A 233,572-nucleotide genomic window follows, 5' to 3' on the forward strand; every position below is an offset into this window, starting at 1 on the left:
ATACAGAAAAGTGTACACATTACAACTGTAAAACTCAATGACTTTTTTTTTCCCCCCCGAAGTTAGAAGCGGGGAGGAAGTCAGACAGACTCCCACATGCTCCCAACCACTATCCACATGGCATGCCAACCAGGGGGCGATACTCTGCCCATCTGGGACATTGCTCTGCTGCAGCCAGAGCCATTCTAGCACCTGAAGCGGAGGCCATGGAGCCATCCTCAGTGCCCGGGCCAGCTTTGCTCCAATGGAGCCTTGGCTGTGGGAGGGGAAGAAAGAGATAGAGAGGAAGTAGAGGAGAAAGGGTGGAGAAGCAGATGGGTGCCTCTCCTGTGTGCCCTGACTAGGAATCAAATCTGGGACTTCCACATGCTGGGCCGATGCTCTACCGCTGAGCCAACCAGCCAGGGCCTCAATGACTTTTTGAAAAGTAAGCACACCTATGCAACCAGCACCCAGATCAGGAAACAGAGTATTCATTATTAGCACCCCAAAGTTACCTTTGTGACCCCTCCAAATCACAGCCCCCCAAAGGTAACCATAGATTTGATTTACCTGTTTCTGGACTTCACACAAATGGAATTATACAGAATGTATGACAACTTTGGAAAACTGTTTAACATTATCTATTAAAGTTAAAATATTCCTGCCCTGAAATTCCTCCCTGGATATTTATTCAAAAAGCTTAAAGGTTTATGCCTACCATGAGATTGTACTGGAATGTTTACAGTCATGCTGCTCATAATAGCCAAACACTGGAAACAACAAGTGCAAATTGACAATAGAATGTATAAATGAATTGTGCTATGTTCTCACAGTGGGATACTACACAGCAGTGAGATGGAGCTACTACACACATTATGGGCAATGCTGCCAAACACAGTACCGAGTGAAAGGAGTCAGATGCTACACAGCGTAGGCTGACTGCCTGATTTCATTCTTGTGAAGTTCAAAGCTAATTAATGGCGATGAAAGTCAAAATAGTAGTTACTTATCAGGAAAGGTCATGATTGGGAGAGACCACAAAGGGACTTTCTGTGTGTGTGTGTGGGGGGGCAGATTGCATACTGTTTCTTGGTTTGGGTGCATGTTTTATGGGTGTGCTCACTTTGTGAAAAGCCACTGAGCTAGGCACTTAAAACACATGCTTTTCTGAAAATATACCAAAAAACACTTCAATAAGATGGTTTTTAAAAAAATCTTCCACCTTTTATGTTTGATGTCCAGGGCAGCCTACTCAAATTCCGGCTGAATACAGAAGTTTTTTTTGTGTGTGTTTTTTTTCTGAAGTTGGAAACGGGGAGGCAGTCAGACAAACTCCCGCATGCACCTGACTGGGATCCACCCGGCACGCCCACCAGGGGGCGATGCTCTGCCCATCTGGGGCGTCGCTCTGTTGCAACCAGAGCCATTCCAGCGCCTGAGGCAGAGGCCACAGAGCCATCCTCAGCGCCCAGGCCAACTTTGCTCCAATGGAGCCCTGGCTGCGGGAGGGGAAGAGAGACAGAAAGGAAGGAGAGGGGGAGGGGTGGAGAAGCAGATGGGCGCTTCTCCTGTGTGCCCTGGCTGGGAATCAAACCCAGGACTCCTGCATGCCAGGCCGATGCTCTACCACTGAGCCAACAGACCAGGGCCCTGAATACAGAATTTTTTAAAGCACCTTCTTCATTTTGCCAAAGGGCATCATGTTTTCTTTGAAATGCACCAGAGCCTTGACTGTATCTTTGGGGCCTTCCATTCAAATGTGTGACTTTTTCTGACGCACCCAAACATTGGCATGACATCATCAGTTTGAGTTGGCAGTGCCTCACTTGGACACACACTAGAATGGCTAGAATTAAAAAGATTGACAACTGGAACTCTCACACATTGCTGGTGGGAATGCAAAATGGTACAGTCACTTTGGAAAACAGTTTCTTAAAAAATTAAATGACGGCCAGGGCACACAGGAGAAGCGCCCATTTGCTTCTCCACCCCTCCGCCGCGCTTTCCTCTCTGTCTCTCTCTTCCCCTCCCGCAGCCAAGGCTCCATTGGAGCAAAGATGGCCCGGGCGCTGGGGATGGCTCTGTGGCCTCTGCCTCAGGCGCTAGAGTGGCTCTGGTCGCAACATGGCGACGCCCAGGATGGGCAGAGCATCGCCCCCTGGTGGGCAGAGCGTTGCCCCTGGTGGGCGTGCCGGGTGGATCCCGGTCGGGCGCATGCGGGAGTCTGTCTGACTGTCTCTCCCCGTTTCCAGCTTCAGAGAAATGAAAAAAAAAAAAAAAAAAAAAAAAAAAAAATTAAATGATGCCCGCCCTGGCTGGATAACGCAGTAGGTTGGAGCATCATCTGGAGGCACAGAAATTGCTGATTTGGTTCCTGGTCAGGGCGCAAACCAGAATAGATTGATGTACCTGTCTTTCTCTCTCTAAAATCAATAAAATAAACATTTAAAAAATTAAATTATATCCTTACCATATGACCCTGCAATTCTATTTCTAGGTATTTACAGATAAGAAATGAAAACATATGTTTATCAAAGACTTACACAGAAATTTTGTAACAGCTAAGTTTAAAAGAGCCCCCAAGTTGGAAGAACCCAAATGCTTAACTGAAGAATAGAGTAGAATAGAAGAATGTACTTCCCTGGACATGGAACACACTCAGGCCTACAAAGAACAAATTACTGATACATGAAACAATGTAAATGAATCTCAAAAGGCAGCCAGACACAAGCCATTCTGTGAAGTTCTAGAATATGCAAAATTTATCTATAGACAGGAAGATCAGTGGTTGCCCGGAGCTGGGAGTGGGAAAGACCGACTGGGAATGACCGGGAAAGGGCACAGTGGAACTTTCTGGGAGTGATGGAAATGTATGTAAGTTATGGTGGTAATTACATGGATATATAAATTTATCAAAACTCATCTAATTGTACACTTCATAGAGGTGCATTTTACTGTATGTAAATTATACCTTAATAATCATGAGAATACTGATAATGAGACAACTCTAACTTCATTGATATGAAGAATATCCAAGGTATATTAAGTGAAAAAAAATCAAGGTGCAGAAAAACGTAATTATTATATTGGGAATGCATAAAACAATCTAAAAGCCTATACTAATCATTAGTGGTTTCCTATGGGGGGAGTGGGCCGAGAAGACGGACACAGAAGACAGGATGTTCCTTAAACATTTTACACTTTGATGTTTGAATCAGGTGCACGTAGATTTCCCTTGCTGCTGGAACTCTTACTGAATGTATTGGCACACTTTCATTTCTCAAAAACAAATAAATTTAAAAGTTATGGCCCTGCCCAGTTGGCTCAGTGGTAGAGCATCTGCCCCGCCCTGTGTGTGAAAGTCCTGCTTGGATTCTCTGTCAGGGCACACAGGAGAAGCGGCCATCTGCTTCTCCACCTCTCCCCCTCCTCTCTTTCTTCCTCGCCCACAGTCATGGCTCCTATGGTTCAAGCAAGTTGGCCTGGGGCACTGAGGATGGCACCCTGGCCCTGGGACACTAAAATAGCTCAGTTGCTAAGTAAGGAAGCAGCAGCCCAAGTGGGCAGAGCTTAGCCTGATAGGGGGTTTGCTGGGTGGGTCCCTGTGGGGAGGAGGAGCATGAGGGAGTCTGTCTCTCTGCCTTCTCCCTCTCACTTAAAAGAAAAAAAAAAAAAATGCCTGACCAGGCGATGGCGCAGGGGATAGAACCTCCACCTGGGAAGCTGAGGACCCAGGCAGGTTGAAAACCAAGGTCGCTGGGTTGAGTGTGGACTCATCAGACTTGAGCGCGCGATCATGGACATGACCCCATGGTCGCTGGCTTGAACCAAAAGGTCGCTGAATTTCAGGTCGTTGGCTTGAGCAAGGGGTCACTGGCTGGGCTAGAGCCCCTAGATCAAGGCAGGTATGAGAAAGCAATTAATGAACAACTAATGGCGGAACTATGAGTTGATGGCTTCTCACCTCTCTTCCTTCCTGTCTGACCCTGTCTCTCTACCTAAAAAAAAAATAAATAAATAAATATATAAATAAATATATTATAAAATATTATATATTATAAATATTAATATATTAAAATATTAATATATTATAAATAAATAATTATATAAATAAATATATATATAAATGTCCATCTCTATAGTAATACTTGCTGCTATCCGAATTTACTACCGAGCACACGAACAAACCTTTAAAACAAGAAGCAGATGTTTCCGAATTCGAAAAGATCCGTAACGTCTGGGAGTCTACGGTTTTGCACAATCCCCATCCCCGGACGCAGCCAGGGACTAAGGGCCTCGCCCCCATCCGCGCGCGGCCTCTGCGCAGCACGGAGCCTGCGGGACCGCCGCCTCCACTCGCTCCCCCTCCCAATCCGCGCGCCGCGGGGCCCGGGCTGGCGGCCACAGGGACACCGGTCAGGGTCGTCCCTGCCTCCTCTCTCCTAGGCTAGGGAACTTCTGCCGGCTTCTCTCCAGGGCGCCTGTGGGCAGTGCTGGTGACGAGACAGGGACACAGGATCGCCCCAGAGATCACGGAATTGGGGACGCTCCATGGGCAGACCCCAGCAGCCACAGGTGGCCTCTATCTCTTCTGCTATGGTCCTCAGAGGCCTTTCCCAAGGGTCCACACCCCATCCCCACCCTCCACCCACACAAATAGGAGGCTCTCTGAGACCTATGGGGCAAGATGGTGCGGGCCGGTTCCCAGAAGCTGGTCGTACAGATTCCCGTCCCCGCCCAGCCCAGGCAAGCTCTATCCCAGGGGTCCCCAAACTTTTTACACAGGGGGCCAGTTCACTGTCCCTCAGACCATTGGAGGGCCGGACTATAAAAAAAACTATAAACAAATCCCTATGCACACTGCACAGATCTTATTTTAAAGATAAAAAAACAAAACGGGAACAAATACAATATTTAAAATAAAGAACAAGTAAATTTAAATCAACAAACTGACCAGTATTTCAATGGGAACTATGTTCCTCTCACTGACCACCAATGAAAGAGGTGCCCCTTCCGGAAGTGCAGCGGGGGCCGGATAAATGGCCTCAGGGGGCCGCATGTGGCCCGCGGGCCGTAGTTTGGGGACCCCTGCTCTATCCCTTAGCGGGCCGCTCCGGCCGGGAGGGTCGTCCTGGCTCCCCAAGGGCGCGCGACCTCGGGTTCTGCCTGCTAGGGTCCAGACGGGATCGGCTGCGGTCACTGCGTGGGCACCCGGGGCTGCGTGCGGGGTCGCCCGGAGAGGGACATCGGGAGCCTAGGGAGGCAGCCGGCCGGCTGCACAGGGCGTGGGTCGGCGGTGATCCAGCCGGGGCGGGGCCGGGAGTCGGGAGCCAGAGCCGCAACTTAGAAGTCGAGGCGCTCACAGCTATGGGCCGGGGGTCTCAGAGAGTTCCGGGGCCGCTAACCTCGCTGCTGCTGACGCTACTGCAACTACCGTGGCTGGTGTGGGGGGCCGAGGCATTTCGCGGTGAGTGAGAGAGCGTCCCGAGGGGCAGGCTGGGTCACTGTCAGGGGATGGAGAGTTTGAACCCCTACCCCCTCCGGGAACACGCGGCCAGGACTGGGAACAGGGAGGGTTTGGGAAGATATTCTTGCGACCTACCCAGGAATTCTCACTTGTACTTGGGCTCGGAGCCCAGACTTGCACACTGTCCAGTGCCACCGCCCAGGACAGAGCAGAATGGCAGGGAACCTTCCCCTCTGGGCAGCTGTCCGGCCCCTCAAAGCCCTCTGCTTGGATTGTCTCTGGCTGGGACCGTCCTTAGTCCCATCCTCCAGTAGGAACATTCCTGCACCTCCATCCCTTAGGGCTCAAGGGTCTTCCTCCTCTGGGAAGCCTCCAGCCCCCTGTGCCCCTGGAGTCCCTGCTGAGATCTCAGACTAGGGGACTGCCTATAACTTCCACACCGGGCATCACCCAAGCTCACCCTCCTTCCAGGGCCCTGAGACAGTGTGTATATTGTTTATGTTGTTGCCTTGTTTGGTTAGATAGAGAACGAGGGCTTCTCACAGAAGGTGCCTGTTCAGCAGGGCAAGGGGGGAGGCGTGGGGGAACTGAGCTCAGTCTCTTCCCAGTGTAACCTCTACCCTGCCCTCCGTGAGATGGGGCTGGTAACGGCACCTTCTAGAGTGGGTGGGAGGATTGGTGGAGTCCTGCACATCGAGTGCCTGTGGCGAAGGAGAAGGGGGAGGCGGCAGGGAACGCTGGCCTGGGAAGCCTGAGGTGAAGAGGGGAGGTTGTAGAGCCCTGTGGAGGGGTTCCCAACAGGGTTAGGGTCCTGATCCGTTCTGGACCCCCAGGGGGAGTGACAGCAGCCCTCATTCTCTTGGGAGATGATCCCCAGGCATTCCACTGATTCCTCCTCCTCAGCCTGGAGTCAAGGCAGATGCAACCGCTAGGAGGAGTGGAGGGGGGGTTTCCTCAGTGCCACATTGCCTCCCCCAGTTTTCGCTCCTACCCACTGATCACCGCAGCTCCCTCTGTCTCCCTGTCCCTCATCAAGGTGCCAGTGGCCAGTATGTACGTTTAAGACCATGAAGAGAACCCCCCTATCCATACCCTCTCCTCTTCACCCTGGGAGACCTGGGCCTAACAAAACCTGGTTCTCCACACCCAGTTAAATCCTCTGTGGGCTAAGAAAACCCCCTCTCCCCAGAAGTACTCAGACCCTTCCTCATGCTGGCCCCTCAGTCTGATGGCAACTGCTTGATGGCAACTCACTCATCCAGTCAAGGAGGGCTTCCTGGGGGAAGGGAACTCCTGGAGCTGCTGCTATTCCAGGTCTTTGATGATGGGATCTGGGGAGGAAGCAGAGTAGAAAGGAGTTGAGGTGGCCTGGCAGTTGCTGAGCCACTTCCACAGGCAGCTGTCAGTCTGGGCAGGGCTGGGGGTTTAGGGGTCGGGAGCTGTCAGTTCTGGGAGCTGGGCTTCCCCAGGACTGAGTGCCAGAGGGTGGGCTGGCTGGTGCAGGCTCAGGGCTGCTTGGGGCCTGGCGTCTGCACTTCTGCAGGGCGGGTGTGATGAGAGCTCCTTGGGCCTTTGGGGGGGGGGGTTGGGAGCATTCCAGGGGAGCATTCCAGCCTTCTCTGAGTAATGCTTGGCTCTGGTATTCCTCCTGGAGCCCCCTGAAGCACACCCGGCCTGGGAGTACTCAGGCTCTGTCACCCAGCCTGCCCCCTCTGAAGACATGAGGGTGGGGGGCTCTGGGCCAAGGCCCTGGGAGCCCGCCTCCAGCATGAAACCCCCGAGGGCAGCTCTGAGCAAGGTGGGCCTCCTAAGACAACATCTAGCTGTTATTTTTCTCGGAGGGTGGTGGAGACACAGCATCCTCTTCACAGATCTCTCACCCTAAAGGCATCTGCTGCCCAATCTAAAAATACCCAGTCTAAAGCCTCCCCTTTCCTTCCCCCCCTGCACTGGCTGCCTTTGGCTCTTCCTTGTGACCTCTGACCCCAAGCCCTCCCCCAGGGCCAGTGGGACTGCTGCATCCCCAGTTGAGCTACCCTCTTAGGCTCCTCTGTCTCCTGCCACCTCCCTGGATGCGCCTCCGTCCCAAGGACACGCCATGGATTGTGGAAGATGGATGTTCCTCCCTGCTGCCATCCTCCAGGCCCGCCCCTCCGCTGTCCCCATTCCCCTCTGTTCCTCAGGCTCCCCCTCACCCTGTGCTCTGTCCTCACACCAGGAGACACCCCTGGAGAGCCAGTCACCCCTCACTGGGTCCTGGATGGACGACCCTGGCGCATGGTCACCCTGGAGGAGCCGGTCAGTGCCACATCATCCCTGCCTCCGCAGGGCCCCGGGGTCTCCCAATGCCTTTGCCCCTCCCCAAATGTCAGTGTGGCAGTTTTACAGGGTTTCGACATACCCCTCCCAGTCTTTCAGGCTCCTCCCTGAAGGGTTGACAGGCAGGGGCGGGGAGACATCTAGATTGCCTGAGTCTGTACACATGGAAGTCATTTTCAGGCTCCCATCTCCCACCCCCACTGCGTCTTCTTTTCTCTCCCTTCCCAGAACTAGGCCACCCTCATCCCATCAGGCAGTCTGTGGGCGTGGAACTTCACGGACCTCTTTAAGAACACACTAAGATATCTTCCTCTGGCAAATTTTACCAGAACGTGTGACCCTGTGGACACATTACTGTTACCCTGCCATTAAGTGGCCCGAAACCTCAGACTCACGGGCTCATGCAGAATCCACTTCTGTCCACGGGCACTGGTCACTTTCTTGGTGGCCCTCAGATGCAATCCCCCACCCCATTTCCTTCTCCAGAATGCTCTGCCCCAGCCTCTTCCCAACACCCACCCATTGCACACTTCTAGAACAACACAGCCCCATCCCTGTGTGCTACACAGCTGTGCTGCAAACCAGAAGGCCAGTAGCCTTGGTATGACCATTTCATAGAAGGGCAAACTGAAACCAAGCGAGGTTGGAGAAATTGCCCAAGTTCACACAACTCTTTAGCCCCGAAGTCTGAGACCCACTAGGACAACCCACTATCCAAGCCAGCAGCGAGGAAGGCAGGAAAGCACTGCCCTGGAGGCTGGAGGGCTTCCAAAGGCCCACAGTCCCCAGCCTAGTGCCTCCACTGGGTCCCCCAGACACTCTGGGTCCCCATTCAAGTGGTCAAGCATGGCGCCGGTCCAAGCTTTGAGAGCATTTTCCTGGACATCTCCGGCAGAGGGAAAGGTTGGACACACACTGGAGTCACCTCCTGGTCTGGCCTGGGCTGTGTCCAGGAAGGGGATCCCAGAGGGGCCTTGTTTTTTCCCATTTATGGGCCCCCACACCCAGGAAGGCTGCCAAGATGCGGACAGTGTTGAGGCAGGGAGTCCTGTCCCAGAGGAAGGAAACACTCACATTTCAGATCAGGGATGAGGTGCATAGTGAGGGATAGAGTTCCTCAGAGGGCAAGAAGTGAGGACAGCAGGGGAGCAGAGGGACAGAGCGGGGATTCTGGGGTTTGGTGGTGGCAGGAGGAGGCTCTTCGTTTGGATTGCCCTTTTCCTCAGTACAGATCTTTCTCCAGTAAAGCAAGTGGCATTCTGGCCCCATGAGCTCATGCTTGGGGCCTTGCCGGGCTCTTGGCTCGGGCAGGGAGCTGTCTGCTCCCCACCTGTAAGGGAAAAGCCTCCACTCCAAGATTGTGAACCCCTTGACCTCTGGCCCAGCCCAGTGCATTGTGGGCTGAAAAGGAAGGCCCAGCGAGGGCTGGGCCAGCATTCCGAAGACACAGCAGCTCTCCAGGAGGCTGTTGGACCAGCTCCGACTCTGGGCCCCCAGCCAGGCTGAGTGGACAAGGGAGGCAGATGGGGTCGTGGAAGAGGCAAAGAGGGCAGGGAAGGAGAGGCTGGCCAGCTGGCCTGGGCCCTTCCTGACATATGGCCAAGAAAGCCAGTGTTTTCCACTTGGCCCCGGCAGAGGTCTGTGTTCACTCCGTAGGATCTGTGAAACAGGTGCGGGTGAGCCTGCTGGGGACCGAGGGGACTTTCAGGGCCTGGCAGGTTGTCAGAATGGGAGGCCGAGGAGTCAAGTCTGAGTTCTACAGGGAGTGGGGAGAAGCGGGATACAGAAACAAGAGGTTGTGAGGAGGCCCGAGCCACGGCTACCTGGTGGCCACCCACTCTCTCTCACTCTCTCAGGACTGCACGGTCCTCCCTGCCTAGAGGAAGCCCAGGCATGAAAGAGGAGGGAGGGCCAGAGGAAAGGCCCAGCAACCTTGAGCAAGGCTGGGCACCTTTCTGGGACCCCTGGTCTCCCTAGGGAGAAAGAGGTGTGAACCTAGCAGGCTGTGTCCAATGGCTGCTGTCAGAACAACAAACAGCGTGAATTTGGGAACATCTTCAACTGCATATTCTCATCCTCACATCAGCCAGGCCCACCAGGGCAAGTGGTGACCCTTCTGTCCCCTGCCCCCATGTACTTCCCGTGAGCTCCATTGCCAGCGGGCTCCACGTCCCACTGGCTTCCTGACAGGCAGGAGGCCAGGTTACCTCTCATCCCAGCCCTACACTCCTTCTTGCCCAGGTCTTGAAGCTAGACAAGGGACTGGTAGCCTTGGAGGCTGAAGGCCAGGAGCTCCTGTTGGAGCTGGAGAAGAACCAGTGAGTACTAGTCTGGGGGGGGGGGAGGGCTGGGAGTCAAGACAACCCTTCTCTCTGGGGTGGGGTGGACTGGGGAGAACCCAGGAGGGGGACTGGAAGGGTGAGGACCCTGAGGAGGTTCAGGTGACAGAGAGAGTCACGCCAACCCATGACTGGCTCCCTTGAGGCTGAAGTGGACTATTGGGCTGGGTTAGCCCTGCTGTGGGGCACATTGCTCATTCAGGCCCCAGGAGCATTTCGTTAGCTCCCTGCTGGGAAATGAGTAGGCACCACCTAATGGAAATGAGTAGGTATCCACCTCATGGGTCCTCAAAAAGAATCTTGAGTCAAAAAAAAAAAATCCAAGATAGGTTCCAAAGATGGTGGGCATGCCAGGCTAATGGAATGATGAGGACAAAGGTTACAGTGGTACAAAGATCAAGGCATATTCAGGGGCATCCATTTGTCTGACCTGCCCAGAGAGTCCCCATCTGCAGGGAAGGTAGCAACGGGAAGCGAATTTGGGGAGTCCCAGGAGGGCCAGATCACAGAAGGTCATTTTAGTGCTGAGAATCCTGGAGTGTGCAGAGCCAAAGATTTTGAGTTGGTGAATGGGCAGGCAGAGCTGGCTGGGTGGGGTGGAAGTTCAAGGTGGAGCATGAGATCTTAAAGCCATTCAGACTATATTATTAACAGCTATTTATTTATAAGTGCTTGTTTCATGGTAGGCACTAAGCACTCTACGCCTGCTTTATTCTCCCCCGTGGAATCACCATGCCTAACCACAGTATTCTGGGGTTTGAAGTCCCATGCATTGAATGATCATATCACCTACTTCCTAGTGTTGTGTGTGTGCATGGAGCAGGGAACAAAGCTTGCGAAGGTGAAGGAAAGACTGGCAGGTAGAGAAGCAGGTATCACAGGTCTTTGGGGCAGTCTTGCAGGACAGAAGTCAAGGTGAGGTCAAGGTCGAGGATTTTTAAAAAAAAAGAGAGATTGACTTATGGTTGATCCATCTTGGTGGGGAGGATCCCGGTGAGATGGGCCCCAAAGGTGGAATCACGAAGGGGATTAGCATCACTGAGGGACAGCTGGGAACATACGTGGGGGCTGGGGGTCAGAGGACTAGAGAGAAGACTGACCAGATGCCCAACAAGGGTAGGCAGCAGAAAAGGCCACCTGGGAGTTCAACCACATCCTTGGCTGCAAGTCCCATCTTCTCTGCAGTGTCTCCTGAGTCCTCCCCTCCTGCCCAGCCCCAGCCCTGGGCATTCAGCTGCCTGCCACAGGCTCCACAGGGACCACAAACCCTGCCCCCAGTGCTGCTCCTCCCTGATGCTTCCCATACTCCCACTTCCCATATCAAAGCCATCACCAAGGCCCTGGCCGGTTGGCTCAGCGGTAGAGCGTCGGCCTGGCGTGCGGGGGACCCGGGTTCGATTCCCGGCCAGGGCACATAGGAGAAGCGCCCATTTGCTTCTCCACCCCCCCCCTTCCTTCCTCTCTGTCTCTCTCTTCCCCTCCTGCAGCCAAGGCTCCACTGGAGCAAAGATGGCCCGGGCGCTGGGGATGGCTCCTCGGCCTCTGCCCCTGGCGCTAGAGTGGCTCTGGTCGCAACAGAGCGACGCCCCGGAGGGGCAGAGCATCGCCCCCTGGTGGGCAGAGCATCACCCCTGGTTGGCGTGCCGGGTGGATTCGGTCGGGCGCATGCGGGAGTCTGTCTGACTGTCTCTCCCCGTTTCCAGCTTCAGAAAATTAAAAAAAAAAAAAAAAAAAAAAAGCCATCACCAAGCTCCTTCCTGCCCTTCACTTTTCTCCCTGTAGCACAAGGGTTTTCTGAGCTAAGCAACACGCAGTTGCTCCTGTCCCTTTCCCAAGATAGACTTTGGTGCTTCTTAACTGCCAGCTCTGTGCCTCACTCATAGAGCTGCTCCATTAGCATTCAGGGAGGAAGTCTAGAGGGCATCCTGGAGGAGGCAGAGCTGAATTAGGTGATCCCTACAAACCCCCTCCCAGCAGGCTGCTGGCTGCAGGATACACAGAAACCCACTACAGCCCAGCAGGGCAACCAGTGGTGCTCGTCCCCAACAACACGGTGAGATACCTCCATGGGCACTGAGGACAGGGTGAAGGGTGCAGGGGGATGTACTTCTTGAGGGCCTCCCCACCATTCCTTCCCCAGCCTCCTCCTATTCCTAAAGAGGGGCTGGAGCCAGCTCCCCACCATGCCTGCTCTCCTGCCCCTCCCACTTCAGTCTTGGCTGAGATCTGAGACTGGGTGCCTTTGCTCTCCAGGATCACTGTCACTACCATGGGCGTGTGAGGGGCTTCCCAGACTCCTGGGTAGTCCTCAGCACCTGCTCTGGGATGAGGTGAGGAGTTCTGGGGGCGGGGGCTGGGCCTGGGACTAGGGTAAGAGTTCTCTCACAGCCCCTTCTGCACCCTTTTGCACCGTAGGGGCCTGATCGCGCTCAACAACAATGCCAGCTATTATGTACACCCCTGGCCATCTGGGGATGCCAAGGATGGCTCCACCCACAGGATCTTCTGGACCGAGCAGCTACTTAGCTGGAGAGGGGCCTGTGGCCACAGGGATCCCGGAGACAAAGGGAACATGACCAGCCTTTCTCATGCCACCCAGATCAGGGTTAGGGGAACAGACAGGGGCAGGAATGGGAAGGCAGTACCCATAGCCCTCCAAATCAGAATGACAGGGATGTGTGGCCCCAGTTCAGGGTCTCATGTCCTGATGTTTTTATTTGGAGGCCAAAGAAACAACTTCTAGCACATTTTTAAAGTTAACGTTGTGCTTTCTGGGGATTGCGGTTGGTGGTCAGGGCTCAAGCCCAGCAGCCTGCCACTCAGAGTCACGATTGCCTCTTTCCAGGACACGCGGGATGCTGGGAGAAGCCAGAGGTACCTGGAGCTGTACATAGTGGCTGACCACACCCTGGTGAGAGGAGGCTCAATGGGGTTCTGGGGCTGAATGAGGCCATCTCAGCCTGTCACACTGCCATATTGCTACCCTTTCAGTTCTTGACCCAGGGCCAGGACTTGAACCGCACGAAACAGCGCCTTCTGGAGATTGCAAACTACGTGGACCAGGTTGGGGGTAGTGGGTGGGAAGATAGGCCTAATAGGAGTGACGGCCCCAGGGGCAGGCAGGTCCTAGCTGGAACTGGCAGGCTTGGAGATGAGAGAAAATGGAAGGGGAAAGAGCAGGGCCACCAGCACGGTGGCACTGTGGTCCCCTGCTTCAGGCCCATCCGCCCTGACCACAGATTCTCAGGACTCTGGACATTCAGGTGGCGCTGACTGGCCTGGAAATATGGACTGAGCAGGACCAGAGCCGCATAATGTCAGACGCAAACGCCACACTCTGGGCTTTCCTGCAGTGGCGCCGGGGGCTGTGGGTGCGGCAGCCACACGACTCTACACAGCTGCTCACGTGGGTGCCTCCCATCCCCACGAGGGTACCCCGCTGGGCGCACCCCCTTCCCAGCATCGCCAGGTCACACCACACTCCACCTTCAGGGGCCGCACTTTTCAGGGCAACACCGTGGGCCTGGCACCCATTGAAGGCATGTGCCTTGCAGAGAGCTCTGGAGGCGTGAGCATGGTGAGCTCCGCGGGGGGCTGGGTGGAAGGAGAGGTGCAGGGGCTTGGGGTGTGGGTCTCCTCAGCACCCAGTGACAGTCCCCACGCCTTCCCAGGACCACTCCGAGCTCCCCATTGGTGCTGCAGCTACCATGGCCCATGAGATAGGCCACAGCTTTGGCCTCAGCCATGACCCCGACGGCTGCTGCGTGGAGGCAGCAGCTGAGCCAGGCGGATGCGTCATGGCAGCGGCCACTGGGTATGGGCAACCCGGTGTGGGGGAGAAGGGCTGCTGGGGAGGCTCCACAAGAGCGGGGCCCTACTTCGGCTGCATTCCTTTGGGTGAATGCTTACCTCTCAGTTTCCTATTCTGTAAAATGGGAATATGATCATAGTAATCGCCCTGATTGGATGAAGATTCTTTTCGGGAAAACCTAGCGAAGTTACTCCTCCAGGACTGGCAGCGTTGTGTTGGGATTCAACTTTCCGTCCTGGGCTGTCATTTCCTGGCGTCACACCCTCCCGTCTGGAGCTTCTGTTTGACTTTGCTCGGGTCACTTACCTACTCTGGGCTCTGCCTCACGCAGGTGGCGTCTGCGCACCCGCGGCTGTGTGGCCAAGCAGGGGTAGTCCTGGAGGGTGGGGGTCGGTGAAGAGTAGGGCGTTAAAGAGGGGGGGGTCCCCACAAGCCCCGACGTCTTTACCCGACCGTAGGCACCCGTTCCCCCGCGTGTTCAGCGCCTGCAGCCGCCGCCAGCTGCGCGCCTTCTTCCGCAAGGGGGGCGGTAAGTGCCTCTCCAACGCGCCGGAGTCTGGGCTCCTGGTACCGCGGGCGCACTGTGGGAACGGCTTCCTGGAGGAGGGCGAGGAGTGCGACTGCGGCGCCGGCCAGGTTAGGTCCACGCGTCGGGCTCCCGGAGGTCAAGGCTCCCCGCCCGCCCCCTCCCCCAAGGTCTGGAGCACTGCCCCCTCACCTGGTCCTTTTTGCCTTTTCTGCTCCAGGAGTGCCCCAACCCTTGCTGCTTCGCCCACAACTGCTCGCTGCATGAGGGGGCCCAGTGCTCCCATGGAGACTGCTGTGCCAGCTGCCTGGTGAGAGCATGGGAGGCTTGGAGGTGAGGGTGGAGGGGCGCTGGGGAGCCGGCCTGTTTGTCCTAGCTAATTGGCGTCCCCCGGTCCTATTCGGGTGTGGGCTCTGTTCTGGGCTGGAGTCCGCCTAGCTGTCCCCCGGGCTCTCCCGCCTCTGAGCCTCGCTGTTGGCGTGGATCTCTCACTGCCCAATGTCTCTGTCTCCGTTGCTCTCCCGCCACCCGGGTCGCCTGCATAGCTGAAGCCGGCGGGCGCGCCGTGCCGTCGGGCTGCGGGAGACTGTGACCTCCCGGAGTTCTGCACGGGCGCTTCTCCCTACTGTCCCCCAGACATTTTCTTACTGGACGGCTCACCTTGCGCCAGCGGCCGCGGCTACTGCTGGGACGGCGCGTGTCCCACGCTGGAGCAGCAGTGCCAGCAGCTCTGGGGGCCTGGTGAGAACACTCGCGCGCTCTTGCGCGCCGCCCTTATCCTGGGGTCTGAGGAATTTTCTCCTCTAGGGAAGATGGGCGGGGGGAGCGTGGTCCCCAGCCCCGCCTATGCTTCACAGGCTCCCGCCCAGCCCCAGAGGCCTGTTTCCTCGTGATGAACTCGGCAGGAGACGCACAGGGGAACTGCGGCCAGGACGAAGAGGGCAGCTACGTGCCTTGTACGCAGAGGTGGGAAGAGGAGCAGAGGGATCAGAAGCTGGGGAGTGGGTTGGGGGCCAGGGGACACTCCACGCTGTTTGACCGACCTCTGCTTGGTTTCAGTGATGCACAATGTGGGAAGCTGCAGTGCCAGGGCGGGGAGCAGAGCCCACGGACACCACACACGCTGCCGGTGGACTCTACCATCCACCTAGGCAGCCGCGAGGTGACCTGCAGGGGAGCCTTCCTGCTACCTGGTGCCCTCCTGGACCCGCCTCAGTTGGGCCTGGTAGAGCCTGGCACCCAGTGTGGACCGACAATGGTGAGCCCTGCCCACCCGACCCTACCTGCCACTTGAATCCCTAGGGCCGAAGCGTTGCTCCCCCACACTGCTTAGTGCATGCCACTTCCGTAGGTGTGCCGGGACAGGCGCTGCCGGAACACCACCTTTCAGGCGGTGGAGCGCTGCCTGAGGGCCTGCCACGGCCATGGGGTGAGTGGTCTGCAAGGTGTGTGTGTGGGGGGGTGACGGTGAGGTTCCTCATTCCGTGCAACTGTCCTTCTCTCTTCCTCTGCAGGTTTGCAATAGTAACCACAACTGCCACTGCGACCCTGGCTGGGCTCCGCCCTCCTGTGACAAGCCAGGGCTGGGTGGTAGTGTGGACAGTGGCCCTGCGCAGCCTGAAAGTGCGCATGCAGGGGGGCGGGTGGGGAAGGGCCACGTGGTACACCCACTTAGGACTCAGCCCACCCTGTCTTCCACAGACCACCACGCCTTCCTGCTGGCAGTGGTCTCGAGCTTCCTGCTGCCTCTGCTTCCTGGGGCCGGCCTGGCCTGGTGCTGCTACCGGCGGCAGGGGTCCCCGCTCCAGCGATGTCTCTGTGGCTCAAGGAGGGACAGCGGGTAGGCGCCGAAGGCTCCCTGCTCCCTGAGCCCGCTCCCGTGGTTCCTGCTCCTCAGAGTTCGGCTGGGCCTGGGGCAGCTGGTGTGGGGTTAGCCTTTGTCCTCAGGTGCAGAGAGGCAGCAGAGGTAGTGGGAAGAAGCCTTGAGCGGGAGGCACGAGGGGCCAGGGTGTGGGTCTCTGCGCCTCCCACCCCTCCCCATTACTGTGCTTCAGTCCCTTTTTGTCCATTCTCCTGTTTCTGCCACCAGAGGGCTGCCTCGACTTTGTCTTTGCCCTGTTTTCCACCAGCTCATAGTCAATTCCTGCTTCACTGTGCCCTTCAAGACCTCTCCGACCCCCTGTCACTTCCTCTCCCTAAACCTCTGCTGTTTCCTCCTTTGGGTTCCCAAACGCTGGGCCAGCACGTCTCTTTACTCCATAACACCGGTCGGCGGCTGTAGCACCAGCGGTCTTTGTTAGGCCTGCCCTAACCCAGTTCTCCAGGAGTCGGGAGGAGGGTCCTGTAATATCTAGGGCTGCCCCTTCACTAGGTGCTGGGCACGGCAGGCACCTTTGGCCACATCTGACACAGCCTGGCCTTGGGAGTGCGCAGGACAAGCTGAGGAAAGAGCAGGGTTTGGGGTGGAGGCAGGGACCGAGGGCATCCCTGCCAGGGGTGGGCACCAGCCAGGCCCCAAGAGCCAGGTGAGAGGGCCTTGACACAACGTGTGGTGACGGCAGGTCTGAGGGCAGAGGTGCAGGTGCTCAGAGCTTGGTGGGTCAGCATGAGGGGTCCTTTAAGGGGGCAGTGACTGCATCTCATCGCCAGCGCGGAGTCTTGAGGGCAGTGGAGACTGTTTGGAAGAGACATGGAAGGAAGTGGCAGGCTTTGGGAGATGGGACATGAGCAGCCACACATAGTTTGAAGTCATCAAGGGCAGCGGGGCCCCCCAATGGCAAGGAGTGCAGGCACAGCTGCCACTAGGGAGGCCGTCCGCTCCTCTTCGGGATCTGAGTGATGCCAGCATCTGGAGGATGCCAGGATGCTGGGTGGTGCTGGAGTGCAGGAGAAATGCCAGGGCTGGAAGGAAAGTGTCTGCAGCCCTGGGAGGGCCAGAGTCTGACTGAGAGCCTGGACCCCAAGGGCTCCTCGCAGGCGGGAACAGGAAGTGAGCTAGAGAGAGTGACCTGGAGCAGAAAGAAGGATGGAGACTCAGTCAGTACAGGAGGCAGAGCAGAAGAAAAACTTGGGCTGGGCATGTGCTGCTGGCTGCCACTATTCCAGCCTCCTTTCTCACTGCTCAGGCCCAAAGATGGCCCACGCAGGGACCACCCCCTGGGCAGTGTTCGTGGCCTGGAGTTGGGCCCCTTGACCACTGGAGAGCCTCAACCCCTTGGTGAGTGAGGCATTAGGGGAGATGGGGAGGGAAGTAAAGGGATGGACTCTTGGGCCTCCTCCTCTCCTCTTAGCATCTAACCACCTTGAGTCCCCGGCACCCTGTGCACGGCAAGAACCACTGCCGGCTGTGTTCACAGCACTCATTCTCTGCCCATTGCTCATTCTCTGCCCATTGCTCCAAGACACGGAGATCTCTGCCAGAGCCCAACAGCCACCTTGAGAAACCTGGGCGCTGTGGCCCTGCCTGCACCCCAAGGTAGGAGAGGACCTTGATGTGGGGACCTCTACTTCCCACTGCCTCTCTGTTGCCCCTCAGCTTATTGTCCCCTACTCTGGGGTTTCTGAGCTTGGGTTCTGAGATATGACCACATGGAGAGGCTGTTGACATGGAGGCCAGATGCTGGAAGACTCTGAAGTGGGGGACGGAGAAGTGGCTTTTCCTGGGTCATAGGTCCTCACTGAGAAAGAACAGGGGGTCCCTGTCACATGACTTGCAACCTGAGGTCCCAGCCCTCAGGGGATGACTCCTCCCCCCTTTATTTTCAGCAGGTCAAGTCGAGAAGCCAAGATCCTGTCTCTGGTGAGAGGGGTATCCTCAGATGAGGACATGTAAAGACAGGTGGCTTCTGACAGCCATCCCAGGCTCTTGGACCGCCAATGGCAGAACCAGCAAGTCAGCTGACCTCCTGCACCTTCAGGCAGCTTGCAAGTTTCTTCCCCGAGTTACCTCTGCCCTACCCACTCCAGGACACCAGAGCCTCATCAGAATTTGCCTAATGCTGTCCCCGTTCCTTAGGGCCACGGATCATGCCAGCCCAAGCATCCATCTGTTATGAAAACTTCCTGGGTCTGAGAGATCTAGGAGGCTGAGAACTCCATCATTACCAGCGTTTATCCAGGGAACTTATACACGAGGCACATCTTGACCAACAGCAACACGAAGTGGATATCCACCACACCATGTGTCAGGCTCTAGTCTAAAGGGTTATATATGACAGGGCAGGATAAATAGGGGTGCTGGGGTGTGACCCACCCTAGATAAGGGAAAATGTCTTGCATGCTTGCCCAGGGAAGGGCTTGTTGCAGGAACCAGCATGCTTGGGACATAGGGGAGGGGTGATCAGACAGGCTCTGAGGGGATTTACGGGAAGCGATCTCTGTTCTGACCCAGAGGATCTGGCTGCAGTCAGGCAGTGGTCATGTCACGGAACAGTCCTTCCCACCATCAATCCAAGGAGTGAAGGTCACATAGTCACTGACCTCCTGTCACCAGGAGAGGCTGGATCACACTGGGCATTGGGAGCGGCCTCTGTCCGTGGAGCCTGGGGGGGGGGGTGCTACATGAACTTCACCCAGACTCAGCTCTGCAGAGGGGAGTGACTGCTGGGCCGGAGCCTGGACCCTGGGACCCGGGGTGCTACATGAACATCACCCAGACTCAGCTCTGCAGAGGGGAGTGACTGCTGGGCCAGAGCCTGGACTCTGGGACCCGGGGTGCTACATGAACATCACCCAGACTCAGCTCTGCAGAGGGGAGTGACTGCTGGGCCAGAGCCTGGACTCTGGGACCCGGGGTGCTACATGAACATCAGCCAGACTCAGCTCTGCAGAGGGGAGTGACTGCTGGGCCGGAGCCTGGACCCTGGGACCCGGGGTGCTACATGAACATCACCCAGACTCAGCTCTGCAGAGGGGAGTGACTGCTGGGCCGGAGCCTGGACCCTGGGACCCGGGGTGCTACATGAACATCACCCAGACTCAGCTCTGCAGAGGGGAGTGACTGCTGGGCCAGAGCCTGGACCCTGGGACCCGGGGTGCTACATGAACATCACCCAGACTCAGCTCTGCAGAGGGGAGTGACTGCTGGGCCGGAGCCTGGACCCTGGGACCCGGGGTGCTACATGAACATCACCCAGACTCAGCTCTGCAGAGGGGAGTGACTTCTGGGCCAGAGCCTGGACCCTGGGACCCGGGGTGCTACATGAACTTCACCCAGACTCAGCTCTGCAGAGGGGAGTGACTGCTGGGCCGGAGCCTGGACCCTGGGACCCGGGGTGCTACATGAACTTCACCCAGACTCAGCTCTGCAGAGGGGAGTGACTGCTGGGCCAGAGCCTGGACTCTGGGACCCGGGGTGCTACATGAACATCACCCAGACTCAGCTCTGCAGAGGGGAGTGACTGCTGGGCCAGAGCCTGGACCCTGGGACCCGGGGTGCTACATGAACATCACCCAGACTCAGCTCTGCAGAGGGGAGTGACTGCTGGGCCGGAGCCTGGACCCTGGGACCCGGGGTGCTACATGAACATCACCCAGACTCAGCTCTGCAGAGGGGAGTGACTGCTGGGCCAGAGCCTGGACCCTGGGACCCTACATTTCAGACTGAGTCCACATCCCCGGAGCCTGGCCCCTGCAAAATAAACAAACACTTCAAACAAAACCCTTGGGACCTCCCTCCCTTCCTCTTCCTGTCATCTTGTCCCCCAGATGCTTCCTCAGCTCCACCCATTGCTGGTCCTGCACCCGAGGTTCTGGAGGAGTGTGGAGTATACTGCAAGCCCCCCACCCACTTTGGACATTACTGAGTCTTTCCTCCATTCCCTGCGAGGGGACAGAGAGAGCCATTTTAGAAAGGGCACCAAAAGGCCTCTGTCTTTTCTGTCTGTAAATTCAACCCCATGGGGCTCCCTGAGGGGTGATGGCTGCTTGGTGGAGCCTCAAATGGTAGTCAGGGCCCCAGATGGACCCGGGCATAGGACAGTGTTGCCTTGCTTGAATGAACCCTTTGTCCCACCTCACCTGCCCCCCTTGGGCATTCTCAGAAGCCCCTTATTCTCTCCCTTTGCTTCATGCAAGAGTTGCTGAGAGACCTTCTGTATCAGCCAGCTGCTGCTGTGTAACAACAGTCCCCCAAAACTTAGTAGCTTAGAACAATGGCCAATTCTGTGAATTGGCAAATTAGGTTGAACTCAGCTGGTGGTTCCCTTGGCCTCAGCTCAGTTATTTATGTATTTGCTGTCAAATGCTGGTCAGCTAGGTAGTTCTGTTCTGGGGTGGCTGGCTGTTGGCTGGGGTGATGGGGATGGATGGGCTGTGTGTTTCTCATTTTCCAGCAGGCTAGCCTGGGCTTGTTCACAGCTGGGGAGGATTCCAAGAGAGCAAGACCAGGATTAGGATGTGGTCAGTTACCTACACTGGGCACATGTGTGCACACACACACACACACACACATACACACACCACATCAAGACAATATTTTAATGCAATATTTTAAAAGATCAAAATGCCAAAATATCAAAATTTTAGGTAAAGACAGGATCAATAACAGTGCCACGCCAGAGGCAAAAACAAAAATCAGTCATTGCGATCCTGAGACAAGTTCCTTTCTCACGTCATCCTGCAAGAGATGAATGGGAAGCTTGCAAGGCCTCTTGAAATACCATGACTGGCACATGTTCATTACTGTAACATTCTATTAGCCCAAGCAAGTCACAGGGCCAGCCTAGTTTCCAGGGATTGGGGGAAAACGCCACTTCTAATTGGAGGAGTGCCAAAACCATCTTTCAGAGCATGTGAGGAGCTGGGGAGTTCTTCACAGAAGAGGCAGCCCCCCTCCGGAGCTTGCTCTCACTCCACCAGCCCAAGAGACGGAATGAGACTTTTCTAAAGCCCTGTGCTATGTTCTTTGTATCTGTGGGATTTTTTTAAAGACTTTATTTATTCATTTTAGATGAGAGAGAGAGAGAGAGAGAGAGAGAGAGAGAGAGAGGGAGAAGGGAGGAGCAGGAAGCATCAACTCCCATATGTGCCTTGACCAGGCAAGCCCAGGGTTTTGAACCAGCGACCTCAGCATTCCAGGTCGATGCTTTATCCACTGCGCCACCACAGATCAGGCTGTGGGATTTTGATGTATAGAGAAAACTGAGCCCTGGCCGGTTGGCTCAGCGGTAGAGCGTCGGCCTAGCGTGCGGAGGACCCGGGTTCGATTCCCGGCCAGGGCACACAGGAGAAGCGCCCATTTGCTTCTCCACCCCTCCGCCGCACTTTCCTCTCTGTCTCTCTCTTCCCCTCCCGCAGCCAAGGCTCCATTGGAGCAAAGATGGCCCGGGCGCTGGGGATGGCTCTGTGGCCTCTGCCCCAGGCGCTAGAGTGGCTCTGGTCGCAATATGGCGACGCCCAGGATGGGCAGAGCATCGCCCCCTGGTGGGCAGAGCGTCGCCCCATGGTGGGCGTGCCGGGTGGATCCCGGTCGGGCGCATGCGGGAGTCTGTCTGACTGTCTCTCCCCGTTTCCAGCTTCAGAAAAATGAAAAAAAAAAAAAAAAAAAAAGAGAAAACTGAGTAATGACATAGAGAGGTTAATGCTGTTGTAAGTTTTGGGGTTTTTTTAGAGACAGAGAGAGTCAGAGAGAGGGATAGACAGGGACAGACAGACAGGAACGGAGAGATGAGAAGCATCATAATCATTAGTTTTTCGTTGCGTGTTGCAATACCTTAGTTGTTCATTGATTGCTTTCTCATATGTGCCTTGACCACAGGCCTTCAGCAGACCAAGTAACCCCTTGCTCAAGCCAGTGGCCTTGGGCTCAAGCTGGTGAGCTTTTGCTCAAACCAGATGAGCCCGCGCTCAAGCTGGTGACCTCAGGCTCTCGAACCTGGGTCCTCCGCATCCCAGTCCGATGCTCTATCCACTGCGCTACCACCTGGTCAGGCTGTTGTAAGTTTTTTATCACATACAATTCCCCAAAAAAGGGGGCATGCAGGGCCACCTGGGGAAAGACTGGGGAACTGCCACAGATTGGAGGAAACTAAGGCAACCCGACCAGTGAGTGCCCTGTGGGATCCTGGATTGGATCTAGGGACAGGAAAAGGACCTTAGTGTAAAAACTGGGGCAATTCAAAATGGTCTGTAATTTATTGTATTGTAACAATGTTAATTTCCCAGTTTTAACAATTATACTATGATTATGTAAGTGTTAACATGAGGGGAGAAACATATAAGGGGGAGCGCTAACATTTTTACTTTTCTTCAAGTCTAAAATTAGTTAACAATAAAAAGGTAAAAACAAATTATAAAAGAAGGAAAGTAACAATGTTGCTTCATAAGTTAACAGTTTAGCATGGGAGAGACAAAGTCTCTGGGAGTTGTTGTGTAGGAGCTGCTGTGGGGAGGAGGGTGCTGTAGGCCCCTCTAGACAGATTCAGACTCCAGATTCAGTTGCTCCCAGATCTACCTGAAGGCGCAGCTTGGGGTGGGGACTCGGTGGAGGTGAGGAGTCACGCAAAGGCTCCTCCCAGCCGCAGCAGGAGAGCTCTCATCAGCAGCATCTGGGTTTCTACCCGCTCCAGCTCAGGCAGCGCTGGGTAGAAGGCACCTGTTTCCACAGGTTCTGCTTGGGGCTGTCTGTCCTCTCCTTTGTTTGCAGGCCGGCATGGCCCACTGCTTGGGGTCCGTGATGCTGCTGCTACCGCTGCTATGGCTGCTTCTGAGTGAGTGGCTGCTTTTTCCCTAGGACCCCTGAACCCCGGCCTCTCTGTCCCAGATCCTCAGGAATAGAGTAGAAGGCAAGAGGGTGATTCCAGGAAAAGCGGGAAGGTAGAAAGTGCTTGGGGTACAGGGACACCTGGCAGTCTGCTCTGCAGTGTTCTGCTCTTCCTGCCTCTTGCCTTTGGGTCGGTGGAGTCACCCCCTCGCCACTTCCCAAGTCCTACCTTGGTAGCCCTGCCTCAGGAACTTTCTTTTTCACATTGTCTCCCCCCTCCTGCTTCTCTTACCCCTCCTCCAGCCCCAGCCCTCCACCTTTAGCCTTGGAGTTTCATACTGATCCCTTGCCCTGTATCTTCAGTGTCTCTGTGCCACTCATCTGCTGCTCCACCTGCTCAGATTGTCCCTTCCCCACCTGAAGCAGCACAGAAGGAAGGGTCATTTTACTGGGTGGGATGGGGAGAATGAAATCAGGCAAAGGTTTAAGGCAGAGGAGATCCTGGAGCTGAGATGCACTGTTTGAGGGTTATCATGAGGTAAGGGTGCTCCTGGCAGAGGAAGAAAGGTAAGCAAATGAGCAAAGGTGGAACTAAGACCTTAGGGGACAGACACTAGGTGCTGTTGTGTGTGGCTGAGGCCTGGGGACATGAGGGGCTTTGCTGGGAGGGAAGGGCAAAGCTTGCCTGCTACTCTGTGTGTCTGGAGGAGGAGAAGAGGAGAGGGAGGGCTCACCCTGCTACTCCGACCCTCTCCACTCGCATATCCATTCCAAGTCCTAGTGTCTGTCAGTCCTTCCTGTAGAGAGGAGAGCACTGAAGCCACTACCATGATGCCCAAAAGAGGTGGCCAGTGCAGAGAGGGACTCTGCTGCCAGCCCTGAAGCAGGGAACATTCTCCTCCATATACACAGTGAGATGGGTGTGGGGCCAGCCTCAGAACCACCTACTAGAAAGCTTCTTGCCTAAGTGAGATGCTCCTGGGAGGTCTGGGAGCATGAGGGGCAGAGGTAGCTGGGTTTGGTGACATATGTCCTAGAAAGGGGCTGCCAAGTCTCAACCTCTGCAAACCCTGGCTTGGCTGGGTTTAGATGTAGTCCGCAGCATGTCTGCACAAAGCTTACCCTCTGTCCAATGAACAAACCCCTGGTGTCTGATTGTTGTACCAAGTGCACTCAAGTGCAGCCAGGCCCTCCAGTTCCCAGAGTTCTTTTGAGAATCCCCCTTTCGTCTAGCTGGTGAAGGGTGGAGGAACCAGGAAGAGGCCAGAGTACAGATGGGGGCAGTGTGGGTTAGACCGGCTAGAAGGGAGCATCAGAAGGGAATGGAGGGGGAAGACCCCGGTGGCAGGGGGAGGGGGAGGTGCAGGAGGTCAGGGAAGAAGGAGAACCAGAAACCTATAGTCCCATTCAAAGGGCCTTCAAGTGAGGGGGGAGAAGGGGAAAGGAAGAAAGCTCAGCGTGCCAAGGAGGATGGAGTGTCCATTGCCCTCAAAGCCATTTCTGGTTAAGTCTTCACTAATGACAGGGCCCCAGAAACCTTGTTTCCCGCGTCAGTGGGATCTCATGCGAGTGGGAGGGGTTCCGCGGAACCCTCTTTGTTTGGGTGTGGCTGTTCTGTGCGAGGCGTGGTGCCTGGGGAGGATGGGCCTCAGCCTCTGGAGCCCAGTGTCCCCATTCATCCCTCATGTGTTGCGAGAACCCCCTGAGCCTGCCGCCGCTCATCCCCGCGACTGAAGGCTGGTCAGTGCCAGTCGTTCACTCTTTCAGGTCACACTCTGCTCCCCTCGGGCTGTGATCTCGCCCCCATCTTAGCGGGGCGGCGCTGAGGGTGAAATACGCCCGTGGACCGCACGGAGAACTGCAGTCTGCCCGCCCCTCCACCAGGGTCTCCCAGCTTGGCCGCACGGAACCGATGCGTGGACGCGGCCGAGGCGTGTACCGCGGACGGGCGGTGTCAGCACCTACGCACTGAGTACGTGGCGCGGTGCCTAGGTCGGGACGCGGCCGCGGGTTGCGCCCGTGCCCGTTGCCACCGCGCCCTGCGCCGCTTCTTCGCCCGCGGACCTCCCGCGCTCACCCACGCGCTTCTCTTCTGCCCGTGTCTCGACCCCGTGTGCGCGGAGCGCCGGCGCCAGACCTTCGTGCCCGCCTGCGCCTTCGCGGGGCCCGGCCCGGCGCCGCCCTCTTGCCTGGAGCCCTTAGATGCCTGCGAGCACAGCGAGATCTGCAGGTGCGGGCGGGCCGGGGGCGGGGCAAGGGGCGGGCCGGCGGGGCTGGGGGCGGGGCAAGGGCGGGCCGGCGGGGCTGGGCGGGGCAAGGGGCGGGCCGGCAGGGCTGGACGGGGCCTCCCATTCGCCTATCGCTTTTCCGCCGCTCCGCGCAGGCCCCGCCTCCTGGCCTTCCAGGTGTCCTGCGCGCCCGCCCCCAGCGCCTCCGACGGCTGTTCCCGGGAACAGACCCTCAGCTGTCTGCGCGCCTACGCGGGCCTCGTGGGTACACACTGTCAGGGTTCGGGGGCGGGTGGGCTCTCCCAGGCTTCCTCCACCTGGGTGGACAGATTGCCCGCTCTCCGGGTCCCCGTAGGCACCGCAGTTACCCCCAACTACGTGGACAACGTTAGCGCGCGCGTGGCGCCCTGGTGCGACTGCGGAGCCAGCGGAAACCGGCGGGAGGAGTGCGAAGCTTTCCGGGAGCTCTTTACAGGAAACCGTTGCTTGGGTGAGGGCCGGCGTGGGGCGGGCCGGGGCGGGAGCGTGGTTGGCTTTTATTGCTCCCTACCAAGCCGCCTGGCGGGCGGGAGCCTGTTCTAGAGGTGAAGAAACAGGCTTTGCAGCAGCCAGGTAGGCACTTCTGCCTCTGCAGTGGTCCTGCGCCTTCGGGAATCTGTGCTCAGCTGTCTGGGGGCCACGTGACAGAACCAAGTCGACACCTAGGAGTGTGTAGGCTGGTATCAGCCGGTAGAAGACCTGGAATGGAACGAGTGGAGATTCCTGCTTCTGCCACTTCGGAGGCAGCTCTATCCCTGAGGCACTAACAGCTCCTTTCATTGATGAACTTGACTTCTGGGTTTGAATAGCTTGGTGGTTCCCTGCCCAGTCTGAGTTAGGGGGGCTGAGTTTGAAACCCTCCTCTAACCCATTTTGTGTCCATCTGTAAAATAGGGATGATAATTGTCACCCTTCTCAGTGAGGGTGGAAGACTACAAGGTTTATAAGGCACTCATAGCACAGTTGTCCTTACTTTGTTATTCCTTAACCTGCGCCTTCCATTCCGGAAGCCAGTCTTTGCAGACGCTAGCTTCCCATCCGTGTGTAGGGAGAAGCCCTGCAGGATGCCAGGGGTCTCTCAGTTAGTCTCCAAGGAGCTGGTCCTTGTGCTAGGGTTTCCCAGCCAAGCCCACCCTGGACCCCTCTCGCTACAGATGGTGCCATACAGGGCTTTGACAGAGGGCAGCCCCCAGTCTTGCAGGACCATTCTCACTCCCACCAGGACCGTGAGCACATCCTCCTGCAGGTAGGTGCAGGTTGGGGATGGTGAACTGATGTCCCCTGCACTGCTTCTTCCATCCTTCCAAGCCAGTTGGGCCTAGATGGACATGAATGACCTGGGATGGGGGTGGATGCAGAGAGCAGAGCCAGGCTTCTGGCTCAAGCCCACACTCTGCTCTCACCCCCCAAGGTGCCCTCCGCAGATGGGCCCCTGAAGGAGTGCTCCCTCTTCTCCATGCTACTTGTCCTGGCTCTCCAGGCTCTGCTCTGACTAGGACAGTGGACCTTGGACAACACAGCCAACTATCCTACCCTTCCTGGGGCACAATGGCCACCTCTGTAGTGTACTACCCCACTGAGAAGGGACTGGTTTACCTTCCAACCAGTCCCTCTGTCCCGCTGCCCTTTGTAGGTCTGGACACCCTGTGTACCTGTCCCCTGGAGGGAGGCATATAATAGGCTGTAGGCCTGAATGCAAAGCCCATGGTTTCCCTTTTAGTAGGTTTTTTGGTTGTAGGTCTTTCTCCACAGACCTTGGAACAGTTGGAGTCTCCCGCAGGGTAGAGATGGGAGGGGGTCACCTGTGTATCTGAGGCCTCACCAGGGCCCCAGATAACCTGGAGAAGGTCAGAGATCATCCAGAGTCCCAGAATTATAGGAGACTTTATCAGATCCCCTAAGGAGGTCATGCCTTGAGTGCATCTGAACAGACTTGTAGGCAAACCCCCCTCTAACACTACAGCCTTTCATGACACCCTCCCAGTTAGGCAGCACCCATGATGATAGTTACCTGTACCCAATGGCAAATGTTGGCAGAGTGCTTCCTGTCCATATTATGTTGTTTGGTGGGTACCAGGTGTTGGTGAGAATCCAGCATTGCGCTGACCATATGGCTACTTTCTCCATGGGTTAAGCCAGTAGTAGGAATGGCATCCATAGTTCAATAAATTAATGTGCACTTATACTGGCCTTGCTTTCATGTGATGTGTCATTGAACCCATAGTCAGCCACAGGGTGTGTTTCTGCTGGCCTCTGACTTCAGATGACCTCAGAACCTCTCTGGGTTCTGTCTCTTCACCTCTAGATACTGAACTGAATCAACTACCAGGTCTTAGTAACAGGGATTTTGGTTGCTTTTGTCTGTTTTTTCCTTCTTTATTAGTACTCAGATAAAGAAACTACACTTTCCATCCTCCCCTGCGGCTAGGATGGTCATGTGACACAGTTCTGGCCCATGAGTGAAATTCACAAATGAGGCTTCCAGGAGAGCTTTTTTTTAAAAAATGTTACTATTTTTTTTTTTTTTATTTGAGAGAGAGAAAAACATTGACTTTTTGTCCCACTTATTTGTGCATTAATTGGTTGATTCTTTAAAAAAAATTTTTTTTTAAATTTTATTTATTCATTTTTAGAGAGGAGAGAGAGAGAGAGGCAGATAGGGAGAGAGAGGAGAGACAGAGAGAGAGAGAGAAGGGGGGAGGAGCTGGAAGCATCAACTCCCATATGTACCTTGACCAGGCAAGCCCAGGGTTTCGAAGCAGCGACCTCAGCATTTCCAGGTCGACGCTTTATCCACTGCACCACCACAGGTCAGGCCTTAATTGGTTGATTCTTATGTGTGCCTTGACTGAGGATCAAACCTGCAACCTTGGTGTACTAGGATGACATCCCAACCAACTGATCTACCCAGGCGGGGCCAAGAGAGCTCTTTAAACTGGAGCAGACTTGCTCACTGGCCGCTTCAGCCTCTGGCCTCAACCCTCCCCACTTATTGCCGTGACCTTGGTGGCAGTGCCAGGGGACATCAGAACCATCTTGAAAACGGAACCACTGCACTAGCTCCAGTCTGTTTCCCTCTGGACTCTTTATTGCATGAGGAAAATGACACCTCTTAATTTGTTTAAGGCAATTTCTCCCTAAGCAGCTGTTATTTGCCGCCAAACATAGGCTCTGATTAATTCACTCCCAACTCTGGGGTGCCGGGGAACACTGGGATCTCCTACTGTACTCACGGGAGCCCCACCTCAGGCTAACAGAACCCAGCCCTGACAGACACCTGAAAGAAGGGGTGATAAGGTTTTATTTTCATTCCCTCATATTCCACCTGCTTCTATCCATGCAGAGTGTCTAATTCTTCCTGGAGCTGAGGGACATTTATCATAAGGGTTTTTGTGACCACTCCATGTGTGTGGCCAGTGTGGACCCCGTGAATGCCAAGGGCATTGTATTAAGTTTCAGTTCTGCAAAGCAGTTTGGGGAGGAGAGGGCAGTTTGGGGCCAGGTGCTATGCCTTCTGCCCGCTTCCTTCTTCCTCCGTTTTGGAGACTCCTGAAGAGTGAAGGGATCCCAGGTCTCCAGGCTGCCCTTCCCAAACCTGGTTGAGGTTTGTCGGGAGCCACACAACTGGTGGAAGTGGAGGCTCTGGTGGAAGTGGAGGCTCTTGGTGCCTTGCTCGGAGACTTCTATGGCCAATGCCACCCATCCCCAAGCTGCTGGGAGTGTTGACTGCAAACACAGCTCCCAGCTGCCCACTTCTCTAGAAGAAACGCTTATAAATCACTCTGCTCCCTGCCGCTGACTGCAGCCAATGACGGAGGCAGGGGTACAGAGGTCTAGCCTGCTTGCCCCTGGGGGAACAATTCTGTGTGCCAGTCTTGCTCCAGAGCTCTGCGCCCGATTCCGGCTGAGACCACATTCTAGCTTAGCTCCTCCCCCTGCCCACTCCTGCCTCCTTCACATAAGGAGGTTCCCCTGGGGGTAATCCCTCCAATGAATCAGGGCCCAAGAAGCCCTATCTGGACTCGGCCTCTGGAGAACCTGACCTAACACATTGGTTAGGTGCAGACCACACCAAAGCCCAGGCCTGCAGCTGTCCAGACCAGATAAAGAGCCACCCGATCTGAGACTTTATACTTAGCAACTCTTACCAAACCCAGAGACACCCTGTGAGGCAGCTGTCAACCAGCCTCCCGGCCTCAGCCAGTACTCTCCTGCTTGACACCAAACAAATCCAGCTAGCTCGGGCATGTGACTCAACAATCGGAGCTTCAGGCACAGCTGTCTCCAGGGGTGCAGATGATGTTGCCCCTGCTGGTCTGTGCATGGCTTCCCTCTGCAGCCAGGCAGGCTCTCACCACAGGGTAGGTAGAATGCCATCAGCAGCCCCCTGGTAGCATTCTCAGCAGAGAAAGGCACCTGTTTTCCCCTGCATTCATGGACTGTCCCAGGCAGGACCCTGGTGGGCCTAGCATGGCTTATAAGACTCTTCCAGTGGCGTGGAGAGTGACATCAGCCCATCAAGATCACATGGAATAATGGTAATCAGTTTTCTAGTGGAAAAAAGGAGAGGTATTAGGCAAAGTGAGAGTCCAGCCTGTTCTCACTTTATGAAGAAGGGATGTTCCCAACCACCTACATGGGAGTGGACACTTATAAACGGGCTTGGGAGATAAGGTATGCATGTGTATGTGGGGGGCGGGGGGCAGAAATTGGGGGCAGGATGGGGCAGTGAAAGCATCATATTGCCCTGGTGACCATGATTGCATGGTGGCTCAGTCGCAGAATTAGATAGCTGCTAAATTATTTGCCTTATGTGAGAGTATATTAAACTGCTACTCCATGTTTTTCTGAGATAATTGGAGTAAAATACAGGCATGTACCTTTCAAAAGATTGGGAAAATAAAAGTGAGCAGAACCTAGTTGAAAATTGCACAGTTATCCATGGCAGCTGGCTGTCTTAACAATGGTGGCAAACCGCAGCTCGTGAGCCACATGCGGCTCTTTGGCCCCTTGAGTGTGGCTCTTCCACAAAATACCACATGCAAGTGCTACCTCGATAAGGAATGTACCTACCTATATAGTTTTAAGTTTAAAAAAATTGGCTCTCAAAGAAAATTTCCATCGTTGTGCTGTTGATATTTGGCTCTGTTGACTGAGTTTGCCGACCACTGCAGGGAGTACTTCAGGCAAACTCAGGTTTAACCAAATGAAGCCTAACATCAGACAATGTGCAAAAGGAAAGAGGTTTCCTTATTGAGTGGGGGGTGGGGGAATGAAAGGTCCCAGGGCCCCCATTGCCTGGCGCCATGTTTTTCCCCAGACTGAACATTTTTTTTTTTTTTTTTTATGTTTTATTTATTTATTTATTACAGAGACAGAGTCAGAGAGTGGGATAGACAGGGACAGACAGACAGGAACGGAGAGAGATGAGAAGCATCAATCATTAGTTTTTCATTGCGTGTTGCAACACCTTAGTTGTTCATTGATTGCTTTCTCATATGTGCCTTGACCGGGGGCCTTCAGCAGACCGAGTAACCCCTGGTTGGACCCAGCGTCCTTGGGTTCAAGTTGGTAGGCTTTTTGCTCAAACCAGATGAGCCCCTGCTCAAGCTGGTGACCTCGGGGTCTCGAACCTGGGTCCTCTGCATCCCAGTCCGATGCTCTATCCACTGCGCCACCGCCTGGTCAGGCAAGACTGAACATTTTGGGTGGGTAGCCTGGGGCATGGACCCAGCCAGCTCTGCAGAGAAACCCGTCAGTCTGCAAAGGCCATGGTCTTGTCACTCCTGGGCCATCTACTTTCTGAGGGTTTTGTTGCTGTAGTGAGTTGAGTGGTGGCCTCAAATATATGTCCACATCCTAAGCTGTGGAACCTGTGACTGTTACCTTGTCTGTAGGCAAAAGAGTGAATGATTTCCTTATATGGCAGAAGATGTGGTTAAATTAAGGATCTTTTTTTTTTTTTTTTTTTTTTTTTTTTTTTTTTTTTCAGAGACAGAGAGAGAGAGAGAGGGATAGATAGGGACAGACAGACAGGAACAGAGAGATATGAGAAGCATCAATCATTAGTTTTTCGTTGTGACACCTTAGTTGTTCATTGATTGCTTTCTCACATGTGCCTTGACCGCGGGCCTTCAGCAGACCGAGTAACCCCTGCTGGAGCCAGCGACCTTGGGCTCAAGCTGGTGAGCTTTTTGCTCAAGCCAGATGAGCCTGCGCTCAAGCTGGTGACCTTGGAGTCTCGAACCTGGGTCTTCCGCATCCCAGTCCGACACTCTATCCACTGCGCCACCACCTGGTCAGGCTAAATTAAGGATCTTGAGAAGAGGTGCTTAACCTGGATTATCTGAGGGGTTCCTAATTGCAGTCACAGGTATCCTTATATGAGAGAGGCAGAGGGAGATGAGACACAGGCAGAGATGGGAGTGATGTGGCCACAAGCCAAAGAATGCTAGCAGCCACCAGAAGCTAGAAGAGGCCAGGACTGAATTCTTCCCCAGAGCCTCTGGAGGAAGCACAACCCGCCAACCCGATTCCAGACTTCTGGCCTCTGGAACTTTGAAAGTAAATTTATTGTTTAAAGCCAGCAAAGTTGGGTAATTTGTTATAGCAGCCCCAGGAAACTAGTGGAATTGTCTATGATTGTCATGGTTTGGTTTCTGTCACGTCTACCTAAAAAGGTCCCAGCTCATACATGGTGTTAAGTCTGGCCAAACACCTGAAGGCTGAGCCCAGCTGTGGCCCCACAAGCAGGAAGGAGTCCTGCCTTGCTCGTCCACATCTGCATGTTGGCTTCCATGTCCCATCAGGTAGCCTGCTTACTGTCACTTTCTCACATGCACTCTGGGGGACTGTGGTCCTTGTCTTGGCCTCATCCCCATGACTGGGCCTCTGTTAGGTGTTGTCACTGGGCCTCTAACTGGCAGGTGGCTGGGAGTGGGGAATAAGGCAGAAGGGCAGGTGCTAGAAGCTTCTGTTGATTTATTGGTGGAAACTTCACGGCTCATGAATACCCACTCTGGCTTGGAGCCTGCTGTTTAAGGCACTAGGTAGATGTGGAAACTGCTTACTCCCCACCGCCCTTCTCCTACCCTCCCCAATCGAGATGCAGGGCTAATCTCACAGAACCACCTAATATTTACAGGAAATAGTGAAATTTCCAGAGGGGCAGGAAGACGGGCTCTGCAGGGCTTCAGGAAACATCCCCCAGCTGGGCAGGGAGTCTGGCATGCATGTGCAAGGAGGCAGAAACATGGCCCCACCTCTCTGAGCTGGGGAAGGGCTGAGTTGAAGGATGTCTTGGGCAGCTGTTCTGCCAGGGACATGTTACCCCACCCCCAAGGGAGCCTCCAGCCCAAGACAGAAAACACAGAGAGGAAAATTAAGATGAGTACACACATAAGAGAACAAAATAAATCACCTCACAAACTGAGCACTCAAGGGATCAGGGTTGGGCAAATGAGGAGGGAAGGCCCACAGGGTATGCAGATGGGCCTGCCTGCAGGTCCCCTGCTCCCTGCGCAGCACCTTCATAGTCACTGGGGTCATCTGGGCCTGTCCTTGAGCTGGGGACACAGGATGGAAGAGAATTCTCCCCAGGCACGTTACACAGCTAGAAATGCGAGGCTGCAGGGTGTGTCTGTTCAGATACACCCCAGGCAGGTGTGTGGGCTGGGGACTGTTACCAGGAATGACATTGCTGTTGGTGACAGAATATTCCAAAATGATAACCAGATCTTGGTAAAGTTATGAAAGAAACAGAGTTTGGTTTTCCCATGTTTGCACAATAGTTGCATTTCTGGGAAACTGTGTATCAAACCAGCTCTCAAATATATACTTTGTGTTTATCATAAGGTTGGGTGCTACACTAAAATAATTAGAAAGAGCCTGACCAGGCGGTGGCACAGTGGATAGAGCGTCAGACTGGGATGCAGAGGACCCAGGTTCGAGACCCCGAGGTCACCAGCTTGAGCGCAGGCTCATCTGGCTTGAGCAAAAGCCCACCAACTTGAACCCAAGGTCGCTGGCTCCAGCAAGGGGTTACTCAGTCTACTGAAGGCCCACAGTCAAGGCACGTATGAGAAAGCAATCAATGAACAACTAAGGTGTTGCAACACGCAATGAAAAACTAATGATTGATGCTTCTCATCTCTCTCCATTCCTGTCTGTCTGTCCCTGTCTATCCCTCTCTCTGACTCACTCTCTGTCTCTGTAAAAAAAAAAAAAAAAAAAAAAAAAAAAAAAAATTAGAAAGATTTTCTCACGTACACAAACATTCAGCAAGATGTTTGAAAATCAAGTGAGGATGTGTGTGGGTTCTTTGTTGGGTGGGTGAGTCCTGTGTGTTACAGGATAACTACCTTCAGGCCCACTAAATAAATCACAAGGCCTCCCCCTTCGATGCAATTGAAATCACTTCCACTCATTTCCAAAATGTCTCCAAAAGTCCTGTGCCAGTGGTAGCCCACGTTGCTTTTGCACACCAGGTGTGCTGTTACTGCTGTGCCTCCAAACCAGCTCCCTCCTTCAGCTCTCTGCTCAGCTGTCCATCAGAATGGTCCCTCAGCACCACCACTTAAGGTAGCAATCCCTCCGGCACTTTCTACCCCCAACCCTATTTTTACCTTCACAAAACTTATCTGACCTTGTACTCATTATCTGTCTCATCCACTACATTGTAAACTATGGGGCAGGGGTTTTTGTCTGTTTTGTTTACTGTGAAATCCCTGGTGCCCGGCAGTGACCCGCCTGTACAGGGAGGATGGGCATGGTGGACTCACAGCAATCACTGGCCTATAGCAGTTTTGAAATCCTGGGGTGGGGGCAGTTCCCAACCAGGCCCAGATCTACACTCTGGGCCACAGCTGAGCTGGCCTTGGCTTGTGCTCTCCTCAGATGTCTTACACAACCGTGTCCTGGCTGCAGATGGTTCTAATTAAGCTTCCTCATTAGTCACAGGGTTGTTTTAATTTTTATTTAATTTTCTTTGAGAGGGGGAGAAAGAAACATCAATTTGTTGTTCCACTTATTTATGTGTTCATTGGTTGATTCTTGTTTGTGCCCTGACTGGGGATTGAAAACCTTGGTGTCTCAGGATGATGCTCTAACCAACTGACCTACTCAGCCAGGGCCTGTTTGTTTTCATTTTTAGAAGTCAAGCTAATGGTTTCTCTGGCAACATAATTCCCTCAAAAACTTACACTTTTTATTTTCGAGTGCAAGTCCCGTGTCAGTGACGACATTCCTGGTTCTTCTCCTGGATGCAGTTCTAAAGTTGGCTTTATTTCTTTTCTTCCTTATCTATATGCCTTTCCCTCAAGACAGCGGCTTAAAGTTTTGAGGCCTAGAGGGAAGACCACATTCTGTACTTGATTCTGACCTGGAACCAGAGTCACCAAATGTCACCGGGTCTTTGTTGTTCACAGGTACCTCTTACTGTTTGGAGACAAGAAGAAGATGTGTTGGCTTTTCCAGTACTCCAAGACTCTGGGTTTCAGGGTTCTCCACCCCCTTCCCTTGTGCTTCATGAATTAATTCTGGAACTCAGCTTTCTTGTGATGCCTTGTCAAAAGCATCCAATAACCAGCACATATCACATTCTGCTTTTTCCCCAACTTGTTTCCCTTGAGCTAAAAACTGAAAGGATGTGTAGTTTGCTTTCCAAGTTATCAAACGGAACAGCTTCCAGACGGTTGGCCCCAGCCTGGGAGGGATCCCCAGCTGTTCCACCTGTGGCCTCTGTGTGCCTGCTACCTGGTCTCTCAGGAGCCAATGCCACAGTTTTTCAGTTTTGGTTACATTGTCTTCCACTTCAAGGTACCAATTTGTGTATTAGAGTAAGAAAAGCTACCTGTTGCAGTAAAGCCTCAGATCTCAGTGGGTTAGTAGTGAAAGTTTGCTTTTCAGTGATGCAAAGACCAGAACTTTTTTTTTAAATTTATTTATTAAATTTAATGCAGTGACACTGATAAATCAGGGTATGTATGTTGAGAGAAAACATCTCCAGATTATTTTGACATTTGATTGTGCTATATACCCCTCCCCCAAAGTCAAATTGTCTTCTGTCACCTTCTATCTGGTTTTTCTTTGTGCCCCTCCCCTCCCCCAACCCCTTTCCTTCCTCGCCCCATCCCCCCTCCCCCCACCCTCCCACCCCCGTTGCCATCACATTCTTTTTTTTTTTTTTTTTTTTTTTTTTTACACCATCGGCACATTTTATTCCTCGGGACATTACAGGTAAGTCTCCCGGTGGAGCGGGTCGGGTCTGTTTTCTGTGGAAAATGTGCACCTTCGAAATCGTGGGACCGTGTCTCCCTTGGACGTGTTCACCGCGGGACCTCCACGACACAGGCACAGGAAGCAAAGTCCTCCAGCATGAAGCCGTCGTGCGGGCAGAGGCGAGGCTGTTCAGCCCCAGCCGCGGTCTCGGTGGCAGGTCCCTCCCTGGCATGCATGCGCTGTGATGAAGGCGAGTGGGGGTCATTCAGACGTGTCCACGGTACGGGATGCCTCACACGGACTCCTCGGTGGAGAGCAGTAGTGGGTTGATGTACTCGAACCCTTTGAACTCGGACTGGTCAATCCTCTTTATCACGTCCTCATCGTCAGGGGTCAGCTGCACGGGCTCACTGGTGAACTGCGTGTCGAAGTTGTCCAGACCGTAGTCGTCAGTGATCTGCGGCTGGAAGGGTGGCAGCGCCTGCTTCTTCTCCAGCAGGTCCCAGTCTATGCTGCGGAAGAATGCGTGAGACTTGATGTCGGAAAATCCAGTCTGTGGCCGGCAGCCGAGCCTCTCTTTGGGGTCCTTGTTCAAGAATCCTTTCAGGACGTGGGAGGCCTTGACTGAGAGGAACCGGGGGATACGGATGGGCTTCTCCAGGATCACTTGGAACAGATAGTCTTCGGTGTTCATGTCGGGGTTGTCGGTGATGATGTCGAAGGGGGAGCGCCCGGCCATCATCTCAAACATCAGGACCCCCAGCGCCCACCAGTCCACGCTGAACCCGTACTCCTCTCCGCGCAGGATTTCTGGGGCAGTGTAGTTCGGGGTTCCGCAGAAAGTGCTCGTGGTGTCACCGGGGCCCAGGCCTTCCTTGCACATGCCGTAGTCCGTTAACTTGATGTGGCCGTCAGCATCGAGGAGGACGTTGTCCAGCTTCAGGTCCCGGTAGATGATCCCTCTCTCGTGTAAGAAGTTGAGAGCAATGCAGATCTCAGCAGCGTAGAACCTGGCGTGCTCTTCCGGAAGCTTCCGCTGTCTCTGCATGTGGAACATGAGGTCCCCGCCGTTGACGTACTCTATGACCAGGAACAACCAGTCGTCTGGAAGCAGGAGTGTAAGCCGACCAGGAAGGGGTTGCTGGAGGCCTGCTCAAACACATGCTTCTCTGTCTGTACCCAGTCGATGTCCTCATCGTCGTGCACCAGCTCCTTCTTCACCACCTTCATGGCATAGATCTGGTCGTTCTTCTTGAGCCGCACCAGGAGGACCTTGGCGTAGCTCCCACGCCCAATGACCCTGATGAGGTCAAAGTCCTGCAGCCCCAGCCCCTGAGAAATTTTGATTCCGTCCATCCCGTCGATAACTGGCTTGAGGTCCTCAGAATCATCTTTAATGCTGTCGTCTCGTTTCCGGGTTGAAGAAATATAAGGAATGCCATCGGTCTCCTCAGAGGGAAGGTCCACATCGCCGTCCTTGTCATCTGCTGCAGGTTCTTGGGAAGGCATGACAGAATCCATATGCCTCCTGCAGGTCAGCGGGACGAGGACGTGGCAGCGTTTATGGACCAGCAGCTTGCAGTTGATGCACCTGTAGCCTTGCCTCGCGAGACCCCATATCCTTTCACTGCACTGACCGCAGTACGCTCTCCTGTTAAAGCGCTTGGCTTGGAAGAGATGGCCGTTGGCGCGGTACAGCTTCCTCCATCTTCTGGCTCCGCGGCGGTAGATGGATTTGTCTTCTCCTGGGCAGGGCATGCCGGGCTGCTCGGGGGTGCTCGGGAAAACATGAATGATGAGCCCATCATCCCTGCGCTGACAGGACAGGCGGAATGCCTCCTCCAGTTCCATCTGGGAGGACACGGAGCAGGGGTCACCTTCACTGTCCACCCACTTGAGGGTGAGCGGCTGCCCCTGGTGGAGGCTGCACATCTCCCTCACTTCTGCACAGAGCTCCTCAAAGGTGGTCGCCGCATCCAGGCTGGTGATCAGGATGTCCCCGCTGTAGTGCGCCTTGAGGCGGCCGCGGCCGCCGCTCCCGTCCATCTTGGGGCCCGTCCTGCTGGGCATGGCGCGCTCCGGCCAACGTCAGCGCCGCGCCCGGGGCGCTCGAGCCATGGCACTGGGCGCCCAGCAGCCAGACGCCAGGTGGAGCCAGCAGCGGAACGCGGAAAGGAGCGCGCGGGCGCGGGTCCGAGAGGCGCCGGCCCGGCCAACTCCGCAGAACTTGGGTGGCGCGGGACCTGGCGGGGGCACGGCGGGCGCGTCGCCATCACATTCTTGTTCATGTCTCTGAGTCTCATTTTTATGTCCCATCTATGTATGGATTCATATAGTTCTTAGTTTTTTTCTGATTTACTTATTTCACTCCGCATAATGTTATCAAGGTCCATCCATGTTATTGTAAATGATCCGATGTCATCATTTCTTATGGCTGAGTAGTATTCCATAGTATATATGTACCAAAGCTTTTTTATCCACTCGTCCTCTGACGGACACTTGGGCTGTTTCCAGATCTTCGCTATTGTGAACAATGCTGCCATAAACATGGGGGTGCATTTCTTCTTTTCATACAGTGCTATGGTTTTCTTGGGGTATATTCCTAACAGTGGGATAGCTGGGTCAAAAGGCAGTTCGATTTTTAATTTTTTGAGGAATCTCCATACTGTTTTCCACAGTGGCTGCACCAGTCTGCATTCCCACCAGCAGTACAGGAGGGTTCCCTTTTCTCCACATCCTCACCAGCACTTATTCTGTGTTGTTTTGTTGATGAGTGCCATTCTGACTGGTGTGAGGTGATATCTCATTGTGGTTTTAATTTGCATTTCTCTAATGATTAGTGATGTTGAGCACTTTTTCATATGCCTATTGGCCATCTGTATGTCCTCTTTGGAGAAGTGTCTATTCATTTCTTTCGCCCATTTTTGGATTGGATTGTTTGTCTTCCTGGTATTAAGTTTTACAAGTTCTTTATAAATTTTGGTTATTAACCCCTTATCAGATGTACTGTCAAATATGTTCTCCCATTGTGTAGTTTGTCTTTTTATTCTGTTCTTGTTGTCTTTAGCTGTGCAAAAGCTTTTTAGTTTGATATAGTCCCATTTGTTTATCCTGTCTTTTATTTCACTTCCCTGTGGAGATAAGTCAGCAAATATATTGCTCTGAGAGATGTCAGAGAGCTTACTGCCTATGTTTTCTTCCAATATGCCTATAGTTTTAAGGCTTACATTTAAATCTTTTATCCATTTTGAGTTTATTTTTGTGAGTGGTGTAAGCTGGTGATCTAGTTTCATTTTTTTGCAGGTAGCTGTCCAATTTTCCCAACACCATTTGTTAAAGAGGCTGTCTTTACTCCATTGTATTTCCTTACCTCCTTTGTCAAATATCAGTTGTCCATAGAACTGTGGGTTTATTTCTGGGTTCTCTGTTCTGTTCCATTGATCTATATGACTGTTCTGATGCCAGTACCAGGCTGTTTTGAGTACAATGGCCTTGTAGTATAACTTGATATCAGGAAGTGTGATACCTCCCACTTTATTCTTCTTTTTTAGGATTGCTGAGGCTATTCGTGTTCTTTTTTGGTTCCATATAAATTTTTGGATTATGTGATCTATATCTTTGAAGTATGTCATTGGTATTTTAATTGGTATTGCATTGAATTTATAGATTGCTTTGGGTAATATAGACATTTTAATGATGTTTATTCTTCCTAACCATTAGCACGGAATATGCTTCCACTTGTTTGTATCTTCCTTGATTTCTTTTATCAATGCTTTGTAATTTTCCAAGTACAAGTCTTTAATCTCCTTGGTTAAGTTTACTCCTAGGTACTTTATTTTTTTGGTTGTAATTGTGAAGGGGATTGTTTCCTTAATTTCTCTTTCTGACCGTTCATTGTTGGTGTATAAAAATGCCTCTGTTTCTGAGTATTGATTTTATATCCTGCCACTTTGCTGAATTCATTTATCAGGTCCAGTAGTTTTTTGACTGAGACTTTAGGGTTTTCTATATACAATATCATATCATCTGCAAATAATGATAGTTTTACTTCTTCTTTTCCAACTTGAATGCCTTTTATTTCTTCTTGTCTGATTGCTGTGGCTAGGATTTCCAGGAGTATGTTAAATAAGAGTAAGACCAGAACTTTAGCCTGCCCAGGTGGCCTGCCTCTAAGTGGAGACTCAGGGACCCACTGTCCCCCAAGATGTTCAATACCTGACTCCCAGGGAGTCCCATGTGGGAGCATGGCATGTGCCAAGTTTGAAACTTGTGTACATCATTTCTTCCAACATTTCTTTGGCCACCACTCAGTTTATGGCACCAACCTAACTGCAAAGGAGCTGAGAGATGCTGCTGACCTGGGCATCCAGAGGCAAAGTGTAACAGGTCTGGTGAAGACATAGCAGTCTTTGCCACAGTGTTACAACACAGGGTCTTATCTGGTCAGCAACACTTGATGGCTCCCATGGCCTACCCCACAAGTTTCAAGGTACTGCCAACCTTATAGCAGCCATCAGTCCAATTGTTTTCCTTCCAGGCCTGGGCCCAAGTGTGGCGGGCACCTTTATCCCCCTTTACCCCCAACCCCTTGATCTCATGCCATGCCCACCCTCCCCTATATGAACACTCATCCTTCCTTGCACTTTCTCCCATATTCTCAACTCTCACGATGCTCATATCCTGGGCGTTTTGCACTCCACACCAGGCACTGAAACAGTTCTGACCCCATTTGGAGGCAGGAGCTGCACAGAGTGGGGCTGGGCCCGCAGACAAGACTCTGAGTGGACATAGAACATCATCTACAACTCAACACCAATGACAATGCTTGGGGCCAGGAGGGGTGAAACCTATCAGCACACCTGAGATTTAGCAGTTTGGAAGACCTAGAGAGACATCCAGATGCCCGTGTGGAGACAGAATGCTGAGAGACCCGGGACAGCATCTGTGTGCGCCGCTCTACACACCAGTATCCACTGTCATTTCTAGGGTGCACAGGTTGAGTGGGACGTTAGGAAGTTCCCCCAGAGGTGTCTGAGGTGCCAAACCGGGTGGTCTTACACCTTCATCCTTGATTTCCAAGTGCTTCCTCTGTGGCAGTCTGAAATGTAGGAACCTTTTATATTTTTTAAAAAACTTATTTTTAGAGTGAAAGACAGAGAGAGAGGGGAGGGGGAGGAGCAGGAAGCATCAACTCCCACATGTGCCTTGGGTGGCAAGCCCAGGGTTTTGAACTGGTGACCTCAGTGTTCCAGGTTGATGCTTTATCCACTGTGCCACAACAGGTCAGGCCTGTAAGAACCATTTTAAACACGTTTTTCCTTAAGGCTCTAATGACCAAATTATAAAAGTGAAAAACAAAATGAAAATGAAAGACTCAGAACAAAACCCCCCATTTTTACCAGATCTACTTTTATTTCAGAAGGAAGTTTGTACTATAGTATTTACTTTTGTTTATATACAAGTTCTTCACATTTGTGTTTAAAATGCACAGACCTCCCTTAATTCTTTTGTTCCTGCTTAAATTAGCTGTTATTTTACAATACAAAAAATACCAAAAAGTTGCAGTCCTAAATGTATGTATAACACCCACAATCCCCAGCAATGAAATAGTTTACAATACTTACTCTGTATTTACATGAGTGCAATAGATGCTAAATTATACATATTAACAAACTAAGCTTGAATCCAAACAAACAAAAAGTAAATAACTATAGAACAAAACATTTCCAGAGCCAGAATTAGTTTAATGAAACAGGCTTCACTAGTGTTTAGAATGTTTTGTGCACAAATTCAGTTACTGGAAGTCGATTACATTATTGCCTTTAAAAGAGAAGTTGCCAGTTTTCTTCTCTACAAATCATTTCCCTGCAGGCAAGAACATTCATTAGTTTGAACCACTCGGGAAATGTCTCCTGGCGGGCCTGGCTCTCTACAAATCATCACCATGATTTCTGAGGCCGAGTTTGGTAAATTGGGTAAACGTTTCAGACAGAGCGGCGCATGGCCCCGAGGACAGACCCTCTGCTTTCCTGGGTCTGCCCTCAGCATGGCCAGTTCTCATGGGTTTTGGAGTTGGTTCTGTTGTAATTCAGGAGCTTTTTTCATTTCGGTCACTGCTCTAGCATTAGCTTAGGTTGTTAGTAAGTGCTTTGTGAATGTCTGTTGAATGGACGAATGAATGAAACTGAAGGATTAAAGGTGTACATGACAAGGGCACCACCCCCCAAGGAAGTGAATTGCTCCCACCCCTCCCACAGATACACCCCGTTAAAGCTGAAGGAGCAGGACTTTCACTCATAGTGCTCTGGTCTTTCCATTTGCCCCCCATTTTCTGGTATGTCGCCAAATGCACCTCAGGCCTCACCCACAGATACTCTTTTTGTTCTGGCTGCCAGTCCTCTGTCCAGCGCTGCTTTTCCTCCGGGATAACTCAGGGGAGTGTGAGCTGCCTTCCCCCACGCCTCCTCCTACCTTTCGGAGGTGGTCACCCAGGGACGCACAGACTTCTCCGCAAGCTGTGTGTAGAGGGGGTAGGGGGTAGGGGCGCAGGAGGCAGGGTGCATGTGGTTCTCCATGGGGAACAGGAGCTGTGTATGAACAAGCTAGCCACCCCACTCTCACCTCCAGCTTCCCGTATAGTAAACCATGGTCCTGGGAAACATCATTAAAAACTTAGACAAACCACAATGCAGCCTGGAAACTGCTTTTGGAAAATATTTCTACACGTATAATCTCTGAATTTAAAGCCTTGAAAAAACATTTCTCAGGATGAGATTGGTTGTCCTTGGCCACCCACAGCACCAAGAGGCTGACAGAGACTGACGACGCACTCGCAGCCAGCAAGTGACAGATTCCCACTGCCGCATCTCCACACGCTCTGCCAGGTTTCATCTGTGTAGCGTTAGATGAGTCGGTTTTAAGGGTTAGCCAGTTGATACCAGATGCAGCTGAATACTTCGGCATGATGGGGATGTCCATCTCAGCTTTGTTATCAATGTTTTAGGGCCTAATGAGAGAGAGGACTTCTCTGAACTTGGATATTCAGAATAGGGCACAAAAACATATTAGGTGAAATTCGGACACCATTACATTTAATAAAAATACATTTAGCTATTTTTGTTTTATGTACACTCCAAATGTCTGAACATTCCAGACACTACTGTCTAGTTATGTACAAGTGCAATATCAGTGTTGTCATGACTACTTTATATATAGGCTCTCCCATGACATGCAGACACCTCTGAAGTTCCGGGTGACGCCCTCTCGGTAACTGGCTCTAAGCTGAGTGCCTGGTCTCCTGCCCTTCCATCCTTCAGCCGGAGCCTGGAGGAAGCTGTTTGCTGTGGGCTGCAAAGCAATAGCAGGTGGATGCAGCGCTTTCCCCACTGTTGGAGCAGAATTAAACTTCACTTGCTCTTTTCTTCCTTTTTAAAACTAAATATTACCTTTTAGGAAAAAAAAACAGTAACCAGGTGGCTGTGGGACATGGTGCCTGTTATTTCAAGGCATGCAACTACTGTGGGGAAGAGACTTCTTTGGCCAAGGGGACACTGGAAATACTTTGAACAAGTATTTCCCTTGTGGTAGGATCTTCTCAGTGCCTCCCTCTTGGCCAAGAAGCGTCGCGGTAGTCACAGAGGTGAAGGGCCAGTCCATGGCAGGCTCTCTGTGGGTGCCGTGACCTGGAATAGGGAGGTGGGGAGCTCATAGAGAAGGTCTTTTCTAGAACCATCTGCTCTTGAATAGTGATGTGTAAACACAGCTTTTGAGAGGTGAGTCTCAAACTAGAGGTGTTTTGTGTACCAGACAGTATTTTATGGGTTTCAACTTCTTTGAAAACATCTTTCCAGGCAATTCTTCATGGGAGTGGGGTTGATACTGGGGAAGAGATAATACTCCCTCCTCTCTAGGCACTGCATTTAAGGTGAAATGCCGCAGTTTTTGCTCTTTTGAGTATTTCTCCAAATTCAAAAAGTTGAGCATTGTTGTCTAGAGGTCCATCCCCACAATGCAATGCCAGAGAACCCCAGGTTTTGAAGCAGAAGAGAGGTCGCGGGAGGCTGTTGCGTAATGCCAGAATACAGAGCACCTGAGACGGACAGCACGATGTCCCGCAGTGCCCTGGGCCGAGAAGCAGGCATTGTCCCAGCCCACGGACATTTGGTCACTTTCTATTTGGCATAGTTTTTCCTCCTTCATTTTTTCCATGTGCTTTTCACACTTTAGTGTCTACTGTCCTCCCCACAGCTACCACCTGGGTTTGGGGAGGAGGAAAGAGCCCAGCCCCTCCTGGGGGCAGGAGGGCACACAGCTCCAGGTCCTTCTCCAGGCTTCGGGCAGGTTCTGCCAACGGGAGACCGGGAGACCGTCCCTCTCCTGGTGTGTGGTCCCCGGTTCCCCGGGCGCCTGCAATGACCTGCCTGGAGCAGGCTACCGGACAGAGGTGCTCTCTGATGCAGGTGCTGTCACTGTCTTTTCTGCTCCAGGGAGACAAGTAGCATGAGGGGGTCCCGTCTGTGGTGCCTTGGCAGCAGGAGGCCAGAAAGGCTGAAGCAAACATCAGGCCTAGAGTGACCTGGGGCGGGAGGACACAGGGTCACACCTATTTAGTATCTTTTTTGACAACAATACAAACAGGAGCTTTTACAGTTAGGTCAGTTCTGCTGTCCTCTCAGTCCTGCTGCTGGGATAAAGGTTGCTTGGGGTGAGACTTCTTTCCTGGCTGCAAAGTACATTTTAGAAAAAAAGCAGATTGCCAATGGTAGCTATTTAAATTTTATAAGAATGTAGGAATGCAATTATGTAAAAACTCAGGCTTACTAACTTTCCAATTGCTAGATCTATTTAAAGTCTAGGCACTTAGTGTGTGTGTGTGTGTGTGTGTGTGTGTGTATGTGTGTGTGAGAGAGACAGAAAGAGGGGGGGAAGAGAGAGAGAGGAATTTCAAGTGGATTAAGACTAAGTTAATCAAGTTGCTATAGAAAACTATCTGTTACACCAGTTTACATTCTAACTAATACTGCTGACCTTGGCATTTAAAATAGCCCCCTTCTATCTCAGTTTAATGTGATTCAAAAGAGATGGACCATTATTAGTGCTCAACTAGAAGAAAGCTACTCCCTGGAAGAGAGGTATCTGCCTAAAACGTGCAATAATAAATAGCACATCTTTTAAAAAAGATAGCAGGCTTCAGATGAAAACAAGTTCATTCACCTGACCGGTTTTGAAAGACCACGTTCCAGAACAACTGATGAAGCATGTCTACTTGTAAACACTACGTTTTTTTTTTTGCACAGTTGAGACAGTCCCAAGACCAGTTTCCCAGAAGTAAACCTGAGTGTCATTCCTAGCTCTCACTGGCTCCATACTGGCCTCCTCCAGCAACATCTGGATCACCCCTGGATCTGTAATTAAATCAATTATTTCCTATGCAAAAATAAAAGGTTAGATGCTGGAGCACAGATGGGAGAAACTGTCAAAGAAAGCTTGTGAACATGCAGATGAGTCGGATGTTTCCAGTTGGAGGGTTTTCAGTTTTCTGCCCTGCTCCGCTCGGCACAGCGTCTCCTGCTTGTTCCCTCCCTGCAGACGGCTCCAGTGCGCCACACCTCACCCCACTTCTCGCTCGCTCACGGAGAGTCCTGGCCCCAGCATCAAATGCAGGTCCCAGGCTGCGCAGGGGGCTGCTGCTTCCGGTTTCTCACAGCTCCTGACTTCTCTTTGTACACTATTGGCATCTGCTGAGAAATGTCCACCAGGGCGCTGGCTACTGCGAGGCCTAGGGAGAACCCACAGAGGAAATAATGCGTGTTAAGGAGTTGCTTGCTTTTATTTTTAAAAATAATTTTTAAAACTCTTGTTTACATTCCCACGGTGCAGTAAATAGAGCAATAAAGTCTGTGGAGAATCTGCCTTCCACTCTGCCCCAGCGGAGACACCGGTCAGCAGTTTGCATATATTCTTTCAGGGTTTAGTTATGCAAAAACAAATACGTAGTTTTTGCTCCCCCCCACCATTGACACAAAAGGTGTACCTTGCTTTTCAGCAGATCATTCAAGCCAAGTGCTCTACCTGGTGGTGGGGGCATTTCAGGACGACTGCAGACGTACTCTAGCACTATATTTCTCCTGCCTGCCCCCAAAAGGATGCCTAGAGAAAGCACCCCCTTTTCCACTGAAATTCTGATTTGTCCCTCGTCACCCAGCCAGCACTACTGGTTCTTTATCTATACCGTGATGCAGGTTGGGGCACCTCCCTGTGCCTCAGTTTCTTCATTCGTAAAGGGGGGAATAACAACAACACAGGGCTTATATGAGGAGTCAATGAATGAACGGAGGTAGTCTTATAGTGCTGCTTGGCTTCAGGGACTGCAGATTCCATTCTCTTTTTCTGTACTGGTAACCGTTCACAGATGTTCATTAGGGAGAAGGGTGGCCCAGGCTCAGCCTGGCTGAGGCCCTCAGGAGCTGGGCTGGCAGACTTGTCACTCCGCCTCCCTGGGCCTAAAAAATGGGGGAGTAAGGGAGGGTAGCTTTTCTGTGGCAGGTTTAGCACCTGACATTCGGTGGAGGGGCCACAGTGACAACTGTTAAACCAAAGGCAGAGCCAGGTGCTCTGGGAGCCCAGAGAAGGACCCCCTCTAAAACAGGGCATTGAGAAGGGGTGGCAAGGACGGCCCCACTTTTGGGGGTCTCAAGCAGTGAGCAGGCCTTCATCAGGGCCCAGGGGGTGGGGCACACCAGGAAGCCACTGAGGCAGAGGAGGCCACAGTGTCGTGAGCCTGTCTTCTCCTCCCCACCACAGCTAGCGCCCTGCCACTGAGGCAGAGGAGGCCACAGTGTCGTGAGCCTGTCTTCTCCTCCCCACCACAGCTAGCGCCCTGCCACTGAGGCAGAGGAGGCCACAGTGTCGTGAGCCTGTCTTCTCCTCCCCACCACAGCTAGCGCCCTGCCACTGAGGCAGAGGAGGCCACAGTGTTGTGAGCCTGTCTTCTCCTCCCCACCATAGCTAGCGCCCTGCCACTGAGGCAGAGGAGGCCACAGTGTCGTGAGCCTGTCTTCTCCTCCCCACCACAGCTAGCGCCCTGCCACTGAGGCAGAGGAGGCCACAGTGTTGTGAGCCTGTCTTCTCCTCCCCACCACAGCTAGCGCCCTGCCACTGCCCCCGAGTCTTCAGGTCAATGGGTCACACTGCCCTCAACACAGGCAAGGCTGAGTTAGGGGCTCAATTCACAGGAATCCCTGGGTGAGAGCAAATCAAGCTGTTCCCCTGTGAAGTGAGGGCAGTAGGTCCTGGCCATGCCTATAGGCCTCCCCTTGTAAGGACACCCAGACGCAGACCACCTGAAGGCTGAGACACAGGCTCTTCTGGGTTACACTCGGGGCTGTGGAGCTCAGGGCTGGGCAAGGACTCTGGGCACACTTTCCTCAGAGACACGGGCTTTTTTTGGTTGAGGCAATCCAGACCCCAAGAATCATCTCAACGGAAAGTTGTCTAAAACATTCCTACTGTCTGAGGCATCCCTCCAAAGTACTCCATGACTTATCAAGATGCTTCCCAAACTTTATCCCACCTTTCCTTCATGTTCAACAATAAGATGGTCTTTATCTACCATCAGTGGTAGTCAACCTGGTCCCTACTGCCCACTAGTAGGCGTTCCAGCTTTCATGGTGGGTGGTAGCGGAGCAACCAAAGTATAAATAAAAAGATAGATTTAACTATAGTAAGTTGTTTTATAAAGATTTATTCTGCCAAACAGCGAAAATCCTACATAAAGTACTTGGTAAGTAATTATTATTATATGCTTTAACTTGCTATAACTCTGCTTTATAAATTTTATAAAGTTACTTCCCTACTTTATAAATCACCATTACTGTGGAACCGGTGGGCGGTTAGAAAATTTTACTACTAACAGAGATACAAAAGTGGGCGGTAGGTATAAAAAGGTTGACTACCCCTGGTCTACATCATCCATGTATTTGATGGAATAGTGTAAAAGAGATCGGTAACATTATGTAGTAAACATGTTATGAAAGTTATATGAAAAAAGAAAAATAAGAGTGATACAAACATTTCAAGTATATAAATTGCCAGCAAGGACTGGAAAGGAAATAGAACGATGAAAATCAATGGGTGTTGGATAGAACTATTGAGTAAATTTTTTTTTTACAGAGACAGAGAGTCAGAGAGAGGGACAGATAGGGACAGACAGACAGGAACGGAGAGAGATGAGAAGCATCAATTATCAGTTTTTTGTTGCAACACCTTCGTTGTTCATTGATTGCTTTCTCATATGTGCCTTGACCGTGGGCCTTCAGCAGACCGAGTAACCCCTTGCTCGAGCCAGTGACCTTGGGTCCAAGCTGGTGAGCTTTGCTCAAACCAGATAAGCCTGTGCTCAAGCTGGCGACCTCGGGGTCTCGAACCTGGGTCTTCCGCATCCCAGTCTGACGCTCTATCCACTGCACCACCACCTGGTCAGGGAACTATGAGTAAATTTTAATAAATTCCTTTAAGTTGTTATAATTGCTGTTTATGCCTTATATTTAAACAATGAAAAAAGCAAATGAAATGCAGTAGTTTTAGAAATACTTGAGAAGCACCAGCCTGAGGAGCTCGCTGGAAGCCATGCGAGTAGGTAAGATGACTGAGAGAAGGAATGGAGTGAAGACAGACCACTACACTGAGGGGTCGAGGGAGGGAGGGACCGGAAAAGAGCAGCAGGCTGGAGGGGCCAGACACACTGTGGGCAAAGGAGGCGTGGCTGCAAGCACCCAGCCCCTAGGAGGAGCTCCGGACACTCCCAGGAAGGATGGGACCTCAGGAAAATGGGTTAGCGCACCAAATCCTCCAACATTCGCAGGCACTATTCAATAGAGGTTTTATATCCAAGTCCTCAATGAAAGGGAAGCAGGCTTTACTTGACTAATGTGTGAACTGTGTCAGGGACTCTCTTCTACTCACCTGACTGCCCGGGAGGGGGGATTCCACCAACGCCTCGAGGGAGCCTCACAAACACAGAGAGAACAGCAGCTCTGTTGCCAAAACATGGCTCCAGGGCAATGGGTTTAGGAACAGTCTGGAAGAAAACAAAGAATTAGCTAAAGTGGTGTTTCTCAAGCTTTAACAGTGCAACCTTCAGATGTGATTTTTAAAGCTGCCCTGTGTATTAATTAGTCTCTACTGCTGTGTAACAAATTACAAAGGTAGTTGCTTAAATCGATGCATTATCTCGGTTTTAAAGGTCAGAAGTCCAGACAAGCTCTGTAGGGTTCTCAGCTTACTGATAAGGACTATTCATGTGTCTTCCATCAGTTCTGGATAATTCAAAGCTTTTCTCTCACAAGTCTCAGCTCTTATCTTCACAAGGAGGAAGTCAAGTATCAGCTGGGTTCTATTATCCAAAGCTCTAGGGAAGCATCTGATTCAATCTCATTCGGGTTTGTTGGCAGAATCCAGTTCCTTGCAGCTGTAGGCCGTGAGGTCCTCATGTCTTCTCTCTTGGTCAGCCAGGGGCCACTCTTCTCTCTTAGAGTCCACTTGCTCACACGGCCTCTTAGCTTCAAACCAGGGATAATACATCAAGCCCTCATTACGCTTCCTCTTCTGCCACCAGCCAGAGAAAACCCTCTCCATATCTTTTTTCCCCCCTTTATCTTATGGTCAGTTACTTCAGGACTTTTATTACTTCAGCAAAATCCCTTCACAGCAGTACCTAGAGTTTAACTACGAGACAGGAGTCTTGGGAGCTATCCCTAGAATCCTTCCCACCTGTAAAGCCAGTAGCTGTGGCCACCATCACAGCCGCCTGGCCCATGCAGGTTCACATTTGATTTGGACAGATAGTAATGAAACAACGGAGCTAAGAACTGGTGGACCATTACCTTTAATCCTAGCTCGCACCCGACGGGCGAGAAATACACACAGTGGGAAAACACCTCCCTTTTCATTCAGGGCTCCCAAAGCCACTGACTTATCTGAGTTTCCTAGAATCAAAGGTTTCTACCTCACCAGCCTTATTCACCTCTGTTCCCCATCTCCTTCTCTCTGCACAAACCGATTTCTCCTTCAGCACTCCGCCATCTTGGCTGCTTCTCCTCTGCAATGCTAATTTCAGGAACCAGAGAGAGAGAGAGAGAGAGAGCCCCCGCTCTCCCTTGTAGTGTAGAAATTAAAGCCTTTAAGCCAGTATACAAATAAGGAAGTCTCTGATACAAAGCCACTTATCTGAGGCATAAATGGGATTCCTCATAAGAGGAATCATGCAACAGTCATGCAACAGTCAAGAGTGTGGAGAAAAGCTTAGTTTTGAGAAGATCTTAGTATTAGAGGGATGTTGAAAAGATCTTGGAATTAAAAGAATAGGGAAGGTTTAGTCTTAAAACTAAGCCTTAGGCTATAAGGACCTTGCCTGCTTACAGCCTGTCTGCCAAACCCAATGCAAACTATAAGCGAGCAAACATATACATCATATTTGCAAACTTATTTGACCCATACCACCATACTCCCAAATATTTTAGCAATCTCTTCTGTTTGGTTGAAGAAAATTTCCAGAATTACCCTGACTGTGGCACACGGAAATGCCTGGATGGGTGAAATGGTGGAAGTGGTAAATCAGTTGTGAGCAACTATAATAATCGAGCTGAGAGATGATAGTGGCCTAGACCAAGGTGACAGGGAACAGTGGTGAAGGGGTACACAGTGGTCAGGAAATATTCCTGAAGATGAAGCCAAAAAGATTTACTGACAGACTGGCTGTCCAATGAGAATGAGAGTGAGGATGAGTACAGGACCATTCCATGATTTGAGCCTGAGCAACTGGGATGATGGAGGTGATATATACTGAGTTTAGGAAGATATGACAGAGAAGCAAGTGTGGGAAACACCATACAGCTTTATGTGTTAAAATCTTTTTCTTTTTCCAAGTGAGAGGAGGGGAGACAGATGGACTCCCACCTGCGCTCTGACCAGGATCCACCCAGCAACCCCCCAATCTGGGGCTGATACTCTGTCCATCTAGGGCCATGCTCGCAACCAAGCTATTTTTAGCACCTGAGGCAGAGGCACCAAGGAGCCATCCTCAGTGCCTGGAGGGGAGGGGGTGTAAAGAGAGAGAGAAGGGGGGAGGGGTGGAGGAGCAGATGGTTGTTTCTCCTGTGTGCCTTGACCGGGAATCAAACCTGGGACATCCACATGCAAGGCCGATGCTCTACCTACCACTGAGTCAACTAGCCAGGTCGATTTTTATTTATTTTTGATTAAAAAACTGTTGGGTAGATAAAATATATTATGCTCATTTTGTTAAAGATGGTGCTGCCCACATGGAAGCCCATCGCCCAGGTGATATTAATGAGTGTTGGGGCGGGCTGTGGGCAGGCAGGATCCTTGTAGCCTGGGGCTTGGTTTTAGGACTAAGCCTTTCCCACCCTTTTTGATGTGGGGTGGTGCAATCCCATCATGCCCCAGATAAGTGACTTTGTATTAGAGACTTCCTTATTTTGTATATTGGATTAAAGGCTTTAATTTCTACACTATAAAATGGGGGCAGAATGGGAGCTTGCTCTCTTGGTTCCTGTGATTAGCAGTAGAGGAGAGAGCAGAGCAGAGAGCAGAGAGAGGACACGTGGAGGAGGCCAGGAGAAGCAGCCAAGATGGCGGAGTGCTAAAGGAGAAGTTAGTGCAGAGTTTGTGCAGGGTGAAGGAAGAAGATGGGGAACAGAGGTGAATAAGTCTGGTGAGCTAGAAACCTTTGATTCTAGGAAACTCGGATAAGTCAGTAGCTTTGTGAGCACTGAATGAGTGGGTTTTGGAGGCCAGTGTGTGTTTTTACTTGCCCGCGGGTGCAAGCTAGGATTAAAGATAATGGCCCACCAGTTTTTGGCTCCATTGTTTCTTTACCGACTGTCCAAATCCAGTGCAAACCTGCATGGGCCAGGCTGCTGTGATGGTGGCTGTGGCCACTGGCTTTACAAAAACCAATAATGTTTTCACAGTGGCCGCATCCTTTTAACATTCCCCTAACAGTGCAAAGTGGTTCCAATTTCTCTACACTGTAGTGATCTTTTTTTCCTCTGGCTGATTTTAAGATGTTCTTTTTGTTTTTTTGAGTTCTACAGTTCCACGATGATAAACCCAACTGTACTTTTCCTTCTCTCCTGTCTTCCATTTGCTTTCTTTCCTTAATCCTGCTAGTAATATGTTTTGTTTCTGAAATGGGTATATTCATAACTTCTATCAGTTCTGGAAACTTCTGTTATAGCTTTGAATATTGCCTCTCCTCCATTTATTTGTTCTGGGACTCTGATAATACATATCTTAGATATTCTCATTCTATCCTCCATATTCTTATTATCTGTTATATCTTCCATCTCCCTGTCTCTCCATTCTACTTTCTATGTAATTTCCTCAGATTCATCTTCCAGTTCAAAAGCTCTCTCACTTTTGTCTGATGTGCTATTTAACATGTAAACTGAGTTATTTAAAAAATTTCTACTTCTATATTTCTCATTTCTAACAGTTCCATTTGGGTGTTTTTCAGATCTGCTTGGCCATTCTTAACTCTCATGGCTTCCTGATCTTTATGATTCCATCTTTCATTTCTTTAAACATTGTCTAAATCCACCATCTGTTGTTCCTGCTGATTCTTCTTCATAAAGGTATATCTCTCTGTCCTTGGTAATCACTTTAGACTACTCATGGTTCTATGTAGTTTTGGTCCACGGCTTGTTCTTTCTTGGAGAAGGGAAAGGAGAGTGGTCCCTGAAAATATTACCTACTTCCTGTGAGTTCAGAAATGTTTTAGTAAGTATGTTTTATTCAGGATATATAGCTGTTTCCTCAAAGTATCTGAAATATTTCATCATTTTGTAAAAAAAAAAAAAAAAAGTCTTACTACTTTCCTTATCATTTCTTGGTGTGTGTGTGTGTGTGTGTATATTTACTTTCCACAGAATTCATAGTGAATTATGATTCTTTCCCTTTAAAAATATTCCCCCAAATACTTATAAAGAACAATGGTTCAATTTAGCTTTTTTCAAGTTTTCAAGTATTATGCCATAGAATATCAGACAAATCACTCAATATTTGAAAACCCTCTGTATGTGAAACTTCTTAGAGACATGAATCAAAGACTAGAAAATGAAAGCTAAAGAATACATAACAACTTTGGTGTGCTGACTTACTGTAAAAATAAAAGAGAGAGGACAACAGAAGCAGCAACAGAACCACGTTCTTGCTCTCAGGTCTCCCGGATGAAGAAGCATGAGTTTTGACAAATCAAATTATATGGACTTTGTAATCACATTCTTACCTTTATACTTCCCCCAATAAGATCAGGAGGCTCTTCATCTGTTTCCAAGGCAACATTTACAGAGGCAAAAGGACGACTGGCCATCTGCTGCATCTCTCGAAGAAGTTGCTAATGAGTAATACAGCAAGCATTAATGCAATGAGTACTGGGATTTTATTAGAGAATACTATGTGCTATAAATATCTCATCCTCCATGATTCAGGTGAATCAAATCCAAAATATTTTTAAAACAGTTGGGGAAACTTGGACAGGAATCAGGTACTAGATAGCATTAGGAATTATTAAATATTGTTGGATGTGGTAACGGTATTGTTATTATGTTAAAGAAAGAATTCTTATCTACTAGAGATATATACTTTAGTATGGCTATAATGCCACAATGCCTGCTTGTTAAATACAGTACATAAAATAAACAACATAGCCCTACCTTCTCCTATTTTTATTACTAGTTTAAAGCCAGGTTTTGTTTTATTCCTGCTGAAACTTGAATCAGGTAGCCCAGCAACAAAAACTTGTTCTTTGTTACACAGTAGACAGGAACTGAAAAAGCCCTTCAATCAGAAAGGTGGTGTAAGCTAAAACAAGCGTGACATTTTGCAGTTAGAGGGATAAGCAGGGGCTCCAGATGTAGAGAAGCTTGGATGTGAATCTCGGCTCCATAGCTCTCCAGTTGTGTGACCTTGAAAGGGGTGTTTTAAGCCTCTGGGCTTCAGTTTCTTCCCCTCTGAAAGGGGATTTTAGTCTTCTAAGTATGTCAGTTGGATCAAATGAGATACTTGAATGCGCACAGTGCCTAGTACACGGTGGGTGGTCAATCATGTATCATTAAGGATAGAGATCTGGCCATGTTGAGGAAGCTTTGAGGTTATACACAGAAGATAAGCAGGCTTTAACTTCAATCTGTCCCCTTGGAACTATTTTAAGATTGAGACTCTTGGGCTGGATAGATCATGGCTCTGTTTCAGCAGGGCATTTTTTTTTTTTAAAGATTTCTTAAAAAAAAATTTTTTTTTTAAAAAAATTCATTTTAGAGAGGAGAGAGAAAGGGAGAGAGAGAGACAGAGAGGGAGAGAGAGAGGAGAGACAGAAAGAGAAGGTGGGGAGGAGCTGGAAGCATCAACTCCCATATGTGCCTTGACCAGGCAAGCCCAGGGTTTCGAACCGGCGACCTCAGCATTTCCAGGTCAACACTTTATCCACTGTGCCACCACAGGTCAGGCTCAGCAGGGCATTTTTATGTTACATATTTTCTAAAATAACAATAAGAACATATAAGACCATTCTTATATCTCATAAAGTTGTTGGTCTATTTACTCATCAAATATATGCAGCAACCTGTTCTGGGTCATGTGCTGCTCTAAAATGCGGGAGTCACCGTAAGACATAGCGCCTACCCTCAGCCCATTCTAGTTCCTTTATGAAGACGGCAGGAGGTAATGTGTGCAGAAGCACTTAAAACCACCTGGTATGTAGCAAGGTCTAGTGCAGTGTTAGCGCTATTGTTTTTGTTGTTATAAATAACTTCAAATCATTTCTTCTAAAATTCTGAGAGGGAGGGAGAAATCATGACTGACAGTTTAGAAATGATGAAATATATTCTGAATGGTCAGATTCACAGAAACAGAAATTTTAAATCACAAGAGTAAAAACTTAGTTTATTGGTTCTTTTTTTAATGTATAATAAGCATTTTTTTTTTTAAAGAATCCTTTTCCTAAAAGGCGTTCATCTTTTCCTTATTTTCTTCCATGTATGTTGTACTTAATTTCCAGTTGGTTGTCTTTTCTGTTATTGATTTATTTTTTATATGCTGAAGTATTAATTTTTATGCAGGCAAATTTCTATACTGTATTTTAATAATCTCATCTGAAAATAATTTTGTCCCCTTTCCAATAGTAACAAAATTATTTCTCTCTCTCTCAGTGCAATCTAGAATATCCAGAACAAAATTAAGTAACTATGAGGACTACATGGTGATTAGATGGTCTGTGAAGACAGAAGTCCCAGTGTAAAGCCTAGTTCAGCCTCTAGCAACTGTGTGATGATGGGTAAATTATGCCTCTCGGAGCCTCAGTTTCCTTATGAGTAAAATAGGGCTAGTGTCAGTAACTATTTCATAAGGTTAAATTAGTTAATGAGGATTAAATTAGTTAATGTATATTAAACCTCATAGAAAAGTGCCTGGAATTTTGAACTCAAATGTCAGCTCTTATTATGACTAATTTGTCTGGATCTTATTGGTATAGCCATTAGTGTGTGTGTGTGTGTGTGTGTGTGTGTGTGTGTATTTTAAATATTTTATTCATTTTAGAGGAGAAAGACAGACAAGGGAAAGAGATGGGGGGAGGAGCAGGAAGCATCAACTCCCATATGTGCCTTGACCAGGCAAGCCCAGGGTTTTGAACCAGCGACCTCAGTGTTCCAAGTTGATGCTTTATCCACTGCGCCACCACAGGCCAGGCCAGTATATATTTTTTTAAATCATAAATGATGCTGGCTGTCTTTAAAGTATAAAGGATGTATTATTTTTGAGTTTACTAAGAATTTTATTTTTAAAGTAGGAATTGGTGTTGAACTTCAAAATGACTAAATTGATTTACTTGGCCACTACTAAAAATTTAGGTTTTATTTCTTTACTTTTATATTTTGGGGGGACAGATAGGCAGGAAAGGAGAGTGATAAGAAGCATCAATTCATGGTTGTAGCACTTTAGTTGTCCACTGATTGTTTTCTCATATGTGCCTTGACCAGGGGGCTCCAACCAAGCCAGTGACCCCTTGCTCAAGCCAGCGACTTTGGGCTTCAAGCCAGTGACCATAGGGTCATGTCTATGGCCCCGTGCTCAAGCTGGTGAGACCACACTGAAGCCAGATGAGCCTGTGCTCAAGCCAGTGACCTTGGGGTTTTGAACCTGGGTCCTTAGCATCCCGGGCCGACACTCTTTATCCACTGCAGTACCTCCTGGTCAGGCTACTGACCTTTGTTTTTTACTGGCATTTCTTTTTTGGTGCTACTGTTCTCAGATTTTACTTATAAGGTTTTTAATATAACATGATTTAGGACTCTTAAACTTCTCATCTTACTCTTTGCTCTGGAATAGTTTATATGTTTTAAAAATAATTCTCATAAACACCGAAGGAGGAATAGTCTATTACTATTTCCATGAGCTCATCTCAAATTGAAACTCTGTGGGTCTAATGCCCTTTGTGGAGAGAGTAATATCATATTTTGACAAGTTTTCAATTCCTTCTGACCTTTACAGGGTCAGAAAAGATGTCATGACCCCAGGAAGAGGCCCATATCCTAGAACCCATCTTAACCCCCGTGCAGACATTAATGTTCTGTGAACAGTGCTGAGTGCCTAGTGCTTGTGAGTTTTGACTTTAGATATTCTCATTCTCTTCCGAATCTTGCCTATAGAACAATTTAATATTTTGTTTTATTTTTAAGATTTACTGATTTTAGAGAGAGGAAGAGAAAGAGGGCAAGGGAGGAACGGGAAGTATCAACTCATAGTAGTTGCTTCTCATGTATGCCTTGATCGAGCAAGCCCTGGGTTTTGAACCAGCGACCTCAGCATTCCAGGTCGATGATTTATCCACTGCGCCACTACAGGTCAGGCGCCTACAGAACAATTTTTATTTAGAAAAAGGCATGAGTAGATACAGAAAACAGCAGAACACATGTAAGTTTAGATCTTAGTGCATTTCCATTAGTAACAATGTAATAAAACTGATCACTAGAAGGCAGAATATTAACAAGGGAAAGTTGCGGTAAACATCCTTTTATTTAAGATTTATTGATTTTACAGAGAGGAGAGAGAGAGCAGGGGGAATGAAGTATCAACTCATAGTTGCTTCATTTTAGTTGTTCATTAATTGCTTGTCATATGTGCCTTGGTCTGACAAGCCCAGGGTTTCAAAGCAGTGACCTCATTGTTCCAGGTCGAGGCTTTATCCACTGTGCACCACAGGTCTGGAAAATATAGTTTTTATGTTGTAATTTTTACCAATTGTATTTATTTTATTTCTCTATTGTAAATATTTACTTGACTAAGAAGTCAAGTAAAGTAAAACTTTTGCAATGGAGCTCTGGAAATAAATCAAGACTCATCAAAAAATAAAACTCAAGAAAAAATTTAATTAGATATATATTTACCTTTTCTTGAATAATGAGAAAAAAAATTTTTTTTTGAGAAATTTTTGAGATGCTTAAATGGCTGAATATTTTTTTTTTTGTGAGAGAAGGGAGCGAGATGAGAAGCATCAACTCGTATTTATGGCACTTCAGTTGTTCACAGATCGGTACTCATATGTGCTTTGATAGGGGAGGGGAAGGGGGCTCTAGCCAAGCCAGTGACCCTTTGATCAAGCCAGCAACCTTGGGATTGTGTCCATGATTCCACGCTCAAGCTGGTTAGTCTGCACTCAAGCCAGCAACCTTGGGGTTTTGAACCTGGGACTTCAGCATCCCAGGTTGACCTTCTCTCCACAGTGCTGCAAACAGTCAGGCTAAATGGCTAATTTTGCTCTCATTCTTTTTTTTTTTTTGTATTTTTTTTGTATTTTTCTGAAGCTGGAAATGGGGAGAGACAGACAGACTCCCGCATGTGCCCGACCGGGATCTACCCGGCACGCCCACCAGGGGGCACCGCTCTGCCCACCAGGGGGCAATGCTCTACCCCTCCGGGGCGTCGCTCTGCCGCGACCAGAGCCACTCTAGCGCCTGGGGCAGAGGCCAAGGAGCCATCCCCAGAGCCCGGGCCATCTTTGCTCCAATGGAGCCTTGCTGCGGGAGGGGAAGAGAGAGACAGAGAGGAAGGAGGGGGGGTGGAGAAGCAAATGGGCGCTTCTCCTATGTGCCCTGGCCGGGAATCAAACCCGGGTCCCCCGCACGCCAGGCCGACGCTCTACCGCTGAGCCAACCGGCCAGGGCTCTGCTCTCATTCTTATGAAAGGCTCTGTGAAGATTATATACTACTGAGTCCTGAGATCTCAGCCTAAGTTAAGGACCAGGGTTCTGGTAGGAATGGTAAAACTGGCACCTATAAGTCAGTACTAGAGTTTCCTTTTAGAAAGTTAAGACCATGTAGGGCAGAATTAGTTACACTTCATACAGCACAAAATAAATCTACTGACCATCTATAGAAAGGGTGGCATTATTCTCCCAGTGGTTATGTCCATCAATTATCACTAAATAGCAAACAATGATGTGCATAGGAGAAATATGTAGAAAGGAAAAGCTTCACAAGGATTCATTTATCTTTATCCGTTGAGGCTTACCTCTCTGCGCCTGGAGGCCCAACAACTTTGTTTGATCTTCCAAACCACAGCAGCCACCAGGAGCAAAGAGAGGAAACAACTGTGAGAAAGGAAAGTATCAAATTATTATCCCAGCCCCCAGAAGCAGCACCACTGTCACCGCATTTCAGGCCAGGCAGGGAAACAATCCCCAAACACCACCCCAAGCTCCTCTCTGATGACTCGTCACAACCATGTCTGGTTCACAGGAAGCAAAGTGTGAGAAGACTTTGTTAAGATGAGCTTCCTGACCCCACCTTTTAGACTGTATTGTCCCCACAAAGTACTTGGAGAGAGCCATGACCTCCCACTAGATCTTTAATGGAATGGCCCAACATGGCTTATCCCAAATCAGAAAAAGAATTCTAACATAATTATAACAAATAATAAGCATGCTATTTAATCAAAATTAGCATATGTTCACTGGTAAAGTCTAAAAATATAAGAGAAGTTAATTTTTAAAGTAACTTTTTATAAGGAAAAGGTAAACATAGAAGAAATAAACTCGTGTAATAATATATATTAAATTATATTTTTACAAAGTAAATAAATATATTTTTATAAAGCAAAATGATCAATCTCAAGCTAACAACTTTTTTTTTCCTTTCTCCAAGTGAGAGGAGGGGAGATAGTGAGACAGACTCCCACATGCACCCCAATCGGGATCCACCTGGCAACCCCGTCTGGGCCTGAGCTCAGACCAATGGAGCTATCCTCAGGACCCGGGGTCAACACTCGAGCCAACTGAGCCACTTGCTGCAGGAGGGGAAGAGGGAGAGAAGGGGGACAGGAAGGGAGAGAGAAGCAGATGGTTGCTTCTCCTGTGTGCCCTGACCAGGCATCAAACCCAGAACGTCCATATGCTGGGCCAACACTCTATCCACTGAGCCACCAGCCATGGCCCAACAACTTTCTTAAAAGAAATAGGAGAGACTAACTCCCAGTGGTCACCATTCTCCCAATTGTAAACTAGGCACTCAATGGTTTGAAAAGCTGTGACAGTAGAGAACAACTGGCTTCTGGTTAAAAGGATGAATGAGCTGAACAAATAAACTTCTTAGATAATTGCTTAAGTAATTTTAAAACTGTCATTTTCACCCATTAACTTGTAAAAGAACTTACTACTGCGTATTGTTCCAGAGTGTTACTCATAGACATGATGTGCTCGCTCCATGCCATCAGGTACCCTTGCTCAGCTCTGTGTTTGCAGAATGGCAGTCTCAGTGCACCCAAGAACTGACCCCAAGGCAGGCCTCCCAGGCTGGCTGGACAAAGGCACTCTAAGATGCTAGGATGGCTGAACTTAGGCCCTTTCACAAATAGAAATCTCAAGGCTCTGACTTATCACCATTTCCCCAAGATATACAACCATGCAGACCCCTCCTGAGTGCTCTGACAAAAGATAAGGGGCCCAGGATCATCACTCAGAGGAGAGCCTTCAGTTCTTATCTTGCTGGTCCTCCCAACTGTCCCGACATGGCCGACCCTTCCTCCTCCATCTTCCTTTTTATCAATGCTTTCTTGGGCCAGATCCTGTTCTTGGCTCATGGAACACATTGATGAACAGAACAAAAGCCCACTGTTCCTATGGAGTTTACATTCCAGCAGGTGGAGACAAACAGTGAACAACATTAAGAAATGAAAACATAAGAGGTACTAAATGCTACAGAAAAAAAAGATGATCAGGGTGCCAGTGGCATTCTAAAGCAGAATGGACACATGGGCCTTACTTCTTGAGAAGGTGACATATGAGCCAAGACTTGGAAGAGGTGTGGGAAGTAGAGTTATCAGCATATATAATGGTATTTGAAGTCACTAATCTGGATGAAGTCACCAAGGGATTGAATACAAATAGTAATAATGTGCTAGGGGGCATACAATGTTGAAAATTTGGGAATGGGGAGGACAGAAAGAAGCAATAAAGGAGTCTGAGAAGAGTAACCTCAGTCTTTTGGTTTCCATGCCTAATCCCACTTTTTGTTGTTTTTATTCTAACAAATAAACACAAGGAGGCAGCAAATCCACATGGAAGACACGAAGCAATTGAGAACAGCTTCTCAGTTGGTCATGTTGATGCAGGTAAGGACAGGGCTGGACTCAGAGGTGAGAACCCCAGGGCCTCTCAGAGGCATCTCCTGGAACTACCCTCTTTCAGAGCCGCAGAACACCAAGGCTCAAAAGGTACCCTTTACTCCCAGGCCTGGGTGGGCCTTCTGTCTTCTATGCAGATCCACTGAAAATATCAACAAGCAAGTTCCTTCCATCTGTTCCAGCTTTTAGAAGAAACACAAACAGCATAGAAACACACAGTGACTGTCTCTCAAAGATGCATGTATGATTTCTTCTAGGATAATACAACAACAAAGAATTTACCAGTTATTTCAACGAAGCTGGTGCCCGCCAAAACTCTTCCCTTCTGTCTCCTACCACTGACTTGACTACTGGTAGAGCTGTGGCTCAGTTCATCCCACTACAGTCCCTCGTATCAGTGGTTTCCCATATTTTTCCATATAAATATAATTTAAAGAAATATATAAAAAAATTTCAAAAATACACAGAAATAGGACAATCTAATAAAGTCCTATATACCTATTAGTTAACCTTGATAATTATTAACATTTGCCAACGTCATCCAAAGATCATTCTTTTTTTATTTTTGGACAGAGACTGCTTTCTCATATGTGCCTTGAGGAGGGGGGCGGGCTCCAGCAGAGTGAGTGACCCCTTGCTCAAGCCAGCAACCTTGGGCTTCAAGCCAGTGACCTTTGGGCTCCAGCCAGCGACCATGGGGTCATGTCTATGATCCCACGCTCAAGCCAGTGACCTTGGGGTTTTGATCCTGGGTCCTCCATGTCCCAGTCCAATGCTATATCCACTGTGCCACCGCCTAGTCAGGCCAAAGATCATTCTTAAAGAAGTAGTGTGTTTCTTTCAATACTAGAACACTGACCCAGAAAACTCTGCCTAAAATCTCTATTTCTCACCAGCTTAACTGTAATTGTGTAGCTAGAAAGAAAATTTTTTTTTGTATTTTTCTGAAGTGAGAAGCAGGGAGGCAGAGAGACAGATTCCTGCATGTGCCCGACCAGGATCCACCCAGTCTGCTAGGGGGCGATGCTTGGCCCATCTGGGCTCTGTTGCAACCGGACCCATTTTAGCACCTGAGGTGGAGTCCATGGAGCCATCCTCAGCACCCGGGCCAACTTTGCTCCAATGGAACCTTGGCTGTGGGAGAGGAAGAGAGAGACAGAGAGAAAGGAGAGAGGGAAGGGTGGAGAAGCAGATGGGTGCTTCTCCTGTGTGCCCTGGCTGGGAATCAAACCTGGGACTTCTACACGCCGGGCTGACACTCTACCACTGAGTCAACTTGCCAGGGCTAGAAAAATATTTTTTTGTAAAGATTTTATTTATTCATTTTTAGAGAGAGAGGAGAGACAGAAAGAGAGGGGGAGGAGTAGAGAGCATCAACCCCCATATGTGCCTTCACCAGGCAAGTCCAGGGTTTTGAACTGGCAACCTCAGTGTTCCAGGTCGACGCCCTTATCCACTGCGCCACCACAGGTCAGGCTAGAAAAATATTTTTTAAAAGTCTTGAAATTTTCTTCCAGAGGGTGAGGCCATTAAAGAATAGTCTTCTTAAAACATACATAGTACACTCTCTGACATTTCTCATAGCACTATTTTTTTCTGTAAAACCTCCTTGGGCAAGGAAAACAAAAGAAATAAACAAATGAGACAACAGTAAACTAAAAAGTTTGCACAGCAAAGGAAAACATAAACAAAATGAAAAGACAACCTTCTTAAATGGAGGAAGATATTCTCAATGATACATCCAATAAGGGGTTAATATTCAAAATTTATAGAGAACTCATACAACTCAACATCAAAAAACAAACAATTCAATTAATATGTGGGCAGGGTATCTGAATAGCTACTTCTCCAAAGGGGACATACACATAGTCAATAGACGTATGAAAAGATGCTCAACATCACTAACATCAAAGAAATGTAAATTAAAACCATAATGAGACATCACCTCACACCTGTCAGAATGGCTATCATCTATAAATCAACAAACAAGTGTTGGCACAGAAGTGGAGAAAAGGGAAACCTTGTACGCTGTTTGTGGGAATGTAGCCACTATGGGAAATAGTATAGAAGGTCATAAAAAAATTAAAAATGGAGCTGCCTTATGACCCAGTGATTCTACTCTTGGGTATATATTCAAAGAAACCTAAAACACTAATTTGAAAAGACATATGCACCCTTATGTTCACTGCAGCATTATTTACAATGGCCAAGCTATGGAAGCAACCCAAGTGCCACCAACAGACGAGTGGGTAAAAATACAATAAAAATACAATTGTGGGTACATACACACAATGAAATATTACTTGAAAAAAGAATAAAATTTTACCATTTGCAACAACATGGATGAACCTTGAGGGTATTTTGCTAAGTGAAATAAGTCAGAGAAAAGATAAAATACCATATGATTTCACTTATTTGTGCAATCAAAAGAACAAAATAAACAAAACAGACTCATTGATGCAGTGAACAAATGATGTTTGCCAGACAGGAGGGGGCTGGAAAGGTAGGTGGAAAAGGTGAAGTGATTAAATACAAATTGGTAGTTCAAAATAGTTACCGGCATGTAAAGCATAGCATAGGGAATATAGTCAATAATATTGTAATAATGATGTATGGTGCAGGGTGGGTACCTGAATTATCAGAGTAGTTATTTTGTAAATTAGATATATAATTGTCTAACCACTATGCTGTATGCCCTTAACTAATATAAAATCATACTGAATGTCAACTGTAACTGAAAAAAGAAAGAGAACAGACTTTTTTTCTTGTGCTTACAAGTCTAGCCTTCCTAAAACTACACATGCATTTGGCTTTGTCTTGACCTCGCAGCCAGCCTGAACAGAAACATTGCTGCTGCTTCCCAAGTGCCTGTGATTTATACTTCACCATTCTGGTGAGAATTCAGTCAGAGTGGCAGGACCCCATATAACTTCTATCTTCCAGAAAATGAAATGGTCAACAAGCCATGAGTTTGTCAAATGTCTGCTGTCAATATGGCAAGAGTCTCAGGAGAAATTCAGACTTTTTTTTTTTTTTTTTTTAAGAGAGAGAGAGGCAGGGAGAGAGAGGAACATCAGGTTGCTACTGTATGTGCCCTGATCAGGGAATCAAACTGGCAACCTATGTGCTCCAGGATGATGCTCCAACCAATTGAGCTATCTAGTCAGAGCTTAATTTATTGATAGAGACAGAGAGAGGAAGGGAGAGAGAGGGAAGGGGGAAAGGAAATATTCATTTGTTGTTCACTCAGTCGTGTACTCACTGGTTGCTTCCCGTGTGTGCCCTGGACCAGGGATTAAACCCACAACCTTGCTGTTTCAGGACAACACTCTTAACTGACTGAGCTGACCAGCCAGGACCTAGACAATTAAGTTTTATGAAAACATATCATGTCTACATTAGGAATTCCCCTTACAGTCTCTCCTTTTGGCTGGGTGCCATGACATCACTTGTTTCTCCTTTTTATTTTCACTCAAATATTGTCCTCTAAGGCACCTCTAACCCCATCCACACTGCCTTTCAGAGCGTTAGTCTCTCCTCTTACCAACAACAGTCATCGTCCTAAGCACACTTGAACATCACTCCCAGACACAAAGCTCTTTCACATACTTGACTCATTTGGTTCTCAGAGAAAGCTAGTGAGTGGGTTTTATTATTTCCCTCTTTATACACAAGACTCTTTCAGGAGTCTGGAGGAGCATTCATTAAGACACAAACAAGAAAAAAGGTGAAGGGATTAAGCAAAGAAAAAAACCTTATAGACACAGACAACATTGTGGGGACTGCAGGAGGGGAGGGGGTCGGAGGAGGTTGAGAATAAAGGGGGGATGGGTGGTGATGGAAAGAGACTTGACTTGGGGTGGTGAACACACAAGGCACTATACAGACGATGTGGTGTAGAACTGTACACCTGAAACCTGTACAGTTTTATTAACCAAAGTCATTACAATAAATTAAAAAAAAAACACACACACAAACAGGGCTTAACAAATTTGTCAGGCTCTAGGCTGTGTCACTGTGCTTGAGTCTGCAAATTCTTTTCCCAACTCCCCTCACATTGGTTTTCTCATTTGAATTGCTGAGCACCCCTGCTCCCCTGCTCCATCTAATTCTTTTCTGTTATACGAGCTGTTCTTCAGAGTGCTGAGGATTACCTGGATTCCTTCCATCCTCTGCTTATGTTTCATAAATCTCTTCAGACCTGGTTAACTTGCTCTGGGAAAATACTTTCTTCCTCATGAAAAGGACTCAAAGCTCACCATTCCTCATTCTTAAACAAAATTCAGAAACACCAAAGTTCTGGATTTTTTCACAAAGGCCCCAAAAGGGAGAAGTGATGAAAATACCACCTGTGGTCCCTGAAGATTGTCCCCTGACCAATGCTGATGGCATTGCTCAGTCTTCCACTGATCGTTAGAAGTGACTAATCCTCACTGGTTGGGTACCTGGCAGCAGGATCACCTTGTGAGCATCCCCATCACCTGGAGTCGCTGAGTTAGCAAAGCCTGTGCATCTCCTTTACTCAAGCCCTCAACCAGCACCACAAATGTTTCTCCCTCAGACTGGTTGGTGCCTATCATCCCTCATAATTGCCTTTTCCTGAAGGTCTAGTTTACTTCCCACATATATTTGAGCCTATGTATTACATATTAGAGGTATGTGTGCATGTGTGTGTGTGTATAGGGGTGAATGGAAGAGACAGAGTTCTGCACTGTTGAAGCTTCGAGTCTAACTATGGACGCAGATACTAAGAAAAAAATTATGAGAAGTACTGTGATAAAAAATAATATAGTTCCATGGGAAAGAAGAACAGGGCAGACAATTCAGTTCGGGGGTTCCAGGGAAGAATCTTGGAGGAAGTGACACAGTACTCACTTGAAGGATAGATAGGGTATAATAAACAGCTTTACTTATAATAACCAAAAACTGGAAACAAGCCAAATGCCCATCAAGAGGTAAATGGAGAAACAAATTGTGGTTTATCTTTACTATAATATTCAGCATTAAAATTTTTTTTAAATAATATTTAAAATATATAACTTTATTAGTTCTTTTATAAGAAGCAATTACACAATTCAGAAGGGTATAATAAAAATGATAGGCTTTCTGAGTCTGAATGAACTGTTTTTTTATAACAGGTGAGATGTCATTCAGTAGCATCTTTTGAATGCTGATGGTGACGCATGAAAGGAAAGACGCTAAAGAGCTTCAGGATGGACGCTGGTTGCCAGGAAAACCATCATGTGACTGGGGTTAGAACCTCAGGGGAGGGGAGAGGGGCAGGAGACTGAGTTCATTACTAAAGACCTGTGATTTCATCAGTCATGCCATCTAATGTAAACCTGAAAACCAAAACGTGGAGTGAGGTCTGCAGTGCTTGTGGGTTGGCGAACACACTGATGTGCCAGGAGAGTGATGCCCAGAGGGCATGGCAGCCCTGTGTTCTCTCCCACCCCCACACCTTGCCTAGTCCCCTCTTCCACTGGCTGTTCCTGAGTTGTAGTCTTTATAATAAAACTCTTTTAAGTATAGTGCTTTCCTGAATTCAGTGAGTGATTCTTGAGAATTGTTGAATCTAAGAGGGGTTCGCTGCTACCAAACTTGAAGTTGGCCAGCAGAAGTGTGGGTAGCTTGGGGACCCATCTGTAGTTGATGTCTGAAGTGGGGGGAGTCTTGTCAGGTTCTGTGCTAATTCTAGGTAGTGTCAGGACCAAACCGAATTGTAGGACACTCAGTTGTTGTCAGACAACTGGTTATTGTTGGGAAAAACCAAGCAATGAGTAAAAGTATATAGGTGAAGGGTAAGGAGAAGAGTGTTCTAGAAAGAAGGAAAAAAGATGTGCACATGCTATAGGGTGGTAAAAAGCTTGGTGCTTCTGAAGAAACAGAAGGTGGCCAGATTGTGGGAACACAGAGAGTGGCCAAAGTCAGCTGAAATGGTCAGGTGAGAGTGTGCTGGCTGGGGCCAAGGTGGGAGCGGAGGTGGGGCAGACAGAAGCAGCAAGCGCTGAAATGGGGTGAGGGGTGACTTTTGATGAAAAGGGAAAGCAGAGACTTGGAACGAACAGCGTGATGTTGCAATTAGTGATGTGGAGAAAACTGGTGAGGAAGGACCAGAAAGTTCACTTCTGGGCACGTTATGCTAAAGATGTGGATAGCAGAGTTCAATCAGAGAATATAGAGTAGAAAGATGGCCAGGGTCCAGGTTCTGGAAGAATATCGACAGTGAGAGGATGACTAGAAAAGGTTGTTCAGGAAAGGAGGCCAAGAAGAGTCTCACAGGTGGATGGTCAGTTGGATATCTTTAAATTTGGCAAGAGAGATGTGCTAGTTGCCTTCAATAACAATTTAGTTGGAATATGAGGATAGAAGATAGATTGGAAAGGGCTAAAAAGTAAAAAAGGCGCTCTAAGCCCAGAGGCAACGGATATGAGAAGGGGGCTCTGAGGAAGTATCAGAGCATGGGGGGACAGCATTGAGACTGGCCATATGAGGTGGCTTCCTCCTATTTTCTGTCAATGCTGAGGAATGGGATACAGCAGCTAAGGCAGTGAGCTCTGGTCCTGAGGCTGGAGAGGCTTTTCAGAAGACTAACAGTATATCCCTCCCAGCAGCACATTCTGCCCCTACTCCACACTCACTGGAGGCTGTGACAGACAGCAACAGCATTCACACACAGGAAAATGTGGCATTTTCAACACAACCAGAAATCAGACATTAGGAAACTACATTCACAAAATCAAAACAGGATATAGGAAAATTAGAAATAAAATGCACTAAAAAAACTAAAAATGTGTTGGAAAGAAAATGCATTAAAAACATTTAAAAATACTCATCATATGGAGTCAACAAAAGAAATGAATCTAATTTTGGATTAAATTAACAAGCTGAAAAATATGGCTGAGGAGCTCACCTAGAATGCAGGAAAAAAGGAAAAAGAAAAAGAAAATCAGAGTTCAGTTAAGAAGTACAGAGTACAGCTCCAGAATCTCCCTTATTCATCTAACAGAGAACTCTAGCATTCAGGCTAACAGAATCAGAGGAGAGGAAACAAATAAACATAAGACAACGTTGCAAAACCCAACACTCTAGTCTTAGACTGAAAGGGTCCCCAACAAGTATCAAGTTCTTCCTCAGGTCTTTTCTGAGAAAATTACTCTAGGATATATAGTAGTTTGGCACAATGACAACAACATCCAACAAAGGGGAAGAGGGATACATAAAATGGTGCAAGAACAAAAAAAGGTAAAACTGATCAAAATTGTTCCTATATAATATAATTATAATCTAGAATTTAAAACCCAGCTAACTGCTACCTAGGTGTTCACCGGGTGGTTGTGGAGAACAACTATGGGGCTCTCTCAGAGACCTAAGGCAGCCAATTCTTGTAGGAACTAGAATCACGAAGCTGCCAGGAGCTGAGTTGGTAGTTACACCCCCTCAGTGGTTACTCAACCTTCCTTCCCATCTGAACTCCTATGTTTTAGTATGCATGTGGATGTATGTACCATTGCCCAGCCCTGAATTCACATGACTTTCAGCTAATTCAGGGTCTCTCAATGCCAGCTAAACACGAGAATCTCTAGAGAGCCTTTCAATACCACAGCAATCAGGTCCCATGCCAGATCAACTAGATCAGCATCTCTGGGCAAGGGGCCCAGGCTTTTTCTTCTTTTTTTAAGCTTCCGAGGTAATTCTAAGGTATAGCCAGGGATGAGTTATAGCCAGGTATAACTGTTTCAGACTCTCAGAAAACAATTTAAAACTTGTAGGAGAGGTCTCCATTTGGCCCTGTTCATCTCTGCATGTCAAACTGTAGGTTCGCCTGTTTATAGTCTGCTCTTAAGCTCTATACTGTTAAATACCTGCATTAAAGGATGACAAAGTAATATAATGAAAACACGGTGCCTGACCAGGCGGTGGCGCAGTGGGCAGAGTGTCGGACTAGGATGCAGAGGACCCAGGTTAGAGACCCTGAGGTTGCTGTTTGAGCGCAGGCTCATCTGATTTGAGCAAAGCTCACACGCTTGGACCCAAGGTTGTTGGCTTGAGTAAGGAGTTACTCGGTCTGCTGTAGCCCAACGGTCAAGGCACATATGAGAAAGCAATCAATGAACAACTAAAGTGCCACAACAAAAAACTAATGATTGATGCTTCTCATCTCTCTGCGTTCCTGTCTGTCCCTATCTATCCCTCTGACTCTCGCTCTGTTAAAAAAAAAAAAAAAGAAAGAAAGAAAATACGAGTAGGGCACCAAGAAGGGGTGGCCTCTGGGGTAAATGTGCCAGAAAACAAACTTTGCAGAGTGAACAATTAAGCTGTTTTTTGAAGGAGGAAGAATATGACAGGTCAGTGGGTGGGTACCTTTGAGGCAAATGCAGAATAATAGATTAAGTACACGTACCACCCCTCCAGGCCTTGCTGTCCACATGGCCAAAACAGATAGGACCCCACAACAACCTTAGAGGGACTCATGATTTGGTGGAAGTCATAGGGAAAAAATTCATGAAACAATGAATTTGCAAGAATACAGAATGATTCTTTGGCCCCACTCTAGGGAAACTGTGGAAGATGGCTGGTGTCAGTGAGTCCTGGTGGTCTGGCACTAAGCAGAATGAAAAAAACATTGAGAGGGATGGGAAGAGATCTCAGAATTTTCTGTGGTAACATGAGAGAGGGTAGTTTCTTTCTGTGGGAGGGAGAGACTTCCTCTTGAAAGGGAAGAAGTTTCAGCAAATTTCCAGCATTCCATATTGCTGGCATTGCAGAGGTCCTGGGTCCCCACTCGGCTCCAATGAGCTAAGCTGGGCATACTCTGAAAAAGGAAATAAAATGGAGAGTGAATTTCCAGCCTAGCGGGTGGTGTGGCCTTGGAGTTTAGGTCATTAATATCCTGCCTTGATTCACTGACAAGTTTCTGAGGTCCATCCATTTGGGAAAAAAGTAAAGCAATATACAAATAGATTCCAGACGGATAAAGGAAGACCTAAACATGAAAACACAACAGAGATAAAACACTCATAAAGAACATGCAAGAAAAGACTGACAGATCTGCTTGACGAAAAATACCAGAAAAGATAAACAACTGAGGGCACACACGTTAATAATCATAAACTATAGGCCCTGGCCGGTTGGCTCAGCAATAGAGCGTCAGCCCGGTGTGTGGAAGTCCTGGGTTCAATTCCTGGCCAGAGCACACAGGAGAAGTGCCTATCTGCTTCTCCACCCCTCCCCCTCTCCTTTCTCTCTATCTCTCTCTTCCCCTCCCGCAACTAAGGCCCCATTGGAGCAAAGTTGGCCTGGGTGCTGAGGATGGCTCCATGGCCTCCACCTCAGGCACTAGAATGGCTCAGATTGCAGCAGAGCAATACCCTAGATGGGCAGAGCATCACCCCTGGTAGGCATGCCAGGTGGATCCGGTTGGGCACATGCGGGAGTCTGTCTGTCTGTGCCCCCCCCCCCCCCGCCTCTCACTTTGGAAAAATAAAACAACAAAAAAATATCACAGGCCCTGGCTGGTTGGCTCAGTGGTAGAGCGTCGGCCTGGCATGCAGAAGTCCCGGGTTCGATTCCCGGCCAGGGCACACAGGAGAAGCACCCAACTGCTTCTCCATCCCTCCCTGTCTCCTTCCTCTCTGTCTCTCTCTTCCCCTCCCACAGCCGAGGCTCCATTGGAGCAAAGATGGCCCGGGCGCTGGGGATGGCTCCTCAGCCTCTGCCCCAGGCGCTAGAGTGGCTCTGGTCGCAACAGAGCGACGCCCTGGAGGGGCAGAGCATCGCCCCCTGGTGGGTAGAGCGTCACCCCCTGGTGGGTGTGCCAGGTGGATCCCGGTCGGGCGCATGCGGGAGTCTGTCTGACTGTCTCTCCCGTTTCTGGCTTCAGAAAAATACAGAAAAAAAAAAGGAAAAAAAAATATCACAAACTATAATAAAATCCTAAATTTCCATAAGAAAAAGGCAAACATATCAATAGAAATGTGAGCAAAGGAAATTCAAAATAAGGGCTATAAGAGATTAGTAAATATCACTCATAATTAAAGAAATCCAAATTAAAACAAGATACAGTGAGATTTCCCAGATTAGCAAAATTAAAAATATGACAATTTCTAGAGTTGCTGAGAAATAATAGTTTTAATAAGAAAGATGGACAGATTTAGTAAGGGATGTTACACTCTTGCTGTAGGAATGTAAATTCATGCAACTGTTGTAAGGGGCCATCTGGCAGTGTTCTAGTGTATTGATATAGCAATTATAGAACAAAACTATCCCAGAGCGAATATTCACAGAAAAATGCAGATATATGCCACAAAAATCTAAGAATCAGTCAAAAGAGGAATGGTTAAATAAACTATGGTACTCAAATTATGGAAAAAGCTGTTTTAAAAAATGAGGTGAATTTCTACCTGGGAAAAGTTAATCACAGAACAGTGAGTAAGTTATAGAACAGTATGTAAGGAGGCAGCTCATTTTATAAACCAAAGAATCAGAAAAACCACAATTTATATGCAGCGTATATACACAGAAAATAATTCAAAACATAAACACAAAAATACTAATATGGTAATTTCTAAATAGAATTAGGGGGAGTTTTTTTATTTTTATTTGTTTGAAATTTTACAACGAACATACGTTACTTTTGATATTTTATAAGAATTCTTGTCCTTCTACTGAGTATTAAAAAACCAAACAAAATTATTGTCTTCATGTGGATTTTCCACTTTAAAAAGTTTGAATAAAGATGTAATATTTCTGCTTTAAAATACTTGGATTAGTTTCATCATATCTTTTTACGTTATCCCTATAAACTTTTTCTCTTTGTATTATCTCTATCATTGTTTAAGGTAAATTTAATATGTCATATATGTAATTTTATGTTTTAGTAGCCACATAAAAAAAAGAAATTAATTTTAATGTTTTATTTGACCCAAGATATCCAAAACATCATTTGAACATGTGACCAACATAAAAATTATTGGGATATTTTACATTCTTATTTTCTATGAAGATCATAAGAATCCAGTGTGTATTTTTCACTTATAAAAACATTTCAATTTGAAGCCCTGTCCAGCTGGCTCAGTGGTACAGCATTGGCTTGGCGTGTGGAAGTCCCAGGTTCTATTCTGGGCCAGGGCACACAGGAGAAGCGCCCATTTGCTTCTCCACCCTTCCCCCTCTCCTTTCTCTCTGTCTCTCTCTTGCCTCCCGCAGCCAAAGCCCCATTGGAGCAAAGTTGGCGTGGGCACTGAGGATGGCTCAATGGACTCTGTCTCAGGTGCTAGAATGGCTCCGGTTGCAGCAGAGCAATGCCCCAGATGGGCAGAGCATCGCCCCCTAGTGGGCATGACAGGTGGATCCTGGTTGGGCGAATGCAGGAGTCTGTCTCTTTGCCTCCCTGCTTCTAACTTCAGGAAAGAAAAAATTGCAATTTGAAAAAAAAAAAAATCTTAATATGAACACTAAATTTTATCAGGAAATGTTTGATACTTAGATATCAAAAAATTCACATTTAAAATAGATTCACATATGCAGGTTTTTCAAAACATACTTAAAATTTTTCTAATAACTAAATCAAGTATCATTTTTTTAAACTATTTAAATTAGTTTAAGTAAAATGAAAAATTCAGTTTCTCAGTAATACTGTTTCAAGTCAAGATTGACTTTTTAATTTCGTTTGTTACTATCCACCTTTATTTCCATTAAATTTTCCTTCACTTAAAACAAATTTGAAGCTTTTATTTATTTATTTATTCATTTATTCATTCATTATTTAAAGACTTTTTATGAGTTTATTTGAGCCAAACTGTCAATTGCTGGGAAGCAAAGTCTCAATGGATTGAGAAAGTTCTCCGAAGATTTTTAACTTGATCCATTTCTTTGGTTATGTATATATTATATTCCACTGGTCAAGGTGATTTTGAGCCAGTGCCATGAAAACACCTATCACTGCAGCTTGCCAAAAATGCTCATTATTAGGAGGACTGTCTCCTGTCCCTCCCATATTTTTTCTTGGTCATATTTGATTGATCTAGATATGCCATAATTTTGAACAACTTTATTTATCAAAGTAGAACAAACACATGTAAATTTCTTTTTGTTGGTAAAATATAGAAATATAATTGTTTTCCCCCCTAGATATATTAAATGTATTCTTTTATTAGAATCCTTATCTCTCTCAGACTGGAAGGATGTAATGAGTTGCTTCTCTGTGGAGATGTCATCATCCAGAAGCTAATTAAAGCCTATGCAGAACGTTAAGGTCTCTTACACTCTGGGGAATAAAATGCATTAGCAATCAAATTAAAAATAATATTATAAGTGAGCTTTTACAATGTAAAGGGCAACTGGTAATCTGACAGCTCTCAGCCTCATCAGTTGACAGCAGGTTGAAAGAAGCCCACCAGGATGTAGATGATTCTTGACACAGGCCATCTGCTTCCCAGCATCACTCAGGAAGTGATTTCTCATTTCATGGTGGAGAGGGAAGGAGGTAACCTGATGGTTTTCTATGGGAAATACAATTGTATGGTTTCTGTGTCAGCATCTGCCCTTACTGGTAAGAACTGCAGAAGAAATACTCCCTGAACAACACAGAACTGATTTTTAAACATTGCCCCGTGTCTAGCAACTTTGTTGAATTCACCTATTAATTCTAATACTGAATATCCAGTGGAGGGATTCAAATGATTTAACAACTGGTTCTCTGCCCTAATGACCGTTTTAAGTATTAAAAAATGATATACCGAAAGGTAGTTTATTATTTCATGCATTTAATTCTTAAATAATAAAAGAGGTACACAAAACTAGATTATAAGAGTTTTAAAATATTAATAAAAAGATATTAAATAATACCTGACAAAAAACAATGCAAGTTGTCACCCCCTGGTTGTTTGCACTTTTTCTCTTTAAGTTATATGTTTGTTTACTGAAGTAACAAACGCAAGGGAGCCTGACTAGGCGGTGGCGCAGTGAAAAGAGCATCGGACTGGGATGTGGAGGACCCAGGTTCGAGACCCCAAGGTCGCCAGCTTGAGCGCAGGCTCATCTGGCTTGAGCAAAAAAAAAAAAAAAAAAAAAAGCTCACCAGCTTGGACCCAAGGTTGCTGGCTCAAGCAAGGGGTTACTCAGTCTACTGTAGTCCCACGGTCAAGGCACATATGAGAAAGCAATCAATGAACAACTAAGGTGTTGCAAAGAAAAACTGATGGTGCTTCTCATCTCCATTCCTGTCTGTCTGTCCCTGCCTATCCCTCTCTCTGACTCTTTCAATGTCTCTGTAAAAAATAAAAAAATAAAAACAAAAAAACAAACGCAAGGGAATTAAGATGTAGCATTTCATCAAAGGTATAATGAGTTTTATGAAATGAATAAGTATTATAAGCATAGTTCTGTCAAATTTTTTTCACCTATGGATGGAATGAACATTAGAATACGCTGTTGCAGGCCCTGGCTGGTTGGCTCAGTGGTAGAGCGTTGGCCTGGCGTGCAGAAGTCCCGGGTTCGATTCCCGGCCAGGGCACATAGGAGAAGCGCCCATTTGCTTCTCCACCCCTCCCCCTCTCCTTCCTCTCTGTCTCTCTCTTCCCCTCCCGCAGCGAGGCTCCATTGGAGCAAGGATGGCCTGGGCGCTGGGGATGGTTCCTTGGCCTCTGCCCCAGGCGCTAGAGTGGCTCTGGTCTCGACAGAGCGTCGCCCCGGAGGGGCAGAGCATTGCCCCCTGGTGGGCAGAGCGTCGCCCCCTGGTGGGCGTGCCGGGTGGATCCCGGTCGGGCGCATGCGGGAGTCTGACTGTCTATCCCCGTTTCCAGCTTCGGGAAAAAAAAAAAAAAATACACTGTTGCATAAATGAACATTAAAAAAGAGTAAGGAATGTAAATTCCTGATTTCCACATTGAGTGGCTGCCTAGTAGTCCACCTTAGAGAGAACTCTGATTACAAGTGCCATGTTAACGACCGGTTTGCTGAACTCTACAAAAAATGAGGTATCGGTTCTGCTGAACACGTGTGAACCACCACTGTTCTAGATCCTTCTAAATTTCTATGAATAGATCACGTTTGTAACAATAATTTTTTCTTTTCCAATTCTTACGCATTTTATTTATTTTTCTTATTTCAGTGTATGGCTAGAACCCCTATCACAATGTTGAATGATATGATAGTGGCATCTCTGTGTTGTTCCCAAACTCAAACAGAAAGTTTCAAAACATTTTATCATTAATAATGTGGTTTGCTGTTGGCTTTATATATTGTTATGTTATCAGATAGATTTTAAGACGTTTCTTTCTATTTTTAGTTTCCTAAGATTTCTAAATGAATTATGTTAAATCTTATCAAATACTTTCCCCCATTTATTAAGATGATCCCATTATTTACCTCCTTTATGTAATTAATGTGAATTACACTGATGCTAAGTCAACCTCCCAATTCCTGGAATAAACCCAACTGGCTCATCATGATATATATAGTAGTTTTTTCTTCTTTAATTTTTATTTATTTATTTTAGAGAGAAAGGAAGGAGGGAAAAAGAGAGAAGCATTGAGTTGTTCCACTTATTTATGCATTCACTGGTTGATTCTCATGTGCCCAGACTGGGGATCGAACCTACAACCTTGGTGTAATGGGGAGATGCTCCAACCAACTGAGCTACCTGGCTAGGGCTCAGTAGTCTTTTTATATTAATGGTAGATTTTTGTTTCCTCCTTCATGAGACTGGCTTGTAAATTCGTCTCTCATAATATTCTTGTCAGGTTGTGCTATAAATTCTTAAAATGAATTGGGGAGTATTCCCCCTTTTTCTGTTCTCAAGAAGATTGGTTAATATTTATATTATGTCTTTTTTAAAAGGGTGTAAGATACCAATGAAACTACCTGGGCCTAGAGTTATCTTTGTGAAAAAATTTTAAATTATGTTTTGTTTTTAACACAGATACAGGACTATTCAGATTTTCTATTTCTTCTGTGTCAGTCTTGGTAAGTTATATATGGTTTTTTTTGTGTTTTTTTTTAACTGTTTCATTCCATCTGTTCCATCTTCAATTTATTCCCAAAAAGTTGTTCATAAAATACTGTAGGATTTGAACTAATGTCCTCTTTTTGATTTCTGACACTATTTATAGCTTCTCTATTTTTCTTGATCAATCTTCCAGGGGTTTAGCAACATTATTCTTACTCTTTTCAAAGATTCAACTTGTGGTTCTTTCAATCCTTTCTATTGTATTTCTTATATCATTAATTTTGCTCTATTTATAGTCCTTCCTTCTAATTTCTTTAGGTTTAATTAGCAGTTCCTTTTCTGATTTATTGAAAGAGTTGTTTTTTCTTTTCCAACATATGCTTTTATAAAGCAGTGATTCTCAATCTTAGCTGCATGTTGAAATGAGCTGGGGAGCTGTCAAATGCTTGAGTCTCATCCCCAAAGATGCTGATGTAGCTGGTCTGGGTGTGGCTTGGGTATCAAAAGTTCCCCAAGAACTACTGTGCAGCTAAGGTTGAGAATCACAGATTAAAACAATACCCTCTTTAACTGCATTCTGTAAGCTCTTAATATTTCCTTCATTAGTCAGTTTAAATCATTTTAAAATTTCTGTTGCTTTAATTAATATAAATGTTTTGAAATGGGAAAATGCAATAAATAGTTTTAGAAGTCAGGTAAATAGTTATCTTTAGGAAAGAAAGAGGTTGTAAATGATGGAAATACAGGGAGCTCCTAGGGTGCTAGTAATATACTGCTCACAAAAATTAGGTGATATTTCAAAATTAATATGAAACAATAAATCAAAGAAGCATTTGATTTTTTTTTTTTGATTTTTTTTTTTTTTTTTTTTTCTGAAGCTGGAAACGGGGAGAGACAGTCAGACAGACTCCCGCATGCGCCCGACCAGGATTCACCCGGCACGCCCACCAGGGGCGATGCTCTGCCCACCAGGGGGTGATGCTCTGCCCCTCCGGGGCATCGCTCTGCTGCGACCAGAGCCACTCTAGCGCCTGGGGCAGAGGCCAAGGAGCCATCCCCAGCGCCCGGGCCATCTTTGCTCCAATGGAGCCTTGGTAGCAGGAGGGGAAGAGAGAAACAGAGAGGAAGGAGGGGGGCTGGGGGTGGAGAAGCAAATGGGCGCTTCTCCTATGTGCCCTGGCCAGGAATCGAACCCGGGTCCCCCGCATGCCAGGCCGACGCTCTACCGCTGAGCCAACTGGCCAGGGCCACATTTGATTTTTTTTTATTAAACAAGAGCATCAGAAAAGCAAACAAGTCAAAGAAAGTTGTTTGATTATGCAAATGAGATGCAAAACCAACTTTTATTTCATTGGTGAAAATGCACTATACAAAGGCTGAAAGTACTGGAGTATCTGCACATTCCCGGATCTCCTCATTTTTGTGAGCAGTGTGTATCTTTTGTCCTGGGCAGTAGTTACATAAGTATATTCAATTTGGGATCATTCGTTGAGCTAGACACTTAGGATTTTTAAGTGTTTCTGTAATTCTTTATTATACCTCAATATAATTTTTAAAAAAGAGAAAATAGATTCTATACAATGAGTAAAAATTTTAACAGCATTAGCCTTTTTAATACTGGAAGACAGAAACAGCATAATGCTTTCCAAATCCTAATGGAAAATGATTTCCAACCTAGAATTTGGTATTCAATCTTTCCATCAACTGTGAGGGTAGAATTAAGACATTTTCAGACAGGAAGGTCACAGAACAGTTACCTCCCCTGCACTTTTCCTCAGAAACCTCCTGGAGAATGTGCCCCAGTAAAAGGAGGGAATACATAGGGAAATGAAGACATAGGATCTGGGAAACAGATTTCTGTGCAAAAGGAACTCCCAAGATGACAGCTGTGTGGCAGGCCTCAAGTAGTGCACTTAGGAACAGCAGGCTGAAGGGCTCTAAGGCAGACATCTCCAAGAGAAACTAAACCCAAGAGAGCACCTGCTTATGTTTGACCTAACTGAGAGAGTTTTCCAGATCTGTCAGCCTACAGGATGAATCAGAGGTAGCTACATAGGAAACCAAACAATTAAATAACCAAAATATGGCAAATATTACATTTAGGATAGCAAAGAGTGATTCCCCCATGCAAAAAATGGGTAAGTATAATCATAGTTGAAGTTAGCTATGAATAGGAATTTCATGCTCCTTATAACATAAACAGGGATGATTGATTTAGCCAAGCATTGTGATGTAATTGTATTAAATAAATGGGAGAAAGGGGATGTTACATGTTTTAGTGGTGTGGGGTTGTTAGGTGAGGTAATATAAGAAAATAAATCCTTGGCCGTGGCTGGTTGGCTCAGTGGTAGAGCATCGGCCTGGCGTGTGGATGTCCCGGGTTCAATTCCCAGTCAGGGTATACTGCTTCTCCACCCCTCCAACTCTCCCTTCTCTCTCTCTTTGCCTCCAGTAGCCATGGCTCGGTTGGAACAAGTTGGCCCAGGGTACTGAGGATAGCTTCATGGTCTTGCCTCAGGTGCTAAAATAGCTCAGTTGCTGAGCAATGGAGCAACGGCTCCAGATGGACAGAGCATCGCCCCATAGGGGCCTTGCTGGAGGGATCCTGGTCAGGTGCATGTGGGAGTCTCTGCCTCCTCACTTCTCACTTTTAAAGAATTAAAATAAAAAGAAATCCTCATCTACAGTAGGACATCAAAAGATAACTGATCTGAAAAATCAAGAAAGAGTGTAAGCCCAAATAAGAAAACAGCTGAAACCATTTATACTGGGGAGAAGAGGGAGTGGTTAGGTGGAGGGCAGGAGGCTGCGGCTCTCTCTATAGTACTTGTCTTTTCTGATTATGTGTATATAGTATTTTCATAAAAATAAAACTAAACTAAAAAAAACACAATAAAAAAATCTTAAGGACTTAACTAGTCATTTTCGCTTTAAAACTCCAGATCATTTTTTTTTTTTGTATTTTTTTGAAGTTGGAAATGGGGAGGCAGTCAGACAGACTCCCGCATGCGCCTGACCGGGATCCACCCGGCATGCCCACCAGGGGGCGATGCTCTGCCCATCTGGGGCGTCGCTCTGTTGTGACCAGAGCCATTCTAGCGCCTGAGGCAGAGGCCATAGAGTCATCCCCAGCGCCCGGGCCAACTTTTGCTCCAATGGCGCCTTGGCTGCGGGAGGGGAAGAGAGAGACAGAGAGGAAGGAGAGGGGGAGGGATGGAGAAGCAGATGGGCGCTTCTCCTGTGTGCCCTGGCTGGAAATTGAACCTGGGACTCCTGCACATCAGGCTGACGCTCTACCACTGAGCCAACCGGCCAGGGCTTGGATCATTTCTTGGCAGGCGAGAATTCTACCACTGAACCACCCATGCACCCTTTGGATCATTTCTTGAACAAGAGCAAGCATATATATGTATATGCTTGCCAATAATCATTATTAATTAAGCATTTCTCATCTCCAAATTCTCCCCATATGAAGACCCACATTATTTACATTTTAGTAGAGGATACATAAAAGGCTGCCTCAAAAAGCCAGAACAAAGCAAATGTTTTCATTTTATTAGATGAGACAGAATTTACACTATTGTTACTGATATGTAACTTTTCAGAAACATAAATACAATTAATTAGCTCTACTGTGCAAAATCAGGATTATTCATTTATCTTTAGTGAGCTGATAATTAATGGAAGGGAGTGCCAGAATCAAAAGAACAGACATAGTTTGCATGAGTGGAATTACCTGAAGAAAGTCACGAAGAACTGCACCAGGTCCATAAAATTGCTGTGCTGGGAGAAGGCAATCTGTGACAGAGAGACGGGCGGTGTGATTAGGCAGGTTACAGAACAGGACCATCAGTTCACAGCCTCAGTCCACCTGGTTCACTAGGTTAAGCTGAAAACACACTTTCAATTTTAAATAAGAAATTAATGTAAATTTGTTTTCATTTGAGGAAAAGCGCCTCATGCTTTAGTTTCTTGTTTAATGCAAAAGTAATACAGCAGGTCCTCCAATACCATGGTTTCATGCAAGATGCCACAGGAACTTAAAACTGATTTTGTTATATGTTGTTTTGCTTAAAGTCCCAGAACCCATCAGCAACATCAGGTGAGGAGTTAACTGTATTCAGAGGCTTCAACAACCTCCTCCAGAGCCCCTTGCTCATGACACCACTAACTAAGTTCTTACAGACTGACCTTAAAGACCTCTCAGACTAATAATAGGCAAGTCAGTTTGTTCGCTGCCTCCTTGTGCCTTCATCCAGACAAAATACCCTCCTGGAGTACTTCACACTGCAATTCCTGATCTATGGTGGGACGGCAGCCTTGCCTGTGCCCACCACTGCTTCGACATTTATGTGCTCAGTGTGCACTCACTTCAAGATAATGTCATTTTTAAACCATATTTCAAGCTTTACTGTATTGAATATCACCTGACAATCAACATAACATCAACTGGAACTTAAATAATTTTATTATACAGTTAACAGTCTTTTTTTTTTTTTAAGATTTTTATTTATTCATTTTTAGAGGAGGGGGGAGAGAGAGAGAGAGAGAGAGAGAGAGAGAGAGAGAGAGATATGGAGGGAGTAGCAGGAAGCATCAACTCCCATATGTGCCTTGACCAGGTAAGCCCAGGGTTTCGAATTGGTGACCTCAGCATTCCAGGTTGATGCTTTATCTATTGTGCCACCACAGTTAACAGTCTTTAAATCAAGAATACTGTATAGCTAATATTATGGTGTATTCTCCCTGCATTTTTTTTGGGGGGGGGGGGAACATAGTTCTCCTTGGAAAAAGAATGGTACTATAAATGAAACAATTATTGAATAAGGTGATAAGTGTCCCAGTACAGATAATAAGTATGACAAAGTAAATGAGTTTTTCAAACCCCACCCAACCTCTTATCTTTGTCAGGACACAACTCCTATCCTGTGGTAATACAAGATAATCACTACACCCAGGCCCCAGCCCTTTATTAGACTCACAGAGGCAGTAGAGGTTTCCTGTTTGCCTTTTTGCTGGTCTTTTCTCTTTGATATTCCATAAATAAGGTTTCAGGACTACCTTTTCAGGCCACAGATTATTATGGGGCATATAATTAGAAGATTTTGTGCCTTTCCTCTGGCCACCATTAATGATCAGAAATACAAAGGTAACACAAATTTCTTATTCTAGATAAAAATTTGCTTTTCCTTCATTTGTTACAGTAATGCATCCCAAATAAGAAGGGTCATTGAGAATATGGCTACTGTCCTCACATAAGAGCATTTTAATTAAGACTGGAGAAGGGCAATTATACAAAGTTATTCAATCTTGAGGAATGAAGATTCTAGACTATACTACATAAAGAAGGAGGAAACAGATTCTAGTCCATTCAATTCAGTTTATAGAGGTTAATATCTTAAAACATTAGTATGTCCTCAGTGTTTACACTTAAAAGAAACCCACAAAATACTTTTAATTATTGTGGGTTTGGATGCCAATGGCACCTTCTGAGGATCTATCAGGTGTCCATGTGCATCTCCTCAGGGCAGCTCCCCCAGTGCTTGGAAAGCAGGCCCCAGCACATTCATATCCAGTTTAAAATCATAAGGAACTGCCAGTGTGGCTGCACCCTAGACTCACATTACTCTAAAGGTCCTATTTTGTTGAATGCTTGTCATCTAAGTCTCCACAGTTACAGGGTCTCCTAGGGAAGCAAAAGTCATAACATAAATAAAAATGGTTATGAATGGATCAACCCTTAGAAACAGCTATCCCTGCTTAACACCCCACCCACTGTGTCAGTCTTTACTGATTAATGTTTAATTGACAGGGTGATGAACTTGCTGTCCAAACTAATTGCTGAGAGTGAAGGGGAGTGCTAATAAAAACTACACTTGGGCAACAGGCATGAATTGGGCAATCTGTATTCACAGACTGTCAGAAAATGCAAACCAACCGCAAAATTAATTTTGCAAAAGATGAGAGTTTAGTGAAAGTGCTGTTGGAGAACTAATCACATAAAACCACTAACAAAGAAGCCTTGGCTAAATTATCAACTGAAGAGGGATGAAGAATAAAGTCATGAGCCCTTCAAAATACTGTAAATACAGTAGGATGAAGAAAGGCTCTTGGGAAAACTGATGAGGTCCTTCACTATTGTTTTTAAAATATGCTATGAAGTCAAATGTAAAGAGAAAGACTGATCTCCAAGCACCACTGCACAACCGAAGCTGGGAAACAGCTCTCTCCTCTACATTCTTGCAACACTTGATTCACTTCTGTTTCAGGGCATGGGATAATTAATTATATTGTACCTGTGTATACAGAAATACCTGTAAAAGAACATCTCTGTCTTCTTCTGTCTACAAAGATATCAATACCTGACTTTTTATTTATTGTAGGAGAAAGAATGAAAAGGTAATTCCCCACCTCCCATACAAGATTAGATGCATCTTTGTATTCCAAGAACTAGACCAGGGTGCTCAAACTCTGGAGAACTTGCAACAAAGTGTTGACCCCGGGCCCTGTTCCTACTCCCTTAGCTTTAAGCTCCCCAGTGATCTGATGCTGGTGTCCAGAGGCCACACCTTAGCAAACTCTGAAACAAGGAATTATTTTTAAAATCTCCTTTGTTCCTTCCCTCCAACAATTTTGCTAAGAGTTTCATGAACTTCACTGAAAAAACAAACAGACATTTTTGCTTGAAAGTTTTGGCCCCAAAAGAAATGCACCTGAATGTTTCCCAGGGTGGAAGTGAGGGAGAAGGTTGAAGGTAGAGGAGACAGGATAGTGCTTTGAAACAAAAAGAGAGGTGAGACCCAAACGTTGAGGCTGGGAAATGCAGGGAACGGAGAGGATGTTTTAGTTTTCAAAGTGCCGAGGGCTAGGGGGTGACTGCACAGTAGGCCTGCGGGCTCTGGAACCACAGTGATTATTCTGTGTCTATGCCTGTCACACACGGGAGTGAGGACAGCTGCCTTCAAACAAACCTGATGGCCGTGGGCCAGAGCACTGGGAGCAGTCAGTGAATGCAGACCAAAGGCCTTCCCCAGATCTCTGGTCTGGTAAGCCCTGAGGTTTCTGCATGTCCCTGAGAGATGGGAATGGAGCTCTGTAACAACAGGCTGAAAATAAATTTATCAACTATGGTGAGTACAGGCTGAGCCGTAGTGTATTCTAAAAATAATAAAAATAAGACATTTCTTATACTCAACTACCATGCAACAATTTAAAAAAAAAAAAGCATTTCGCATTTACTATGTGCAATTTACAAAGCAAATATTCAAAAACTTAAGTGAATGAATGGAGGAATGACTACTGAATGAGTAGGGAAAGACCACTTTTAAATATAGAAGGCTTGAAAAGAGAGTGGGAAGGACCTCTAATCTATCTTCACCAAGAACGATATGCACTGTTACAAGCATGCAAGACAGAGAGAGCATGGGAAAGGGCAGCTGGCCACCCTGTGGGGAAAAGCACTCTGGGCTTTGGGGCAGCACCCACCAGGCTCTGAGGAAACCCAAGGTCTGTGTGTACCCGGCAGAATCTCTGGGGGATGCTCCCCCTGGCCCTGGAGGCCAGCAGCTCCATCAGCGCTCACCTGGTCTGGGAGCCCATGAAGACTATAGCCCTTCCTCAAATCTCTCTGACAGACCAAATTCTGCAGGGCCCCAAAGGGTTGAAGTGGATGAGGCTGCCATCTCGGCTCCTGGCTTCACCATGCCAATCTTGCCTCACAGTTCTGGACACTGCAAGCCAGGAGAGGACTGACTCCTCCCATAAGAACTCAGGCCTGTTTACAAACAGCTTTCCACTCAGGCCTCAGTTGTGCCGAGGATGGAAGAGTCTGTAACCACTGGCTGTAAGTAAAAAATCTGTATGTGAGCCCACATCAAACCTCAGTCTAGCGCTGCTACCTCCTTGAGTTTTGCTGACACAAAATAACTTTCTCTAAAAGCAAACAAACAAACAAACCCCAAAATTCTATATGAAACTCTATGCTGTGACCACAGGCCCTGGACTGGATGGATCCCAGTGCCTATCACCTGCCCTTGCATGCCACCCACCGAGTGCTGGTTTGTGCTGGCACGGAAGCTGTACACCCAAGCTCCGGTCGGAGCCCCAGGGCTGGTGAACAGCACCGAGCCACTCATTCCTGACACGCAAGCTAACACTCACCATCTGTCCCCTCCCAGCCTCCCACCTCAATGCTGCTCTGTGCTTTCTTCCCCGTATTTCCTTCCAGCCATTCCTTCTCATCCCTCTCCAGAATTCCTGTTCCACTTTATCATACTCATCAATAAGTTAAAAAACATACAGGACTACACACACTTGGCTGAAATATCAACAAGTACCAGAGGGCTAATCATGCGAAGCCATGGTTCCTGTTCTCCCCTCCTCTTCCTAAGGTTTCTCTCCAGAGCCCCATCTTACATTAGGATTCTTTTCAGTTCTTGAGAGTCACCTTTTTACTTCTAATAAGTCTTTTTAATTTTTTATTTCTTGAGTTAGCCATGTTAGGGATCAGGTACTGATTTTCTGCTATAACAGGAGGTGATTCTGGTCATCATTCCTTCTCCCCTCTTCCAGTATAGTTATATCACTGTTTGGTGTCTCTGTTAGTGTCTGTGTTGTCCTGAGTTGACAGTGAAAGAAAGATGCCAACAGAGACAGGAAATGGACAGAACACCCTTGGATGCAGGGAAAGGATGTGACTGTTACCCTCAACAGCAGGAGCAGCGGGAAATGCAGCCATGGTCCACTGGACGGTAGCTTCCCAGGCCTCACAGCACACAGGAGAAGCCCTCAGGCCTCTGATGCAACCCTGCTTGGAGGTGAAGTCAGCTGCTCTTGAGGAAGCTCCCTTTGCCACTTCCACAAGGATGAGGTATCCTGGGCTAAGGGAGAGGAGTTTGCCTTTGATGCCTGATTGTTCTAGAGACTTCCCAACAGTGGCCCGTAACTGGTTAAACCCTCCTGGTACAATGCTATGTGCTTCCTGTAAAGTATAAGAGAAGGTCAGTTCCAGATCTCTCAGTCAGCCTAAGCTGCAGGCCTAGCTGCGGCATGCTCCTGCCGCTACCTTTAAGAGGATAGATAATACAGTGTAGTGTGTCTGTAAAGTCAGGGTGCACTTTTGACCGGTCACAGGAAAGCAACAAAAGATGATAGAAATGTGAAATCTGCACCAAATAAAGGAAAACCCTCCCAGTTTCTGTAGGATTATGTGGCAGCATGTGCACATGCGCAGATGATGATGCAACACCGTATATACAGCGGAGCAGCCTACGGCCATGCCAGTCGAGATGTGGACGGTATGGTACAGAGGAAAGTTCAGTGTGTTCTGTGGCTCGCTAAATTCGAATCCGTGACCAAAGTGCAATGTGAATATCAGCGCGTTTATAACGAAGTGCCACCACATAGGAATAACATTACTCGGTGGGATAAGCAGTTGAAGGAAACCGGCAGTTTGGTGGAGAAACCCTGTTCTGGTAGGCCATCAGTCAGTGACAAGTCTGTAGAGGCTATACGGGATAGCTACCTAAGGAGCCCTAAAAAATCTGTGCGTGAGCCCATATCGAACTGCACTGAATAGGTATGAAACTGGGAGAGTTTTCCTTTTATTTGGTGCAGATTTCACATTTCTATCGTCTTTTGTTGCTTTCCTGTGATCAGTCAAAAGTGCACCATGACTTTATGGACACACTGTATACTTGGACATTAATTTCTTGTTCTATCACTTGTATTCTATTTTTCATTTTTTATTATGGAAAAATTTTAACTTTATAAAATGCAGAGAGAACAGTGTAATGAACCCGCTGTGTTCATAACCCAGCTTTAATTATTACCAGCTCATGGATAATCATGTTTCATCTATACTCTATCCACTTTCCCTGTGATCATATTTGAAGCTAATCCCAAACATCCTATCATTCCATTCTTAAGTACTTCAATACAGAGAGTATCTCCTCTCTACGCTCTGTAAAATTAGGAATGTTTGTGTCCCCATCCCTTCCTTTTCTTCTACTCTTAAATCTTTGGACAAAATTCCAACCAAAAACAATTCAGTCATCTCACACCATGCTGTGTAAACTGAGAGGACAAATTCTTGGTTCCCAACCCCAGTTCGCTCCTTAGCACAGGTCAGCAATCACTCTGATAATATCAGATGCTATCAGCACCTTTAAAGAAGTTACAAAAAAGAAAAAGTTCTGACACTAAACCTAAAACTCTTATACCTACAACTATGTTCCATCTAGCACTCAGTTATGGAATGTCTACAACTAGTTATGGAATTCTACAACTGACTGACACTATGCTATGACACTGAAAATACAGAAATATAAATATTGTCCTTGTCCTCAAGGAAATTTATGTATAGGGAACACCAGGCCAGTCTATGGCGGTGGAGGCACAGATGAGAAAAGGAAGTTGCCATGGGCTGCGCCTAAGGGCTGTCAGAGAAACCTTCCCCTGGGTTTCTAAACAAGACTTCTACCTGCAGACCCCACTCAGGCCTGGCTCTCTCCAATCTAGTCTCCCAACTACTGTCAGGGGGAACTTTCAAAAACACGGATGTTTGGTCACTTTTTTACTTAAAGCATTTTAATGACTCCCCGTAGTTTTCAGGTTACAGTTCAAACCCCTCAGCTGAACCTTTGGTCTCCTCATGACAGCCTGAGCCTTGCTCTCCAGCACCTTGCTTGCAGGGCTGTCACTCCAGTTCAGCTACACTCCTGGTTATTCTTGAAAGTGATGTGACAGGCCTTTCTCCCATTCCAAACACCCTCACTCCCCACCTCATGTTCCTTAGGACTCAGCTCTGATGTTGCCTCCTCATTCAGACTCAGACGACGCAGAACACTCACTCCCTGCTCCTCCCAGGAGCACAGGGGCATCTCCTACCCCACAGCATCTGACACAGCTCTCGCTATCCATTCATGGCTGCTGCTCTGGACCAGAAAGTCTGCTGAGTCAATGGATGTTGAAGGAAGCCTAGTGGGTCCTGGTTATGGAGATCACAGAAGAGAGATCTGCTAGAGATGGAGATTTACCCATTCTAGACCCAGGTGGTGTTCACAGGTGGTGTGAACAAGACTGTCCAGAGGAAATCTAAGGGAACAAGGTCACTGAAGAACATAGAAGAAACAGCCAAAGCCACAGGTGAAAAGCAGAAGAGAGGAGACTTGCAAGAAAAAATAATAAATAATGATTAAGATGAAAACCACAAGGTCGTAAATAACCTTGAGTGTTGCTGAAACAAGGAAAGACATACTTTATGTAGTTTAATTTTATATGTATTTCATGGCTTTATAATTTTTAAAACCCTTATGGTACAGATATCTAACACCAGGAGGTCTGTATATACTTCGTCATTATTATTATATAATAACTACAAACATTAAAAGTATTATCTGACATCATTAATAATCAAAGAGTACAAACAAGCCAAGTATCCAGCAACAGATGAATGGATAAAAAAAATATGGTATATCCATACAATGGAACATTATTCAACCTTAAAAAGGAACGAAGCACTGAAACATACTAAATATAGATGAACTGTGAAAACACTGTGCTAAGTGAAGAAGCCTGTCACAAAGGCCCACATATTATGTGCTCCAATTTATAGGAAATATCCAGAATAGGTAAATCCAGAGACAAAAAGTAGACTAGTGGTTTCCAAGGGCTTGGGGGAGGGAGAAATGGGAAATGACTGCTAATGGGTATAGGATTTCTTTCTTCAGGTGATGAAAATATTCTAAAATTGATGTGGTCATGGCTGCACAACTGTGAATATATTAAAAACCACTAAATTGTGAACTTTAAATGGGTGAACTGTACGGTATGTGAATTATATCTCAATAAAACTTTTACTAAAAAAGTACATCCGAGTCAACAAGAGTTTCATACATCCTTTGCCCAGTATAGCAATCCTGTTAGCACCCATAAACATAACTCTAACATTTAAATGAATGCCTGGTTCTCAATACAAATTCTGTGTTACATGTTGCCTTCACTTGTGAACACTAGCCTCTTACATAAAGCAGATGAAACACCCAGCTTGGAGAGGGTTTTAATATGAGTTCCACATTACAATAACAACCTCTGTTGCAGAGCCCGTAACAAGCCAGAATCCCAGCCTCACTACCCACCTTCCCGCCTCATACAACGTCTGCCTGTCCATTCTCTATCTTGAATACCTACCCTTCCAAACTGTGGTCCTGCCTAAGCCATCTGAGTCCCTGCTCACGGGGAAGAACACCTAGGATCACTTTCAGAAAGCAGGGCTGAAGGAGGGGCGCTCACACACAGGAGCAACTGACCAGAAAACAGGCACAGTTAGCCCCAACATACCCACCGCCTACCACACACAGGCTCTTTCAGTCTGGGTGGGTGTTTTTTTAAAACTGCATCTACAAAGACTTTTATAGTTAGTTTTAAATTCCCTCAGTTAGCAGTTACAGGTTTTGATCTGTTCCTAATTAAGGAAAAGAATCCTGGGATCAGTTCAGAGAGAAGGAACTGGAGTTTAGCATTACCATTTTTAAAGCACCAATGTTTACACGAATTTCCGAGTAGAGAATTAGATTTCCCCAGTTATTTTGCTTTAAAAAATAAGAAAGACAGAAAAGTTATTTTGCCGGCACTGAAAGCCATGCTGAAAGGTCTATACTGCGCCATTTAGACGTTCCCTATCCTCTACATTTTTACTGAATTTGTAGTCTCTAAATGTGCATGCGTGTGTTTAGTAAGAGATACCTACATCTAGAAAAGTGAAGGCTCGCAGGAAAATAGAGCAATAAAGAAATATACACAGCTTCCTTTGCTGAGAACATGACTGCATCTGCTCAGGAAGATGCAGGCTTAGCCCTTCACCCAGTGCACATCCACCGACAGTCCCAAGTGCAGGGCACCAGTGTCAGGCGATGACACGCGATGCTACAGGTCTACCCCACTGTTTGCAAATACCAAAGAACAAAAAGACACATTTTTAAAAGAACTTACCGGCTTTTTCAAGGAAAGCTTGGCAAACTAAATGGTGAGCACGCCATCGTTTATTTTCAAAAGTGCTCCTGAGTGCAGCTTTCATAAGGGGATCTTATTCAAGTGAGTGATCCAGCCCAGGTAAAGAGGACCACAAAATCAGGCAGAAAATCGACATCTCTTTGAATCTTAAAATTAAAATTCGTACTTTTTAAAAGTAAGTATGGGGAAGAGATCCCTCTAGAAGGAAATGCTCTAAAACCATTTCAGTGACTCTCAGAGGGTGGAGCAACAAGGCACCGGGAGGAAAAAAACTAGAACTCCGCATTGGCAACAGCACGGCTATCTCCAGCACAAAAGCCTGTTTATGTGCACCGAGCCCTCCTTCCAAACAGGAAAACCATCGGCAGCATTAAGTCCAGATTTTCACTAAGAATCTTAAAAATATTATTATTTTTCACCTATAAGCAACAAAGTCTGAAGTTTAATTGGATTCAGAACATTCACTATTATGAAAACAAACTCAACATAGTAAATAATATTTACTAAAGTATTCTACAAATCAAGTATTCATCTATAATTCGATAGTGTTAGAAGATGTTACCAAATTGAAATTGTACTAACTAGAGCCTAGAGTTCAACCTCTTTGGGGTCACATAAGTAACCTAAATCCCTGGTGGGCCCCCAAGCTTCCCACAATGCTGGTATGTACATCCTGCATATGCACACCCTAGGGGAGTGTGGGAGGGCCTGACCTAATCAGATGACCCCTTCTAAAAGAGGGTCTAGAGGTCAGTCAGAAGAAGTCAGAAAGAGCTGATGCTTCAGTAGATTATATCTATTTTTGGACTAAGATTTTTATTTTCAAGTGTCTCAAATGTTACAGAAATAGAATCATGCAGAAAGCCAATTTCTAATTATTTTCCCCACTCAGAAAAATTTCCTTGGGATTTATCCAACTTATTATAACAACAGTTTGTATCTTTTTATTGCTGAGTATTATTCCACAATATATATGTAGCACAATTTATTTAACCGTTCATCTGCTGAATAATACCTGGCATGTTTCCAATTTGGGGCTATTTTTAATGATGCTGCTATAAATGCTGGTGTACAAGCTGTCTGCGTGAATATCAATTTTCATTTCTCTGGGATAAATGCCCAGGAATGTAATTGCTGGGATGTATAGTAAGAGCAAGTTTAGTTTTATAAGAAAATGCCAAACTAGAGTGGCTGTAACATCTCACTTTCCTACCAGCAATGTACACAAGAACCAATCTCTCTGCAATCTCTCTAGCATTTGGTGTTATTACTATTTCCAATTCTAGTCATTTTGATGGGTGTATAATGATATCTTATCATGGTTTTAATTTGCCTTTCTTTAATAGCTTTTTAAAAAAATTTTTATTTATTCATTTTTTCAGAGAGAGAGAGAGAGAGAGAGAGAGAGAGAGAGAGAGAGAAGTGGGGAGGAGCAGAAAGCACACTCCCAAATGTGCCTTGGCCAGGCAAGCCCAGGGGTTTGAACCAGCAACCTCAGCATTCCAGGTCAATGCTTTATCCACTGTGCCACCACAAGTCAGGCATCTTTAATAGCTTTTGATACTAAACATCTTTTCATGTGCTTATTTTCTAGATATATATATATTCTCTTCAGTGAAATGCTCTTTATGTCTTTTGTCCATTTTATAAATGAACTGTTTGTTCTTTAATGTTAATTTTGAGAATTATTCTTATAGTCCAGATATAAGTGCTTTGTCAGAACTATGGTTTGCAAATATTTTCTCCCAGTATGTAGTTTGCTTATTCATCCCCTTAATAGGGTCTTTCACAGAAGAAAACTTTTTTGTTTTAATGTAGTCCAATTTATCAATTTTTCCTTTTATGGGTCATGTTTTTGTTGTCAAGTTTTCTTCACCTAGCCTTACGATGTGAAGATTTTCTCCTACTTTTTTCCTAAAAGTTTCATAGCTTTGTTTTACATTTAAATCTATGATCCATATTGAGTTAATTTTTATGTAAGATGTGAGGTTTAGGTCAAAGTTCATTTTTCAGCCTATGGTTGTCCAATTGTTCCAGCAGAATTTGTTGAAAAAACTATCACTGAACTGTCTTTGTGCCTTTGTCAAAAACCAGTTGGAGCCTGACCAGGCAGTGGCGCAGTGGATAGAGCGTCGGACTAGGATGCAGAAGACCCAGGTTCGAGATGCCGAGGTTGACTGCTTGAGCGCAGGCTCATCTGGTTTGAGCAAAGCTCACCAGCTTGGATCCAAGGTCACTGGCTTGAGCAAGGGGTTACTCAGTCTGCTGAAGGCCCACGGTCAAGGCACATATGAAAAAGCAATCAATGAACAACTAAGGTGTCGCAACGAAAAACTGATGATTGATGCTTCTCATCTCTCTCCATTCCTGTCTGTCTGTCCCTATCTGACCTGTCTCTGACTCTCTCTCTGTCTCTGTAAGTAAATAAATAAATAAATATAAGAGAAATGCCAAAAAAAGCAAAAAAACCCCCCAAAACCAGTTGGACATATTTATGTGGATCTATATACTCCAGGTTTCTCTACTCTATCCTGTGTCTATTCCATTGCCTGATCTTATCTATCCTCCAGCAATAATTACAATGTTTTGACTACTCTAGTTAAATAGTAAGCTTTAACATTGCATAAAGTGATTCTTCTCACTTTAGTGTTTTTTTCAAAACTGTTATATTCAATAGCTATTCTAGAATCTTTTTTTTTTTTTTTTTTTTTTTTCATTTTTCTGAAGCTGGAAACAGGGAGAGACAGTCAGACAGACTCCCGCATGCGCCCGACCGGGATCCACCCGGCACGCCCACCAGGGGCGATGCTCTGCCCACCAGGGGGCGATGCTCTGCCCATCCTGGGCGTCGCCATGTTGCGACCAGAGCCACTCTAGCGCCTGAGGCAGAGGCCACAGAGCCATCCCCAGCGCCCGGGCCATCTTTGCTCCAATGGAGCCTTGGCTGCGGGAGGGGAAGAGAGAGACAGAGAGGAAGGCGCGGCGGAGGGGTGGAGAAGCAAATGGGCGCTTCTCCTGTGTGCCCTGGCCGGGAATTAGAATCTGTCTTTTCATGTAAATTTTAGATGGTCTATATTTACAAAAAATATCTTGCTGCAATTTTTAAAGCTATTTTTTGTTGGGGTAAAATATACATGAGATATAATTATCCACTTTAACCATTTTAAAGTGTATCACTCAGTATACTTAAGCACAAATGCTGCAAAGATTAAAGGACAGTGTGAATAATTTTGTATCAATACATTTGAGAAATATATGAAATAAACTAACTTAAATGACTCAAATAGAAGGAGAAAATCCTATAACTATTCAAGAAGTTGAACCATAAGTTAAAAAGATCTCTATATATAAATCACCAGAATCAAATAGTTTTCTAGATCTATCAAGTATTCAAGGTTCATGTAATTCTAATTTTATATAATCTCTTCTAGAAATGAAAAACAAAATTCCTCAATTTATAGTTAAAAGTTAGTTTATCCTTGATATAAAAACCATAACAAGGGCAGGAAAGAAATAGACGTTCTCACTCATGAAATAGAAATAATGTTCTAAGCAAAATATTAGTAAACTGAATCCAGCAATGCTTAAAGTGAGAAAATGATACATCATGCCCAAGTCAGGTTTGTCCCAGGAATGCAAGTGACTTCCTGGATCCTGGCTTGTGCAATGCCATGAATTGGTAATGTCATTCACTGAGAAAGAAGCACAGGGTTTGGAGCTAAGGTTACAAGAATGATCATGTGCTGAGTGCAGAGAGCCTGTGAATGTCCAGGTAGAGATGTGTAGGCAGCAACCAAGAGTACTTACTGGTCTGAAGCTCAAGTATAAGCTGGGCTGGAGACAGAGCATGGAGAATCACCAGTAGAGGAGTACCTACAAATGGGACGGAATTACCCCAGGAGACTGGGATGAAGAAGGAAGAGAACCAACCTGAATCCCAGACAACCCAATGTGTGAGGAAGAAGATTCCCTAAAAAGACTGGCCAAAGAAACAGGGAAAAGAAGGATCAGGAAGGCAAGAAAGACAGTAACTCAAATCACTCTATGAGGAGAGGGGACTGGAGAATCCAGTCACTGGAGTTCACTAAGACAGGGCAGTTTCAGGATGTGGTGGGGAGGAGGCAGATTGGTTTGGGCTGATGGGTGAATGAATAAGAGGAATCAGAAATAGGGAATGTGGTCAATGCTTACAAAAGGCTGGCTGAGAAGGGAAGCAGCCGTATACAAGAGCAAAGGAAGAAGCAGATCAGAGGATAAACTTGTAGACTATCTAGACAGGAAAAGGAGAGGGTGGTGAGAAAAAAATACAACACAGAGCCAGTTCTCCACATTCTAGAAATAAAGATAGCTTTTTAGTCACAGCCCCGAGCATGAACGCAAAACCACCAGAACTAGATTGCAGACCCATCCTAACTATCTGTGACAACTTGCTTCAGTTGACCATGCTTCTGAAAGTTGACAAAGAGCCACAGCCCTAGTCCAGTGACCATGTTTTCACGGCTAAAGGTGAACCAGTCCCTAAAAGTCCACCCTAAATTCCACATTTACCCAAAATGAAGGGGATAAAAGTGAAAAGTATTAAGGTAAGGCCTCAAGGGCACAGTAGTGAATGATAATAAAAAGCACAAATTGGACCAATGGTCTTGGATAAAAGGGAGTCCACTGGCTCCCTCAGAACAGAGAAAATGAGCAGATGGAGAACAGCAGGGGCTGCTGCAGGTGACATGCATCCTTTGACTCACCCTTTCAGGTCATAGAATCTGAGATGTGGAGCAGCCACCTGAATTCTACAGGAGCAAGCCAGCACTCAAACCCACATCTGTTTGACTAGAAGGCCTAGGCTCTTCAATGCAACCTAATCCTGCCTCCCATTACATACCATCCCATCCTCCTATATACTCTGATAGCATTTTTGGGATCTTTTCATGTGGCACTTTCCACGCGCTGCTTCCACTGGTTATATGTGTTTGTTTCCTTTAGACCCACCTTAACCATCCCAGAACTGAAGCTCTTCATGTACCTCCACAAGCTTTCATATGGCAAGCTCAGTGGAGAAATTAGTAGTTATAATTACCAAATGTGTTACATGCCAACCTCCTTTCAGAAATGCTGATAACTTTCATTCTAAGTGGTTTAGTAGACTATCCCCACTACAATCTCTATGGTATTCATGTGCTCAGCACTCCTCTGCCATAGGAATTACAGAGGAAAGCAATACTGTACACCTCATTATGTGCAAGTTCCAGATTAGTAAATTTAGTCTCCACTAAAGAGAGTTCACCATGTCTGCAAAAGAGATCAAAAAGCACATCTTACCTGAATTTTGATGGGCCAGGTGAAATTACTGACATAAACAAAGAAAGTGATGTTTGGGTGGTTGCGAAAATCAAACTTCTCATTAGAGAAACTATCTTTGTACTCCTTAATGTTGGTTTTCGAAACAACAGGCATCTCTTCTCCAGCCTGGGTTCCAGCTATTAGGAAGAAAAGAACAAAACAGAAGAGCCTTTTTTTGTGGGAGCAGAATCTACCCTCATTAATAATAAGGATAAGAGTTAGCATTTATTAAACACTTACAATGTTCCAGGAAAAGCCTTTAAGAGCCCAATCTCATTTAATCCTAATGATAACTCTATTATCCTTATCTATATATCAGGAAACTAAGGTTCAGAGAAAATAAGTAACTTGGTTCAGGTTACACAGCCAGCAAGAAGAGCTGGGATTTGAAGCTGAGAAGGCCCTTAAATAGAATGGTTTTATCAGGAATCCCTGCAATTCCCCTCCCTGAAATGGGCTGCACATGCCGTGAAAATACACATACCACTAGAATCCTATTAACAAGCAACGGCATCCACTGTTCACAACACTTCAATTGCTTTGAACTTTCTCTTTATACCTGTTTGGCAGTGCTCCATATCTCTCTCTCCTATAGGGGACACTATTCACCCCTCACTTCCTTACTAGCAGTGACCTCAACAGTAGCAGGGAGGAGAAAGCTCTAAGGGTCAGTCAGTTGTTTCTGCTACCAGCTACACCTGTATTTAAGTTCCCCCAATCTGGTATAAATGTATCCTACTCCCAAAAGTCTTGCAACATTTCCTCTGCTGGGAATTCTAGTGTCTATGAAGATTCATGGAATAGATTTGTCCCCTGTGTGAGTTAAATCCAGACTGTCAGGTCTTCACTGAGACAGTCACTGCAAATCACCACTCACATGCTCAGAGATGTTGTCTTTCTCAAGACAAATGCTCCAATAATTCAGACCTTTTCTTAAAAGTTTCTCCTCACTGCAAGTTTCTGAACCTTTTCCAAATTCTATACAATAAAAGATTGTCTCTTAAAAGAGACATGAACATAAAGAAACATGCAAAGGTAATGATTTTATTTTGCTTCAATCTGGTTGTGTTTTGATAAAAAACCAGTAATATAGAGTAATGATAATAACACATTTAGGGGGAATTTACCATGTACCAAGCACTACATCGAGTATTCTGTTCATTCTTGTTTAACTCCCACAGCACTCTGCGGATGGGGACAAGGATGGCAGTGCCCAGACAGCGGCTGCAGCGATGCTGTCAGTGGTGGCAGTGGGACAGGGGTAGTGAGCATGGACTGAGGGGACACCATGGCAGGCATGCAGAGCCCAAATGAATCTACACGACAATTCGCTTCACAATGAATAACCTTAACATCCAGAGAGGGGTTTGGACATTTGCTCAAGGTCTCCCAGATAATAAGTGGCAATGGGGGATTTCAAACCCATCTGTCTGTCTCCAGAGCCCCCTTTCTCAACTCCTACATCGTGTTTCTTAATCTATTACCTCCACTCAGAAGGTCTTCTCTAGGTGTTTGCCTCTTTTTTTTTTTTTTTTTTTTTTACCTGAGAAGCTGGCAGCCCAGGTGATGTTGAGGTTGAAGTTTTTGGAGGCATTGATGAACATGTCCAAATCCCTGTTTTGCTGATGAGAGGTACGGATAATTAAAAATTAACTAGTACAGTTTCCAGATTTTAAAATAGAACAGTAATTAAAATTTACTACTTTTACCTTTCTTAATTACAAAACAGATATTTTACAGGCATCCCCAAACTACGGCCCCGCGGGCCGTATGTGGCCCCTTGAGGCCATTTATCTGGCCCCCTGCCACACTTCCGGAAGGGGCACCTCTTTCACTGGTGGTCAGTGAGAGGAGCACTGTATGTGGCAGCCCTCCAACGGTCTGAAGGACAGTGAACTGTCCCCCTGTGTAAAAAGTTTGGGGACCCCTGTTTTACAATGTCTTAAGAGAAACTGACTTACTAGAAGAGTTAGCAAAATTTCTAATATACCCCAAATAAATTTGGTTTTTCTCCCAAAAAAATGTATGGAATTTAATGGTTTATTAAATGCCTAACTGTGAAAAAAAATTTTTTTTTAAATTTTTCCATTGATCTGAATGAGAAAGAAGAGAGCAATGGAAAAGGGGGGGGGGGGGAAGAAAGGCAGGGGGAGAAAGAAAGAAGGAAAAAGTGAGGGGGGAGGAGAAAGAGAGAGAAGAATCAACTCCCTTTAGTTGTAAACTCATTGGTTGCTTCTCATATGTATCCTGACTGGGGATTGAACCCGCAACCTCAGTGCTCCAGGACAACATTCCAGCCACTGAGCTACCTGGCCAGTGTCCAAAAAAATATCGTTAAAAAAAGAGCCCTCACCTGAGCACTGTGACTTACATCCTGTGACTTATGTTAGTGAAATCAACCACCTAAGAAAACTCCGGGCAGCTGTTTCCAAATGTCTGGACAGTAAAACAGTTGATCAAGTGCCTCACTTTATCTGTAGTTATAAATTCAGCCAATATATCTCTGAACTAATAGACTATATACAGTGTCAAGTTCTCCAAAATGAAAATGATTTTTAAAAAAGCATATAAGGCTGGCCTGACCTGTGGGGGCGCAGTGGATAAAGTGTTGACCTGTAATGCTGAGGTCACTGGTTTGAAACCCTGGCCTTGCCTGGTCAAGGCACATATGGAAGTTGATGCTTCCTACTCCACCCCCATTTCTCTCTCCTCTCTCTCTCTCTCTCTCTCTCTCTCTCTCTCTCTCCTCTCTAAAATGAATGAAATCTAAAAAGAAAAAGCATGTAAGGCTGAAATAAATAAAAAAATAACTTGATTATATTCATTAATGATTTGAGTAATATTTATCTCTCACTAAAAATATATATTATTTCAAGAGAGATATGGCTAAATATATTTTATTAGCTTTGAAAACTTTACCACTTAGAGATATAGAAATTTGAAGAGTTGGTTTAATTTATTTTGATTCTTGGTTTTAATGACTGAAAAGATATCTCTGAGAACTGTATTGAGCCAAGTAGAAGAAGTACACTGTTGGCTATGCTGAGAAGGAGAAAGGGAGAAAGAGAAAGAGAAAGAGAAAGAGAGAGAGAGAGAGAGATCAATTTGCTGTTCTGTCCATTCATTGGCTGATTCCCATATGCATCCTGATAAAGGGATTGAACCTGAAACTTTGGCATGTCAGGACGATACTCCAACCAACTGAGCTACTCAAACAGGGCTAGATAATGGTAAATCTTTTTTCTTTTTTTTGTGGCAGAGACAGAGAGAGTCAGAGAGAGGGACAGATAGGGACAGACAGACAGGAAGGGAGAGAGATGAGAAACATCAATTCCTCGCTGTGTTAGTTGTTCATTGACTGCTTTCTCATATGTGCCTTAACCAGGAGACTACAGCAGACTGAGTGACCCCTTGCTCGAGCCAGCGACCTCGGGCTCAAGTTGGTGAGCCTTGCTCAAAACAGATGAGCCTGCACTCAAGCTGGCGACCTCGGGGTCTCAAACCTGGGTCCTCTACATCCCAGTCTAACGCTCTATTCACTGCGCCACCGCCTGCGATAATGGTAAATCTTAACACCATTCATTCCTTGTAGATGGAAAGAAGATAAAATGTAGATTCTAATGTTTTTTTCCTGTACCTCTAAACATCATCCTGTGTGCTCCACTCTGGAGACTGCTGCTAAGGCAGTGCCTCTATCCACAATGACAAAAAGATCAACACAAATTTAAAACAAAGTAAGAAAACTTTTAAATCTTACTTCATCAGGTGTAGCAACAAAATTGATGGCTGTGTAATAGCGGTCATCCTCCTGGGACAAGCTAAAGGTGAACTGATAGTCAATAAGAAGAGTATCTGTGGAAAGAAAGATGTATATTTAAAAACTGAAACAAAACAAAACAGGTGTCTAGAAACACACCTTGATTTTCTCATAAATATTCAATAGCCAGGAAAGCACTTTTGGCTCACTTATACCCAGGGACTGGGTTTTTTTTTCAAGGAAATGAAGTCTGTGGGCAGTATTATTTTGTTTGGGTTAACCCTCCAAACCCTCCTTGAGATTTTAAGCTCCAACTTAACTTACCTACAAATAATAATTAAACATCTATTACATTCTAGGTTGTGTTTAGGGATATAATGCTAAAGTGGGGAGTTGTTAATTTTATTTTAACTATTTAAGAAACTGCCATAGGGTTTTCTAAAATGGCTATACCATTTCACATTCCCACAAAGAATGTATTAAGTATTGCCACATCATTGTTAAAACTTGGTATTGGCTTTTACTTTCCAAGATAGTAAATTCAATGATGTGGTTTCAGGTTCCACATGATAACCTTTAAGAAATGGCCAGCTGTCTGGATTTGGTAAGGTATAAAAGGATGATATCCATAATTATCTGAAAAGGATATTAAAAGATTCCCCTTTTCAACTATATGTCGGTGAGGCTGAGTTTTTCTCAAGAACTTCTACCAAAAAGATGTATTGCAACAGAATATAGAAGCAGATATGAGAACTCAGTTGTCTTCTCTTAACCAAGGGTCCCCAAACTACGGCCCGCATGTGGCCCCCTGAGGCCATTTATCCAGCCCCCGCCGCACTTCCAGAAGGAGCACCTCTTTCATTGGTGGTCAGTGAGAGGAGCATAGTTCCCATTGAAATACTGGTCAGTTTGTTGATTTAAATTTACTTGTTCTTTATTTTAAATATTGTATTTGTTCCTGTTTTTTTTTTTTTTTTTTTACTTTAAAATAAGATATGTGCAGTATGCATAGGGATTTGTTCATAGTTTTTTTTTATAGTCCGGCCCTCCAATGGTCTGAGGGACAGTGAACTGGCCCCCTGTGTAAAAAGTTTGGGGACCCCTGTCTTAAGCCATAGTATTGGCTTTTGATTCTAGTCATTCTAGGAGTGTATCTCACTATGGCTTTAATATACATATCCTAAATGTCTAATGTAACCTGTTTTTTCATGTATTTATTGGCCATTCATATATATTTTCTTGGTGAAATATTTATTCAAATCTTTGTTTTTGAAGAGTTCCTCATATATTCTGGATATGAGCCCTTTATCAAATACACTCATTGTAAACATTTCTCTCGTCTGTGGATTGCTTATTTATTTATTTATTTATTTATTGTGGCAGAGACAGAGTTAGAGAGAGGGACAGATAGGGACAGACAGACAGGAAGGGAGAGAGATGAGAAACATCAATTCCTCGCTGCGCCTTCTTAGTTGTTCATTGATTGACTTCTCATATGTGCCTTGAGGGGGGGGGGGGGCTACAGCAGACCAAATGAATCCTTGCTCGAGCCAGCGACCTTGGGCTCAAGTTGGTGAGCCTTGCTCAAACCAGATAAGCCCGTGCTCAAGCTGGCGACCTCAGGGTCTCGAACCTGGGTCCTCCAAATCCCAGTCCAATGCTCTATCTACTGTGCCACAGCCTGGTCAGGCTGTTTTTATTTTTTAATAATGTTTTTTAAAATACAAATTTTTTTTTCTTTTTTGTATTCTTCTGAAACTGGAAACGGGGAGAGACAGTCAGACAGACTCCCGCATGTGCCCCACCGGGATCCACCCGGCACGCCCACCAGGGGGCGATGCTCTGCCCCTCCGGGGCATCGCTCTGTTGCGACCAGAGCCACTCTGGCGCCTGGGGCAGAGGCCAAGGAGCCATCCCCAGCGCCTGGGGCCATCTTTGCTCCAATGGAGCCTCGGCTGCAGGAGGGAAAGAGAGAGACAGAGAGGAAGGAGAGGGGGAGGGGCGGAGAAGCAGATGGGCGCTTCTCCTGTGTGCCCTGGCCGGGAATCGAACCCGGGACTTCTGCACGCCAGGCTGAGGCTCTACCACTGAGCCAACTGGCCAGGGCCAAAATACAAATTTTAAATTTTGGTAAGTTCCAATAAACATTTTTTCTTTTATGAACTGTGCATTTGGAATCATATCTAAGAACTCTTTCCCCTACACAAGGTCATAACATTTTTCTCTTTTCTCCTAGAAAGAAAAACTATTTTTACATTTATAGGTTCCAGGTGGACAGGAATTTTGGAGCGACACTATTCAACCCAGGAAAGCAGGTATATAACTATAGTGGCTATGCCAAACATTAACTCCTTTTCCTCTGGTTCCATAATCTGGTCTACTATGTGGATCTCATATTGGGAGAAAATGCATTTACCCATAAGGACCTGGTCACTTTGCCAGGTTTACCTTTCACTATAAATTAATCATTAGAGATTATACTTTATATATTAGTTCCTAAAGAGGTGATTAACTCAAATCTGTTTGAGAAAATAACTTCAACTATATTTTAAGAATTATTTAAAAAAATCTATATCCTATAATAAGAATTATGGTAGGCCCTGGCCGGTTGGCTCAGCGGTGGAGCGTCGGCCTAGCGTGCGGAGGACCCGGGTTCGATTCCCAGCCAGGGCACACGGGAGAGGCGCCCATTTGCTTCTCCACCCCTCCGCCGCGCTTTCCTCTCTGTCTCTCTCTTCCCCTCCCGCAGCCGGGGCTTCATTGGAGTAGAAATGGCCCGGGCGCTGGGGATGGCTCCTTGGCCTCTGCCTCAGGCGCTAGAGTGGCTCTGGTCGCAATATGGCGACGCCCAGGATGGGCGGAGCATCGCCCCCTGGTGGGCAGAGCATCGCCCCTGGTGGGCGTGCCGGGTGGATCCCGGTCGGGCGCATGCGGGAGTCTGTCTGACTGTCTCTCCCCGTTTCCAGCTTCAGAAATGAAAAAAAAAAAAAAAAAAAAAAGAATTATGGTAAAAAGAATGCTACACACACACACACACACACACACACACACACACACAGAAATATGGTGACCCCCAACCACATAATGGCAAATGAAATAAGTTTCAAGAGAACATAAGCAAGGAAACCAGAGATGTGTATTTCTGTATTCTTCCCTGTTAGCTAATATGAACATATTAACGTAAACCACAACCAAATTAAAACAGTTTAAAACTGTGTCTATATATGCATTAAACTTAACAGGATGTAAACACATCAAATAAGGGAACACTTCCACGGGTCACTGCTATACTCCTATAGCACTCACTATTCTCAAACAATGTTAAAGACAATAATGAAGTTTTACTGAACTGTTGTGCATCTAGACCAGTAAAAATTATAAAAACACTTACAGTAGCATGTTCCTTTGAGAGGGTTTCCCTGGTACCGATTTTCTACCTCACATCTAGGGGGGAAAAATTGAAGATTATTTTCTGTTGCTATTTAAGACTCTATATTCATTTTAAAATCAAGTAGATCCTTTAACATAAACCACAGTTTTTGAGTCAGTATAATTACATTCTTTACTGTTATTCAAATCAGGTGAAATAACAAGAATTTGCATTCATTTTTAATGCTGACTGCCCAGCCATTCACACCACCATCAACTAATAAACATTTGCCAAAGCTCGAGATAGATCCAAATATAATAAATCTAGAGCCTACTTATAATAATAAGAAACACATTTTCACATTTGTGTGAACTAAATATTCTTATAAAAGTGCAGTTAAAACATTTTTACTATCTTCATTTCTCACTTCTTTCCTATCCTCTCTGGATTAACTGATACTGTTCTTGAAATACAAGTGATAGAAGGCTAAACACAATGAATCTTTTTTTTTTTTTTTTAAATCTTGGACATGGTTCACCAGTCTGGAGAAAAAAATAAGTTCTAATCAAACAGAATTATTGATTTCCCCATAGCTATCATCTACGAACATCAACAAAACCATTTATGCAAGCACAACAGCTATGAACTACGCAAAAAAGAAGAGGAAAAGCTTGGGTCAAGCACTTGTCCAGAAATATAACTTAGGGATATTGTGTCCTTTTATCGAAGGTGATTATCAGTACTTGCTAATTTCTAAATCTCTTAAAAAGAAAGTCTTTCACTGGATCAATACTTCATTTCATTGCTGTATACCAAAACTGACGACAGGACTGATTAATTTTGCTCTATTACTTTTTTCTGTTTAAAGGAACCTAGATTCAAAAATTAAATTTACTCTTTGATTAGTCTTTTCTTCATGTGTTGGCATTAGGGCAGCCAATGAACACTGGTATGAAACAGAATGTGGACAGAACACTTCCCTCCTGAACACCACTGTCAAGGCCCCATCGCTGGTGATAACACTAGTGTTCCTTAAGCAGAACGAAGTTTACCAATGATATATCTGCTTGTATCAGCTCTATTTTGATACTGATAAACATTTCTCTCTAAGTCTCTTCTTGAGAGAATAAGCGTGAACATGTGTTTTATGAGGTGTTCTGGTGAGGGAGACGGGAATATATTAACTGGAGAACAATCTCTCTTCTTTCAACCTCCCAGGACACTAAAACAATTATTGCTAGTCCCATTACTGCTAGATGGGAAAACTGAGGTTCAGCACAGTTAAGTGATTCACCTCAGCAGGACCTGGCTCTGTGGAGACAAACAGGGCTAATACCCCACATCTTCATGCAGCCTCATGGATGGGGACCCCAGGATCTCCCCTGGAAGATGTCTCATAGTTTGTCAAGAAAAAGGCTACAAGAAGGGATGTGTTAAAGGGCAGAGAGGAGGATCATCTCCACTATCAGATAACCAAAATGCCAAATCAATACTGCCCTGGAATACCAGCTCTTCTAGCTCTTCCTTTAGAAAAGGGTTCACATTTCTTAAAATGACAAAAACAGAGTAGTGGCTGAAGTTAAATGACTAAGTCAGCAACCCAGGATATGTTAGTGTCACTCAAACATAAAAATGTGAATTACAGTCACTAAGGAATTGCTGCTAAACTGTCAATCTGCTCAGTACGGAGGCTAGGCTAGACCCGTCTGAAGTAGAAAGGGCAAAATTCCAAATCAATCAACTTGAGGCTCCCTCAGAGCCCATGACAACAAGGCACAGACCCAGCTGACCTGGCTGTCAGTCAAAAACCCAGGCGTGGCCTGCGGCAGGGGTCCCTGGAGGGTGGTACTCACAGCTGGCACTCGTCCCCCTTGACGCCCTTGGTGGTGCAGAAGCACTTGCCCGTATTGGAATTGCACAGTGATGCATGCCCGTTGCACTTACATGCTAGGGAGAGGAAAAGGAATGTTGGTCACAACTGGCTTAAAAGATTACTACTATCAGAGACTTTTTCTGAAACAAATAATGTTATCTGAATTAGACTTGATATGAAACAGATTAAAATAAAATCATTTAATGGGTAAGATTCTTGTTTTACAGTCAATGATTTATCTCAAATAATGTAAAGGCAACATTAAAGGAACCCAAGTCAAAGGACAGGAGGAAAGAATGTCATTTCCATCACCATCTGAAGCAATCACTATTTTCACCTTTTCAATAGACTCTCTTTTTCACTATTACAATTCATTCAATAAACCTTTATGAAGTATCTCCGGTGTGCCAGCCACTGAGTGTGAGGACACAGATACAACCCCTGCCCCCATGGAGACGTTCTGAGTGATGACTGTCCAAGGGGAGGGTTAATCTGGCTGTGCTCTGCCTCATCTGAGTGCCCTCTCCACAATGGTCGTTTCGAATCACACCAGGGCTCAGAACTGGGGTGGATTCCAATGGCAGGTCAACCTTCAGAGGCTGTTCAGGACTCGGCACCCTTTCTTTCCTCTTCTTAGCCTCTGGAGAAAACAACTCCTGTCACCTCCCTCCTCTAGCCATCTACACCTTTCTACCTTTTTTAGCCAACAGGTAAGTATGAGCCATGATGATTTTATACTCTGGTTAAAATAGTGAGTCTTTTTGCTTAATTCCTTTTCACTTTACATGCCATTTTGCTGTGAATAAATTAAAGGCATTATGCTGCAGATATGAGTACTTTAAAAATAAATCTTACAGAGAAAAAAATCACCCAAAGAAACCTGTGAAACAGAATAGTAAGGCAGTTAAAAGAATGAATGAACATTCAGAAACATGAGTGTTCAACTCCTGGCTCAGTTGAGTATGGAGAGGGGGTACAGTGTATTAATAAAAAGTGAAGGCCTGAAGTCAGTTTGCCTGGGTTTGAATTTAGTCCCCTCCACTGAGCTTCTTTGTAACTTTGGGCATGCTATTTAACTCTTCTTAGTCTGTTTGCTCATCTACATAATGGGGATAGTAACAGTGCTTATCTCCTAGGGTTGCTGTAAGGATGGAAATGAGACGGTACATGATGGTACAAGCATTCAATAAAGCATGGCTATTATTCTCAGCTTATGAATGATACAATTCTAAATGGAAAACATAAAAGATCTGGTGCTATTCACAGTATTTGAAATCATGCTTTCTATTGTGGATTGAGATTCTAAAAAATAAAGTTAGCTCTAAGTTCTGGACACTAGTACTCAGGCCCCACAAATGCTACAGAGCAAGATATAAATTTTCTAGATGGCAGATGCAGATACGGGGATGAAGACACAACAAGGCACAGACCCAGCTGACCAGGCTGCCAGTACAGGCCCTTGGAGGCACCAGCAGGCCCAGTAGTTAAAGTTATACAGCCTGGATGTGGTTCACAGCATGGCCACATCTCTCAGTGAGAAGTTGGGCAGGATCCTTGATTGTGGGGATAATACAAGCTCCTATGTCTTGGGTGGCTGCCAGCACTATACCTTACATAATAATGTTAGGTACTCTGATCACTATCTAATGGATGAAATCTATTCATAGGAATGGGAAAATGTTTTAATGAATATCTTTTAATCTGAGCACAAAATTATATTTAAGAGTGGTAGAAAATGACATTAGAAGAGTAATAATAAATGCTCACATCTACTGATTGAGGACTACATGTCATGCACTCCTCTGACTGCTTTCATTTCAACAACCACCCTATTATCCCCATTTTGCAGATGAGGAAACTGAACCCTAGAGAGGTTAAGGGACATACTACTGGAATACAGCTCCCTCCTGGCTGCTCTGGGATCAGAGAATTTAGGGAGTATCTGGGGCTTTTCTTTTCTTATTTATTTTCCTGCTCAGAACCTGAAAGGTCTTTCCAGTGGAAACTAGAACAAACCAAAAGTCAGTTTCGCTGGTCACCTATAAAAACATAATTTATGTCCTAACAATAAAATGTCCCATTGCTTGCAGAAATCTATTTGATATGTATGGGAAACGTGGGACTATTTAAATATTTAAAATATACTAGAAGTACTGAGGAGTCTAACTCCTGGTTAAAAACCCAGATGTGATTTTTTCCCCCTGGCAGGCCTTCCAGGGAAATCTGCCCCTCTCCACCCCCCCACCCCCCACCAGCCTGGGTGGGAGTCACTGAGGGGAGCTGCAGCCAAGATCTCAGGACCCTCTGGTTGGCCACTTCTTTCACATGTCTGCATCCCCACTTCAGATGGCTCATCCCCAAGTGTCTTTATCTGAGGCCTTGGGCACAGGGAATCTTCAGGCCTCTATGGAGCTTCCTTAATGGGGCAGGGGACCTTGAAGATACTTCCCACTCAGTCCCCAGTGCTTACCTACTCCCAGCCCTTCCCCTTCCCCCTCCCTTCTTTCCCTAGGGGCCATGAGATGGTTTAGGCTCCTTCACAGTGAGAAGACCCTGTGCCCTAGGTGGCCACTGTGTTCATCCACCTGCCACTCAACCAGTGCACCACTCTGAGATGGAACACAGAACAAGGGGAGTCAGTGCTTTTACCACTTATGGCCTCTTTCTTATACCGTCGCAGCAAGTGATTAAAAGCTTAATTCTTTCATGTTTGGTTTATTGCTTTAACTGGCTACTCTGACACATGGCAGCTCAGCTCACTGTCTCTCAGGCCCAGCTGAGCTGCTGACAAGGGTGACTTAAGAAATGCAATATCCAAAACCAAGTGGCTTCTCTCTTCCTGGCTAGTCAAATCAAACAGAAGCACCGTGTTCCACCTGAGCTGCAGTCAGTAACCCTGATGGAAGGATCTGACTTACGCTGACATTTCCCCCCATTGGTGGGATCACCATAGAAGCCCGATATGCAGGTCTCACAGTGCTTGCCCGTGGTCAGGTTCTCACACTTCTCACAGATACTCTGATTAATGCACTTGCTGTGGCCGTTGCACTGGCAAGCTGAAAGAAAAAGAATTTTCTTTTTGTCCCATTGCAGAACTGGGTGGAGTGAGTTCCATACGATTTATTTGCGACTAAGTTCCCTATTGCCTCTAAATACAAAATCATCAAAACCGGCTCACTAAAAACTAGTTTGAGAAGATCAACACATCAAAAAAGAGCTACAGTATGAAAATCAGAAACATACCACAGCAAGGTGAAAAACCACAGCCAGTAAAACAATGATTTTTGTTGCTATTCATTGTAAAAATAATATATGCTTATGGTAGTTAAATTTGAAAACTATAAGGAATGCAAGAAAATCATACGTAATTCCAGCACCCAGAGATCATTTCACATTTGCAATTTGTCCTTCCAGTATTTTTAAAATCCAGTTTTACAGAATTATGTTTACTGTAATATTCAATTTTGACTTCTTAAACATATATCACAATTATTGTACTACATTATTTCATCTATCATAAATAAGTTTATATGACATAATGATTTCTATGATGCATAACAGTTACGTAATCATCCCCTTACATTCTGATAGTTTGTTTTCAATTTTTCATTTTTAGAAAAATAACCATCTTTATATATAAACATTTCTGTAAGTGGAACCAGTAAGATCCTTGATGCACACAGGACTTGACAACTAGAAAAGCGGAAAAGCCTGAGCCTCTCGGGACTGCTCAGCACAGCTGTGCCGGCTCTTGCGCACTGCAGACTCCAGGCTCACATGACCTGCACCACAGCAAAGAGATAGCTGATTCTGAGGATCTGTCTCCTCCCAACCCCTAGCTTCATTGAGATATAATTGACATATAACATAATGTAAGTCTAAGGTGTAAAATATGTTGATTTGATATACTTATTATGTTGCCAAATGATTACCACCAGTGTTAGCTAACACCTGAATCACATCACATAATTACCATTCTGTGTGTGCGTGTGTATGAGAGAACCTTTAAGATTGATTCTTTCAGCAAGGTTTGCAGATCTTTCTTGCTTGATCAGCATGATATAGTATTCTACCATCTCAGAAACTTTCCATAGCCTTGCACCTGTTCTGTTTAGCACCTGTTTTCTACCCCATCTCTGTAGGCATTTGAGTTGTTCTACAGACCGCAGCTAAAAAACTTAAAAATGACTACATTAGTTATGACTGGTATATACTCGTTGTTCCTGTGAAGATGAGTAACCATACATACACTCATCCCTTAGTATCCACTGATACTCAAGTCCCTTGTTGGCCTTCTGTATCTGTGGATACAGAATCCATGGATACGGAGGACTAACTAAAGAGCAAAATGGCAAAGCACAACACACACAAAATGTGATACCCAAAATCATTTAGAAAAAAAATCTGTATTCTGGTTCAATATAAAAAGACTGAACAAATGTTTCTCTCTTCCCCATTTAAAATCACACTGAAATTACAGAAGAAATATAAAAACAATGATTAAATTAATAGGAGTGTGGGATAAGGAGAAAAAGTGTTTTCAGAAATACTGGGAGATACTTCAGATGTACTGAGGAATTTCTAGAAATTATGAAGTAGATATGGTCAATCTGACAGCACTACAATCCAAGAATGTTTTTCTTAAGGGCCTGGGAGCCATTTCTTTGAAATGAAAACATCATTTCCCAGTCATTTCAGGAATTTAGCCTAGGTGCATGGTGCCAAGCTGCAACCACCTGCTTGCCATAAAGATACACAAGGGTTTATTTTTTTCTTTTTTCTTTTTCTTTGTATTTTTCTGAAGCTGGAAACGGGGAGAGACAGTCAGACAGACTCCCGCATGCGCCCGACCGGGATCCACCCGGCATGCCCCCCAGGGGCGACGCTCTGCCCACCAGGGGGCGATGCTCTGCCCCTCCGGGGCGTCGCTCTGCCGTGACCAGAGCCACTCTAGCGCCTGGGGCAGAGGCCAAGGAACCATCCCCAGCGCCCGGGCCATCTTTGCTCCAATGGAGCCTCGGCTGCAGGAGGGGAAGAGAGAGACAGAGAGGAAAGGGGGGGGGGTGGAGAAGCAAATGGGCGCTTCTCCTATGTGCCCTGGCCAGGAATCGAACCCGGGTCCCTCACACGCCAGGCTGACGCTCTACCGCTGAGCCAACCAGCCAGGGCTATTTTTTTCTTTGGATAAAGGCAATTACCTATCACAGTGGCCACCCCAATTACCAGGTAAATTCAGGATAAACTATGAAAGAATGCACAGCAAACTGTGTCATCAAATCCTCTCACAGGCCCTGGCCGGTTGGCTCAGTGGTAGAGCGTCGGCCTGGCGTGCATAAGTCCCGGGTTCGATTCCCGGCCAGGGCACACAGGAGAAGTGCCCATCTGCTTCTCCACCCCTCCCCCTCTCCTTCCTCTTTGTCTCTCTCTTCCCCTCCCGCAGCCGAGGCTCCATTGGAGCAAAGATGGCCCGGGCACTGAGGAAGGCTCCTTGGCCTCTGCCCCAGGCGCTAGAGTGGCTCTGGTCGCAACAGAGCGATGCCCTGGAGGGGCAGAGCATCGCCCCCTGGTGGGCGAGCCGGGTAGATCCCGGTGGAGCGCATGCGGGAGTCTGTCTGACTGTCTCTCCCTGTTTCCAGCTTCAGAAAAATGAAAAAATAAATAAATAAATAAATAAATAGCCAAGCAGATACAACTCATTATATACGTGTTCTCAAGATGGATGATAATTTGTCCTCATGTGAGAGGATTTTTTTTTGTATTTTTCTGAAGCTGGAAACGGGGAGAGACAGTCAGACAGACTCCCGCATGCGCCCGACCGGGATCCACCCGGCAGGCCCACCAGGGGCGATGCTCTGCCCACCAGGGGGCGATGCTCTGCCCATCCTGGGGGTCGCCATGTTGCGACCAGAGCCACTCTAGCGCCTGAGGCAGAGGCCACAGAGCCATCCCCAGCGCCCGGGCCATCTTTGCTCCAATGGAGCCTTGGCTGCGGGAGGGGAAGAGAGAGACAGAGAGGAAAGTGCGGCGGAGGGGTGGAGAAGCTAATGGGCACTTCTCCTGTGTGCCCTGGCCGGGAATCGAACCCGGGTCCTCCGCATGCTAGGCCGACGCTCTACCGCTGAGCCAACCGGCCAGGGCCTGCTTGGCTATTTAAAAGGGTGAGATTTCAGTCTGTCTTTGTGATCTCATTAGTGGATTGCCTGTGATGTGCATCACAGTCTATTTAATGCTTATTCCATAATAAAACTGTTTTCTTTCTTTCCTTTTAATTTTTATTTTTTTTACTTTAGAAATTAAATTTAAAGGGGTGACATTGGTCAATAGAGTACACAGGTTTCAGGTGAACATCTCTATAGCATTTGAACTGTTGACTGTGTTGTGTGTCCATCACCCAAAGTCAAATAATTTTCTGTCACCGTGTATTTCCCTCTTTAGTCCCCTCTGCCACCCCTCTCCCTGGGAACCACTTCACTTTTATCTGTGTCCATGAGTCTCAGTTTTATATCCCACTATGTGGAGTATATATTTGTCCCCCTTTGCATCCCTTCCCTCTCCCTGGGCAACCACTTCTTTTTTTTCTACATTTGTGGAGAGAAATTTCTGGGTTGGCAGGAGACCTTATTTTTAATTTTTCTCTTAACAACTGCCAAGATATAGCAAACTGCAGATTTATATCACATGCATAGCATTTTTTAGTGTTAAAAATATACACTGGTATGTCTAGAGGTGTCTGTATCAAACTGTTAAGATTTTACCTCTCTGAAGAACTGGAGATGAGAAAAGGAATTCCAGTTTTTGTTTTACCTATATCTATAGCATTTATTTTTCTATTATGAACTTATTTCATTACTTTTGTAATGAATGTTAGCACAACTCACTTGAAATTCTTAGTATTTTCATTAATTGATATCAAAAATATTTTTCATGTAAAACTTTTTCTCCAAAAATGATGTTATATTTTTTTCTTAAAGGAGATCCATATAAATAATGTAGCTTTCAAGGTTTTATTCTTTGCAAATAGGTAGGGAAACACTTGATTTGGATACACAAGACATCTTACCTGGACAATGAATGAAAGACCAGTTGTATCTGCTGTCCTCCAGACACATGCTCGAATTGAGAAGGGGCTGTGGGTAGACATTTGCTAAGGGGGCCTGAGAAAGCATCTTCACTGGCCCTTTATAGGAGCCCTCTATGCACTTCCCTTTGCCGGTATTGCTGGGATCAGTACACCAGCCGCAGCCTGGTTGCTCCAAGCAATGACTACAGGTACAGTAGCCTGAACAATTTTCAGCTGTTAAAAAAACAGAAGTTGCAATTCACTATCACCTATAGATCTGAATTCATTGTATTTAAATTACCTTCTACTTTAACAGACTATTCAACTTCTGTGAGTCAAAATTTCTATTCTACTTGTGACTAAAATGACATAATAAGTTTGAAGAGCCCAATATCTTGTTCTATGTGTAACAAGGACTCCTCCCATCTCTCTCAACCCAGGATGTTGGAGGCAGAAGGGACGTTAGAGGTCACCTACTGGAAAGCACTTACTTTCCGAGTTAGAAGGTTAATGGGGAGATCCTACATGGACTGAGCAATATAATACTGAAGTTGAGCAGTTTTTCCTATACTCTGTGATCTAGTCTACATTTATTCACTTATGTCATTGTGCTTCATTCTGTATGAAGGTTTTCATCATGGAGCCGAAGGTCAAGTCCAGCTTTGTCCCTAAAATGTTCAGAGGCTGACAGCACTGCCTCAGAGCAGGAGTAGTCACTGTACCCAGGGCATTCATTAGTGCCTAGAGCTCACTTTTCACTTACGGGGACAGCTGCTCATGGTGTACCACTCCATACACTGGCCAAAAGGGAAGGAGGCCACATAGGCATTGGAGTCCACACACTGCTTCATGTTGCTGCACCACATACACTCAGAGCTGCCACTGGTACAGTCCCCACATGCTGTCCGCAAGGCACACGGTGTCCGGCACTGCTTGGCACTGTGGTTCGCTGGGAAGTAAACCCAAGAGAGACACTTAGAGCTCCTACTATGTTGGCTACGGTTAAAGGCTTTTCAGTGTGGGTTGTGACCCACTAGTATGTCATGATATCAATTCACTGGACTACACTAAATAAAGGAGAAAACAGAAAACATTAGAGTCACTATGTCCTATTTAGTCGAGTACATTTCTACACTTGGAGGAAAAAGATGTTTTTCTTTTCAAAGGGCATTAAGGATAGACATGTGGGAATAAGTTAATCTTTCTATTCAAGTAGAGGTTCTAAAACTCTTTGCAAAATAGGGTACCCAGGATGAAATTCAGAGGTTTTACAACCTACCTAAATAAGCAATACTGTATCTTCATATATTTTGGGGAAGAAGGAACACAACATTCATTAAATACACCACAGCACACAGGACCCAAAATGTCTAAAAAGCTCCCCTACAGGAAGTTTAGAAATATCTTAAGGTGACTCTTACAGACAGTGCTACAAATTCTCTTCCACCCTCTGTGTTCCTCAAATTATGATACCTTCTTAAAATGAGACATGATGTCAATGGAGTCCAGCCTCCCAAAAGTTGCCCAGAAAATTCCAAATATAAGTTGTGAGTCCCTCTGCAGGAGGATGCCCGCCTTGGGCTTGTCTGCGTGCTGCAGGTGCTGCCCCTGGGCCTGCCTTTAAGAATCCTACATGTAGCCCAAAGAGACTCAACCCTGTAACGTCACTCAGTCACTCAACGTCTTCATTCCTTCAGTACTCAAGCACAGCATTAGCACATCTGGTTTGCTTCTGTGTTCTGTCACAGAACTGATCTCTTCATGTTTCTCCCCACTGACCCAATCTTTCTGTTCACTGACCCTTTTGTCCCCCACTGTCAATTCTGATCTTTCACTTTTATTTACATTTTTGGTCCTTTTTTCACAGCATTTCTCTACCAAAACCAAGACATTTGCCCTTTAGAGCGAGTCTCAATATTTTTTGTAATCAACAAACCAATCAATCTCATTGTTAATTAGAATATTAGGTTCTTTGAGTAGTGTTAGTTACTTCTGTTTAGGCTTATGTTTCACTCCATTCAGAGCCAGACACTATTTAGTTCTTTTAAAATTCTGGGTTATACTCTGCTTCATATGCTTGAAACCAATAGTCTGTTTTTCATGAATACTTCACATATATGAATACCATGCCTGCTGTGGATTTCTCCTTCAATGAACTTCCAATAATGCCTAATTCCCCATATACTTACTTACCTTGCCTTTCACAGACACTACCATTGAGTGGGTTGATGCAGGTTGCAGCCTTCAAGCCCCGAGTACTGGGTTCTGACAACATTCCACAGAATCCAGCATCACTAGGCTCAGACGGCATCCACTGTAGCACACTATTTGCGAATGGGGACATATCTTCCCAGCACCAGTAGGACACATTGATCTTCCGAAGGCCAACCCATGGGGTCAAGGTCAGCTTGGGCTATAGGCAAACAGGTACAGCTATGAATATTAATCAATATCTTGACTAAAACAGGCTTCTAGATAAAAACAATGAATTTATATATACTCCAAAGATACAGGAAAACCTCCCTATCCCAATTCAGCCACTGCAGATTAGGAGAGACCATCAGATTTTTTATGTTACATATTATGCTTGGAACTTCAATACAACCATTTTACAAAGAACAAAAATATAGCTCACAGAATATATCAAAAATTTCACAGAGATTAATGGCAGAACAATAATGAAGGTCCAAAATTCCCATATCCTATGACAAATGCTATGAAAGATGGCCACCCCAAACTTGGTTTAAATGTCTGTTCATACATGAAATCATTTTGCTAATATTGAAGAGATACTGGTTATATGTCTAGCCTCAGAATCATAAACTAAGTCTGTTTAGGGCACTGGCCTGTTCAGATGATTGAGATCCCCACCTTCAGCGGGGGTATACTGGCTGGTACTGAATTTTATAGGAAAAATGGGATGGGCAAACCCGGGGACAGTTTCTGTCTCCTGTTCTAGTGAAATTTTCTTCCTGTTGCATTAAAACATTCTTTTAAAATAAAAGTACAAAGTTTAGCCCAGAAATGAGAAAGATTTCTAATTTTGGCAGTTATAAAACAAAATGTACAATATATTTCCATTTTTCAGAGAAAAGAATACACATGCCTATTAAAAGACCTAAAAAAAATATACACACCCAAAAGTAGTTATTTTTAGTTGTAATGAGTAATATTTATTTTATTTTTAATGTTACTATTTTTTACATTTCCTTTGAAACATGTTTTTTTTAAGGAAAGAAAAATAAAATTAATGCTTTTTAAAAGTCCTTCCATAACTTCCCTTTGCTTTCATGATAAAACTCAAACCAGTTAGCATTGTAGACAAGACCTCTCAGGATCTGGCCTTGTGATTCCTCATAAGACCTAGCTACTACAATTCCCTTCCACCCAGCCTGAAGCTAGCCACTCACCCTTAACAGTAGCTCACCCCTCAATCTCTGCATCTTGCATGTGTGGGTAGCAAAAGCATAGTGAACCCTTCCCTATTCACCTTCCCAATTCACTCCTTCTTATTTTCAGGGGTTACCTCTTTCTGGTTATCAGTCAGCCTTTGCCCTAAAGACTAAGTTGGGTCTAGATTGGGTCCTCTTGCTTGTTTTTCCATACAAGCCTGAGATTCCAGTCTAGAATTACAGCTTAATTTACAGCTTAACACAAGACAGTGAATTCTTGTTGTATAAAAATAGTCCCAATTAACCTGACTACCCAGAACCACTGATAGCTAGAAAACCTGAGGAAGAAGAGAAGAGAGAAGAGGGACCAGAAGATAGGAAATCTGTGGCCAGCTGAACCTTTCTAACCAACTATTCTTTCAGACACATGGAATTGGCAGTCGTTGATAATGAGCAAAACTGTAAGCCATCCATATGCTGAGGGAGTGACTACAGGTAAGCTTAGCTGACAGTCAAGGCCAGAACACTAGAGAGACCCATACTTGTGGGTGAGGTAAAGAGGAGAAACAAACAAAATGAACAGTCTCCAACGGGGATTATAAATTTGAAAAGCTTTTAAGATATAAAATATTAAGTGATTAAGTGTGGCCATAGTGCTCCCTGAGGTAACGGCATTTACAATGTACTACCAATATTTGAGTGTCCACACCATACCAAAGTTGCACTAAAAAAAGAAAAAGACTAATTGGAGAAAAGTAAAATATGGGACACCTTGTACCAGTCATGGAACAACCCTCTAGATCAGGGGTCTCAAACTCGCGTCCCGCGGGCCGTGTGTGGCCCGCAGACTAATCCACGAAGTTCAAAATATTTTGGATAAAATTAAGTAAGCCTAGGGGCCTACTTGTATTTTTCATTTCTCTAGCATCCTAGCTAGATATTAGCTTAGTTAACAGCAGTTGTGATGCGAACTACAGTTTCTGGTCGTTTTGTGACACTGAGTAAACTGCATGTATGATTGTGCTTGTTGTACTGATTTTTTTTTGTTTTCAACTGCAGTGAGAAAACTGTTGCGTAACAGATGCCTTTTGTAGACCTAGTGCGGCCCGCCGAACGGCTGTGATCTTGCTCTGCGGCCCACATGCTGAGTTGAGTTTGAGACCCCTGCTCTAGATGGTATACAGGGGCCACATAGCCAGGCCCAGACCGTACTCCAAGCCCGCACCTGAAGAAGGCTGCACTCGAGGAAGTGCTGCCTATTGCTTCTCCCTCCTTGAGGACGAGCACATTCCCTGGAACTGCTCTGTACCAACGCCAGCATTGTTAAGAGCTGTCTTCTGAATATCTACTTAATTGAGGACAGAACCACAGGCTAGGACTTCGGACTCAAAAAGACCACATGTGATTGTAGAATGTCAACTACAAGCCATCTCAGAGCACTGGGCAGATGGGAAGAGAACTTGGGGCCTTTCTGTGCTTAGGAAACTCTTGATAAGAAGGTACCCTCTCCTTTTGGGCTGCCCAGGCCTAAGAAAAACCCAAACAAATGATATTTCATTCCCCTCCCTGCACAGCAGAACCTACGAATAAAACAGGAAATTTACCTACTGCTGTCCCAAGGATATGGTACACATATTACTATTCAATACACATGCAATTATTCAAATATAACTTAATAGATATGACTAATAAAAATAAAGTGTTAAAAAATTTAAGCTAACAAAAAGGTGTTAAAGGAAGAGATCCTGATAGTGCAATCCCACAGTCTGTGACACAGCACTCCTCCCTCCAAGTACATCATAGGTAAGCTGTACTCACGCTCGCAGCAGACAGCAGATCCTAAAAATTTCACTTCTGAGGATTTTAACTCACCGTGCTCTGTGATGAATGCAGTATTCGCAACTGGTTAAAGACAAAGTCTACCTTCTTCTGGGTCGTAAGAGAAGCCAAAAAGGCATTGTGGTTCCTACAGGACAATTTAGCATTGTCATAAGTCTCCTTGGCAGTGTTAATTTTCAAACACATGTTTAAAACCAAATGCCAGCCAACGCCACAGATATTTTCTTTTGTGAAGGAAGAAAAGAAAAAAAAAACAGTTTTAGAAATCACACAAAGTTACATATTACCAATTTGAATTACTGAAAACCTAAATAGTTTTTGTGATTTGAGTTCCAGATACTTCATTAGGATGTAGTGAGAGTAACAGCTTACTAAGGACCAAATACAGAATATGAGCATTCAAAAACCACTAAATAAGTCATATTTCCTGGATCTCAACAAACATATTCTTTTTTTTTTTTTGTATTTTTTTTTTTGCATTTTTTTTTTTTTGGAAGCTGGAAACGGGGAGGCAGTCAGACTCCTGCATGTGCCTGACCGGGATCCACCCAGCACGCCCACCAGGGGGCGATGCTGTGCCCATCTGGGGCGTCGCTCTGCGGCGACCACAGCCATTCTAGTGCCTGAGGTAGAGGCCACAGAGCCATCTTCAGCGCCTGAACCATCTTTGCTCCAATAGAGCCTCGGCTGCAGGAGGGGAAGACAGAGACAGAGAGGGAGAAGAGGGGGAGCGGTGGAGAAGCAGATAGGCACTTCTCCTGTGTGCCCTGGCCAGGAATCGAACCCGGGACTCCTGCATGCCAGGCCGATGCTCTACCACTGAGCCAACCGGCCAGGGCAACAAACATTCTGAAGTCAACCTTCTTGTGTCTTAGAAGAAAACACTTGTTTGATGCCAGGGTTGGATTTTATAAATCTCCTTTTGAAAAACAACTGGAGGCCCTGGCTAGTTGGCTCGGTGGTAGAGCACTGCCCTGGAGTGTGAATATCCTGGGTTTGATTTCTAGTCAGGGCACATAGGAGAAGCATCCATCTGCTTCTCAGCCCCTCCCCCTCTCACTTCTCTCTCTCTCTCTCTTCTCCTCTCCTGCAGCCATGGCTCAACTGGAGCAAGTTGGCCCTGGGCACTGAGATTTGCTCTATGGCCTCCACCTCAGGTGCTAAGAGCTCAGCTGCTGAGCAACAGAGCATCGCCCCCTAGTGGGCTTGCCAGGTGGATCCCAGTCAGGGCTTATGCGGAGTCTGTCTCTTTGCCTCCCATCCTCTCACTGAATTTAAAAAAAAAGAAAGAAAGAAAAGAAAAACAAAAAATAATTAGAAGCAAACTAAAATGAACATGCATATTGGAAGGATGGGTTAAAAACTGCAAGAATAGAAATAAGTTGGTGAATGAACAAGCCTACAGTCTTTAAAAACTACAGTTTTCACATCAGATGGAAGGTAAAAATAAAGTACACAGATCATCCCAAAAGTGAAGTGAAAAGAAAAAAATAAAAAGCCTTTTGAGGTTTTTTTGGAAAAATAAAAAGCCAAAGTGATACAGGTGTAGCACACAAGACAAGCCTGTAATCTGCTACTGTGGCTGCCCTGAAACCACCCAAGGAACTGCAGAGCTGTGAACACTTCCTGGAAGACAGGGAGCAAAGCAGCTTCACCAGAAACAAAGTACCCTGGAGACTCCATCAACAATGCTCATTAACAGTCAGTGAGATAAGTGAAAGGTCAGGCATCACTTAAGAGCAGATAAACACTCATCAAAGTCTGGCATCAGTGTCACACTTGTTCAAACATAGACTCTGGGCCCCATCCTAGATTTGTACCAGAATCCGACTTCTAGCAAGAGCCCCAGGTCCTGTGCTAGGCATGAAAGTTTAAGATAACATACAGGAAGCCCACTCATGCAAGCTGAACCAAGTACTTCCAAAGGACATTTACATTGCCCTGCACATGCCTCAGATGGTGTGCAGAGCCACAGAAGTCCCCCTTCCTGGATATCTTTTTTTTTTAATTTTTTAAAAAAATTTATTGATTTTAGTAAGAGAAGAAGGGGGAAGAGAGAGAGAGAGAGAGATAGGAACATTAATCTGTTCTTGTATGTGCCCTGACTGGGATCGAACCGGCAACCTCTATGCTTCGGACGATGCTCCAACCAACTAAGCTATCTGGCCAGAGCCCTTCCTGGATATCTTGGTTGAACAAATATATCATACAGTTTCAGTCATGGCTGGCTGGCTACAGGCACCCTAACTCTTCAGCCCTAGCATCAAAAATACCATAAATCAAGGTATTAAGGGCTGAAGATCACCCCAGGAGGTGCTGTGGACACAGACATCTCCTCTCCTTGTCAGAGGTGCTGACAATCTAAGCCCAGTGGTCAATAAGAAGTACTCTTCATTAGGTGCCCAGCAGACTGGCTGCTGAGACGACTGCACTCTCCTCCCAGGTTTCCACAGTAGAGCAGGATGGGGACAATGGAGTGGGCTTGATGATATAGAGCCAAGCTGTCATCTGATTTTCCAGAGAAGCAGATGATGTTTCATTTCATTTCAAAGGACAGTAGAAGCAGACTTAAGAACTGTATTTTTATTTTAAAAAATAACAACCAGAATAGTGGTATGGAGGATGGATGAAATGAGCTTGTCCCCCCACTGCTGTTTTTGATCAAGGCCTACCGGGCAGGGCGATGCACTCCTGATTCCGGGGTTCCCACTGGCAGTTCTGGTCCAGGGTACAGCTCCTGCAGCTGGTCTTCTTGTTACAGTAGAACATGGGGTTGTCCTTGGGGCACTGATCATATGTGGAAATGATCTAAAACACAGTGGACAAAAGTTTTTCTCTTATTTCCACAGAGAAACCTCATGGTGAGGACAAACAGGATACTAAAAATTGAATCAAAAAAGCAAACATCAAATAGATAAATAAACAAATAAGATGAATGTGAAACTGCACTGCAATGGAAACACTTTAGTGAAAGGTTTTGCTTAGGACATGCTCTGATTTGGCAAGAAAGCAGTGCTCTCTAAAATACCATGCCTCACTTACCCATCTATAAAATAGGGATGTTCAAATGCCTCCCAAACAGGCTAAAAGTTTTATATTTTATGAGCTGCTTTATAGACTGATAAAGAATGTATGATAAATTCTCAAAAACTTAAAAGAGTAAAAAAATCTTTATTATAACCTAAATAAAAAAATGATAAATGGTGAACATTAATTATGCTGAGCCAAGCTTTAATATAAGGAGATTTTACAAAGTCTATTATTTCCACAATTCAGTGTGGCTGCTACACACCTGACTTTCAGTCTCAAGTCTTAACTTGCTTCCTAAACCTTGCGCAGGCAGAGTGCACCAAGCCTCACACAGGCTCTAATGCTTAGCCACAACCATGGCCATGGGGAGTACTCAAAACATCAGTCATTCCTTCTTCTAAAAAAACCACATGTCAGTCTTGTGACAAGGACCTTTGGAATTAGAACGTTTAGAGCACCCCTTGCTAAAAGAAAACCTGAGCAATAATAGAATTCAAATCTACACTGAAGGTTTTAAAAATAACTCTGGGCCAGTATTTATACCATATACACTGTAATCTACACACAACTCCACTCCAATTTTTCCATTCTCTGAAAACCTTGAAAAACAGCCCCCTGACCTGGTTGTCTGTGCAGCTGTGGTTCCTAGGGACACAATAGTCATTGCACCAGAAGCAGTCATTGGTGTTGGCCGTGCAGCTGTAACAATCCGTGTGTTGGTCACATCTGTCGTGGTCAAGAGCTATGAAGAGAAGAAAAACTCATCAACTCTGACAGCTCCTCCTCAGAAAAGTCACAGGCCCATTTCAGCTGTTGTTGAGTACAATCTGAGACTTATGTAAAAAATATATATATATATAACAAGGGCTGGGAAGTAAAATGAGAAATGGAACTGGCAAAGATACATATATATTGGTGAGGTTAGGTTAATGTAGATTTAGAAATAAGTAAACAATCTGAAGAAACACTATTTTGTACTCACTCCCCCAACAAAAGTACACAGAAAGTGAAAAAAAAAAAAAGATAGGTTAATTTAATTCAAGGACAGAGAGATAACATGGAAGTAACTCTGGTTCTTTATATACTTGTCGTCCCAAGCAAAAAATCAACTAGCAATAAAATGAACACCAAGAGTTTCCCAGGAGCCAAACAAAGTACGGTAGGAGACCAAGCCATTCTTCCCAGCCATACACGCGAGGCTAATTTGAGCACAGGAAATAGCACCATAGAACCACAAAGGAGGCACTAGGCTGAGCTGCATTCTGTACACATATATGTAAATCCAAGAGCGTAAGTTTGAGAACTTCTGAGCTACTACAGATCTGTTGCATCTCATAATGACGATAGATAGGTCAAGGTCAGCAAAAAAAAAGGGAAGCTGCACAACCATATTACCTCACCTGCAGAATCACTCGTGGACACAAAACACGGTGGAATCCATGGATAAGAAAAGGGAGGTCTCCTCAAGGGACCCCACAAAGACTCCAGCATCCTGTTCCCTGGGTTGTTCTTCCCGCCCTGGTCATTACCCCAAGGACTGAGCCCCAACAGAAAGCGGAGTAAACCAGGGAGGTGACATCTGAGATGAGTTAACATAAAATGGGTTCATATTGAACAACCTAAAGTAAATGAATATTATTTCCTATAAACTTGTATGTTTAACTTGAACTTTTAAATTTGGTAAAAAAAATAACTATGTCACTGATTTTATTTATCCCTTTTAGGAGACAAGAACAACTCTTCCAGGTTCTGGTCATTTCAGTTCTCCAGCACTCACAGCACACCAATGAACCTGGAAGGTTGCCTGTGTGTTCTTATTAAGGACTTATGTTCAGCTTAAAGGTGACACCTGACTCGATCCACCATAACTTTCATGCTAACTGCTATACCAACCCTAACAGTTAAGAAATCCAGTCAACATACTTTAGACTAATTGAAGTGAATAAATATTCTGCAGAAACATTTTTTTTTACTCTTAATGGACTTCCTCACATATTACTTTGCATTGTGCTAAAATGTTAGAGCAAAAAGGTAAAAAACTAACTAGGCAAGATAAGGAAAGTTTGGAAAACGTTAAGAGGTGGTTCTAGAAGCAGGGATTACTGCTCATCCTCAGCAGCTGTCTGTCTTGCTATCACTGCTGTGCCTAACTAGAGAAGCTAAAAAAGGATAATACTTTGCAGAGACAGCAACTTTACCTCTATCCATGAGAACAATGAAGCCCAACATAGCCTTTCTAGGTTGGTCCTCTTCATCTTATCCTTAATATTAGAATGCATAATGCAACATGATAGCCACTAGTCACAAGTAGTTTTTAATTTTAAGTTAATGAAAATGAAAAATTCAGTTATTCGGTCACACCAGTATCATTTCAAGTGCTTTATAGCTACATGTGGCTAGTAGCTACCATATTGGGACACTGCAGATACAGAACATTTCCATCATCACATACACACACAAAATCATTGAATTGCATTTCCTCAAACCAACTGCAGCCAGGTTCTAAAGTTGGTATACAAAGTCTACACCATGCCAAGGAAGTTTTTATTTCTATGGTTCGCAGACAGTTTATAAGCTGGGAACCACATGGCATGTTGCCACCCATTGTAAAGATGTTTACAAATAAATTTTCCACAAACCCTTTGCATAATTTATTCCTGAATGTTTCTGGATAATGAAATGAATCTAAAAAGTATACATATGCTAAGTGTCTCCATAATTCAGATAAAATGAGATCTTAAATTGATTCATTTTTAAGAAAAAACATACATCTTTTGGAAAAACATTCTGATTTTAATTCTTCTTCTTGTTTTGCTGTTGCCAACTCCCAGGAGATACACTGAGATGCTTCTGAGTTCCATGCACACCGGATGCCAGGTCCTGCTGCTAGACAAGCAGCTTCACTCTGGTGTGCCTGGCACTGTTCTGAGGTGAAGACCAGGATATCACTGAGGAGGAGACTATTGAAACCACCAAATATGTACATGGTGCTAAAAGAAAAGAAAAGGGAGAGTAATTTACTAAAGCATTATATAAACAAAGGCATGATTCACTATTTACAATCTTCAGATAAATCCTACATATCAAAAGACCTGTAAAAAATTATTTTTCAAGATCTCAGAAAACATTCTTATACCTCCCTCTCAAATTCTAACCTTTCATCCTGGGCTATCCTACCCAGAAGACGACCAAGACTCCACCTACTTTTTACTGAACTATATAGTATGTTTAAAAGTTCTCATGATAACATGGTTACTTCTAACTATAATTCCCTGAAATATTTTAGTGCCAGGATAAGCCCACATGTGTGCCTTGACCAGGGGGCTCCAGCTGAGCCAGTGACCCTTTGCTCAAGACAGGGACTTTGGGCTTCAAGCCAGTGACCTTTGAGCTCAAGCCACTGACCATGGGGTCTTGTCTACAATCCCATGCTCAAGCCAGTGAGCCTGTGCTCAAGCTGGCGACCTTGGGACCTTGAACCCAGATCCCCAGTGTCCCAGGCCAACACTCTATCCACTGCGCCACCATCTGGTCAGGCCTGCTCAGTATTTCTTCATTGTCTTGTTAGGTCCTTACTGCATACTTTTTAGTTGTCTTTCAATGAAAGACTTTGTTGGCTGATGCCAGAAGTAAAAGTCCACCTGGGTCCAGCATCAAGACTTTCAGCCTTTTAAGTCAAGCCATTTCCATTAAACAAAATGGAAACAGACTCATAGGTATGGAGAACAGACTGACAGCTGTCAGAGGGGAGGGATTAGGGAACTGGGTAAAAAAGGTGAAGGGATTAAGCAAAGAAGAAAAACTCAGATACAGACAACAGTATGGGGATTATAAGAGGGAAAGGGGGGTGAGGGAGGTAGAAGAGAGTAAAAGGGGTATTAATGGTGATGTAAGGAGACTTGACTTGGGGAGAACACACAACACAATAAACAGATGATGTATTATAGAACTATACATCTGAAACCTATATAATTTTATTAACCAATGCCACCCCAATAATTCAATAAAAATATTTTAAATTAATTATTAATTTTTAGAGAGAAACATCAATTTGTTGTTACACTTATTTATGTATTCATTGGTTGATTCTTTTATGTTCCTTGATCTGGAATCAAACCTGCGACTGGCATTTTGGGACAACAATCTAACCAACTGAGCTACCAGGCCAGGGCCAATAAAAGAAAAATTTTTTTTAAAGCTGTTAATAGGCCATATATGCAGAATCACAAATATTCAAAACAAAGCAACTGTATAATAGCTCCAGGGAAAGTACTTAAAATGCTATTGTGGGAAACAAAAGCCACAAGGTTATTAAAGTGAGTGACACAAGTTGTGTCAGGGTACACCAGGCCGTATCTGCCGCATACATGGTATCTCTGTGCCTGTTGTGCACCTTCAATCCTGCCAACGAAAGGACCAGATTAGAACCTGAAGAGTTAGCTCAGGGGCTGTGTACACAGGAGAGACGACACCATTCTTAAAGATCAGAGGGAGCTTTGCAGGGCAAAGATTTGTACTTCTCTTGCAAAGATCTGAAGACAGAAACAAGATCAATAGGCAGAAGATACAGAGAAGCAGATTCCAGATAATATAAAGAAGAATTTGCTAATAACTGGAGCTTCCTTCTTAGGTGTTTTCTACTCCTGGACATGTTCAAAGGGTATCTTCTTTGGTAGGCATATTCACTAGCCCTGAACATATTTAAAGGGGATGCCGGCCCTGGCCGGTTGGCTCAGCGGTACAGCGTCGGCCTGGCGTGCGGGGGACCCGGGTTCGATTCCCGTTCAGGGCACACAGGAGAAGCGCCCATTTGCTTCTCCACCCCACCCCTCCTTCCTCTCTGTCTCTCTCTTCCCCTCCCGCAGCCGAGGCTCCATTGGAGCAAAGATGGCCCGGGCGCTTGGGATGGCTCCTTGGCCTCTGCCCCAGGCGCTAGAGTGGCTCTGGTCGCAGCAGAGTGATGCCCCGGAGGGGCAGAGCATCGCCCCCTGGTGGGCAGAGCGTTGCCCCTGGTGGGCGTGCCGGGTGGATCCCGGTCGGGCGCATGCGGGAGTCTGTCTGACTGTCTCTCCCCGTTTCCAGCTTCAGAAAAATACAAAAAAAATAAATAAATAAAGGGGATGCCTGCATTGGGAGTTTGGAATGGATGATTTCAAGGATCTCTTCTAACTCTGACATCTTATGACTTACCAGGAAGTTTGGTATTAACCCATAATGAGGTATAAAGTATTTCATTCTCAACATTTTCAGTTTCCCTCAAATCAACTGACTAACTGAAGCATAAAGATAATATAGCTCTCTAAATAGTCATTACTATATCACAGTGATCTTTAATCAGTATGCCACAATAATTTTTAAAACATGCAAAACTTGACTATTTAGTCAGAGCATAGTAACATTAGGCTGTCTAACAAATCAAAAATCTTTAAAGAACACTCTAAGGAATAGGTAGAAAAGCTACTCCGATTGCCATTATATGACAGAGCCTTCTCCAGGATCAGGCTGATGCAGAGCTCTGTTAGTCTGGGCCAGGCATTTTCAAGCAATGTGTTGCAGGCCTCATATTAACAAAGACTATAAACTTGTTCTCTCTGAAGCTTCACAATCTCTCCATCTCTGTTCTTCTACCTTATCCCCATCTGACATGCCCTCTCTCCGTTTTCAAATCTTCTTATTAAGACCTAAGTACCACAACAGCAACTGGCAGAGACCTTAAGACAGTTGTCACACATAACTTTTGTGATCCCATGCATTCAGATAACATCAAACACAGCATACTCCTGCATGCTAACAAAAACACATTAACAAACATAGCATTTCAATAATGGTACCTAAATATAAATCAGGAAATTCATACTTACATAATTCTGTGAAAAACTAATAGAATGAGAAAATCCTGCAAATAATATGCACCAGTAAGTCCAATCCCACTTCCTCATATTTTACTTCATTTTCATTTTAAACACAAGAGAAAAGGAGCAAGCACTTCTTTCCCAGTTACCTGTTGTGTAAGACTGCTGAGTGGCCAAACCTGTTGACATCATGGTGGAGATCAGGTCTGGGAAGCACTGACCAGCGGTCACAAGCTAGGAGTGAGAAAAACACATGCCAGGTGAGACGGCCATTCATCATCAGTAGAAATTGGCATTTTGGGGGGGGAGAAGACAGCAACAAACACAACCTCATAAAATGTGCCTCCTGCTTTTCCTTACTCACACTATAATTTCTGAGGTAAAGTGCAGCAGCAGGAGAAGAGGGGGGCATGGAAGACAGACGGGACCATATGGCAATTCTAATTAGCGAACGCATGCAACATTCGTGACACCCACACTGCTCACTCTGTTGCCTATCAATTTCACTTGCTAGAATGATGAACTTAAGCAAATTTACATTTTTCAAAGCTTATGTAAGTAAAACATATGGGTTCCATAATTACTTTCTACTCTAGTGACTTGCCTAAACAGTACCTAAAATAAGAAAATACAGATAGAAAATAACTAAAAGTCAAAACTAAATCAAACTTTATCAAAATTTTAAAAAGTCCTTTCCTAGACCCCTTAGATCTACTAATTTTCCTTTATTCTGATCCACACTATCAACTGCTCTTGCTGGTAAACCATACCAAGCTCACACTCACTGTCTCTTCTGAAACAGAGACATTCACACTCACTAACCGAAGGTTCTTCCACTCAATTCAGACCTTTATTCAACCTTGACAACAATAGCTTTTTATTTCCTTCTCCCACCAGCCCAGACTCTGTGGTCTTTCTCACATGGAGAACAGAGGCTTCCTGTCCACCCACCTTGCTTCTTCTCTAAGAACATAATGTGGCCCAGACCCCTTCCTTAGGGCACCTGGCTTTCACCACAGCACTGAAATATGCCCAAGCAGGTACTCAACTTACCCTTTCTTCCCTTCACAGATTTTTAAAATTAAAATAGTCAATATTCACTGTGTATATCTCACTTTACATTCCTTTTTAGACTCCTGCAATCTGGATTACTCCTCCATGTCTATAAGGTAATAACTTCTCTGTTGCTAAACCTGAAAGACTTTCCAGGCTTTATTTAATCCCTTTGTAGCCATTGTTAACAGCTCCCTTGCAGGACACCTTTGCCTCACTTTCCTTCTACTTCTCTGACATGCTTTCACAGTCTGCATTCTCTTTCCAGTTTATTTGTCAGTCTATCCGCTGGCTCTTTGCCATCCCTGATAACACATGTTCCCTATAGAACTTCACCCCTCACAGAGCCTCCCACTGCTCTCTGCATTGCTCCAGCCCACAGTCATCTCCAGCTGACCATGCTCCCAAACTAAGCTTACTCACCTTCTCTCAGACCCTGTCCCTGTATGGAGTTTTCTTTCCAGCCTTGGTAAAAAGCACCATCTACCCTGGCCCACCCTAGATATCTGGGAATCAAGATTCTCAAAATACAACCCACAATCCTCAAGTTCTCGGGAGTTGTCAAACCCATCTCTTTATCCTCATTGTCACTTCCACAGCCTTGGTTCAAAACCTCCTCTGGACTTCAGCAACAGCCCCCTAACTCCCATTGGGTCTCTTCCCAACTACTCACCACAATGCCACAAAGAGATCTTCCTAAAACACAAATACAATTCTATTACCTCTCTGTAAGATTTTTCAAAAAGCCCTAACTCCTCAGCATTATATAACAAACCGGCCCCTCAAGATCTGATCAGTCTAAGAGTTGCTTGGATCTCCTGCTCCACCTAATGCCACTTCTCCCTGATGTGCAGCTAAAATATAGCGAAAACTAGCTACTCACAGGCCCTGAGTATGTGGCATGGTCTCTTTTCACCTCCACCCAAGAAGTCTGCCTAACCTCATCTAGCTGACTTTCCAGTGTTTCTCATGCCCCAGCCTAAAAGGCCCCTTCTCAAGAAGGCTTTCCCTAATCACAACCTTTACCCCCATGTGTTAAGGAATGTTCACAGGTGCTCTTGTATGTTCATCTCAGAGCAAGTAATACCCTGAACTACAATTATATTGTACGCTATTTTCTACATCCCTATTATGAAGCCAAGGGTTGTAACTTATTCATCTTACAATCCAAAACGTACAAGCTCAGCGGCTGGCACAAAAGTGAACATCTGATGTTATTTACTTGCCAGAATGAGGTGTATTTCATTTTGCGTGAACCAATACTGCCCTCTTCTGGTCAAATATATTACCACACCAAAAATTTTAAAAGAGTATGTGGGCAATAACTATAAGACACTGCTATGTAAGGTATTTGCAGTACAGCAGAGCTCAGTCATCCCAATCCATCCTCAAAAATTAACATCCAACTAATTAAAAGTGACTTAAAAAAGAATTTAATATAGAAGTAATGTTTTTTAATAGATGTAACAGTTAAATTAACATAAAGAATGCCATTCAGGCCTCTTTCAAATGGCCTGACCATTTTAATTCCCTTTAAAATGTTACTGATAGACAAAAAAGACTCACGAGGATAAAGTGGCTTTGGGAAACTTACCAATGTCATAGGCCATGAAATCTGAAGAAAAGCATTTTGCACCATGACTCATGGATGTGTCATTGTGTGTGTTTCCTCCAAACACCAGCATGGTTCCACTCACTATCACAGCTGTGTGCAAGTAGCGGAAAAATTGGCTGTCCTTAAGAATGGTCCTTTTCGAGATTTAAAAATGAGAAATACAAGGTTAGTTTTTTTACAATACTTATCACCTATTCACTAATGCAAACATAACCATTTTCTTAACTTCACATCAAACATGTAAATACTTCCGGATTTTCCCTATATATAACCTTCTCAACAATAAGCAGACACGTAAAGTCTTACAGACCTATGAAACTTCTGACAAAATATATTAAGAGCCTTAAAAATCTATGACCCTATAATTGCCGTTTCTGGGTAGAAATCATGTGAATACAAACAGAAGCTTATGCACAATACTTTATAAAGTGAGACAAAAGCTAGAAACCAAAATTTCTAACTGTACAGGCTCAGTACACCTACACAATGGAGTATTACACAGCCACTAAAAATGATGGTTTTAATAACAGACACAATGTAAAGTGCTATTCATAGCACGATTTCAAGTACGTAGAAAAATACAAAAAGAAAACTACTGCTTTATAATTACATTATTTCATAACTCAAATTTGCTTCACATTTATTAAAATCAGCATACTTCATATAGACCAATATCTAGTTAGGAAGAGGTGAGTGCTAATCTTTTAGGTACTGAGGCCATCTCTGTTTGATGATTTCATGGAATGACACCAATAACTGACCCCAATGATGGCACCTTGGTCATCAAGAAAAGGTAAAATGAATACATTCTACTTAATTACAACAGTGTGCATAAACTCAGAATAACTTATCCCTTAAGATTCTGAAGAGCTAAAATTTTACAGTGGTACTGAGTATATGAAAATTGAAAACCAATAAAAATTACTGAGCCTTTTCTAATCAACCTACTACAAAATTATAGAATGCAACAACATAAATATATACTAGCTGCTTTACTACCTACTGCTTCTTTCCCGATTTCTTTGTAACGCTGAAGAGAAGAATTATCTGCTATGCTGGAAGACAAAAATAGAGCACAATATTTTCCCAGCAATTGCCAGAATTCACAGTGTAAAGTGAAAGCTCAGGAAAAAGCACCCACCACATCTGGGTGTCCACATCGTATCTATAGAGATCATCTGCAAGTCGGTATTTATTGGCGCTGAAAGCTTTATAGCCTCCATGAACATACAGGGCCCTGGTCCTGTGGTCAAAGACACTGCTATGGCCGTAGCCCCCTTGGACAAGGGCACCTTGGGTATTTAATATACTCCACGTGTTCTTATCTGAAAAGGGAAAATAGTTAAAGGCAAGTGTTGGAGGCTCCTCCTAATACTTAAAATTACCGAATAGCTTAAGACAAGAGATTTCAGGAGAACTGATGCACATAACTTTCTTTTCTTAAAGTCAGTTTGTTAAACGTTCTGATGTTCTAATATGCCATGTAGGAAAAGAATTACATTAAACTTAAAGGACTTATATGTTCCTAATCTGTATACTGTAATTGTTAACCAGGGTCACCCCCATAAAATTCAATTAAAAAACCAATAAATAAAAAATAAGACTCAGATTCCCCTTAACCAAGCATTTAATTCCCCGTACCTTTACTGACCAATACACACATGTGCTTTATGGATCTACTTTCTCCAAATATAAACTGTAGCTATCCTGGCCTGTGGTGGCACAGTGGATAGAGCATTAACCTGGAATGCTGAGATCACCGGTTCAGAAACCTGGTCAAGGCATATACTACAAGCAACTAGCAAGCAATGAGCAACTAAAGTGAAGCAGCTATGAGTTGATACTTCTGGCTCCCCTCCAAACCTCCTCTCTCTGTAAAATTAATAAGTAAAATCTTAAAAAAAAATTATAGCTAGTACTCCACTTTGTAACAAAAGATACAATAAAAATTTTTTAAAAAATTATGCCTGACCAGGCGGTGGTGGCGCAGTGGATAGAGCGTCAGACTAGGATGCGGAAGACCCGGGTTCGAGACCCTGAGGTCGCTAGCTTGAGCGCGGGCTCATCTGGTTTGAGCAAAAGCTCACCAGCTTGAGCCTAAGGTCACTGGCTCGAGCAAGGGGTTACTCGGTCTGCTGAAGGCCCGCGGTCAAGGCACATATGAGAAGCAATCAATGAACAACTAAGGTGTTGCCACGCGCAACGAAAAACTAATGATTGATGCTTCTCATCTCTCTGTTCCTGTCTGTCTGTCCCTGTCTATCCCTCTCTCTGACTCTCTCTCTCTGTCTCTGTTAAAAAAAAAAAAAAAAAAAAATATATATATATATATATATATATATATATATAAAGGAAGATCATATTCCTTTAAATGAATCTCTAAAGGGCTGACCAAATACTATTTTTCTTCAGAATATGTTGTTTTGATTCATTTTTACATACCACATAGCAGCATCAATAATCTGAATTTCACTAATAACTATCGATGTTAACTGCATTTCAAGATAAAGTACTGGGTCAAGGTTAGGTTGAATCTTGTTAAAAAGCCACAATAATAAAGAGTAAAGGTTTTAAATCTGACATTCAAAAAAACTCAGTGGAAAAATATACTTACCCAAGTCATATTCCTGTACATTGCTTATATATCCATAGAGAGGGCAGTGACCAAAGATGACCAGCATGACCACTCGGTTAGTTTTCAATGTGACAATGTGTGCTGAGTGCCCAACCACTGCATACTGCTCCTTTGCTTTGGGAGTCAACAATACCCATGATTCATTATGAATATGAAACACTCTCAACTCATTGGTTACATTCCCAGTTGAATCAATTTTTCCTCCATACATGTAAATTTTATCCTAGAGCAAAAATGTGAATAAAATTCTAAAAATATCAAAAGGATTAAATATGAGCAGAAAAGCAGTTCAAAACCTCAATAGTATTCTTAGCTTAAAAAATATTAGAGAAATGCAGCTTTCAATGAATTTCTAAAAAATATGGCAAAATAAACAAAATAAAGTAAATCGTATTCTATATCTAACAATTTGCCACTTTTCTTGGGCTTTCTCATGCAAAATCTGTTACAATAAAATGATCTGAAAAAATAAAGTTGAAAAGAGTCCTCATCCTACCATAAATCACAAAGACAAGGAAGTAAAAATGATTATTCAGTTATATCGCAATGTATCGCAATGTGGCTACTCTTGGCTAACTTTGCTAATGAATGTAAACGCTAATCTACATTATATTAATTTTTAATCATTTAGTACCATAATCATAATATTGCAGTACAATTTGAATCCATTAAAATCTCTCGTGTTAAATGTTTTCACTTTAACTTCTACTTATACATTAGCTAATTGTATACCCCACCACCAAGTAGAAAGTTTTCTCCCAATTAAAAACCAATACTAAAGTTAAAATCATAGGAACACAAAATAGAATGGTGCTTGTCAGTGGCTGGGGGAGGAAGAAATTAGGATTTAGTGTTGTTTAACGGGTGTAGAGTTGCAATTTTATAGGATGAGAAGAGTTACAGAAATGGATGGTGGTGATTGTTACAGAACATCATGGATGTACTTAATACAACTGAATTTACATTAAAAACTGGTTAAGATGATAAATGCGTATTTTACCACAATCAAAAATAATAGGGGAAAAAACAACATTTAATAGCTTTTCAATCACAAAATGTGACAAAGTCATTGTGGAAGAGCTGAGTTTCTAGCTCAGGACAGAGTGAGATGTTTTACCTTGTATAATGCTAAAGAATGGCCATATCTAACAACCACGTTGTTCACAGAATGGTTCAGTGCAAGCCACTCCCTAGAAGCAAGGTCATACCTACAAAATAAACAGATGGCATTGTTTCACTTTTATTTGTGATATAATCAGTTTGAAGATGCTCATTACATCCACTAGGCACACGAGGAGGCACCTGGGTGAACAAACCTAACATCTAGGCCTACTATCAGATGAGAACTCAGGAAGGGGAGGTCTGGGCTGCACAGCTCTGAGACAAGAAAGAAAGAAATCTATTAAAAGTTCCTAATGCTTCCTGAAAACCTTGTCTACACACAGTCTAGACAATTGAAAGCTGGATTATACTTAAGGAACTTAAACTTTTTTTTTTTTTTTTTTTCAGTGAGCAAGACAGAGAGGGACAGACAGGCAGGAAGGGAGAGAGATGAGAAGCATCCATCTTCACTGCGGCAGTTTAGTTGTTCACTGATTGCTTTCTTGTATGTGCCTTGACTGGTGGGCTACAGTACAGCAAATGACCGCTTGCTCAAGCCAGCGACCTTTGGGCTCAAGCCGGCTGAGCCCATGCTCAGGCTAGAGACCTCAGGGTTTTGAACCTGGGTCCTCTGCATCCCAGCCCGACACTCCATTCACTGTGCCACCACCTGGTCAGGCAAGGAACTCTGATTTTTAAAATTCATATTTTAAGAAAGCTATATCATTATAACATTTCAATTATACTATAAATACATTTTATACAAAAATGCCAAAAAGAAAATCATTTATATTCTTGCTTTGCCTCTCAATCATATTCAATATCTTAGAATATTCACTTTGAGTTTGTCTTTGAGGAAAATATCACTTTACTGTTTTTATTAAAATCATAATATTCATTATGAAGAATGTAACCAATGTAAAAATAAAAAGAGCTAAAATCATAAAAATGATCCCACATTTCATTACCTAAAAAGAAATATCATTAACATTAACTAAACATCATTTCAGATATTTTTCAATGCTTATATATAGAAAGAATAGAGTAACAATATATATATTTATACAAAGGAGATCATGCTACAGGGAATACATTTAATGAATAGTGTTTAATTTTTATATAATTTAATAGAAAAACTAAAAAAAACCCCAATGCTATTGTTATATTTTAAATGTTTATTTATTTTCTGTTTCCCTGAATAATCTGTTTTTTTTTTTTTAATTTATTTATTTTTTACAGAGACAGAGAGTGAGTCAGAGAGAGGGATAGACAGGGACAGACAGACAGGAATGGAGAGAGATGAGAAGCATCAATCATTAGTTTTTCATTGCGCGTTGCAACACTTTAGTTGTTCATTGATTGCTTTCTCATATGTGCCTTGACCATGGGCCTTCAGCAGACTGAGTAACCCCTTGCTGGAGCCAGTGACCTTGGGCTCAAGCTGGTGGGATTTTGCTCAAACCAGATGAGCCCGCACTCAAACTGGCGACGTCGGGGTCTCGAACCTGGGTCCTCTGCATCCCAGTCCGACGCTCTATCCACTGCGCCACCGGCTGGTCAGGCAATCTAAGTTTTTTAATTATGCAAATCATTACTATAGGTAAACAAGAAGATGTCAGAAAGTTTTATCACAATTCATAATAGCAAAAAAGGAAACAAATGCCTATCAATAGAAAATGGGTTAATAAGTACAGCATATCTCTATAACAGATACTTATACAGAGAAAAATTAATATATTCAAGCAATATGTGATATTATCAAAATAATTCTTGAAACAATGTAAAGCTAAAGAAGCAACCTACAGAATATTTTATATGTAAAGTGTAAAAATATGTAAATGAACAAATGACACTACAAAATCAGAATATTAATTATCTCTGAGATTATGGAGGGGCATAAAGGCATCTTCAACTATATTCACAATGTTTTACTTCCTAACCAGGATAGTAAATACAGCAGAATTCATTATTTTTCTCTAAATCTTTCCTTTTGTCTTAAGTATTATATACATGATCTGAAACAAATTTAGCAAAATGGTGACATTTATTAAATATAAACAGTACAAAGATTAATACTACCTATGACTTTATGTATTGTTTGAGTATTCTACATTTTTTAAATACATGAAAAATTTAGAAGTTGAATTCACTGTAGTTCTTAAGTTATATACAATTTAATTTTAGACAGAATCCACTCACTTCCTGCTTTGAAAGTTGAAAACTTTAGCACACACGTTTCCTCCCATTTTCCCTCCCAATTTGTTATATAATTTTTACATTGTCCAGGTCACAACATTCATATTCCATTCTATAATTCACAGTTACTTAGTACTAAATCTATATTTTAGCTGAATAGTTCTCTTACCATGACTTCTCTTTCTTGAGCCTTTAATTCTTAATTGGCTGGATTTCCCTGTCAAGTAGCCTTTTTCTAGTTAAGCTCATATGTAATCCTTTCTCTAAATTCTTTCATGTTTAATAATAGTATCTGCTTGCTAGCTTTACAGTTGAATGACACCTTGGCTGGGTATAATATTCTTGAGCCATTCTTTTTTTTCTTCAGAAATTTGCAGATATTGCTCCCTTGAATGCTGGTATTAAGTGTTGCTATGGAGAAGTGTGAGGCAAGTCTGGTCCCCCTCCCCCTTTTCATGTGGTTTGCTTTTCTGCTTAGAAGTCTGGAGAAGTCTCAATCATTCTCATTCTCTCTCCCTGGCCCTCTTTCCCTCTTCTTCTCTCCCTTCTTCTCTTTCTCTCTCTCTATATCTTTCTCTCACTATTTTTAAAGACACAATATTATACTCTAGGTAAAAATAAAACTATCTAGGAAAATGGATTTACAAAATTGACTGCATAACACTGCAACACTTTTGTAGAGTTCTGACTATGGAAGATGTTTTCTGAGAAGGACTATTGTGGCTTCTGAAAACACACACCTAATATTCAGGCAGAGGCCTGTTTCTGTAAGCTTGAAAGAAAGGAAAGATAGAGGGAGCAGAGATACAAGTCTCTGCATGATCGAATCCATATTTTTTTCAAGTGAAATAGAGGGTGTCCAGTCTGCATTTTGTTCTTTCTTTGTCAACAACATATCAGCCCAAGAGCTTGTCAGAAGCACTGGGACTGGCAAGATCCAATAACTCGGCTAAAATAAATTGCCAGTAGATACTTATATAATGGTCTCATTCTTTTCAAAACACAGAGAAGCAAATACAAGACAGGAATAATATTAATGTAATAAAACATAAGAAATTCGCCTGACCAGGCAGTGGCGCAGTGGAGGCGCAGTGGATAGAGCATCAGACTGGGATGCGGAAGACCCAGGTTCGAGACCCCAACGTCGCCAGCTTGAGTGCGGGCTCATCTGGTTTGAGCAAAAGCTCACTGGCTTGAGCCCAAGGTCGCTGGCTTGAGCAAGGGGTTACTCGGTCTGCTGAAGGCCTGTGGTCAAGGCATATATGAGAAAGCAATCAATGAACAACTAAGGTGTTGCAACGCGCAACGAAAAACTAATGATTGATGCTTCTCATCTCTCCGTTCCTGTCTATCCCTCTCTCTAACTCTCTCTCTCTGTTTCGGAAAACAAACAAACAAAAAACCGTAAGAAATTCCAGGTACCAAATAAATACTACTTCTTCTGGAAGATGAATCCACAATAAGACAAACTAGAAATTCAGAAACAGGTGTCTTCCACAGAGCTGTAGCCATCTCTCTCACAAACTTGTCCTGGTTGGCTGATAACACAATAACCATCATGCCACAGGGTAGGTACATACTCCACCACCCACAGTGGCCTGGTATTCTAGTTACAGTGTCTGGCCATCCAAAGACTACAGCAAAGGCTCTGCAGAGATTGTAGGCACAGAACTATCTGAGGCTTCTCACCCACCACTGGGGAACAATTTTTTTTTTCATTTTCTGTTGCATGAGGTTTTAGAACTGTTTCTATATATTTCTGCATCGCTGATTCCAAATCTGAAATCCATTTTTTGGTGTATACTCTAGTTTTTATGCAATTTTAATTTCTTTTGTTACAGTTAATGGCATGCATTGGTTTTTAAATTGGAGTTAAAGGGCGGCGACTCTTGAATTGAACATAACCACAAGGCAATTAATGTTTTACAAACATCACTTTTACATAATTGTAGTTGTTTTTAAATGTAAAAAATTATTATCTGATAAAAACACCCTCTTATTTTGTTTTAAGATCAAACCATGGCTTCTTCGAGTAGGCGTAAATGTAAGAATAGTCCCGACACCTTCTGTTATATATGTGGCTATTACACACTTTAACGTCAAAGGTGCAATATTTCATCATTTGTGACTTGTGCATATATTGCCTATTTTCAGAGGTTCCAATTGGTTATTCAACTCATCTGCAAGATTATAATGACATAAAAATTGTCCTCGACTTGCCCTGGCCAGTTGGCTCAGTGGTAGAGTGTCGGCCTGGCGTGTAGGAGTCCTGGATTCGATTCCCGGCCAGGGCACACAAGAGAAGCATCCATCTGCTTCTCCACCCCTTCCCCTCTCCTTCCTCTCTGTCTGTCTATTCCCCTCCCGCAGCCAAGGTTCCATTGGAGCAAAGTTGGCCTCGGTGCTGAGGATGGCTCTGTGGCCTCTGCCTCAGGTGCTAGAATGGCTCTGGTTGTAGCGGAGAGACGCCCCAGATGGGCAGAGCATCGTCCCCTGGTGGGCGTGCCGGGTGGATACCGGTCGGGCGCATGCGGGAGTCTGTCTGACTGCCTCCCCGTTTCCAACTTCAGAAAAAATACAAAAAAAAAAATTGTCCTCGACTTTCTGAAGTATGAGGAGCATAAAAAACAAGCGTTGCAAAAAAAAAACCACAAGCGTTTTTGTGGATGCAACAAAAATTTTGTTCCTCACTGATTTTGTCCTTAAAATTAAAGTTCAATTATTTGATTAAAACAAGTCTTATCACTGAGCTATGAAATTTTCCTAAAACATCTTATGCTATTCCAATCTCTTTGTTCTATTTGTTAGGTTCTTTTCTTCAGTGACAGTAATTATCTTTATATTAAATCTTTCTGCATTCTGTGTTGTTTTTTTTTTCTATTTTAAGCTTTTCACCTGTATTTACTGGAATCATGTCTATTAAACTGTAATTTAATTTTTATTCTAGTTTTTAGCTGCACATAATTTATTTGTATTTCTTTAGGGGTATAATCTCCTAATTCATCTCATTGTTATTATCATCTTGTCTTTCAGCTTGTTGTTTGTTTTTTTTATTTAAATTCTCATTAGGTTGATCTATAACACAAGGCAGTTGGAAGGGATCTTCTGCTCTTTGAAGTTACCCTTCCTCTCTGACTGGTTGTCAGCTTTTACATGCTGTTCTTTTCTTTCATTTTTTTCACCACAAAGTACTTGCATAAATGACAATGTTGCTTCTTTCCTCTTGTTTGTGGTTGGACACTGTTCTCCAGACATTTTATTGCAAGATGTGGGTTGATTTCTTAATTCTTTTCCCACTGTATCTAAGATAAATTTATCTCTTCCTCTCAGCATTAGTGAAAGCTGGTATTCTATGTGCTATCCACTTTCCTGAAGTCTGAGGAAATGTTGGGGCTCAGGTCGATTACAATAAATTACCCAGACTCTCCTTTCCTTTGAGATTTTGTTTTTAAGTCTCCTACTTTTCAGTTAAAAGAGTGAAGAAACAATGACACCCACTCAGTTTTCTTCTTCCTATATTTGAGGCTATTAGTGAGCATTCTTGAATCTCACCCAGTGGTTTCTGTGGAATAGAGAAGGGGGTCTGTCTTGCTGTTTCCTGTGAGTCTGTTTTAAAGTTTACTGGATTCTGCTTTTCTTATTTTGTTTCCTTAATTTACTATTTTTTAAAACTTTTTAGAAAACTCTCTTTTGCTCAAAGGAAAGAAATTCAGTGATCAAGTTTCAGTTAGAAATCTTAACCCATAAGACCAAGACTAATGGTTCTGCAAGAGGATTCTTGGGTGACATAAGATGGGAACTGCTTTACAATGCAACTTAAAAGTTTTTAATTAACATCACTGTGGAGAAAAGAGAGTAAGCAATTCCTGAAATAACTTACGTAACAGTACAGATGATGATTAATTTATAATCTAAATTCTAAAAATACTTCTAAAAGGAGTCAATGTTTACTTTTCCTGAATTATTAAAAATTTATTTAAAACTATATTAATATTTTCATGAAATAAGGCTATAAAACTCATGTTTTGATTAAGTACAAGCAGAAAAAAATGATACAATCTATAAAAAAAATGAGGTTTATGAGGTATACCAAATAAAAGAAATAGGTGACAATAATATTTCTAGGAACAAATATTTGAGAAGGAAATAAATATAGTTGACTCTTAAACAACAAGACCTTGAACTGCACAGGTCCATTTATATGCAGATTTTTTTCAACAGACCACAGTTCAATTGACCTCTGCAGTTCAAATGACTCTTGTAGCTCTGTTCTGTTCAAGGGTCAGCTTCAAGGGTGGGAACCCATGATGTGTGGAGGGCCAACTGTAATTATAATATATGTGGATTTTCAACTGTGTGGAAGATCAGTGCCACAACCCCCCCCCCCCCCCCACATTGTTGCTTGAGTGTCAACCATAATTCATTTACTCTCTCATTCATTTTATAAATACTTACTTGAGTATATTCTATGAGTTAAGCCCTGACTTGAGTGAGTTAACAAAGTCCCTAATCTTGGAGAATTTATAGTGGAAAGGGCATAAAATGAGCAAGCACAATGGGCACAAATAGAATTAAAAATTATGACACTGCTCTAAAGAAATGAGAACTATGGAAATGGACAGGGAGAACCTGTCTGAACTGAATGGTCAGGGAAGAGTTCTCTGTGGGACAGTTAAAACTAAGACCTAAAGGGTGACAAAACATTGCCCTGAGCTACAATAGCAGGAATACTGTAGACAGAGGGAATTGTAAGCTCAAAGACCATTAAAGTCAGTATACACATGAATTTTAGGTCCAGAAAGGTGGCTAGTGAGGCAAGAGAACAGTGAATGAAGGCAGGAGGGGAACAAGTTGAGTCTGGGAAGGTAAAAAATGGCCAGATCTGGAGATTCTCCTGGTGTCTGATGAAGTAAGCACTCATTTTGGGGATGCTCAAGTGATAAGGAACTGTGGGTGGCTTTTAAACATTACGGGTGGCCTCCAGTCAAGAGCTAGCAAGAAGCTGTGCCCATCAGTCCTACAACCACAAGTAAATGGATTCTGCCAACAACCTGAGTGAGGATGAATGTAAATTTTTCACCGCTGAGCCTCTAGATGAGAACCCAGGCCAGGTAACATCCTGACTGATCAGGACCCAGTTAAACTCTGCCTAGACTCTTGACAAGCAGAAACTAGAAGGTAATAAATGTATTTTGTTTTAAGCTGCCAAGTTTGTGGTAACTTTTATGAAGCAAGAGATAACTAATACACTATCAATATAGGTTGTAAAAAAACAAGAAATGAAGGAAGACTCCAAAATGTTCAGCTTAAGCAAATAGATGGATGGGGTGATCATTAACTGAGAGACATTTGGGCCAAGAACAGGCTGGAAGAAAGACCAGTTCTGGGCACAGTGAGTTTTGTTTTGTTTTTGTTTGTTTTTTAGTGAGAGAGACAGAGAGAGGGACAGACAAGCAAGAAGAAAGATGAGAAGCACCAGTTCTTCGCTGAGGCACCTCAGTTGTTCATTGATTGCTTTCTCATATGTGCCTTAACCGGGTGGCTACAGCAGAGTGAGTGACCCCCTGCTCAAGCCAGTGACCTTGGGCTTCAAGTCAATGGCTTCTGGGTTCAAGCCAGTGACCATGGGGTCATGTCTATGATCCCACACTCAAGCAACCTCGAGCTCAAGCTGGTGAGCCCACTCTCAAGCTGGATGAGCCTGTGCTCACGTCGGCGACCTCAGGGTTTTGACCCTGGGTCCTCTGTATCCCAGTCCAATGCTTTATCCACTGCGCTACCACCTGGTCAGGCTGTATACAGTGAGCTTAAGATGTCTAACAGACAACCAAAAGATGAAGATGTCAAATAAAGAGGTGACAATATGGGTTCTGGTGCAAAGTCCAGGCTACAGACATAAATTTGGGAGTGACAGTCTACAGGCCAAAATATTACATGTGATCACAAAGAACGTAAATATAAGAGGCCCACAGGCTGAGGACAAGGCACATCATCATGCAGAGTCAGCCAGCTGAAAAGGAACCAGCTAAGGAGGTGAAGGAGGAATAAGCAGTTAAGAAAAACATCAAGAGAATGTAGTGTCCTGGAAGCCAAGTGAAGAAAATGTTTAAAAGGGGTGAAGGGACTGGTTATATCAAATGTTGGTGAAAGACAAGGACTAAGAATTGAAAATTTTAAATTCAGCTCTTTTGTCACACTAGCTACATTTTAAGTGCACAAAAACCACTGTGACTAGTGACATGACAGTGTAAATATAGAACATTTCCATCATAACCAAAATAGAAACTGTCTACTGCATAGCTCTCACGTATAGAAACAAAAGACGGAATAAACGAGCGTAGATGTATAGGTAAAGGCTAAATGTTGTGGTGGAAGTTGACACAAGTCCTTGCCGATAACCTTTATCTTGCAAGATACAAACAGGAAGCAAGGCCATCAGCTGAGAATGAAAATAGGAGAAAATGTGGTGGACATTTAAAAAATGAAAAGTATGATATCTGAGCAGAAGAATGAAAGAATGAGAAAGAACCAATGAACTGTAAAGTCCTGCACAACCCAAGACTGTTAAGAGTTTGCCCAGATTATTAAATCTATTTGGGCATGTCTTTTGCCAAACTGGCAATTTTTGACAATTATTTCTTCAAATATCTTTTCAGACACAACCTCCTTCTTTTCTCCTTCTAGGACTCCTCTGGTAACAAAAATGTTAAGGGTTGTTTTTTTTTTTATAGTCCACAGGTCTCTGGGCTTTTGTTTATTTTTTAATATTCTATTTTCTCTTTGTTGTTCAGATTGAAGATTCCCCATTGTTCTACAAATTCACTGACTCCTTTGTCTTCTGCATTCTGCTATTGAGCCTATCCACTGAGATTTTTGTTTTGATTATTTTTCAGTTCTAAAATTTACATTTGATTTTTCTTCCATATTTTCCATTTCTTTGGTGAGACTTTCTATTTTTCATTTGTTTCAAGTGTTCTACAATCACTCATTAAAGCATAATTCTAATAATTGTGTCATTTTGGCTTGTCTCTTGATTGCCTTTTCTCATTCAAGTTTAGATTTTTCTGGCTGTTAACATGACAAATGATTTTCGATTGAAATCTGAACATTTTGGGTACCATGACAGGAGATGCTGGATCTTTTTAAAATCTTAGAGTAGGCCTCCTCTGACACTGGTCCAGTGAGGGAAGGAGAAAGCCGATCACTACTGCCTTTACTGCAAGATGAGGGGAGAAATCCAGGCTCCCCACAAAGTCTCCCATGACACTGATACCTCAATACTACTTGGTAAAGAAGAAAGTCCCAGTTTCTTAACTGACCTTTTCTAACACTAACCTGCCTGGGGGGTTAAAGCATCTCACCACGTCATGGCAAAGGTGAAAATCTAGACTCTCCACTCAGACTTTGCTGTTAGGGGTTGGGGTGGGGCCATAGTTCTTCTGTGGTGTTTGGTTACAGTAGAGTGGTTAGTGTCTAAAAGTTTTCTGTCTTGTTAAGCTATCCCCTTCCTTGTCCTTGGGCTAGACAGAACAGGTTTTTCCTGGGGCTTTTTCAGCTTGTGCCTATTGGCTTTTCCAGATTGCCAATTTTTCCAACAGCAAGTCTTGAATATAGGAAACAAAAAGAAAACTTTTGGAACTTACTAGTAAGTCATTCCTTGAGTCTGGAGGCCGCTAGCCAGACTGCCTTATTTCTACCTTTCAGAGTTTTCTCCTATTTGCTCTATGTTGTCCAGCCTTCTTAACTTTACTTACCACAAAGAACAGGGAAAAGTGACCTTCACTTTTTCATGAGTTTTTATATTTTCCTTTTTTATGTTCTACTTCTAAAGGATTATCTATACATTTACTGTGTTTCTTCTAGGTTTGTCTTCAATTCGGAATTATTATTATTTTTAAAGATTGCATTTATTGATTTTCCAGAGAGAGTAAGGGCAGGCCAGAAGACATAGTTGCTTCTCTCTAGCTGTTCACTGGTTGCTTGTTTTATGTGCCTGGACTGGGCAAGTCCAGTGTTTCAAACCGGCGGCCTCAGCATTTCAGGTAGGAGCTCTATTCACTGCGCAGCCACGGGTAAGGCATTCCGACATTATTTTAAAATTCTTTCCTAATGTCCATTGACTCATTCATAAATTTTTCTTGTTCTGATTATATTATTCTTTCATGTATTACATAATTTTCTTATTATATTTAAGCTTGTTTTGGAATACAAAATTATAATTTTTATCAGTTTTATGAGAATATTTTTCTACTGTCTTTCAGGTATGAAGGGGTATTAGTCTATTTCTTATTCTTTTTCTTGTAATTTTCTAAGGGATTTGACCATGATCTTTTTCTGTTGATCAATTTTAAGTAAAATTACTTTTTCCTGAATTTGTGCAGGAGCAGCTTCGTTTAGGATAGTTTTTCTAATTTCGCAGCTCTCTAGCTTGCCCTTCTGTTGTAGTTTAGTGTTCAAATACATGGCAGTTGGCTTGTTGCGCTCTCCTGGCTCTGTTCCCTTCCCTGACTGTTATCTGGAACTTGTCTTGATTGCCCTCATCCTGCTCAATTTGAATTCTCTTCCCAGCATTTTCTTCTCAGTGTGGAACTTTCACCTGCAGAGACTGGCTGGTTCACTCCAAAGTTAATATAGCATAAATTGCTGCAGCCCCTTCAGATCCTACTACAGATCCCTTGAACTGACCCCATTACTAGAATATGCAGAAATCTTTCCAATTGCAGCTGCTCTTCTCTAACGGCTGGCTGAGCTCCCAAGTCAGTCTCTCCCAGGGGTACTGGATTCTGTCAGTGGTCACATTGCTCCCCTTCGCTTCCTCCTGCACAGTTGCTTAGACCACACAGGTCTTGTAGCTGTCAGAAGCTTAGCCCTACCCATTGGTGTAAATACCTCTAACCAAATTTTGTTATAGATAGGTGTGTTTTTGTGTGTTTCCTAGTTGTTCTGTGTGTTTTAGTTACTATATTTAGGGGGATTCAGAAACTGTGCCACTGCTGCCATATTTTCAGAGTCCCTTAAAGAACAGATGCTAGTTTTTGACAACCTTCATTAATAGAAAATGCCTGGAAAACAGTTCCAGGGCACAAAATCAGTATGAGTAAGTGTTGATAAATTTCTCCCAAAAGTCAATCTCCATAGCTAATTCCACTATGACAACATACACTTTCCTTTCAAGAAGAGTGGCATGAGATCAGCAAAATGATCTTGAATTCTGGAAAGTATTAGACAATGGCCTAATTTTCACTATGAACTATGAATTCAAAGCATTGGACCTATTGATATATTAATTAAACAAAGAGACAAAGTAATCCCCTATTTATACAGAACCTACTATAGGTATCTAAAGCAAAACATGAGAGACAGAATCTGGAAAAGATGAATTATTGCTTATTATAATGAATTCTTTATGGCTCCCAATTTCAAAAACTAAGGATATGTCAAAAATATCTGGACTACTACTACCAAAATGTTAACAGAGATTTTTCTACCAGGTAATGGAATCACGGATGATTGCTTATATTTACTTTATAAATTTTCAAAACTAAAAACTAAGCTTCTTGTAAAAGTGTTTAAAACAACTTACGCGAGAACCATGCTGTAATCTGAGTGGTTAAACATATATCCTCCAACAATCCACATTATATTTCCATTGACCACAGCTTTATGAGAGGCTCTGGGGAGCTTTGGGTTAGAATATTCCTCTTGAGTCCAAAATGACTGGTTAGCTGGTACAGGAATTGAACAGCCGGGACCTAATAAAAGGTAATAAATTAGCTTCACAAAATTGCAGCTTAAACTATTGCATTTCAAGTTTTAATCATCTAAATGTAACAAATACCTAAAGAATACTTAGTCTATTCCTTTAGCAGTCTAGATATTAGAAATATCCATTTTAATTTGTACTTTTAATTGACTCAAAGCTAGAGACCAACAGTAATGCAGTAATCTCTCATAAAACTCAGAGTCACATAATTCTTTTTTTTTTTTTTTTTCTCCCCTGAAGCTGGAAACGGGAGAGACAGTCAGACAGACTCCCGCATGTGCCCGACCAGGATCCACCCGGCATGCCCACCAGGTGCGAAGCTCTGCCCCTCCGGGGCATCGCTATGTCGCGACCAGAGTCACTGCAGAGGCCACAGAGCCATCCCCAGCGCCCGGGCCATCTTTGCTCCAATGGAGCCTTAGCTGCGGGAGGGGAAGAGAGAGACAGAGAGGAAGGAGAGGGGGAGGGGTGGAGAAGCAGATGGGCGCCTCTCCTGTGTGCCCTGGCCGGGAATCGAACCCGGGACTTCTGCACGCCAGGCCGACGCTCTACCACTGAGCCAACCGGCCAGGGCCGAGTCACATAATTCTTAACGATGACCTGACCATATGCAAGTTAGGATTTTTTAGTAATAAAATACTTGTTTCAGTAGCTGTCAGAGGAAAAAAGACAAAGGGATTATAACTCAAATAAAAAAAAAACAAAACTTTAGGGCTAAAATGTAAAAACTGATCCCAGGAGTAATAATACAAACTACTTATTTCTTGGAAAATAAAAAAACTCTATTCTGAGAAGTTTCTCCTGCAACATTTGCACAGTGGTACGCACTCAAGTATTTTAATTATTTACCTCTTTGACTTCAGCCAACCTGAACAAATAAAGCATTTAAATAAGTATATTTCCTTTCACAATAAATGTAGTCTGAGGAAGAGATAAATGTATATATAAAGAAAATCACTAAATCAGTATCAATAGTTATCACCCACCCCTTAAGGAATTTGCTAAAGCTTCTTTAATAATTTTTATCTACAGATAACTCCATTAGCTGGCTACTTTAGAATTTTACTATATATTTAAAGTTTCTGAGGAGACACTGTTAGTGTCAGTTCTTGCCCCACCTCCAAGCTTGGCTCTCTGCTCTGTCTTCTTATGGCCGAGACTAAGTTCTCCAGCTTTCATGAATGTCAGACCCCTCCCCAATTCTAGAGAGACCACAACCACATATCTATGAAATTCAAAGACTTGTAAAGAAGCCCAATAAAGGGTACAGATGCTAGAAATAAGGTCAATTACAAGTTATTAAACTAGAAATACACTGTTAATTGGAAGAAAAATGAAAGAAGCTCCTACCCTGCCACTCTGAGAAGCAGGAACACCCTCTGATGTCACTGGAATTGCAGATGCCTCGATGAGGAAAACCACAGTTATTTACACAGTGAGGAATGTCACAGGCTTCACCTCTCCAGTTTTCAGAACATTCACACTGGACAGTGTTGCTGCTATTACTGATCTTACATTCTCCTTGGCCTGAGCAATTATTCGGACACATGTCAAAACTATAAAAACAGTGGGAGAAAATTAATCAAAACAAAGCAACACTTGAAATAATTTAGCAGAACTTCCTCCTACACAAGGCTTAAGAATGTCACTGTCTCTCCAGTTCATTCACAAGCATAGCTGCAGTACTCACCATTCAGCCTAAATAGGGTCACCCAACACTGAATAGCTAGAGCAAGTAATGAAATCAAATTGACCTTGTTGAATTTCCTTAAAGACTACCTAAAGAACTTACAAAGAGACAAAAGATTCTTGCAAAATGCCCAGGCTTAGGTTCTGAAAGATGGCATGACTATCCTATTCCTGGTAGCCCACAAATGATGAGCATTACAAAATTGCCAAATGCATGCTTGCAAGTTTGGAGAGGAAAAGGATAAAACAAATTGCCAACAATACAATACCATCTTCACAGTATATAGAACCCTCTGGATAGTCTGAAAATTCCTAGAATTTGTTAAAGATTACTGCCCAGATTGGTCCATTTAAAATTCCTAAGTATATCTACTCATTTCCAATGGAAGAAGAGGTAAGGCCAGTTTAACTTAATACAAGAGTTTAACTATAATGAGTTCATAATAACATGACTTAAGATAATTGTATTGACAGCACTTTGAAAAGTCATAATTCATTTTAAAAGGGGAGGAATATATGAACTATCAAGATACTGTAAGAGTGTAGATTTCTTCTAAGGCCTGTAATGAAAACAGAAATGAAATTTTATAGCAAAGCATGTCAGAAAATCAGGAAATAGTAACAAAAACAAGCTAATTAATGTTCCTGCCTACACCTAAATATCAAATATGACATATGTATAATAAAATTTTTAAATTTATATACAGTATTTTTATAATCTGTATTATTATTACAATATGACCAATGCATATGCTTACTTTTCAAGCTCCAGTAAGCAGAATTATTAAAGTATTTGTTAAAAAAAAACTGAATGACATTCCTGTAGGCTTCTAAAAAGTGATGCCTATTGTTTCTATATAACAATACTTAAGCATAAGTAAATCTTCAGTTAAGGTCAATTTCATCTTTATTTAGAAAAAGGCCTTGCAAGGCAAAAGTTTACAAAAAATGAAGTCTAAATTTCAGATTGGACTTGTTATGCTGAAATGGCCACAACAATCACACTTCATTTTTATAAAAGGCCTAGAAGAAAAATGAGGGAAGTCATTTCCATAATGTGCTCAAATCTATGCCTTATACTGATCATGTAAAAGAATTTCCTACCAGCACATTTATTAACCACACATGAGGGAACAGAACATAACTAAAACTTAATGTAACTGAACAAAAATCACTCCAGTATCTCTAAAATGTGAAAACTGCAGGTAATACATCAAAACATTACTTGTATATCTGTCTAAACTGAAGTAGTAAGAAAATGAGTCTAATTTTCTGTGTTTAAAATATGACTCAGAATGAGAAATTTTAAGGTAGAGTGCAAATTTGTGTGAAAATAAGATATAACTATTTGTTTTTTCTTCTTTTAAAAGAAAATGAGGGAACGGCTGAGTAGCTATGGTTATTCCAGCAGAGGTCAGCCCAAAGCTACCTGAGGACATCAGGAAAATGAACAACAGTGTTCTATGTATGTGCTTCTGAACATTTTTCTCTTATAAAAACCATCATTTTACATTGCTTTTCATAGGGTCTGAGACCCCTAAAACAGTTTAGGATTTCTTTTTAATTTTTATTTATTTATTTATTTTGTAACAGAGAGAGAGAGAGACAGACAGACAGACAGGGAGAGGGACAGACAGACAGGTAGGGAGAGAGATCAATTCTTCGTTGCGGCTCCTTAGCTGTTCATTGATTGCTTTCTCATATGGGCCTTGATTGGAGGGCTACAGCAAACCAAGTGACCCCTTGCCCAAGCCAGCGACCTTGGGCTCAAGCTGGTGAGCTGTGCTCAAACCAGATGAGCCCACCTGCGCTCAAGCCGGGGACCTCAGGGTTTCAAACCTAGGTCCTCTGTGTCCCAGTCTGACGCTTTATCCACTGTGCCACCACCTAGTCAGGCTAGTATTTCTTTATTTAAAGAATAGAGACTTGGAACCAAGAAGCTAATACAATTTATGATAACTTCATCATTCCTTCGTTTAACAAATACTTATTACGGTCTCCCGGAGAGATCAAGCCTTCCCTCCACACCAATCAGGTTAAGAAATATATGCATTCCTAAGGAAGATACTAACCACAGAGCTAGGAGAAGAGCTCTCCCGTGATGATGGGAAAAGGGCTTCTGATGTCAAGGGGTGCTTGAACTGCCTCCTCTCCTGAGGTGCTCACTTATTCCCTTGAGTTTCTCTTCTTCCCCAAAGCAGTTACAGTGAGGGGCCATTTAACAGTGAAGCCTATGCTCCTTCACCCCTGACCTAGGAACCTACAGGGAACCCAAAATGGCTAACACAATGCTACTCAGAATGTGGGCCACAGACAGGCAGTAGCTGTGGCACCCACTAGCTATTTCGAAATACAGATTCTCAGGCCCAGCTCTGAACTACAATCTCTGGGTAGGGCCCAGGAATCTGTCTTAACAAGTCCTCCAGAAGTTTATGTGTGAAGTTTGAGAAGCCCTAGCCTAAATCCACATCTGCCCAACCTCCTTCCCTCCCCTTCAGAGAAGAAATTCACCAGAGTTTCCCACTCTCAATGCTATGACTTTTAAATCTTCCATTTCTACCAGGTCCCCGACTCCACCGTCCCCAGCTAGGGTGACCCAAAGCCTCCTCTGCTTATTCAACCTCATAGCTGTCAGCTTCCTCCTTCTTGAGACTTGATTCTCTGAGCTTATGTGGCAACTAAACTCACTGACATTCCTCTCCCCCTTAATGCCTCTACTATCCCTTTCCTCACTGTGCACAGGCCCCATTGGTCAGTCAGTCACTGTCCACATACCAGTAGTTCCCGGATGACATCCCTGCCCTGACAGCAATTCTAAGTCCTAGATCCAAATATCAATGTCTCTTTACCAAACTAATCAGCCTCTCCCCTCTACCCAGCCCTTATGCCTGCCTATGTCACTAAAACTCACCTTGCTAGGACTGTGATAAGCTGCCCAGGCTGCCAAGTCACAAACCCTGGGCGCCGGAAAGACTGAATCACCATAGTAATCAAGATAGAATGGCTTTAAACTAGCCCGAATGAATACTGAGGTCATGAGAAAATAGGCAGAAAAAGAACCCAATGTCAAGGTTACATACGGAGGTCACTGCCTATGCCAAGAGCTGGCAAACTTATTCTGCAAAAGGCCAAATAGCATTTCAGGCTCTGAAGGCCATAGAAGCTCTTTTTACAAGCCACTTGTTTATGGCATTTTATGAATTTAACTACTTATGAAGAGACTTTTTTTAGAGTTTGATGTGAAGTGAGTTTACTAGTGAAGCAGTGACACAGAGAATGGGCTAGCCCACAAAAACAAAAACAGCAGCCGCCCTTTAGCGGAATTTACTTCCTTTATTGAGGTTCATTTAATCGGGGGGGGGAGCATTTCTTAAAAGGAAAAAAAGAAAAGACCAAAGTTAGCCTCTCTCCTATCACAATAAATTCCAAATGCTGCCAAGGACTGTCTGCCTACATTTCCTTTGTAACCTCATCTAAGATGTCATCAATGGTCCAACCACTGAGTACATAAAAACTACTACTATTTGTTATATCATCCTTAGCAAAACTCCTCATTGTTTAAATTCATTAGCAGGAAAATGCCCCTCTCTTCCAGGAGAAGCTCAACAGCAGTAAGATCTGGGTTGAAACTGTGGTCCCACCACTTTGACAATTTACTTTATTGGTTCCCACTAGTTTCCTCAATTATAAAACAAGTAGACAGTACCCATATTTCACTGAGTTTTAAAACATTTTAAATGAGAAAATTCATTCAAATTGCTTTGCACAATGCCTGGCACACCATATGCCTTCAATATATGCTAGCCATTACTACTGTTAAAGTATATAGTCTTTTGAATAAAATCACAAATATTAGACTTAAGTATCTTACTTGTAAGTGATATTAAATCCAGTCAAATTATAAGCAGCATCACTAAAAAAATGCAGCAGGGCATAACCTGATGTGGCAACAACCTCAGGGACAGTCTCGTTGCCATCTCTCTCGGGAACGATGAGGCCGCTGAAATGAAAACACATTTCTTACAAAGGGAAACACAATCACAGACACATCACATGGCAACAAAAGCAAATTCAGAGCTGGAATCCACCCTTATAATTAAAAAAGCCACTTCCAGGAAGAGGGGGCAACTTCCTATGATGAATGCATGTGAGGCACTGTTCTAGGTACCAAGAACACAACAGTGAAGAAGTTTCTGCCCTCATGGAGTTCACCTTAGAAAACGACAATGAGCTTAGACGCAGCTCCTCCCCTCCTCAACCAGGTGTGTATATATACCAGGCAGAGAAAAATGCTATGAAGGGAAACTGAACAAAGTAAAAGGTACTACTTCAGACAGAGAAGTTAGGGAAGGTCCCTAGGGAGAGGTGACATTTGATCAGAAACCAAAATAAAGGTTTCAGCCATCATCATGCATTCTTCAGTTTCATACACCTAACCCCCTTGAAATGCTGAAGGGGTAAGTCATTGCAGGACCAGGGCCACCTAGAAATGGGTTTGTCAAAAGCACTTTTCCCCTAAGAAATACTGGCACAGAAAAGGGTTGGGAGCTTCTGTCATTGTAGGAGACCCTGAACTCTCTGTTATCCTAGCATGAGCTTCAGGATCAGAGACATGAGCTCCGATCTTTGCTCCACATGTTGGGGCATGTCACCATCATCACTAAACCTCAGTTTCCCCAAATGCACAATGAGAGAAAGCCTTTCTACCTCACAGTGATGCAATGAGAATTGAACTGTTAAAGTAAGTGAAATGCTTACGCAGTGCCCCACACTAGGAGGTGCTCAGTAAGTGACAGCTAACTTAGATGGTAGGGACACTTCATTGTGTAGGATGAACGGCAGAATGGGTGGAGGCAGAAAGGATGAGAGTCACAGACAGGCTGAGAGGGCTATCTGTACTAGACAACCACCATACTGGAGAGAGGATTAGCTTCCCCACTGTTGGAGGAGCTCAGGCATTTGCTTTCTTTTCACTTCAAAAACTTGAAATTGTGACAGCTCTAGAATGAGTTGCTTTCTCCTGGTGTAAAAATAAAACTGGTTTGTGACAAAAATAAACTTTTACAGAGTAAATGAACACAAGTACAGCCTCATCCCAGCGTGAAAGGTAATGGGAAGTGCGTGGGTGAGGAAGTGACGCTATGGGCATGCATTCCACCACCACCCGGAGCCGCCCGCCTCCAGCCCCTGCCGTGAAGTCCACAGATAAATGCAGGCACAGCTAGGCTGAAGCCAGCTGTTCAAGTTGAGCAAATCAGGAACTGCGTGCCCTGGGGTTCTGCATAATCTTATGTTTTAAACACAGAGCTTTTAACTGTTTAGAACCTTTTTTGGAAAATCACTGAACTAAAATATTTTCTTTTTTTTATTATTATTTATCTTTATTTTTTACAGAGTCAGAGAGAGTGATAGACAGGGACAGACAGACAGGAATGGAGAGATGAGAACCATCAATCATTAGTTTTTTGTTGCGTGTTGCGATACCTTAGTTGTTCATTGATTGCTTTCTCATATGTGCCTTGACCGTGGGGCTACAGCAGACCGAGTAACCCCTTGCTCGAGCCAGCGACCTTGGGTCCAAGCTGGTGAGCTTTGCTCAAACCAGATGAGCCCGCACTCAAGCTGGCGACCTCGGGGTCTCGAACCTGGGTCCTCCACATCCCAGTCCAGCGCTCTATCCACTGCGCCACCACCTGGTCAGGCTAAAATATTTTCTTAATACACCACTGTCCCAGACAGACATGGGCTCTCTGAATACACCTAGAGCACAGCCTGACTTTACCAGCCTCACTACATATACTGCTCATAAAAATTAGGGGATACTGTATTTCAAAATGAATATGAAGTGGTAAAAAAAAAAAAAGCATTTTTCTAAATTATACAAGATCAGAAAAGCAAACGACAAGTCAAAGAAAGTTGTTCTATTATGCAAATGAGATGCAAAACCAACTTTAATTTCATTGGTGAAAATGCACTATACAAAAGGCTGAAAGTACTGGAGTATCTGCACGTTCCCTGACCCCCTAATTTTTGTGCTCCTTGGTTTGACACACCTGTCTCCTATAAGACTATCCGCTCCTCAAGGGCAGGGAGATGGGGAAGAAGGAAAGACAAATTTGGAAAGTCAGGGGTAGGGGCCCAGCAAAGGGCCCTATATTCTGAGGGTCTATATTCTGACTGGCAAAATGGGTCCAGGAACAGGAGAGACGTGCCTGCCTCTGACTACCTTCTCTAACTGTGCCATGGTCTGACTGCGATTTCAGCGGGGAGCTGGACAGACGGACCGAATCCCTCTGTCACAAACCTTCCCCGAGCAGCTCTTCACAGTCTAAACAACTGTCTGGCCTCATCAACATGTGACTTTATTAAAAAAACAAACAAAAAAACTTAAAAAGCAGTAATGTTCTTTTGAAGAATGTTCTAAGAGAGGAAAACTAGTCTCCCTGCTCCATCCCCACTACCACCGCTGCATCTCCCTACCAGGAGATCCTAGCAGGACAGCTGCTCAACGAAGGTGCCACCCTTGTGTGTTTGTTGAACTGAATGCACCACAAAATGATAATGTGGTAGAACTAGAAGAGATGTGTTCCAATGGTTCTCAAATTTGTCTCGTAATCAAATTGTTTATTAAACAAATTTTATTCAGAACTTTAATATAGGAAGACAAGATGGCGCTGGAGTAGGTGGACGTTCCAACATCCACCTCCCAGAACCAAAGTGGATTACAAACTAATTTTAAGAACTATCATCTGGAAAAACCAACTTTGGCCTAAACTAAGTGGACTCTTCAACCAAGGAACACTGAAGAAGCCACACTGAGACTGGTAGGAAGAGCGGAAACGCGGAGAGGGCTGCCCAGCTCCCTGGAGCGAAGGGCAGGCAGCCGGGAGAGACTCGTGTGGTGGGAAGTGAGTTTAGTAGCGAGGGGAGGGTCCTGAGTCCCAGGAACAAAGCCCCAGCCTGCAGCCCCGGAGCCTAGAAGAGGCGTATGGACAGTATTTAGCTGGAAACAAGTCAGGATACTGTTTGTGAGAAAGAGACTGATTTCTCAGAACTTTAATATATAAAAGATAAATGTGATCAACCAGTTTGAAGTCAAATTAAACTTCATAGTTTGCAATAAACCCAGAGAGAACACCCCCTCATTTTGGGTTTTAGAACTGAAAGCTAAAGCATTTAAATGCACTGCAGGCCCCACAGCACAGCACCACTGGGTTGATTCCTCCACCCAACTCCTCTGGACCCAACAGCACTCCTCAGCTCCCCATTCTGTGACAGGGCGTTTTAGCCTAAACAGTGGTTTCCAAATTGTTCTGCGTATCAGTGGTTTTGTGTTTCAGGTAAATTTTAAACATATATTCTCTCACTATAATTTTAGAAAATTCATATTCAAATCCATGCCACAGCTTAAATTTTAACACAATCAATGGATTAATTTATATTATCAATTAACCAACTTTTTTTCTTATAGAAACCTAAAAATTCTGTTATCTGTACACATATTTTGGCTTCTCTCAAAAGTCATTAATTAGAACAATTGCAGCCTTCTGCTTGTTTTGTTGTTGCTGTTGATCTACATGTCTGCTCATCAAATACCTAGTCCAAGTAAACCACAGGACTGATTATGCATACCTGCTTGGCTGATGTTCCCACAGGACTAATGGCAAGCTGATTCAAAGTGCCCAGCACATAACAGGGACTCCATAAATTTGGATTAACGAACTCAGTATCAAGTGTACCCCCAACAAGGACTATAATGATATCATCATACTTTAGGTAGTTTTTGTGCTTATGTTTAAGTTTGAGGTGCCTCCTGCTATGTAAGGTATGATTCAAATTCTGGCATAAAGATATACATGCTCCATGTTTAGCAAATGACATTTTAATGCTTAGCATGGTCTATCCATCCTGCTCTTTTTTACCCCATAAGTGAATCTTTAAAACTGGTTCTTAGTTCAAAGATATGTTAGAGAGATTTCTAAGACAAAGGGAGGGGAGAAATACCAGGGCACATTCGCCCCCTGATCTCCTGTGTCCTTTGGCAACTCATGTACTACTCACCCACATGAGACTAGTCCAATGTGAGGAATTACAAAAAATATTTGTTAAACTGATTTCTATTTAAGGTCAAGGAAATAAAATATTTGAGGGGAGAAACGTCCAATAAGTGTATTACAGGTGAAAAATGACAACTATGGCTCTCTAAAGAGGCGTATTTTTGAAAAATATTATTTTATAAATCTCCTATCAAGTAAAAGGAACAAAAATAGGATGGTTTTGAATTCCCATGTGGTCTAAAAGATAACACAGCCACTTATTTTTAATAAAAACCGAAATGCCAAATACAATTTTAGAACACCCCAAATATTTGGTGTTAAGCTATTTTGTTTAACTACTAATATAGAATATACTTATTTTAAAAATCACAGTGCATAATTGGTATATCGTATATTCCTCATTTTCCTCAGGTAACCATTATTCATTTTCTGTGTATTCCTCCAAAAAGTTACCCTCATCCATATTAATGCATATACATAAATACACACATACCCTATATTTGAATTCAATACCTCCTATGTAATGAGGAACATAACAAGAATTAAGATGAACGTGACCCGATTTAATTTTTTCACAGAAATATTATTATTCAATATATTTCTCACAAAACATTTTTTAAAATGTAAACTTCACCACCACTATGAGAAGCAGATGAATAATACTACTGTCACAACTGTATAGAGCAGGAAGCTAAAAAGAGAGGCTAAGTAATCTGCCCAGAAACTTACCTAGTAGCTACAGGAAACCAACTCAGGCCTCCAGAGCTAGAACTCTTTCCAGGAAATATGTGTTAAGAGATGATAAAGGTGAGTCCAGTAAGAATGCAGTCTAGGAGGTATGTTTAAATTCAGAAATCATATAATTAACTACTTATATGAGTGAGCTTACCTAAAAGCAGCAATTAGTGGTGCATAAACTGAGTCTCCATCATAAACATATAAATGGTCCCAACTACACTCTGTAGCAAAATGATTGAAACGAAGTCTCATTATTCTATTTGGCCTGGAAAAAGAAAAAGAAATTTATAATAATCATAAATATCAAATATTTGAAATAATATATAGCTAGATTTTTAAAGAATTTACAGAGAGAAGAAATTATAGTAAACTGTACTCATCAAAGATTTACTTAGCATTTACTATGTGCTAGAGACCACTAAACATCCAATGATAAACAAAACAGACACGGTCTATGCTTCTTTGGGCCTTTGGTCTATAAGGTAGCCATTCATTAACAGCCTCTGAAACAACTCATCAGCCCTTCTATTTCTGCACTTCCTTATTCAACTTAAGATTCCACACCACTTCATTTCACAAACACACTTGCTGATTCTCTAAACTTCCCTGCCCCTCTGTCTTTTCACGGAACTACCTGGCAAAAGCCCTGATCTAGAGGAAAACGGGTTATCTGCTTTAACTTAGATTGAATCCAAAAGAAACTAAGCCATGCCAGAGAAAGTCACACTAGTGAGTAGGCTGGTTCCAGCACTGGTCTCAGCTCACCAACTTCAAATGGCACTTCAATTCTGCCAGTAGTCCTACTACTAACTCTCTCTCTACCTCTTTCTCTACGACTGCTATTCTCAATTACTATTTCAAACCATTCAGCCACACCTCCCTGCTGATGCTCAGCATTCAGACAAAAATCTCTCAAATTCCCATTGGCAAAAGAGATACACCTACTTATTTCCATCTCTCAAATATTCAATATCTCCCTCTCATCTGAACTTCCACATCCACATTTAAATATCCTTTAAGTATCACATATTTTATAAGAAACAACAAAACATAAGTTTCAAATCCCAACTTTCCTTCTAGCTATTACCCTGCCCTTTCTCCTTTTAACGGAGTGAAACACTATAGAACAGTGGTCCCCAACCTTTTTTGGGCCACAGACCGGTTTAATGTCAGAAAATATTTTCACGGCCTTTAGGGTGGGACGGATAAATGCACAAAATAAAATTATGCGACCAGCATAAAAACTGTGGTATTTTAAAATATAATTGTCGAACTTACGATAGTTATTGGGCTAAGTTAAAGGAGGAACGAGCATGTCCTCATTATTCAGGCTATATTTAAATTTGTTATTCTGACCACGTTTCATGTTATTTATTCTTTCTCTGCGGACCCGTACCAAATGGCCCACGGACCGGTACCAGTCCGTGGCCCGGGGTTTGGGGACCACTGCTATAGAAGACTCTGTTTTCTCCATTTCCTCATATCCCATTCACACTTTCAATTTCTAGCCTGGCTTCAGCTCAAATAGCACTCAAAAAGTTCTTGGTATTAGCAATACCATTTAGTTCCTGCTGATGCTTAATTATATGTCTCCAGCCTAGACTTCTTCCTCTGCCTCACATTTTTTATCCAGCTAACATCTCTAAGTAAACAACTAAGTAAGTACATAAACAAGTTAACTCAGACGCTGATAGTACTGTGAAGAAATGAAAGGAAATGTGATACAGTAGTACAAGTAGGGGGAAATATCCTGGAAAACTCTGGAGGAGATTAGAATGAAAAGAGATAAGCGGTGTGAAAAGCTTGGTTAACAATGTTTCAGGCAGAGGAAATGTCATGATCTTATTAATGTCTCAAAAAAGATGATGTTGGAGCCATATGAAGAAAATTGGCATGTCTGAAACAGCAAATCCAGGAAACTATATAAGGAAGGAGCAAAAATCAAAAGGCCAATTTCAAGGCTATTCCAGGGGCCCAGGAAAGTAAAGATAATGGTTCTTACAATTGAAGAAATGAATATAAAAAGGAGAATGCAGATGGATTTGGGAGATATTCTAGAGGAAAATGGACAGAACTTACTGATAGGCTGAATGTGGGGATGAGAGGAGGGGAAACTATTTTTTGCTTAGGCTCAGTAGCAGCAACTACTGAGAGCACATGCAGAACAATAGAGCAGACAGACACCAGATGGGAGTGAACCGATAGAAAGGGCCAGGGCAAACAATACAGCACAAGTTCTCCAAGTGTGGTCCACAACACTGGGGGCCCTGAGACCCTTTTAGGGGGCCCAAAAGGTCAAGAATATGTTCACAATAATTAACACCAAGCCACCATGTGCCTTTATCATCGTGTTGGCATTTACTAATGGTGCAAGAGCAATGGTGGGTGAAAATGCTGGTGTCTTGGAAAATGCCAAGACAGTAGCACCAAAATGTACTAGTAATTACTGTTATTCTTTACCACTACTCCTTCATAGAAAAAATAAGAAAAAAATGACACTTTCATTTAAGGATATCTTTATTACATGGTAAAAACTATTAATTTTATTAATGGTACACATCTTTTTAATATTCTACATGACAAGATGGGAAGTATGCATAAAGCATTTCTGCTACCTAACAAAGTACAAGAAAAATCCCTTTTGCAACTGTTTGAGCTGCAAGCTGAACTGGCTGCTTTTCTCTTAGAACACCATTTATCGTTTTTGCTTGAAAGAATAACTGACAAACTACGTTTTTTTTCAGACTTGGATATATGGCAGATATTTTCTTGAAAATGAACAAAGCAAGCCTGTCACTTCAAAAAAAACAACTGGCAGTATTTGTTGCCAAAGATAAAACACAAACTTTTAAGCAATAATGAGAGCTTTGGAAAATGGATATCTGCCACCCAGACACAACTTCCCAATATTTAAAACCTTCTGATGAGATTAATGGTGATATTAACCAATGTGACTTTTAAAAATATTAGAGAATGAATATAATATCAACATTTAGAAGATCTACATAATTCAGTGAACTAATATTTTCCAAATGACCTACATATCATGTTACAAAACCATGCACAGATTAAACATCCATTTGAAGTATAAGAAAAGGAGTTAATTTTAACAAATTCCAAAAGTTCATTCACAATGTTTCAGATTCCACACTGCAATTTATTTCTAAGAAATGACTACTTGTCTAGTTTTGGTACAGTATCAAAGACAATCCACTATTATTTAAAAGGGTTATGAAAACCCCTTCCCTTTTCCTACTGCACATTCAAGTGAAGCCTAATTTTCTTCACATACTTCAACCAAAGTAACATATTGTAATGAAGTGAATGCAGAAGAAAATACAATAATCCAGCTGTCTTCTACTAATTCAGAGATTTACAAAAATGTAAAGCAATGTCATTCTTTCACTAATTTTTTTTTTCAGGTACAGGTTTTCTTTTTTCATAAAAATGTCATTTATGCTAATGCACAGTGGGTTGATTGTGGTTTTTAAACTGAATTAAATATTTCTCAGTTTTAATTTGCAATACGGTAAACACAGATAAAACCCACAAAAACGAGTTATTTGTAATTCTATATATGTAAGAGTGCAAGGAGGTCCTGAGACCAGAAAATTTGAGCAACACTGCTCTAAAGGTTTGCTGGGCAATAGCCGCAGGGCTATGGGAGCCCAGAAAAGGAGTAGTCTGGGCAATAATAGTTCTTCTGACTTTCCTCACACAATACAAATAGGTACCTAGAAAATGACACAATATAATAATTGTCTAAAGCCTTTAAGTAATCCATTTAAAATACTCAACAGTTTTTTAACTAATACAATTGAAAATACACAAATTTCTGGTAGGTTCTATTCATCTGCAGCATTAAATCAACATAAAAGATTTTTGTTAAGTAACAATAGAGATTAAGAAAACAAAATCAAATTTAGTTGTAAAATAAGTTATCAAATAAAAATATTTTAAGTACTTTATGCTACAGGTTGGTAATTTTATTTGTAGAAAAAATACTGCCACAATGAACTCTAGACTGAAAAAAATTAAATTAGCCATTAATACTTACTGTCCTTCAATGAGCCATGTGCACTTCGTTTTATATTTATAGTTTCCAGGTCCATCTGTTACAAACCCAGAAGATCCAGTTAGTCTGTAATTATAAAGAAAAAATACTTAAATCCATCAAAATTTTATATATTAACAATATCTTTCTTTTTTTTTTTTTTTTTTTTTTATTTATTTTTTTTTCTTTTCCATTTTTCTGAAGCTGGAAACAGGGAGAGACAGTCAGACAGACTCCCACATGCGCCCGACCGGGATCCACCCGGCACGCCCACCAGGGGCGATGCTCTGCCCACCAGGGGGCGATGCTCTGCCCATCCTGGGCGTCGCCATATTGCGACCAGAGCCACTCTAGCGCCTGAGGCAGAGGCCACAGAGCCATCCCCAGCGCCCGGGCCATCTTTGCTCCAATGGAGCCTCGGCTGCAGGAGGGGAAGAGAGAGACAGAGAGGAAAGCGCGGCGGAGGGGTGGAGAAGCAAATGGGCGCTTCTCCTGTGTGCCCTGGCCGGGAATCGAACCCGGGTCCTCCGCACGCTAGGCCGACGCTCTACCGCTGAGCCAACCGGCCAGGGCAACAATATCTTTCTTAATTCTCAATACAATTCAAATTATGCATAGTGAGTACATTACTGCATACTATATAATCAGAAGAAAATAACTGAAAAATTATATTCAGGTTACACAAATATAGATGAAATAAATGTATATACTTAAGAAAAAGAGATACAAATATACTAAAACCAACACAAATGAACAAAAAACATCTAAATCTTTTCAGGTGAGATAGAAAAATTGTACTTTGTGCCATAAAAATGGCCACAAAAACTTATAAATATGAGTTGTTTTTTTTAAAACAAATATGCGACCCCACAGTAACAACTGCAGGTATTTAATACAGTAGCACTACAGACAGCATAAATGTGGTAGGCAAGTGTATCAAACCACAACACACACAGACTCATCATAGCCATTTAAACGCTGCTTCTGAAGGGGCAATCTATCACCCTCCTTGAGCATGTACATCAGCACCTGTCTTCCCCCCATTCATGCCAGGCCCGAAGTTCAACAATATCTGAGGTCTTGTTAATATGTTAGACATATCCCAATAACTCATTAATGTTTTGATTGGTACTAGCCCTAATATTTGAATCTTCTCATCCATTTTGTTCAATTTCATTTCCCATTTTGTGAATTTAGATTCTATTCTATATTCTTTTCCCACTTTGAGACCAAGTTGTTTTACAAATTAATACTTAGGAGCTCTTTTTATATTAAGGAGCTCCCATTTGTATGTTAAATGTACTACAAATACATTTTCTCAGCTAACTTTTTTCTTTATACTTTGTCTAGTATATTTGGTTATATAGAATTTTTTATTATTTAGAAGGATGCTATGTCCTTCCCTCATTACTGTTTCCAGGTCACTTTTCCCTCCTTCTTCCATCAACAAGTCAGCCTTTCTGAAGCAGATGCTCTCTTATGGATCGACCACCCTCACTTTTTTAGATATCTCCTGGGCTCCCACTTACTTCTCCTCACTCACTGAAAAACATCAATCAGCATCTAGTTCATTGCCTTCCACTCAACTACATCAACATCCAAGATGTTCCACCAAAAGCCCAGACTCTCCATTCCTTAATTTCATCATTAATAAGCTTTCCTCCACCCCAACTTGACTCATTCCTCTATATCTTGTCATTACCAGTAACAGCACTACCACCAAAATCTGCATTTTAGGTGTCCTGTACTCTTATGCTACCATCTCTTATCTCTCTAGTTCATCCCCCTTCCCAGTGAGTCAGCAGCCCCATGGGGACCTCCAATCTACTCAGCTAACACTTTCCTATGTTCATCCCCCACTACCTACACATTTCTCTTCCCCATTTCCCTAGTTAAGATTCCATGCTCTATCACAATTATCACGTTCTGAAAACCCCCTGACTTCTTTGCCCTTCTCTCCCTCTGCTATACTTAACTTAAACAAATGTTTCCATGTCTTACTCCCCAACATCTATTCCACCCCCAAAATGTTAGTTTGAGTCAATCATGGTTTTCTGTGTCCTCTGCCAATAATTATTAGAAATATTTATCAGTTAAGATTAGGCTCTAATGCAACTGACAGGAAAACCTAAACAGTAATAGCTCAACTGAGATAAAAAGTCCAAAGGAAAGCAAACCAGAGCATATAAGGCATTTCCATGATCATCAAGAATCTAATGCTCTCTCCTGTTGCTCTGTCATTTCATAATCCAAGATGGCTGTTTAAACTCCAGCTATTATTCCCACATTCAACCTATCAGGAAGGAGGAAAACAAGGCACATATCCTGTCCAAGTCAAACATTGACAATTCAGTGTAACCATTAGCCAGAAGCCAGAAAAACTGAAATGTAGAGGCTGAGAAATGTAGCCACTACCCCAGAATGACCGTGTACCAGTGAAAATTAGGACTTTCTTTCCTAGAGAAGTGGAGAAAAACTATGAAGGGTCATTATTAGACTTTGTCACAATATGTAATCTAATACTCAAATGTGAGGGGAAGTCTGATGTAGAACTTCTAGGAAATATTTTCTGATTCTTAAAGATGGTGGGGTAGAACCTGGCCTGTGGTGGTGCAGTGGATAAAGCATCCACCTGGAACGCTGAGATCACCGATTCAAAACCCTGGGCTTGACTGGTTAAGGCACATATGGAAGTTGATGCTTCCTGCTCCTCCTCCCTTCCCTCTTTCTTTCTCTCTCCTCTCTCTCTAAAAATGAATAAAATCTAAAATAAATAAGTAAATAAAGACAGCGTGATAGAGAGAGATATGCCACCTAGCTCTGCCCTTCAAGGAAGGACTTGATGGCAGATGCGGCAGGGAGTGTGGTCATCAGACAGCCTCCAGCTGTCAGTTCCTTCAGGAGCTGCCTTCCCAGGGCAGCCCACCTCAGAGCGAGTATAAAGGCTGGGCACCTCAATCCCATATGGAACAACTCCGACAGCAAACCTTGCTCCAGAGTTCCTGTTGGTCAGGCCTGCATTAAAGTTCTCCTTTTGCCAGTTCTTCTTCCAGCCCCCTTACCTCACAGCTGTTATAACCAACCTGTGCCCCAAACTCCATCTCAGAAAATGCTTCCAAGAAACCCTACCTATGACAGACATCCAGAGAAACTATCCTTTTCTTCCTCTGGACTTTGTTACAGTTGGATTTTACAGCTGGAAGTACTACAGCCTGAACACAAAGCCAACACCAAAGATGACAAACCAAAAAAAGTCAAAGATCCCTGAAGAGCAATATCAACCAACCACAGAGACCACCCAGTTTCATGGATAATTAAATTTCCCACTTGCTACGAGAGAGAGAGAGAGAGAGAGAGAGAGAGAGAAAGAGAGAGAAAGAGAGAGAGAATGTACACACTTCTTTCTTTGTTTTAGGCTCTCCTACCTCAAAAAGTTTATGGCTTGTTTTGCTCCTAAGAGTTTCTATGGACTTCATTCACATGGACATGCTCAGGAATTTACAAATCAGCATCACTTTTAGAAAAGAAATAGGTCATTTTTACTTTAAATATTTACTTAGAATCTTTAAACATGCACATTTTCATAGTTTTACAGATAATGAGCAGATATAATCACAGGGTTTTTTTGTCAACTAAAAAAGAATTTTTCCCAGGTACTCCCACCTATCTCCCACCAAGATAAACCTTTAACCACTAGCAAATGTACCTATTTTTCTTCACACTCACGAGCCCATGATATACGCGTTGTTCTTACATAATAATTTGGTCACACAAATTATTACACAAACTTTGTGCATCTTCCTTTTCTCGCTCAACAAAAGTGTGGGACTCTCTCCAGCTATCAGGTCCAATTCATTCTTTTTCATGTAGCATAATATTCCAACCTATGAAGATACATTTTTTCCTGCCTTTCTTCTATTAACATTTTGTTTTTAGTTGGTTGGCATTATGCACATTGCTGCAATAAATATCCCTATACATATGGCCTTACTTGTGCTTTTACTTCTAAGAATAGACTCTTAGGAGGTTTACTGGGCCAAAAGGAATATGAATTTTAACTGTTAACCAGGTTGCCAAGTTATTTTCCAAAAAGCGGTAACAACTCATATTTGCACCTGCAATATGTGAAAATATTCTGTTCTCTACAACCCCGCTGTATTCGGTGTTGTTTCTTTTAAATTTTACCAATATTTAATTTGAAATTCCCTGTGTTCTAGTGAATGACCAACAAATAGTGGAAATTTAGAAAGGTTTGAAAGGGGAAGGCTAGAAATATCAACCTAAAATTTTAGGTCAAGTTTTATAGAATAACTAGAGATTGAGGTATGGACACTGGTACTACCTGTGTCCACTTCAGCAGTAGTCAACAAAGGCATCAAACTGAAACATAAACACATTTTGACAATAGAAGAACAGAAATAGAATTAACTCCTTGCTGCTACGAATTTCCCAATTTGAGAATATGCTGAGGATAATTCTACAGTGGAAAAAAATACAGGGAAAATAGGGAAATCCTCCACGGGAGGCAGGCTTCAAAGGAGTCATCTTACGAACTATTTCTTTCTAAGTTATTTGTATTATTACCACACAATATGGTCTGTAAAACCTCAACTTTTCTCATCTGTTCAGATTTTCTTTATGACCTTGGACACTGATAAACTTTGATCAAGTTCCTTGGACATTAAAAAAACAACAGCCTACTATAGGAATGTGAAATACTATTTATATATATGTATATGTTTTTAATTAAGTTCACTGAATGCCTTATTCAATTCCTTTATATTCTTAATTTTTATTGACTAGATCCAATTCTGAGACATGTATGTTGAAATCCCATACTAGAAATGCTCCACTGATGACATTTCTCACATTATTTTTGCTTTATGTATTTAGCTATTAAGCCAAACAAGCTTATGACTTTAAGATCTTCATAAATAGCCTGACCAGGTGGTGGCGCAGCGGATAGAGTGTTGGACTGGAATGCAGAAGGACCCAGGTTCAAGACCCCAAGCTCACCAGCTTGAGCGTGGGCTGACCTGGCTTGAGCAAAAAAAGAAAAAAAAGCTCACCAACAGCTTGGACCCAAGGTCGCTGGCCTGAGCAAGGGGTTACTCAATCTGCTGAAGGCCCACGGCACATATGAGAAAGCAATCAATGAATAACTAAGGTGTTGCAACAAAAAACTGATGATTGATGCTTCTTATCTCTCTCCGCTCCTGTCTGTTTGTCCCTATCTATCCCTCTCTGACTCTCTCTCTGTCCCTGTAAAAAAAAAAAAAAAAGATCTTCATAAATAATGTCTTTTATTATAACATTTACTTAGTTTGATGTTCAAATTCCACCTCATATCATCATAATTATTGGAATAAACTCAATATCTTATGATTTTTCTAATGTCTGCAAAATCTATACTGATGCGGCCTTTGTCATTATTGACATCACTAATTTTTTCTTATTAACCTCTCCGTCAGCTTATCAATTTTATTAGTTTTTTCTAACTCATCTTTGTTAATCTTCTCTAACAGCTCACTGCTAAACAAATGCTGAACACTGTTTTCACTTTCCACCTTTTTTCATAAAAGCAAAAATCCTCATTGTATTTCTTTTGGTTAGCAAAAACTGGTACAAATGTTAGGTCTTTTGTAAAAGTGAAGTTTTGAAATGTGAAATTTTAAAGTCAGGAATACCTGTATCATTGTTAAATTTACTGAAGGTGAAAATTGTACCTTGAGACTAAGTCTCTTAAAACTATCACTACTCTTAGAAAATACACATGAAAGTATTTTAAAGGGTCAAGGGTCATGAAATTATATATATATCTCGCTTACTCAGGAGCAGGGATGAGGAGAGCATGCAAATAAGATTTTTCATCCTCTACTCTCTGCTTCTGCCCAGGTATTTTTTCCAACATATCTTATAATTCACTGATCTTTCTTCATCTGTGCCTACAGTTCTCAAAATCAGTTTCTGTTTTTTCAATTTTCATGAATTCTTTTTTATATTTTCTAATTCTCTGCTGAGATTGATCTTGTCATTTAAAATTTTAAAGATATTAACCATTTATTTAAATTTGTTTCTAATAATCTAATTGCTGACTCTCCTGTGTCTGAGTGTCTCCACTAATGTCCTTTTTCTGTTCCAAGAACCAATCCAGAATCCTACACCACACTGACTTGTCATGTCTTCCTAACCTCCCTAACCCTTTTTAGTAATTTAAATTTTAGTAAAAATAATATGAAATTACACAGTGATTCCTTGCACACTTTGACTAATTTACCCAAATAGTAATAGTTTTCAAAATTATATATTACAACCAGAATACTGACTGACAAATCAATCTTATTCATAGTCCTACAATTTTATTTATACACATTTGTGTATGTAAGTTTATACAATTTTGTCATCTGTGCAACTAAGTTCATGTATCTACCACCACAGTCAATATACTAAACAGTTCCAACACTACAAGGATTCCTCATATTGCCTCTTTATAACCACTCATAATTCCCCCCCACACCTTCCTCAAACAATCCCCGTATTTAAACCTCTGACTAAATTTAATGTCATTTTATCTTTAGCAACGTTACTGGTAATTTTCTTTGCTCTAAAGTCCAATTTATTATATACTAATATAGCCATTTCTGCCTTTTTCAAAAATTAACATTCACACGGTATAGTTTTTTCTGTTCTTTTAGTGTCTACATTGTTGAATCTGAAGTGACTTTCCTATAAATAGTATGTAGATGGATCACATCTTTTTCATTTATGCTGCATTTACATCTAAAGTAGTTATTATTACGTTCATGGTAATTATTGATATATTAAGGCTTATGTTTACCACTCTATTACTAGTTTCATATGTTTCTCTAGTTATCATTCTACAGTTTCTCTTTTTGCCTTTCCTTAGAAGTCACCTGAACATTTTTAAAGATTTCAACTTGATTTATTTATATTGTTTTTATCTTTTGCATCGTTTTCTTTCTTTTTTGTATAGTTTTCTTAATGATTACCCTAGGACTCAGTGGTTGGCAAACTGCAGCTCGCGAGCCACATGCGACTCTTTGGCCCCTTGAGGGCGGGCACAAAGGCCAGCTTAGGAGTACCTAATTAAGTTAATAACAATGTACCTACCTATATAGTTTAAATTTTAAAAATCTGGTTCTCAAAAGAAATTGCAATCGTTGTACTGTTGATATTTGGCTCTGTTGACTAATGAGTTTGCCAACCACTGCCCTAGGTATTAGAATACACATAGGTGACTTATAACAATCTGCTGGTGATGATATTTTATGACTTTGAGGGGACTGTAGAAACTTCACTTCTATTTAAGTACTTTATCTTCACTATTTTAAATATCATGTTTAGTATCAGATGGTTTTATATTTTTTGATTCAATCGCCATCTCTGCTAAAACTCAGAAGGAAAAAGATTCTATTATTCTATGTACCCATATTTCTGCTCTCTCCATTATTCCTTCTTTACTGGTGCTCCAAGATGTATTCCTCTATCATTTCTTATCTGTTTAAAGAATTTCTGTTAGACATTCTTTTAGGGTAGGTCTGCTAGCAACAAATTCTTTTAGTTTTCCATCATCTGAGAATGTTTTTATTTCCTTTTAATTCCTGAGAGACTGTTTTGCTGGATACAGAATTCACAACTGAAAGTTCTTTATTTCAGTATCTGAAAAATATTGCACCACTTATTCTGGTTTCAGATAAGACATTTGTTATCTGAATTGGGGTTCCTATAGGTAACATATCATTTCTCTGGCTGCTTCAAGACTTTGTCCTTAGTTTCTGGGCTCTCTTTTTTGTTCCTCTGACTTATTTGTTTATTCTTTCAGGACCATATTGTTCTAATTACTGTAATTCTATAGTAAGTATTGAAGTTGAATAGAATCAGTCCTTCAACTTTGTTCTTTATCTTTAATATTGTGTTGGCTATTCTGGGTTTTTGCCTCTTCATATAATCTTTAGAATCAGTTTGTAAATTCCCACAAAACAACCTGCTGGCATTTTGATTGGGGTTGTGTTTGATTTATAGATCACTTGGAAAGAAAGGATGTCTTGACAATATTGTTATTCTATCTATGAATAGGGAATATCTCTCCATTTATTTAGTTCTTTGATTTTGTTCATCAGTTTTATAGTTTTCCTCATATAGATCTTGTACATATTTTGTTAGACTTACACCTAAGTATTTCATTTCTGGGCATGCTAATGTAAATGATACTGTGTTTTTAATTTCAAATTCCGCCTCTTCATTGCTTATACTATATATAGGAAAGCAACTGATTTCTATATATTAACCTTGTATTTATGCCTTTAGATTTGGGTCTGTAGGTTTGTTTCCTCTGCCACATTAGATAAATTTTCAGCCATGATTTCTTTCAAATACTCTTTCAGTACCACCCATTTTCTCCCTTTCCTTCAGGGATTCCAATTATATAAATGTTAGATATTTTGTTCTACAAATCATTTTTCTTTTCTATTGTTTTCTCTCTGATGTTTATACCAGGTAAATTTTAATGTTCTGTTCTCAAGTTTACTGATTCTATCCTCTATTACTATATCACTCTACTTCTGAATCTATATGATGAGTTTGTTATTGTGTTTTTCAATTTTAAAATTTCCATTTGCTTCTTGCTACTTTCATTAACAGGGTTCTAAATAATTTTATTTGATCATCTACTGAGGTTGTGTATTTTTAAAATAACTTTAAATTTATGTTGAAGCATTTCTATGACACCTGCTTTAAAATTGTCAGAAAATTCCAACATCTGATTCATATTGTGTTGGAGTCTGTTTTTTTTCTGATGCAAGTTGCAGTTTCCTTTTTTATTGGTATGATAAGTGATTTTCTACATCTTGAACATTTTTCTACTATGTTAGAAGTCACTAACAAAAGGTCTTATTTAGCTTTTAATAGGTAGTCACCCTGTTTAGTTTTAGCATGTGAATCTTGGCCTACTTTCTGGTCTATTATTCCAATGGCAGATTAATTTTCAGAGCCCTTGAGGTGTTATTTGGCGGGCTTTGTTTATCTGGTTGCCACTGGGCTCACACTGGTCCCTCTGCTGGTGTTGCCTGAGGAAGTAAAAGATGTTTCCCCAAGCCAGGCTGCCAGGTGTCTCTTGGTGGGGGAAGCGGTGTGACAGCCCTTGGATACCCTGCACCCCAGGTCCCCAGTGTCTCTGAGCGCGAAAGGCAAGTCTTGAGCCCACAGAGACACGTTTCCCACAACGTCTCTATAGCTGGGGTCCCTCATGCTAGTTCTACCCAGCTGCCTCTGTGTCTCTTTGGGTAGCTTCTTGGAGAAGAAGTTCAGGCCCACACATAGACACTTTCCTAGACTACCCCACTTGTAGCTACGTCCCTTTTGCAAGTAGTGCCCACCCTGGAATCTTTGAGTGGGAGAGGATAGTTTCAAGTCCTCAAGGACAAAAACACTTCTCCGACTGGGATGCTTGCTGTAGCTCTCTCTTGTCAGTTATGCCTGCCTGCTTGCCTTGATATCTCTCCGTGGAAAAGTGAAGTCTAAAGGCAGAAAGGAAGGAGAATGCTTCTTTCAATACATATTCAGGGGGCTTGCAATTGATCACCCTTGATGATGATGTCAAGCTTACATGATGTTTTCAGAGGGACTCCATTTGATTTAGGGGATGAATGAGCCCCTCCCCCCAGATGTGTTGGAAGGTCAGAAACAACTGGTCTAGGTGGTTTTCTGTTCAATGGGGATGCAAGATATCCTATGACTATGTTGTTCTTCCAGTCCTATTACCCAAACCAGTGTACTTTCTTCTTAAAACCCTTCAGAGTTCTCTTTTGGTTATCTTCTGTACTAATTCTGGGATTTATAGTTAAACTTAAGCAGGGAAAAATGGGTCTTTACCATCTCATCTGTACCGGAAGTCTCCCTATGAATCTATTTCAATTATCTGCTTTTCTCTCTTGATTTTCAGTCAATTATTTTATTTTTATGTATCTGGTTATTTTATTGAATATTGACTGTTCTATAAATATTTATCATGTTATAAATATATATATCAGATAATATCATTGAATATATAAAAACTATACAGATAACTTGAATCAATGATTGACAGTCTTCTTCCAGAGAAGATTTACATTTCCCTCTAGCCTGCAATGAAAAAAAAAAAATCTCCTTAATCCAATCAACGATTAAGGTGATTTGAGGGCTAGACTTCAGCCTTTTTCCAGAGCTGATCTATTCTGAGTTCACCCTTAAGCACGGGGTGTAGCCTATCCTTTAGGATTCCCAACTAAAAGCCTGGGGTGTTTTCCAATGCTCTCTTTCTTTGCAGGTCCTTAACTCCAATTTTGTCCCCCAACTCTACATGATTACCAAAACCTGTTCAGAATCTCAGCTTCTATGCCACAATTTTCTGCTCAACCTCTTAGCTGCGCATTTCAAACCAGCCAATCAATCCATAACAAAAGCTGTACCAAAAGCTGATCTTACCACTTTGAGCTTTCCTTTTTTCCAAAGTTTTGGTCTCTCAAGTCCTTGCTGTCTGCCTTGCTCAGTCTCCAAAGCCTTCAAACAGATTAAAAAGAAAAATACTTCCCAGCTTTTTAAGGTGTCTTCTGCTGAAGTGTTGGATTAGAAAAAGTTACTCTACCATTGATAGAAACAGAAATTTCCCCAGTAGCCTGTTTTGTGATATGAAATATTAGTGGGAATTATTATTCGTGGCTTCATCTACCATTTGTATGCTGATATCCACCCAAGCTACATTTCCAGCACAAAGCTAGACCCATGTTTCAGACCTATGCTTCAGATCCATATTTTCTATTGTCATAAATTTATTATTAAATCTTTCTTTTACCTCTTACTTTTTTTTCCACCAATTTTTCATCATCCACCCTATCTTTCAATACTTTTTAATTTTATTTATTTATTTATTTATTTTTTACAGAGACAGAGAGTGAGTCAGAGAGAGGGATAGACAGGGACAGACAGACAGGAACGAAGAGAAATGAGAAGCATCAATCATTAGTTTTTCATTGTGCATTGCAACACCTTAATTGTTCATTGATTGCTCTCTCATATGTGCCTTGACCGCGGGCCTTCAGCAGACCGAGTAACCCCTTGCTGGAGCCAGCGACCTTGGGTTCAAGCTGGTGAGCTTTTGCTTAAACCAGATGAGCCCGCGCTCAAGCTGGCGACCTCAGGGTTTCAAACCTGGGTCCTTTGCATCCCAGTCCGATGCTCTATCCACTGTGCCACCGCCTGGCCAGGCTTTTTCAATACTTTTTTAAAAAAAGATTTTATTTACTCATTTTTTTAGAGAGGAGAGAGAGAGAGAAGGAGGGAGGAGCAGGAAATATCAACTCCTGTATGTGCCTTAACAAGTCAAGTCCAGGGTTTTGAACCAGCGACCTGAGCATTCCAGATTAATACCTTATCCACTGTACCACCACAGGTCAGGCAATCTTTCAATACTTATCAACTCTTACTTTGCCTCTCCCAGTCATTCAGCCTACAAAAGCATCGATTTCCCCCTTTCTTCTATGCTCACTGCCAATGCCAACACCCTAGTTCAAATTCTCTTCGTCCAAGCTGGGTCTTCTGCAACTCAGCCCAGCTCCCTGATCTGGCCAGTTCTCTACGGAACCACCTGCATATTTGTCAAAGGCTAATCTGATCATGTCAAACTTGCTTGAAAACCTTTTCTTGCCTTAACACTGCAAGAAGGGTCCATTGCAAACCAACCCTAACTCACCTCTCCTCATCCATTTCTAGCCACTGCTCCCCAGACTGAGCAGCCCATACTGTAGCAATACCGAATGTCACTCTCCTCCCTCAGCTCACCCACCCACAGTCTCCATGTCTTAGCACATCCTGACTTCTCTGTCTAGACCAGGGGTAGTCAACCTTTTTATACCTACCGCCCACTTCTGTATCTCTGTTAGTAGTAAAATTTTCTAACCGCCCACCAGTTCCACAGTAATGGTGATTTATGAAGTAGGGAAGTAACTTTACTTTATAATATTTATAAAGCAGAGGTACAGTAAGTTAAAGCATATAATAATAATTACTTACCAAGTAATTTATGTCGGATTTTCGCTGTTTGGCAGAATAAATCTTTGTAACACAACTTACTATAGTTAAAGTTATCTATCTTTTTATTTGTACTTTGGTTGCTCTGCTACCGCCCACCATGAAAGCTGGAATGCCCACTAGTGGGTGGTAGGGACCAGGTTGACTACCAGTCTAAACTAACTTCCCTTCATCCCTCCCTCTTGTTTCCTCACCTAATAAACTCCTAACCACCCTTTCAGATCTCAGTTCAAATGTCCTTTGGAACTCTGGGAACTGTGTCCAATGTTTTTTGTACTGAGTTGATTGCTGCTTTCTGTATTCACTTACAATGTAGCCTGCTTATCACTAACAGAGAGGAATATCTCTGCCTACTAGACTATCATGATCTTCTCAAGGACATATCACACTTACTTCTTCTTCTCTACTGCCTAAAACATCACAGATGCTCACATAACGTTTGCTCCCTAATGACGTTCTAGCAAAGACCCACAGCAACAAAAAATTTTAAGCTAAAAAAAAAAAATATTTAAGCTCTTATTATACACAAAATATACTATAAAAAAGTCCAGAATAAATTCCTATAATGTATTTATGACAGAGTGAAGAGCATTTCAGAAGCTAAAAAAACTGGAGGTGGAGCCTCTGTTCAAAACATCTGAACACTGACTATCACCTCAGAAAAAGAGATGCCTTCTGAATACCTAGTTTGGTTCAAGAACCAAGAGAGTACAATAATCAATGCAAAGCTTTCCCTAAACAGCCATATAGCCTGACCAGGCAGTGGCGCAGTGGATAGAGTGTCGGACTGGGATGTGGAAGGACCCAGGTTCGAGACCCTAAGGTTGCTGGCTTGAGCAAGGGGTTACTCAGTCTGCTGAAAGCCCACGGTCAAGGCACATATGAGAAAGCAATTAATGAACAACTAAGGCGTCACAACGAAAAACTGATAATTGATGCTTCTCATCTCTCTTCGTTCCTGTCTGTCTGTCCCTATCTATCCTTCTCTCTGACTCTGTAAAAATAAATAAATAAATAAAACCAGCCATATAAAGATCGTTTGTACTATGTTTTCCTAAATAGCAACAAAAACTCAGAGCATAAAAGGACAGAACAACAGCAAAAACTAGGAGTTCCAGAACCAACAAAATTCAACCTGCAAAGAAACCAGGAACCAAAAAATATGGCTCCGATACAAGCTATATATGGCTCTGCTGCATGGTCCCTCATTTCTCTAGGTTTCTAGTCACACCCTTAGCAAATAATTTGAGATATTAATCTTATGGGGGACTATCTCTTCCTTCTGCTACAGTCCACCTGAAATGATAAAACACCCCCTTCTCCCAGGCTTAGAATGTTGGTGTAACCTTTGTTAGCTTCTTTCTCAATTTCATTTCCTTCATCAAATGTATAACCAGTTTACGATACAAGTACTGCCACGGGCGTCCTTAGATTCATCGCTTCATCCCGATTACCACTGCTACACTCTACCCAAAGTCCAAACAATTCACAGTAGCCTTATTGCCAAAGATTTTGGCTACCATCACAGCTTCCTTGAACCACCCACAAATCTACTAAGCATCCTACAGCCAGAACAACATTCCTAAAGGACCGATGTCACTATGCTAATACCCTTGTGTCAAGTGTTTACAATAACTCTAAAGAGACTATGGAATGAACTTCAAACTCCTGATCATGACATTCTGACTATTAAGAAAGTCAATCCTCCCTCTCACCCTGATAAGCCAGTTCCCATCACTGTCCCTCAAACACTCAATGCCATTTCTCATCTATACTGTGCTTTTACTCATACCATATTCCCTATCTCTTCCTGGAAAACAAATCCAGCACCCACTCACATTTTCCCCTATCAGTATAATGTTTTTGATCTTTCCTGTGTAGCCAATAACCAGAATCTCTCCCAGGGTCCTGAATATCAGACCAAAAAAGCACAAAATAAAATTACATTCAACCAGGCCTGACCTGTGGTGGCACAGTGGATCAAGTGTCGACCTGGGAACACTGAGGTCACCAGTAAAAACCCTGCACTTGCATGGTCAAGGCACTTATGAGAGTTGATGCTTCCTGCTCCTCCCCCCTTTCTTTCTCTCTCTCTCTCTCTCCCTTTCCTCTCTAAAATGAATAATAAATAAAAAATTACATTCAACCAAAGACCAACTCCATGTAACTAGACATCTTTCAGAGTCCATATAAACATACAGTAATGAAAGGAAAGAAAACATAATTAGTAAGAATAAAGAAACAAAAGAAGCTTAAGGAAATTGACATTTAATTCGAACTCATGCTAACCATCTGACACCATTTATTTGTATACCTTAAACTTTTCAGAATTTTTTTATGGTTATTTAAGAATAGAAAGACAGGCACAATCTGGCTCCTACCTATAAACAGAGAAAATAAGAATACCATGATTCTTAGATAAATTTTAGTGGTTAGTCAGAATGATGATAGTTTGGAGATAAAGAAAATAGAATATGTAAGGAAAACAGCCCGGATTTTCGCCTGTGCTGAGAAAACTGATAAATGAACAGGCTTGGAGTAAAAATCAAGGGTTCCATTTCATAGTGTTTAAAGTCCTGGGACTAAGAAGAACATCTGAATATGAGGTGTAGACACAGAACAGGACTGAGTGCAGATACACAAAGAGTACTCTGAGGCTCTTTTAGAGGCCAGGAGAAGAGTTTGCAAAACTAGTCAAGTATGGGGGGAAACAGACAAGAAAAAGAAACAAAGAGTATAAAGATCAGAAATAAACTGTCAAAATTTACTGGCAGCATGATTATCAACATAGAACACAGAAGACGCCACAGTCAAGCTATTATAGTACTAAAAAAATTTAGGGAGGTTTCCTAGGAAAATCCAATATAGGAGAAAATCAATTCTGCTTTTACACCTCTGACATCACCATGATTTTAAGACTCGGCAAGTATCTGGTCCAAGGGGGATGAGGCAGTTGTGATAACCAGTCCCCATCAAGTGAGTACAGCCAAGCTCCAGCCTAGACCCAGGCAGGTAAGTTCAGCCAAGTTGCCCAGACAACCACAGAGAGTCATGAATCAAATATTACTTAATGTTATAATGATACCACTAATAAAACTATAACAAAAAGTTCCATTCCTATGCACTATAGTCATCAATTTGTTCCGATAGTCATAGGAACAAAATTACATATCTAGGGGTAAATCCAATAAAAGTATATCAGACCAGTTTGAAAACAGTTATAAGAACTTAAAGACATAAAATAAACCTAAATGAATGGAAATATAAAGCATGTCTGGATGAAAAGACTCTACATCACAAAGATGACAAATTTTCCCAGCCTAATCTCAACATTAGGCAAAATTCCAAACAAAATCTCAACAAAGACCTTTACTGAAATTAGAGAAGCAAAAGGCTAAAAACAACTAAGACAAATTTGATGTTTTATATGACTAAATTGTATTTCAAATTTATAGGGAAAAAAATATTCTACAAATGGGAACTAGGACAACTCCCTACCAAATAAAAATAATTAAGTAGGTCATTACAACAAACTACACATAAAAATTAATTACAAGTAGATAAAAGATCAAAATGTGAAAAAGCAAAAATTTTAAACAATAAGAAAGAAGGCTATCTTTACAACATCGGTATAGGGAGGAAAAAAATTTTTTTTAAATATATTTTAGAGAATGGGAGAGAGAGACAGAAATATCAATTTTATTGTTCCACTTATTTATGCATTCATTGCTTTATTCTTTTTTTTTTTTTTTTTTTTTTTTTTTTTACAGAGACAGAGAGAGAGGAATAGACAGGGACAGAAAGACAGGAACGGAGAGAAATGAGAAGCATCAATCATTAGTTTTTCATTGCGTGTTGCAACACCTTAGTTGTTCATTGATTGCTTTCTCATATGTGCCTTGACCGTGGGCCTTCAGCAGAACGAGTAACCCCTTGCTGGAACCAGCGACCTTGGGTTCAAGCTGGTGGGATCTTGCTCAAACCAGATGAGCCTGCGCTCAAGCTGGCGACCTTGGGGTCTCGAACCTGGGTCCTCTGCATCCCAGTCTGACGCTCTATCCACTGCGCCACCGCCTGGTCAGGCGAAAAATTTTAAATGTAACACAAAAAGCACAACACAAAGGAGGAGTGATAAAACTATGTTAAAATTTGACATTTCTGTTAAGACACCATAAACAAAGTTAAAAAACCATTACGTATTGCTACTGGTAATGTATACTGGGTAAATCCCTACGGAAGGTTACTTGGCAATACCTAACAGAATTTAAATGCACATCCTTCTGATGAAGCAATTTTACATTTGAGAATTCATCTTAAAAGCAGACACAAAAATGTGTGAAATGACGTATACAAGATCATTCAACACGTCTATCTAAATTAAGGCACATCTATACAATGGAATACTAAACATTTTTTTTTAATGTACTGGTATAAAACTACCTCCAACATAACACTATTCAGTGATGGTGGAGAGTGAAAAGCAAAGTACAGGTAATGAGTAAAGTATGACAATTATGTTAAAAAAAAAGAAAAGAAAAAGGAGGGTACAACATATAGAAATGCTTATATATGCAGCTAACACATCTGGAAGGCTATAAGAGAACCTGATAACAATTCTCAGGGAGGGGAGAAAAAATATATCATATTATCCATTCTAAGACATGCCCTTTTTCTCATTTAATATCTTTGAAACCAAGGCGCTTCTTAAAACTGATGCCATATCTTAATTTTACTGGAAGGATCTTTTCTTCCTTAGCAGTACCTAAAATGATGGTATACCTTATAATCAATGGTATCTTAGATTCAGCAGAATTAAGTTAAAAATTATGAATAACCTTTTTATTTTGGAATATAATTTTAGATTTACAGAGAAGTTGAAGAGATGATACAAGGAATCCCCAGACACCTCTTACCCAGTTTCACCTAATGTTACCATATTAGATTACCGTGGTACATCTGTCAGACTAAAAAATCAATATTGGTACATTTCTATTTCCTAAACTCCAGACTTCATTCAAAGTTCTACAGTTCTTACACCAATGTACTAATTTCTGTTCCATGATCCAATCCAGGGTACCACACTACATTTTTTCATGTCTCCTTTGTCTCCTCTGGTCTGTGGCAGTTTCTTAGTTTCCTTCTTTTTAATGACCTTTATACACTTTTGAGAAATACAATCCAGCATTTTGTAGAATGGCTCTCAATTTGTCTGATGCTTTTTCTCATGATTAGATTGGAGTTATGGGGTTTTGGGGAAAATAACACAGAGGCAACATTCCCTCCTAATCACATATCTGTAGCACATGAGATCAACATGTCTTATCATTGTAATTGTAACCCTGATTGATCATTTGGTTAAGTATTTGCCAGGTTTCTCCCCCTATATTTCCCCTTTCCATATTCTCCTATTTGGTTAAGAGTCACTAAATCCAAGCTTATACTCAAGGGAAGCAAAGTAGGAAAATTAATCTCTGCATTCTGGAAGAGGGAGTACCCATTTATATTACTCAGAATTCTTCTGTAAGACTTGTCCCTTCTTGTCATGTAATTATTTATCCAATAATTTATAGATAAAAATTTTAAACTGTGAATAAAATTTTAAAAAATTCACTGGGAAATCACTGCTGCATATATAATCCAGGATTAATATCCAGATTATATGAAGAACTCCTATAAATCAATAAAAACGGACAAACAACCGAAGAGACAAATGAGCAAAAGCAATTCAAATATACATAACATCCAGATCAGTGGACAGAATTCATAATTCAGAAAAAAAATTAATGGCTAAATTAAAAGTTAAAATTTAAGAAAAAAAAAAAAAGAACAACACAAAGACCATACACATGTCTTTTTTAAATGAATGAGAATGGTTACCAAACTGCTATGGAATTTGGATTCTACTCAATAAATTTTTAGACATAATATAATGAGTCTTTTTCAGTAACTCTATACTACACCAGAAATAGCCTTTGAAACTATGTAAATTTGTTTTTTAATGGTATAAATTAATAGCACATCAACTTAAAAGTATAAAAGGAAATACAAAGAATTTTAAAATTATTTTGGAGGTGCTTCAAAAGTTTAAAAATCACTATTCTACAGGAAAATCATGCACATATGCAGAAAGAGATATGTAAAGAATGTTAATGGCAGCACTGCTTGTAACAGTGCAAGTTGGAAAAATCTAAATGCCCATCAGCAGGACAATGAATGAACAAATTGAAATTTTGTAATGAATACAAAATAGCTAGAATCAACTAGAACTGCATTTAGAACACAAATCTTTAAAACATTAAAAAACATATTTTGAGGTAAAAAAAAAGCAAGTTTACTTTTTATAAAGTTTGAAAAACATGACCTTGATTTTGGAAACAAGACTGTGTGTGGGTTTGCAGTAAAAGTAGAAACATGCATGCAAGGGACATAATACACATCAACTTCATCATACTAGTCACCTCTGAGTAGAGAGTAAGGTAAACACGATTAGGGAAGGGTAACAAGGACTTTGGTATCTGTATATTTTACATTACATAATTTATATTAATATTATTATGGAGTAATAATATTATTACTATGAAGGAAATTAAGCAAAGCTAGATTGTAGGTACAAAGATATTTCTTATTCTTCATATGCCTTCCATAGACTTGAAATATTCAATATTAAAAGGAAGTTAAAAGTTAAAAAAGCCCAGAGAAACTGAACCAGCATCAAACATATGATTGCTTTAAAGCAGGGGTCCCCAAACTTTTTACACAGGGGGCCAGTTCACTGTCCCTCAGACCATTGGAGGGCCGGACTATAAAAAAACTATGAACAAATCCCTATACACACTGCACATATCTTATTTTAAAGTAAAAAAAAAAAAAAAAAGGGAACAAATACAATATTTAAAATAAAGAACAAGTAAATTTAAATCAACAAACTGACCAGTATTTCAGTGGGAACTATGCTCCTCTCACTGACCACCAATGAAAGAGGTGCCCCTTCCGGAAGTGTGGCGGGGGCCGGATAAATGGCCTCAGGGGGCCGCATGCGGCCCGCAGGCCGTAGTTTGGGGACCCCTGCTTTAAAGCAACCAGTTACTGTGGTACCTTGAGATACGAGCAGACGAACATACAAATTTTTTTTAAGATATGAGCTGCGGCTTGGTCCGTATTTTTGTTCAAGATCCAAGCGAAATTCCAAGATACGAATCATGACTCGGGAAGCTGCCACTAGTTGGCATGTTGGCGCACCGGTCCAGTATGGGCAGCACAACATCAGCATCTCATTCTTTCTCATGTGTTACCCGCAGAATCAAGTCGAATCTCATGTGCTGTACTCGTTCTTCCATCATTTTTGCATTTTTTACTAACTTTTTTTGTGTGCTATTATGGGCCGAAGAAAGTGAGTGTAAAGGACAGTAGTGAGAAGAGAATGATGTCAATAGAAGTAAAGCAAGAAATAATAGAAAAACATAAGCATGGTGTACGAATGACTGAACTGGCAAGGCTGTACGACCGCAATACATCTACAATTTGTACTATCCTTAAACAAAAGGATGCCATCAAAAGCACAAATCCAGCGAAAGGAACTATAATTCTGTCCCAATTAAAGATAAATATCCATGAAGAAATGGAGAAGCTTCTGCTGGTGTGGGTGAAAAAGAAAGAGCTGGCAGGAGATACAGTAACGGAGATTATAATATGCGAAAAGGCAGGTATTATTTACGGTGACTTTTGCTGGTTTGAAAATTTCAAGAAGAGATCTGGCACCCACTTGGTGGTGAGGCATGATCTGCAAGTGCTGATGTGAAGGCAGCTGAGGAGTACACTGCACATTTTGCTGCGCTTATTGCAAAGGAAGGCTACATCCCCCAACAAGTGTTCAACTGTGACAAAACAGGATTGTTTTGGAAAAAAATGCCCCAGAGGCCTTTCATCACTGCAGAGAAGAAGCTGCCAGGCCATAAATCCATGAAGGACCAACTGACCCTTGCAGTGTGTGCAAATGCTAGCAGTGACTGTAAAGTAAAGCCACTGCTAGTGTGTCATTCTGAAAATCCTTGAGCCTTTAAGACTCACAAGATTCTTAAAGAAAAACTGCAGGTTATGTGGCGTGCCAATGCTAGGGCATGGGTTATGCAGCATTTTTTTATTGAATGAGTAAATCTTGTCTTGGGTCCTGCAGTGAAGAAATACCTTCAAGAAAATAAACTCCCGATGAAAGCATTACTAATCCTTGAAAATGCTCCAGCCCACCCACCTGGTCTTGAAGATGACATTCTCAATGAGTTCAAATTCGTTAAAGTCCTCTACCTCCCACCCAACACAACTTCAATCTTGCAACCTATGGATCAGCAGGTCATTTCCAACTTTAAAAAGCTTGACACAAAACACTTGTTCCGCCGCTGCTTTGAGGTGACTGAGAATACAAATCTAACCCTTCGAGAGTTTTGGAAAGATCACTACAACATCGTGATATGTTTACACATTATTGACTTGGCATGGCAAGAGGTTACAAGAAGAACCTTGAACTCGGCATGGAAAAAGTTATGGCCTGATGTTGTTGCAGACAGGGACTTCGAAGGATTCGAACCAGAGACTGAGACTGAGGTAGAAGCGTTGGAGGAGATTGTGTCCCTCGGAAAGTCGATGGGTCTGGAGGTAGATGAGGGTGATGTAAATGAGCTCGCCTAGGAATGAGGAGGAACTCTCAACTGAGGAGTTGAAGGACCTACAGATAATACAACATACAGAGCTTCTATAAGAGATTAGTAGTGAGGAGGAGGTAGAGTTGGAGAAAGTGATATCTACAAGTGAAATTAAAGACATGCTGGCAACTGGGAGAAGCTTTCAAGTTTCACTGAAAAGAAACACCAGAAAAAGTTTCAACTGGTAGTACTTCAGCACTTTTTTTTGTTTGTTTTGTTTTTTTGTTTTTGTGTGTGTGGCAGAGACAGAGAGAGTCAGAGAGAGGGACAGATAGGGACAGACAAGAAGGGAGAGAGATGAGAAACATCAATTCTTCATTGCGGTTCCTTAGTTGTCCATTGATTGATTTCTCTTATGTGCCTTGATGGGGGAGCTACAGCAGACCGAGTGACCCCTTACTCGAGCCAGCGTCCTTGGGCTCAAGCTGGAGAGCCTTGCTCAAACCCGATGAGCCCGCGTTCAAACTGTCAACCTTGGGATCTCGAACCTGGGTCCTCCACGTCCCAGTCCAACGCTCTATCCACTGCGCTACCACCTGGTCAGGCATATTTCAGCACTTTTTAATGACACTTGTTTGTCACATTTCCACAACATTTTAAAAGGCAGGCAAAAGCAAACCTCTTGGGATAGATTTTTATTTAAAAGTCCTGCAAGTAAAAGTGCTGAAAGTGCAGCCCAAAAGGCAAAAACAGGTGGTGATTAATGAAAAATACATAATGTTAAGCTTAGGTTAAGTTTAAAATCTTTTTTTTTTCTCTTTTTTTCTTTATTCATTTTTAGAGAGGAGAGAGAGAGAGACAGAGAGAGAGAAGGGGGGAGGAGCTGGAAGCATCAACTCCCATATGTGCCTTGACCAGGCAAGCCCAGAGTTTCGAACCGGCGACCTCAGCATTTCCAGGTCGATGCGTTATCCACTGCGCCACCACAGGTCAGGCAAGCTTAGGTTAAGATTAAAGTTAAGAAAGTGCATTTTTTTTACAATTGTTTTTGTGGTTTCATTTTAAGTAAAGAAAATGCAGTTTTAGTTTACATTTAGTGTTAAGAAAGTGCAGTTTTAGTTTACGTGTCTACAGTGCCTGCATCCCTTCCTCCCTCCCTCCTCCTCTGCCATTCACCTCCATTAGCCACACTCATCTGTCTCCAAGATAAGAATACAGTACTAAAAAACACTTTTTTCTTTTATTTCATATATTTTGTTATGCATTGGTAAAGTATACATGTGTGTTTCTTAATTAAAAACATATGTCTTTTTTCATAATTTAGAATGGTTTGGGGATGTTTCACAGGGCTGGAACGGATTAAATCTATTTCAGTTATTTTAAATGGGAGAAATTTGTTTGATATACGAGTTGACTGACTTACGAGCTCGGTTACAGAATGAATTAAACTTGTATCTCAAGGTATCACTGTACTTGGTCAGGGTTGCTCAGCATTGTTCAACCAACCAAATGATATTACAATTAAAAGGCAGTAATAGCATCTATTAAAAGAGAAGCATAAGATAAAACATTTAAACATGAGTAATGGAAGGGCATAAAATTAATCCATATCTACAAATTTACTCAAGATCAACTTGACAAACCTTCTGATCAAAATTCTTGTATAACTTTGCAAGATATCTTTTGCACTTCAAAAACCAATGTTAAAAGGGAAAAATTAAGTGATAATTATAGCCAGTTTGAACTTTTTATTCAACTTTGAAAAAACCATCCACATAGGGAAAATGTCTACAAAAAAACACACACACACACACACACACACACACACGCACAAATCCCGAAACAAAAAACCCTAAGAAATAATTTTTAAAGCACAAATGCATGAATACCAAACATTAGGAGAGAAAAGTTGTCTATTTATATAGCACAAAGGAGAGTCAAATTCAATCTCTATGTTAATATACACTTGATCCCAAAATTAAATGTCATTTTTTATTTGTGTATAAATCATGCTTTTTCTTACACATTAATTTAAAATACATTAAACATGTACCACATGTTAAACAGGAAAAAAGTCAAAAAAACTTTTTTTTTATTTAGTGAGAGGAGGGGAGGCAGAGACAGACTCCCGCATGCGTCCTGACCGGGATCCACCCAGCAATCCCACTAGGGGCCGATGCTCTATCCATCTAGGGCCCTTGCTTTGTTGTAACCAGAGTCATTTTATAGCTCCTGAGGCGGAGGCCATAGAGCCAACCTTAGTGCCCAGGGCCAACTTTCTCCAATATAACCATGGCTGCAGGAGAGAGAGAGAAAGTGAGAAGTGAGAGGGAAAGGTGGAGATGCAGATGGACGCTTCTCCTGTGTTCCCTGGCCGGAAATTGAACCCAGGACATCCACATGCCAGGACGATGCTCTACCACTGAGCCAACTGGCTAGGGCTTTCAAATTTTTAATATTGTGAATAACATTACAAATTATATTTTAAATGTACATTATACTCTTCATTAAGAAATTACTTTTTATTCTATTTAAAAGCATCTTATCAAAAACAGGATGCATTTTTTTAAAGATTATCTTTTAATTCCTAAGTGAGGCTGTAAGTATATATTTTTCTGAAAGGATTTGTGAAACAAAAACATAGGAAACAATGGTGAAGAGAGTTAACTTTTGTGTGTTGTAACAGCACCTGATAAAATTTCAGCCCCTAATGGTTATATGTTTATTATTAAACAAATTACAAAATTCTTAATTGGAATGCAAAAAGAACCAAGAGGAATTCATTTAAAAATTCATTCAACTTAAAAGAATAAATTCAGCCATGGCTAATTCAACCATGACTAAAATTAACTTCTATAAGTGAAAGGTAGAATTCTAGTTGAGAAAACATGTAAATAAACAGCTAGAGTTGAAGTTTACTCAAAATCTAACTTGAAAAAACAGAAAAACTTACAAATACTGAAAGGCTAAAATCAAAGCAGAGTCTCAAGTGCTAAAGCAGTTAAAAGAATATGACATCAATAAAACGAGGAGGAAAAAAAAGCAAGGCACATATCAGAAAGCCACCCTAAGGACAAAAATTAGAAAACAGCTAATAATAAAGGGTTAGTTTGAAAGAATAGGGGAAAAGGTAAAAATGGAATAAAGAAAGTAATAAAATGAAAGATTCCATTAGCGCATAAGAGAGAGATGGAAGTCACTTTTGCCACAGTGCATTTGGGAAATCATAGAAAATGGTAGAGTATAAATGCAAAACAAGTTTCAGGACAGGTTAGTGGCTGATAAATTTTCAAATACAATTATTCTGAAAAGTATGACTTCAGTTTCATTCTAGTTATAAAAACAAGATTGGCCTGACCAGGCAGTGGCGCAGTGGATAGAGCGTCGGACTGGGATGCAGAGGACCCGGGTTCAAGACCCTGAGGTCGCCAGCTTGAGCGCGGGCTCATCTGGTTTGAGCAAAAAGCCCACCAGCTTGAACCCAAGGTCGCTGGCTCCAGCAAGAGGTTACTCGGTCTGCTGAAGGTTGCGGTCAAGGCACATATGAGAGAGCAATCAATGAACAACTAAGGTGTTGCAACGCGCAATGAAAAACTAATGACTGATGTTTCTCATCTCTCTCCGTTCCTGTCTGTCTGTCCCTGTCTATCCCTCTCTCTGACTCTCTCTCTGTCTCTGTAAATAAATAAATAAATAAATAAATAAATAAATAAATAAATAAAATTTTAAAAAACCCCACAAGATTGTATGAAAGAGAAAAACCAGTATGATTTCATACTGTTCAACCATACTTCTGTATTTAATTCTCAAGATAACCTACAAATTTATTAAATCCGTTAATAATATTTTAAAAAATGCTTTGGTCATAAACATACTCTGCTATTCTTCTATATATTTCTCTGACCTCTGTACTGTAGTAAATAATAAAAAAACATTTGCCTATCTTGGGAACCTTTCAGAGAGATAAAGTTTAAATGTCAGAAATCCGCTTTCAAACATATCATAACTTTTATAATTATACTAAGACATTCATGCTCAATTTTTCTTTTTATGCAATAACTACATTTTTACCTTTTAAAATAAGTACATTCTATCTTCCAGGAATCAGCCTAAAATTTCAAATGCCTATTATGTAAGCATTTTATATAAAGTTAAGTTTGTTTAAGAAGCATAACTTCACACAATGAGCACTTATTTGTCTGCTTCCCCCCATTATCCTCTCTATTCCCTCATTACAAAATCAAGGGATGAATAACTGCCATTCAATGACTTGGCTCTAATAGACTGAAACTCAACACAGGACAGTCCTCACTGCAGTAACCTCAAAGAGCCAGTATAATGCATTCCACCTAGTGAGTCCCTCACAATTCCTTGTAATGATTGAGTGAATTCTGATAAATTGGGAACCAGCATTTTGTTACTTAATACAAATGTTTTCCAGACCATTCCCAATTTTCATCATTGACACTTAGTATTCACCAAATGGCAGGTTCTAAGAATACACAGCTATGTCTCTGGTCTCATCTGCTCAGCACTGGGAAGTCAACTGGTCTCCTGGATCCAGCCATACAAGAAATCAAAAATATCCCCTTGACTTTTCTGCAACATAGACCAGTAAATCTCTCCCACCTTTTTGCTCATAAGCTTGCATGAGCTGGGTGTCTGTCGCTAAAAGAACTTTTATAAAAATCATATCAAATACAATTTACAAAAAGAGTGACAACTAATGAACCCTCAAATGTGAAACTGGCTAAACAAGGTGTAGGGCAACAAGAACAGTCTCATCTCTGGCTGGTAGTTGGTATCCCAGTTAAGCAGTATCAAAGAAATAAGCCAAAACTATTGCTTATGGTAACTTAGGGTTCAAATCATGTGCCCATCAAAATTGGAACATTGGGAGACTTGGTAGAAAAATATCAGGAATTTAGACCATGTTATCAATGCTGAGAGGATAAGACCCAAACTCTTTGGTATGAAATATAAATACCTTCATTATCTGGCCTTATGTCCCTCTGTATGTTAGGAATTATTCTATATGCAGGGGTCCCCAAACTTTTTACACAGGGGGCCAGTTCACTGTCCCTCAGACGGTTGGAGGGCCGCCACATACAGTGCTCCTCTCACTGACCACCAATGAAAGAGGTGCCCCTTCCAGAAGTGCGATGGAGGGCCAGATAAATGGCCTCAGGGGGCCACATGTGGCCCGCGGGCCGTAGGAAATACAGGAAATACAACACTAACTGATGTAAGAAATGAAGTACAAAAACTGAAAAGTACAGCTTCAGACAAGGCTTGATCCAAAGTCATCAGGTTTCCAGCTCTGCTTCTCTGCCATCTTCCCTCCTCTAGGAGTTGCTCTGACCTCAGGTGGACTCCTATCACAACAGCAAACAGTTCTAGGTTTTATATTCTCACCACACAGAAGGCAGATGACAAAGCATCTGCTTTATAAATACCCACAGAGGAGAGAGGCCTCCAGCAAATTCTGAGATTTACTCTGATTGAGTCAGTTTAGGTTTCATGCCTATCTCAAAACAATCACTGCAGCGAGATCAGAATGATCTGATGGCTTAGCCTAGGTCAAGGATGCAGCCTGACACTGAAGGTTGTTAGAAAGGGAAGAGGGAAGGCCGCTATCACCTTCCAATGCATCCTTCACAAGTTATACTCTAACAACTATCTATGTTCAATTCTCTAAGTGTCATTCATGGTTTGAATTGTGTCCCTAAAAAAGATATTTTGAAGTTCTAACCTCCAGTACCTGTGAATGTGAACTTAGTGGAAATAGGTCTTTGCCGATATATTCAAGTTCAGATGCACTCAAGTCATACATCCTTATAAGAGGAAGAGAAGAAACACACAGGGAGAGTGTCACAAGATTGAAATGATGGAGGCAGAGACTGAAATTATGTATCTACAAGCCAAGAAATGCCCAGGATTGCTGGCAATTCCAAAAACAAAGAAAAAGGCAAGTAACAGATTCTCCCCTAGAGTCTTAAGAGAAAGTATGGACCCACCAACATCCTCATTTCAGACTTCGGACCTCCAGAACTGTGAGAGATTAAATTTCTGTTGTGTCAAGCCACCCAGTCTGTGACACTTTGTTACAACAAACATAGGAAACTAATACACTGAGTATGACAACCCATGATTCTGTCTTTGCACAAACTCTTTGCTCCTTCTGGAATGCCCTTCTCCACACTATTGATGATTCACTATTCACACTAAACTTTCAGATCTTCCCACAGTATCTTTTCTGTGATGACTTCCACCAGACCCCTCAAAAGGTTAGTCTCTCCACCACATTTTAATCCAGCACCACATATTGCCGGTATTTTTATTATTAAATTCTAATTGCCTGTGCACATAGTTGTCTGTTCAAAATTATAAACTCCCTCAAAATTATGTGGTGGTGCAGTGGATAAATCATCAACCTGGAACACTGAGGTCACTAGTTTGAAGCCCTGGCTTGCCTGGTCAAAATACATATGTGAGTTGATGCTTCCTGCTCCCTACCCCCTCTCTTTTATAAAATGAATAAATAAAATAATATAAATTATGAACTCTCCAATGGGAAAGCAGGGCCTGATTCTTATCCACCTTAATATCCTCAAGGCATGCACAGTACCTAATACATAATAATCGTTCATTCAGAAGCTATCTATGAATTCAACCAGGTGATAACTCATCTCAGAAGAAGATAACAGGCCCTGGCCAGGTGGTTCTGTTGGTTGGAATGTTGCCCCAATGCTCCAGGGTTGTGGGTTTGATCCTCAGTTAGAGCACATATGAAAATCACATTTTCTAAGACTTTAAAGAAGAGAGACAAAACAAGAGTAGCAATGGACTGCTCCTAAATTTTGACCTTTGGTTATTGAAAGTCAGATTGTCTACTGAAATAAGGAGGTACAAAGATAAAGATGATTTTTACAATGAGGATTCAGAAGTTTGGCCTTAGATGTGGCTCATTCTGAGGTGACAGTAAAACATCCCAGTAAAGACATCTGGCAAACAATAGAAAACAAGACAATGAAGTTTAGGAGAAACAGAAGGACAAAAGACATATGGCAGTCTTATAAGCAAAAATGACTTTTTCAGGAGGGGGGGGAGTTTTATAACTTTATTCACCAATTAGCAGTTAGTTCTCATCCACATTAACTATTGATTTTTGAAAGTGGTGACAGGTATGTAGGTAACCAAAGTATAAAGCTTGTTTGATAAATCTTCATCTTCATTATATGTTCTGGACAACTGCACTCAGATATGGTATGGGACATTCCTTATTCCTTTAGCCCAGACAGCTTTGTTGAGCCTCGTGTCAATGTGTACATCCAGATTTCCCATCTCTTTCATGGTAAATTTATAGATCTCCCCACTCCATGGATATGCCGGTGAATGTTGATGGTGTATTCTCTGATCACAATCTTGCTGATGGCAGAATGGTCCTTCTTGCCACCGTTCTTTGTGGGAGCCATTATGCCAGGCCCAGGTTGGAAAGAAAGCAAAAATGATGTGTTGTTTTGTTTTTGGTTTTTTTTGGAGAGAGAGAGAGAGAGAGTAGGAGAAAGGGAGAGAGAGACAGGAAGAGAGAGAGAGAGAAGCATCAACTTGTTGCTCCACTTAGTTGAGCATTGATTGCTTCTCATACATGTCTTGACTGGGGATCAGACTGCTGACCTTGAGCTCAGGCCAAGCCAGCAATCCCTTGTGTTCAAGCAGGCAACCTTGGGCTCAAGCCAGTGACTTCAGGATTGTGTAGATGACCCTGTGCTCAAGCCAGCAACAGCGAGTATCAAACCAGTGATCTCAGCATTCACGGTCAATGCTCTATCCACTGTACCACCAGCAGTCAGGGAAAAAATGACTTTTTTAAGTCATAAAAACATATTACAAAATTTCATTTCTTTATTCAACAAACAGTTATTGAGCACTATGTCCCAGGCACTGTTCTAGGCTCTGAGAATGTAATGGCAACTAAAAATCTTTGTCCTTATGGAGCTTATGTTTTCTTGGGGAAACAGACAAGCTTCATTTGGTTCAAGAACATAAATTTAAGGCTTCAGGTTAATACTGCTTAGTACTTACTATAAGTAAAAAAAATTTCTTCTTTCCTTTTTTCAAATTTTATTTTCCAGAATTTTCAACTCACTAGTTAGAAAGATATTTTTTAGGTCCTCAGACCAGCAGCCAGATAGGCTCAGGTGAATTAAGACATTTTCTTACACTAGCTCTCCTATTATAACAAATCTATTTTTCCTCCTTTGTTTCTCAGTGTTTTTTTTCCCTGGCAGTTTTATAACTTTGACAATCAGCAGTTAGTTTTCAACCACATAAACCATAGATTTTTGAAAGTGGTAACAGGTACACAGTTAACCAACATACAGAGCTTGTATGGTGATTCTCCACCCTCATTACGTTTTCTGAACTACTGCACCCAGATATAGCATGGGACATTCCTTATTCCTTTGGCCCAGACAGCTTAGCTGAGGTTGGTATCCTTGCACATATCTGGAGTTCCCATCTACTTTGTGGCAATTAATTTCCAGATCTTTCTGAGTGGCTGAAGAGCATGTTTCTTGAAACCCTCTCCACGGATGCACTTATGAATGTTGATAGGGTATTCTCTGGACACTACTTTGCTGATAGCAGAATGGTTCTTCTCAGCAGGAGCCATTCCAGCAGGCCCAGGTTGGAAAAAGGAAGCTCAAGGTGCTTCTCAAAGGATTTAGGTCAATCCTTCCAAAGAAGGTTCATAAAGGGTAACTGGTCTCAGAAAAAAAATGAGAGGCCAAATGGTACAACAGAAAGAATGGGTCTGGGAATTAGTCAAGGCCTGAGTTCAAGCCACAACTGTTCGCCAGTTGTGTGACTTTTGGCAAGTAATTCAGTATCTCCCAGGTTCAGTTTACCCATCTATGAAATGGGAATACCTTTACTCTGAGAATTAAAAGAGGTAATTCCTAAAAGGCACTTGACATAACACCTGGAAAAAATAGAGAAATGCTAGAAAAATGGTGGCAGCTGTTGCTATGAACTACTAATTTAGTAAAACTGCATATTCCGGGCACAAAACAGATGCTCAATAAATGTTCACTTCTTTTTCTTCTATAAAATGTAGCTTAACATCCTGGGTAACTATAAGGCTCCAATTCATTAGGTTTTTCTATTCTATCTTCCCAAAAGTTTTGTATTGCAAACTTTTTATAGGAACTTAAAAGAATAAAATGCATATTAACTTTAGAAATGAGCTTAATATCTTTATTCTCTAACTTGATGGGATGTATTTATCCTCCAAAGAAAATGTTCGATGGTGATGCCACAAGTAGGGGAAAAAATCAGTGAATTATGAATATTAACATAAAAATGAATGAAAGTGATACTGCTTTAGGAATCATCCAGGAAAGATTCCATAGTTATTTTTTTATTACAATGGCACCATTAACTGCAATTAATCATTTTTGTAGTTCTTTTTCATTTGGAAAAAATTAAGTGATTTTCTATCTACAAGCACAGAAAAATCCAAACTTTATACAACACCGTCAGAGTTGTCCTCCTCAGGAGGGCACAATATACAGTATATGAAAATGCTTAAAAAAAAAAAAAAGAAAATGCTTTGACCACGTCCTTCGCCTATGATATGCACTTGGTGATAACTTCAGTGAAATCTAATCCTCTTATTACCCTACATTCTTTTCAGTTAATGAAAGAGACCCTATAATAGCAATACAACACAGGATTTATGTAACTAAAAAGCTTAAAAAACACAGTGACTTGATGCCCATCTGAACCAGGAAAGTGTTCATTTTAATGTCTCTTAGTTTAATAACAAGGAGGTTTGCAAGTTAAATCAAGACAAATATAATCGAAACCAGCATTTCCCTCTTCTTCTAAAAAGAATTCAACTAAAATTTTAATTAAAGTTTTTTTTAAAAGGTCAGAGACATAAGTTCTTCTTAGTTTCATTAAAAAAAATGCAAATTCCAGAAGCACACAAAATATAATAGTTTTATCAGGACTAATGTCAAAGGAAAGGGCACTGACGCTCACACCGACTCAAGTGGAGTGTCTGCAATAACCGGGGAGTCCCCTCACTCAAGAGTGACACCATCCGAGACAACCAGTGTCAGGTCTGCCTATTCCTCATCACACATGATTCTTCTCCAATCCCCTGGACTGTCTATGCGAACACTCAGACCTGCTCTTGTCCCTGGCAATCTACTTCATATATAGATATTGCCAAAGCTTATACATGTCCTGCCACGTGGATACCTTGAAAACACCTCAATTTCAGTGTGTACAAAATTAAACATCTCAGATCTGTTCCTTCTGTGTCCCTGTATCTTAATGATATCATCACCATCTTCTCAATCGCCCAAGAGAGAATCTAGTTTTCTTTCCTGCACCAACCCCCTCTCTTCCCAAAAGAAAACCAGTTTCAGAGAAAGATGTGTCACTTACCTCTACAATGCCACTTAGAACCTATCCCATCCATATCCTATCTCAAGTTATCGTTACTACTGTCCTGACCCATACCAACAGTTCCAAACCATATAGTTGCCCACTATCTCTCACGCTTAAAGTGAGTTCAGGTACTCTAAACATTTTAGACAGACTGATCTTGCTGTACATGTCCCTCCCCACTCTACGGCCTTTCACTGCATACCAGATTTTCTTTCCTCTGACCTAACCATCCATTCACTTGACCTTGGAAGCTCTTCAAATTCAAAAACACTCTGGCCTCTCCTTCAAGGCCATTTTTGCTCTAGTTCCAATCTAAAAAGCTTGTAATGTTATGAAAAGATGAACTATGCCATTCCACTGCGCACAGGCTAAAAATTAAAATTCTCAACTCAACTAACAGGGATCCACATGGCCTGGCCCCTGCCTAGCTCTCCAGTTTTACCATGTTCCCCTTTGCTCTCCCTGCTTCAGCCACCTGGCCTTCTATCCAGCCTGCTACAACCCCTCATCCCCAATCCTCTGTACATGTTGGCCCTTTACCACCCACCCCTCATATAGGCAGTGACATCTCACTCCTTAGATCTCAACTCAAAAGTCATTCAGTCACTAACCTTACCATTCCAAACTAAGTCAAGTCCTCTTTTTGTCCCCTGCTCTTCACTTTCATAGCCTTAAGAAAAACATACTATGTAAATTGATTACTGAATGTCTTATTCCGAGGTTAGAATGTAAGCTCCACAAAAGCAGGACTCTGTCTGTCTTGTATCTCACAATCTAACCCAGAACAGCCCTCAACAAATGAGTAGATTATATTAAGTAATAAGTCAGAACACCCTCAGTTACAAGGCTAGCCCCACTACGCATTGGTCATGGATCACTTGGTTTCTTCCTAACAATCAAGAGCTCATCTCCTAAACGTTCTCTGAATTCCCTTAAAGATCTGTCAATAGGTGAGTCTATAATTCTACTGTTCCAAACTTCCCTCTCACAACTCTATTCTATCTACCAGCAATACCCTACTTTCTGGTCTCCACAGTTTTGTTTGCATCCTTCTTTCCCAGCTACATATTTCCAAATCTTAATTAGCCTCAAATGCTCAAATACAGTATCACCTTCTCCTCAAAGTCTTCCTGTATCCTCCGGCTAGTCACAACCTCTCCACCCCTAAATTTCCACAGGTTCTCCAATGTCTCATTCAGGTCTCAGATCAGATGCCACTTTAAATGAGAGGCTTCTCCTAAAGTTACTCACCAGTTACCATTCTCTATCAGACAAATCTGTTTTATTTTCTTAAAAGCATCTAGCATTATCTAAAATTATCTTGTCTGTTTCTTTCAGGTACATATCTACTTATTAATTGCCTGTGGCCTGAATAGAATGTAAGATCCATGAAAGCAAGGGCTCTATCTTCTTCTCCATATTGCCTCACTCCTACACATCTGAGATCAAAAGTGTTCGGTAAATATCTACCAAAGGGATGCATGACTCTGTAGCCCTAGGACTCTGGTTATTTGTGTACATAGCTTTCTCTTGCTATATTCCAAACTCCTCCTGGAGTAGGCCAAGGTCTGGCTAATCTATTTGGGTGTATTATCTGGAAATCCTTGCACAACTAAAGCAAATAATAAGAAGCAACTACTCACTAATTAATGAGTGATCTCTCCAAGAGGTACTGCCCTGAACCAGGCCAACTCAGAACTCTGTATTCCCCAGAAACCAGGGCATACAGTAACCTCCTTCTATGTTCTCTCCACCACAGACCCTGTTCCATTCTGCCGCCTCTAGTGAGCTTCAAAGGGCTAGTTTCCTCCCTTTCCTTTAGCCAACAACCATTGATTCCTCTATCTCTAATATCTCACAATCCTACCCTTTCCTTTCTATCTCCAGCCAACAAATCACTTCCAAGGCCCTGTTAATCAGCTGGGGAACTCGGCGGGCCCTAGGGAACAAGGGAATGCTAAAACGAAATGTTTTAAATTAAGACTGGAGCTCTTTTTCACCTTTTCTTTTATACTTCGTTTATCCAAAAGAGGCCCTATGTCAGAGACTGGCTTTGATACACTTTGGGACCGTAAGCTTTCTTCCCATGTAGCCCAACGAACCCGAACCTCTGGGGGTACCTCCACCCTCGTCTCGAACCTTTTCATTTTCCAGTACAGAAAGACCCCAGGCCACAGACGATTTTCTCCCCGGAAGCAAATGGTCCTCAAACACAGTGGGGCGGCCCTACCTCCCCAATTTCTGTCTGGCATCCGCCTCAGGCCTGAAACTGTCTTCAGCGCCCCTCAGCCTCAACCTCTGACTGGGCCCGACCCTCCAACACCATCTTCCACTTACCTGAAGCGGCCCCCGCAGTGCTGGCACTGCTCGCCCACCCAGCCGGCGGGGCAGACGCACTGTCCGGTGCCAGGGTTGCAGCGGCCGCCGTTGACACAGGGCCGGTCACATTCCTTGGCCTCGGGTACGGCTGAGCCCAACACCACCGTCGCTGACGCCGCGGCCTCGGCAGCCCAGGGAAGCAGCAGCAGAGGCGGGAGCAGCAGCAGAAGCCGCGGGAGGCGCAGCCCGGCCCCCAGCCCCGGCCTCCCAGCTCCAGCGGAGTCCCAGTCCCAGAGCTGCCCGCTGTTCCTGCCCGCGGGCACTGTCGTCGCTGCCGTCCGCCTCCTCAGCCTCGCCTCAGTCGCCGCCGCCGCCGCCACCATCTTCCCGGGGCTGAGACGGTGCCCCGCGAACACATACACACACACCGCACGGCCGGCTCCCCTGCGCCTGGCCGTGCGGGGCTGGGCTAGGCTGTGCGGACGGTGGCTCAGGCGGTCAATCCTGGGGGCGGGGCCAGAGCTGCGCGGCAGGCGGGGCGACGCGTGCATGCGTGCGTGAGCGGGACGCGCAGGCCACTGGCGTGCGGCGCTGGTGGTCCGGATCGCGGGCTTCTGACCCTGCGTCTAGGGTTCATTGAGAACGTCCGCTCCTCACTCACCTCGGGACCGGGTACCAAGGCTCTCTAGCAGGCTCATTTTTGCGCTTCGCCCAGCAAGGTGGCGACGGGGTAGCAACCCTGAAGCCCTGTCTTCCCGTTGGCTGCCTGAGAACCGGCCCCTCTGCGAGCCTAGCCCGGTTGTGTTGAGCGCTGTCCTCTCGGAAACCCCGGCCTCTGGCATCGCTCTGCCCCAGCTGTAGCTGCGAGGTAAAGAGGGCCTAGGAGGCTGCGTCGTGGTGTGACTGGATGCTGCATTCGAGCCTCTGCTTTCTCTGTAAAACAGGGATAAGGGAATAACACGTGTGTTGAGGATCTACTGCATAGACAGTTCAGTAAATGCTTAATAGTCTAAATGAACACACACACACACACACGACCCAGAGTCCCTTGATTCAGGTGATCCAGTAAGAGACCAGACTCTCCACCTTAATTCTGTGGAGGAAGTTCAGGGTTATCTTATTCCCCACTATTTGTCCTCCAGTCGTCTCTGAGGATGGGGGGGGGGGACAGCATAAAATCAGGAATTGGGGCACCCTCAGCTCGCTCAAGTCTGCCTGTCTTGTTAGGGAGTTTATTACTTTGGTGGCCCCCAGTGAAACATGCTTCCTGGCAGTATAACCTTGTGTGGGCCTTGACCTTAGAATCTGGACTGGACCCATGTTTGGACTTAACTAATAGAAGAAGGTGGCAAAAGTGATGTTCTGTCAGTTTCAGATCTGAACTTTAGTAAAAGTGCCTGGAAATCTTGATTTTGAGCTCTTGATAATCTGGGGCTGTACCTCTTCTTCCTTGTTGCGGAGAGACCACATGCAGAGATAACATTGAAGAAAATTAGACATCCAGTTATCACCAAGAACTAATATCCACCATGGGTCCCCAGGCACATGAAATTGGTGGACCCATCCCAGTGAAGGGATCAGCCATTGAGGGAAGAAGCCAGCTAGGTTGTTCCAGGCAGTTGGGCTGTTCCTTAACCTAGAACAAAGACAAGTCTTTCCTCCTCTGCCTTATCCAAAATCCTGAAAAATAATAAAGTAGCTGCTTTTGTAAGCCTGTAAGTTTTAGAGGGTTTGTTACTCAGCAATAAATAATCAGAGCATTATCTGACATAAGCCTTGTGCTGTGAGGAATATTCTTATGGCAGCTACCTCAGAATCTGGGTACCTTGCAATCCCTTGGAAACAAAAATAAAAGATAAATAAAGCCCTTGTGGAGCCTCTCAACTTTACCATAGAGCACAAAATCCTAAGATTCTAGGATATACCCCTGAACTTGTACGCAAGCCTGACCTTCCTCACTCTGCAACCCCTTCCTTCAAGCCTGGTGAAGCTGTACTGCACAACAGCCTCACCCTCAGCTCTACACCCGTACATCACTGCTATTCCTACCTGAAACCTATTGTTTGGCTTGGCCCTACCCCTGGCATTCTGGTTTGCAGCATGCTTTTACTGCTGTGACCTACATGGGCATGTATAGGACCAGGTGGAGAAATAGAAGACATGGCCCTACCTTCTAGCATACCCCAGTCAGATGGGGGAGGCTAACATGGAGCCATGTGCTGGCTTCAGGAGGGACTGCTCCCCCTACTGCTATAGTCCAGAAGTGGAATCAGACTTTGCCTTCACTCCTCACATCAAAACTGAACCCAGGCTGTGAAGTTTCACATTATTTTTGCCAAACACTCATGGATTACAGGAAACAGTATGCATCCACAGAAGAGCAGTATGGCTGTCCTAGAACCTTGGTGCAGCAACTTGCTCTTTTCTTAACTTCCTTAACCTATCCCCATCTCTTTCCCTTTTTCCTTAGCCTTCAAACATGCTCAAATTATCTTGTCCTTGAAAAACAAACAAAATCTTACCTTGACCTGTGAAGGGAAGTATGGCTGTATTCTTTTTCCTTTATTGTTGTTGTCAGAGAGTTTCCCACATTTTTACTTCCGTGTGGTATATTACAAATGGCTGCAATACACTTTTACACTTCTACGGAGAGATGGGGGCTAATCCCAGCCGTTCCCTGAATCTGGACTGTCCTTAGTGTTGGCTTAACCGATAGACTATGGCAGAAGTGATGTTCTAGAAGGACATCTGAGTCTAGGTCATGAAAAGTTTTGCAGTGTCCTCTTGAGTGTCTTGGAACACTTGCTCTAGTGAAATCTAGGTGTTAGAAAAGAAGTTGGTCGGCCTAGCGTGCGGAGGACCCGGGTTTGATTCCCGGCCAGGGCACACAGGAGAAGCGCCCATTTGCTTCTCCACCCCTCCGCCGCGCTTTCCTCTCTGTCTCTCTCTTCCCCTCCCGCAGCCAAGGCTCCATTGGAGCAAAGATGGCCCGGGCGCTGGGGATGGCTCTGTGGCCTCTGCCTCAGGCGCTAGAGTGGCTCTGGTCGCAACATGGCGACGCCCAGGATGGGCAGAGCATCGCCCCCTGGTGGGCAGAGCTTCGCCCCTGGTGGGCGTGCCGGGTGGATCCCGGTCGGGCGCATGCGGGAGTCTGTCTGACTGTCTCTCCCTGTTTCCAGCTTCAGAAAAATGAAAAAAAAAAAGAAAAAGAAAAGAAAAGAAATTGAGCTACTTAGAGTACTGAGACTGCCATACTGCAAGGAAGCCAGCCCCCAGCTGTTCAGCCCACCAACCTTTGAGTCTTCCCAGTTGAGGCCCTAGAAACTTGTGAAGCAGAGAGGGTCATCTCTGCTGAACCCACCTCAAATTGCTAATAGAAACAAAATAAATAAGTATACTTGTTTCAGCCATTAAGTTTTGAGTTGGTTTGAGACAGCAATAGATTGCCAGAATACTCTGTAACGTGCTTCCTCCAAGGACAAGAGTAGGTCCTGTGAGATAAACTTAGATTAAGAATAGCGATATAATAAGTGACAGGAGCTGAAGGAGCAGCGGAGGTTGTCCCTATTTCCCCTCCTCCTTCCCTTGTCTGGTTGACTTCCCAGGCCCCTTCACTCCACAGTCTGGTTCCACCATGTGTCAGAAACAAGAAGAGAAGAACCCTACAGAGGAGACCAGCAAAGAGAAGCAGGACATGCAGTAGAAAGAAGGTATTCTAAAAAAAAAAAAAAAGGTATTCTCCCTGAGAGAGCCGAGGAAGCAAAGTTAGTTAAAGCCCAAAATCCAAGCCTAGGCCCAAAAGCCTGGAAGCTCTGACTTCCTCGTGAAGAAACTCCAGAAAGGGCAGAGTACTTTGACTCAGGAGACTATAACATGGTCAAAGCCAAGATGAAGAATAAGCAGCTGCCAATGTGGGACCAGACAAGAACCTGATGACTGGTGACCACATCCCCACTCCACAGAACCTGTCCCAGAGAAGGTCACCAGCAAGCTTGCAGGTGTCCAAGTTGAATGATGCTGCCCAGGGCTCCGCCAGATCCTGAGACGCTGCCCCCTGGGTTCTGTGCTAGCTACTGCCCCTCCCTGCTTTTGCAGCCAAGGGTCAGGAAGTGGCTTGAATGGAGTGAGCTAGAGAGCAGAAGCCCCTGCCTGTTGGTGTCCCAGCACATGGAGCCCTTTGAGCTGAGCACCAAGACCTTGAACCTTTTTGTTTTACCTTTCCCCCAAATAACTGTTGGGAGAAATCTCAGTGAAATCCTGGGGGGTAGGGTAGGGACTTTAGGGGTTGTTTGAGAGGGTGGGTGGGAGAATTAGGGAAATATGATTTAGGGCCTAGAGTTGATAACATTCTTGACTATCCCTCTTAACCATGTGGCTGGTATGGAGTGGGTGTGAGGGGAAGGAAGTAGAATTAACTAAAGATGTGAGGTTCCAATTTAGCTCTAGAAAAAATGCAGTATTTGCTTGGATTGTGGCTGGAGACCTGCTGTCAGATAAAAGAAATTGCCCATCTAAATATGACAGATGCAAATAACTCCTCTGGTTCTGTGGAGCAAGCTGAGAATGAATTAATGTTAATTGTTCATTTTAAAAAAATGTTCTTGAAACATTTACTGTGGGGAAAAGGAAAGTGAATATGATGGAGGGGGCCATGAATATAGGAAGCTCCACAGAGTCCAGGGGACTTTTCAGTATTTGAAATCTTTAAAAAAAGACCCATAGAAACTACCCCCAAAAAGAACAGCTGTATAAATATGTATACATATTTAACGTACAACTAGTCTATGTATAATACACAGTGGGTTCTGATCTTATTGGCCACTTGCTCCTCATGGAAGAGGTCACTGTAGCTTCAGAAGCATTTCTATTGGACTCCTTGTGCTTTATCATCAAGGTTTTGTGACTGTTCTATCTGAAATCTCATGTCACCTTCTTCTCTACTAGTCCTTATCAAGGTGGCTACTTCCAAGTCCCAGAAATTTTCATGTCAATGGCACAGAATTCCTAGCCTTCAATTTAGAATGGCTCTAAATCCAGACTCTGAATAAGAGTTCTCACCAACTGCATGGCCAAGGATGTTTGCATCCGCTCTGATGGTTTGAAAGTATCTCTGCCACTGTGTGTGTTGGGGGGGGGGGTTACTCAAGAAAAAACATTTCTCTCTGTGAGGCCCTTTTGCCTGCATTGTCTCTGGGTTATAGGCATGGATAGATAGATTTTATAATCCTTGGCTTTTACTCATGCAATGTCTTAGGTCAGTTTCCCTAGAAGCAGAGCCTGAAACAGGATTTGAGTACATAATTTATTGGGAGAGTACTCTCAGGAGACAGGTATCGAAGAAAGCAAGACAGAGCAGAGAAAGGAAGCTAAACAAGGATGTGGCCTTATCTGGAGTTGAGCTTCAGTCTGACCCTATGTAGAGCCATGGATCATGGATTGTACCATAGAGTTGATCCCACCTTCAGACTAAAGGGCCACCATGTTGTACACATATCACATTTAGCAGCCAACACTCACAGCAATAAGAAGGATTTAGTAAAGGAAACTTGGGAGGGAAACAGTAGTCTACTATACAATGAATATTTATTGAGCAATAGATAGCAAAGATGAATGCTGTCCCGGTGAAACCTATCTGATTAACTGCCTGACCTTCCATAAGCATCAACAGCTCTTATACTTTTAGTCTATGTGGAACAAAGCAATTTCCTGATCATAGATGTCAGGATCTCACCTAATAGGTAAGGCACTATATTGCCTGTGAAATAAGGCTGATCCTGAAAGTTTGAAACAAACACAACTGGGAGGGTTCTGGGTAGAAATGAAGTTCCACTAGGTAGCAGCTCCCATGTGAGGGGTAGGTCAGCTTGCAAACATAAGAGGCCAGTCATCCTTGGTAGATTCCACAGGAAAGTGTTTAAAGATCCTTGACCTGGGAACACAGGGTTAGCTCTCTTGAGTTGTTGGCAGAGCTCCTGATGACCTCCATAGATAAGCCCCACAAAAACAGGAAGCAGCCTTTATATCAGCTAAAGGGACAAGACCTTGGGAAGAGATCACCATTAAAAGCAAAGCACTTGAAATTCTGTTGAATGAGCTAGATGCATGTCTCTTGCCCCGAATTTCTACAACAGAGAACGAAAATGTTTTTCCTGAACATAGGTAAGACATTAGGAAAACAGGATTAGCATTAAAGGCAACTGGATTTGCTAAAGATGACCATGAAAGACTTTAATTTAGAGGTTCCCAAACTGAAGCCATCCTTTTTGATAAAAATTTCTCAGAATTGTAGGTGACAACCTGTATTGGTTTCCTGTGGCTACTGTAACAAATTACCACAAACTCAGTGGCATAAAAGAGCAGAAATGTATTATACAATTCTGGATACCAGAAGTCCCAAATCAGGGTGTCAACAGGGCTGCATTTCTTCTCAAGACTCAAGGGAAAACTACTTTGTTGCCAATACCAGCTTCAGGTGGCATTTGCCATTCCTCGGCCTCCTAGACTTGTGGCCACATCACTCAAATCTCTGCCTTTGTTATCACATTGCCTTCTCCTCTGTGTTGTTTTATCCTCTGTGTGTCTCTGATAAGGACATTTGGTATTGGATTTAGGGCCCACCAGCATAATCCAGGATAATATGCTCATCTCAAGTTCCTCACTTATTACATCTATAAGCACCCTTTTTCCCCAAATATGGTAACATTCAAAGGTTCTGAGAATTAGGATGTGGCTATATCTTTTGGGGAGCCACTATTCAGCCCACTATACAACCCTACACAGGAAGTCTACTCATTCAATTCATTAGTTTATACAGCTCATGTTTACTGAGTGGCTACTGTATACCAGAGACTGATCTAGAATATGAAAATTCCCACTGTTACTTACTTCTATTAGAATGGCTACTATTAAAAATAAAACAGAAAATAACAAATGGCAAGAATATGAAGAAGTTGGAACTGTTGCACACTGCTAGTGGGAATGTGAAATGGTGTAGCCATTAAGGAAAACAGTTTGACAGCTCCTCAGAACAGTTAAAATAGAATTACCATATGATCCAGCAATACTACTTGTGGGTATATATCTATATATCCAAAGTAATTGAAAGCAAAATTTGGAAGAGAGATTTGTACATCCATGTTTATTGCAATATTATACACAATAGTGGAAGTAACCCAGATGTCCATTGACAGATGAATGGATAAACAAAATGTGGTATATAATACAATGAAATATTAATCAGATTTAGAAAGGAAAGAAATTCTGACACATGCTACAGCATAGATGAACCTTGAGGACATTATGCTAAGTGAAATGAATCAGTCACAAAAAGACAGATACTATATGATTCTACTTAGATGAGGTACCTAGAATAGTCAAGTTCATAGAAATAGAAGGTAAAATGATAGTTGCCAGGGACTGGGGACTGTGTTTTTAAAGATTTTTGTTGGTCAAATAAGTTTGTAAATATGATATATATGTTTGCTCGCTTATAGTTTGCATTGTGGGCCCTGGCCGGTTGGCTCAGCGGTAGAGCGTCGGCCTGGCGTGCGGGGGAACCCGGGTTCGATTCCCAGCCAGGGCACGTAGGAGAAGCGCCCATTTGCTTCTCCACCCCCCCTCCTTCCTCTCTGTCTCTCTCTTCCCCTCCCTCAGCCAAGGCTCCATTGGAGCAAAGATGGCCCGGGCGCTGGGGATGGCTCCTTGGCCTCTGCCCCAGGCGCTAGAGTGGCTCTAGTCACGGCAGAGCAACGCCCCGGAGGGGCAGAGCATCGCCCCCTGGTGGGCAGAGCTTCGCCCCTGGTGGGCGTGCTGGCTGGATCCCGGTCGGGTGCATGCGGGAGTCTGTCTGACTGTCTCTCCCCGTTTCCAGCTTCAGAAAAATACAAAAAAAAAAAAAATTGAAAAAAAAATAGTTTGCATTGTGTGTAGGAGACAGGCTGTAAGCTGGCAAAGTTATTATAGCCTAAGGCTTAGCTTTAAAAGTAAGCTTTTGCCCACACCCTTGACTATTACATGATGTAGGGTGGTGCACTCTCATAACACCTCAGATAAGTGACTTTGTATCAGAGACTTCCCTATTTGTATATTGGATTAAAGGTTTGATTTCTACATTATAACGTGGGGCAGACCGGGAGCTTGCTCTCTCTTGAGAGATTAGCATTAGAGGAGAGAGCAGAGAAAGGCCACGTGGAGGAGAGGAGAAGCAGCCAAGATGACAGAGTGCTGAAGGAGAAGTCAGTTTGTGCAGAGTTTGTGCAGAAAGAAGGAGATGGGGAACAGAGGTGAATAGGCTGGTGAGATAGAAACCTTTGATCCTAGGAAACTCGGATAAGTCAGTAGCTTTGTGAACACTGAATGAGTGGGTTTTGGAGCCTAGTGTGTGTTTTTACTTGTCCGCCGGGTGCAAGCTAGGATTAAAGCTAATGGCCCACCAGTTTTTGTGTGTTGTTTCATTATCGTCTGTCTGAATCTAATGCAAACCTGCACTGGCCAGGCGGCTGTGATGGTGGCCGTAGCTACTGGCTTTACAATTTTATTTATTGATTTTAGAGAGAGAGAAAGGTAGGGTGAGAAGGAGTGGGACCCATCAACCCGTAGTTGCTTCTCATATGTGCCTTGACAGAACAAGCCCAGGCTTTCTAAATGGTGACCTCAGCATTCCAGGTTGATGCTCCATCCACTGCACCACCACAGGCCAGACAAGCATTGGTTGTTTAATGGGAATAGTGGTTCAGCTTTGCAAGATGAAAAGTTTTGGAGATCAAATTGTACAACAATGTGAATATATTTAACATTACTGAACTGTATGTACTCTTAAAAACAGTTAAGATGGTAAATTTTGTTATTTTTTTACCACAATTAAATATTTTAGCTATATTTAAAAAACCCCTACCTTCAAGGAATAACTAATTAGGTAGACCTTTTTTTAAATTCTCTGCTCAAGTGTAATAAGTGCAGAAAAGTGAAAAGATCATACATACATAGCTCAATGAATTTTTAAAGTAAACATACTCATATCACTAGGGCCAGTATCAAGAAATAGAACATTACAGGGCCCCTCTCGTCCCCTGCCAGTCACTTCCTCCACAAGGAAACCACTCTCCTGACTTCTTACACTATAGATTTGTTTTGCCATTTTTTTCCTTTATATAAACGGAATACTATAGTAAGGACCCTTCTGTGTCTGGCTTCTTTCACTCAGCATTATGTTTTGAGATCCATCCATGTCGCATATTGTTAGTCATTAACTTTTATTTCTATATTCCATTGTGTAAAGATATATACTATAGAGCGTCGGCCTAGCGTGCGGAGGACTCGGATTCGATTCCCGGTCAGGGCACACAGGAGAAGTGCCCATTTGCTTCTCCACCCCTCCGCCGCGCTTTCCTCTCTGTCTCTCTCTTACCCTCCCGCAGCCAAGGCTCCATTGGAGCAAAGATGGCCCGGGCACTGGGGATGGCTCTGTGGCCTCTGCCTCAGGCGCTAGAGTGGCTCTGGTCACAACATGGCGACGCCCAGGATGGGCAGAGCATCGCCCCCTGGTGGGCAGAGCGTCGCCCCATGGTGGGCGTGCCGGGTGGATCCCGGTCGGGCTTATGCGGGAGTCTGTCTGACTGTCTCTCCCTGTTTCCAGCTTCAGAAAAATGAAAAAAAAAAAAAAAGATATATACTATAATATGACAATTTGTTTATCCTACTGCTGATGGACATTTGGACAGTTTCCAGTTTGAGGCTACCATGACTGATGATGCTCTGAACAGTCTACAAGTCTAGCACAGGTCTCTTGGTGAACATATGTACACATTTCTGTTGGGTATATACCAGAGGTATGCTGATACATGTTTAACAACAGGCTCACTGGGGTGGGGAGGAGCCTCCTGCATAGCATTTTTTTTATTTCTATGATATAAATACTCCCACCATGACTTATTTCAAGCTACCAATATGATGTCACTGAATGCAGAATTGGGAAGAAATGTACAGAATCTGCTGTCACAAGCCGGTGGGAACCAGCTCTAGCACTATGCATGTCTGGTGGGTCTACTGAGAAACAGATGCCGAAACAAAAATTAGACATGCAAGTGACTTATTAGGGGAAATGACTGTGAAGGATAAAGGGAAAGGGAGCAGAGAAAGTCAGGGAGAGGATTCAGTCTGGAATAAAAATGGACAGCTATGAAGAAAAGGGGGAGGAAGGATTGGTTTAGAAGAGTCTCAGACTATACAGATAGCTCCAAGAAAAGCCTGTGCAGGCCAATGAGAAGGGCTGCAACCAGAGTTGCCAGTGGGAGTAGCCCTTCATCTCGCAGGAATGCGCCTGCATTAGCACAAATGTGGCGGTTGAGCCGCAGGGACAGCAGATTATTTGCCAGTGATTCAACTCCCCACAGCAGGAGACCCCAGCAACGCATTTTCATGACTGCTATCCCTGGTAATATTCCTTTGCACCACCTCCCTGGAGATGAGTGGGATGGCTTCTCAGTCTGTGTCCCCTCTAGATATCTTACCTTTCCCAAGTTACATGCACAGCCCTGGCTTGGCTATCTTGTTTGGAAGCTGGACTGGTAATTTTAGATTGAATAAGCCCCAGGTTTCTTGGCTAATTCACCAGAAAAGAAAAAGGAATTCAAGAGGAAAACACTGGATTTCCTCCTAATGAGGACAGAGAAGTGTTCTAATTATTCATTAAAGAAATAAGAGTTGACCATACTATACCTCAACTGACAATTTTGTACATTAGTGATTATATAAGAAAAAACGTTAGTCTGAAATAGAAGCTGGAAAACATCTTATAATCCAAGTTACAGCTAGCTATTGATACTAAAAGCAATGTGGTGCTTTTAAAAAATGTCCATAGTGGTGTGGGAGGTAGGTGGAGGTGGGCAGAAGGTGTGGAAATGGGGATGAAAGAGACTTTGTTTGGGGCAATAGGCACATAATGCAGTGTGCAGATGTTTTATTGAATTTCACAACTAAACCTGTACCCCAATAAATTCAATTAAAAATATTTTAAAATAAATAAAAATGTACACAAATTCCTTGATTTGCCCTTTATTTTTTTATTTTATATTTTTGTATTTTTCTGAAGTTGGAAACGGGGAGGCAGTCAGACTCCTCCTGCATGCGCCCGACTGGGATCCACCCGGCATGCCCACCAGGGGGCGATGCTCTGCCCATCTGGGGCATTGCTCTGTTGCAACCAGGGCCATTCTAGCGCCTGAGGCAGAGGCCATGGAGCCATTCTCAACGCCTGGGCCAACTTTGCTTCAATGGAGCCTTGGCTGCGGGAGGGGAAGAGAGATACATAGGGGAAGGAGAGGGGGAGGGGTGGAGAAGCAGATGGGTGCTTCTCCTGTGTGCCCTGGCCAGGAATCGAACCCGGGACTCCTGCACACCAGGCCGACACTCTACCACTGAGCCAACCAGCTAGGACTTGATATGCCCTTTAGAAGTTGGAGTTTATTTCCCCTTTCTAGAAGGCCAGACTTATTACTCACTTCTAACTAAGTGATCTAATTATGCTAGGTGACCACTGTGGGCAGACCATGCAAAAGATAACCTCTCTCTCTCTTTCTCTCTTCCTCCTTCCTCCCTCCCTCCTTTCTTCCCTACCTCCATCCCTCCCTCTGTCCTTCCTGCCTTCTCTTTTCACTTGCTTTGGAGGAAGCCAGTTATATAATGAGATCATTCTAGCCTGTGAAGAAGCCCAAGTGGGGAAGAGTGGAGGCCTCCCACTAAAAACCAGCACAAACTTTCCAGACATGTGTCTGAGCCATTTTGGAAGTGGATCCTTTAGCCTCAGTCAAGTCTTCAGATGACAGCAACCCTGGTCAACACCTTGACTGTGACCTTATGAAACACCTTGAGCCAGAATTGCCTAGTAATGCTGCCCTGAAGTTTCTGACTCATGGAATCTGTGAGGATAATAATTTGTTGTTGTTATAAGTCACTAAGTTTGGGGGTAATTTGTCTCACAGCAATAGATAATTAATATAGGCAATAAGAGTTTGGAAGTCCACCTACATGCATCCAACACCATGACAGAAGATACCAATATGGAGACAATATAACAAATCCATGGAAGATGCCCATTTCTTCCCTTTCTGCTTTGGCTCATTGAGAAGCCATCTCCTCCTCAAGCTAACTTTCATCAAAGCCCATTGTCCTGATGCCACTAGAATCACCATCTCTATTTCTAGTGCTTGTTCAAGGCCTTGCTATAGCCTGCTACAAATGCTGTGATCAAGGCTTCTGATGCCTACACAGAAGTCCCCTTCTTATGTTGCTGCTGAGCCACTGGCACCAACTCCCATTATCTGATAAGTCACTGGCAGCAATGCAGCCTTCGTTACGGGGAAGTGCTCTTGCCTCCACTTGCACTGTGACCCTGGCAGGAATTCCATGGTGGGGGATGGTGGCAGGTAACCCTGTGTGTAGAACCAGCTGACCAAAAGTCTGGGCTGTGACCAGAGATGTGGCCCAGATTGCAGTGTTTACCAAGTTAAACAGGCTGAAGCCAGATCAGCATATCAAAAATGACTCAAGGCTCAAGGAGCATTTAGCTATGAACCCCAACAAGTCAGGGCCCAGGGCATTAATTATAGACAAGGTTCATTAATTAAAGACAGAAAGAAAGCAAACCTGCAGGAAGTTCATGAGTCAGAGTCCTGAGCTTGGGACAGCTTTGAAGTCCATGCCTATGACCAGTGGTCTGGCCTCACCCTCAAGACTGGCATGAAGCCATTAAGCCCTTTCTCTTGTATGCATTTCAAGGGAAGCTATAGCTTTTTATTTTTTTTTCATATGGAAAGTTCCCACAGCGCTCAGAAGCTTCAACAATTTTATACTAGGTTAGGTGCCCCCAAAAGAAAGCCCTGAGGCAAGGATTCAGGGTTAACAGTGGTTCTTAACACCAGGAAGCAGGTGGGGAGTGAGGAAGTGAGACCTGGGGGAGGGAAGGGAAGGGAAGGGAAGGGAAGGGAAGGGAAGGGAAGGGAAGGGAAGGGAAGGGAAGGGAAGGGAAGGGAAAGGAAGGGAAGGGAAAGGGAAGGAAGAGAAGGGAAGGGAAAGGGAAGGAAGAGAAGGGAAGGGAAGGGAAGAGAAAGGAAGGGAAAGGAAGGGAAGGGAAGGGAAGGGAAGAGAAAGGAAGGGAAAGAAAGGGAAAGGAAGGGAAGGGAAGAGAAAGGAAGGGAAAGAAAGGGAAAGGAAGGGAAGGGAAGGGGGAGGAAGGGAAGGGAAGGGGAAGGAAGGGAAAGGAAGGGAAGGGAAGGGAAGGGGAAGGAAGGGAAAGGAAGGGAAGGGAAGGAAAGGGAAGGGAAGGGAAGGGGAAGGAAGGGAAGGGAAGGGAAGGGAAAGGAAGGGAAGGGGAAGAAAGGGAAAGGAAGGGAAGGGAAGGGAAGGGAAGGGAAGGGAAGGGAAGGGGAAGGAAGGGAAAGGAAGGGAAGGGGAAGGAAGGGAAAGGAATGGAAGGGAAGGGAAGGGAAGGGAAGGGAAGACAGAGTACTTATCAAGTTAGTAAATAGTGTGAGCAACTGGAGCTTAATTCCACAGGGGGAACTCTGGGAAATGGTGTAGGACACATGCCTTAGAGGTAAGGGGGCTAGAACATTTAGGGGTATTTTATACACCAAATCCAGTCAGTTGTTGTTGAGGGCTACTAGAGGAGTGGGTGTTTAACTACTGTGGGATCAACACAGACTTGTAGATACTGATTGATCAATATTTTTCTTTATTGGTGATCTTGGTGTCTCCTTCTGTGAATTGTGCATTCATATCCTTTGACCAGTTTTCTATTGTTTTTTTCATATTTATTTGTAAGAGTTATATATTCAGATAATCTTCTCTTCATTATATATATGTCAAATATTTTCCAAATTGTACTTCATTTTTTCATTTCCTTTATGGCATAATTCAATAATTTTTTTTTTTTTGTATTTTTCTGAAGCTGGAAACGGGGAGAGACAGTCAGACAGACTCCCGCATACGCCCGACCGGGATCCACCCAGCACGCCCACCAGGGGCGAGCTCTGCTCACCAGGGGGCGATGCTCTGCCCATCCGGGGCGTCGCTCTGTTGCGACCAGAGCCACTCTAGCGCCTGGGGCAGAGGCCAAGGAGCCATCCCCAGCGCCCGGGCCATCTTTGCTCCAATGGAGCCTTGGCTGCGGGAGGGGAAGAGAGAGACAGAGAGGAAGGAGAGGGTGAGGGGTGGAGAAGCAGATGGGCGCTTCTCCTGTGTGCCCTGGCCGGGAATCGAACCCGGGACTTCTGCACGCCAGGCCGATGCTCTACCACTGAGCCAACCGGCCAGGGCCATATTTTCTTATTTTTAACATAGGTGAATTTAACAATCTTTTCTTTATAGTCTGTGCCTTTTGAATCTTGCTTAAGAAATTCTTTCCTACTTTGAGGTAGAAAAGCTGGTAATTTACTAGGCAATTTTGCTTTTTTATAGATAGCCTTTAATCCACCTAGAAATCATGTATATATAATGATGCAATATAGGAATTAAATATTTAATCTTTATCATGGGAAACATCAAACATACACAAAAAGGGGATAGTAGATGAACCCAACACCCAGCTTCAATAACTAGTAACATATCAGTTGACTATTGCTGTGTAACAAATTATCTCAACTTCACAAATTAAAACAGTAATAAACATTTGTTATCTCATAGTTTCTGTAGGTCAGGATTTCAGAAGTGACTTAACTGAGTGGTCTAGCTCAGGCTCCTCTGTCATAAGGCTGTAAATTGTCAGCCTGGGTTGCAGTCATCTGAAACCTTACTTTACTGGAGCTAAAAGGTCTGACACTCACCTTTGGCTGTTAAGATGTTGGCAGGAGGTATCTGTTTCTTGCTACATGGACCTTTTTAAAGAGTTGTTATAGTGACATCACACAACATGGTGGCTGGTTTCCCCCAGAACAAACGACTCAAAAGAAAGTAATGTGGAAGTTTCATTGACATTTATGATGGAGTCTTGGGAGACACACAAGATCATCTCCACCATATTGTATTCATTAGAAACAAGTCACCACATCTCATCCACACTCAGAGCAGGAAATTAAGCTCCATTTAATTGAAGAGAGGAATGTCAAAGTTAGTAAACATTTTAAAAATCAGGACATAATTCGTGGGCAATCCCATTTCAGCTATACCTCCATCCACTCTTCCTTACCAACTAGATTATTTTAAAGGAAATGGCAGACATTATATTATTTTATGTATAAGTACTTCAGTGTGAATTTTGACAAGATAGGTCCAGAAGAAATGCCATAACCACTATAACATTATCACACAAAAAGTTAACAATATAACAATAATTCCTTAATATCCTGCCAGCATTCAAACTTCCCTGATTCTCTCCCTATGGCTTTCTCTTTCTCTGAGATATCTCATTGCATACCTCCACATCCTCTCAAGTTCACCTGTCTCTTAACTCAGCCATTGCTGCCTAGGTCAGGTCTGCGCAGGCTCCAGTCAGCTTCACACAGGTGTAGCCTGCCGCCTTCTCAGGGATTCCGTTTAATGCTGCAGTGTGGGATACTGTGGAGATCTGCTGGCAGCCAAGCATGAACACCCCTTGCCAGGGACTTAACACTCTTTTTTTTTTTCTTTTTAATTTATTGATTGATTTTAGAGAGAGAGGAAGGGTGAGAGAGAGAAAGAGAAACATTGATCTGTTTCTGTATGTGCCCTGACTGTGTATCGAACCCACAGTCTTTGTATATCAATCAGGACAACTCTAACCAACCAAGCTATCCAGCCAGGGTAGACTTAACATTCTTTGAGGCAAACTTTGACCAATAGATATTGAGAACTAATAAACAACTCCTTTTGTTATGGAGTCCAGGGGTTCACAGCTTGGGGTGTTCTACTCAAGAACGAGACGTAATTGTCAGGTAGTTTTATTTACTTGCACCAAGTAAAGGAGACAGGGGATTCACATCCAAAGCTCTGTCTCCTCGAAGGGAGGCTTAGCTATTGCTTATATATACTATTGGTTAATTGATTTCTCCTTTGCATTTGGCTACACTTACCAAGTTGGGTTCCTGTCAAACTTATCCTGTTAAAACTGGTCTGCAAAATACTGTGCTTATTTTAACATTTGGCAAGAACAGCATTTAGTAAGAACCATCCAGACCTTGAGATCCTTGTCCTATCTAACACTTTCCCTTTTATCCCCAGATCAACAGTCCTAAGACACAGTCCATGCAGCTTCTCAGAAGGTCTCTACGGCATTAAAGAATGACCCTTGGGCTCTGGCCGGTTGGCTCAGTGGTAGAGTGTCGGCCTGGCGTGTGGAAGTCCCGGGTTCGATTCCTGGCCAGGGCACACAGGAGAGGCGCCCATCTGCTTCTCCACCCCTCCCCCTCTCCTTCCTCTCTGACTCTCTCTTCCCCTCCCACAGCCAAGGCTCCATTGGAGCAAAAGATGGCCCGGGCACTGGGGATGGCTCCTTGGCCTCTGCCCTAGGCGCTAGAGTGGCTCTGGTCGCGACGGAGCGGCGCCCCAGATGGGCAGAGCATCTCTCCCCGGTGGGTGTGCCGGGTGGATCCCGGTCGGGCACGTGCGGGAGTCTGTCTGACTGCCTCCTCGTTTCCAGCTTCAGAAAAATACAAAAAAAAAAAAAAAAAAGAATGACCCTTGCCTGACCAGGCGGTGGCACAGTGGATAGAGCATCAGACTGGGATGCAGAGGACCCAGGTTCGAGACCTCGAGGTCACCAGCTTGAGCGCAGGCTCATCTGGTTTGAACAAAAAGCTCACCAGCTTCAGCCCAAGGTCGCTGGCTCGATCGAGCAAGGGGTTACTCGGTCTGCTGAAGGCCCACGTTCAAGGCACATGTGAGAAAGCAATCAATGAAAATTAAGGTGTTGCAACGTGTGATGAAAAACTAATGATTGATGCTTCTCATCTCTCTGTTCCTGTCTGTCTGTCCCTGTCTATCCCTCTCTCTGACTCTCTCTCTGTCTCTGTAAAAAAAAAAAAAAAAAGAAAAAGAAAAAGAATGACCCTTAGTGGTGGTCAACTTGATCAGTGCTTCCTTGTGTTGGCTCTCCTTGTTTCTCTGTGTCCCTCAGTCCTGCTGTCTGAGATTGCACTCCTCAGTAGTCTTGGCAGACAGTTTTCTTTTTTTAAGTCAGGTTTATGCTTTCTGGGGGACCTAGGCTAAGACACAGTTGATGCCAAACAAGGTCTGTACTTTGCATTTGATTGTTCTTTTAGGTCTCTCTGATCTATAGGTTTCATGACCTCCCACTTCTTTTCCCTTGCAATTATTTATTTATCATAATAAATCTTATTATTTGGTCTGAGGAGTTTACCACATTCTAGATGTCCCTAATCTCTCTTACCACAGTGCTGTTTATCATGCTCTCTGTTTCCTGTATTTCCTAAACTGGTAGTTAGATCTATAATCTTGATCAGATTGAGTTTTGAATATTTGGCAAGAATACTTTGTGGGTAGTAATATATACTTCCTATTGCATCACACCAGGACATGCGATGTCTGGTTGTCTTTTTTTTAATTTTTTTAATTTTAAGATTAATATGTTCAGGAGCAGTCATTCTAATCCATCCTTTATAAACTCCCCATCAGTGTTTCATCTAAATGATTTTAGCAGCCAAAGATAATCATGCCCTAGAATTGTACTATCCAGTACAATAGCAATTAGCCACATGTGGCTATTTAAATTTAGTGAAATTTGAATAAAGTTAACAATTAAATTCCTTAGTCACAATAGCCATGTTTTATTTTATTTTTACAGAGACAGAGAGAGAGGGATAGATAGGGACAGACAGACAGGAACAGAGAGAGATGAGAAGCATCAATCATTAGTTTTTCATTGCAACACCTTAATTGTTCATTGATTGCTTTCTCATATGTGCCTTGACCGTGGGGCTACAGCAGACTGAGAAATCCCTTGCCCGAGCCAGTGACCTTGGGTCCAAGCTGGTGAGCTTTGCTCAAACCAGATGAGCCCACACTCAAGCTGGCGACCTACGGGTCTCGAACCTGGGTCCTTCGCATCCCAGTCTGACGCTCTATCCACTGCGCCACTGCCTGGTCACACAATAGCCACATTTTAAGTGCTCAATAGCTAGTGACTTCTGTATTGAATAATGCAAATACAGAATGTTTCCATCATTGCAGGAAGTTAGAGCTAGCCTAGAACCATTATTTTATTTTTACTCTAATATTTATAATTTCTAGTATTTCATCCTAAATCTGTCATACTTTATATATTTATTAGCTGTAATTGTTCTATAAAGAATAATATTCCCTCATCAACTATTTAGTTTACTCTGACTTATAGTTTATACAATAAAAGCTATAAAAGTGCTTATTTGCCTTTATTTACCAGAATTCAGAATAATGAGATGATTCCCTGGCATCCTCCAAAGCTTTTAGGGGTTTTGTTTTATTTTGAATATCATTATGAACTGATAAATAATATACTTGATGTCTTTCAGTTCATTGCAGTTATCGTTCCTTTTGACGCTCAAATTTTCCCATATGATATGTTGGTTGCTACTATATTATAATTTTTTTCATTTCTTTTTTTTGTTAAGTCAGAGGTAGGGAGGCAGAAACTGACTCCTGCATGTGCCCCAACCAGGATCCACCCTAACAGGCGATCCTGTGCCCTCTGGGCCACTGCTCTGTTGCTCAGCAACCAAGTTATTTTAGCACCTGAGGCTTGGCCATGGAGCCATCTTCAGCACCCCGGGCCAACCATTGGAACCATGGCTGTGGGAGGTGAAGGGGGGTAGGTAGAGAAGCAGATGGTGGCTTCTCCTGTGTACTCTGACCAGGAATTAAACCCAGGACTTCCACATGCAGGGCTGATACTCTACCACTGAGCCAACTAGCCAGGGCCTTCATTTCTAATACAAGACATGTCAGGCTTTTCTTGTACTTTCTACCCTGACATGGAATTGAACATCTCTTCAAGTGACCCTGGTTCCTTTTAGAAAAAAAACAAGATACTCGTTCCTAGAGACTTGGTTGTTAATTTTGATTTTTTTATAAAGTATACAGAGCTCAAAAATAATTCTTTTAAAGAATATACATCTTAGCTCCAAACGAATATTCCAAATTCAAGTTTAAGACTACAAAGTTTTGCTTAACTTCTTTGATTTTATGTTTGAATATTTTTTCTCTTGGCCTGAGATTCTTGGTTCCTAAGGTCATCAATGCAGGTACTCATTTTTTTTGTCTTATAATAGCTATAATAATTTCTCATTCAGCTGTGCCCATAATGTATTGATTGTTAAATATCTCGGATATCACCCCTTGCCCTATGGCTTTTTAAATTCTGTGTATTAATTATTCTCTGCTTGCATTTCCTCATTTAAGGGAATTGCTATTCTCCTACCACCTGTCCGTGAACAGGTGAGTCAAGGTGAACCTGTCAGTCAAGGAACTTGGCCTCCCCTTCTATCAGAGTGAAAAATATTCCCAGGCCATGAGAAAATACTCATACTCCATGGGTGAACTTTGGCCAGTGCAAGATAAGAGACAGAAAGGAATCAGTAAATAGTCTTTCCCTTTCACCCCTCAGTAGACCAGTCCAAGATCTAGTGGGTTTGCATAACTTTTTTTTTTGTATTTAATATACTTCTCGCTTTTTTTTTGTATTTAATGTACTTCTCGCTTTTTTTTTCTATTTTTGTATTTAATGTACTTGCATAACTTTTTAGAAAGACTCCTGTGTAACTAAGCAGCCAGGTATATTTTCTTGAAGCTGCAGTAAACCCAGTAACGTACTACCTTGCATTTGCTTTGTTTCTTTCCTGTCACTAACTTTTGTTGCTCTGGATTGTACCTCCCATTAAGACCCTCTTGCTCTGTTCTCTAGGGAATCCAGGGGAAAATGATTTCCCAGGATCTTCTCCTTCAGAAGGGTGAAGAGCAGTGCTGGGAATTAATGTATTTAATAAGCACTCCAGATGAGTCTTATGATCAGGCAAGTATGGCTGACACTACCTTCAAACAGCCTGAGGCCTCAGATCTCACATCAACAGGAAATGAACTACTAAAGCTGTACAGAATTCAGGAGGGAATCCATCCCAGAAACCCTTTAGATGTGGACACAGAGGCAACAAACAAGGAGGGTTGGCACAGAGAGCAGCGCTGAGGCAGCCAGGTGGACTGATCAAAAAACATTGCTGCCAAAGTAAAGAGCACTGGGTGCTCCCGTCTCACAGGGAGGTAGTGTGTGCCATGAACTGGTGATATTCTCTCTTTCTCTCTCATATTCCAAATATGGGATGTTATTGCGTGAAGTTTTCTATCTATATACCCCTTCAAACAGTTAGGTGTATGTTTTTCTTGAGTGTTATTTATATTGTTGGACCATGGGGGGCCACATCTGGATCCAAATTAGAAGACTACAGCTAGCTAGCTTACAATAGAAAGAAGCTCCCCCTGCTCCACACACACACCGTCCTGCAGCAGACACGGCATGACCTGAGTTATTTCTGTTTGGGAGCGGATGCTTTAGTTTGGGTGCTTCCACATGAATATCCTGAGACAAGGAATGACTGTAAGTAGTTTATTTGGGATGTAAAGGAAAATGCTGGTAGGGAAATGGGGAAGTGAGACAGGGAACGTAAGCCAACCAATATAGGGTGCATAATCAAGCCAGTTACCATTGTGTACAATTGGAGCTTAATCCCATGGGAAACTCAGAGCCAAATCATGCACCTTAGTGTTATTCCACTATAGGGAGTGAGGGGCTAGAGTGTTCATACATCAACTGCTATCAGTCATTGGTTAAGAGCAGTTCCCAGGAAGGGAGAAACATCAATTCTTTTCTACTTCTGGCCTGCTGTGTGGGTGACAAAGTAGGGAACAACTGGAGAAAGCTCTTATGCAAAGTGCACATGGAGGCAGCTGAAAGGCCAATATGCATTACAATGTAAGGACAAGGGATTTGGGGCAAGGCAATGACAGTATCCACTGTGAGAAGTAAGAGAGTTTCTCTTCAATTGTGAGCTAGATCCATGATCTTACATGGGAGCATTTTTAAAGTTGTATTCATGTGTTTGTGAGTGCTGGGCCAGTCAAAGAAGTGTAACCCAGACAACGCTGATTCTGTTTTTGAGAATTGTCTTACTGTTCCATATGATTGTATGATTCTGGTGGGATCTGTCACCCATGTCACAGGCATTCAAATAACCCAAAAAGGCCAATCATGCTAATTCATTATATTAGACCCTGTTGGAGCTCCAGTTAGATCTCCTTTACTGGCCAGCGGCTGCTCCCCCAACCCCTGGGGCCATCCCACACCTAAAGTAAGAAAATGCAAAAGACAGCTCTTTTGCCTCAAAGGGAGGGGCCAGGGAGACAATTCTGCAATACAACTTATGCTTCAGGGCTCCCCAAGATATTAGGCTAGTGTTAAACTGCAGCTGGACTCTCACCTTAGCCTAGTTTCTTCCATGTTCCTATCCTGCTTCCCTTACTTCTTTACAGATTTTCATGAGAGCACTCCTTGATTCATCAGAGACAGCTGAATCCCTGTCTCAGGCTCTGCTTCTAGGATGCCCAACCTAAGACCCATTTAGTGGGACATAATGATAGATTGGCCCAAGGGAACGTCTTGGTCCTGGCATAGCTAGAGCTTGTCCCACTGGTACGGATTCTGGCAAAAAGCAGATCTGTCATTCTCTAAGGTTCTGGGCTACATGTAAAAATATTTATTTTAGTAGATATATGTTTACCTCCTAACATATATTGCACTTTACTTCTAGTAACTATATTTATTTTGAAGGAAGAGAGAGGAAACTACTCCTTTCTCTTATTCTTGGCTCCTCTATTTGGGTGGAGTTGACTTCTCTTTGAGTCCATAGGTGGGTATATGATCCACACTGAACAATCACATCCCCATGACCACAGAGATTGTTTGAGGTGATCATATGACTCTGTCAGAGCCATTGAAATATGAAATTGTTAAAAGAGAAAAAATCTTTGCCCCCATGGATAGGAGTCTACACGATGAGGGGCCATCATGAGGAAACTGAACATAGAGCCAACACAGTGAAAGACAGGATACTGTGAAGGGAGTAAAATGAGTCCGACCTAGTTGACATTGTTGGAGCTCTTGGTTGAAGCACCACTCAGACATTCCTACCTTAGCTTTCACCTCTTGGATTACACAGGCTAATAATTTGTTTAAGCCAGTTAGGGTGGTGTTTTATAACACTTACAAACAAAATAGTTATGACAGGTGCAATGATGGCAAGCCTGCAGCTGCAGGAAAATACATTGCTGCTATGTTAAGAGACCCTGCATGGCAGTGAAACCTATTCTCAAGAAAGAAAGAATTAGAACTGAGAGATGGAGAGAGGGAAGGAGAGCAAGCAATTTGTATGGGCAATACCCTAGTACCAGGATCCTGTCATTCCTGACACATACTGCTACTTTGAGTTCTCAATTATTTGAACCAACAAATTCGCATTTTTGCTTAAAGGAATAAGAATTAAGCTTTATATCACTTTCAAAGAAAAAAGTTCTGATTTACACAATACCCTTTTTAATTTTTCCTTTGAGTCATTTTATTTTTTCCTTATTGAGTTGAAGGCAATCTTTATATATTCTGAACACTGACCCTTTTTATCCATTATTTGCTGTAAATAATGTATTCTACCACTTATTCTTTCCTTTGTTTATATTATTTCTCAGTATTGAAAAGGCTGTGATTTTATGGGGTCTAAGTCGACTAGTTTCACCTTTATCATTTTTGGATTATTAGACATGGTTCTTTTGATTGAAAGTGATGGAAACCCAACTCAATCTAGTTTAAATTAAAAGACAATATATTGGCTAACAAAACTGGGAATTTTAGGGTTATTTAGTCCCAAGACCCAACTAGAATCAATTCCAAATGTGTCATTAGGACCATTTCTCTCTCAATCTATTGTTTCTCTGGGCTTCTTTCCCCCTGAAACTATCTTCCTGTTTTTAAAAACAGCCCATATTCCTATACTTCATAGTTCCAAGGGAAGAAAGACTTTTCTGATGATTGGGCATAGGAATCCCAGGACAGCCTCATGGCTATTATGACCACTCTAACGGATATACATTATGTATCCACTCCTATGCCTGTGGCTGTATCAGTATTTCAAATGACTCAAAATGTGCTCCTACAGATTGAAAGAGTTTTTTTTATAGAGGATGGAAGAAGAGAAAACCTGGTTAAGCATTTGATAGCTACCATATTCATCTCTGTCTTTTTTTTTTCTTTCACAGAGACAGAGAGAATCAGAGAGAGGGATAGATAGGGACAGACAGACAGGAATAGAGAGAGATGAGAAGCATCAATCATCAGTTTTTCGTTGTGACACCTTAGTTGTTCATTGATTGCTTTCTCATATGTGCCTTGACTGTGGGCTTTCATTAGACTGAGTGACCACTTGCTCGAGCCAGCGACCTTGGGTCCACACTGGTGAGCTTTTGCTCAAACCAGATGAGCCCGTGCTCAAACTGGCAACCTCGGGGTCTCGAACCTGGGTCTTTCCGCATCCCAGTCCAATGCTCTATCCACTGCGCCACCGCCTGGTTAGGCGTCTCTGTCTTTTATGTTTAGTTAATAAAAACTTTTTCTTCCCAAATTATACTAGTCTGTATTTATATAAGGTCTACCGGAAAGTTCTGTCCTTTTCTATCACAAGTTTCGACACGTAACCACATGTTTATTTGGTGCATGTGTGCCTCTCTATTTTTATCACTTAATGTATACATACTGACGTAGCAAATTAACTAAAACAAAGTTGATTCACGTTAGTCTTATGTGTGAAGCCATAGTGTACCCATGGCTACTGATCAAGTTCATTTACGCCACGGTAATTTTTACGAATTTCAACAAGGAAGAAATGCTACAGAAGCATGTCTGTCGTATCCACCATATTGCCCGGACTTAGCACCCTCTGACTATCACTTGTTTTTGTCCTTACAAAATTTTTTGAAGGGCAAAAAATTCAAAAATGAAGAAGATATCAAACAAGCACTGGTTCAATTTTTCGCATCAAAAGATAAAACATTTTTCAAAAACGGGATATACAAATTGCCCTCATGCTGGCAAGAAATCATTAATAATAATGGGAATTATATTATTTAATAAAGTTTATTGACGGTAAGAAAAATTTGTATTTTGTTTTATTCCAAAAACAGACAGAACTTTCCGGTAGATCTTACATATACATATATGTATACATATTTATTCATATATTTATGTATTTTTTAATCATCTCATATTTTTACTTTAAACATTTGTGTTTTCCTTTTAGAGCTATATTTTATCTAGAATGTATTTTTATTTATGTCATGAGGAAAAAAATCTAACTTAATATTTTTCCTGTATATAAAAACCTATGGTCTTAAAAACATTTGTTGAATAATTGATCTTTCCCCTACCACCCGGAAATGTCATATTCATTCCAAACTAAATTCTAAATTCATGTGGTTCTGTTTCTTGACTAGGTAATGCTCTACTGATCTGGTCTTCTATTCCTGCAACAATTTCATGTTATTCAAATAACAGATAACTTCACTGGGAAGCTCTCCTTTTTACTTGGTCCTACACCTCTTCTAATGGCATGTTTGGGCTGTGGTTCTCTTTGATCCTGTTTCTATTAATCTTCTATCAATTTTAAAATTTATTCAGGAAATTTAAATTTTATTTAAAATTGTTAGTTTTTACCGAAGCAATAAATGAAAATGACTTATAATTTTGTCTCGTGAATGTAAAATTTTCTCTAATCTTTCTGGGAACATTAATTATAGTACTTTTTTTTTTTTTTTTTTTTTACAGAGACAGAGAGAGTCAGAGGGAGGGACAGACAGACAGGAACGGAGAGAGATGAGAAACATCAATCATCAGTTTTTCGTTGCGACACCTTAGTTGTTCATTGATTGCTTTCTCATATGTGCCTTGACCGTGTACCTTCAGTGACCAAGTAACCCCTTGCTCGAGCCAGCGACCTTGGGTCCAAGCTGGTGAGCTTTTGCTCAAACCAGATGAGCCTGCGCTCAAGCTGGCGACCTCAGGGTCTCAAACCTGGGTCCTCTGTATCCCAGTCCGACACTCTATCCACTGCGCCACCACCTGGTCAGGCAATTATAGTATATTTTTACAAGTGTGTTTTTTCTCCTTGTCATCGTCTTTGTTTCAAGTTTCTTTGTTTCTGTTTGTTTAGGTCTCTGATTTTCATGTTAGCAACTTTCCACATTAGATGACTTTTGGCCCTCTGTTGATATTTATATGAACTGGAGTTTACATTTGTAGGTGGAGCATATTGATTGGGGCATCATAGTAACAGAATGGGCAGGTACCTGGAAGTTTCACTGGGGTACCTGTCCAAATGCCAATTTCTGTAGGTGTTTTGCTCTGGGCTGGTCAATTTCTCAAGAGCTTGCTCCTCCTATCATCTGCATGGTGGGTAGGAGTGTATGTGTGAGTGGAAGGAAGATAGTGGATAGTGATGGTATTTGCCTGGCTCAGAGCACAGGATGGTGCCAGCGTCTCCATTCAGCATGCAAACTTCATTCAATTCCCTGTGTCTACCTCATTCTCAGCTGTGCCAGATATCCATAAGCTGAGAACTTTGGGGCCTAACTTTACCAGGTGACAAACTTTTGACGTGGTAGAGGAAGGCCAAGATTTTCAACTGTGTCCTCCATTTCCAGTACAAACCCTCACCCCTGCCTGTTATTTTTCCTTGATGGTTTTGTACTTTTTTTCCCTAATGTATTGTATTTTGGTAAGGTTTGGGGAGGAATCTGGCATTAATGCATGAGCTCAATTATCCTTTTTTTTTTTTTTTTGACCACACATTTCTTTCTGCTCTCTATCTTCCAGGACTTTCTTAAAATACCTAGCTTCTTGGTTTTTCAGTTTCCTGATTCAGTTTCAGTAGGAAAGACCTACTAGTTTCTGTCTTTCATGTGTTTTCTGGATTTTATTGGGAGTATTCAGGGAATGACAATATGTACTTTTCACCATCTTGATCCAGGCCTTTTCCTGATTATATCAATGTTTGATTCCAAATGTTGCTCTCACCTCTGGAGATGGAAGCAAATGGTTCCCATTATTCAGATAAACACTGCTGTCACTTGTCAAGAATTAGTAGGTATCTTGTCTTCCAGCCTCTCTACTTGTACCCTCTCCACCCCTATAAGACTGATACCCTCTCAGATAGTTCTTTGGAAGGGCTTTAATCTCTGTTTTTCAAATTTTAATGGCCGTAAGTAGTACTAGAGAGAGATAGTTATAAATGCAGAATCCCAGACTCCATCCCCAGAAGATGGAGGAGGTGCCTTGGAATCTATGTTTTTAAAAAGGGTCCCATGTCAAATCTGGGGCAATGCCAGCCTCAGATAAATAATGTAGGGATGGACTATAATATATTAAATAAAAAGGAATTCATCCATCTATATTGATATTAACACAAAACATTTTAAGAACGACAGAAAAGAAAGTTTTTCATATAAAAATGCCAACTAGGCAATGGAAAAGGATGATACAAATGGAAAAATAATTTTACAAGCATTCTAGTAATAACTGATTTAGACAGGATGCATCAATGGAAGATAAGACCATTACAAAGAAAGGGGTTGAGAAAAAAGACATTCAAAAGGTCTAAAAGTATCACCCTAAGAATATTTAGCAATTATAAAAAGGAAAGATACCTTTACCATGGAGAGATATAGTGTTCACCATCCTGACTAAAGGGTTACACTTAACATAATTCATTACTGATGTGATAAGCTGACTGATATGATGCACTGAGATGAATATTCTATCACCTGATATATCTACCAAAATTCTGAACAGAGATTTATTTTTTAGAAAATCAGATGACATCAGGGCCCCATGCATTATAATGTCATAGTGATTTTAAACACAATGGCTTATTTATTTATTTATTTATTAACACAGAGGCTTATTTAATGGACATGATCAATACTTTGAAACTTTCAGTTCCCTTCTACCACAGAATCCCTTATATTCTGGAAATGACCAGGGAACACTCTTGTGTAGTCCTTTCAGAATCCTCCATTCTCCCTCTGCAAATGTCAATAGTCAGGCTTCTGTTGTATGAAAACAATGAGCCTGTCTCTGCCTTTTTATTTCTTTTTTTTTAAACATTTATTTTATTGGCTTTAGAGAGAGGAAAGGAGAGAGCAAGAGAGAGACAAGAACATTGATCTGTTCCTGTATGTGCCCTCACTAGGGATTGAACTGCAATCTCTAACCAATCGAGTTATCTGGCCAGGGCTACCCTTTAATTTTTAATATCTTTGTGAAGTGTATATGATGCTGAGGTCACTCTGTGCTGAAACTGCTGAAATACATCTTTTTTTTTTTTGAATTTTTTTTTTTTTTTCTGAAGCTGGAAATGGGGAAAGACAGTCAGACAGACTCCCGCATGCGCCCCACCGGGATCCACCGGGCACGCCCACCAGGGGGCAACGCTCCGCCCACCAGGGGGTGATGCTCTGCCCTTCGGGGCGTCGCTCTGTTGCGACCAGAGCCACTCTAGCGCTTGGGGCAGAGGCCAAGGAGCCATCCCCAGCGCCCGGGCCATCTTTGCTCCAATGGAGCCTTGCTGCGGGAGGGGAAGAGAGAGACAGAGAGGAAGGAGAGGGGGAGGGGTGGAGAAGCAGATGGGCGCTTCTCCTGTGTGCCCTGGCCGGGAATCGAACCCGGGACTTCTGCACGCCAGGCCGACGCTCTACCACTGAGCCAACCGGCCAGGGCCCTGAAATATATCTTGATGCTACTTTCTTACATGATGGTTCTAAAGGGAATACTTTAGACTTCCAGCACCTCACTAAGATTTTATGTGACAACCATCAGTTTCCGTTCTCAGCCCCTCCCCCTAAGACTAAGAAATGGGTCCATGGGGGCTTGCCAGAGGACAGCAGCATAGTCAGTACTGTCTTGCCAGACTTGCCCTCTAAGAAGAGGCTTCTCATTCCACCCCCCACCCCCCCCCACCCCCCCCAGTGATCCAGCTCGCTCTGGAACTCTCTCATCAGCCCATTTAACTCCTTGGAGTATTATAGCATAAGGAAGTATTCCACAGAGAACCCAGAGACTTGGATGAAATGGCTGACAAAGCAGAAGAGGGGGACGTGACAGATTTAGGAGGCAGCAGCTTCCCTAAAGCTGGCTTCTCTTGGTTCCTCTAGGAGGAGTTTCCCTTATCCCTGGGACCTTGAGAAACAGACTCTTTCGCAAAGCTCTGTTCCCCTTAGTTATCCAAACTGTACTCTTCCTTTTTTATTTACACTAACAATAGAGCAATAGGCACATTGTTCTTCATCTTTGTTTTTTCATCTCCTCTTCCTCTCTTTCTAAAATCAACAAATAAATTTTTTATAAAAAGATTTTTAGAGACCTTTTCTCTAGAAGTAAAGTATGATTTTAGTGCTTCAAATAAACTGAGGTTTTTCTCAACTTCATTTATTAAAAAGAGCTAACAGATTTTTAAAGGCAAAAGAAGTGAAGAATAATGTATGCCAAAAAATCATAAAAATCTCTTAATTGTTCAGTTTTGACAGTATAACTGCTGGCATAGAGAACAATTTCATGACATTATATCAAAGTCAATAGGAAGGACATCAGATGTTATTTAAACAGCATTATGCAGAATATGAGAGGAACAGCCAATAGTTTTCATAGAATCATTCATGCTTTACTCAACTTTGAATAAACAATGTTTGTACCTTATACAAACATCTACCAACATTTATATTTGTATCATCTCCACTAAAAGCAGTATAATCTTCCTCATTGGCTCCTAACTCAATAAGAAAATCTCTGCAAAAATTTGCTCGTTTCTAAAGTCTCACTGGGAAGGGATTTTGTTCAAAATAGCCTTACAAGTGAATCTTTACACAAGAGTATTGCACAAGCAAAGGGAACATTTTTCTGCAGTGCAATTACTTGTATCTATGATGATGCCATACAAAAATAAGCCGTTTAAGAACTTTGATAACCACTGTAACAATAAATGGAATTATTATATTTTTAATTACTGCAGTTTTGTTCTGGCATTCAGAAGTTTGCTTACAGTTTTGGAATTAGAAAGTACTTCTGGTAGAAGTACATTCAAACAGTCATCTGAGCTGAAAGACTGATGACAATATATAGTGTGGGCAGCCATTACAGCTTCTGCTGTGATTATTTTATCTTCATCTAAATTTCTTTTAATCAAACTTTTGTTTTATAGCTTACTTTGATACAAGTTCAAGAAATCACACATTTTTTGCCTGGCCTGTCGTGGCACAGTGGCTAAATTGTTGACCTGAACTGCTGAGGTTGCCTGCCCAGTTAGGCACATATGATAAGCAATCAATGAACAACTAAAAGTGAAGCGACTATGAGTTGATACTTCTCATTCTACCCCTCCTCTCTCTGTAAAATCAATAAATAAAACCTAAAAAAAAAAGATCATGCATTTATTCTTAGCTGTTAGTATATGCTGGTTTGTATATAACATTCTACCATTTTCAATATTGAATGGACAGTTGCATACTGCACAAAGAGCTTCACAAGGAATCTTTTCTCATTTAATAAATGTCCACTTTTCAGAAAATTTATCATGAAATTCACACTTGCCTTTTGGCATTTTGGGATGCAAATGAAAAGAGGAAATGTTGGGGAAACAGCTGTGTTAGGCTTGCTTGCTGGTTTACCGGCTGCAAGCATTTTGCTTGATTAGTGCATGAGCACGTGGCAGCACCAAGTATGGATAGTCTATGTAAGGCTATGGGTGCTTCTGCTCAATATGGATTGCAGATGGCAAATTGAGGATTTTCAGCCTGCCACTGTGAGGGCCCATTTTTGCTGTTTGTCCTGCCAGTTTGCTTGTTTGCCATTGTGAGAATTTATTAAACAGGAATGGCCCAATGCTCTTTGGTTCTGCAGTTTCTCTACCATCTGCCTGAATCCAATGTGGACCTGCCTGGCTTTGGCCACTGGCATTACATCTGGCATAGTTGGCAGGATTCGGATCAGATCAGTATTGAGCCAATGACACCCTTGATGGATGGGGTGCAGGAGTGGTCATTGTTCTCCAGCATATGTTCCCAGTGGCTGTCCTTTTGGGGGTCATGAGCTGGGTGTTTTATTACAGCCCTGTGAGAAGAAACCAAGAGTTCTGTGTGAGAGGCTGCATGAGATCAAGAGCTCCAGGATGAGCTGCAGTCTGAGCACCGACAGCAGCATGAGCTGGAATGGTCATTGGAGAAAATGTTGCAGATTTGAGAACTGCCGGTTAGGCTACAGGCTGAGAACCAGCTGCAGCATGAACTGGAACAAGTGCTGGAGAAGGAGGCCAACTGCGTTCAATAGCTGCAGTGTGAGACGCAGGCTGAGCAACAATGATGCCTGGAATTGGAACAGTCTCTGGAGAAGGAATTATGGGTTCATGAGTTGTAATTAGCCGAACAGTGGCAGCAACAGGTGTTGGCAAAACAATTGTGGGTTTAAGAGCTCAAGTCTCAGCTTCAGGCCGAGAGCCAGCAGCTGCAGGAGCTAAAATAGTCACCAAAGAAGGAGCAGCATCCATGCAGGCAGAGTGGCTTGGAGTTGGTAGGAGCAGGCGTTTCCAACTCCTTCTCTTCTGAGGAGGAGGTTTGGCCTGAAACTGTCATCTGCAGACTCAGAGCCCGGCTGATGGTCACCTAGAAAGTAAAAACCCAGCAGCCAAGAGTCCCTCAGGGGCAGGCACAACTCTCTCTGCAGGTTGTTGAGCACTCTGTTGTCCGGCCCTACACCCAGGCAGAGCTGATGGAGTTGGAGGCACAATTCAGGCAGAAACTGATCAAGTCCCCGACAGCCTAGTTGCTGCTGTTGTGGGACATAGGGGTGAATGGCATCATGCTCTCCAGAACAGAGATAGAGAAATTGGCTGCCATGATCATGTACTCCTCCCTGAGATAGTGTCTTCAGAACTGCCACTGCAACCCAGGAAACCATACCCTATTAGAATGGATGATAGCTGCCATTCAGATAGTCTGGCACAGGGGTCGGGAAGCTTTTTGGCTGAGAGAGCCATGAAAGCCACATATTTTAAAATTTAATTCCGTGAGAGCCATACAGTGACCCGTGTACGTTACACATTATTCAGTAAAAATTTGGTGTTGTCCCGGAGGACAGTTGAGATTGGCTCCAGCCACCCACAACCTTGAACATGAGCGGTAGGAAATGAATGAATTGTAATACATGAAAATGTTTTATATTTTTAACATTATTTTTTTTTATTAAAGATTTGTCTGTGAGCCAGATGCAGCCATCAAAAGAGCCACATCTGGCTCAGGAAGCCATAGGTTCCCAACCCCTGGTCTGGCAGAATGCTGGGAACTTGCTGGGGGCAGTGAGTTGGTGACATTCATATACGGACCTGTGCCAGGCCCTTTAGGAACTAGGTATAAACAATGCTGCTTTCAGCCTGAGGTCCTGTGGGCCAGATGAGGAAGTGTTTACAGCCGGGATGAGGGACCTTATTCTCTGTAGCGCCCCATCAGCCTTTTTTGGGTCACTAGTGTCTATCTTGGGCTCCTATGAGGGGCAGCCCATCAATGTGGTTACACAGACAGTGGCGGATTTGGGGGTGGAGACAGCATGGGACTATATGGTTGTGAGGGCTGCTGCCCATGCTGCCCCCTCCAACTAACAAGAGAAACGGGCCTGTAAAGGTTACCTGAACACAGATGTGGGTAGATTTGATAGCAACCAGGGCAGATATAAATTAGATGGCAGGTCTAAGAAAGTCCTGTTAGAGCTTTGGAGGCAGCTTAAGCCATAACAGAGGTTCTAGCCGCTGAAAAGGCAGGGAAAACGGGTAGCCCCGGGAGCTGCCAAGAAAATGGCTTGTTTTCAGGTTGCATTGTTGCAAGATTACTTGTTGGAGTCAGCTGTGGAAGAGGAGGATTTTTGCCTCCCCCCAAGACCTATTATCTCAGTTTGAATAGGGAGGAAGGCCAAGAGACTCATTCAGCAGGAATGGGCAGGGGCTGGAGGCTCCATGTGAAATTGGCAATACACTGGTCTCCTCCTAAGGTACAACAGGTATTGGCATTAAGAGGTAATAGGTTCTTTTTACAGCAGCAGCATCTAAGAGAACTGTTAAGGCAACACAAGCTTTGAAGGTATTTGACCCTGCCAGGTCCTGTAAGCTTGCTAAGGGGTTTAGATGAGGCTTATGGCAACAGAGTGCTTATGGAAAGGTGCTGGGTCCGTTAATAAAGAGCTGTATGGATAATGGCCTGTAATGAACTTTTACTTTGGTGATTTGCACAGACAGCTGGGCTATCATGGACTGATCATTGAGCAGTGTAATGGACTCTTGGTCTGTGACCAGAGGCAGGCACCAGCTCTCTTGCTGGATGGACACACCACTTGTAGACAGTACTATGAGAGACCCTTTTGGAAGGCTGGCACCTGTGGAGGCCTTCCTGCACCAGGAAGCTGCTCTCACCCAGTTGCAGAGATGCACCAAGGACACTGTTTCAATGGACATGGCCCTGGACTATATAGGCCCTCCCACCTACCATGGGGCCGGGGCTAGAGGTGGGCCTCCAGTTAACACCCTGGGCAGAGTGCTCAGCGAAACATTGTTAAGGGCACCTTTGTAATTTATTGTATAATTTGTGCTGTTGCTGTGATCTCTGTTTCTGTAATGTACCTCACTCCTTGCACAGGAACAATTGTGGAAGATACCTGTCGTGTAGATTGTGAAGTGAGCAACCCTAAAGGGGTGGAATGTTGGGAAAACAGCTGTGTTAGACTTGCTCGCTGGTTTACCAGCTGCAAGAACTTTGCTTGATTAGTGCTTGAGCATGTGGCCGTGCCATGTATGGACAGTCTATGTAAGGCTATGGGCACTTGTGCTCAGCATGCCTGCCACTGTGAGGGGCCATTTTTGCTGTTTGTTTGCCTGAGAAGCAGTTTTCCCCTGCTGGTTTGCTAATCTGTCACTGCGAGAATTTATTAAACAGCTTTTTGGCTCTGCAGTTTCTCTACCATCTTCCCAAATCCAATGTGGACCTGCCTGGCCTCAGCCACCGGAATACAGGTAACAATATCCAACAAGTGACTTGCCAAAAAAATTCTGGTCATGGAATATAAAGTAAATATTATATCTTCAGTATTAAGAGAACCTCAACGTACCTTTTAAAAAATATCAACATTATTTAATTTAAAAGCTTAAATATGTTTGCCTAGTTGATAAGGTTCAGCTTAACTAGAACTTTCAGACCCTAAAACATAGTTACATTGCTTAGACGTTAACATTTTTTTTTTTTTTTGTATTTTTCTGAAGTTGGAAACGGGGAGGCAGTCAAACGGACTCCCACATGCACCCGACCGGGATCCACCCAGCATGCCCATCAGGGGGCGATGCTCTGCCCATCTGGGGCGTTGCTCTGTTGCAACCAGAGCCACTCTAGCGCCTGAGGCAGAGGCCATGTAGCCATCCTCAGTGCCCCGGCCAACTTTGCTCCAATGGAGCCTCAGCTGCGGGAGGGGAAGAGAGAGACAGAGAGGAAGGAGAGGGGGAGGGGTGGAGAAGCAGATGGGCGTTTCTCCTGTGTGCCCTGGCCCGGAATCGAAGCTGAGACTCCTGCACAACAGGCCGACGCTCTACCACTGAGCCAACCGGCCAGGGCTGATGTTAACATTTTGAAGTGGACTGTGCAATTGTTGAGTTGTCTCCCCAAACAATATTTTTAATGTCTGTCACTTAAGATGATTTCACCTAGGCCTAGAATTGAATTATATGTGCACAAATGGTTAAATGGTTAGCTGGAATGTGTTTTTCTTGTGGTCTTATTACAGAAACGAGGTATTAGAAAGTTTTTGGTTGTTTAAATAACTTCAGGGTTAAGTCTTAATCTTCCCCAAACTGTCAAATTTAGTCCCTTGCCAAAAAAATTGTATGCTGGTATTTCAGTTTCGGTAACACAGTTGTGTGTCTTTGAGAAACTGAAATAGTCTTTTGTGCCAGGTCAGATAAGAAGAAAACTCTAGGGGAATGTCGGGGATGGGATAGTTTATACTTCTCTTACATTGCTTATTGAATTGTGTGAATGGAATAACTAGTGTGTATCTACCTACCCCTGGATTGTGACTCAAGTATAAAGCCTTACACGTAGAGGAAGGAGACTGACATTTACTGTGCCCTCTCTTACTTGCTTGCCCCCAATGCTAGGTGCTGTATTTGATTTAATCTAATTCTGAAAATTACACTACCTGGTAGATAATATCCCCATTTTTGTAGTTGAAGAAGGTGGAGCTCAGAGAAGTTTAACTAATTCACCAAAAGTACCACAGCTGGTAAACAGTCAAGTCATCATTCAAACCTTCACCAGAGACCAATTTTGGTGATGATTGATAAGGTTTTTCATCTAACACCATAATCTAAAAACCTATTTAGAAACAATTCCAATAAGATTAAAATGAGCGATTGACTTTTTTTTTTTTACTTCCTGTGGTAGTTGACTGATGTTGACTAAAACAATTCCTATACTTTTTGAACCCACTGAAAATTTTAATTTAAAAAAGCCTAGAATACACCGATGATTCTGTTCAGTATCCCGCCTATATGGTCTCAGTCTAATATCCCCCAGGGGTCTTGGGTTCTGGCTAATAAAGGAGGCAGGATCGCCCCCACCTCCCATAGCATCTGCTTCTAGGAAACTCAGGGCAGAAAACCCGTGGGGCAAAGCAGCTGTCGGATGTGGAGCCAGCCCGGGCGGGGCCAGCCAGAGTGAGACAGTCGGAAGGAGAGGGCGTGGTTGGTAGAATGACTGATGGGGAGTGTGTCTTGGCAGGAAGCTGGGGGCGGGGTGAGGTGTGGCAGTTAGGAGTTGTGGTCAACCGGGACTTGCCCAGGCATGTCTCTGCTGCCCTCTACCGGCCAGCAGCGTGGGACTCTATAAAAGGAGTAGAACCTTCGCTTCCTCACAAGTTCGGGCTTTCGCAGCGAGGCTGGCATCCGGGAGGGGTAAGGGGTCAGGGGTCCAGCCCAATTACTTGAGGATCAGAGCCACGCCTACCCTAGGGCCCTGGCTCGGGCCTAGGCCTCGTGCTGCTCGTGCTGTCAGGCGCACACCGTGGTGCATACTGCGGGACGAGGGGCGGGGCCTGGCCGGGCGGTGGCGTTAATTGGGCACGATGCCGACCGCACGTAGCACCGATTGGACGGCACTTCCCGCCTCCCGCAGGCCGCTTTAAATACCACAGCGGGACAACCGTTAGCTCCGGGGCTCGACGGGGTTATCTCCAGGGGTGAGCGGGCAGGTGGAGCCACGGGCACCGGCAGGTTCCCCGACAGCGGGGCGCGCAGAGGGAGGCTGCAGGGAAGCACGCGGGCCGGCAGGTCGTGTTGGGGAAGGAGAAGCCCTGTGGAAAAGGCGGGCAGGTGCCATGCTGGTGCTGAGGGCGTGAGCTGTGGCCGGGTGTCCTGAAGGCCACGCACGCCTTGTGCGGGGAGGGGCTGGGGGTCCCAAGGTAGGCCGTCAGCGTTGCGCCGGCTCCAGCTGGTATCCTGGGCCGGGGTGTGGCAGTCAGGAAGAGACACGCAGTTAGGGGCCCCCGAGGTCGCGGGCCTTCCCGGGTCTGGACTCTGTGACTGGGGGCGGCCACGCCGGGGAAGGGAAACCGCGCGGGGAGGGGGGCTCGGCCGGTGTGGTTATGGTTTCAGGATGGAGGGCCGAGGCGGTTCTATGGCCCCTTCCCCGGTGTCCATGGGTTAGCTTTGGAAACTGGGAGTGTGCTGGGTGTGGGGCGGGACCCTCACACCTTTCCCTGGCTGCCCCGGCTCGGGCCCGGGTCTCAGTGTCTGCACTTGCCAGCTTGTGTTCTCGTGGGGCCTTCCTGTCGGTCCTGTTCTGATGTCTCCTGTATCCGAATAATGACAAGAATAAAATGGATCTGTGCGCTGAGTTGGGGGGGGGGGGGAGGCGGGAGTGAGGGAGGGCTGCACAAGTGTTCTATTAAATAGCTGTGTCGATATTTTAGTCGTCGGAGAACATTGTGCAGCTCCCCTCCCCCCTCCCACCCCTCTCCGCAGTAAGCAGGTCTTTTACATTTGGAAATGTTGGATGTCTGTTAAGATCCTACGAGGTCTGTTGCTGTGTGCGTTCATTTACCTTCTGGGAAAAGAGTAGGTACCTCCCCTATTTGTCTGGTAGTTTGGGTTTTTGTTTTAAAACCTTAACATTTTTTTCTGGCTGCTTATACATGTCTAGCTTCTTGCCGGTTCTCTGCGTTATCTGAAAGTGGTCCAGGGCTTTCTAGCCTGCCTGTTTGACACAAAACTCCACTCTTCCTGAACAATTTTTCTGTCCTGGCTTTCCTGAGTCGTTCTGTTGTTGCTTGCTCTGCTACATAGTATTTCGTGAGGATATTTTAACTTGTGTACTTATGGGGGTGAAAAGATAAATGTGTCATTTGTTTCCTTCTAGAGTTAGCATTCCTCTCAGCAGCACACATTTGCCTTCTTAATGGATGGTACTCCATTCTTGGCTCTATTGAATTTAGCCTTCCAAGGGAAGGAGGGAGCAGTAACTGGATTGTTTAGTTTTGAAAAATATCTGCCTGGCTACATACTAAGTAATTTTCCTTTCCTTTGGCTGACTTCTTGCACAAAAGTAGACTTAGAAACTAAACCAACTTGTCAGCTTTGTGTGCCTCTTGACCATACCTAATTCTTTTGTGCTGTATTTCTTATTTCAGAGTACTTTGTAAATTACATTTAAATTCAGCTTGTTTCACCTCTGTAAGTCTGTGCCAACAATTGCTGGTCCTAAGCAGACTACAAATGTAGGCACCTACTATATATATAATATATATATATATTATATATATAAAACATTTTTTTTATTTTATTGATTTAAGCAAGAGAGGAAGAGGGAGAGACAGGGACATAGATCTGTTTCTCTACATACCCTTACCAGGGATTGAACCAGCAACATCTGTACTTCAGTATGATAACCAACCAAGCTATCTGGCCAGGACTGCAGTGTACCTATATTTTAAGTATTTCAACTTTTTAATGAAATTTTAAAATTGTGAAATAAAATGTCCTAGTCTTCAATCACACAAATATACCATCATTGCAACAAAATGGGAAAATAAGTATATGTAAAGCTACATTTATGACTGAGTATTGGGAAAATATCAAAGATGTATGTATGTATGTATGTATGTATGTATTTAGTGAGAGGTGCAGAGGCAGAGAGACAGACTCCCTGCATGCACCTTGACCAGGATTCCCTGGGCAAGCCTCCTACAGGGAGATGCTCTGCCCAACTGGCTTGCTGTTCTGTTGCTCCGCAACTGAGCTACTTCAGCACCTGAGGGAAGGTCATGAGCCATCCTCAGTGCCCTGGGCCAAATTGCTCAAACTATTGAGCCAGGGCTGCAGGAAGGAAGGGGGGAGAGAGAGAGAGAGAAAGAGAGAGAGAGAGAGAGAGGGAGGGAGAGGTGGAGGGGTGGAGAAGCAGATGATTGCTTCTCCTGTGCGCCCTGACCGGGAATCGAACCCAGGACTTCCACATGCTGGTGAATGCTCTACCGCTGAGCCAATTGGCCAGGGCCTGAATGCATTTATAGTAGACATTTGATGATGGACTAGTGTATTTTGGACAAGTGATAAAATAATGACTTATATAATTAATGAATTAGTATACCGTATCTTCATTTTAGCAAAACCAGTAAATATGTTATAATTAAGGATTTTACTTATTTTGTGTTCTATTGACAATAAGGGTTAAAACAATATATAATTATTCAAAATACACTAAGTTGAGTATACTTTTTAATCAAAAACTTGAAATAAGTATAGATTATTTAAGATTTTCAAATATTAAAATTCTTTTAAAATTAAGATGAAATACAAATTATTAATGAACATTAATAAAAAATTTTTAATAACACTAAAGCTATTTACTTTCAAATAAGTAAATTTTATTAAATATTTTTATAAAAATTAACTTAGTCACCATTCTAGTGTTTGCTTCCCATCTGCCATTTTAAAGAGTCTATATCACGTTCATGCAGTTATGTCTGGATTTATATCTAGTATATTCAAATTGAAGAATTATATGAATTACTTAGAACTACAAATATTTCTCAGTCGCTCTGTGCAAATGTTGCAAATACTGCACACAAAATTGCTAGACTTCCAGGGCCACAAGTTGGACTGCAAAGAGAAGCAAGAAAATGGACATTTGGCATTATTAAGAAGTAATTCTTCATTATGCAAGAATCAACTGTAAACTCTGCCAGAGGAAGTATTTCAAAGTTAACTGTGTACTATTTTTCTTCTTACCTGGGAGCACTTAGGTTGCTCAAATTGTACCTTTATTCTGAAGCAGAAAACTAAAATGTCAGAATCAATACAACCTACAACCTTCTCTGCATGGTTTTAGCCTCCCCTCTACCCTTGAACTATTTTAACCTAGTTTTTATTATGGAAGATTTTTAAAAAATATAAAATAAACAGAATAGTGTAGTTAACTGCAGTCCCCTGCAGAGGGATAGGCAAAGGAAGTGTTTCTTTGGGACTTGATGGGTGTGAGGTATGAGAGTGAAGGTGTTTATGGTTATAGGTCTTGCTGGGCCAGCACTGGGTACTGGATTTTGAGTGAATAGAGAATCCCTTGTGCTCCTTAATAAAATTGTGTGTAAGAGAGAGACAATGATGTATAAAACTTCATATCTATTTTCATGATTTGTGCTTTTTATGTCTTAAATCTTCCCATGTAGTTAAAGTCTGAGAGATACCCTAATAGCTTTTAAACATTTGTACTTTATATTAGGTAGTTAATTCTTCTAGAGTTTATTTTTGTGAATGATGGGAGATAAAAGGTCTAATTTTAATTTTTCTTATGGTGAGTTAATTTTGCCGTATCATTTATTAACTAGTTTAACTTTCCCCCTCTGATTTGCAAAACCTTACACATATATGAATTTCTAGTATATGTTTGGGTGGTATGCATTTGAATTCTGTTTTATTGATCCATTTGTCTATTTCCTATTCTAAATACTGGTTTTTTAAAGTAATTGTGACTTTGATATGTTTTAATATTAAATGAGATTATTCTCCCCTTTATTTTATTATTTATTTATTTATTTATTTGAGAGAGGCAGGGAGAGAGACAGGAACATCGAGCTGCTCCTGTATATCCCTGCATGGGGAATTGAACCTGGCAACCTCTGTGCTCTGGGAGATGTTCCAACCAACTGAGCTATCCCACCAATTTTCATTAATTTTTAGACAGAGAGAGGAGGGGAAGGGAAGCATTTGTTGTTCTACTCAGTCATTCATTTCTTGGTTACTTCTCTTGTGTACCCTGACTGGTGATTGAACCTGCAACCTTGTTGTTTCCGAATAACACTCTTAACTTACTTTCTTTCTTTCTTTCTTTCTTTCTTTCTTTCTTTCTTTCTTTCTTTCTTTCTTTCTTTCTTTCTTTCTTTCTTTTTCTCTCTCTCTCTCTCTTTCTTTCTCCTCCTCCTCCTCCTCCTCCTCCTTTCTTCTCCTCCTCCTCCTTCCTTCTTCCTTTCTTCTTCCTTCCTTCTTCTTCCTCCTCCTCCTCCTCCTCCTCTTCCCCTTCCCCTTCTCCTCCTACTCCTTCTCCTTCTCCTCCTTCTCTTTCTTCTTTTTTCCTCCTCCTCCTTCTTCTTCCCCTTCCTTCCTTCCTTCCTTCTTCTTCCTTCCTTCTTCCTCCTCCTCCTTCCTCCTTCCTTCTTCCTTCTTTCTCCTCCTCTTCTTCCTCCTCCTCCTCTTCCCCTTCCCCTCCTCCTCCTTCTCCTTCTTTTTTCTTCTCTTCCTCCTCCTCTTTCTTCTTCTCCTTCCTTCCTTCTTCTTTCTTCCTTCTTCCTTCCTTCTTCCTCCTCCTCCTCTTCCTCCTCCTTCTCCTCTTCTTCTTCCCCTTCCCCTCCTCCTCCTCCTCTTCCTCCTCCTCTTCCCCTTCCCCTTCTCCTCCTCTTCCCCTTCCCCTTCCCCTTCTCCTCCTCTTCCCCTTCTCCTTCTTTTCCCCTTCCCCTTCTCCTCCTCCTCCTCCTTCTCCTTCCTTCCTTCTTCCTTCCTTCTTCCTCTTCCTCCTCCTTCCTTCTTCCTTCTTCCTTCCTCCTCCTCTTCCTCTTCCTCCTCCTCCTCCTCTTCCCCTCCCCTCCTCCTCCTCCTTCTCCTTCTTTTTCTTCTTTTCTCCTCCTCCTCCTCTTCCTCCTCCTCCTTCTTCTTCTCCTTCCTTCCTTCCTTCCTCTTTCTTCTTTCTTCTTCTTCTTCTTCTTCCTTCTTTTCCTTCTCCTCCTTCTTCTCCTTCTCCTTCTCCTCCTCCTCCTTCTCCTTCTCCTTCTCCTTCCTCCTTCTTCTTCAAGAGTTTGAGAAGTATTGGTATAGTTCTTCAAATGTATAATAGAGTTCACCAATGAAGCCATCTTGTCCTCGACTTTTTTTGGTGAGAGGTTGGTTTTGATTACTGATTCAATCTCCTTTTGTAATCAGTCTGTTTATATTTTCTATTTCTTCATGATTGATTCAGTATTACTAGGTTAGATATTTCTTCTAGCTATCGTTTCTTCTAGGTTGTCCAATTTGTTAGCATATAATTGTTCATAATCTCTTATGATCCTATGTATATATTTCTGTGCTATCAGCTGTAATGTATCCTCTTCATTTATTTATTTCTGTCCCCTCTCTTCCTTTTTCTTGGTAACTCTAGCTAAAGGTTTGTCTGTTTTGTTTATATTCTCAAATTTTCAGCTGTTAAAAAAATGTCAGCTGTTAGTTTCATTGATCTTTTGTATTATCTTTTTAATTTTTGTATGATTTCTTTCCACTCTGATCTTTATTTCCTTAATGTTTTCTCTTTTCTTTCTTTCCCCTTCCCTCCTTTCTTCCTTCCTTCCTTCCATCCCTCCCTCCCTCTTTCCTTCTTCCCTCCCTCCCTCCCTTCCTCCCTCCCTTCCTTCCTTTCCTCCCATCCTCCTTCCCTTCCTCCCTCCCTTCCTTCCTTTCCTCCCATCCTCCTTCCCTTCCTCCCTCCCTTCCTTCATTTCCTCCCTCCCTCCCTCCCTCTCTCCTTCCCTCCCTCCCTTCTTCCCTTCCCTTCCCTTCCCTCCCTCTTTCTTTCTTCCTTCCTTTCTTTCCTTTCTTTTTTCTTTTATATTACAAGTGAGAGGAGGGGATTTGGGAGACAGCCTTGCACATGCACCCAGATCAGGATCTACTCGGCAACCCCCCCCCCTCCCCATCTAGCACCAAAGCTCTGCCCATCTGGGGCCATGCTCACAACTGAGCTATTTTTAGTGCCTGAAGTGGATGTTCCATAAAAACATCCTCAGTGCCTGGACTGATGTGCTCAAACCAATTTATCCATGGCTGTGGGAGGGGAAGAGAGAGAGAGAGAGAGAGAGAGAGAGAGAGAGAAAAGAAGAAGAAGAAGAAGAAGGAGGAGGAGGAGGAGAAGGAGGAGGGGGGGAGGAGGAGGGGGGGAGGAGGAGGGGGGAGGGGGAGGAGGAGGAGGAGAAAGAGGAGGAGGAGGTGGTGGAGGTGGTGGTGGTGGTGAGGTGGAGAAGCAGATGGTCACTTTTCCTGTGTGCCCTGACAGGGTATTGAACCCAGGACACCTGTGTGCCCTGACAGGGAATTGAACCCAGGACATCCACATGCAGGACTGACGCTCTACCACTGAGCCATCTGTTCAGGGCGAGATCTCTCTCTTTCTTTTTTTGTATTTTTCCAAAGTGAGAAGGTGAGGGGGGGGGTAGTCAGGCAGACTCCTGCATGCGCCTGTCCGGGATCCACCTGGCATGCCCACCAGGGGGTGATGCTCAGCCCCTCTGGGGTGTTACTCCGCTGCAATCGGAGCCATTCTAGCGCCTGAGGCGGAGGCCATGGAGCGACCCTCAGCGCCGGGTGATATCTCTCTTAATATAAATGTTTATCACTATAAACTTTACTCCTAGAACTTCTTTTGCTGCATACTGTAAGTTTTTGGTATGTTGTGTTTCTGTTTTTGTTTGTCTCAAGATGTTTTTTGATAATCTCCTTTGATTCATTGGAGTTGTTCAGGAGCATGTTTAATCTCCACATAGTTGTGAATTTTTCAGTTTTTTTCTTGTAATTGATATCTGTATTTCATGCCATTGTGGTTGGAAAACATACTTGATTTGATTTTAATCTTTCTAAATGTATTAAAACTTGTTTTATGGCATATCCTGGAGAATGTTTTACAGTTTATGAATTTTAGTACAGTATGTACTCTGCTCCTGTTGGATAAAATGGTCTACATATGTCTGTTAGGTCCATCTGGTCTAATGTGTATTTATACTTTAATTTTATTTAGAAAATTAAATTTAATGGGGTGACATTAGTCAAAAAGAGTACATAGGTTTCAGATAAACACTTCTATAGCATTTGAACTGTTGATTATGTTGTATAATAATGTGTAGTTTAAGTCTTTCAGCAAATGTTATTCTATACTTTTCATAGTTTCTATTGTTTGCTATCAGTTAATTTTTATTTCATCTGTGTCTAATCTGCAATTTAAATCCATCCACTTTGTTCTTGACTTAATTTTGTTATTGACTATTTTTGTTTCTAGAATTATTTGGTTATTTTTCAATATTTCTTTTCCCCCCCTTTTATCACTACCCCTACTCAGTTTCCAGTTCCCTGCAAAAATTTTTAGTTTGTTTAATAATCTTTATGTACACAGTACTTACACTTAGTTTAAAATATTTGTATAATAACTGTCCCATCTGGAGATCCTGTGAGTCTGTTTTCTTACCACTTAATAAGTTCATTCAAGTCTTTGAATTGCATTTAAGTGTGTATTGCTTTGGTTGCATACTGTAGGTTTTAACATGTACACAAGTTCTTAGGCATTTAAATACTTTGTCATTTCCACCTTTTTGTAGCTTATGGACTATTTAAATGGATATATTTTAGTTTCTAACTATGATATATAGGAAATCTGAGGCTACTTTTGTAGCTGATTCTAAAATTTTTTAAGTGAGAGATGGGGAGATTAGACTCCTGCATGCGCCCGGACAGAGATCCACCCAGCAACCCCTGTGTAGTGTCAATGCTTGAATCAACTGAGCTATCCTCAACATCTGAAGCTGACGCTTGGACCAGCTGAGCTAATCTCAGCGCCCTAGTGGATGCTTGAACCAGTCAAACAACTGGCTGCTAGAGGGGAAGAGAGAGAAGGGGCAGAGAGAGGGGAAGAGAAGCAGATGGTCACTTTTCATGTGTGTCCTAACTTGGGATTGAACCTGGGATGTCTGCACATTGGGCTGACACTCTATCCAATTGAGCCAACCGGCTAAGGCC

General features: G+C 43.4%; 3 protein-coding genes and 3 pseudogenes across 6 annotated transcripts; 3 read left to right on the top strand and 3 right to left on the bottom strand.

Annotated features, from left to right (window-relative positions):
- The first annotated feature begins 5,324 nt into the window (after window positions 1–5,324).
- ADAM33 (ADAM metallopeptidase domain 33) lies at window positions 5,325–20,083 on the top strand. The gene is given in 23 exon segments (XM_066387327.1): window positions 5,325–5,449; window positions 7,668–7,747; window positions 10,010–10,086; window positions 12,082–12,160; window positions 12,361–12,437; window positions 12,523–12,712; window positions 12,953–13,018; window positions 13,099–13,170; window positions 13,347–13,513; window positions 13,600–13,684; window positions 13,779–13,921; window positions 14,377–14,554; window positions 14,665–14,754; window positions 14,990–15,185; window positions 15,302–15,410; window positions 15,504–15,702; window positions 15,796–15,873; window positions 15,959–16,067; window positions 16,146–16,284; window positions 17,570–17,665; window positions 17,854–17,889; window positions 17,891–17,919; window positions 18,210–20,083. Coding segments are annotated over 23 exon segments (2,433 nt in total). The 5' UTR covers window positions 5,325–5,349; the 3' UTR covers window positions 18,248–20,083.
- A 3,011-nt stretch (window positions 20,084–23,094) lies between these two features.
- GFRA4 (GDNF family receptor alpha 4) lies at window positions 23,095–27,559 on the top strand. Its single transcript, XM_066386600.1, has 6 exons — window positions 23,095–23,152; window positions 25,030–25,375; window positions 25,529–25,638; window positions 25,729–25,863; window positions 26,567–26,658; window positions 26,824–27,559. The coding sequence occupies exons 1-6, from the start codon at window positions 23,095–23,097 to the stop codon at window positions 26,902–26,904; spliced, it is 822 nt and encodes a 273-aa protein (XP_066242697.1). The 3' UTR covers window positions 26,905–27,559.
- Window positions 27,560–35,628: 8,069 nt separating this feature from the next.
- On the bottom strand, window positions 35,629–37,858 carry LOC136406944 (protein kinase C zeta type pseudogene; annotated as a pseudogene).
- Window positions 37,859–41,019: 3,161 nt separating this feature from the next.
- Window positions 41,020–190,689, bottom strand: ATRN (attractin). Of its 4 annotated transcripts, XM_066387329.1 has the most exons (30): window positions 190,218–190,689; window positions 156,703–156,786; window positions 152,797–152,910; window positions 147,722–147,850; window positions 143,512–143,717; window positions 141,982–142,150; window positions 130,219–130,309; window positions 129,081–129,324; window positions 127,608–127,791; window positions 126,446–126,600; window positions 123,948–124,032; window positions 120,716–120,936; window positions 118,567–118,688; window positions 117,589–117,724; window positions 114,950–115,140; window positions 111,879–112,098; window positions 110,449–110,634; window positions 109,686–109,919; window positions 105,544–105,681; window positions 102,606–102,699; window positions 100,774–100,826; window positions 97,383–97,477; window positions 95,169–95,247; window positions 93,605–93,762; window positions 79,014–79,075; window positions 58,219–58,297; window positions 52,939–53,046; window positions 48,594–48,708; window positions 45,244–45,408; window positions 41,020–42,636 (listed from the first exon to the last, which is right to left on the bottom strand). In XM_066387329.1, exons 1-29 carry the CDS (start codon window positions 190,580–190,582, stop codon window positions 45,284–45,286), a joined length of 4,242 nt encoding a protein of 1,413 aa, XP_066243426.1. In that variant the 5' UTR covers window positions 190,583–190,689; the 3' UTR covers window positions 41,020–42,636; window positions 45,244–45,283. The 4 variants fall into 4 exon arrangements, with proteins under 4 accessions (XP_066243426.1, XP_066243425.1, XP_066243427.1 ...); XM_066387328.1 differs by having other exon boundaries at window positions 41,020–45,408; XM_066387330.1 differs by lacking the exons at window positions 41,020–42,636; window positions 45,244–45,408; window positions 48,594–48,708; window positions 52,939–53,046 and adding an exon at window positions 56,583–56,911.
- Window positions 184,558–184,894, bottom strand: LOC136405996 (large ribosomal subunit protein eL31-like; annotated as a pseudogene).
- Window positions 190,690–193,833: 3,144 nt separating the features above from the next.
- Window positions 193,834–194,214, top strand: LOC136405997 (alpha-endosulfine pseudogene; annotated as a pseudogene).
- The last annotated feature ends 39,358 nt before the right edge of the window (window positions 194,215–233,572 follow it).

This window comes from Saccopteryx leptura, chromosome 5 (assembly GCF_036850995.1).
Source record: "Saccopteryx leptura isolate mSacLep1 chromosome 5, mSacLep1_pri_phased_curated, whole genome shotgun sequence".
NCBI lineage: Eukaryota > Metazoa > Chordata > Mammalia > Chiroptera > Emballonuridae > Saccopteryx > Saccopteryx leptura.

Coding starts and splice junctions, on each gene's coding strand:
- GFRA4 (XM_066386600.1), top strand. CDS start 23,095: ATGGCCCACTGCTTGGGGTCCGTGATGCTGCTGCTACCGCTGCTATGG. Junction 25,639..25,728: donor CGCCTACGCGGGCCTCGTGG/GTACACACTGTC, acceptor GGGTCCCCGTAG/GCACCGCAGTTACCCCCAAC. Junction 25,864..26,566: donor TACAGGAAACCGTTGCTTGG/GTGAGGGCCGGC, acceptor CTCTCGCTACAG/ATGGTGCCATACAGGGCTTT.
- ATRN (XM_066387329.1), bottom strand. CDS start 190,582: ATGGTGGCGGCGGCGGCGGCGACTGAGGCGAGGCTGAGGAGGCGGACG. Junction 142,151..143,511: donor CTGCTTCTCAGAGTGGCAGG/GTAGGAGCTTCT, acceptor ACCTTTTATTAG/GTCCCGGCTGTTCAATTCCT. Junction 126,601..127,607: donor GATGTGGACACCCAGATGTG/GTGGGTGCTTTT, acceptor AATCTCGAAAAG/GACCATTCTTAAGGACAGCC.